The 202,746-nt window shown below is 42.0% G+C and overlaps 4 protein-coding genes across 7 annotated transcripts; 2 read left to right on the forward strand and 2 right to left on the reverse strand.

The window, feature by feature from the left end:
• Window positions 1-12,660: 12,660 nt before the first annotated feature.
• On the reverse strand, window positions 12,661-23,094 carry SNCG (synuclein gamma). Its single transcript, XM_043985126.1, has 5 exons — window positions 22,335-23,094; window positions 19,321-19,362; window positions 18,294-18,421; window positions 13,618-13,692; window positions 12,661-13,083 (listed from the first exon to the last, which is right to left on the reverse strand). The coding sequence occupies exons 1-5, from the start codon at window positions 22,453-22,455 to the stop codon at window positions 13,063-13,065; spliced, it is 387 nt and encodes a 128-aa protein (XP_043841061.1). The 5' UTR covers window positions 22,456-23,094; the 3' UTR covers window positions 12,661-13,062.
• A 2,001-nt stretch (window positions 23,095-25,095) lies between these two features.
• On the forward strand, window positions 25,096-68,166 carry MMRN2 (multimerin 2). Of its 3 annotated transcripts, XR_006355057.1 has the most exons (8): window positions 25,096-25,387; window positions 50,412-50,540; window positions 51,126-51,232; window positions 52,131-52,214; window positions 53,716-53,889; window positions 54,804-56,654; window positions 64,888-65,561; window positions 68,151-68,166. XR_006355057.1 is itself a non-coding variant. In XM_043989592.1 (7 exons), the coding sequence occupies exons 1-7, from the start codon at window positions 25,152-25,154 to the stop codon at window positions 65,283-65,285; spliced, it is 2,979 nt and encodes a 992-aa protein (XP_043845527.1). In that variant the 5' UTR covers window positions 25,096-25,151; the 3' UTR covers window positions 65,286-67,072. The 3 variants fall into 3 exon arrangements, 2 of the variants coding, with proteins under 2 accessions (XP_043845527.1, XP_043845528.1); XM_043989592.1 differs by lacking the exon at window positions 68,151-68,166 and having other exon boundaries at window positions 64,888-67,072; XM_043989593.1 differs by lacking the exon at window positions 68,151-68,166 and having other exon boundaries at window positions 52,134-52,214; window positions 64,888-67,072.
• An 11,965-nt stretch (window positions 68,167-80,131) lies between these two features.
• Window positions 80,132-196,809, reverse strand: BMPR1A (bone morphogenetic protein receptor type 1A). 2 transcript variants are annotated; one of them, XM_043984712.1, is made up of 13 exons: window positions 196,689-196,809; window positions 140,746-140,861; window positions 106,926-107,136; window positions 99,348-99,513; window positions 96,356-96,458; window positions 92,137-92,233; window positions 91,390-91,489; window positions 90,109-90,253; window positions 85,944-86,136; window positions 84,022-84,319; window positions 82,937-83,112; window positions 81,486-81,616; window positions 80,132-81,383 (listed from the first exon to the last, which is right to left on the reverse strand). In XM_043984712.1, exons 3-13 carry the CDS (start codon window positions 106,990-106,992, stop codon window positions 81,258-81,260), a joined length of 1,602 nt encoding a protein of 533 aa, XP_043840647.1. In that variant the 5' UTR covers window positions 106,993-107,136; window positions 140,746-140,861; window positions 196,689-196,809; the 3' UTR covers window positions 80,132-81,257. The 2 variants fall into 2 exon arrangements, with proteins under 2 accessions (XP_043840647.1, XP_043840648.1); XM_043984713.1 differs by lacking the exon at window positions 140,746-140,861 and having other exon boundaries at window positions 196,689-196,801.
• On the forward strand, window positions 196,188-197,926 carry LOC122738220 (collagen alpha-1(II) chain-like). Its single transcript, XM_043980276.1, has 3 exons — window positions 196,188-197,032; window positions 197,202-197,520; window positions 197,732-197,926. The coding sequence occupies exons 1-3, from the start codon at window positions 196,188-196,190 to the stop codon at window positions 197,924-197,926; spliced, it is 1,359 nt and encodes a 452-aa protein (XP_043836211.1).
• Window positions 197,927-202,746: the final 4,820 nt, after the last annotated feature.

The raw sequence follows: 202,746 nt of genomic DNA on the forward strand, positions 1-202,746 counted from the left end.
ATATAGTCAGTCCTGCTTTGACATGACATGCTGGGGCAGCTAGGTAGTACAGTGGATAAAGCACTGGCCCTCTATTCAGGAGGACCTGAGTTCAAATCTGGCCTCACACCCTTGATACTCACTAGCTGTGTGATCCTGAGCAAGTCACTTAACCCTCATTGCCCCCCAAAAGAAAAAGAAAAAAAAAGAAAGAAAAAGACATGACATATGCTTTCCCCAAAATTACCCCACTATCCAAAATTATGCAATGAAACCCACAGAGTTTATGGGGTAAATGGGATTAGGGGTTCAATAACTTTATCAGTAACCGTTTAAAAAGATAGAGAGGGGGCAGCTAGGTGGCACAGTGGATAGAGCACTGGCCCTGGATTAAGGAGGACCTGAGTTCAAATACAGCCTCAGACACTTAACAATTACTAGGTGTGTGACCCTAAGCAAGTCACTTAACCCCAATTGTCTTACCAAAAAAAAAATTTTTTTTTTTAAGATAGAGAGTAACCTAATAGAAAAGGTAACACAGTTTTATATGTGGCAAGTACTACAATACATGATGTCTGGGTCTACAGGCTTGAGCTGCTACTCATTCTGGGCCCCAGGCTTCAGGGCAGGCCAAACCTCTGGGCCCTGAGGCTAGAGGCCATAGGGAAGAAGTTAGAAGGAGAGGGAGTGAGGACCAGACTTTCTTGGCTCACGGCTCCTAGCTGCAATGCATGAGGCACTTTACCTTGTCAGAAACCTTGGGTTTCCCTGTGGAGGTGGGCATGGAAAGGATTGGAACTTGTAAGTCATTAGGAAGTGGTGCCATTTTCTGCATTCTTGCTGCTTCTCAGGGAAGAGATCACACAGAAGCATACTAAAAATTCAAGTTGTGTTCAGCATGCTCCCTAATGGATTAATCACATTGGAGCAAATTCTTGCACATAAATTGGGTTTGAAGAAGAGCTGTGCAAAATCATCAGCTTTAGTCTCTCCTCAAGAGTCATCAGAGTCCAATGGCAAGACAGAGCTCAAGATGACTGGTGATAACCCAGGATGCAGCAGGTGATCTAAACTACAGTCTTTCCCAGGTCTCAGTTTGTCTGAGGCCACACCCATTCAATGACCAAGGACCAAGTAAGAATTGAGACAAAGATGGCCCAATTTACCATCCCAAAGATATTAATCTTGGGGCAGCTAGGTGGCACAGTGGATAGAGCACTGGCTCTGGATTCAGGAGGACCTGAGTTCAAATGCAGCCTCAGACACTCAATATTTACTAGCTGTGTGACCCTGGGCAAGTCACTTAACCCCAACTGCCTCACTTAAAAAAAAAAAAAAGACTGAGTTCAAAGATATTAATCTCGGAGGGAAAGGCCCTTAGAGTTTCTGGCCAGAACAGAGACTGATTGCTTTTTACACTAATTCTAAGCCATCAAACCTAAATAATGTGCCACAGAGGCTTAGGCTGGGCCTATTATTGGCCATTCAGTGAAAACCAGAATGATTTGGGTTTAAAGGTCTATTCACGTAGTTCCATTTAAAACACAGGGGCGGGGGCAGCTAGATGGCGCAGTGGATAGAGCACCGGCCCTGGAGCCAGGAGTACCTGAGTTCAAATCCGGCCTCAGACACTTAACACTTACTAGCTGTGTGACCCTGGGCAAGTCACTTAACCCCAACTGCCTCACTAAAAAAAAAAAAAAATCAAAAACACAGGGGCGGGGTTTAAGTCCATTTTTTCAGGATAATGATTCAAGAAATTAAAAATGAAAACTGCAAGACAAAAGTAAATTGGGAGGGGCAGCTAGGTGGCACAGTCAGTGGATAGAGCACCGGCCCTGGAGTCAGGAGGACCTGAGTTCAAATTTGACCTCAGGCACTTAACACTTACTAGCTGTGTGACCCTGGGCAAGTCACTTAACTCTTGTTGCCCCCCCCCACCACCACCACTAAAAAATAAATTGTCCCAGATTTTTTGGGAAAAAATGAAGAAGAAGGAGGAGGAAGAGGAGGAGGAGAAGGAGAAGAAAGAAGATTGTGAACCAATCATAACAAGAAAAATGAAACTTTAACATCTCTAAATCCTTTTGCTGATATTGTGAATTTCAGTACCATGGTCAGCCTGAGCCTCCTCCTTCATGGCAAAAAGAGTGAAAGGTGATCATTTCATAAAAAAGATGGTCTTACTTTCCCTCTTCAGTTTTATAAGGGCCAGAGACTATCCTGCTCTCCACTCCCCTCCCCCTCCCATTCATCTTATAGCATCAATGTCATCTGGAGAATGGAAGTGCCTTGGTGTGTGGTTGCAGAGATCAACAAGCTAGGCTTTCCTGAGAAGTAGAAAACTGAGAACTGAGGACCCAGATTTGCATTCTAGGCCCTCTGATCTGGCATCACCTTAATTCTCCAACTTGATCCACATACTATCCCATTCCATGTGCTTTATGACCAAGCCAAGCTGGACCATTCTCTGTCCCAGTCAAATCTTCTGCCTCCCTGGTGTTGTGGCTTTGTTCCTCTGTCCCCTCTTCCTTGAATGTCCATTCAAGGTCACCATTTTCCCTGCTGAATCTTTGCCCACCCATCAAAGTCCAACTCAAAGGCCACCTATTTCATGAAGGCTTCCTTGTTCCTTATAATCATAATGATCTTGTGCTCTGGGATCTCCCACAGGACTTTTTGTTTGTTTGTTTGTTTAATGGGGCAATGGGGGTTAAGTGACTCGCCCAGGGTCACACAGCTAGTAAGTGTTAAGTGTCTGAGGCCGGATTTGAACTCAGGTCCTCCTGAATCCAGGGCCGGTGCTCTATCCACTGTGCTGCCTAGCCGCCCCTTCCATAGGATTTTATATGAAACCTTCACACATTATTATTTAAGAGTTGTGTGTGTGTGTATGTGTGTGTGTGTGTTTATCTCTCCAAACACCCAACATTCCATTCTATATTGCTTGGGTATTTAATAATGATTTATTAGAGGCAGCTAGGTGGTACAGTGAATAAAGCACAGGCCCTGGATTCAGGAGGACCTGAGTTCAAATCCGGCCTCAGACACTTGACACTTACTAGCTGTGTGACCCTGGGCAAGTCACTTAACCCCAATAACCTCACCAAACATATGTGTGTGTATGTATATATGTGTATATGTACACATATACATATATATACACACATACATATATATGTATATATGTATGTGTGTGTGTGTGTATATATATATATATATATATATATATATATATATACATAATTGAATTCTTGTTCACATTTAAAAAGACAAAGTGACATGCCTAACTGCACAGATGGCAAGTGTCAGACTTTGGATTAAAATCCCCAACCTCTAATTCAATTCCAGAGTGCTTTTAACTGCATCCTACTGTCTTTCATGGGTCATTGGGAATCCACACTGGTCATTGCACTGATGTAATTAAGAGTAATTAGGGTGGGGCAGCTAGGCGGCACAGTGGATAGAGCACCCGGCTCTGTAGTCAGGAGAACCTGAGTTCAAATGCGACCTCAGACGTTTAACAGTTACTAGCTGTGTGACCTTGGGCAAATCACTTAACCCCAATTGCCTCACTTAAAAAAAAAAGAGTAATTAGGGTGTTCAAAGGGGTTATAATATTGCTATATTTGTATGACATTTTCTTTTGCTCTTACTCATTTCACTTGGAGTCAGTTAATACAATTATTTCCAGACTTCTCTGCATGCATTCCTTTCATCATTTCTTTCAGTAAAATAGTATATTTCTACATGTCCTGTCATCAAGATCTGTCATTTTGGCTCGGAGAGAGCCCACATATTGTTCCAATGTTGTTGTCTTTGAATTTTGTTCTTCTGTTTTGACATTCCAGATCTGCTGGTCCCATTTTCAGAACCTCTACACCTTTGGATAATCACTTTTTTTATCTTTGCAACCTCTGATTTCTATCCTACTTTGCATCTTTATTTCTCCATTTATTTCTCTTTCTGAAAAACTGTATAATAATAGCTAGTATTTATATCATGCTTCAAAGTCTTCAAAGCACTCTACAAATATTATCTCACTTGTGTCTCACTAAAACCTTGGGAGATAGGTGCTATTATCTTTCTCATTTTAGAAATGAAGAAACTGAGATATAAAGAGGTGAATTGACTTGTCAAGGGTAACACAGCTAGGAGGCGTCTGACACTGAATTTGAGTTCAGATTTTCCTGACTCCAAATCCAGCTCTCTATCCACTGTGCCATCTAGTTGCCTCAAGGATATTATGCCATTATTCCTGAGAGTTCTACAATATTGCTGGTTTTCTTCCTTATCAGAGAGGTTTGAATGGCTATTCTAAATAATACAATATTCATTGTATATTTTTAAGAACAGCTATTAAAACACAAGGGGTATGAGGGCAGCTAGGTGGTGCAGTGGATAGAGTACCAGCCCTGGAGTCAGGAGGACCTGAGTTCAAATCTGGGCTCAGACACTTGACATTTGCTAGCTGTGTGACCCTTGGCAAGTCGCTTAACCCCAATTGCCTCACCAAAACAAAACAAAACAAAAAAACACAAGGGCTATATTCATTGTGATGCAGCTAGGTAGCACCATAGTACATAAAGTGCGGGACCAGGAGTAAGAAAGACTCATCTTTCTGAGTTCAAATCCAGCCTCAGACACTTGCTAGCTGGGTGACCCTGGGTAAATCACTTAACCTTGTTTGTCTCAGTTTCCCCATCTGTAAAATGAGTGGGAGAAGGAATAGCAATCCACTCCAGTATCTTTGCCTAGAAAACCCTGTACAAAATGATTATATAAATCATTTAGATTTTTTATAACTCCCTTACTTGCCGGAAGAACTGTATGAAAATCTGACCTAACATACCAACAATCCTTTGCAGTGATCAAAGATTGACTTAGCAGAATGTACAAGAAGTCAGCAAAATCCTGAGGCCAATAAAGATGCATACCCGCTTTGAAGCAGACCCTGAGCCATTTGGGGTTTTATGGACCTTCCCGAGACATCCTTGTCTGCTAGAGACTCCCGGTTTTACATCAGAACTTAAATCATCCAGGTGATTTGTAATGAGCAAATGGAATTCAGAGCATCCTGTTGCTAGCCAGGAATGAGGGATGTAGTCAAGGCAGAGTTAACTGATAAAAGTATAAAGACACAAATCTTAATTGTCCAAGAGACTGTGGACCACCCCCCCAACAATTACCATAGTTCAACTGTTTAAATATTTTCCCTTCCCCAAGTTGGAGCAAAGTCCACTCTTGAGAAGTTTTTATGCATGCTTGTGTATCAGTTTTGCTGAGTAGAATAATAATAATAAGCCAAGCAGAAAAATAATAAAAATTAAAATTTATAATATAACATAATATAATATAATATAATATACATAAAAGTAAAGCAGAATAAAATGAAAATAAATAATAAATGGCTTATCTTTGTGAGCTCTTCCTCGCTCTTCCATGAAGGACATAGTCTGTTAGAATTTTCCTCACTCTGTTCTATGAGGGATTTAGTTTTCTCACTCTGTTCCATGAGGTACAGTCTGATTTTTGACAAACCCAAATGGAGTCATGAAGAGTTGGATAGAACTGAAAAAAAAATGACTAGACAAAACCAAAAGCAATATATTCATTGTATTGTATCCTGGTTTAGATTATTTGCTCATTTTCCTTCTTCATGAGTTTAATTGACAGTTGATTTGAGTAAAAGATTAGCTTCTACCTAACATTTGTCTCTCTGCCTTCTTCTTCTTACCATGGGTAAATTCATTTCTGTTTTAGGTAATATAGTATTAGGTCTTCTCCCATATAGGCTATTCCACCATCCATCCCTTTCCATTTCCTCTTGTGTAACCTTGAAAAAAACAACACTTTACCTCTCTTTCCTTTCCTTTCCTTTTCTGTAAAATGAGTATATTGGGTCAAGAGATCTCCAAGTCTCCTCCTGGCTCTAAATCCTAAAAGCTGGTATATTTCACAGAATTTGCCCTCAACAGCTACCTATATTTTAAAGACTTCCACACAAAAGTATTAGAATGCTTTTGCTTCCCCATTCCCAGAAGACAGAACTCATAACAGTGATTTGACATTGCAGAGACATTTCATTTTCACATGAAGGGATAATGTTTAGAACTGGAATGGAATCTTCATTAAGTAGTTAAGTTTCCTACTTGTGGAAGTCTTCAAGCTGAGAGTAGATGGCCACTTATGGGAGATTGTGGAAAGGAAAGTTCTGATCAGTCACAGGTTGGCTGAGAATATTTCATTTCCCCTACAAAACTTGAAATTATATATTCTATAGCCCCAAAATATTTCCCTCAAAGCCCCATTCTGAAAATCTATAATTCCTTCTTATTTTTTAATAAAATGCCATCCTGTTTTAAGGTGAAAATATCAATATAAAGGGTAGTTCTATAGTACATCAGCAGGTCATTAAGATACTACTGTGAATTACTTTATCAGCTGTTCTCCAGACCACAAGTACCTTAAAGTAGGTCATGGGATAATTATATCAAGAGCTGAAAGGGATCTTAAAGGCAACCTACATCGATACCCTTATGATAAATAAGAGGAAACTGAGGCCCAGAGAGATTAAGTAACTTGGGACATATAAATATCCCTTGGCTGAGTGGTGAATTTAAATCCAAGTCTTCCTGATTCCAAGTCCACTGTTCTATCCACTGTCATGTTGCTTGGTGGAGAGAAGGTTGCCTGGGAAGGGAAAGCCTGTGGTTGGGCAGTGTATGCCTGAGAGCATTGGAAAGGTCTCTTGGGGTAAGGAAGTGAAGGAAGGGTAGGGTTCATGGGACAGAGTTTATGTCCCTTATGCTGTTCCTTATGGCTATCCCTACTCTTGCTCATTATTTCATTTATTTGTGACTCTCCTTCCTTCAAGACAAAGACAATTCCCAATCTGAATTTGACTTGCAGAATCTACTAATGACTGGAGTAGACTTATTTGCTTCAGGAACAGAGACTAAAAGGAGCATTCTGAGATATAGCCTGCTGCTCATTCCAAAATTGAATAGCCATGTTTGTGCCCCAAGCTTGCTGTCCCAGTTCCATAGCTTGCTCAGGAGCTGGTCCCACATCCCCGCCTTCTGGCCTTGCCTAACTCCCACCCAGATCAGCAACAGATCAGAAGGTAACATATGTAAGAAAACAGAAGACTTGGGGAATCACTGATAGTTATTCAAGTATGTGAAAGTCTCTCCTGTGGAGTTCAATGTTTTAAAAACCACTTATTGAGTTCCTACTGTCTTCACTCAGCTCTCTGCTGAAGATACAAAGACCCAAATCAAAAATCCCCTCTCCTCAGAGGACTTACATTCTACTGGAGTTGGTTCTGTTGGATCCCAGGAGGCAGAACTAGGATGTGGATGGAATGCGCGAAGTGGAAAATAGAAGCTTCATGTAAAGAAAGACTAGTCAATGATGAGAGCTCTTGTAAAGCTCATTGGATTATCCCTGGAGGTGAAGGGTTCTCCCCTGTTAGAGGTGCTCAACCAAAGGCTGGATGACCATCTGTCGAATATGCTGGAAACAAGATTCTTGTTCAAGTACAAATGGCCCTCGGTGACAACAGGGGTCGTTTCTAATACTGAGATTCTGTGCCTCAGCAATTTAAGGATGTTGAGGCAGAAAACGAGGTACATTCCTGCTGAATCAATTACAGTAATGCAATGATGTCACCGCTGGTGTTCTCACATTTAGATGAAGACATTTTTGGCAATAAATAACTGGCACAAAAACAAAACCACCTGACACATATTATTTAATTCAGCGCCCTCTGAGGGAGGAGCAGTTATTAACCCAACTTTACAAACCAGAAGATAATACATTTAAAGGTGTCAGGGACCTCAGAAGATGCCTCATTTATGCTCCTCATTTTACAGATGAGGAAACTGAAGTTGATCAAGGTTAAAAGATTTGCTTAAGTTCATATAGTGTCTAAAATTGGAAGTGAACACGGGTCTTCCTGATCCCTACCCATGAAGCCATAGAGAGTCATCCCACTGCTGCTGTGAAAGCCTTTGTCCCCTCTCCTGAGTAGAAGGAGAACCCTGAGCCCATCTGAGAATCATCCTAGGTCATATCATCAGACAGATACTCCACAGGATTCCATGATTTCACTCTGTAGAGGATCCATGGCACAGTAGTGTCTGCTACCCTCTACTGGCTCACAAAAGTAGCTAAAAGGCATATTTGCTCATTCAAATCCATCCCAAAGCAAGTTATCTCTAGACTCAAGGAATGTGGCCCAAAAAAAAATGAGTCAGAGAGCCCATGCTTCCTGTGACTAGCAGACAATCTCCCTTCCATGTGCTGGGGGTAGACCCATACTCATTTTTTCAAATCTAGATAGTGGCTATGTAGTTGAGCATCACATGAACCTGAACAGGTTTGTTCAATTCAGCAAGCATTTACAATGTACCAGGCACTGTGTGCTGGGTGTTGGAGAAGCAGACACAAAAATGATGTAGTCCTTACCCTCAAGGTGCTTGCATTCTGGGGGTGGAGAGGGGGAGGGGGAGTTACAACAAATACCCAAATAAATAAATATAAAATACATACCAAGTGATACCAAGTGATTTCAAGAAGGAAAGAATCTTAACCACTGGAGAGATTAGCAAAGTCACCACTAGGAGGAGTCCCCTGAGCTATGCCTGGAAGTTTGCAAGGAACTCTATGAGGCTGAGAAGAGGATAAAAAATACATCCAGGCATAGGGGACCACTATGCAAAGTCAGAGGAGGGGTGACAGAATGTTGAGACAAGAAACAGCCAGCCGTGCCAGTTTGACTGGCATGAAGAGTTCAGAAAGGAGAATATTATGAAATGACTGGACTTAGGAACCAAGGTCAGATCATGGCAGAAAACCTAGGGGGAGGTGAGCGGATCAATATTCTCCTATCTGTGACAGTGATAATTCACTGCAAATAGGGATTTCATAAGAAATGGAAGGAATCTCAAAGGTCAACGCTTCATTTGAGAAAACTGAGTCCCACAAAGGGCAAGTGACTTGTCCAGGGTCCCATAAATGGAATGTGACACAGGGAGGATTTGGATGTAAAGAGCATCCCTGATAAGGCCCAAGTCCCTTCTTTGCTACAAACTGGGAAAAGTGTGTTGATCTGCTAAAAGAACCTTAAGCTTTCAATGGAATATCAGAGACTTTAATGAACACAAAATAAGTACCTACTGGCCTTTAGGAACATGCTATTTTTTGACACTTAAAATCAACATAATTTATTATAAAGGTCTTATTTGTCCTTTTTTCCCAATAGAGGAGGTGGGAGGGAGAAAAAATAAATGCTTGTTAAATGAAAAAATAAGAAACAAAATAAAATAAACATTTTGGCCAGACTCTATCTCTAGGTGTCACAAGTTACAAAGGTTCTGAAAAACAGGAGAGGATACAAAGGAAGGAAACTAGAATAGTGAAGGGTCCAGTGGTCTTCTCTTTGTTGACCTCTTTGGGGGGAGGCATTTAGTTTTTCCACTTTCAGTTCTAGAATTCTTTTCAATCATTCGTGAAATTTATCTCTGGATAACAAAAAAACTCGATAAAATTTGTGATCGAGTTAAGCAATTCATCTAGAAGACAGCATAAGAGCCCAAATAAACACTGAACCCTGCTAACCTTCGAGGCTACACTGATTTTTTCTTAGCAGAATGCAATGTCAGCATTCCAAGTACCATTTCAGCAGAGTCGGTCTATACAGTCTCCACACACTGACCTGTTGTGAGTCCATTGTCACAGAAAGCTCATTGGAGCATACATCTTGAGATTTTAGAGCCCTCAGGGGTCATCTGTCCCATCCCTCCATTTTACTGAAGGAACTGAGGTCCAGAGAGGATTTGGGACTTGCTCCAGGTCATATAGGTTATTGGTATCAGAGACCTGCACTCACATAAGTCCTCCAACCCAAGAGCCGGGGCTTTACCTACTGATTTTAGCAGCCCTCTCACAGGGGCAGGAGAGGTCACAGTTGGCAGAGAAGATAGGCAAGAATCTGAAGCATAGAGTAGGTGGAAAACTAAAGAGATAACCCTTCTACCCAGAATTGACCAGACTATTGAAAGTCTTAAATGAGAGGCAAAAGAATTTGAAATTCACTCAGTTGGCAACATGGAGCAACTGAAGAATTTTTGAGCAGAGAATCACCATGACCTGCCCAAGATAGGTATGCCATCATTCTTTAATTGCTGCACATCCTCATCAGTGCAGCTGCTCTGTCTGCCTGTGCCTTTCTAGGAATAGATCATCTACACAACATGGTGCCTTCCTCTATTTCTTTTCATAAAACCATGTTCTAAATGTAGCAGCCAGCAACACAAACATTCAATTGCTTAAAGGGCCATCCCCTAGAAGCAACCATCGACTTCTGCCAGCTCCAGTTTGTCTTAAAGTTCTGTATATTCACTTTAATAAGATGGTGGTGCATACATCCTGTTTGCCTCGCCAACCCCCCTTAGATTTTTTTCTCTTCTATTTCCCCAATTTTGTTATTATTATTTTTTTTTCATGGTTGTAGCTGGTATGTTAGTTTTTCTAGTTCTGCTTTCTTCACTCCGAATTTCTTTGTATATGATAACTAGAGGCAGCATGGTGGAGACAGGGGTGTGCTGATAAATTTTTAACAACCAGATCTTGGGGAGGGGACAGGGTATGCACATGAGATGGACTTTTAAATTTAATCCTATTATTAACATTTTCCGGCTTGTTTAAATCTGGACAGTCAACAGAACTATAACAAACCAAACCTTGATTTGTAGCATTTGCCAATTTTCAAGGTGTAAATCCCTATGCCAAACCTTTAACAATCCTCTCTGGCCACAAGGAATTGGTTTCAGCACATTCCAAGTAGAGGGGAAAGAGCCCTAGACTGTAAGATAAGAGAGACCCGGCTTCAAATCTAACCAGCTCTGGAGCTTACATCCTGTGTGAACACAGTAGGAGTTAGAGTTACCCTTTCAGTGTCTCACTTTCCTCCTTTGTAAAACTGAGATAGGAACACTCACATTACTGGCTTACAGAATTGCTAGGAGAATCCATGGAAATGAGTGTAAAATAGTGTGCTGCCTTTTATTGTTATTGACATTTCTTATGAGTCCATAATATTCTATTGGGTTCATGGGCTACAATTTGTTTAGTCATTTACCAATCGCTGGATGCATGGAATGTTTCTGGGTTTGTTCTGTTTTTTAACTCTCATTCATAATTCTTTTATGGCTATTTTTTATAGATAGGTCTTTTTTCCCCCTGTCGATAACATCCTCAGCATGTTTCCAAGAATGGGAACCCTGGGTCAGAGTCTAAACAGTTATGTAGTCCATATTGTATTATGCAATAATAATATTCTGAGAGAGAGCTAGCTAATAGCTAATGTTTCTATATCACCTACAATATGCTAAGCATGGCTATTGCATTTGATCCTCACAACAACTCTGAGATATAGGTGCTATTACAGTCCCCACTTTAGATTTGAGGAAACTGAAGCAAACAGAGGTTAAATGACCTGCTCAAGGTCACATAAGCTGGAAAATGTCTGAGGCTGGATTTGAACTCAGGTCTTCCTTATTCCACTTGGCTGAGACCTGGTGTTATGGAATTTTTTCAGGGACTCGTACATGCCAGCTTCTAAAATCTTCCATCTCATGATGCTCCTGACTACAGGATGAGCAGAATCCTCAGTCTCCATTTGACTTGGAATACTTAAGTAGATTCAACTCATTTCGTGTTGGGATAGAGACAACCAGCAGCGCTCTCAGATTTTGGCTCTGGCTACTCCTGAAACACCAAGAGGTGGAAGGTACAGTGTGCTTATCCAACTATCAGTTTTGTTATATGAATGGAGCTGAGCCTTTTTTTTCCCTGTGGAAGTTAAGTGACAGAATAGTATTCCTGCCGGTCAGAAAGATCTGAGTTCAAATCCTACCTAAAACACTTACTAGCTGTATGATCTTGGGCAAATCTCTTAGTCTCTCTCAGCCTTAGCTCCCTTGACTGTAAAATGGGCATAATCATAACTCTTCTTTCCCAGGATTGATGGGAGGACCAGGTGAGATAGTGTAGGTACCATGCACACCTCAAACTACTATACAAATGCGAGATGTTGTTGTTTTTGTGATCATGGTGACTGAAAGACTATTAATGTGACAGAAAATTAGCATAATAGACAATGGTCACCACCCCCTAGGCACTTGTTAGAATAGGTCCACCTCTGTTGTAATAGTCGTTCTCTCTCACTAATTGTTAACCAATCACAGTTGATTGCCAGCCCCAGGACACCAGCTCTTCCAAGGGCATATAAACTGTGAGCCCACCACCATGAGGAGTCTTTGGCATTCAAGAGTGTCACTGACCCTTTTCTTCATAAATACTAGCATTATCAGGGGCAGCTAGGTGGTACAGTGGATAAATCCCTAGCCCTGGGCTCAGGAGGACCTGAGTTCAAATCCAACCTCAGACACTTGACACTTACTAGCTGTGTGACCCTGAGCAAGTCACTTAACCCTCATTGCCCTGCAAAAAAGATATACAAAATAAATGCTAGCATTATTAATAAGATGATTAATTACCCAGAAATAATGTCTCTCAACTTTTTAAATGTTACAGGGCAGTTGTGATTTTTCAAAGGGAAAGGAAAGAGAGGATGAGAAAGTCCAAGAGACCCACAGAAAGCCAGCCAGGAAGCATAGTTCAAACACAGTTTTATTTGGTATCATTGTAAATAAATAAGTAAATAAATAGAGCACACCCAGCATCTATGGAGTCCAATTGAACAGAGGGAAACAAGAGGGAGGGAGGGAGCAGCAATAGGGACACTCAGATGGATGCACAGATGGAGTAGGGTGGGAGACACTTAAGCCACAGGTAGGAGTAAAGGGAAGATACCCAACCCATGGCTACTTGACATGTAATTTCCAGAACCTGCTATTCATGTGTAGCACAACGTGTTCACCCAGGTAGGGACAGGGGAGAAGGGAGGGAGCTGGGTCCAAGAAGATGTTTGCACTAGGAGAGGCAGGTGCTGAGGGGGTTAATGTCAGCTAGTGGCTCCACAATCCTTGGCCTGGCTCTGGGAAGATTCGCAGGCTAGTTTCCACTGCCCTCAACCTTAAGGAGAGAACAAATAGAGCACAGAATAAACACCCAGACAGGCTGTCATAACCTGCCCCCCCCTCACTGCCCCCAGACATAATGCCAAGATTTACACTTCCTATACAAGCATAGCAGGGGGTCAGGTCTGCCCCTGGTAGGACACTCTCCCGAGCTGCGTCTCCAGCAGTGGGGATGAGCCCAAAGCAGCCCTGTTACCCACTGCCTCTTGTGACTCGGGGCATATGCTCGTTCCGAATTAGCTGGTAAGATTCCGAGTTGGTCTGTGGCTAGCGTGGAGTTGCAGTCTGAGGTAAGTGGCAGAGTTCATTAACCAGGACTGGGGGGTCAGACTATGGGCAGGATGAGGAATCGGTCTATGACTAGCATTAGAGCTCATTCCGTCACTATTATAAGGCTGATTCTGGGTTTGGGGTCCATCTGTAGTTAATTGCATTTGCTCAAGAGCACTGTTGGTTAGGTAAGCCTCCGAAAGCCATGCCACCTGGAGCGTCCTGAGGAGAGGGAGAGGGAAGCATCTGCCCCCTTTACCTCCTCAGTAACTTCTGCAGCCTCTGCCGACTGGTCTTCTGGGGCCACAGGTTGAGCTGGGTGCACCAAGTCCTCCTAGGGAAACAAAAAGAACAGATGCTTAGAGGTGTTAAACAGTACAGGCAGAGGCACAGGTTTGGGGGGGGGCGTGTAAGGGTGGCAAAGGGGAGGGGTGGGACATGGGGAAAAGAAAAAGGGGGAGATAGAAAGGAAGGGCTAGAGGGAAGAAGGGAGGCAGGAAAAGACAGAGACAGGGAAAGAAGTTAAGGGGAAGGCAGAGGGGCAGGGAGAGGAGGAGGAAGACAGAGATGGAGAGAGGAAGGGAGGGAGGGAGGGAGGACAGAAGACATGGAATGAGAGAGGGAGAAAGGAAGGCAGGGGGCAGGGAGGGAAGGAGGGGTGCAGAGACAAAGGGAGTGTAGAAGGCAGAGAAGGAGAAGCAATACAAAAGGGAGGGGCAGCTAGGTGGCGCAGTGGATAGAGCATTGGCTCTGGATTCAGGAGGACCTGAGTTCAAATGTGACTTCAGACCCTTGACACTTTTGACACTAGCTGTGTGACCCTGGGCAAGTCACTTAACCCCAATTGCCTCACTAAATAAATAAACAAACAAACAAATAAATAAATAAGAAAGGGAAGGAGGGAGATGTGTGGATGGGCCAGAGGCAAGCCCCAGCCTCCCACTCTGCAGGCAGCTGCTTATTAAATGCAAATGGAATCTCCCTGGTTCAAAACTCCCTCAAGCAACCAGCCCAGTATTTCTGTGCCCACTAGAGTGGTAGAGCCCCAAAGGGACTTCAGAGGCCAACTAGTCCACCCAGTACCTCACCAGGCAGGCCCTCTCTAGTGTCCCTGACAAATGGGCACCCACCTTATGAAGATGTCCAGTAATAGCCAACCCACCCAATGGAGCCCATGCCTCTTTGGGACACCTCTGCTGTCCAGCAAGCTTCTCTGACACCAAGTCTAAACTCTTCTCCCTAAAATTTCCACCCGATGCTCCTAGTTCTACAAGAAGGGGTGGGGGAAGATTAGGATTAATTGGCTCCAGACAGTATTTGTATCTATTGAGGGGTGATGAATAAGATGTGTGAATGAAGGGTGGGAAGTGGCCCCTGGGAATCCTTGATTCTATAGAACAGTAACTCTTTGTACTTTCAAATTCTGAACTCTCTACTTCATACTTACAGTCTTGGTATTTGGGGGCACATATTCAGGATGCTCGGACTGATTGTCCTGGCATCAGGCCCATTTTCCAGATAAGGAGACTAAGACAAGTGAAGAATAAACCTCAGGAGGAGCTGGGACAACTACTGAAAATGTAATGCAAATGAACTGGTGGTTTGAGGACAGCCAACTAAGTGGTACAATAAGCAGTGTTGGATTTGGAGTTGAGAAGACCTGAGTTTCAATCCTGTTTCAGACACTTAGTAGCCATGGGACAATTTATCTCACCTCTCTCAGGCACAGTTTACTTATCTGAAAAGTGGAGCTAATGATAGGACCTGCCCCCCAGGGTTTTTGTTTGGATCAGCTGAGATAATATTTCTAAAATGCTTTGCAAATCTAAAAGTCATATGTAAGTTTGAGTTACTATAATTCTTATTAGCCGGGGTTGAGAACTCCCTGGTCCCGTCACTGGCCCAACAGGTGTCAAGGGAAGAGAGGTTCCCCCTGAACACTGATCTCCTGACTCCCAGCCCAGGGTTACATCCTCATTCACACATACTCTCATCCCAGGGTTACATCCTCAGACAAGCATGGGTGGTTATTCATTCATATAAAATGAGCGCTTGGTCCCAAGCGAGACATTTCCTCTGGGGCTTCACTAATCCAGCCTCTTGCTGAGACTTGCTATTAGCTGCAGAGCCAGGAGACTTTCCCTTGGACAGTATTGTCTGTGTCTGTAACTAGGGCACCGACGCCTTGGAATGAGACCTGCTCTATGTCCCTGGTGGCACCACAGTGCTCAGGTGCACAGCTGAGAGAGGCCACGCCAGGATCTCTCTCCCGCCCTGGAACTCCAGCCTGGGACATCCATCCTCCCTCACCAGCCCTAGAACCATGCAGTCCCTCCCTTCCTCCAGGCCCCTACTCATTCAGGTTTGTAGCAAATTCAGGCACCGAGATGGGAGAAAATGGAAACAAAAGGCATTCAAGATGCAGCTGAATGGTGCCAATCTGAGTGCAAACACCAGTCGTCGGCATTTACATAACACTTTAAAATTTGCAAAGACCTATTCATACATTTGTGTCTGTAGAATCCTGGGAGGCAAGAACTATGGATGGCGTTAACCCTATTCTACAGATGAAGAAACCGAGGCTCAGACTGGTTAGGACGTCCCCAGGCTCACACAGCCTGGAGAGGAGGCTCCAAACAGTAGCCTAGTGTAATAGGACGGGTGTGGGTGGGGAGTCACAAGACTTTGGCTCTTGTGTCAGCCTCATCCCACCCCAAGAACTGTAACATGGAAACAATAATGGGTACACACTCTGCTTCCTTCACAGAGACACTGGGAGGATAACTCCTTGTAAACTGCACTTAAGGTCAGAGTCCTAGATGAGACTCTTACCAGCTGAAGCGACCCCACCCAAATCATTTAACCTCGGTAAGTTTCAGGTGACCCATCTGTAAAAAAAAAAAAAAAAACGAGGATAGGCATCTGTTCATTAGCTACCTCAGAGAGTTGTGTTAAGGTAAGGACTTGGGAAATGCTAACAACCTGCAGGATGTGAGCTCTTATAACTCTGCTTTATCGTACCCTAAGCTCCTTTTCCCAAGGAAAGAAATTGGCTCTAAATTGCTCTATGAGATGGGGCCTCTTGCTGGAACCAAGTGCTATTTGTTTGGGTTTTCCCCAAGACACACCCAATGCGTTATTGGACAGATCAAAGAAATGCCATCGACTTCAGCAAAGCATCTGATAACCTCTCCTTTTGGGGGGATGGGAGGGAGAGGAAGGGAACAAGCATTTATTAAGTACCTACTGTTTGCCAGACAGTGTGGTATCTTTAACTTGTAATTTTAGAAAGTTCTGGAGCTCAAAGTGGTTCATGCACACACAAAGCCATAGATTTAGGGCTAGAGGGAGTTTGGAGGCCACTGAGACCATCCCCATCATTTACAGATGAGGATACTGAGGTACAGAGAGAGGTTAAGTGGTTTTCCTAGAGCTCCATGCCTGGTAAGTGTCTGGGGTAGGATTCAAACCCAGGCCTTCTGACTTGGAACCCAGCAAGCTATTCCCCAAAACAAACTCCTCTCCAATGAAATCTTAGGGTATAAGACACAAGGACAGTGTCCAGGAGGAGGGAGGTAGTAGTCCTAGAGTATTTTTCTCTGATCTGGCCACACCTAGGGAACTGTGTTAAATCTTGGGTGGCTCATTTTTGAAGGGACATTGGTGAGCTGGAGCCTTTCAAAGAAAGGTGATGAGGATGGGGAGACGACTCACAGGAACTCTGGCTGAGTGAAATTGAAATGCTCAGGCTAGAGGAAGAGAAGATGTGGGGTTCCTCATCCCTAGAAGTCTTCAAGAGGGGAGACCACTGGTTGGGAGTGTTGCAGAGGGGATTCCTGCTGCAAAAGCTCCCTTCCGACTCTAGTTTCTATAAGAAATTCTTCCCACCTCTTTATTTTTAAAGCCTAATGGATATATTGATCTCTGCTCTTAAGGATTAAGGGAGTTAACCCACTGTTTCACAGGCTACCAATCTAGACTCTGACACCCACTGATCGTGTTACCATTTAATGTCCAGGGTCTCAGTTTCCTAAAATGTTAAATAAGGAGGTTGAACCCAATGACCTCTGAGGGCCCTTCTAGCTCTAAACTTATGATCCTAAGACTGAGAGTTAGCAGACCAGGGTTCTGGTCCTGCCTCTAAAATTGACAAACTTCCTCAGTGTCCCCAGAAACTTAGTGAGGATAATAATTTTTGTCCTTGCTCCTGAACAGGTCAGCTGTGAGACTCAAAAATATCAAAGGTTCATAGTCCAGGTGTACACAGGTAGTTTGTGGCAGAGCCAGGGTTGGAACTAAGAGTTTGGAAAGGGCTTTAGGAAAAAAAAGGCAATATGGGGCAGCTAGGTGGCACAGTGGATAGAGCACTGGCCCTGGAGTCAGGAGAACCTGAGTTCAAGTCCAGCCTCACTTGACACTTACTAGCTGTGTGACCCTAGGCAAGTCACTTAACCCTGATTGCCTTGCAAGGAAAGAAGGAAGGAAGAGAAAAAAAGAAAGGAAGGAAGGAAGGAAGAAAGAAAGAAAGAGAGAGAGAGAGAGAGAGAGAGAGAGAGAGAGAAAGAAAGAAAGAAAGAAAGAAAGAAAGAAAGAAAGAAAGAAAGAAAGAAAGAAAGAAAGAAAGAAAGAAAGAAAGATAAAAAGAGGCAACGAGTCCTAGTTCAAGCAACCCTGGACTGCTCAGCTATATGGCCTTGGGCAAAGCTACTTCCCCTCTCTGAAGCTCAGTTTCCTCACCTGCAAAATGGGAATAAAGCATCCTGACATACCTACTTGGCAGGGCCGAGAACACTGAAGAAATGGAGGTAATTTCCATCACTCTTGAGCTCCATACAAGAAGGAGCCACACCCAGCTTCTGGCCAGAAGCCCCTTGGAGTTGCTGGGAGCCTCAGGGACGTATGACTCCCCTGGAATATTGAGCAGGACCAACTCACCTTCCGAACAATGCCGGTGGTCACCACGATGTTTTCAGCCTCTTCCACCGTCTTGTTGGCCACAGTATTCACGCTGGCCACCATGGCATCACTTACCATGTTGGCCTGTTCCTTGGTCTTTTCCGCAACTTGTTGGGAGAGAACAGAGAACATTTTTCCCCTCTGGCTTCAATTTTTTCCTTGTTGACCCCTCCCTCCTTCAGAGTGAGATTGTTTTGTGTTCCCCAAGGGTCCCTCTCACTGTACGGTAAGTAGGCCTTGGCCTGGTCACTTGAACACTGGATTCTGTGCTTGGTCCCCCTGGGGATGAAGGGCAACAGGGAGATTCCAGGATACCAATCCCTAAATATGGCTTTTCCCACCCATTTTTATTTCCTTTCTCTTGACCACAGGCTCCAAAGTTAACCCTCCCCCAACAGGTTTTCAGGGGAGTAAGGGACTTATATGAGGTGGGAGGGGGAGAGAGAGAGAGAGAGAGAGAGAGAGAGAGAGGAGAGAGGGAGAGAGGGAGAAGGAGGGGGGAGGGGAAGAGAGGGGAGGGGAAAGAGAGGGAGAAGGGGAGGGAGAGGGGGAGGGGGAGGGAAAGGGAGGGAGGGGGAGAGAGAGAGAGAGAGAGAGAGAGAGAGAGAGAGAGAGAGAGAGAGAGATTGATTGATTACAGATCTTTGACATTTACCACTCCCTTTGTGGGGGAAGAGTCCACATAGATGGAGCTGTACCCCACACATAGCCCTAGAAAACAGGTTTGGTTTTGAAGGGGAAGGTCTCTGAAGCATTAACCTTCAAATACCAATAAAATCATGGGGAGTGATCACCTACCTCCCCAGAGCCTGAGGTTGTAGTCAGGCCAGAATGACATGAACGGGACAGGGAGGAGAGTGTTTCAGGGTAGAAAAACATGTCAGAGTCCTCATTCTGAGGCCTGATTTTGGGGGGGAAGATTTGGAGGAATTTGGATTCCAAGGAGACAGCTTTGTAGAGGGAGTCCCAGGGACCTCTAGAGCACCAGGAAGTCCCAGCTCCTTACCTGAGGTCACACTCTGTACCACACCCTCTTTGGTCTTAGTCCCTGTGAAGGAAGCAAAGACAGGGGTCAATTCCCAGAACAGCTCAGCTGGGCTAGGAGCCCTCGACTTGGCCTCTCCCTCCCATCACCCCAGGGCATCTTCTGTGTCCCCGGGATAGGAAAGGAGACTAGAAGAAACCAGGAGAATGGAGGGCCCTCTGATGGGGGAGGGGAGTTAGGGGAAGGAAAGACCCAAGGAGACAGAGGTGGGGAAATGGGGGAGATGGAAAGAGATGAGAGGGACTCAGGGCAGCACCTAGAGGGAGAGGGAAAGGGAAGATGGAGAGATGAGCAGTGATGAAAGAGTGGAAGGGGGCAGAGTGACGGGGGCACTGGGATGGAGGAACCAATACCGGAGGCAGATGATGGACAGAGAATGGGAAAGTGAGACCAAAGACGAACATATCGGGGAACAGTAGAAGGAGAAAAGAAACAGAAAACGGCGGCGGAGTGTGGGCAGAGGGAGGAACAGGGACACAGGATGGAAGAGGAAAGGGCGGTGGCGGGATGGGGTAGGGGACAGTGGGTAGGATGAGAGGGGAAGGGGGGGATAATGAGAGGACATCCAGAGGGAGCATTCCCTCCACCCCAAGCCTAGCCCTTCCTCTTTAGCCCCGAAGAGGTCATTCAGGGAGGAGAAGCAAGTCTGCTTCTTTCCTGGGGTTAGAAGGGAACAGACACCTGCCTCAATGCTTATTCTTATTCATTCATCAGGGGAAGCCCAGCCTACATCAAAGGGCTCTTTCCTTCCGTGTCTGGAGGAACCCAATAGGACAGGACTGGACAGGATGGAAGAGTCTGAACACAGAAGAGAGGGGCAGGATAACCAGTTTGGGGCACAACTTCCGCCAGGCCATCCTCCCCTCACAAGACAAGCTGGCTACCACCACCCCCTCCCAAGAGTTCCATGTGGCCGTCCCCATAATCTGTCCCTTGAAATGTTCTCACCACAGTCCTGGCCTCTGCCTGGACTCTTTCTCAGCTTAGGGCCTGCTACAGAGAGCTGAAAGGACTGTCACTGTCTGGCCCCCAAGCTCAGGAACACCCCTTCCCTCTCCTCCTACCCAGAGTCATCATAGAGTATCATCAGTGTGGCACAGTGGAGAGACCACTAGCCTTGGGGTCAGAAAACCTGGATTCTAGTCCTGCCTTTGTCATTCACAAGCTGTACAGCTTTGGCAAGGCCACTCACCTACTCTTACCAGGTCTAACAGTCTAAATCTCTGAATCTATCTCTGGCTATGGGGTCTTCCTGATCTTTCCTGATAGTATGGCTTGAAGCAGCAGGGTGGACTAAATGAACTCTGTATATAATGAGTAGACACGAAGAAAATCAGCTCCTAAAGACCTTTTGTGCTAAAGGGGAGTTGAGAGGAGAGGAAGAGCTGAATCATAGAGTCAGCTCTCATCTCAGGGCCATCGGAAGCGGAGATTTCTGTGTCAGGCTGGATGGAGACACCGTGGAATTGGGATAATTAGTGACAGCACTTCCATCCCTCTTCTCATTCTCCAGGGCTGATCATTCCTGAAAGCCATTTCCTCCCTCTCCCATCTCCCCTGGGGCCCCAAAGGCTGCAGATGAGTCCCAAAGTTATCTCAAAGCCAGGCTTGCCTTCCCTGGGGAAGCAGCAGGTGCCTGGTGTGAGGCAGGATGTCGGGGAGGGGCATGAGGCAGTCTGCACACGTCTGCTCTTGTCCCGGTCCTTAGAGCCCCCCTGAGTCACAGGGCAGTGGGCTAGGCCATAGCAATGCTTCGTTCCTCTAGACAAAGGCCAGGTGAAGGGGGAGCAAGTCACTGCCCCCAGGAAGTCTCAAAGGAAAAGGCTCAGACACCAGAAGGCCCAATGATCCTTATAACAACAGGCCAGTGAGGGCGAGAGTACAAACACCAGTTCCTCTGTTTTAGAGATGAGGAAACTGAGGCTCTAAAGCCCCAGACCTAGTGAGGGTTGGAACTGGGATTTGGACCCAAAGGTCTTTTGACTCCAAGATCGACTCTCTCCCCGAAGTATGGGGGGGGGGGACGGAAATCCCTCCCCCCCCCCCCCCCCCCGCCCCCATGAAATCTCAAAGGAAAGAGCTCCATTCAGCCAGGCCGAGGCCAGGGCAGACGCAGGGAAGGAAGGAGCAGCAAGGACTCTCCATCTTTGTGCGGCTTCGTAGGTCACAGCAGTGCCCCCTCCCAGCATCTCCCCTTCCCTCTCCCCGCCCCCTCCCCCAACCAGCAGACTCGCCGTACGTGTTGGCGGCTGGGGCGGGGCTGCAGGCCTCTGGGCAAGGGGCGACCATCACTCTCTATTCAGGGAGACTCGGGCAGCCCCGGCGGCTCTAGGGCGTGGTCCTCATGGCAAAAAGCCCACTTTTCTCCTGAGCGCCCTGTAGCCTGCACACGTCCCCCGCCCTCTCAAACCTGTCCCAGTTTCTCAGTCCTTTCCCTATGCAATGTCTGACCTACAGGGAAATCCAAACACGGCCCAGAAGCTTTGATTGTAGCAAAAGTTAGGCTGGGGGAGGGAGGCAGCAAAATGAGCCCTAACCATGGTGGCACGGGAAAGGACCACTCTCATCCCGGGAAGTCACAGACTTCCAGGTCAGTGAGGTCATAGGTCAGGCAGCATCAGCACCAGCACCCCCTTATTAATTGCACAGCAGCGGGGATCTTTCATGGGCAAGAGACCCCATATAACAGAGCCTGGAGGAGGGCTAAAACACTTCTCTGGCCTTACAGGGATAGGGCTTCTGAAGGAGTGGAGATGACCCTCAGGAGCTGCGGAACTGCTCCCCTCCCCGCAGTCTGCCTAAGAACCCCAGAGTGATGATGGGGAGAGATAATCCAGTGGGCACCTCGACTGAGGGGGGCTCCCCAAGCCTGCCACTCTATCTGGGCTCCCCCCCACCTCCCCACCCCCCGCCCACCAAGGCTGGGATCAGTGAGGAGGCTGAGTGCCCCTCCCCCCACCCTGCTCCCAACTTACCCACATACATCACCCCCTCCTTGGTCTTCTCGGCTGCCTCAGTGACCCCCTGTTTGGTCTTCTCCACAGCCCCCACCACGCCCTCCTTGGCAATGGAGAAACCTTTCTTAAAGACATCCATGGTGGCAGTGAGCTCCCAGGGGTGGGGCAGGGCGCAGTCAGACAGAGGCTCGGCCACTCTCGGACCCCCTGCTCAATGTGGCTTGAGTGAGTGTGACTGGCGCTGTTGCTGCTGCTGCTGCTGCTGCTGCTGCTGACAGCCGGTTAGCTCCCTCCCTGGCTGGCTGTCTCTTATTGACAAAGTGCACTGCAGTGGAGCCAATGCCAGCAGCCAGGCGGTGCTGAAATATTAATGCTCCATCGTGGCCGGGCGGGGAGCGGAGCAGAGATGAGATGAGAAGAAAGGAGGATGGCTGGCCCCCAGCCAGCCTCTGGAAGCTGCAGTGTTCTCATTATCTCCTCCAAGGGCAAGCTACTCCTGGAAGGAGATTCCTGGGGAATATTGGTCAGACCGAGGCTGGGGGCAGCTAGCCTGTTCTCTTTGAGGACCCTGCCTCAAGCTAGTCGGCTCTTGGATTCACTTTTCTTGTTCCCTGGATCCCACTCTTTGGTGGCCCCCTGTCCCCGCCCTTGGCCCTGGAATGGGTGACCTGGGGCAACTGAGTGGAGATGAGGGGAGCCCACGCTCCCTCCTGCATCTCAGATCCCCCAGGATTCTGTTTCCACTCCCAAGAGGATCCCAGGCTCCATCCTTCATTCGTCCCGGGGGCTCGGCTCTGTTCTGACTCACCTCAAAAGAGCCTGAGTGAAACTGACCTAGATCTTGAGCATTTGCTCTCAGAGACGCCGGGAATCTGGGCACTAGTAGGGACCTGGGACGTCATTTGGTCCAACTCGTCCCTGAGCAGGAATGCTCTCTGACAAACCCTCATGCAGACACTATTTGAAAACCTCCAGTCATAGTCTATGCCCAATCTCTCCCCTCATCCTCGCCTCCCTAACACAGGCACACACCCTACTCTCTCAAAGGACCTCCTGGGGCATCGATCAATGATTGATTCCCTCCTATTTATGGGATTGGATTCTCAGAGGAACAATAGACCTTTTGTCATGGGGGATCCTGGCCTGGAGAGTGGGAACCTTAGGAGATCCTGCCCTTTCTAAGGGGGGGGGGGAAGAAGGGGGTTTGGCTGGGATCATCCATCCAGAGCTGTGGGAGGAGACGGAGGCCATTAGACCCCCTCAATTTCCAGAAGAGGAAAGTGAGGTCCAGAGATGTGAGGTGATCATTGACAGAGACAGGGTTTGAACCCAAGTTGTCCAGAAACCCTTTGCTCTGCCCTCACTGAATCGTCTCTAGCCTGGGCTTTGGCGGGGGTGTCATCCAGTCAGATAGCCACTATTAGCACAAATATGTATATATGTGTAAAATCACTCTATACATACTTCTGTTTATCAGTTCTTTCTCTGGATACAGATAGTGCCTTTCTTCATATGTCCTTTATAGTTCATTTGGGTATTTGTAATAGTCAAAACAGCTTATTCACTCAAAGTCATTCTTAAAACAATATTGCTCCTACTATATAGAACACAATCATATACCACAACTTGTTCAGCTATTACTCAGTTGACGGGCATTCCTGCAACTTCCATTTCTTTACCACCACTAAGAGAACTGCTATAAATATTTTAGAACATATAGGTTCTTTTCCTTTTTTCCATTCATCTTTAGAAATTGACCAAGCAGTGGTATTTCTGGGTCAAAGGATATAGGCAGTTTAATAACTCTTTGGGCATAATTGTAGATTGCTCTCCAAAATGGTTGGATCAGTTCACAATTCCACCAACAAAGAATCAGTGTCCCAATTTTTCCACATCTACTCCAACATTTGTCACTCTCTCCTTCTATCATGTTAGTTAATCTGATTATCCTTTTTAAAAAATCAATATTTTATTTTTTTCAATTGCATGTAAAAACAATTTTTAACATTCTTTTAAAAAATTTTGAGTTCCAAATTTTCTCCCTCCCCCCCCCCCCGGCAATTTGATATGGTGCAACAAACTGCTATTTTCAAAGCACAAATCTAACCATATCACACCCTGTTCAAAAAGTTTCTGCGGTTCCCTCTTGACTCTAAGGTCAAATACAAACTCTGACATTTAAGGTCCTTTGACATCTGGCTTTGGGCTATTTTTCTGGCTGATTTTTCCATCACACTGTTCACACTTCCTACCTTCCAGTCAAACCAGCCTATTTGCCATCTCCATCCATGACATTCTAGCCCCACCCCCACCCCACCCACAGCACAGCCGGGATTAGAACCCAGGTCCTCTCACTGCAGATGCACCAGGCTTCCCTGTGGGTCTGGTCTGATCCCAGGCTCGGATCCCCAGTCTGGGAAGTGATAGCCCCAGAGGTGGCTCAAGGAGACAGTCTAAAGCTAACATCCTCTTCCTGTCTCCTAGTGAGAAGGGGGCTAGAGCCCCCAGTTCCTGTTGACAGATAAGTCTAAAAGGACCCATCCAGGGACAGAAGCGTCCCTGAATAAACTGTGACCCAAGTCCAGGGCTGATCTCTTCCTCCCTCTCCCTAAGTCCTAACCCCCGAGACTGCCCCTCAGAGCCCCTTCACAGGAACTCCCAAGCATTGTTAGGTGGCCTCTGACATTTCCAGGCGGCTGGGCCAGGAACAGCCTCTTCCGCCCTTTGTTGCAAGAATTTGGTGGGTTTTTTTTTTCTTTCTTCAGAGGTTTAACTTGAAGGCTCTGGGAACCCAGAGCCTGAGGGCAGGTGCTTCACAGCAAGGAATCAGACGCGATGGGACCACTCCTCTTGTGCCTCTCGGGGCTCCTTGGGAGGGGAGCACTGGCAGCCTGGGCCACAGATCCCAGGCACCATGGGGGCTACCCACAGGAGGACTACAGCACCAGCCCCTCCCCTCCCAGGAGCCCCAGCCCTCCCAGAACTGGCGAGCAGGAGGCTGAACTCACCCTTCCCCTGCCTCTGATTCCCCCTGACCAGGCTGACGATGGACCCAAGGATCCCTGGAGAAGGTAAGGCGGTGATCTCGCCTTTTCTGCCCTGCCCCAGTCACGCTGGGACAATTGGACTGAGGGGTATGCTCATCTGAATCTCAGGCTGGAAACTGGGTTGGACTAACTGTCCCCCGGGGTCTCATCCAAACTGGAGATTCTACCAACCAGGAAAGTTAGTTTAGATCTCTACTCCTGTCACCTTGTGGCTACAGGAAGATCCCTTGATCTCCGAGCCTCAGTTTCTTCATCTATGAGATGGGGATACCTTGTGAGGATAACATGACTTGTCAAGTGAAAGGTTTTTCAGAGAGACAAATCAATCGGATCTGAGGATCATACATTTCAAGTTCAAAGAGACCTTGGAGGTCATCTGGTCCAACCCCTTCATTTTACAAATGAGGAAACCGAGGCCCACAGACTTGCCCAAGGTCATTCAGTTAATAAATGGCAGCCAGGATTCGAACCCAGGTGTTTGGACCCTAAATCCACAGTTTTTCCTGCTCTACATTGCTCATCTGTTTTCTGGAAGCCCAACCGGATTAGGGAGGAAGAGCAGAAGCGGAGCTGTCCATGGGGGCAGAGGAGTTGCCAGGGATGTGCTCCGATTGATAGGTAGGGTAGGCCCAGAGATGCTCGTGAGTAGGGGGTGAGGCACGGGGAAGATGACATTCTCATGATGGAGGGGGCCAAGAGAATCCCAGGGACTCAGGCTCCCCACCTATCCCAAGAACTGTTTGGGATTGGAATGGGCAAGAATGGAAACCTTCTATTAATAATCAAAGAGAGATGGTGGTTGTGACCTAGGTCAGCTTGAGAGTTTTTCCTTGAAGGAAATCAATTCTTAAAAGTCAGCTCACGCCAAGAAAGAGGGGGGAGGGGACAGGGAAAGGGGTTTGGCCCGAATGTGAACAGAGAGGCTTTTAGCTACAGCTTTGAGAGAGAGAGAGCAACTCAAGGCTGAGCTCCCACCTCATCTCATCTCAACCACCCAACTCAATTCGGCCACCACATACTAAACACCTACTATGTACAAGCTCTTGAGCTGGGAACTAAGAAGAAAAGGATTTTTAAAAATCCCTCGTTTCTACCCTCAAGGAGCTTGCAATCCAATAGGAGAGATAAGACTTACACAGATAACTAAGATAGAAGACAGAATGTGACAAGGACAAGGAAGGAATCCAGGTAAAGTTCTCTAGGAAATTTGATAGGATGGGGAGACCCCTAGGATAGGCTTTTAAGGAGGGAAAAGCTCTTGACAGCTAGGAATGGGCATATATATTCCAGCTGCTCAATTGCACTGAGGCAGAAAGAAATCAGAAAACAGCCAGCCAGGATCATTTGTCTGGGGAGGCGGGGGGAGGTGGAGATCAGGTTAGAAAGGTAGCCTTGAGGTTGACTGTAGAGAGCTTGAAAAGCCTGGCTGAGGGGTTTTATACTATCCTCTAGGAAATGGGCACCCATTCAAGGGAGTGGCCTAGTAAAAATTGGGCCAGTTTCCCAGATGAATAAGTAATGAGAAGGGAGAAATAAGTATTTTTTTTCCTTTTTTTTTTTTTTTTTTGGTGAGACAATTGGGGTTAAGTGACTTGCCCAGGGTCACACAGCTAGTAAGTGTCAAATGTCTGAGGCCGAATTCGAACTCAGGTCCTCCTGACTCCAGGGCTATTGTTCTATTCACTTGAGCATCCAGCTGCCTCTGGAGACATACTCAAGATTAGAAGCAGAGGTGGGCTGTCTGTTCAGGTCACAAGAGCCACCTCTGGGATGGTCAGGGAAGAAGTAAGGAGACAAGGATAGATAGAATGCATAACTGTGGGGGCAGGGTCTCTAGGATGGTGAGAGGCTCGGTGCTCACCTTGCCTGAAGCACTGCAATTTGGGGGAGATCTGCTTTCCCAGCCAGGAACTGGAAAAAGACTTAAGGTGAATTTCCTCGGGGTCTGAACCAAAAGCAAATCCACAGCCAGGGATCTAGAGGGTTGTGAGATGTCATAGGCAGATGAGGTTGGGAGCAAAATCAGACCCAGTGACTGCTCTCAGGGGGCCAGGGCTGCCCTATAGGAACAATGATTATTCATCACGCCTTTAGTCAAGAGACTGATAACAAGGTTAAATGTAAAGGGCCAAGTGCTGATCCCTGCTGCACTCTACTGAAGACTTCTTTGTGAGCTGACACCAAGCTGTTAGTGACCACTCTTTGAATCTGACCATCGAAACGCTTCTGAATCTGCCTAATTGTCTTATCACCCAGGTAGCATCTTTCCTTCTTTTCCACAAGAATGAACTACTCGGGGCAGCTAGATGGAGCAGTGGGTAGAGCACCAGCCCTGGATTCAGGAGGACCTGAGTTCAAATCCGGCCTCAGACACTTAACACTTACTAGCTGTGTGACCCTGGGCAAGTCACTTAAACCCAATTGCCTCACTAAAAAAAAAAAAAAAGAAAGAACTACTCTATGAAATTGCGGTAAACTCTATTCACAGGCTTCCCCTGGACTTCCAACTTACTAACTTCTATAAAAGGAAATGAGGGGATTCAGGTATAACTTCTTGTTTATAAGCCCATGCTCACCCCCTTGTTTTTCTAGGTGACAGAGTGGGTAGATTGCTAGATTTGGGATTAGGAAGACAGGAGTTCGAATTCTCCCTCAGACACTAGTTTTGTGGCAGTAGCCAAATCATTTTCTTTTTCTCAGCCTCAGTTTCCTTACCTATAAAATGAGGATAACAATTGCACTTACCTCACAGGGTTGTTGTGAGGATCAAATGAGATAACCTACATAAAGTGCTTTGCAAACCTCAATATAAAATATAAACGTTAATGAATGTCATTATTATTTCTTTGGTAATCTCCAACTCACCAGTGTACAGTTGGCTGAATCTATTCTCTTCCCTTTTTAGTTTTTTAAAAAAAGGTAGGACAATATTTACCTTCCAAAAGAACATCTCCATTTTCCCATGAGTTTTTTTTTTGTTCTTGTTGTTGTTGTTGTTGTTGTTGTTTTTGTTGTGGCAATGAAGCTTAAGTGACTTGCCCAGGGTCACACAGCTAGTAAGTGTCAAGTGTCTGAGGCTGGATTTGAACTCAGGTCCTCCTGAATCCAGGGCCGGTGCTTTATCCACTGCAACCACCTAGCTGCCCCTCCCATGAGTTTTTAAATGTCACTGATATTGGTTCAGCAATCATTCCTGCCTGCTCTTTCAGAAATTCACACAGGCCTAGAGACTTGGACTCGTCTGGAACAGCTAGGCACTCTCTGAGCATCACCTTATTTATCCTGCACAACAGCTTCCAATCAGCCATCCCTTGTTGAGCTCTTTCCAATACAAAAGTCATTCTCCCTGGCAGAGAAAACAGGGTCATAATAAGAACTAAGCGACATCATAAGAAAATTAATCCTAGCAGAGAGAAATTTGATTGCTGTCACAGTGTAGTCAAAGGCTGGGACCTGTTTGATGAGCTAGGAGAGAGACTAGAGACCACAGAGCCAGGTCAGAGTGAGATGCCCTGGGAAGGGGCAGGCAGAAAGGCTTTTCGTGCTGGGAAGGGGGTGGGAGGATGGGGACAGTCCTTGTTTGGGTGATGGGGTTTGGGGCTTCCTTCTCAGGGGTAGGAAGGTGGAGGAGAAGGAGAAAGAGAAGGAGGAGAAGAAGAAATAGAGGGAGGAAGAAGAAGAAGAAGAAGAAGAAGAAGAAGAAGAAGAAGAAGAAGAAGAAGAAGAAGAAGAAGAAGAAGAAAGAGGAAGACATTCATGAAGCCAACTCCTCCAAAGATGACCAAACACCTTAAGGAACTTCATAATCAGGTGGCCCCTTCATCCTCACTCTCAAGTCCAATGAGCCCATCACAGCCTAAGGGCTAGAAAAGGCCAGTTGAGGACATTCTATCATTGTCTCCATCTCTGGCTAAGAAGGGGTTAAAACATGGGGAAGTGTAAGATGGGGTAGGTGAGAAGAAGAGGCTGATGGAGAAGATAAGAAGAGTTAGCATCACTTCCTTCTTCATAATTTATCCCCTAGGAACCAGAAGGAGTTTTTCCCTGGGCTATTACCATGCTCCAAAAAAAAGTGCCCAAGTTGATGATAAATTGTATTGGGCAATGAGTTGCTCCAAAAATTCAGTTTAGCTACAGTCTTTCACAGAATGACTAATTACCCTTCAGAGTTTGTCCACAGTCACATAAGGGACTTTGCTGAGCCTGTCCAGGGGTTGTCCTTGGACACGTCACTAATTTAACTGGAATTTCCTCTCTCCTGTTCCCTTTGGGTGGAGGGAGAGGAAGTATCCAGTTACTTAAGTGATTACGTGAAATGTAGGCAAAAATAATGAAACCTACAAGCTATCAGGAGACTCTCATTCTCTCATAGCAAGCCTGGGGTTATAAAACAGGGAGTGAGCTCAGTCTGATGTGCTCCAGTGGGCAAATCCCAAATTAAGCATGGGTTTGTACTGAGGTGGTGGTCCACGTTCTCTTGGAAGGATGAGAATTGGATGTTTGGGCCCCAGTGAACATCCTTCTGTGTCATAGAAAGAACAAGGAATGTGGAATCGCTTACTACCTGTGCTTCCACTTACTACCTTGGGCAGGTCACTTAACATCCCTGAGCCTCAATTTCCTCATCTGTAAAATTAAACTTTCTCCTCACTGCTGAAGAAATGAAGCTATGAAAGACAGATGGTGGGCTGTTAAGATGCTGCTCCTCCTTCACCTAAAATGGAAGAATAGGTGATGAGGCAGGGAAAAACCCAGGTCTATATTCACAGGGTAACAGAGGGGAGAAAACCCAAAGTAAGACAGCTTTGTCTCCAGAAGGGAAGTAATCAAGAAGCCATACATGATGCTGACTCAGGTCTTTTGGATGCCTCTGTAACTAGTGAAAAAGTGTGCCCTTCTCCATGTGGTTAGCTAACAAGAGCCAGTTACAGAACGTCTATGGATGGTCCAAAGTCTCTCCCTCATAGAGCAGCACAACTCTCCTGGAAGCAGGGGCACTAGCCTCTCCGCCATGGGGAAACAGCATCAGCCAAGCACGCTAATGCATTCAAAACATTCCCCAGTCCTGATTCCATATCTATTTTCTTGCCCATGGTCCAATTATTCAAGGATCCATGAATTCCTTGATGTGGATACCCTATTCATTGATATAGATTGCAATTCTTCCAAGCCCTTAGCCACGGTCTTCAAGAATATCTCCACGGGGCTAACCTAGAGCTCAGGAAGTAGTTTTCAGGCTTAGCAGGGTTTGCTGGAGTGTGGGCTCTATTGGGGGGGGGGGGCAGGACAATGAGGGTTAAGTGACTTGCCCAGGGTCACACAGCTAGTAACTGTCAAGTGTCTGAGGCTGGATTTGAACTCAGGTACTCCTGAATCCAGGGCTGGTGCTTTATCCACTGCTCCACCTAGCTGCCCCCATGTGGGCTCTATTGAAAAGCCTTAAGGAACCTCATGCTTTCTGGAGTAAAAGATTTTGCTTGTTCGTTTTGGTCTTTCCTTTCTTAGTTTTTTCATGCAGGGCAAATATTTGAAAGGGCAAATGATGGATAAAAGTGTAAATGTGCCACCTGTTTAAATGATTTTTTGGAAAGAAAACTAGAATCAGAATCTCTAGGCCCTTCTCTTGCCCTTTCCCACTTTCAATACCTATTGTTTCTCATTTCAAATAAGTGATTGGATTAGCTCTTTCCATGTGAATGACTTCTGCCCTACCTGATCTAGCAAGACCCAAGGTTCAAAGCTCGGAAGCCTGTTCATCCAGGTCAGGCAGTCCCCAAGTAAGCCCGTGCCCCCTCAAACTTTGGGCCACCTAAACTCAGCCCATCTGGGTTCAAGCGCCTAGAATCTCAGCTGCACCTTTACCAAGGAAGTCCAGCTCTGAGTTACCTGTCCCTGGTACTGGAAAAGCCTGAGTTAAAGTGAAGAGTCAGCCTTGGGAAGAACTTGGAGTCAGCCCTGACTCCACCACTTTACCACCCTCCTCGGGTGATTCATTTAATGTCTCTGGGCCTCAGTTTCTTCCTTGGTGAAAGCAGGGGGTTGAGCTAGATGACCTCTGTACTCCTGTTGGGCTCTGCTGTCAGCCTGTGACTCACTCTGGTTGGCGTGAGAAAGGAAGGAAGCCGCCCCACTTCCGTCTGCTTTGATTGCTTCCTCAGCTTCCCTTAAAAGGTAAAAGGCAGGAATGTCATTCCTCCCAACACTCTAGGGCCATGACTGGCCAGAAAGCATGTGACCCCAGAGTAATTCTGCCCACTGTACTCCTGGGTCCTCTGGGGGCACACTGTGAGAGCTCCCAAGGCAGAATTAAGCCAAGAAGATGTCTTCTGCAGTGAATTAGTTAGTCTTTTTAATCATCAAACTACCATGTGCCAAATACAGAGGCTACAAATACAGAAGCTACAGACAGAAGAGCCAGACCCTGCCTTCAGAGAGCTTATAGTCCATGGGGGTAAAGGGGATGGGAAAATGGAACAACATATTTGAAAGGGCATTGCAAGCCTTGAAGAGCTAGATAAAGGTTAGCTATTATTATTAAAGCATGCACATTTTTGAAATGAAAAAACCAAGGCTCAGGGAGGGAAGTGACTCATCCACAGCCACACAGCAAATAAAAGGCAAAGCCTGGATTCGCACCTAGTTCTTCTGTGAAGTCTGGTACCCTTCTTCCTCAATGTACCATATCCTTGCCACGATGTGTTTGATGTGTTTGCTTGAAGCTCAATTTGCCAGTCAGTTATTAGAGCCAGTCACTCAATTGAAAGGGACTTCAGAAGCTTTCTCATCCAATCCCTAACCCAACAAGAATCTTCTCTCACTGCACAAGGGATAGAGTACTGAGCCTGAAATTAGTGAGGCTTGAGTTCAATTCTGATCTCAGACATTTACTAGGCAAGTCATTTAACTTCTGTCTGCCTCAGTTTCCTCATCTATAAAATGGAAAAACAATAGCACCTACCTCTCAGGGTTGTCGTTAAGGATAAAAATGAGATCTTTGTACAGTGCTTTGTGTATCTTAAAGCATTCAATAGTGGTTTATTATTATTATTATTATTATTATTATTATTATTATTACTATTATTATAGAACCAATGTGTTACCGAGCTTGAGCTTGGAGACATCCAGCACAGTGGTACACACTAGCTCTGGGGCAGCTTGTCCACATTTGGATGGCTCTGATTTTGATGAAGCTGTCTCCTAAATCAAGCCTCCATTTGCTTTACTCCATTGCTCCTAGTTCTGAACTCTGTGACTGAGCAGAGAGTCTAAGCCATTTTCCACTTGACAGGCTCTCAAATCCATGCCACCTGCTCAAGTGGCCCCCAAGTCTCTGTCTCAAGCTGAGCTTCCCCAGCCTCCATCCATGAGGAGCTCAAGACCCTTCATCGACTTGATTGGCCTCCCCCAGATACTTCACAGCTTGTTAATTGTCTGCCTAAAAAGCAGCACCCAGAACTTAAGCACATACTTCCAATGTGGTCAGCCCTGGCCCCCCCACCCCGCCCCCTCCACAGGGGCCAAGCAGGGCCTTCCTCCCCCAACTGGACACCTCACCCCTCAAGGCAGCCTGCTTAGATCAGCTGACTTTCAGCAGCTCTACCACCGTGACTGATGCTGGGGTTGTAATCCACCTTGTAAATTCTGTGGCATAACAAATAAACAAACAGTTTTTTAAAGGAAAAGGATTGAACTCATCCCATGTCTCTAGAGAGGAAAACTAGGGAGCAATGGGGGAAGGGGGGGAGTGGCTGTAAAGAGGCATATTTTGGCTCAGTATTAGGGAAACCTGCATAGGATTTGAATTGGAAAGGATCTTCTAGGTCATCCACTCTAGGCTCCTTATTTTGAAAATGAAGAAACTAAGGTTTAGAGAGGTCCAGTGACTTGCCCAAGGTCACATGGGTAGTAATTTCACCATTCCTGTTGAGGGAATCACCCTGCTGCCTGTCCCCAAGTCTTGATCCCAAAGTACCACCTTTGGCTTCTGTCTAACCCCATAACCAGTCTCATGTGGCCTTTGGAACACACGTTGAATACATACACTTCTTTCCTCTGTCATGGTCACCCTCCTACCCCCCCCCCCACCTCCGGAAAAGGCCCTCAAGGATTTTATCCTGAGCTGGGGGGGGGTGGGGAGTCTGCCTGCCTCAAGTCCCACCCCCACTCCAATCCATCCTCCACTCAGCTACTACATTAACCTTCCTAAAGGGCAGTTCTGGCCAGGTGTCTGCCTTATTCCAGAGCCTCCTGGCCACCTCCCACGTAAAATGCACAATTCTCATTGTCATTCAAAACCCTTCCCAAGCTGGTGACCTCCTGCCTTCCCAGTCTCCGCTCCCCTCCCCCAGACACACACACACACACACACACACACACACACACACACACACACACACACACACACACACACACACACTCTGCCATCCATTGCTTCCTTGCTCTTCCTTATACCAGACTCATCTGTTCAGACTCCGGCATTTTCTCTCAGCTCTGCCTCTGGCTTCCTTGGCTCCTCTTAAGTCACACCTAAAAGCTCATCTCATAGGAAAAGCTTTGCCCAATCCTCCTTAGTTTTAGTGTTTCACCCCTGTTGATTCTCTCCAGTTTATCTTTATTTTAAAATAATCATAATAATCATAATAATCATTTTTATTTATAGTTTTGAGTTCCAATTTTTATCCCTCCTTCCCTTCCTCCCCTGCCCCCTCCCGGAGGTGGCCAACAATCAGATATGGGTTATACATGTATGATTATGTAAAACATGACCATATTTGTCATTTTGTACAAGAAAACTTGATTAAAAGAAAAAAATGAAAGTGAAAAATAACCTGCTTCAGTCTGTTCCATCAACATCTTTCCAGTTTATCTGGTAGAAATCTTATTTGTATGGGGCTGTTTCCAGGTTGCTCCCCACCCCCACTGGATTGTGAGAGCAGGGATTTGTCTTATTTCCCTTGCTTAGTACAGGGTCTGGCTTAATAGTGTTTAATAAATGCTTGTTGAGTGACTAAACCAAGTGCCGCTACCCACTGCACCACACTGCCTAATGAGCAGATCTATCCGAAAGGGGAATGGGCTGGCTCTGGAGGTAGTGATCTCCCTGTCTCTGGTGGTCTTTAACCAGCACCTGATGGCCACTTGTCAGATTAGAATAGATGGCCTCTGGGGTTCCTTCAACCTCTCACATTCTCTGATTCCATCATATTCTTTACTGTGTATATATGTGTTTACTTTTATTTTATATGATTAATTCTGAAGCCAAGGTCATTCCCATCATCCCCCAGGGAAGAGGTGGGGGCATCAAAGGATGACTCAGCAATCTGAACGGGGAAGAGGGGGAGGGGGTGGAGCAAGGAGCTAGACCCAGAAAAATTGTCTGCTGTCTATTGGCCTCTGTGAATGTGGTGTTATCTGAGCTCTGCCAATGAGATGGGAAGCACAGAGTCCTGGAAACAGGAATCCATCAGGGACCTTGGCTTGAAGAAGAAGGAGTAGCTCAGTCAGGTGGAAGACAGGCTGGGGGGCAGGACAAGGCTTCAGATCTCGGGGTCTCAGAAGCCCATGGACCACGTGGTGCTGAGGCCACATGAGCTATAGAGGTAAAGCCAGGACCAGTCGCTATTTAGGCTCAGAGGATTTGGGGCTAAATGGTGCTTCATAGATCATCAAGCCCGGCCCTTTCACATCAGAGAGAACGAAACTGAGGCATAGAGAAAGCAAGGGGATTTTTGACAGTCCCGGGGTTATTCCGAGGCAGAGATGGGGCTAATCACCAGGAGCAGGATGCAGTGGAAAGAGAACTGGGTTCAGTCTGTTTCCCTTCTCATCAGCCTAGAGAGACCTCCATCCAGGGGCCTGCTCCCCTGATTGGTGAGTCCTTAGCCCGGACCACCCCAGCCAGGATCCCTTCATTCCTAGCTGCATTCACTCTCAGGGCTCCTTCATCCCCTCAGCAGTAGCTGTGGCCCCATGCAGGGACCCTGCCCCCTCCCCAACCGCCTCCTTTCCCTTCAAGTTGTCCTCCCCTTGAGAATGTCTACTTGTGTTGGTGTCCCCAGGACTTAGCACAGTGCTTTACACAGTAAGAGCTTTAATAAATGCCCTATTATCAATCTACCTCCCCATCTTCCCATCTATCCACCTATCAACCATCTACCTGTCTTCCTGTTATCTACCTATCTACTTATCTGTCATCTGTCTTCCCATCTCTCCATCTGTGTATCTATTAATCTATCCATTCATACATCTAGCTACCCTACCTATCATCTATTAAGCTAGTTTTCCCTTCATCTATAACCTATCATTTTTCTATCCATTAATTTTTCAATCGTCTATCTACTCATCTATCTGTTATCTACTTACCTGTCTATCATCTCTCTATCCATTCATCCATCTATCTATTATCTATCATAGAATTTAGATCTGAAAGGGGACTCTAGAGATTATTTGGCCAACCTCTTTTTCTTTTTTTTGTTTTGTTTTTTTGGTGAGGCAATTGGGGTTAAGTGACTTGCCCAGGGTTACACAGCTAGTAAGTGTTAAGTGTCTGAGGCCGGATTTGAACTCAGGTCCTCCTGAATCCAGGGCCGGTGATTTATCCACTGAGCCACCCAGCTGTCCCCCAACCTCTGTTACAAATGAGAAAACTGAGGCCCAGAGAGAAGTGACTCAGGCTGGTAGATTTCCTCTAGGAAAATTAACCAGGCCAGAGAGGACAGGCCAAAGGTAAGAGAGAGAGCCAGAGCCAGCAGCCCTCATAGGAGGGGATAGTATGTCGCTGCTAGTATTAGCACAGGAAGCCAAATCTCTTTGTTGGCTCAAGGCCAAAGGGTCTTCGCGGAGGGAGGTGACTAATTCCATGCAGGCAGGAAGTGACAGAGAAAGATGTGGGGGGTGGGGGAAGAGAAGTGAGAGGGGGCTTAATAGGAGGGTACCTGCTGCAAAGGGGAAGCTGGGTGATAGAGCACTGGGCCAGAAGTCAGGAAGACTGAGTTCAAATCCAGCCTCAGACACTTACTAGCTGTGTGACCCCGGGCATGTCATTTAACCCCGTTTGCCTCAGTTTCCACATCTGTAAAATGAGCTGGAGAAGGAAATGACCAACCCCTCCAGTATCCCTGCCAAGAAAACCGCAAATGGGGTCACGTAGAGTTGGTCACAGCTGAACAACAACAACTACAAAACCCACGTCCATGTCTGCGGCAGCCCTGGGATCCCACAGCCAGAACTAGGGGGACAGATTCTCCCCGCCCCCCTTCATCTCTCTCCTGAGCCCATATCATCCGTAGTCTGCTCAGCATCTCCACCTGATGCCCCTCCCCCAACTTGCCTCTATCTGCTGAAGGGCTTACCACCCCTCCTGTCACCCAAGTGACTGAGTATCCCAGGAGAGTTCGACTTCCTTCCTCATAGCCCAGAAACAGGCCTTGGAAGCCAGCCAATCCCACCCAAAGGAGTGAGAACTTAAGATTCCTGCCCTAAAATCTCAGATCTAGGCCTAGAAGGCCTGAAGGCACATGAGAAAACTGAGAGATTATGTGACTTGCCTAGGGTCACAAGGTAATAAATAGCAGAGTTAAAAGTTATTATTAATAATAATACAGGGGCAGCTAGGTGGCGCAGCGGATAGAGCACTGGCCCTGGATTCAGGAGGACCTGAGTTCAAATCCGGCCTCAGACACTTAACACTTACTAGCTGTGTGACCCTGGACAAGTCACTTAACCCCAATTGCCTCACTAAAAAAAAAAATTAAAAAAAAATAATACTAGCACTACTATCTATCTCTCCTTAAGGTTTGCAAGGCACTTTACAAATATCATGTCATTTTATCCTCACAACAACCCTTGGAGGTAGTTGCTGTTATCATTGCCATTTTGTAATGTGAGGAAACTGAGGCAGACAAAAATTAAGTGACTTGCCCAGGGTCATATAGAGGTAGTAAGTATGTAAGGCCAAATTTGAGAGAGAGAGAGAGAGAGAGAGAGAAAGCATTTTTTAAGCACTTACTATATCCCAGTCACTTTTTAAGTGCTAGAGATAGAAATACAAACATTAACAGGCAGGTTACACAAGCTAGACAGTCTATTCCCTGAATCAAAAAGGAGTAGCTTGAAGCCTGGGTGTGGCACACAGTGAACAGTCAGTGGGGAAATGAGGTGGGGTGCTGGGCCCTAGCAAGACAAGGGGAAAACTCCCCTGTCACAGGCAGGGGACACACAGGGAAGCCTGAGTTTCTGATGGAGTAGAGCTAGAAGCTCTCCGACACTTGGGAGATGCCCCTTCCTACCCCCACCTCCCAATTCCACCACCCACCTTTCCTGATATTCACTTGTTTTGAGACAAACCTCCAATTTCAGATTCAGAGAGGCTGGGGTTGGACATCCCACATCCCTGTAGGATATGGGAGCTTTTGAAAACAAGTTACCAAAAATATGTTTTTCTTTTCTTTTTTCAATGGAATGGAGCATGGAAAGGAGAGAAAATCAATTTCTGTCCATTTATTTTTTGTTTGTTTGTTTGTTTGTTTTTTTGAGGGGCAAAGAGGGTTAAGTGACTTGCCCAGGGTCACACAGCTAGTAAGTGTCAAGTGTCTGAGGTCAGATTTGAACTCAGGTCCTCCTGAATCCAGGGCCGGTGCTTTATCCACTTTGCCACCTGTCCATTTATTTTTTTTTTAAATGTATGAGGTATTTTATTTTTTCCGTTACATGTAAAGATAGTTCTCAACTTTTGTTTATACATGCTTTACAATTTCAGATTTTTCTCCCTCCCTCCCCTCCCTCCCCCCTCCCCTAGACAGCAGGTAATCTGATATAGGTTATATCTATATATCTCTATACATATACATATAGATATATATATATATACACACACACATATATATACACATAATAACATTAATCCTATTTCTGCATTAATCCTGTTACAAGAGAAAGAATCAGAGCAGTGATGCAAAACCTCAAAATAGAAAAAAAAAACAACAGCACCCAAAACAAAAGAAATAATATGGTTCAATCAGCATCTATACTCCACAGTTCTTTCTTTCTTTTTTTTTCTTGGATTTGGAGATCCTCTTCCATCATGAGTTCCCTGGAACTCTTCTGTACCATTGCATTGGTGAGAAGAATATAGTCCATCACAGTAGGTCAACACTCAATGTTGATGATACTGTGTACAATGTTCTTCTGGTTCTGCTCATCTCACTCATCATCAGCTCATGTAAGACCCTCCAGGTTTCTCTGAACTCTTCCTGCTCATCATTTCTTACAGCACAATAGTATTCCATTGTATTCATATACCACAACTTGTCCAGCCATTCTCCAATTGATGGGCACCCCCTCAACTTCCAATTCCTTGCTACCACATAAAGAGCAGCTATAAATATTTTTGTACATGTGGGTCCCTTTCCCCCTTCCATGATTTCTTTGGGCAAAAGACCTAAAAGTGGGATTGCTGGGTCAAAGGGTATGCACAGCTTTATAGCCCTTTGGGCATAATTCCAAATTCCTCTCCAGAATGGTTGGATCAGCTCACAGCTCCACCAACAATGCATTAGTGTTCCAATTTTCCCACAGCCTCTCCAACATTTATTATCTTCCCTTTTTGTCATTTTAGCCAATCTGATAGGTGTCAGGTGGTACCTCAGAGTTGTTTTAATTTGCATCTCTCTAATCATTAGAGATTTAGAGCATTTTTTCATATGGGAATAGATAGCTTTGGTTTCTTCATCAGAAAACTGCCTGTTCATATCCTTTGATGTCCATTTATTTTTAAATAGAGAGGTAGGGGGTGCTCAGGTATGGAATGTCCTTTGAGCTGAGCTCACAGGATTATTCATTTCCCTTAACTGTCTTTGTTACAAGAGATCTGTCTCCAAGTGGGAGTAAATGTAATGTAAATGTAACATACAAGCAAAACACAACACTTAGACAAAAAGCAAGTGATGCTGAAAACCTCTCTCTGTGTTTGGCCAAGCCGGAAAGGGTTTCAGACTTCAGCGATAGGATCATTGACATTCAGATAAGGCTCTGGGGAGAGTAATCACAGAGAGTGCCAATAAGGAAGATGAAGAATTCAGCAGGCCTTCTCTCCTTCTCTCTGTCCCCCAGGAGCTCCCAAGCTCTTTCAAACAAGATTCTGAATATTCTGATCAGAGGCCTCCACTTCAGCAGCAAAGAAGGGAAGATGGCTTTCCCAAGGTCACAGAGAGTCGAGCATTTGGGAAGAGAATCCAAGGCTCCCTTCTCCAGGCTCCTACATGGGGCTGCCCACCATGGTCGATTTATGGGGTGGGGTGGGAACTCTACAAAGGGAGCCCAAAGTCACTCCTGACCTCCCCAATTCAGCACCAAATACATTGGCCTAACACATTCTGCATTTGGTTCATATCCCAGATCTGATTATCAATTACTAAACATTTATTAAGCACCTACTATGTGCAAGGCATGAGACTGGAGATATTTTTTAAAACTGCACCAAAATCTGCCCTCACGAGGAAACCTTGGATCTCTGGAGGGAAGATAAAATGTCTACATACATATATGTATAGCCATAGCTTCCTTATCTTAGGGAGATATGTGTGTGCATGGGGATAAGAATGGCACCTCTGGGGGGCAGCTAGGTGGTGCAGAGGATAAAGCACTGGCCTTGGATTCAGGAGGACCTGAGTTCAAATCCAGCCTCAGACACTTGACACTTACTAGCTGTGTGACCCTGGGCAAGTCACTTCTATCTGCCTCAGTTTCCTCATCTGTAAAATGGAGATAATAACAGCACTTACCTCCCAGGATTATTGTGAGGCTCAAAGGAAAGCATATTTGTAAAGCTCTTTACAATCCTTAAAGCAAGATAGAATTGCTAGCTATTATTTTGGGCGGGGGGGAGTGGGGCAATGAGGGTTAAGTGACTTGCTCAGGGTCACACAGCTAATAAGTGCCAAGTGTTTGAGGCAGGATTTGAACTGAGGTCGTCCTGAATCCAGGGCTGGTGCTTTATCCACTGAACCACCTAGCTGTTATTTTTTTAAAAACCCATCACCATGGGGGGGTGGCTAGGTGGCACAGTGGATAAAGCACCAGCCCTGGATTCAGGAGTACCTGAGTTCAAATCTGACCTCAGACACTTGACACTTACTAGCCTTGTGACCCTGGGCAAGTCACTTACCCCCCCCCATTGCCCTGCAGAAAAAACAAAAAACAAACAAACAAACAAAAAAACCCATCACCATTAGCCTTGCATTTACTCATTCAATCAGGCTGCATTATGGAATTATACTCTTGAGCAAATCAAGCAACTTTTCTGAGGATTATCCACCCTTTTTCATTTTTTTTTAAGGCAGGTCAATGAGGGTTAAGTGACTTGCCCAGGGTCACACAGCTAGTAAGTGTCAAGTGTCTGAGGTCAGATTTGAACTCAGGTCCTCCTGAGTCTAGGGCTGGTGCTTTAGCCACTGCGCCACCTAGATGCCCCCTCCTTTTTCATTTTTAATATATCTTGTTTTGATGCCTCCATTTCCCCCTGTGGCAGATAGCCACCCCTTATAGCAAAGCATAGAAAAGGAGAAGGAAAGGAAGCTGAGCAAAGGCAACAAATATAACAACCAATGATCTTGGTCAAGATTACAGAGGCAGAATTTGAACCCAGGCCCTCCTCCCCCCCACCCAAAGCAAGCATGCTTTGCATTGTACTCTGCTTGGTCATTATAATGTCTGCCTCTTTTCAAAGGGAGAAAGCCATTCACAGCCAGCTGGGAAGGAGTCCCATGAGCCAAGAGCTCTGTGATAGGATGCTGTTGATCCCAGGGTCAAGGTGGGAGTGGGCATGCCCCAGACCATCTATGGGACAGATGGCTGGCTGCCTACATCCACCCCCTACCCCGTGCCCTCTGCCCTCCCCCCTCCCCCACCCTGCCAATAGTCACCCAGAGCATGCTCCCAGCATGCTCTAATGAGCCTGGCCCATGACGAGGGGGGCAGTGGGTGGTGTTCTTACAGGAAGAGAAGGGCACGCCTGCCTACCAGGGTGTTTGGAGCCGATAAAAATTGGAAAGGGGAGGGAAGCGGTGCTACGAGGAGGGGGAACATCCCACTGCCCTTGGCCTTCGAGAAAGCTGGGGCCCCTGAGGGAAGTGAGAACAATGGGGGCCTCCCTCCAGGACTGGCCTTTGCCACTTCTCCAGGAAAGCGGCTGCTCTGGCCAGCCCAGAGTGAGGCCTGTTGATGAGGCTGGAGCTACAGCCAAGAACAAGATGGAAAAAGAAATAAACGGGAACTAGTGTGTTCCCAAGACCCCGCTGACATTTTCTGCCACCCCACATTCAATCAAACATGGGCTAAGTTTCCACTAGGCAAGAGCTAGGCCAAAGAGGCAGCTGGGTGGTACAGTAGATAGAACACTGGACCTGGAGTCAGCAAGACCCGAGTTCAAATCCAGCCTCCTGGAATTCACTTAACTGCTGCCTGCCTCAGTTTCCCCAACTGTAAAACAACAGTTCTGCTGTAAGGATCAAATGAAACACTATTCATAAAGTGTCTGGCACATAATAGGCACTCAAGAAATGCTAGTTTCCTTCCCTCCAAAATCTAAATACCCTGCCATTGTCTGCGTCACCTCGGACCTCCCTGATCTTGGTTCTTCATCTATTCAGTCTCAGATATGAGAGCTGGACTGGATGGCCTCTGAGTTCTCTTCCATCTCTAGATGTGTGCCCCTTTGAAGAAGAGATGAGGAAATACACTTTTCTTCCTTCTTTTGCAGGAATGGGGTGGGGTGGGGGCAGCTACAAGACTGAGGCATGCTGGGTATGAAGTCCCTTCTAACTCTGCACTCATGATTCTATGACCTCATGCAAATCAGGGAACCTCTCTGGGCCTCGGTTTCCTTATCTGACAGATGACAAGCTTTGGACTAGATAATCTCTCTGGGCCCCTTGATCTCTGAATATATGATCATCTTGACATCAGTGACTTCCCAATCTACATTTACAGCCTTAATGTGTCTCCTGAACTTCAGGCCCCTATCACCAGCTGCCTGTGGGACATCTTCACTAAATGTTCTACCATCATTCTCAAACCCAATGAGTCTAAAACAGAACCCACCCTCCCTACCTCTGCCCCCCAAATCCATCCCTCCTCAAAACTTCTCTTTTTCTCTTGAGTCATCTGGGTTCCAAAGCTCAGTCTCACTTAACTCTTTCCTTGCCCTCATCCCCCTTAGTGAATCAAATCCTATTGATTCTGGCCCCCATGACAACTCTCCTATCTGTTCCTTGCTCTTCCTCCCATAGCCAACAACCTAGTTCAGACGTTTCACTGACACTTTCCCGGATTATGGTAATAACCTCCTGATTGGTTTCGTGGTTTCCAGCCTCTTCCCTCCTCCAATCCGGCCTCCACACGGCTGCCAAAATAACCTTCTTAGCCACAGCTCAGACTGAAGCTACCTTCCTCACAAATATTCAGTAGCTCCCTCTTGCCTCTTTAGTTACAATTAAAAAGTCCTCAGTCTGACGGTTAAAGCCCTCCCCAATCTGATTTCTGTCTCTCTTTCCTTCCTAGTCTGTTTCTCCTATCATTCCCTTTCACATACTATTTGTCCAGCCAAACTGGACTACTCAGAATTCTTCCACTTTGACTTCTCTCTCCAGCCTCTGAGCTCTTCCATCAGCCTCTGTCCCCACCTTCCTTTGAAGTTCAGCTCAGGCTCCGTGTTCTTTGGGAAGCCCCCCGGGATCTCCTCCCCCCTCCTTCTAAACCCTCCTCTTGCTGGTACTCTGGTCAAAGATTGGGGGAGCCTAGATTCAGGTCTAGGAAGGACCTGAGGTCATTAGAGGTCATTGAGTCCACCTGTGCCTTTGAGGAAGATGAGGCTCAGGGGGACGAGTGACTTGCCCAGGGTCATACAGTGAGAATGTCTGAAGCAGGATTCAAACTCAGGGCCTCCTGATTCCCAGCCACAGCATTCTATTGCTAGGTCATGCTGCCCTCTCCCTTCTAGAATGATTTTGTATTTACTAACCCATGTCCATGTTGTATCTCCACCTACAGCCCTTTTCTTTTGCTATGTTCCAGCAGAACAGAAGCTCTTTGAGGGCAGGATCTAGTTTGGTTGTTGCCTAGCAAAGTGCCTTGCACACAGTAGGTGCTTAATAAGTGCCTATGGATTGATGTGCAACCCATCTAGTACATAGTCTTGCATGTAGTAGGTGCTTAATAAATGCTTGTCGATTGATAGATGTGTAGCCCCAGTCTAATACACAGAGCCTTGCACACAGCAGGTGCTTGATAAATGCTTGTTGATTGATCTGTACCCCTCGCCTAGCACAGTGCCAGGCACATAATAGTCACTGATATTTTGGAGGGTAATTGAGGGAGTTGGGTTAGAGGACCCCTCAGGTGGCTTCCAATCTGGGGAGGAGACTTCAGGTGACCCATAGTGTTGGCTGGAGTGAAAAGGAGGGGTGAGCCCTGAACCACAACCCAGGGTTGAGTTTGGTTTCTTTTGGACAAGGCCTGTGATCTCATTGATACAGGGAACTCTTGGGTGAGGAAACTCCCTCCACTGGCACAGGTTGACACCTATGTGGTAACTTACAGCCTTGCAGTTTCCTAGAGGTTTTGTGATTTGTCCAAGTGCCACACAGCCTGTACGTGTCAGAGGCAGACATGGACTCCAGGATTCCTGTCTCCAAGACCAGCTCTCTGCCCACTGGACCCCCCTGCTTTTCCCTTACAGCCCCAGGGGAGAGAGATCGCCCAATCCCCTGGGTCAGAGAGGCAGTGCCACCCTCCCTTCCGGAGCATTTCTCCTCCTGAGGCCAGCACAGAGGCTGGGGAGCGTGGTTGGATTTGCTGATGCCCACAGGCTCCAGGCTCAGAGGGGGCTGGCAGAGGACCAACGAGGATGGAGCCAATCCCAAATGGTGGCTTTTACTTTCCACTCAGGATCATTGCTGAGATGGAATAACCATTAGACACGCTCACTGTGGAGCTTTCAGAACCCTTCAGGCCCGAACCATCCCACCTGACCAGAGGGAAAATGGACGTTGGGTAGATTGTGATTCTCATTGAGCCTCATTATGCCTCGTAGGCTTTAGGAAGGAAGGACGTTGGAAGCCAGTGAGCCCCCTATTTTACCGAGGAGGTGACTTACAGATACAAGGTCACAAGGGTAGGAAGAGATGAGGCAGGCTTCAGATTCAGGCCCGTGGACAAGGTACCACACTGCCTCCTGTTCGTGGAGGCTCCTAACATCAGCCCTTCCACCACATCAGGCTCTTACCCTGGGCTCCATGAACCTGTTCAAAAAAATTATTTCGATGACTGCATTTCAATAGCATCATTTACCTTTGTAATCCCGTGTGTTTTATTTTGTGCCTCATTTTGTAAGTAGGTTCATAGGTTCCACCAGATGGCCCAAAGGGGTCTGGACACACAAGTGGTTAAGAACCCCTGCCCTTGAGTATCTAGAGAAGCCAAGGGTTGTTGGCTCCTGGTATATGTTGCTGTTGTTCAGTTGTGTCTGACTCTCCATGATCCCATCTAGGGTTTTCTTGGCAAAGATACTGGAGGGTTTTACCATTTCCTTCTCCGTCATTTCACAGATGAGGAAACTGAGGCAAACAGGGTGAAGGGACTTGCCAAGGCATACGCAGCCAGGAAGCGTCTGAGGCCAGATTTGAATTCAGGTCTTCCCAATTCCCAGGCCTGGCATTCTACCCACTGTGCTACCTACCTGCCTCCTTTCCTGGCACAGAGATTATTAAGAGCTTCTTGACTGACCACATTAGCCTAATACAAGATGGTGAGTGGGAGTGGGGTGAATTAAAAAGCCTAAAGATAATTGAGTTTGGGAAGCATGGTACCATCAGATGATGACCCCCGTCCTTGAATTTCCCCGCTCCTTGGTTTTGCAGAGGGCCACACTCCTTGGAAAGAGTACGGGATTTGGAGTCAGAGAACATAGGTTTAACTTTTCATTTTGCTGTTTACCGCGTGATTAGCCTTGGAAAAGACACTCCACAAGTCTAGACCTCAGTTTCCTGATTTATAAAATGAGGATGTTAAACCATATAACCTCTGTAGCCCTCTCTACCTCTAAATCCTATGCTCCTTTCACGTCTCATGATCATGCCTGGAGGATAAATGTCTATCCCAAGCCATAACCACTGAGCTACACAGACTGCTGGACGAGTTGTCTTTCTCGGTTCCTTTTTGGAAGTGGGTAAACCACTCACTCCAGTATCTAAGGCCTTCTATGTTCCCAAATTAATGGGCCCCTTGAGATGCCACCTCCCAAACCTTGCCCTTCAGGGAGACCCAAGGGAAGTAGGGGAGCAGACCTCTGTTTGGATTGGAGACCAGCCATTGATTGTTTCCACCTACTCCGCCTAGTTGGCTTAATTTTCTATCAGTTGAGTCACCTTCCCATTGAATCCAAGACCCGTTCCACACCCAAGGACCAGAAGGGTAAAAATAAATAATCCTGTACCACTTTCTTTCCCCCTCTCCTGCCTCCCCCACACTCCTCACACCACAAGCATCATTTCAAAGCGGGGCAGACTTCGACTTTGGCTGCAGTATTCCACCCAAACTCTTCTCAGTTCTCAGTTTCCAACCTGGTGGGTCCTGTGCCACCCTATTCAACATCTACATTAAACACCAGCCTACTTCAATCCCCTCATATACCCAGAATCACATTCATATAAAAACCCCAAGCACACAGAATCTAGTCTCTCCTCTCCTCCTCCTCTTTCTTCTTCTTCTTCTTCTTCTTCTTCTTCTTCTTCTTCTTCTTCTTCTTCTTCTTCTTCTTCTTCTTCTTCTTCTTCTTCCTTCTCTCTCTCTCTCTCTAACACACACACATACACACACATCCATCCATCCAAAAGTCCACCTTGTATTATACCCAAAGGCTCCACATTGGGTAGCAGCCAGTGGGCAGGGTGATTCTCCATGTCAGTCTCAGTACCAGATACCAGAGGGCCATTTCTGGAGCACCACAGCTCCAGTCTAGCCCACTGGCCTCCATCGGACACACCATATCCTGAGGACAAGCATCGTTAGGGATTTCTGTTCCCACTGGATCTGGGTCTCCCTTGCCTGAGCTACAAGGTGCCTGTCAGTGTATCTGGTTGATACACAGCTGGACATTTCTCAGAATCAGAGAATCTCAGAAAGCCTCCAAGACCATCTACTGCAAGCTCCTTCTGCCTTTCACTGTCTGTGTGACCGTAGGCACCTCTCCTTGGACCTACAGCATGAGATGACCACCTAAGGATCCTTGGAACACACGCACCCCTTCTCCTGCACACTGAGACAAGTGGTCCACCAGGCTTTGCCCAAGGCCCTCCAGTGAGAGTGAGCCCAGCAGCTCGGACAGCTCCGAGCTTCCCTTACACCATGTCTAACTGTTGCTTAGTTGTAGCTCCCCCTCCCCCTCCCTCCTGCTTTGGTCCTCTAGAGCTAAGCAGAGTAAGTATTATCGGTCCCCACCCTCTGTGATTTATGATGTTGGCTATTGTTCCCAAGGGCAGATTTGGTGTCGGTGTTTTCCTTCAAAATCTGAGTTATAAGTATTTTGGTTCCTGTGCTTTCACATAAAGCATGGCCACACGCACGCACGCACACACACACACACACAGAGTTCAAAGGAGCTTTATCAGAAAAAGGCCCCTTGTGCCTCGCCCCTTTCTTACAACAATGAGACATTTCATATCAAGGACCGCTCCGTAATCATGCCCTGACATTTCCAAATTCCCTCCCCGTGACTCAGTCTGGTATTCAGAAAACATATTTGGTCTCCTTCCCAATTTCCACCCACCCATCCACCTACCCTCTTTAAATTGTTTTGTATAACTTTGTATCAACTTGGCACATAGAACATGGGAGATGGAGTCAGAAGACCTGAGTTTGAATCCTGCTCAGACACTTACTAGCTGTGGGAACATGACAAATCACTTAACATCTCTTGGCCTCAGTTTCCCCATCTGTAAAATGAGAAAAATAACGGAGCACCAACTTCACAGACTGTTGTATAAGGTGCTTTGCAAACCTTAAAGCACTAGATAAATACTAGATAATTAGAATAATTCATACTAATAAGTATCGAAGAAAATAAAGGAGCAAGGATCAGAGCTGTAATAGGAATGGTATAGAGAATTCCCAAATGTGAAAGCTCCCTCTCCCAGAGCAGAACAGTCTTTTTTCTTCAACTTTTAGCCTTGGAAAGTGGCCCAGGATCAAACAGCCAGTAAGTGCCCAAGACAGTACTTGAACCCAGATCCTCCCAGCTTCAAGGCCAGCACTTTATCCTTTTGCCACATCACCTATCCTAACTTTGTATGTCTTTTTTTAATGAAATGTTCTGTCCCCTTGAGAGAATATAAATTCCTGGAGAGCAAAGTGTTTCGTTTTGGTCTCTGTTTCCCCAGTCCTGCACACTTTTTCTTGTTGTTAAGTCGTTTCAGTCGAGTCTGCCTCTCCATGAAGAGGCAACTAGGTGGCACAGTAGATAGAGCACTGGTCCTGAAGTTGGGAGGACCTGAGTTCAAATCTGACCTCAGACATTAGCTATGTAACCCTGGGCAAGTCAATTAATCCTAATTGCCTCAAACATCCAGGGCCCATCTACAGTTGTCTTGATATATATCCTGCCACTGGACCCAGATGGCTTTTGAAGAGAGGGTGAGTTTGATGACCTTGCACAGCCCTCCCTCACTTAAATCCAATTCAGTGCAAGTCACAACATCACCCCAATGCCATGATCCTCTTTGAGGATGAAGGACAAATAATAACAATAACAACAACAACAACCTCTCCATGACCATGGGGTTTTCTTGGCAAAGATATGTCCTTCTCCAGCTCATTTGATAGATGAGGAATTGAAGCAGACAAGATTCAGTGACTTGCCCAGGGTCACACAGCTAGTAAGTGTCTGAGACCAGATTTGAACTCAGGAAGATGTCTTTCAGATTCCAAGCCCAAGGCCCTGTGCACTATGGCGCCACCTAACTGCCCCAGTTCTGCCTGTAGGATCTGCTTCATGATTCCCACCCTACTATGCACCCAGCCATTTCATAGCTCCCTAATCTAGGTAGAAAGGAGAGGCAACAGGGCAGAGTGGAAAGAACAGCAGCCTCAGGAGACAGGCTTCAAATCCTGACTCCAACCCTTGCTAGTTGCGGGGTCCATGGACACCCCTCCAGGGACCTGTTTCTTCATCTACAAAATGATTACAGTCATGATTCTTGTTCCTGCCCAGCGACCCCCTGCAGTTGTCACAAGGAAGGTGCTTTTTCTTTCTTTTTTTTAAAAAGCATTTTCTTATTTTCCAGTTACATGCAAGGATAGTTTTTTAACATTCGTTTTCATAGGATTTTTAGTTCCAAATTTTTCTCCCACGCCCCTTTCCTCCCCCCTCCCCAAGACAGAAAGCAAACTGAAGGTGCTTTTTCAACTCTGAATGATGTAGAATGTGAGCTGTGGTTACTCCCTTTGGTGAGAAGGTACTAGGGTTGGGAGACAAAGTGTCAAGAGTTTAGAGCTGAAGGGGACTTCAGATGTCAGCTAGTCCTTTCCTTTCACTGTACAGATGAGAAAATAGAGTCCAGAAAAGAAGCATGGCTTACTGAATGTTACACAGGTGGTGAAATGGAAAAACTAGAATTGGAAACCAGGGGGAAAGACAGAGACAGAGACAGAGAGGAGACAGAGAGAGAGAGGCAGAGAGAAAGAGGAGAGACAGACAGAGACTGGGGTGGAGGAGGGGGGAATATTTATTATAGTATTATTTTTCTTTTTCATTGATGAGGGATAGAAGGGAGAAAATACATTTTTATTATTGGGAAAATTTTAAATTCAAAATTCAATTAATTAATTAAAATTAAATGTTAAAGTTCTAAGTTCTAATCCTGGTTCTGCTGCCAGTTTTGTTTTGTGAGTCTGGGCAGGCAGCTTGGCCTCTTGGGTTGTTGACATGTATCTTCCACTCCCAAAATTGTGCAAAAAGTCAGGAGGAGACGTGGGTTCCTTGTTTATTACTTTCCAGATTATTATTGTCCTGCTTCCCCTGGAAACTAGCCCTCAAGTGCTCCAGCATCTCAGTTCATGAGGTTGAGGCTGGCAAATTCCAAGGGTCCAAAATGGAAACTGGAAATGATGCTAAAGCCAGAATTCTTGAACTGGAATCTGTAAACTTGTCTTTTAATAACTATATTTTGATATAATGGGTTTCCTTTCTAATCTTATTGCTTTATTTGAATGAAGTTAAAACCTCATTGGGAGAAAGGACCCTTGCCTACTCCAAACACTGTCCATGGTGTCCATGACACAGAAGGGACTGAGAACCCCTACATGGGGGTAAGGAGAGAGGGAAGCAGGTAGGACTTCCAAACCAGCCTCCAGTCAGAGCATTTAGTCAAATGGGGGTAGGTGGGGGAACAAGAATTAATAATGCAGTTTCTCCATCTGAAGAGGGAGATGTTAAGTGCTCATGGACAAGTGCTAATGGATCCTGAGAAAGGCACTCTAGGCTAAGCACTTCATGGAGGGGTGGGGCTGGGGGTATTACTCACAAATGATATTGATAGGGAAGGGGATCCTGGTGCATCCAGATAAGAAGAAATATGAGCATCAGCTGAGTGATTCGAGTGGGAGGAAATTGAAGACTATTCAAGTATCTGATGAGCTAGTTATGTGAAAAGGGGTCTAGAGTTCTACTACTTGGTCCCAGAGGTCAGAACTAGGATTAATGAAGGGATATTGAGGAAAGGAAGATTTCAGTTCAACAATAAGAAAACCTAACACTCACAACTGGCCAAGAGTAGAATGAGCTGCCGTTGGAAGCAATGGGCCGGTTCTCCATCACTGGAGATCTTAAAGGAGACACTGGATGATCAGTGATTGGAACTATTATAGAGGGGATTCCCCTTCAGGTATGGCTCAGACAAGATGACCTTCAAAGTCTCTTCCAATGCTAAGATTCTGAGAATTTATGAAATGAACATTAAATAATAATTCTTTGATTTCTCCCTTGTCCCTTTCTTTCTAGAAATTGGTGCCCCTACCAGCAAACCAGGCTGATCACCTTTGTAGCCTCCTGCAAAACTGAGAAATTCCTTGTCCATTCTCAACAGCCCTGTCCTCTTGGGACTCCTGACTGTCAGAAGGTCAAAGTCATGTGAGTAGGATCCAGGGGGATACTGGGGATTTGATGAAAAGGGAAGGACTTTATCGAAGATCTGTCTGTCTGTCTCTATCTCTCTGTCTCTCTGTTTTTGTCTTTTGGTGTTTGTCTGTCTCTCTGTCTCCCTCTCTGTGTCTGTGTCTGTCTCTTGTCTCTGCCTCTCCCTCTGTCCCTCTCTGTCTCTTTGTCACTCTGTCTCTGTCTCTCTGTTTCCCTCTGTGCATTTCTCTGTCTCTCCCTCTGTTGCTCGCTCTCTGTCTTTCTCTGTGTCTGTGTTTCTCTCTCTTTGTCTCTGTCTTTCTCTCTGTTCCTGTCTCTATCTCTGTCTCTCTGTCTCTCTCTCTGTTTCTCCTCATCAACGGGTACCAAGGGAAACTGTCAGAGTGCCTGGTCCTGGCTTGGGAAGAACAAGAAAATTCCAGGCAGAGGGAAGGAGCAGGACAGAGTGGACTGCTGAGATGGGTCAGACTGAGAAGAGTAGAGGGGAGGGTGGATCTACAAACCTGCAGGTTTTCTTCAGAGGAGAAGCATGTGCCAGCTGAGCCACGAATGGTTACCTATGGTCTCCTCCTCTTTCAGGTACCGGCTCACCCTGAAGCCAGTATATCATGTGAAACAGAAAGTCCACACCTCTGTGGTCTGGAAGTGTTGTCCCGGTTACAGTGGGTCTGACTGCAAACATTACGGTAAGACCGGTCCTCAGGTCACAAGGGATGGGGAGGTGGGCAGGGTGCAACTTTGATCATGGACTTCCCAAAGGAGAATTTCTATATGACTAAGTGGAATGTTCCCACCCCCATGAGACTTTTCCTGCCTATCATAGCCTACTTCAAATTCGGGGAACAGAATAAATATTTATATGGCACCTACTAGGTGCCAAGCACTGTGTTATGTGCTTGTTACAAGTATCATCTCATTTGGTCCTCACAACAAACCTTATAAGTAGTTGCTATTATTATCACCACCATTTTACAGTTGAGGAAACTGAGAGAAATGGAGGTTAAGTGACTTGCCTAGGGCCACACAGATAGTAAATATCTGAGGATATATATGAACTCATGTCTTCCCACTTTCAGGCCCAGCACTGCATCACCTAGCACCTTCAATGTCCCTCCCCAACTTCCCTTTCTCACAGACCCTACATCCCAACTCTGCTATAGAAAGCCATCCCTTATAAATCTCAGCCATTACTGTTTGCACTCAGGTTGGCATCACTGAGCAGTGTTTTAAGCATGTCCCTTCTCTAAGCCTCAGTGTACTCATCCATAAAGTGATGAGAAGTCAGAAAAGATGACCACGAAGGTGCTATCCAGTTTTAAATTCTGATCCCCCTTCGCATTCCTACTTCTTCCTTCCTCCCCCATCAAATGCTGGGGACAACCTTTGTCTCTCCTACTCAGCCTTTTTCCCCTTTTCCTGGCCATGGGAAAAATTCTGATGGTCTGGTGGATGGAAAAGGTGGACTTAGAGACATGTGGCCAAAGCCATCCCCTGGCCATCCCCGTGACTCTTTGTGTGACCTGCTCAGAGAACTTTAACATCTCTCGATGCTTTGACCCAATGCCCTCTGCCACCTCTCTTCAGCAGACCCTTCTGTGATCCTGGAAATAGATGACCAGAGTGAAGGGAAGGAGGATCCTTGGGAAGAGACCCTGCAACATGAAACTGGTTTGGTGCTTTCTTGCTTTGGGAAACTTGGGTCTGTGGGGTTGATCATCATGTGCCCCAGGGAGTTACAGACAGCAGCCAATGGACCCTGTCTTCTCCAGGAGCTTTTGTCTTTGGCCACAACTGGGGCATTTCAGCCAGTCAACAAGTATTGATTAGGCACTTATCATGTGTCAGGTGTGAGGTAGAATGGTAAAAATAGTCCCTGCCCTCAAGAACTCATTGTCTAATGAGGGAGACAACACATCAACAACTGTGTACATTAAAGATATGTGTGTATGTGTACATAGATGTGTGTGTATATATGCACATATATACACACACATATATGTGTATATATACACACATACACACATACACATTTTCATGAGAGGTTTCCATTCCACCTCCACCTCCTCCCACCCCAATACCTAGTCCAGATCATCCTTTGGCTCCCCATTGGCTCCTTCCAATCATACAGAGCAGGGGCCATATTTCAGAAACAATCCTTCCTGCCTCTCCGTGTGGTCCCCATTTCTCATCAAGTACAAAACTGCCCCATATTTAAAGAATTAATTTTTTTTTGTGAGGTAATGAGAGTTAAGTGACTTGCCCAGGGTCACACAGCTAGTAAGTGTCAAATGTCTGAGGTCGGATTTGAACTCAGGTCCTCCTGATTCCGGGGCCCATTGCTTTCTCTACTGTGTCACCTAGTGGCCCCGTATTCTTATAGAATAGACAGATTTGGTTCCATTTGGGAAAATATCCAAAACCGTGTGTATTTTAAAATTCTAAATGTGGGTTCTAATCTGTCCCCCCAGTTTTGGGGGGAAAGTGGCTAAAATCACTGATAAATGAGTTTAGGTTTTTTAAGGGCTTATTAAAAGATATAAGATAGTAAAGAAAAAGAAAGATCGAGAACAGATTTCTTATAGCATGGAAATCCTAGCCTTCCTAAACCTCCCACTTGAAGTCCTCCGACCAAACTGATGTCTCGAACCAAAAGAGGCAGAAATCCCCCTCCAGCATCAACTTCCTCCTTCATGTTCTCCCAGAAATGGGAGGTTCTTCAAGCTGATTGGCTAGTGTCATTCAAATTCATTGGTTCATTGGACCCAAAGGTGGTCTCAAGTTAAGTTCAAAGTTTTTAGCTTCTGAGAACAATACCCTCTTAAAGGCCAGCCAGCTGTGCTTACAATCTAGTTAACTGGAAGTAGGCTAGTCAGCGACCACTCTCACTTAATTTAATCAGTTTAGATTAATCTCCAGGTGGACCTTTGAGTATCTGCTAAATCCCCTTATCTACCACATTCCATTATCTTGACACAACCTGGTAGGGGCCAAGAAGGTGATTCATGGCTCCACCCAGCCCCCCACCCCCTTGGATCAGCATGGAGTGGCTCACAACCTCTGGAATGTCAGAGCCCTCCATTCTGATCACTCCTCATAAAATAAGCTCTGGGTCACAGTGAGGGACCCAATATATGGGCTGCATTATAATTAATCTTTATCTTGTAATCAGCCCCTCCTTCCAGAAAACCCATAGAATTCCGGAGAGCAATTGAAGAACAAGAGAGCCTCTTGGAAGACCTTCAGAATGACATCCATCAAGCAGCCAGCAGCCTCCTGGATCTTCAGAAGTCCCTAGAAAGTAACGACACAGTGGAAGAGATGAAGGCAAATCGAACTGGACTCGGTAAGCAAGTTTTAATTTGGGGTCAAGGTAGAGTAACAGGTACCAGTTTAGCACAGTGCCTGCCACAGAGTAGGCCCTTAACAGATGTTTATTGGTTGGTTGGTTGATTGATTGATTGATAAGGGAGATGCTTGAATACTTTGGCATGAAGAAAATTGGGGATTTGGTCACCTCTGAGGAATTATTTGGGTAAGAAGTCTTGGGAAAAGTTATATAATCAGCAAACTGTAGAGTTGGAAGGGACCCAGAGTGCACATAGTACTACCTATAGTGGACCTCAAACTCGCTTTATCACATCTTCCCAGGTCACTGTACAGACACGAGTGAAGAGGAACCCTCCACCTCCCGAGGTGGACAGATGGAATCGTTAGAGAACTTGTCCTTGTATCAAACAAAAATGTCCATTTTGTCATTGCCCCCACTTCTGTCCTCCAGGTCGCTCTTCCTCATAAAAGCCCTTCAGGCACTTAAAGGCAGCTCTCACACACCCCTGGGGTCTTCCCTTTTCCAGCCCAAATATCCCTCATTCCTTCATCCAGCCCTAGGGATGGCTTGGTCTCTAGACCCCTTACTGTTCTGATTACCCTCCTTTTGAATCTCTCCAGCTTCTAAATGACTTTCCCAAAAATGTGGCACCAAAGACTGAATCCTATACTCTGGCCATGCCCTGGCCAGGGCAGGATGCAATGGTCTTCTCCCTCCTCATGTTCTGGATGCCTCGCTTCTTACGGCAAGGACAGGGGAGATGATGGTTGCAGTCCATACAACTCTCAGTCCTGGGTAACCCACACTTCAGCTGGTGAGCTGACAAGGGCAGAGGCCTGACTGTGCCATCAAGGCCAGGCTTTCAGCATCAGGGAAGGGGGAGCCATCCACCCTGGCCCAATGTGAATGCCTTCATCTGTCGCTTGCAGGGTCTTCGGATCAATCCTTTCAGCCGGTCCTCCTACGCCATATGGAGACCTTCCTGAAAAATCACTTCAGCCCCATCTGGAGAAGCTTCAATGAAAGCCTCCACAACCTGTCTCATATGGTAAGGAACCTGTCGCGTGATGTGGAGGCCAATCGTCAGAGCATTGAGAGATTGCAGGAGATTGCTGTGCCCAAGACAGACTTCCAGGAGCTGGGCACCAAGTTTGAATCCAAAGTCCAGGAAAACATCCTAAAAGTCAATCAGCTTCGGCACGACTTCAACAGTCAGCTGCATGACCAGCAGCTTGCCTTGAACCACAACCTGTCTGTAGTCAGGGAAGACACTGATTCGAAGGTGAAGAAGATCCAGAAGGCCCAGGAAGTCCACCTACTTCTGACCAATACCAGTACGGTAGGGTCCAAGGAAGAACAGGAGGACCTACAGCTCAGGCTAGGACTGCTGCAGAGCAACCTCTCTGAGCTATCCTTTGCCTCTGGCAGGAGAGAAGATGAAATCTTGAGTGCCCTCAGGCAGCTCAATGAGACCCTCATCAAGCATGAGGAAGAGATCAAAGAGCTCTTCCTCGACTCTGATGAGAACTTTGAGCTTGGCACCAGGCTTGAAGGGCAGATAAGCACCTTGCGAAGCAATAAGGCCATGATTGAGGAGCTCAGGGTCATCTTAATGGAGAAGTCCCTCATCATGGAGGAGATCAAGGAAGACTTTGAGAGGCAGATCCTAGACCTGAACTACACCCTCCATCACCTCCAGGGGAGCCACTCGGACCTGATGAAATATGTGAAGGACTGCAACTGTCAAAAGCTATCCTTTGACCTGAGCCTTCTCCGGGAGGACCAGAGAAATGCCACTCGTTTTCTGGAAGAAACCCACTTGACTCTGGAGGACCAGAAGATGCTGGAGAGCTCTTCGGTCAAGGCTCTGCGCAATGCTGTGGAGGACCTCGCCTTGTCTGTGGATGCCCAGAAGGAGGAGATGGCCCGGGCCAAGGTGAGCAGAGCCTTGCTCAAGGGCCAGGTGCAGGCCCTGGTCGGGGAGGTGGATGGGCTGAAGCGAGTGGACAGGCACATCTTCCAGGAAATCCGCTACCTCAACAATTCCTTTGGCTCTCTCCTGGAAGATGCTTTGAGGCACCAGACTGTGCTGGCCGCCCTATTTGGAGAAGAGATGCTGGAGGAGATAATGGAAGAGGAAGAGGGCAGGTTGCCGGTGACCTACCTTCAAATCGAAGATGCCCTGGATTCCACATCGAACAGACTGAGAGATCAAGCTGTGGACCTGAAGGCTCTCAGGGAGAGGGTAGATGCACTGGAGAGGGTTGGCGAAGATCGGCCACTGAACTCTGGGCAGGGCAAGGCAGGGGTTCTAAGCCGGGCAGAGCACCTGGAACCCAACCATGAAGCCTCGGATGGGGATGGCCTCCAAGAACATGACCTGGCCAGTCTGAAGAGCGAGATCACGCATCTGAGCTCACAGATGGAGAAGTTTGAGTCCCAGATAAGCCGTGACCAAGGGTGCTGCCATCCTGGTGAGATACTGCCCCTCAACCTGTCCTTGAAAAACCTCCAGAGTGACGTCAGGGCTGTGGAACTGGACCTGGCCCAGCATCTCCAGCTGTTCCAGACCCTGTTTGGCAACTACAGAGAACTGGTGGCCACTAACGTCAGCCTGGATCTGAGCAAGCTTCAGTCCGTCCTCAGCAAGAAGGGAAAGAAGCAACAGAGAGAACAGGAGTCTCACCGAAGGAGGGACAAGAAGCAAGTGGAAAAATGGGGAGATCAGCCATTGCCTGGGAGTGGGAGGAGTGACCAGGCCCCCAAGCTCCTTGAGGAAGGTGAGTGTTGGAGGGTTTTCTATGCAAGGGCCATCGTGGGATGGGGGAAATCTCCACAAAGTAAGAATAATAGATTTAAAGCTGGAAGGAACCTGAGAGGTCAAACAGTACACCCTCCTCACATTACAGATGAGGAAATCGGGGCCACAAAAGTTAAGGAATCTGCCTAGAGTCGCAGAGGTAGCAAATCCATCCTTGAGCTTCTACTATGTACTACACTAAACTCCTCAAGGAGCTCACAGTTGAGTATGCAAATAAATATAGTGGAAGCAAGCTATATACAGGATTAATAGGAAATAATCAGCTGAGGGATTTGTTGTTCTTCAGTAGTTTTCAGTCATGTCTGACTCTCCGTGAACCCATTTGGGGTCTTCTTGGCAGAGATACTGGAGTAGATTTGCCATTTCTTTCTACAGCTCATTGTACATATGAGGAAACTGAGGCAAACAGGGGAAGTAATTTTTCCCAGGTCCACCCAGATAGGAAGCGTCTGAGGCCAGATTTGAACTCAGGAAGATGAATTTTCCTGATTCCAGGCCCAACCGCTCTATGCACTATCATACCATGTACTTATCCAAAGGCACTGGAATTAAGGGGGGTTAGGGAAGGCTTCCTATAGAAGGTGGAATTTTAGTTGCACCCTAAAAGGGAGCCAGGGAGGGCAGTGGTCAGAGTGGACCCACAGTTGGGATTTGAACCTGGGGCGAAAACTCCAAATCCAATCACACTCTTTGTGTTGTCACACCAGAGGACCTTCTAGAAAGCCAGCCTCAAAACTAGGAAAACCTGGGTTCAAGTCCAGTCTCTGACATATACTGGCCCATGTGACCTTAGGCAGATGGCTTAAATTTCTTGGTCTCCCAGGCAACTCCGTGACTATAAATTACAGAAGCTGCATGACTGGAGGAGAGAATTCCCTACACCAATTAAGTGAAGGAATGAAAACAAAAATTATAATAATGCTTTTTAATCTATCTCATCACCTTACATTTGCATAATAGTTACACATTCCAGAGTACTCTCACATTCATAGCCAGAATTTGAACCCGGATCTCCTGGCATGGTAAGCACTTTATAAAGTTGAATCCAACTTTAGTGTTATTTCTACTACAATACACACTCTATTTTGAGGATAGACGACTGAGATCCAGAAAGTCATTTATTAATTTATGTATGGTATTCCACATCTTCACCTCCCATTCACTTTTTTTTTTAGTGAGGCAATTGGGGTTAAGTGACTTGCCCAGGGTCACACAGCTAGTAAGTGTTAAGTGTCTGAGGCTGGATTTGAACTCAGGTACTCCTGACTCCAGGGCCAGTGCTTTATCCATTGCACCACCTAGCTGCCCCTGCCCATTCACTTTTTAGCCCCTTACAAATCTAGCTTCCAACCAACCCCAAGGACTGAACTGAAATTGTCTCCTCCAAGGTCACCAATGATGTCTCAGTTGCTAAATCCAATGTTCTTGTCTCAGTTTTTATCCTTCTTGGATTCTCTGAAGCATTTGAAACCGTTTATATATTCACAAATTTAGAGTTGGAAGTAACCCCACAAGTCAAGTCGGAACCCCTCATTTGACAGATGAGGAAACTGAGACCTAGCGTAACTTACCCAAGAAAAGCTCCTCTCCTAACTGCAAAATTTAAGTAAGAAGGTTCTGTTTAATTGAAGTTTTTAAAAAGTTCATTTTGAATGAAATACTTTGTAAAGAGCCTTGGATTTGGGCCTGAATTCTAACCCTAACTTCTTGTGAAAAGTCACAAACCTGTGTCAACTCAAGTCACGGTGAACAGTGACTTGAGTTAAATTAGGTGACAGCTGAGGTCCCTTCTGCCTCTAGATCAATGATCCTGAGATCCTAGTTGTAATAACAACAACAACAACAATAAGAAGAAGAAGAAGAGCTGACATTTACATAACACTTGAATATTTTTCAATAATTTTAAATATATCATCTCATTCCTACTATATACATGCACTCACATTTTCCAGATAGTAATTCAAACATAGCTTCCATTAAATACATAAGTCTAAAATAGCAAAGAGTCTTAAGTCAAGAGTGAACATCCACCAAAGATAGAATTAGGTACAGTGATCGTGTCATTTTGGGGGCAGCGAGGTGGCACAGTGGATAGAGCGCTGGGCCTGGAGTCAGGAAGATTCATCTTTGTGAGTTCAAATCCGGCCTCGGATACTAGCGGTGTGACCCTGGGCAAGTCACTTAACCTTGTTTGCCTCAGTTTCCTCATCTGTAAAATGAGCCGGAGAAGGAAATAGCAAACCACTTCAGTGTCTTTGCCAAGAAAACCCCAAATGAAGCAAGAATAGTCAGACACAACTGAAACTATGTTATTTGTCATTGTAGTAAATCCACAAGCATGTATTAAGCACTTACCATGTGCCAAGCACTGTATTAAGCAGTGAGGAGACAAAGAAAGGTCAAAACACTGTCTTTGCCTTCAGGAAGCTCACATTCAAATCGGGGAGACAACTTTCAAAAAAAAAAAACCCAACAACTTATGTATATACTAGCTATATAATGACAAAAGAGAAGCTTCTTTGGTCCTGGAGGTAATAGGGAGTCACTGGTTTTTCCTGAGTAGGGGAGTAACATGGTCAGATCTGAGCACTTCCCATTTTTTATTATACTTGACTATGAACATTTCTCTAACTACGGTTTATTTGATCAAACATTCAAACAGAGCCACTGGATTTAAATATTAAATGAAAAATATGGATGTAATTCTATTCCATAGCAAGAACACCACATGCCTCCTTGAGCCCTTTGGGCAAAAAAGCTAATAAACAAAGCTGTTCCCTGAATCAGTCAACACTCAAGAACTGCCAATCAGCTAGAAAAGGAGATGACCTAACATTTCCCTTCGTTCAGTAGTCTGGTAATAGAAATAACTCGAGTTCAATGGTTAACATCATGCATACATTACTTCAAGAGGACAAGTACCCACTTGAGGCATGAGAAGGAGGTTCAGCTCAGTAGCATTTTTCTGTTTCCAAAGGATGTCTGACAGGTTTGCTTTTAACCACAGTCTTTGTACTGCTGAGGACTTCAAAACACACTTCAAAATATACTCATGATGATGGGGATTTTGTCTGGCATTATTCAATCAAGTGATATGCTTCCCTAGAGTAAACAGCATTTCTGTCAGGCGTTTGGATAACTTGGGTTGGGTGAGTGTGAGCAGTCACATGAAAGGGACATTGGCTGAGATTCTTCCTTTGAAATACACTCTCCAAAAATGGCTAAAACTAAAGAAAGCAATGGCCCACTTACTGAGCGGAAATTGATGATTCCCTCCTAAATACTGACCTCTCCCCCCGATTGTCTCTTACTCTAACTCTTATTAATAAGAGCTAACATTTATATAGGACTTCCTCTAACTCTTATTAGTAAGAGCTAACATTTATATAGGACTTCCTGTGTGCCAGGCCCTATGTTAAGTGCTTTATAAATATTATCTCATTTGAACTTCACAATGACCCTGGGAGAAAAGGACTATTATTATCCTGATTTTACAGATTGGGAAACTGAGACAAATAGGCATTAAGTGACTTGCTCAGGGTCACACAGCTGCTACCTGTCTGAGGCTGCATTCAAACTCAGGTCTTTCTTATTCCACGCCAGCAGGTGCTCCATCTGCTGCATCACTGAGCTAGCTGCCCCTCACCTGTCAGACCTTTCCTTTTGAGTCCCCTTTGCTGGTTCATCATTATCCATGTTCTGTCCTCAGTACAGGAATGACATCCATCTCTCTGTGCCAAATTCTCAGGTGTATTTATCCTGAGCTCCTCCCACAGTGCATCTCATAGGTAGCTCAAATACAGTATTTCTGAAATAGGAATCATCTTCCCCCTAAATCCATGCAATTTTGCCCTTTGTAATTTCCCTGTTTCTGGCCAGGATATCATCACCATCCAGTCACCCAGCTTTCGGACCTCAGTCATCCCATACAGGCATCATTCAGTCACTCAGTCACTTCATTCATTCATTCATTCATTCATTCATTCATTCATTCATTCATTCATTCCATAAGCCTTTATTAAATGTCTATTATATACCAGGCACTTGGGATACAGATGCAAAACTGAAACCTCTCCAGTAGCACGCAAGGGGCTCATGGGAAGAGGAATGACACATACACAATCTATCAAGAGGATGACCCTTGGGCTCAGCCTTGATGGAAGTTAGAGATTTCAGGAGTCAGAAGGGAAGCAGGAGTGCCTTCCAGGACTAGGGAACAATGTAAATAGATACACAGAGAGAGGAACAGTGTGTTCTGGGAACAACTGTAGGCAGAGTGAATGAAAGCAGTCTTAGAAAGGTCAGAAGCAGACATGCTGTGAGAGGCCTTAAATGACAAACGGAGGACTGTGTTTCTCCTACAGGTGAAAAGGAGCCCTTGGACTTTGGGGGGAGAGGAGAGGCCAGATCTGGGCTCTAAGAATATCAGTAGGATCTTTGTCTGGGCCACACACACACACACACACACCATGACATGAATAACAATACCATGGAGGAGGCCAAAAAGGACTTGCCAGACAGAACCCAAAAGAGCCAGGAGCCAGTAGTGTCATGAAGTATGGGATGAGAGAATACTCAGTGACCTACCCTACACAGAGCAGATAATAGTAATAACAACAACAACGATAGTAGTAGTAGTAATAGTAATAATGATAACAGCTAGCATTTCTATAGCCTTTTGGGGTTTTGTTTGTTTGTTTTTTAGTGAGGCAATTGGGGTTAAGTGACTTGCCCAGGGTCACACAGCCAGTACGTGTCAAGTGTCTGAGGCCGGATTTGAACTCAGGAACTCCTGAATCCAGGGCCGGTGCTTTATCCACTGCGCCACCTAGCCGCCCCTCACCCCCATAGCCTTTTACAGTTTGAAGAGGGGCAGCTAGGTGGCACAATGTATAAAACACTGGCCCTGGGCAGCAGCGATGAATGCTTGCTGGCTCGAGCCCTTCCTGGTCCCAGGCTAATGCCTTTTGACCACAGTGGCCTGCCCCAGGGGTGCAGAGATTCAGGAGCAGCTGTGTCCAGGCCTGGTGCCCCCATCTGCTATGTTACACCCCCACCCCCTGGCAGCAAATAGAACTGCATTGTGGCCAAAGTCCAGGATTCTGAGTACTGCTGTTCAGTGTCTCGGAGCAGAAAAGGAATTGGAAGGTCATCTATCAGAGCCGAGGTAGAACCCCCTCTGGCATGAGGCCTAGAGAGACCCAGAGAGGCCGCTAGGCGGCGCCATAGTGCGCAGAACGCCGGACCTGGAGCCAGCAAGACGTTCGTTCAAATCAGGCAGCTTACTAGCTGTGTGACCCTGGGCTTAATCTCAATTGCCTCACACACACACACACACACACACACACACACACACACACACACACACACACACACACACACACACACACACACACACACACACACACACACACCCCAAAACAAACAACAACAACAACAAAAGAGCAGAGGACTTAGTGGCAAAAAGCCCAGAGACAAGTCCCAGACCTAACAGCTGGATGACTAAGGACGTTATTTATACCCCAGTGGCCACTAGGTGGCACCAAAGTGCATGCAGCGCTGGGCCTAGAGGCAAAAAAGATTCCTGAATTCAAATTTGAGGCAATTGGGGTTAAGTGTCTGAATTCAAATATGACCGTACTAGCTGTGTGACCCTAAGCAAGTCACTTAACACCATTTGCCTCAGTTTCGTCATCTGCAAAACGAGCTAGAAAAGGAAATGACAAAACACCCTAGTATTTTTCCCAAGAAAACCCCAATAGGGGTCAAAAAGGGTCAGACATGGGGGCAGCTAGATGGCGAAGTGGATAGAGCACCGGCCCTGGATTCAGAAGTACCTGAGTTCAAATCCGGCCTCAGACACACACTTACTAGCTGTGTGACCCTGGGCAAGTCACTTAACCCCAATTGCCTCACCAAAAAAAAAAAAAAAAAGAGTCAGACACAACTAAAAACACACACAGACACACCCGTTTCCTCATCTATAAAATGAAGGGACTGGACTAGATAGTCTTGAAATTCACTTCGAGCTCTAGATTTTTATGATGCTGATGGAGACCAGGAAAGAGGAGGCCAAATGAATAGTACTCACTAGCATCGACAAGGCATTAACACGTTATTTCATCGGAGTCCCACAGCAGTCCTGTCAGGGAGGTGGTACGATTAGGTCCATTTTATAGACAAGGAACCTGAGCCGAGAGAGGTAAAATACCTTACCCAGGGTCACAGTGCTAATAGCCGAGGTGGGAGATAAAGCCAGGCCCCCCTGTCTCCAGACCCAGTGATCCATCCACTGTGCAGCTACGCCTTAGGCTGGTAGGTGGCACATTTTTCATCCATTCGAGCACTTTGGGGAGTAAAAAGTAGCACGCATCACCTCCCCAACTGACTCTATAAATTGATGCTCGTTGTGAGAGCATGAAATCGCAGCTGGATGAGATCTTGGAGATCATCTGCTCCAAATTTCTCGTTTTACAGATGAGAAAACCTAGTGTCTCGCACAAGGTCACGTGAAGCCAAGTCCTTTGACCTCAGACCCACAGCTCCTTCCAGTGCGCTGGAATTGGGGGGAGGGGCGTTTCTGATTAGATGAGAACATCAATAAAGACTATTTTATAATAAGGAAATGATTAACTCAGACAGGAACCAAAGTATAACCTAGGCTTTGGGAGCCTGGACACCTTGTTCAGCATTCCTGAGACTTAGTTTTCTCATCTGTGAAATGATGATGATACAGATAACACCTACCTCACAGGGCTGTTGGGAAAAAAAACACTTGGCAAACTTTTAAAACCCATAGAGGTGGGGCAGCTAGGTGTCGCAGTGGATAGAGCACCGGCCCTGGAGTCAGGAGGACCTGAGTTCAAATCCAGCCTCAGACACTTAACACTTACTAGCTAGCTGTGTGACCCTGGGCAAGTCACTTAACCCCAATTGCCTCACTTAAAAAAAAACACCCATAGAGGTGGGGCAGCTAGGTGTCGAAGTGGATAGAGCACTGGCCCTGGATTCAGGAGGACCTGAGTTCAAATTCGGCCTCAGACACTTAATACTAGCTGTGTGACTTTGGGCAAGTTACTTAACCCTCATTTCCCCACAAAATAAAGGAGGTTTATCAAGGCATAAAATACCTTTTCTCCATAAAAAAGATAAAAATAATTACAGCTCACCTAGACAGAACCAACCCTGTCACTCCTGCCCCAGCTCTCTGCTGTTTTGTGTATGCTTATAGGAGAAAATGACTATTTAATCTCTATTGTCCTATTGCCTAAATATTTATCAAATTTGAAGGAGAAGAAAGAGAGACGCTTGTTTGAGCCAGTGAAGTGAGGTGGAGAGGAACTGAGATCCACTATTCCACTCTAGATCATCAAAGCAGCCCATGTGTTGAAGAGGGCAAAATAACCCTGGATAGGTGATGAAAGGCTGGACCTGAAGTCAGGCTGACCTGAGTTCAAATTTGGCCTAAGACACTCACCAGCTGTATGTCTCTGGGCAAGTCATGTAACCTGCCTGCCTCGGTTTCCCTATATGTAAAATAGGGATAATAACAGCACCTGCCACCTAGGGTTATAGTGAGGTTCAAAAGAGATAATAATAGTAAAGAACTTTGCTTAGTTCTTGGCACATAGTAAGCACTACATAAAAGTTGTTACTACTGCTGCTGCTGCTACTACTGCTACTCTACTACTACACTCTGCAAACCTTAAAGTACTATCCAATTAATGCTAGTTATTATTATTAGCTATTATAATTCCTTTATCTTGGGGGTAGGGTACAGGCTAGGAAATTGGGACACAGGACACAGGCACTGGGATCCCCTTCTGATATTCATTAGCTGTTGTGACTTTGGGTAGGACACACCTCACCTCCCAGAGACCGTTTACTCCTCTTTAGAATTGGAATAACCCTTGCAACACTCTCCCTGTCTCAAGGGGCTGCAGTGAGGCAAGGGCCAACAAGCATGCCATCTTTACCTAAGACATGGGACCACAGACCCTTAGAGCTCATCTAGTTCCTCCTCCCCACCCTTATCTTTCAAATGAGGAAACAGGCCCAGACAAATGAAGTGATTTGCCCAAAGTCACACAGGTAGTGTCAGATTTTGAACTCGGATCCTGTGACTCCAAGTTTAATGCCTTTCCCATCTTCTCATGCATCCTTGAGTGATCGTGGTCCTGTCTGCTTTCTAGGACCCTCCGTGGCCTTCTATGCTGGATTTCCCCAAGGCACCCACAGCCTTCGCCAGCCCGTGAAGTTCAATGCCACTTACCTGAACGTTGGGGAATGCTACTCCCCAGAGCACGGCTTCTTCCGAGTCCCGGAGCGGGGGGTTTACCTGATTGCTGTGAGCGCCGAGTTCAGCCCAGGGCTAGGCGAGGGCCAGCTAGTGCTTGGGGGTCGACTCAGGACGTCAGTTTCTAGCGGCTCGGAGGAGCCCATGGCCGCCGGAAGAAGCACCGCAACCACCTTCGCGGTGGCTGAGCTGCAGAAGGGGGAGAGGGTGTGGTTCGAGCTCACGAAGGGCTCCCTGGCCAGGAGGAATCCCAGTGGGACCGCGCTGGGCGGCTTCCTGCTGTTTAAGACTTGAACCCAGAGCCCCGACCTGATTCCTCTACCCAAAGAGTCTATAAAAGGCTGGACCGAGATTTCTGTAGCACTTTTGTGTTGTCCCTAATGCTCCCTGGAAGCCTTTAGCCAAAGTACATTTGGTGCCCAAGCCTCATGCTTTTCCTGAGGATCAAACAAAACTCCCAGGGAGCCCAGAGTGCTCCCTCTGGCCTTGGGACTTGAGGCCGGATAGCGTTGAAAGACTCTGCCTTCAGCACTGGGCAGGTCCAAACCTGGAGTTTGGCTGAAGCCTAAGGTGAGAGTTGAAGCACCTTGGTTTGGGGGGGGGGGCGGGGTAGGGTGTGCTACCCTTCACCCCCTCCAGAGTGACCCAGTACTTTGTGGGGCTCTCCACCTTTTCTGAGACTGGCAGCTTTTGTAGAACTCTTCAACCCTCTTCCTCCCCTTGGTTTCTTTTCCATTCTTTTTCTACCTCTCCTGAGGGACACCCTGTGGAGAAAGACCCCAGCTGTACAGTCAAGCCAACCAGAATTTATTAAACAGAGGGCTAAGCTATGAGGATGAAAAGAAAGACAAAAACACTGTCTGCCCCAGGGAAGGCCATGATCTTATGTTGGAAACATCGAGGTAAACTAGGACACTTGACCTGCTCAAGAAAATGGCAACTTCTCAGAATGGATGTGTTTTCCAACAAGAAGGCTCCATTTGGGGCAGTTAGTAACTTCACCCCCATGGGAGGCAAAGAGAAAAGCCGATATGACTAAACTTACGCACCCTGGAGCCGTAGCATTTTGGAGTAAGAGGGGCCCTTAGAGAACAGCTAATTCAATCCTCTTACCTTAGGGATGAGGAAGGTGGTAAGAAATTTCTGTTTCTGAGCATGAAGAAAACTAGGGTGTTTCTCTTGGCACCTGGAATCCACTGAGTTCATTCAAAATTTCCCTTTTATTGCTAAATACCTCCCATCTCTCACCCCTTTACCCTTCAGTTTTAGAATCCTTAAAAACGAAGAATTCTGAAGAATTTTTTTTAATTTAAAAATGAAAACAATGTTTTCCTTATTTTCTCACAGGTTTGTAGATTGCTAAAACTATAACTAGGATGTGATGACCAAAGCTTTGCCCGTGGACAGAGAAATTATGGGGGGGGGGGTATTGAAATCTCTTTCTATCCTTTAGCTATAAAGAAATACTAACACCTAGTTAGTAAGAAGAATTCATTATGTAGGAAGCTACCAAATCACTGCTTTCTTTCCCTGGTGCCTTCACCCCAGGTGAAGCCAGGTCCTGCCCTATTTCTTCACATTCCCCCATCCTAATGCAGAAGTCCCTCCCCACCTTGAACCCACCCACCCACCCAGCACGGCTGTAGTGGTGTAGCAGGATTTCTGCTTCTGCTGCTTCTCCTCAATGGTTCAAGGGCAACTTGTCCTAAATTAAAAAAAAAAATCAGTTACCGTTCTCCTGTTAAAGATCCAAGAGATTTCTGATAGCATCGTTTTTGATAGAGGAATAAACTGAGGGTTGGCAAAAAAAGAGCTTGCCCGAGGTCATTTAGCTTACTAGCAAGAAGATGACCTTGAACTCATGTCTTTTGACTCCAACATCAGTGTTGGTTTTTCCCCCACTACCCTCCAGCGCACCTCTGCTCCATCTTCTTCACCTTTGATCACCCCCAACTTTGAATGACTTTGGTATTCATGAGCACCTCTATCTACAGTAAAGGATGAGAAAGGAAAAAGAATCAAAGCTCAAAAATAAAGGTATCTTTCAGTTACGATCATTTGAAATAAAACTCTGTCCTTCAGCTTCTTGTCATTTTTATTTGTGTTAACAAAAATGACCAGCAAAGGAAGGAGGTTGAAACTAAAATGTTAAAGATGGAAATATTTGGGCTGTGGGAGGTTGACCATCTATATTGTGTATTACTTTGTTCCATTAAGGAATTTGTGTCATCCATTAAAAAACAAAACAAACAAAAAAATCTATGCACCAGACACAAGAGTGATAAAACTACAAGGGTAGTAAAGGTAGAAATGAAACAAAAATCTGCTTCTCTCTCAAATAAGGCTAACTTTAAAAAGGATCAGACACCCATAGCAAAGCTTATCGATCAACTAAGGGAATAAACTACCATACTGAGGAATCTTTACAAAGTTCTTAAACATGGACTTTGTACTTAGACAAAAGGGAACTTTTAAAAGGTAGTTCTTCAATAAAAATTTTTGAATGATTAAAGAATAAAATTTAAAACTTTTTTCTGTACCTAAAATCACACCCCTCCCTGGTGATTGAGGAGAGAGATTTCTAGAGGCTTAGTCAGAATTGATTCACATTCATTAATGTTAATGTGGCCCTTGGTTCCTATATGGTTTTACAACTTCATTCTCTTATAAGAAAACACCCCTCACCACACCAAGAACCACACTTGGGAGCCATTTCTTTGTGAGATAGTAAATGTGGGCAATCATGCATGTGTTCATTGGGTATACCTGAATAAACCCAAATAAAGTATTGTCTAAGAGAAACTGGTTAAGTGCTCCTCAAACAAAATGGGGTCCCTGACCCTGTCCTGAATCATCACTTAAGGAATCTGTGATTTCTTTGATAGGTGTTGCTACTCGCTCCGTTGAAACAGATCACAACTCCTCCATGGCTCAGTAGAATAGCTTCATGACTTGCCACAGATAGAAAAAAAAATCTCTCAGTGGTGGTCAGCCCTCTGTGGATGAGCCTCTGGGAACTTGGCTATATATTACACTGTGGAGTTCCATTTAACTGTTCAAAATTCTTCCTTTTGAATGTACTAGTAATTATAAAGAAAAAAAGAGATCTTATCCATTAATCGTATGAAATTGAATGCCTTTTCGCAATGATCTCTTCAGAGTACTGGGGATGGCATCACAAAACAGCATGGAGGATCAAGAAGGGAAATATACAAGGCACAAAGATGTCACGAAGAGGACAAGGATCGGGGTGCCACAGTGGGAAGGATGCAGATACCTGTTTCAGAGGCACATCTAGACTAACAGCAAATTGCCAACATTAAAGGAAAACAATGTCTGTCATGGTAAACTTAGAATCTCATTGGTCATCTAACCCAACCCAACCTTGGCAACAAAGTCATCAACTGCATCCTAGAGATTTTCAACCGGACACCCCATGGGCACCTCAAACTTAGCATGCTCTAAACAGAACACATCCTCTTTCCTGATAATCCCATTGCTCTTTGAACCCACCACACTTCTTTGGAGGGCACTGCTACACTTAAGCTTGTTCTCAATCTGTCACCCTCCCTCAAGGCACATGCTCAGTCAGTTGCCAAGTCTGGTTGATTCTGCCTTCAAAACATTTCGTGCATTCATCCCCTTCTCTCCATTAACAGGGCTAACAACCATAGTGTAACCTGGACAAGTTGGAATAGACTCCTAATTAGTCACCCAGCCTTAAATCTCTCCCCTTTCTATGATGTTTTCTACATAGACACTGCAGTGGGGTTTTTAAACTACATTTCTGACCATACCACCCCCTACTCAATAAAAGCCACAAGATACCTCGTTTACCTTTAACATCAAATTTAAAGTCTTTAGTTTGGCATTTAAAGCTTGGTATTACATTTGGCACACCTCACCTTCCTTTCCCACAAGTATCTCTCACATCTGCTGCCAGTGCCCACTACCCCAAAATTGCCTTATTTACTTTGTATATATGTATATGCATATATATATATATATATATATATATATATATATATATATATGGCTGCCTCCTAGAGATTTTCAACCGGACACCCCATGGGCACCTCATGGGGAGACAGCAGCCATATATATATATATATATATATGGCTGCTGTCTCCCCAGATAGAATCTAAGTTCCCTGAGGGCAGGGTCCGTTTGTTTGTTGCCATGAGTGGCACAAAGCAAGTCATAAATAAATGTTCAGTTCATTGAATGATACTCTTAGCTCCCCAAGGGAAGCATTTTTGTCTTTGTATTGCCTTCCATGAGGCCCTTAAAAATGTATCTTGAATAAAACCACTCTAGCCTCCTCTTGATGATACTCAGAGGCAACCCAATCTGCTTTTGGACAGCTCTGGTTGTTAGAAGTTTTTTCTTCCTATAAAACTTAAATCTGCACCTCTCCCAACCCCAAACCTCCAATCCTGTGTTCCCAACATTTGGGACAGTTCTAATCCTATTTCCATATAACTGCCGTAGAAATACCTGAAGAGTTCTATTAAAATACCTTCTTCGCCAGGTTAAAGATCTCTGAATTCCTTCAACTAATCCTCAAATGGAGGCTTTGAGAGAAATTATTAATAACCAATCATCTGGGGAGATTCAGAGTTTTCCCCTTCTTCCAAAGTCCTGATTTTAAAAGTACAGTCTCTTGAAGGACATTACTGATAATGAGATTGGACTAACTTTCTCATTCGAGACCCCATCCTGGTGGAAGCCATTGTGATCTGCTCAGGCTTGGGTGGAGTATACATTCTTTGAACAGAGAGCCCAAAGCTGGGGGTGGTCTGAATACATAGTTTCTCTGTCCAAAGGCACTTGATGTCATTCTCAGCCCCTCACTTCAATATAGCTCACCTCCTACCATATTAGTTAAACAGGGTTGACTGCCACTCTTCTTCCAGAAGAACATATAAACTCTGAGCCCAGCTGCCATGATTGTCTTTGGTCTAAGAGAGAGAGCCAATTGACCATCCTTTTATTAATAACATATTGGCCTTATTAATAAAATGATTAAATTACCTAGAAATATCAAACCTTTTTAATCACGACAGTTTAATAAATTCTTGTTAACTATGTGGCCTGGTCTCCAGTCTCCTTCACATCCTGGGTACCCTCTTCTGCCTGCCAGATATCCTCTAGGTGGTCAAAATCCTTCCTAAAAATGAGCTACCCAGACTTAAGCACAGTGGTCCAGATGTGATCCAATCAGGGCATTGCTCTGGACTGGCCCCCTAAACATGATTTCTTGAGGCTAGAAAGTGAGCCAAAGAGAAGAAGATACAATTTAATAATGATCAAAAGTAAAGTTTTCTACAGACTATAAATAAATAAATAAATTGTACAAGTATGGGTGGGGCTGAGGGAAGAGATAGGAATCAGTGACAATTCTTATGAAGACCTGAGGGGTGTGAGGTGAAACAACTGGACAGCAGTCAGCAGCGATGCATGGAAGCCACAAAAACTAAGGAGGCCTTGGGCTTTGTTACTGGAGCAAGTTGTTCCTTTTTAAAAGGACTTTAATACTAAAAAATGCTTTTTTCACAACAACCTGGCAAGATAGGAAGCGCAATTTGTATTCCCATTCTACAAGATGAAGTAATTGAGGAGTGACAACTTGCCTAGGAAATTGACAAGCTGAGACTTGAACTCAGATCTCCTGACTCCGCGTTCTGCATTCTTTCCATTTATTCAGTTGTTTTCCAGCCACGTATGACCCTTCATGACTTCATTTTGGGGTTTCTTGGCAGAGATACTGGAGTGGTTTTCCATTTCCTTCTCCAGGTCATTTTACAGAGGAGGAAACTGAGGCAAACACGGTTAAATGATTTGCCCAGGGTCACACAGCTAGGAAGCATCTGAGGCTTGATTTGAACTCTGGAAGATGAGTCTTCCTGACGCCAGGCCTGATGCTCTAAGCACTATGGCGCCACCTAGCGGGCTCTGTAGCTCATAGCAGCGGAAATAACATGCTCGTAGACACAGCAGGTGTCAGATCCGGGACTTGTCTCTGCCTTACTCTTTCCACCGTATACCAGCTTACATAGAATCTCTTCATTACACGTTTCTAAGAAAGGTAACAATTTGCATTAATTTATTTCAGGTGATTGGGGGTGGGTGGGGGTGGGGAGGACATTATCTTACCTCTTGTAATCACAGAATTCCAGCGTCAGAAGGTTCTTCTATTTTCAAGACAAGAAAACTGAAACTCAAGGAGAAGACACTAATAAGTTAGTGACCAATCCATGACTACGGAACACTCAGGTGGGACTCCCAAGTCCTACACTCTCTTCACTCTACCAGCCTCCCTCTCTCATTCAGAGAGACTTGGGACCCTGTAATATAGCATCTGTGTTTCCAGTGAGAATGATTCAGGATTTTTGAGCATGAAAAGCCCTTAAGAATTCCCATTCAAGTCTTTTATTTAACTATGGAGGAAGGAAGGAGCCGAGAAGTGTGATCTGCCCAAAGTTACAAAGCCAGTTATTGTGTGGCCGAGCTCCCCTATCTATCCAGTAAGGATAATGAGAACTGATCTGGGTCTGTAAGAGAACAGAACATGATGATGTCAAAGAAAATGTAACTTAGAAGGCTAACTAAGAGGATTGTAGAAGAGAAGACGTTTAAAACAATGTTACTGGGGGCAGCTAGGTGGCGCAGTGGATAGAGCACTGGCCCTGGAGTCAGGAGGACCTGAGTTCAAATCCAGCCTCAGACACTTAACACTTACTAGCTGTGTGACCCTGGGCAAGTCACTTAACCCTCATTGCCCCACAAAAAAAAAGTAACAATGTAATTGGGAAATATTGAACAAAGTAAATAAAACTGCAAAGATGTATGCCTAATATTAAAATGTGGTCTTTTGAATCCATCCACGTGCTTCTCAAACGGAGTTTTATGTACCTAGTGGCCTGTTTCTCTTTGAATTTGACACCATTGATCTAAAGTATATCCAAGACATGCCCCCCCCCCCCCCGCTCAAAAAAGGTGGAAATCTGTTTATCCTAAAGGGAAAAAAAGTCCTTCTAGGATTTGAAATTCTTAGGTTTTACTTTAGTGGATTTTTAATCTAAGAATCAATTTTCTTCAGTCTACAAGCGTAGATACTTTGTGATCCAATGCATCACCAAGAGCCTACTGTGTGCTTATTACCTTTCAGGGCACTGGGAATAAAAAAGCAGAGGTGAAAAGTCTCTGTCCTCAAGCTTCCATTCAACATGGGGAATGGGGGATGAGGACAGAGTGGAGAGAGATATTGAGGCAGAGGTTGTGAATATGCTATAACACAAGGTAGGCAATGATAGGGTCAGAGAGGAGACATTTTTGAGGAGGAAGAAGATTCAGGTGAGAGTTGGGGGAGAATCATGGAAGGCTTTTCTGAAGAAGGTGCTGAACATTAAGGAAAGATGAGAGGGAAAGATGACGTAGGAGTACAGGGATGGAACGGTGAGTAGCCTGACTTTGGGAATGAAGGCTTGGGCTGTCTGGTGCCCCTTCAGCCTGAAATCTTGAACAGACAGACCCAACTTTGTGTTAGAAGCCCTGCATGCTATATATGGAAATAGCCATTTTGCTTTCTAAAACGATTAGTCCTCTCAGTTCAGGGGAAAAATCCTAGGAGAAATATCCAGGGAAGTATTGAAGCCTAGCCAGAATGTCTTATGTGGAGTCTTTAATTCTATAGAGAATGTCTTCTTTCTTCTTCCTTGTTCATCTCACTTCATCTTGGATACTTCCCAAAGGCTCCCCTGATAAAATCCTAAATTGTGATAAAGCACAATAGAGTAAAACCAGATGACACATTGTTTCTCTCTGTAAATGAATGCCCCACTCTACCCCAGGAGGCCACTTCCTCTCATGGATGTGTCTCTATCAGTTCTCTGAAGTCAGAGATGGTCACTGTATCGATCAGAATTTTGAAGTCCTTCACTGTTACTTTCTTTTATGTTATTTTGTTCATTACATTATCCAATATGAATTACTCTAGTCTTACTGAACAACCACCACCATTAGAAGGAGCATCATGTAGTGGGCAGGATGTTGAAGTTGGAGTCAGGGGACTTCGATTCAAATCATGGTTCTGCCACTTGCCACTTGCCACTTGTGTGGGCAAGTCACTGAGCCTCCCTAGGCCTGTTTCTCCATCTGGAGGTGAGGAAGGAGTATACTACAGGAATGGGAGTTAGCCAAGGCAAAGACATGGAGACAGGAGATGGCATACAGTTTATTAGGAACACAGAGAAGGCACGTTAAGCTGGACTCAGAGCGTAGGATGGGAAGGAATTTATGAGGCAGGAAAAATAGAGTGGGGGCAGGTTGAGAGGGGGTTTAAAAACATCTTTGTATACACATTGTCTCATAGAGTTTAAGCTCTTTGAGGGCAGGGACTGCTTAACTTTTTTGTCTGTATCTCTGATGCCTTACATGTGGCACAAGGTAGATGATTCATTGAAATATCTGTTGATTGACTGATTGCTCTTATTACATAACCAGTTCACACGGCATGTTTCTACACATGACCTGTCAATTCTTTTACCGTGCACATCTCTGTTCCATGTTCTATGCGTCATTTACTACAAGAGGTTTGTGTTTTGGGTTTTATATGTGCAACATTGTCATGTATGCTATAATTGTGCGCAGTGAATTATACTTGTTTTGTGTACTGGGGTTAGTTACATGAAATTATAGCGTTAAAGATAGAGATCAATGCATCTATGTGCCTGCATTGTTTTAACATCTGCTAAGGAGAGTAGCTGGGTTGACCATGTTAACTGGGTTTTCTATTAAATTGTTTAATTATTTGATACACTAAGTTCTGTATGTCATGCTACATATGCATGGATATCCTGGTGGATCCCAGTATGATTTTCAGAGGCTGCAAATTCTTCACTAGGGGAGGATGTAGGGCAGAACCTAACACAGTGCCTGGCACCCAGGTAAGGGTCTAATTGTTGACTTGATATAATTTGTGCCATTATTATGGCAAAAATCTTATTCTGTGTCCAGAGGCATATCCGTATCAATTTGCAAAATGTCCGAGTTGCAGAATGTTTCTGTTTTAAAGTAATTACTCTATGCCATCACACTGCGTCCCGGGCCATCACCAGTTGTCTCATCTTTTGTCCTGCCAGTGGACTTTGATGACTCAGGAAGAGAGAGTGAGGCTGACCGCTTTGTACAACTCTGCCTCACTTAAATCCGATTCACGAGCAAGTCAAGACATCGCCATCCTCTTCAAAATTGAAGGACAAACAACAATGACCGTGAGTGAGTCACTTCACCTCCATGAGTTTTTAGAGTCTTCTTCCCAGGGTGGCTGTGAGAGTAAACTAGGATGTCTATAAAGCATCATATTAAAAATGTCAGCTGTTCTGATGATTCATCCCAAAAGGGGATACCAGACTTTAAGGTCTGCCTTGTGAAAGGTTGGATGACAAATCATAAGGGAGAGACAGCATGGAGTGCTGGGAATTACACTAGATTCAGTCAGAAGATCCAAAAGATCCAAGCTCAGTTTGACCTTTATTTAGAAAGCGTTTGCTCTGTGTTCTTGATACTGTGCTAAGTGCTGGTTGGAATCTAGGCCTTCCGGCTCACCACTTTGCTAAGTTATTAAAACTTTCTGAGCCTTAGTTTCCTTCTTTGATAAATGAGTGGGTTGGGCTAGATCCTGTGAGTCTAAGCTCATTTTGTCACATCTATCACAAAAAAAGGACATGAGGCAGCTAGGTGATGCAGCGTATAGATCGAGTGCTCGATCTGGAGTCAGAAAGACCTGAGTTCAAATTTGGTCTTAAGACATTTACTGGGGACGTGATCCAAGCAAGTTAGTTCACCCTTGTTTGCCTCTGTAAAATGTTGTTGTAAGGATCAAATGAGATGTTTGTAAAGTGCCTAGCACAATGGCCAGCACATAGTAAGCACCATATAAATGTTAGCCATTATTGTGTCTAGCTAGAGTTAAAGTTCATTCAATGGCACCAGCTATTGATATAACAACTGGCTCAATTGGTCTTTGCTGAGAGAGCACAACTGCAGTCAGTAAATGGATATCTTGTTAGGAAAATGGGGCTGATCTTTATCCATAATGTTCTTGTTTTCTAAGCACAAACTATGTACTGGGCACTATGTAAAGTGCTAGGGACAGTGAAAAAGTCATAATCCCTTCCCCCAAGGAGCTCACACTCTCTTGAAAGTGGGGGGAAAGATACACAGAGAAACAAATACAAAATATATACAAAGTCATTTCGGGGTAGGGATAAGTTTCTTGCAGACGGTAACATGAGTGGAATGGATATTGAAAGAAATCAAGAGGGTTAAGTGACTTGCCCAGGGTCACACAGCTAGTAAGTGTCAAGTGTCTGAGGCTGGATTTGAACTCAGGTCCTCCTGAATCCAGGGCTGGTGTTTTATCCACTACACTATCTAGCTGCCCAAGGACGATCTTTTGTTGAGGTCATCTCTGAAACCTTCCTGTTTGGTAGCCAGGTTTGTGGGTCTTCTGTCATGACCTTTAAGAACCTAGGGTTAATTCCAGGCCATAGGAAGAACTTTAGCAGAGACAGACTCATGATTTTTAAATAGATATTCTTGAATACTTACCAAAGATGCCTACTCAGGTTTCCAAAAGCCTTTTGGGACGCACCAAAGAGCTAAATATAACTGATCCATGGAAAAGTTAAACTGCTATCTTCTGACTGAACTATCCAAGGCCTCCCCCGTTTCAAAAGGAAAAAAGATTAAACAGCATTTTGTTTGTTTTTTTTGCAGGGCAATGAAGGTTAAGTGACTTGGCCAGGGTCACACAGAAACTTAGCAATTTTTAAATATATGAGATGGACCTGACAAATTACTTTGCCACAATGTACTTTCTCCATTTCTTCCCCAAACACCTCCCCTCTACCTTTCCCTCCTCCCTCACCACATACCTTGGGCTCACAAACCTAAGGAGGAGAACTGAGAATGGACACAAGGTAAAACTCAACTGCAAAGGTGTTTTTCACTTATCATCACTTGAAGTAAAACTGCAGTTTAACTATCATACTTCCTTGGGGGGAGAGAGAGAGGCGGGGGGGGGGGGAGAGGGAGGGAGGGAGGAGAGAGAGGAGAGAGGAGAGAGACAGGGAGAGAAGGGAGAGAGAGAGGAGAGACAGAAGGGAGAGAGGGGAGAGAGGGGAGGGCAGCCCAGATGGGGAGGAATGTTGTTCACATGTTAAAGAGCCATGAAGTTTGTCATTTGTGGCCGGTGATCAGTCTGACCATTATTACCGCAAGGTTATAGAGTGTAACACAAGTTCTCATGAGTGGGGATACGCCCCTTTAGCCAAGCAGAGCACTTAACTTTCTCACCTTCAGAAATGGTCTTAATGAGTTCCTGAGGCCAAAATAAAAGTGAGCTAGTGGTCAGCTTTCTCGTGATGAGCCTCTCCAAATCTGGGCAGGCTTGGGCTGGTCCTTAGAAACAGGGCTAGGGACTAGGCTTTGTGATATCATCAGCTGAACACCGATGGGTGCTTCTGGACAAGCATAATGCCCCCATGCCCCCACCAATTAGGGTCAGCATCATCTCTGCAACTTAATCACTGAAAATAAGTGAATTGCCCCCAGGGTGTCTGTCTGTCTCTGTCACTCACTCTCTCTCTCTCTCTCTCTCTCTCTCTCTCTCTCTCTCTCTCTCTCTCTCTCTCACACATACACACACACACACACACACACACACACACACACCCCACGCCCTGGTGCTTAAAGCCTTTCTAGGTAGCAGGGCCTGCCAGACACTGTATTCTGGGTAATGGTTTTAAAAAATGGGGGTCTACTAAAATCAGATGCCTCCTTAGGACTTCAGGAGACATATTACAGTTAATTATCCATTTTTTCTATATGATAGGGAAATAAAAGAGCAACCTTCTACTCTACTCCTGACTCGTTTAATGAGGGTGGAATGGGGCTTCTAGATATTGGATAGAAACAAATACATTCATAGTGAAATTGCTCTGGACTTGTTTGAAAGAAAACCAAGCCTGGGACCCAACACAAGAAAAGTACAGTAGCACAAAACACATTACTAATATGTACTAAAATAAGGTTATTTACTTAAAAATGATACATTGGACATAATCTGTGTACAGAACAAAGCAATTCATGGTAAACTTAATAAGGCACCTTGTAAACCAGATGCTGTATAAAATACATTTAGTATATTACCATTGAAAAGAGTCATCTACACTTCTGGGATCTAAGCAAGGATTTAATCAAACTGTTTCTCTTATTTCATCTTCTATTTACATCTTCTCTAAGTAAGGTATAATGTTATTTTCCTTTTATACAATATACTACAATTTAGTTTTAAAGTGGGCATTTCATGGGCAGTCACTAGGATGGGCTTTTAAAAGGTAGTAGTGGATAGAAGTGGTGTCAAAGTCAAACAGAAACAGATCCCTACAGGCCAAATGTTGACTTAGAAAACCACAAATTAATGTGTTACCTTGTATTTCTATCTAATTTGTTAAATATTTCCCAATGACCTTTTAATCTGGTTAGGCTATATGTATGGGGAGTGTTGCTGGAAGCATGAGGCCAGCCATGAGTTTGGCCCCTCTGGTATAGAGGGAGCCTAAAGCCACCATGAGATGATGATGTGTCCTTGACTCGAGCCATATGAACAAACACTTTCCTTATGGGTCTCCCTGGGCAAGGTGCCCCAGGTTGGCTCTGCACCACCCTGTGATACATAATTCTACTACAAACAGAACATACCACTTCTCTGATTTCTCAAAGCAATAGTGAGACAAGAGGGAGAGCTGACAGACTGCCCTGCCAATCTCTGACCAAAATAAATGATAACTACAGCTTTACCTTTTAAAAAGGAATTCCAAATGGACATTTTTAAATCAAATGGCATTTTTCCTATCCAAAATGATTTATTTAGGAAAAACTCAACATCAAATGTATTTGGAAAAAAGTCAGTGTATTAAAATTCAGAACCAATCCTAGGAAAAAATATATAAATTCTTTATAGGCAAATATATCCTTAGCTGAACTTCCTATCTCTTTCAGCACCTAGAACAGAGCTCTGAGACACAGTAGATGTTGGACAAGAGTTTAGTGAATGAAGGCTTTCTATTTGATTCTAGGGAAACTGTGAAGGTAAGTATTTGAAATTTTTTGTTGCTTTCATTTCCAAAGGTAAAATTAGCATAAGGAAAAATGTTCAATATAGCTATAGTAAATTAAAAATCTGGCATAATTTGGTTAAATGCTATTTTCAGGAATTTCAAAGTTTTAAACATTTACTTAAATATTGATGTTAAAAGACCACGGTGGATGGGGAATAAAAACTCACACTGGAAGATATTCTAGAATAGTTATCAGAAAAATTGGATGTAGTTTTCATACCTCTGATGTTTGTTTGATAAGATGTTATTATAAGTCTGTAATAAACAAAGTGAAAATCATTTTCAAGTTCAATTGTACCTTCAATTCTACTAATAATGTAATTCATTTATCAATTAGAAGGACAACTGAATCAAGACAACCCATACTCTGTTATTAGAGTTATGGGGCATCAGGCACACTCCCCTCTAACTGTCTCACATATAAGTCTCAGTGCAGTTCTAAGGTTCAGGAGGGACTTGCCCTGGGTCACCTGAATACGCAGAAACACACAGACGTCCCTCCCCCCATCTTGGGTCAGTCCTTAAAGCCTATGCAGGCAGTGGGACCTGTGATGGCATCCAACATGAGAGTCACCTCCAAGCCATGGAAAGGCTTTTTAGCTTAAGTAGCTTGAAACTGCCAAGAGACTTTGGGGTCATCCCGTATTTTAAATATTTTACTACGGTGATAAATGCATAATTTTGAATGGGGGAGGAAGGAATAGGAAGGTTTCCAAATAAGGCAACATTGATGTTTTAAGACCAGGTTGTTCCTTATAAATATTCTTACTAAAATCTTCTGAATATTATGATTTTTAACCCAATTTTCTACTGCTAGTTTATTGAGCATGACTGTGACATTTATGTGGTATGCCTAATTTGCTTCTGAAAGTATTTTGTGATTTTTAAAAACATTGCTAAGAAGAAAGGCTGCACTTTTTGGTATTTTCTCTATTAATAATGACAAATGGCTTCTTTAGGAATTTGTAATTTTGTCATGTCCAAAAATATTATGGTCAAATTGGACAAATAAGTCAGAGCTAAGAAAGGAGCTTGAGTCACATGGCACTTCAGATTACAGTACTTGTGTCCTTTCCTAGAAACAGATGGAAAAACTGTTCTTCTGAAAGAACAGGCTCATGGGACACAGAAACCCCAAAAACATTTTTTAAAAGAATGCTTCAACTTTAGACCATGACAAAGAGAAGCTTTATTGTTCCTATATTTTAGATTGTAGAAACATTAAATCTTTCCAAACAGTTTCCAGTTAACTGTGCAAAACTGGTCTGCTTGGAAATACTCAATAGCTTCGACCTTCAATGTCAGTCAAGTTTTGGCAATGGACGGAAAAATGCTCTAAAAATTAGTATTTTTAAAAATTACAGTCCTTTGTCTTTAGTACTTCTAAAGCACAACCCCATATATTGTCTTACACTGCATCCAAAAGTAAATTTACGTCTAACTTAATGGGCCCATGAATTGTTCTGCCAGAACATAACATTAATACTTAAAAGACATTACAAAACTGTAATGACTTCATAAAACAGAAATGTCCCTTGTGATAACTATGATTCTATAAAATATGTAGCACTTTGTTAAATAAAATCTGTACACTGTGATAGTAAAGAAAAACACTGATATTTCTCTTTTTTGCCTGCGCTTTTTTGATTTGTTTTATAAGCAATGGAAAAAAATTTTAAATCCCCCAAATTTCAAATAATGACTAAAATGGGCTAGAACCTACTTAGTACTTGTTGATAAATTCATGTAGGTTCTGCAATGGAAATTTCCAATTAGATTCTCTTATAAGGAAGAATTTAAATGAAATTATTATATTGAAAGCTGTTGTAAATATATTATAACAAAACAAAGCCCTAGATTAGAAGATACTAATTTGAATGCATTCCTTTTGAAAACCCATCCACGTTTATATGTACAAATGTTATTCCTAACCATCTTTGGGTATTTTTTTCTTTTTACCTTGTAAGCCTGGGCTATGAAGTGCATGGGATTTGGTTTCTATGGCATGAATGTGTGTGGACAAATGTGACTATCCAAAGTGAAGGTAAGAGTCGATGTCCTGCAAAATCAAGCACACTGTGCATAAGATATGTCATTTCCCTTTTAAAAGTCACCTAGAACAAACTGTACAGGACAAGGTTGTAGGCACTTAAATTGCTATCAAAATCACCCCAATAAGTGAGTTCGTTCTTCAGGAAAGTCATCACATTGGGAGTTCCAACTCAAGATATGCTTTTCACAATAACAGATTAAAAATTGCCACAAAAAAAAAAGAAAGAAAGAAAAGAAAAGAGGAATGAAGCTCAGGTTTAGAAACATGATCTTAACTTCTTTTGGCTTTTCAATGGATACCAACTTTCCTGGTCAGAAAAGATGTTGGTAAAGAAACCACTTTCTCTTGTGAGTTAACTGGCTTCCATGTGCCTGGCTAGTCTTATTGCAACGACCATGACAACAAGAACAAAGACCCAAAGCACCAACTGCCCCCCCTCCCTGGGCATCCATTCCTCGTTTTTTCTCTTACTCCACATGGCAGCAGAGGAATCCTGGCACACACACACACAACACAGATGATAAACTGTTAAAAACAGAGTAGTCTCCCCCAAATGATCCCTAATCTACAGGCTGTTCTACAAAAGCAAGAATATGAACAGACTAAGTTTTATCAGGTAGAAGGCAAAAGCTTATATTTCTCCATCTCTGTTGAATTCATTTTCTTCGTAAGGCTTTCACAGAAAGCACCATAATATAAACATGCAATTCAGTACCCAGAGTTTCACTGGAGACTCACGAATGATGGCTGAAGTCTCAACGTAGCTCATAACCCCTCCTCCCCACCAACAAAAAAGAAACACGTTTCAAACAAGGCTGTCCATAAACGTAGCATGTAGTGAACAGAAGTTCCCAGCATCATATTCTACAGAGTACTGAAAGGTTTCATCTTAGCAGCCTGTAAAGGTGTGGTGAGGAAAAAGTCTAAGAACCACATGAATTTCCTCGCCCCACTTCGATCCCACCCTGTGCTTGGGTGAAGAAAGTTCTTGGAGTCCAATGCAGCTCCCGAGTGTTAGGGAATTGTCAAATCTTTACATCTTGGGATTCAACCATCTTGGCAAGGGTCTTCTTGATTCTCAAGGCGGTAAGTCTTGAAGCAGGGTTGTGGGCCCAACATTCCGACATTAGCTTCAAGATAGCTCTTAGACACTGAAACACAGAGAAAACAGATAAGGTGTTTAAAAAGAAAAAGAAAGAAAGAAATACATTCCTACAGACTTGAAACTACAGAGGAATTCACTTCCAACTTACTTCATCGCTATTCCATCGGTTAGACACAATTGGACGCAGGCGCTTAACACACACCACCTCACGCATATCTTCATAGGAAGGATCGTGAGGGACCATGTTGTAGTAAGGCAGCTGGTACTCTTCTGCAATGCCTGTGATGGGAAGGAAAAAAAATCCAAACTCTGAATGGCAGCAGACAAACAAAAGTGATTAGTCCAGTATAAAGTAATGACATTTAGTTAGCCTTAATTAATCCACAAAATTTGTTTCTACATGACAATGCATAAGGAAGTAAAGCTTTAGATCAAGGTTAACTTGAATTCAGCACAAATGTTTACAGTTTCTTTAGAAAATATTTGCAGCCATTCTTCTTCCACTTATCTTTCGATTGATTTCACATAATTACAAAGTATCAAAACCAGAAAGGACCTTAGGGTGTATCTTATGGGTCTTCTCTTGGCATCTACCCAAGACTCTGTGCTGAGTCTTTCTTCCTTCTCTCTCTGCTCCCATGACAAGCTCATCAGCTGCCATGGGTTTATCGTTCCTATGAAGAAAACTCCCAAATCTCTATATTGTTAGTGTCTCTGCTGGGCTTGAGCCCCACAAAATCCAGACTGGCTGCCCCATAACATCTCAAACTGAATACACCCAAAACAGACCCTTTATCCTCAAACCCAACCCTCCCCTACCAAGCTTCCAGTTATTCAGATCCCTAAATTCCGTACCGCTCACTCTGCATTTGGCAATCACCGACCAAAGTTAGTTCTATCACCACACGGTCCCCCAAAACCTTTGTATCTCTCTGCATTTCAGACCCTCATTGCCTCTCACCTGAACCGTATGGAAATGACTTCCTAACTCTGTGCCTGCCCGCTCTAATCCATCCTTCACGAGGCTGTGGACACGCCTGACCATGCTCCCTACCACCTCCATGAGTAGCTCTGAGCCCCTCTGCTGGCATCACGAGTCCTTCCCACCCTGCCCCGCCCCTCCTTCTGCTCCCTTTTCACACCCACTACGTACGATCTTGGGATTCCATACTCCTCCTCACACAGCGCAATGCGTCTCTGCACCCTGTGCCTAGAAGGTCCTCCCCCTCTTCACCTCTGTGCTTCAGAGGTTCCCTAGTTTCCTTCGAAGTCTAATTCAAGTAACACTTTCTACATGTAGCTTTTGGAGGTAAGTGTCTGCTCTAAAGTCATAGTAAGGGGCAGAGCCAGGATTTGAACCCAGGTCCAGAAGTCTTTCCACTACACTTAACTTTTTACTTCAATATTCCCAAATAAAAGAATTTTTCCCCTCTACAACAAAGGTTCTGATCCATCTCCAAATCATTTCTTCTCCAAAAAGTCTAGTGCAATTCCTTTAACTCAATAAATCCATTTCTCCTTAATAAGCTATTTTAATTCTATAATCTGGGCAGACATGACCTGTTGTTGATCTCCTAAAAGCATCCCACAAACACCCACCTCCTGTGACACAGCGACGAGCCATCTCCCACATGATCAGTCCAAAGCTATAGATGTCGGCCATGATGTACGGCTGAAAGTGATTTTTATTTAGGCTTTCATCGAGCACTTCTGGGGCCATGTAACGTTTTGTACCTACTCTGGTGTTCAAAGGGACATCAACTTCATTCGTATCACTGAAAGAAAGGAAAAGATCAGCACAAAGTCAGAGGGCAGTACAGATACATTTATCAAGCAAAAAAGAGAAATTCCATATTTTTAAAGTTAATATGTAAACATACACTAAAGCTCACACACAAAGATTCAATTATCCACTATATGGAAAAGCAGTTACATTAACAATGCACTAAGGATGTTGCTCTATTTCCCGTATTTGGTCTTTAGGATATGGTTTCAGATTAAGCTACTTTCTTTTTCTTAAGTTAATTTTTTTTCCACAAAGTTCTACCTTCTCTCCTTCCCTGGACCATGGACCACTGAAAAAGCCAGAAAATATTCCTGTTATAAACATGCAGAGTCAAGCACAACAAACTCCCCACTGGCCATGTGTTTTTTAAAAAGTGCCCCATCAGCTCTTGGGGTCTGTCACTTCCACCTGGGCAGAAGCTATTTTTTTCCCCAATTTCTTAACACCTTACTATGGAATCTTAGTTGTTATTTTTCCTTTTACTTAATATCACTTGTCAACTTTTGATCCAGGTATCATTTGTGAAGGAGAAGAAAAAGGAAACTCATTTATTTGTCAGCTGGCAGGAAAGGAAACTACTTTAGCTTAATTAAACCCCAAACAAAAAGGCTAATTTTATGAGTTTTGTTGAAAAATGAATAAACAGAACTTAAAGTTGCAGCTGAGAAGCCACAACCCTGAACACACAGTCTTGGCTCCTCCAAGGCAGGGAAGGGAGAGCTCTGTGAAGAAACAGGGCACTGCTCCTGAAAAGGGATTGTGGCATCACACCTTTCCCTGTTTAAATGGTACAGAAGCATCTACAAAAGCATTTCTGAATCACATCTCCATGAACCTTCTTGTTCTCTAAGGAACAAAAACTCTCATCCTCATGGGTATAGGGGAAAGGGGGGGCTACCTGTTAAATTTCACAGCAAGGCCCAAGTCAGCGATACAACAACTCCCATTTTTCTTGATCAGGATATTTTTGCTCTTCAGGTCTCGGTGGGCAATCGCAGGCTTTCCTTGGGTACCATAGATCTCTGTATGCAGATGGCATAGACCACAAGCAGCTGAATACGCCAACTTGAGGAGGGCCCTGGTGTCCAGAGTGGTGCACTTCAGGAAGTCATACAGAGATCCATTTTCATGGTAGTCGGTGATCAAGTACAGTTGTGTCCAAGAGCCTGTGCCCTTGATGTCAGCTGCAATAAAACCTGTCCAATGAATGAAGCAAAAGTTTGATTAACTGGTTTTGACACCCCAGTGGGTAACTGAAATCTGATTCTATCTGGATGCAGTAATCCCTGACAAAAATGTTTGCTTCCCATCACCGAATGTCTCCACAATATGGCGGTCAACGTGGTGGAGAACTAACTTGGAATCACAGACCTGGGGTTCAGATTCTCCCTCTGATGCTTTAACCTCCCAGGGTCTTCCTGGCTTGTGACCCTAAAATGGCCTTGCCACTGCAGCTCCAAGTCTATGTTGTCCTCACATATAAAATGCAGCATGCTTTATAATCGAGGCTAAAATTACCTGCTTCATGAAGATCTGGGAATAACATTTATCTTCCTAAACAAAAGTTTCCCTTAAGATTAGGAGGGAAACTTAAAGAGAAAAAAAAATGGAGTTGAACTTCAAACTCCCTTGCAAAACTGCAGGATTTGGGTGAAGTGGCTGGCCAAAAAAGGAATCCCATCTTGGGCTGAATTCATAATGTTCAGGGTGCAGAATGGGGGAAGGAAACCTCCTGCCATCTTTAGCCACAGACACAATGCAGGTACCACTCTCTACAAAGAACACGGAGAAGATGAACTATGTCCAGAAGAGGGCAACACTGAGGATGGTGAGGAAACTCAAAACCCTAAGGATCACATGAGGGCATTGAGCACGTTATGCCAGAGGAAAAAAGAATGGGATGACACGACGACCACCTCAAAGTATCTGAAGGCCTAAAATGCTGAAAAGGGAGTGAGCCTTGGTCTCTTGGCTCCAGAGAAAAGAGAGGAAACAGGCACGGAAACTGAAAAGACAGGCCAGGAGTTGCATGAGGAAGTTTCCTGACAAACAGAGATGTCACCTCAGGAGATCCCTGAGTCCACCATTACTGGAAGAATCCAAGTGGACATGAGAGTTTCATTTCTAGGTCTCCAATTCAAGTGTGGGCTGGACTAATGGTGAAAGGTCCTTTCTAATTTAGACATTCTCAGGAGCCTATGTTTGTTTTGATTTTTAAAAAATGGCAAATTAAGATAGCTTGGGGGCCATTCCTATAACTAACCATGAGATATGCCAAAAGACTGAGTCTTGAACAGAAGTCGATTCCCTTTTGCCCACTGATCCTAATTTTCCAGTCTGCTCCTTGTGGTCAATAGATCTCATTAAGAGCTGAGACACACTGTCTCCAAACTAAGATCAAGGGAATCAAAGGAGGGGTCAAAATGGAACCATCACACATGAATATGTGAGGTTAAGAACCTCTACCCAGGGGCAGCTAGGTGGTGCAGTGGATAGAGCACCGGCCCTGGAATCAGGAGGACCTGAATCCAGGTCCAGCCTCAGACGCTTGACACTTACTAGCTGTGTGACCCTGGGCAAGTCACTTAACCCCAATTGTCTCACAAAAAAGAAGAAAAAAAAAAAGAACCTTTACCCAGTACTTTCTACATAACAAGTATATGATACAAAAACAAGGTCAAGATGATCTTTATCATGAAGAACTTAAAAATATTATATAACCTGAATTTTCAAATACTTCCACACTTCATCATTAGTTAACTACTATATCCTTCCAAAACTTGACTCAATATTTTTTCTCGCAAAGCCAAATTTGCTTACCAAGGATGTTCTCATGACGCATTAGAACAGTTTGGTAGATCTCCGTTTCCCGAAACCAACTGGCCTCTTCAGTGGTAAAGAACACTTTGACTGCCACCTTTTCGCCCCTCCATTTCCCCATCCACACCTCTCCATAGCGACCCTTTCCCACCTGCCGAACCATCTGAATTTGTTTGGCAATAGTTCGTTGAACCTGTCAGGGAAAAAATTGTTTCGATGTATTTTTTAACTTCTTGAAAAAAAGAACTTAGGTTAAAACTTACAAATTCATTTGCCTGCCAATGTGCCCTCAGGTGGATGCTGGTATCATTAGCAAGGAAAATATACTGAGCTCACTATATTTTAGTGAAAGCGATTAAAAAGAAAACATAATTCACAATATATCCAAAAATCAGCAACTTCTATTTGTACATATGTGTACACACACACACACACACACACACACACACACATGCATGCATGCACATACTTTGATATTCAGTGTGGCAGCATGGAGAGAGAACTAATTCCTGAAACAAGAAGACTTGGGTACAAGTCCTATTTCTACACAATGGGGGTGCAAATGTGAGTAAACGACTTTACCTCTTGGTGTCCCATGCTATAAACTGAAAAGCAGGAGCTGATCAGTATTGGTAGAAAGAATTTACTCACTGGGGGTTCTCCATACCATTAAAATCACAGGTCCAGTAAAAATGTAAACATATTTCTTGCTTGTTCTTATACTGACAATAACAGTCAATAAATCAACAAAAATTTATTAAGCATCTATGATGTGCCCGCCACATTGTAGATGGTAAGAACTAAGAACAAAAGGTGAAACAAAAGAATGACTTCATTCAAAAACGGAAAGACAATATTTACATATAGAAGAATATGCAAAATACACACAAAATAAATATATGGTGATCTGAAGGCTGAGCAGAAAAAAAAGACTAGCAGTCAGGGAGCTCAGGAAAAGATACAGAGAGAAAACATAGTCCTTGAAAACAAAACTAGGAATTTTAAGAGGCAGAGATGAGAAAGGAAAAGATTCCAGAGATAGGGGGCAGCAAGTGAAAAAGCAAAGAGATGGGGTCAAGAATCTCAAGGAAATAATGAAAAAAGTGAGAAAGAAAGGGTCTCCAAGATCTCAAAGCTATTACAATGCAGTAATTATCAAAACACCCTGGTACTGGTTAAGAAAAGAGATGCCAATTAGTGGAATAGATTAGGTAGACAACACGCTGAAGCAAAAGAAACTGATAACGTAGCATTCAACAAACTCAAGAAGAGCAGCTCCTGTTACCATTTACTGTCACGATCTGACAGCTGGGAACACAGGACAGTAGTCTGGCAGACATGAGATTTAGGCCGACACCTTACACTGTATACCAAGATAAGCTCCAAATGGATATATGACCTATGTATAAAAGGTCGTATTGTAAATGTAGGAGTAAGAAAGGTCTCTCAGATCTATGGATAGAAGAAGAATGCATCGCCAAAGGACAGGTAGGATCCCAGAAGATAAAATAAACAATCTGAATTGCAAAAAATTTAAAAGTTTTTGGACAAACAAATAAAATGCGGCTAAAATGAAAAGAAAAATGGTTAACTGGGAAAATTTTCATGACAAGTTTTTATAATAATGGTCTCACTTTCAAGACATAGCAGTAATGGATTAAAATGTACAAAAATAAGAGCCATTTCCCAGTTGATAAATGGTACACCGTTTGACCTCCTGAGAGAAGCAGGTCCATACCCTGAAGAGATCAAAGAAGATAAAGTCCTACTGTACAAAAATGTTCACAGCATTCCTTTTTGTAATGGAAAAGAACTGAAACTAAGGAGGTGCCCATCAGTTGGAGGGATGGACAAATTATGGCACATAAATGTTGTGGAATATTAATGCATTCCTATAATCAATTATATAGAGACAGTTTCAAAGAAACCTGGGAAGACATATATGTGGGACTGATGTAGAGTGAAGAGAGAAGCAAGAGAACAATTTCTACTATAGCAATAACACTGAAAATGACCAAGTTTGAAAGACTTAAGAACTCTAATAAATGCAACAATCAACCATGATTCCTGAGGACCAAAGATGAGGAATGCTACTTACCTCCTGATAGAGAGGTCATGAGCTATATGCAGAATGAGACATATATTTTTGTGTATGGCCAGTAAGGGAATTCATTTTCCTTGACTATGGTATAAGGAGTTTTTTTTTTCTTTCTTTGCCAGTGGGTGGAAAAGAATAAAAATTAATGCTCGATAATTTTAAAAACCAAAAATTTAATATTTTATAAAGCAAGAAGATAAGAGACAGATTACAGGAAGAACCATTTTAAACAGACTGCAAAATATGTAAAGGATAAAAAGGTATAATAAGCCTTAAAATATTCGGAACTAGGCTATAAAGGGGTTTAAATGCTCAAGAGAAATGTAGAGATGTTTTATTGTAGAGAACAAAGGGAGCCCTTGGAGTTTCCTGAGCAAAGGAATAAAATGTCAGACCTGTGGTTTATGATGATCACTTTGACAGCCATGAGGAAGACAGAATGGGAAGGAAGACAGTAGAGGCAATAGTCCAGGCAGAGGTAATGAAGGCCCAGACTTGGGTGATATGGTTGAGACACAAACAGCAAGAAGGGACCAGATAAGAGAGGTGCTGTGCAGGCAGCTTGACAAGATTTAGCAAGTGATTAAGTAGGTAAAATGAGGAAGATGGCATCAAGGCTGCAAGTCTGGCTGACTGGAAGGTCTGTACTATTCTCTATGCAAATAGAGAAGTTCAGAAGGAGAAGATTGGGTTTGAAGGAAAAGATAATGAGTTCAATTTTGGAGATTTTGGAACATTCTTGTCTGAAATATCCAATGAGCAACTGATAGTGAAGGACTGGATGCCAGGAGATATAAACCAGGCTGGATATCTAGAACTGGTCATTGTATGCATAGAGGTAGTAATTAAACCCAGAGCTGTTAAAGACATCAAGAGAGTAAAAAAAATAATAAAGAAAAAAGAAGAGGAGTTCATTTGCTTTTAGAAAAAAGTGAACACTGGTCAGACTGTGTTTACCTGAAAATGATTACTTTTTAAATCAAAATGAATAGCTTAAAATTTGGTATGTTACATTGGAACAGGCACTACCACAAATTCCGTACATCAAACTATTCCTATTGAAATCCACAAAGTAGCATTTTGCTAACAGTTCCTAGTGGTAGCTCAGTGAAGGATGGACTGGAATGAAGAGAGAACTAAGGCAGAGAGACCAATGAGGTTATTCCAATAGTGCAGGCAGCAGGTGATAAGGGCCTGCCCCAGGGTGGTTGGCTGGGTCAGAGGACAGCAGGTGGCATCTCTACACAAGAAGTATTACAAAGGCAAAAGAGAGGACTTGACAACAGATTTGCTATGCAGGGTAAGAGAGAGTGAGGAACTGGGGATGGCACCCAGCTTACCAATCTGAGACAGTAAGAAGAACATTTGGAAGAGAGGAAGGTTTGGGGCGTAACGATAATGAGTTCTGTTTTGGCCCTGGTAAGTTTAAGATTACCATGGGACATCATGTTTGAGATCTCTGATAGGCTGTTGGAAATGTGGCACTGGAGGTGAGGAGAGAGACTGGGGCTGGATAGATAGGTCTGAGAATCATCTGCAAACGGAATCCAAGCTGCTGTTTTTCACCACAGACAGAAGGTTTTGGCATGTGTTTCCTCTCCAGATACTAAAGGCTGGGATTGTACTTCACAGATCACAGATCACAGAATTTTGTTAGATAAGGGTCCTCAGAAACCAAAGAATTTATTTTAATGAAATTTCATTAGAAGAACACAGGCTAGCGCAGCTAGGTGGCGCAGTGGATAAAGCACTGGCCCTGGATTCAGGAGGACCTGAGTTCAAATCTGGCCTCAGACACTTGACACTTACTAGCTGTGTGACCCTGGACAAGTCACTTAACCCTCATTGCCCTGCCAAAAAAGAAAAAGAAGAAGAAGAAGAACACAGGCTGAGTGATCCATGGAATATGTTGTAAGAAAATTTTGCCTATGAACAAAAGGAAAGCTCCCAAGTATAAAGTGTATATGTAAATGTGCATTATTTTTTGTAAAGATAGGTGGTATATTGGAGTAAATGCTTTACTCAACAGTAAATAAGATGACTGAAGAATGAGGGAAAACACTCTACCAGCAAAGGAAGTCCAGATCCACTGCCAGAACTTTGTGACTGGTCAATAAGGTCTTTCAATGACTCTCCAACTGGTATAAAAGCTTCATCCTGTTCTAGGTCACGATTATAGCAACGGCTTCTCGCTATTCTTCTGCAGTGATGCCTAAAAAAAAGGACAACAGTGCTAAGTGAAAAATGGGACACAATGAGTGAAAGCTCCTGCTTTCAGAGAGAAATATATCTAGGTAAGTAAGCCCTGTGTATGGGAGGCCACCCTTCTAAAAAGTACTTCCAAAGGGGTGTTAGGGTAGTTAGGGCAGGCTCCCCCTCAATAACACATTTCCAACACTTTAAAGTTCTCATTATAGAATACTAGTTATGCATTATCTAAATCCTCCATGTTGTAATTTCAATTTGTAATATTTTTTAAAATTCATTAGTGGAAGAGGGGCAAAGGGATAAAATTCAGAGAATACATTAAAAATTGATTGAAAATTAAAATAAGGGGCAGCTAGGTGGCACAGTGGATAGAGCACCAGCCCTGGATTCAGACACTTTACACACTTACTAGCTGTGTGACCCTGGGCAAGTCACTTAACCCCAATTGCCTCACCAAAAAAAAAAAAAAAGAAAGAAAAAGAAAGAAAAAGAAAAAAGAAAAGAAAAGAAGGGAATGTTACAATGTTATATGTTAAAATGTTAGAATAAAATTCTTAAACAAAACAGGATTTAAATACCAAGTAGCATTCAAAATAATCACCATCATCTACAAGAGAGATTGTAGTTAAATAGGTACTATTGATGGCAAAAGGCACTTTAAAATTTACAATGTGAGTAAATTCTGTGGAAAACTATAAATCTACAAATAAGCAAGGGCAACGAGGAATGTGAAAATCAAAAGCATTCACTAAGTATTCAGGGGAGCAGTGAGCTTTGGCAGGAACTCTTTCTTTTCCTGCAATACATGCTGACTCAAACCCAAACCCAAACCCAAACCCAAACCATGTCAGTCACTCGTGGGGCCCCAGAAAAGAAGAAAAAAAGAAGCCCTCAAGGGGCTGATAAAGGAATGAGGAGGCAGAATGTTCCTATGTGAGATAATGGGGGAAATGCAAAGTAAGAGAGCATTTCTCCATTCCTCTCCTATTGAGCTCACATTGACATTCTCTGAAACAATGAGACCACATGAAGGTGTTTGTCTTTCTTTTCCAAGTATGACAAAACTCCACTTCCATCTTATTAATAAAGTACAGTACTTGGGAAATCACACAGCCTGACTATAAACAAACCAGTTCTTACTTGTAACAAAAGCAGCTGAAGAAGATGATCATAGCAATTATGCACACAGCCATAGAAACAAGGACAGCCAGCCAACGAACACTACCATCAAAAAACGGACCTAAAACAAATCATAAAAAACACCGGTGGTAGAGCCTCAAGAAGGGATGACTTCACAGTCAATGCAGTATTTTCCATTTTTAAACATCAGATTTTGAGGGGAAAATACCATCAGTGTTCCAAAGACAGCACTAGATTTCAATGACATAGCAGCCGTTTAAGACAAAACAAAGACCGCTCTTAATAGCCCCAAGTTTCCTTCCCCAATTCCTGAAACTTCTTTGGAAATGTATTTATAAACCCAAGGGCAATAAAAACTGATCTACTGATGATCAGGGCATTGAACTGGGTAGCCTGTAGGGTTAAATTCTTCTTTCATGTTAGATACTGGTGTCATAATGAACAAATGTACCTGTATACAAAGCTTTCCTAGTGAACAATGAAGAACATTTTTCTATTCACTATCCCATATATTTATGAACAAATTAATGCAGGACCACTGAAAGGTCTAATGCCCTATGTTGAGAGGGAAGGATGAGAAAGCATAAAAGTTGGTCATTCGGCAAATCTGTTAATATGCTTTCAAATGCAGGGAATACACACAGCATAATGATAATGGGTATTCCATTTATTATTAACAAAAGGTGCCACATATAACATCTTAACTTAGAGCTCAGGTTCTAATCTTTCTTTAGTCAATTAACCTACCTATAACAACAGGGGGTAGCGTAGGCTGCAGATATTGGTTACACAAATTAGTTCGGCAACATTCAATTGTCCTCCGGAGCTGAGCTTTTGGTGAATCCTGGGGAAATAAAGTGTGAAAAATATCAATGTTTCCAAATGTTAAGCAGATCATGTATTCCATAGGTTTCATTATTGTCAAAGTTCTGAAAACATTTGTATCAAAAAGTGAACAAATTAATTGATTATTTTGTGCCATGAAGGAAAATTCAGCTGAATTTTGGCTGAAATATTACAATGTGGCTCAGGAAACACCACGATAAAATAATATATTCTCTCTATACAAATTCTGATAGAATACTGGATAGTGAGATTACAGAGTTAAATTTTAGTTTTTATGAAAGCCTTTGACAATCCCTTAGGTCTAGTGACTATTTATCCTGGGCTTAGCCTGTTTGTACAAATTCATTTACAAGCTGACTCTTCCCATTTGACTGTGAGCTCTTCAAAAGCAGGGATTGTCTTATCCCTACAATTTGGCAGTATCTGCCATAATGGAGGTGCTTAATAAACGCTTACTGAGTTTGTAAAGTATCTTTCCATACTAGAAGTTGGAAGTTTCAATCAATCAATCAGCATTTAGTAAGCATTTACTGTGCACTACTAAGCAGAGTACCAAGTACTAAGCACTGGAATACAAAGACAAAACCAGAACAGTTCCTTCCCTAGAGGAGCTTACATACAAATAAGGGAACCATGTAAATAAACAGGTACAGTCAGTCAATAAGCATTTATTAAGTGATTGCTGTGTGCCAGTCACAGTTTTAAGCAAAGGGCAATCCCTCCTCCAACAGGAAATAATTAATTGAGGAAGGGTACTAGAATCAGGAGGGTTTGGGAAGCTTCCTGTAGAAGGGGGAATTGTAGCTGAGACATGAAGGAAATCCGGGAAGCCAGGAGGCAGATGAGAAAGGAGAGCATCCGAGGCATGGAGGATGGCCAGAGAAAATGCTCAGGGCCCAGAGATGAAGAGCCAGAAGGCCAGAGTCACTGGACTGAGGGGTCCGTGGGAAAGTACAAGACGACTGCAAAAGTGTGTGTGTTCAGGTGAGGGGAGTGCGGAGAGAGGATCGAGGTGATGGAGGGCTATGAATGCCAGGGGACTGTGTATTTGATTCTGAAGGGGACAGAGCCACTGGAGTCTACTGAGCCTGAGGGTGGCCTGGACAGACCTAAGGGAAATCACTATAGCTGCTGAATGGAGGACAGACTAGAGTAGGACTGAACGTGTGGGGGAGAGTGAGAGTCCAGGATGACTCCCAGGTTGTGAGCCTAATGGACTGTGAGGATGGTACAAGCCCAAACAGTAAAGCAAGGGAGGGGGAAAGAGAGGGAGTTCTGCTCTGGACATACTGGATTTCAGGTGTCTATGGGACACCTAGTTTGAAATTCTGTTTGTTTTGTTTTGTTTCGTTTTGTTTTGTTTTGTTTCGTTTTGTTTTTGGTGGAGCAGTGGGGGTTAAGTGACTTGCCCAGAATCACACAGCTAGTAAGTGTCTGAGGCCGGATTTGAACTCAGGTACTCCTGAATCCAGGGCTGGTGCTTTATCCACTGCACCACCTAGCTGCACCCCCCCCCCCCGTTTGAGATTCTGAAAGGAAGTTGGAGATAGGAAATTGTTGGTCCGCAGAGAGACTGGGGCAGCACAGGCAGATTTGAGAATCATCAGCACAGAAATGATAATTAAATCCATGGGAGTTGATGAAACCAAGGAAGTGGTATAGAGGAGAAGGCTTCAGAACAGAATTCTGTGGGACACCCACAGTTAAGAGGGTGTGAACGTGGATGAGGATCCAGCAAAGCAGTCAGAGAAGGCTAGGTCAAATAGATGGGAGAACCAGGAGAGAGGAGTGTCCTAAAAACCTAGAGAGGAGAGAGTGATCAACAGTGTCAAGGCTGCAGAAGTCAAGGAGAACAAGGACTGAGAAAAGTCCACTGGATCTGGCAACTGAGAGATCATTAGTAACTTTGGAGAGAGCAGTGTTGGGGGAAGGAAGAGGTCGGAAGCCAGACTGTAATGAGAAGAGAGAGTGTAGAGGCACCTATTGTAGATGGCCTTTTCAAGGAGTTTAATTCCAAAGGGCAGAAGAGATAAAGGATGAAAGTTAGCAGGAACTGAAGGATCAAGTGTTTTTTCAGGCAGGGAGGATATGGGTATGGTCTGTAGGTATTGGGAAAGAGGCAGTAGAGAGGGAAAGATAGAAAGTAAGTGAAAGATTGGGGATGACACAGGGGCAATCTGTTGGAGGAGAAAGGATGTAATGGGATTGCCTGAACAAGTAGAGAGGTTGTTCATCATATGACAGGGGTAAAGGAGGAGATAAATGCTGAAGGGAACTGAATGACAGGAGATGAAGAAGTAAGAAGAGGGGGTTCTCAGCAAATGGCCTCAATTGTTTCAGTAAAATATAAGGCCAGGTTCTCTGCTGAGAGTGGGGGAGGCTTGAGGAAGGATGAAAAGGTTTGGAAGAGTGAATGGGGAAAGTGAGTTAACAAGGGAAGTGTAGAAGGATTGTCTAGCAGCAGTAAGCATTCAAATAAGGTTGTATAACATAAATCTGTAGAGGGCCATGTCAAAGAATCCCATGATTTTCTCCAACTTCATTCAGCAGCAAAGGCAGCAGATAGTGGGAGTAATTAAAGGCTGAGGCTTGGCAGGGTGCAATGTATGATATGATAAGGGGGCTAGGGACTCAAGAGAGTTACATTGGTTCATCAGAGGGTCAAGATGGGGAGAAGAGGAGAGAGTGGCTGGTAAAGGGGTGATGCTTTGAAAGAATCAAGCATTGAGGGAATCAAGGGATTGGAAGTTACAGTGAGGATGAAGAGTAAGGTTTGGTATGGGAGCATCAGACAGTCAAGAAATTATGGTTAGATAAGGATATTTCAAAATACACACAAGACCCAGAGAGAATAGAAGGAAGGTAACCTTTGAGGGGAAGACTACATAGCCTGAAACACTATTTTGTAGAAGGCAAAGTCATTGCAACTAAGTTATGAAAGAAGCCATGGAAGTCAAGAACTAGAAGGTAGGGATGAAGAGCATTCCAAGCTCAGTGAACAGGCAACACCCATACTATAGCTGGGGCTGTGTGAGAGGTTATGTGGAGCTAAAAACAATGACAGATACACACTTGCTTTGGGAAAAAGATTTCACTAACATTTATCCTTTAATGTCGTGAGGCCCTCCACCATCAGATCTCTAAAGATTTCTAAAGAAGTCTCAGAAAAAAATAACCTCACTGGTAAAATTAGGTCTGGGTTTAGAACCCAAGGACTTCCCTTGGCTGGCTTCTCAGCTCTCCCCACTGAGTCTTCATATCATTTATCACAGCCCTCTGTGCCACCCTTGCTATATGGCCTCTTCTCCTCTACAAGACTGCTACCATGGAGACCAACCCTTTCTAGATAAGCTCCCCAGGTTTCAAGGTAATAGTAAATCACTTTTACAGGGGGAGGGGCATCTCAAGACACAGGTGCTCTCAATGAAGAGCTACCTCCTAGGTCTGCCCTTCTAATCATTAAAGCGGGAAGGTGAAACACCTTCCTGGTTTTGCTTCTCCTGACTAAATAAGTTCATCTGACTTTTCACCCCCGAAAGAGTGTATGGATCAGGGATCTGAATGATGAACTGAAGGTGCCAAGGCTCTGTATTCTCAAGTCGAATTTTCCTGAGTCTTTGTGTGACATTAAGAAAACCATTTCTCAGTGATTTCAAAGTCTTTAAATCTATAAAAGTAAACAGTGATGACCAATCTCATAATATACATATGAACAATAATAAAAATACCCTTAGAAATCATGAAAAATTAAATTGAAGGGTTGGGGGGGTAATATACATCCTTGTTCCCACCCAACATTTGGAAATGGAAAAACTCGTAATTTTAAAAATAAATAACTGATACATATCTAGAACCACAAATTGTGATAAAGTTCATTCTTCCCCAAGACATTTAATTAAACAATACCCCAGATCACTGGAGCTTGAAGGTACTTTAGAAACCAATGTTTTAGACTTATTTTACAGTTGAGGAAAACTTATTTTATAGATGAGCAAACTAAGGTTGCAGTGTATAGAACTGATGCTAGTGATAGAATTGTACCAGCCCAATTCTCACTGCTGTTTTTAATACAACAGCCTGTTGAACAATTTGATCTCCTATGTCTCAAATGAGGTCTTACCTTGCACTGAAAATCCGAACCTTCATACTTCATACAGCCTGAAGCTAATGTAGTTTCTCCTTGATCATCTTCTTCTATGATGGCAAAGCAATGACCATTAGTTCTGAAAGAAATGCAAAGATTTCCGTTCAAAATGCACGAATTCTACAAGGTTTCAATGAGACTGCACACTGCCTTTAGCTCTACTCTTTGGTTTCTTTTTTTTCTTTTTTAGTGAGGCAATTGGGGTTAAGTGACTTGCCCAGGGTCACACAGCTAGTAAGTGTTAAGTGTCTGAGGCCAGATTTGAACTCAGGTACTCCTGACTCCAGGGCCAGTGCTCTATCCACTGCGCCACCTAGCCGCCCCTAGCTCTACTCTTTACTGAATGAATGGTATTAACCCATGTATCTCAGGTAAAATTTAAAACAAGGTGGCTAGGTAAATAAATACTGTCCAGCTTTGTCTGAATTAAGACCAGCAGCATCAACAAGGCAGTGTCAGATGAACAGCTGAACCAGAGCTAGGATGCAGCTTTCTAAACATGGCGTGTAATGCTTTTTTCCTCCCCGCCCTGCCCCCACCACACAGTCTCAGTAAGAAAGCACATCCAATAAAAAAAAAATACACCCCATGGCAACTCAGAATGCCTTTAAACAACACCAATTTTTATGGGAGAACGTGCTTAGTGCAGAGAAAGATGGGGCAACAGAAAATACAAGTTGTGGGCAGCTAGGTGGCACAGTAGATAAAGCACTGACCCTGGATTCAGGAGTACCTTTGTTGCAATCCTGCCTCAGACACTTGACACTTACTAGCTGTGTGACCCTGGGCAAGTCACTTAACCCCTCATTGCTCCATCCAAAAAAAAGAAAAAAGAAAAAGGAAGGAAGAAGAGAAGAGAAGAGAAGAGAAGAGAAGAGAAGAGAAGAGAAGAGAAGAGAAGAGAAGAGAAGAGAAGAGAAGAGAAGAGAAGAGAAGAGAAGAGAAGAGAAGAGAAGAGAAGAGAAAAGCTGACTCTGAAAAGCAGGCTGATGAGAAGTATCTTTGGGAAGCTTTTCAAGTGAACCTACTGAGGCCTCTCAAAAATGTCACAAAGAAAAGCTAATTGCCACTAGGGGGCAGACAAACCAAAGGCAGTGCAACAAGCAGAGGCTAGACTCAAGGCAGCTAAGAATTTCAGTACTATAAAACATTGTAATACTCAATGAAAAACTAATACCTTCAATTTGAGAATCATTGACATTCAAAATCCATCCAGAATTACACAACTGTTAAGAACACAGTATTCAACTAACTTTTTTTTAAGTGGTAAAGACCCAACAAACAGGTAATGCCAGGCAACTTAACAGCCTGCTTTACCTAAGACGCCTTAGTAAGGTTTTCCTTTTGATTCACGGAACAATCTATTTGCACCACTACATATAAAGTCATCCCCTGAGACATACAACACTCACCTAATATTCTAAGCATCCCGCCAGCAATGAAGAAAGTGAAACATAGATCAGCCTGGGTCCTGCCTGAACTTAGAGAGGCTGGCTCAGGAACCATCAAGAGAGTCTGTCATGTGCTTATTGGTCACTTACTTTCCTTCTTTCTTTAAAAAAAATAGCATGAACTATCAACCTCTCTCCAAAGAAATTCTGGTTCCCATCCCCATTTTCATTTGTGTTTTAGGCTTATGTGATTAAAAAGTATTTAGGTAAGTCTGGCCTATGTAAGAGGCAGTGTGGCCTAATGCAGTGATGTCAAACTCAAATAGAAATGATCCCTTTGTCTATGTAGTGACTTAGAAAAATTGCACATTAACATCATATAGATTATATTGTACTGTATTTATTCTGTGGCACATTTCCCAATTCTCTATTAATCTCATTCCTCAAGCACTAGGGCAGCGAGTCTGCCACCTCTAGCCTAGTAGACAGAGAGCCAGCCTCAAACCAGGCCAAGTTCTGCCCATGACACATGGTAACAGAGGAATTCTGAGCTAGCTTCTGTGCCTCTGAGTGCTTAAGGCAACACTGGAAGGTCACCATATGCAGAGAAGATACCAAGTTGAGTTGGTAGAGAGCATTTCCTAAGAGGGAGTTTCCTACTCTGGAGTCTTGCAAACTCAGGCTCAATAAAGTTTAACATGAAAAGTCTGACAAATTTAGAAAAAGAGACATAATATAATTATTTTTGGAGGAAAATACCTATGGTCCCATATTAATATATTTTCAGGTGAAGCCCAGTGAGTAAAAATACAGGATTCCAGTTCTTTTATTTCTCTTTGAAAAATGATGTTAATAACAACTCACATTCATGTGATACATTGCAACTTGTTTTCTTTAGAACTATCTTGTGAGCTAGGGAGTATAAGTATATATTATTCTGTCTTAGAGATGAGAAAACAAGGTTCTGAGAGGCTGGCTTCCTTGACATCACATGGCTAGTGGGTTTCAGGCAGAGGGACTGAGCCCAAATTGGTGATGATGTTTCCATAAGAAAACAGGTGCCTTGGGTGGTGCATGCCTATAATCCTTGCTCCTGAGGAGGAGGCTGCTGGAATTTGTGAATTCTGGATGCAGCAGGATTAAGAACAATCAGCTGTCTCCACAAATTCAGCACCAATATGTCCGCCCCAGGAGGAGCGCCCTAAGGAAAGGCAAAGCAACCCAGTTCAGAAAAGGAACAGGAACTGCTGATCAGCAGTGGGGTCCAGATCCATGAAAGGGTGCTGAACTTCCAGCCTGGGCCAGATAGGGAGGAGGGAGACAGAGAAAGAGGGAAGGAGGGAGAGGAAGAGAGAAAGAAATAGAGGGGGAAAGGGAGAGGGGAGAAAAGGAAGGAGAGGTGAAGAGAAGGAGTCTTAATCCCTCGCAGCAATATGCTCTATTATATGCAAAATGGAAAGCTAGCATGTAAAATTAAATGTTATTAGGTTATTTACTTAAAATGTCCTTAGAATACGAAGGCAAGCTTAGAGCATTCTGTTATTGACATTCTAAGACCTCTTCCATATAATACTCACATGCATGTGTTATTAATAGCATCATCAGGGCAATGTCCTGAACAGTGGCACTTCAAAAAAGGCAAAGTATCCTCTGGGGCTAAGGTTACTCCATTTTCTTGCTTTTTTTGATTTTGGTCTGACTTCATTTCTGTACCATGAAGGAATCGACTGTCTGGATTCTGTCCTGCATATAGGAGAATTATGAAATATTTTAGAAAACCATCTGAATTGGTTACTAATAGATAAACATTTTCAAATTTCCTTATCAGAATAATATAAAATACCATTTGACATTAGATGAAAACAAAATTAGAAATATCATTTCAATAGATATGCAGGAGACTGGTCGGGAGAGAGAAGAACAAGAGGGAGAATTAAGGAGTGGTCATGTGAGTAAAGAGAAGGGAGCAGACGCTAGATGTCGTAGAGGAAAAATCAGTAAGACATGGCAACTGATTAGACCAGTGGGGGTTGGGGTACGGTGACAGGGGTTTGGGGAGGGCAGGCAGTGGGGAAAAGGAGTCTTGAATGAGAATGAAGAGTTCAGGAAGACTCCAATGCTGAGAATCTGAGTGACTAGAGAGATTGTGGTGCCCTCAATAGAAACAAGAATTAGAGAAAGGAATGAAGGGGGCAGATATCAAGTTCTGTTTTGGATACACTGAACTGAAAGATGCCTTTGGGAATCCAGTTGGAACTCCACTTCTGTTTCTGCATAGATTAATGATCACTAAGCATCTTACTCTGGACTCGAATCATTAAAGTAAGGGAACTGTGAGAGAACAGTATCTGGTGTATTTCATCTCAAGACTAGTTTATTGGTAACTGAATGTTATTGCTGGCTGTTTGCTGACCTACTGAAAAAAGTTTTCTTAAGTTAGAAAATAGTTTAAAATCAAAAGAACACCATTCCCTTTGGTATTCTAGCGGGCTATCTTGGGATGCCCTGAAGCACCTAAAAGGAAGAGGGTCATTTCCTCAAGTCTGAGTCTTACACATATTTGAAGACTTGCAGACAAACAAATAGGAAATGAGAGTGTTATCAATGGATTTCATATACTGCAATCAATTTAAATGAGTGATGAAAATATAACATCGGTTTTAAATAAATTTACAAATTTAGCCATATTTACTGAAGGGAACTATTGAGCCAGGGACTTAAAGCAGAATCATGAAAGAACCCACATGTACAAAAATTTTGTACAAAAGGACACAGTATTTTTTGTTGTAGTAATGACTTGAAAACAAAGTGAGTAACCAACAAGTGGAGAATGGTTGAATAAACTGAAGCAAATTAATGTAATGGAATATTACAATACATTAAGAAATGACAAACATGATAATATCAGAGAAACCCGGGAAGGCCAGTATGAATAGCTGCTGAAGTAAAAGGAGCAGAACACACAAAAAACCCCTTTAAACAATGACCACAATAATCGATGTAAAGAAAAGTAACTTTGAAAGAGTACAAAACTCCAATCAATGCCCTGACCAAGTATGATGTCTGAAGATGAATGCAGACACATGCTGCCCACCTCTGGTCAGGACTAACCCTACAGAGTAAGACATGCAATTCAGAGATAGCCAATGTATCAAAATGTTTTGCTGCTTTATAATAATTTGTTACAATGGAGGGCTTCTATGGGGGAGGAGAGGAGTTAGTGGATAGTGACAGAAGAGAAAAAAGGAAAAGGAAAGATAAAGCATGAAAAAAGTACACAGAAGACAAGAGGGAGTTCAGGAAAGGGCACAAATGAGGCATTTTTGTCACTACAACATTAAACTTGATATGTACTTTTAAAAATTAAAACTATATCAACGCATCACAAAGATTATGCACTATGGCCAGGTGGGATTTAAACCAGAAATGCAAGACTGAGTCAGTATCAAGAAAACTATAAACAGAACATATTAATAACAAAACCCAAATCATATAATTATATCAATAAATTCAGAGAAGACTGTAGTCAAAATGCAATAGTCATGTTAAAAACATTAAAATGCATAGGGATAAACAGACTATTCATTAATATGGTGAATAATGTCTAAATAAAATCAAGAGGCAGGATTATCTGTAATGAGAAAATGCTCATCTTTACAATAAAATCTGGGGTATAGAACAAGAATGTCAACTGTCACCTTCGTTATTTGATAGAGTTCTCTAAATGTTAACTACTGCAGCAAAACAAGTAAAATAAATTAAGCGTCTGCAGAGGAAACAAAATGAACTCCATAAGCAGATGCTATGATGGTTTACTTAAGGAACCCTAGAGAATCAACTAGAAAATTAACTGAAGGAGCAGCTAGGTAGCACAGTGGATAAAGCACCAGCCATGGATTTAGGAGGACCTGAGCTCAAATCCAGCCTCAGACACTTGACACTAGCTGTGTGACCCTGGGCAAGTCACTTAACACTCATTGACCTCAAAAAAAAGTGTTTTAAAACAAACAAAAAATAAAGTTAACTGAAACAACCTTAGCAAAGTAGAAGAACATAAATTAAATCCACTTAAATCATTAGCCATTCCATATTCTACCAATAAAACCCAGCAAAAAGAGAAAGAAAAAATTTCATTTAAAATATATACAAAACATATAAACTATTGGTCAGTCTACCAAGACACACAGGAATTTTGGAACACAACTACAAAAGGCTTTTTAGAGATATAAAGGCAGACTCAAATAATTGGAGAGATGTTTATTGCTTGTGGTTGAGCCATGCAAATATAATAAAAATGGCAATATTACCTAAATTCGTTCTTTCAGTGTCATGGCAATAAAACAAAAGATCATTTTAGAAAATTAGGGGGGAAATCATCTGAAGGAGGGCTCTCAAGGGAAATAATGAAAAAAAGTGGTTAAGAAGGTGGCTCTGAAGTAACAGATCTCAAACTATGCTACAAAGCAGTAATCGTCAAAACTATTTGTTACTGGGTAAAAAAACGCAACATTGATTAATGGGACAAAGTAGACAGCATGAAGGTGCAAACTGACACAGTAATACAGTGTTAATTAAAAAAAAACAACTGGAAAAAATGAAAAGCAGTTTGGCAGAAATCAGAATTTAACCAACATTTCCTACCACATTACCTCTAATCTAAGTGAATGTAAAACACTAAGAACATATTGTAAACAAACCAAGGGAGCAAAGGGGAAGATGTCCTTCGCAGGGCAAGGGTTCCTGGCCAAACAAGGGATAGAGGCTCCCTGAAGAAAACACCGGCAGTTTTGATCATTAACAACAACTCGTGTTATATAGAGTTTTCAGGTTTGGAAATCACTACACCAATACTATCTCATTGGATATTGGATCCTAACATTGTGGATGGAGGTTGTTGTTATCGTGATCCTTTTTACAGCTGATGAAACTGTGAAGCAGACACAGGTTAAGTGACTTGTCCAGGCTTACACAGGTAGTGTCTGAAGCAGGATTTGAATTTTGGTCTTCCTGACTCCAGGTTCAACATTCTATCCTCTGCACCACCTGGCTGCCTGATTATGTAAAATTGAAAATTTCTGACACAAAATCAATTTCAGTAAAATCAGAAGTGAAACAGTTAACTGGGGAAAAAAATCTTTGCAGCAAAATTTTTTGAAAACTGCTTCATAGCTTAGAAATACTAGGAACTGATTCAAATATAGACAAACAAAAGCCATTCTCCAGTAGACAATGGTCATAGGCTATGAAAGGGGCTTCTCAAAAGAGGAAAAGATCGTTATTGACAAGCAAATAAAAATGTTACAAATCACTAATGACAGAAATTCAAATTAAATAAACTGAATAGCCATAAAACTGGCAAATATGACAATAAAGGTTAGATGATCATTGTGGGTGTGGCTGTGGCCATGGGAGGATAGAAATACTAAGGCATTGCTGGTGGAGCTATGAATTAGGTCAACTATTCTGGAAAGTAATTTGTAATTATGCCCCAAAAGTCAGTGAACTATTAACAGGCATATAAGTCGAAAAAAACTAGGAAAGAAGGAAAGGATCCATATATACAAAATATTTATAGCAGCACTTTTTATTGTAACAAAAATGAACCAACAATGGGGACAGATTCAGAACAACCTAGCCAGACCTCCATGAAAGATGCACTGTGAAGAAAAACTAGGAAAAAAATCTATCCAATTCACAACATTTTAAAGAAAAATAATTTCAAAAGATTTGAGAAACATCAATTCAATTAATTACTACAACTTCAGAGGATAGATAATAAAAGCATGAAAGCCACAGCCAGACAAGAGAATTAAGAGAACTTAAGTACAGACTGAGAAGTACATGTCTGGACATGACCAATGTTTTGCCTGACTATGCTAATTTGTTGCAAGGTCCCCTCCCTGAATTGGGGAAAGGGGAATTTGGGAGGGAAAAGAAGATTATGATAGTCCCACTAAAGAAGAAAAGTGTAAAAGTGGGGTTGAAAACAGCCCACCTGATTTTAGACTCGATCTTTACCTTAACAGATCATTCACTCATTTATTTTATTATTTTATTTTATTTTTTGCAGGGCAATGAGGGTTAAGTGACTTGCCCAGGGTCACACAGCTAGTAAGTGTCAAGTGTCTGAAGCCAGATTTGAGCTCAGGTCCTCCTGAATCCAGGGCTGGTGCTTTATCCACTGCGCCACCTAGCTGCCCCCCACTCATTAATTTTAGATCAATTATTAAAAGGCCTTCAAATTAGAATGACTTCACACTATTTCATCAGGAGAAGGAAATCTGGCTGCGCCACAAGAATCATCCAAAAATCATGGAATGAATGTAAAAGAAACTGATATCCAGAAACTGGAGAATGTGACATTTCTGATGGGTACCTACCTGGTGGGGGATGGAGGGCATAGGACAAGAAGTCTGGCCTTTGCCCTGTGGCTGGAAGGGAGCTTTGCAAGCAAAGGCTCCAGGAGATTTGAGAGTTTCTATCTCCCCACAAGGCAGGGAACTCCTTGAGGTTAGGGCCTATCTTTTGTCTCTTTCTGTAACCCTGGTGCTTAGCACAGTGCCTGGCACATAAGAGGAGCCGAGTGCATGCTCACTGACTCTCATCATAATCCTCCAGGCACCCTTGTGCAGGGGGAGCCAAGGACAGATGGACTCAGGCTCACCATGCTTCCAAGGGACTGCCTGAGCACCTGATGAACAGGAGAAAAGGTTTCCAACAGTGCGGAATCGAGCTACCCTTTCGCCATGGTGCTCTCTAAGCTTGAGTCCACTTCCTATGGCCTCTGTGTATACTTTTAGGAGAGTGTGTCACAGACTCTGGCAGACACCTGTAGTCTCATGAGTGTACTACCTTCACAAATAAAAAGGCTGCCTGACTCAATGATTCACAACAAATAATCTTGGGGTGAAGCACACCCTGCGCAAAAATTCCTTGCAGCAAACTTCTCTGATAAAGGTCGGATACGTGACATAGAGGGAGTTAATTCAAACATAATAATAATAGTAGCTAACATTTATGTAGAGTTTTAAGGCTGGCAAAGAACTTTACACAGGTTAATTCATTTGATCCTTAGAACAACCTTGGGAGTTTAATATTATTATTCCTACTTTACAGATGAGGAAATGGAGACAAACAGAAGTGACTTGCTCAAGGTTACAAAGCTAATGAGTGTCTAAGTTTGAATTTGAACTCATGTTCCTTATTTCAGATCCTGTGTTCACCTATGTGTGCAAGAACCTAGAGATAAAAAGATAAAATGATATATTAAAAAATCCCAGTTCTCTAGGACCTTACATTCTTTTTTTTCTTTTTTTTTGGGGGGGGGGAAGGGGCAGGGCAATAATGTTAAGTGACTTGCCCAGGGTCACAAAGCTAGTGTCAAATGTCTGAGGTTGGATTTGAACTCAGGTCCTCCTGAATCCAGGGCCAGTGTTTTATTTATTGTGCTACCTAGCTGCCCCAGGACCTTACATTCTACTGGAGAAAAAACATGTAGAAATAGAAGTATCTCACACAAACACACACACTCTCTCTCTCTCTCTCTCTCTCTCTCTCTCTCTCTCTCTCTCTCTCTCTCTCTCTCTCTCTGAGGGATTCTATAAGGAATCTATAAAGAAGTCTATGAGGTAAGGGGGACGGCCGGTGCAAAGCAAAGAGATAGGAAATGGAGAGGCCTGTGTAGACAACAAAGAAAAGAACAATTTGTCTTGACCACAGTTCAGGAAAAGGAATAATATTATATATTATTACTATATTATATATAAATAATAGCATATTATATAATATTATTATATAAACCTAGAAAGACAAGATTATTAAGTAGAGGTGAGATGGCCATATCCACCATCATGGAAAATCACTTCGTGAATGAACAAATGAAAAGTCATTAAGTGTTTACTATGTGCTATGACTGGACATAAAAACAAAAAAAGTAAGACAGCCCCTGCTCTCAGAAAGCTTACACTCCAGTTGGAGGAAACAACCTATAAAAAAGAAGGTTCAGCGGCAGGGTGGCTGGCAAGGACCAGGGGGACATCAGGAGTCAAATGAGTGATGAGGGCCTTCATGGCACAGAAGGAGAGCAGATGATTGGGTCTATTAGACACAGTAAGAAAGCAGATACTAAGGCCTGGTAGCCCTCCATCTCACTGGAAGGAAGTATATTGGTGACTCCAATTTCATCCAAACTGTAAGTAGTCAAAGCAGCTTGCATGGCTTTGGAGCAGCCACCACTAGGGGAGGAAGAGGGAAAGGAAAGCCAAGAAGAGAGGTACCCTTGGGGCAGCTAGGTGGTACAGTGGATAAAGCACTGGCCTTGGATTCAGGAGGACCTGAGTTCAAATCCAGCCTCAGACACTTGACACTTAACTAGCTGTGTGACCCTGGGCAAGTCACTTAACCCTCATTGCCCTGCCCCCCCCCAAAAAAACAACAAAAAGAAGAGAGGTACCCCTGGCAGGTCTTCCTGCTACCTGGCCCTGCCGGATGAGTTCTAGGACAGAGGATAGGTTTCAGTGGATGAGAACTTAAGGCAGGGAGAACAATTAGGACATTGCAATAGTCCAGGCAAAAAGGTCTGAAGTGAGGTGGCAGCTGTATAAATAGAAAGAGGTCAGGTAAGAGGGGGTAAGGAGCTATAAATGGCAAGATGTAGCAACTGCCTAGATCTGTGGGGTAAGGAATAGTGGAGAGCTTAGGGTAATTCGGAGGTCATAAACCTGGAAGAATGGTTGTGCCTGCCTTTGCAATATGGAAGCTCAATAGAGGTGGGGGGGGGAGGGGGACAAATGAGATGATTAGCATAAAGACTGGAGCAAAGTAAGAAAAAGTGGGGAATATTTTGAGGAGAGCTGATGCACACAACAAGAAAGAAGAGGGCCCTCACAATGGCTGGTCTTTCTTGATAAAATATGAGATCCTCTACTCAGACAGAGAGGGAGGTAGCAGTAGAGATGACTGCGAAGAGAAGAGGTTTAGAAAAGATGCTGTGTAGTCATAGTTACTCAGGAGAGAAGAAAAAATGATCATGCGGTCATCAGGGTAAAGTTGATATTAGTTATAACAAATCTGTGACAGATCTAGTTGGAACCTGGTACCTATGGTGACTGTCTAGCTGTATTCAGCATGAACTGTTTCTATGAAGATGGGCTTACCTTGAACATAAAAAATGATGAGCAGATAGGCTCCCAAAAATGTGATATAGATCCTTAGCTGAGTCATTGTTCAGTTTTTAATCTTCCCTGTGAACTCTTCCCCCTGAGCAACGGTCTTGTTACTCGATAAATGTTAAGCTTGTCTGTTCGGTGAAATTCTGCCTGCAATAGTTTGATAATTACTCCAACTTCTAATGCTGTTTCCTGCTTCCTGAAAGATAAAATGAAAGAAAGGTAGTGAGTAAACTTAAATGCTAGAAAGCTATCTCAAACCAAGAAAGGAATAAATGCAAAAACATGTTTTCAAAAGACTAGATATAAATGAACCAATGCAAAGATCCCTTTTTGCTCCTTGAGATAAGCCACTCTGATTCAAGAGCTGCTTTAAATAGGATTTACTAAATCAGATTTTAAAACAATATATACTATTGAAAGCCCCTCAGCATTACTATTTAAGAAAACATTTTGAAATGACTCAAAACTCAGCAGGAGTAGCTAGCCTTTGAGTCAACTTTAAGTACAGCCTGATATAGTTAGGCTAAGGAGACCTTCAACAATTTCCTTATGTTCACTTTAAGCTAGCCAGATCCTAATAACAAATATTCAACTCCAAAAAGATCTTTGCTAGTTTCCACAAATGGTGTTACCTGAGAAAGCAAATCCACCTGATTACAAATCACGTCTAATTGACTTTATCAGCATTTTTAAAACAAAATATTAATCGATCTTGAGAAAACGAAACAAACTGGATCAAACTGTAAGAACACTATAGAAATTCTTTCCAAGGGTGTTTTTTTTTAAGCCACTATTAACAAAGGCAATTTTAGTGCTTTAAATGTCTAGAAAACAATAGAGGAGCAGCTAAGTGGCACAGTGGATAGAGCACCGGCCCTGGCTTCAGGAGGGTCTGAGTTCAAATCCGGCCTCAGACACTTAACACTTACTAGCTGTGTGACCCTGGGCAAGTCTCTTAACCCCAACTGCCTCACCAAAAAACGAAACAAAACAATATAATGACATAGCTAACAAAAACAAAGATTATTTGCATAAATTCAAGTCCTATTGGTCAGTCAGTCAATAAACATTTACTAAAAGTCTACTGTATTCCAGGCTTGTGCTAAGCACAGGGGCTATAAAGAAAAGTAAAAGCCAGTCTCTGCCTCCCAGGAGCCCAAAATCTAATGGGGAAGACAACATACAAAAACTCTGTACAAACAAGCTATACAGAGGATAAAGGAGAAATCATCAATGGAGGGAAAGCACTGGAACTAAGGGGAATCGGGACAGGCTTCTTGGACAAGGGGGGATTGTAGCTGGGACATGAAGGAAAGCAAGGAAGCCAGAAGGTGAAAGTGAGGAAGGAGAGCGTCCCCAGCCTGGGGGCCAGTCACTGTCAATGCCTGGAGTATAGAAAGGAGCAGCAAGGAGGCCAATGTCACTGGATTTCAGAGTCTAACAGCATGGGGGAGAAGCAGGGGAGTCTAAGGCATAAGACGACAGGAGAGGGAAGAAAAGCTTTGACCCGAAGAGAGAGGGAACTACTGGAGTTTTGCTTCTGACCCATACTGGCCCTGTGACCCTGGGCAGGTCAAAAACCTTTCCATTCTCCAGGCCATTTTCCAAGACTGTTCAATCATATCTTGTCACAGAGAAGAGATGGCACAGTCTCAGACTTGGACAATCCTGTTGGTTCCTTTTGTCTGACTATACTTATTAGGGGAGGAATATAGCGATAGACTGAAAAAGAACAGCAACAAAAACATTTTTAAATCACAAAAGAAAATGAAAACAGTTCAGAATGGGGACATAATAGGGGACAATTTCATCATAGGTTGTTCAATTTAATATAAACTTTTTTAAAACCACAAACTACATAGCAGAAGTTTGTAAACTTCTCATATACAACACTCTTCATTAGAGCAAGACATTTTTTGTTTCTTTACAAGCTGCAGAACAGTTGTTGGCCTGCATTCCTAGTGGAAGTTTCCTTCCCAGGAAACTCCTACCTCACGTAAAGCAAAGGTCCCAATATCCTGACCTTATTCTAATCTCCTGGGTGACTTTTATAAAAACATGATTCCATGGGATTCTATCCTTCTTTTTTTTTTTTTTGAAAATTCTGAAATTTGCTGTTCCAAAATGCATGTCAGAATATACCCAGGTTTCCTTTCCTTCTCAACCATAAATTCTAAGATGCAGTGTTCACTTTACCCCATAGATCACATAAGCTCCAGTCCAACAAGAAGTTTCTCCTGTTTGGTGAAAACTGGATCCAGACTAGAAGTTCCCCCTCCTTGGTTCCTTCACCTTTGGAAGGAAGAAATGGTCACTGAGGTAAGTCAAAAAATCATCTGGTTGTTGCTTTGAGCAGAAAGATTGCTCTACCAGGTGTCTAGGTAAGTGAAAACCCCCTAATTCCTGGCAGTCTGGGAGCGCTTTCCTCAGCTCTTCCCCCTTCACTGTCCTTCACATGTCAGCAACATGGCTTCACTTCTGTTATTTTTACCCACTCCTTCCCTGCTTCCTGGGTCTCTTCTAGTGGACTCATCTCCTTACAATGTTACTCTGTTCCCCATTCCCCCCTTTGAAGAGAATCCTGTTCTTTTTGAATAAGGTATATATACTCTTCTAAAGTCATCTTTCATTCATGGGTCTCATCCCTCGGATAGGATGCATCTCTACTTTAATCTGCTTGTTATTCCTATCTTGTCATTTTTTCCAATTGTATATAGACAGTTGAAAACATGAGTTTCACTGGGTGATCCTTTTCTTGGATTCTGTCTCTTGCAAACTTCTGAACATCTTAACTATTATTATCCATATGATAAAACTGTACTCTCTACTGACGCTGCAGGTGCTAAGGAACCAGTGGAGTTCACATAATGGGGGGAGCAGTCTGACATCGTCAGATAGGCACTTTGGGAAAAACAATCTGGATGATGGATTGGGGTGGAAAGAGATCCGAAGCAAGAAGAGACCAGCCAGAGAGGTGTTATAATCTTCTGGACGTGAGATGATGAGATCGAACACCAGCACAGTGGGGATGTCGAGAAGAGCTGTTATGAAGGCAGAACTGACAGGGCTTGGCAACAGACTGGGATGAAAGGGAGGAAGGAGTTCAGGATGAACTCCTGCAGGGTGTGAACATGAGTGACCAAGAAGGTGGTGATGACACTGACAAGTAAGAGGAAAATGAAGAAGAGGGTGGAGTGAGGGAGAAAGGTAATTAGTTTTGTAATGCTGAGTTTAAGATGTCTATGGAGCAGCTGGTTTGAGATGTTTGATAAACTGTGAGAGATGCAAGAAAGAAGTCTGAGGTGGATAAAAAGATGTGGGAATCATTAGCACAGAGATGATAACGGAATCCATGGGAACTGATGAGACCACCAAATGAAACAGTACAGAGGAAGAAATGAAGAGGGCCCAGGAAAGGGCACTGGAACCCTCCCATGACTAGATGAAGCTCTAAGGAAGGAGCCTGAGAAGCAGCAGTCAGACAGGTGGGAGGAGAAACAGGAGAGAGCATAGTCAAAACAAAAAAACAAACAAACACAACTTCATCCTGAGCTCCTGAGTTGCTCTCAAACTTCTTCCTGACTCCCAAAACTTCCTATCTCCTTCCTACCTATAAGGTTTTGGCAGAATCACTAAGCTCCTCTAGGTCATCTGATCCTGCCGTCTCATCAAGTTTTCTCTCTCTCTCCTTTTTCACCACAAAACTCTTAGGGAACGTTGACTATACTTTTTATCTCTATTTGTTCACCTCCCACTCACTTTTCAACACTTCTTAATCTGGCTCCTGATCACTTTACTATTCACACTGCTCTAAGATGACAAATGGTCTCTTAGCTGCTATATCCAATGGATTTTACTCAGTCCCTATCATCTCTCAACCTCCCTGCAGCTTTTCAAACTGTGGACCAACTTCCTCCTAGATAGTATTTCCCCCCTAAATTCTATGGCCCTGCTTTTTGCTAGTTTTCTTCTAACCTAACCTGCTCAGTATCCTTTGCACCCTTATGTATTAGGGCCCTCCTCCTAAGGTTATTCCTGTGTGACCATGTGCATATCACTTAATCTTCCCCATCTATAAAATTGGGGTGATAATCTGAGAGGGTTGTAAGGTTCTGTCTGAGAGGGTTGTAAGAATCAAGTAGAAAGTCTTTAACATTGGGCACAGTCTTTAACAATGAGCAACATCCAGAATTCTGATGTTTAATCTTTACTCTAGAAATTCAAAAAACAAATGAAATTCTCTAGAGATTAAGACAAGTAACCTCATCCATAAGAAAGTCCCAAGATAGGGACAGAAATATCTTTCTTTTGCCCAGTTGTTGCAGCTGGTTACAAATTTTAGTTAACAAGATGTGTTTTAAAAGACAAATTTCTAGGATAAACGTTATCTGTACCGTTACTACGCTATCGCCTTTCTAAAAAGTTAAAAAGTGGGGAAGGCAGGCTTTTATGTGTATTTGTTTCCTTTTTAAAAAATATTGTTTACGGGGCAGCTAGGTGGCGCAGTGGATAAAGCACCGGCCCTGGAGTCAGGAGTACCTGAGTTCGAATCCGGCCTCAGACCCTTAACACTTACTAGCTGTGTGACCCTGGGCAAGTCACTTAACCCCAATTGCCTTACCGAAAAAAACAAAAAACAACAAAAATATTGTTTACATGCACAAAAGTACATTCAGAGACAGGAATAGACTGTCTACCAGAGAACTGTTTATAGATTAAAGACCTGTGATAACTTATCTGAACCCTTTCTGTCCAGTAATAGAGGTTAAGTGTAAAGGGACCCTCAAACTACAGCTTAAAACTGTCAATGCAAACACCTCCAACAGCAGTGTGGTAGCTCAAGGTCAATTTTTAATTCTTTCTGCAAGATAGTGACACTATCTAAACGGACTTGTACAATGTAATTACTTTGCTAGTAAGTGTGTCCTTACCTCACCCCCCCTCAAAAAAATCTGAACATTTCTTTCTAGCAAATGTTTTAGGATACAAAAAAAAAAAATGACAATTTGTTTTAGGACTGGGTTTTCCTTTTTAAAGATAAGGGAAAATGTATCTAAATCATAAAAATATTGGGTTTATACTAAAACCCAAATTTTAAGGCTACAAATCTGATTAATTTGTTACTCAAAATTATGATGTGTACTGTAATTCCATGAGATGAAATGCAAATGCACTCCCTTCTCCAAATGACCTTGTATTCATTCTGAATATACCATGTCTATTCTTATATGTGTGAATGTTGTTTTTCTGGTTAGAAAAAAAGTTCCTTGAGGGCAAGCCTTAGCACATGCCTGACACATAATAGGCACTTAAATGTTTGTTGACTGACTTTATAATCATGGAATTTTAGTGCTAAAAGAGATCCATACAATTTCAGAAAGGCCTGGAAAGATTTGTATAAACGGAAATATAGTGAAGTGAGCAGAACCAGGAGAATATTGTACACAGTGACAGCAATATTGTTTGTTGAAGAACTATGAATGACTTAACTATTCTCAACAATACAATGATACAAGACAGTCCCAAAGGACTAATGATGAAACAAACTACTCACCTCCAAAGAAAGAACTGATATTGACAAAATACAGACTGAAGCATGCTATTCTTCACTTTCTTTCATTTCTTCTTTTATTCAAGTTTTCTTATACAAAATGACTTAATATAGAAATGTTTTACATAATTGAACATGCATAACCTATATATGATTGCTTGCTACCTCGGGGAGGGAGGAAAGGAGGGCCAAAATTTGAAACTCAAAACTTTCAATGAAAATGTTTATTATTATTTTAATAAACAAATTAATTAATTAATTAATGGATGAGCAAACAAACAAATAAATGAATGGACAAATATATATGAACGAATGAATGAATGAATGAGTAAGTGAGTGAATAAATGGAAAAATAAATGGATAAATTAATAAAATAAATAGATTGATAAATAGGAGAGATCCTTAGAATACTATAGTCCACCCCCTAATTTTGCAGAATCATAAACAGACTGAAAGAGGTTGAGGGACTTGTCTGAGGTCCTATTGTGGTTTAGTGACTATGCCAGGATTAAAAGCCAAGTCACCCTACTCCTTGAGTCAGCTGTCTTTCTAAACTAACACTATGCTGTTCTTTATTCAAATTCAACTAACTTTACAGGCTAAATTATCTATTTTTGAACTACAGGGCATCTAATTTCCACCAAACCATTTCTGTTGATCTTCCTGAGAAGCAACAGTCTTTAATTCAACTTTCTAAAATGTACCGGGGGAAGAAAAGAGAAGTTACAAAACACATGCTATAGTGCATCCAATAAACCAACAAAAAATACCATAAAAAAGCCAAATTATTCCAGCATTGACATTTTTTAAAACACCACCTTCTGGGCATCTACAGGTCAACATTAAAATGTCATGTCTCTCTCCTGAGCTCTAGTCTCCAATCACCAACTGCCTTTTGAACATCTAGCTATCTCAAATTCAAGATGCCCCAAACAACACTCATATTCTTTCTCCACAATCTTCCTTCTTTCCCCCGCCTTTCTGAGACCTTACTATTCCCCACCCCAGTCACCGAGGCTCACAACCTTGGTATCGTCTTGGACTCCTCACTCTAACTCACCCCCCACCTGAAGCCTGAGTGTTGTCAAATCTTGTTTGTTTGTACCTTTACAACCTCACTCATGTCCCTCCCTTTCCTCCACTAACACAGTCACCACTCTGGTGTAGGTCTCCATCACCTCTGCCCAGACTACTGCAGTAACAACCTAATGGATCTCTCTGACTCAAGTTTCTTCTCGTCCCAATCCACTCTTCACTAAGCTGCCAAAGTGGTTTTCTTAGGACATAAACTCTGATCATTTCATATACTCCACTCTCACTCCATCCTTACTTGGTAAATTCCAGTGGCTCCCTATTGCCTCCAGGATCAAATAAGACAAGGTACTCCAGTTGGCATTTGAGGTCATTTACAACCCAGACCCTTCCTACTTTTCCCAGTAGTCTCACTGTGCCCCTCTCCATAAATTCTACAACTGAGCACACTGGCCCAGTTGCAGCTCCTCCTCAGCATCTTACTCCAGGGCTCTTTGTCAGCTACTCCCCATTCCTGGAATGCTCTTTCCCCTCACCTCCACCTCTTAGCTTCCTGTATGCAAGACTGGGCTCAAATCCCATATTCTGTAGGAGGAAGACTATTACATATGGAGAATAATAAGTAAGTAGTATATGAAGGAGAAAAATAAGTAATCAGTTTAGAAAGGTAAGCTAGAGTTAGACAGTAAAAGTCTTTAAATGCCAGAGAATCTTGTATTTTATCCCAGGGGGGGTGGGGAACTACAAAAACTTTTGAAGCAGAAAAAAATGTCATTTTATGACTTGTATTTTTAATAATATCAATTAACAAGATATAGAGGATGGATTCGAGAAGAAAGAGACTAAAAGAAAGAATTCAGAATTCACTTAGGAGGCTATTGCAATAGTCGAGGAGGGCATGAAATGCTGTTGTAGTGGTAGGGGAAAGAAGAGAACAGAAAAAAATGGTGTCTTAGAAACTGAGTGGATATTGGTAGGGGAGGGATAATAATAAGAACAATTAATATTTATAGAGTGCTTTACAAATATTATCTCATTTGATCCTCACAACCCCTTAAGACAGGTGAAAAAACTGAGGTACAAAGTTATTATGGATCTCAAACCATAGTTGAACTCAGGTCTTCTTGATTCCAAGTCCAACACTACCCACTGCACCACCACCACCTGGATGCCTAGGATGAAAAGTAAAGGATGATTCCCCAGTGGCAAACCCAAGCGGTTGGAAGAATGATGGTATTCTCAACAGAAATAGCCGAGTTAGAGGTTAAGGGTGGGTTTAGGGTGAAAAATGACTTCTGTTTTAGACATGACCAGGGCACACAGAGGAGAAGTCAAAGGCAGTGGTGTTGCTGCAGTGGTCCTAGGAGAAAAATGAGGGCCAGATATATAGATATGGGTGAAAATCTAGATCTGGAAGCCATCTGCATAAAAATGATAGCAAAATGAGTGTACTGAGAAAAGACAGACCCCAAGATAGAACCTTAAGGCACATCCGAGAATAAGAGATGGAACATGGATGATAAACTTATAAAGGAAACCAAAAAGGATAGCATCAGCAAATGAGAAGAGAACTACAACAGAGCAGTGTCACAAAGACCCAGGGAGGAAAGAGTAGACAGGAGGAGGAAATGATCAACAATGTCACTCAAAGCAGAGAGATCAAGTAAGAGGAAGCCTGAGAAAAGATTAATGGATTTATTAGCCAGAAAGATCATTGGTAACCTTGGAAAGAGGAGTTTCAGTTGAGTGGTGAGAACAGAAGTCAATGTGCAAAGAATAAACTAAGTAGATGGTGAGAAAATATCTACAACAGCAGATAAGCACTGCTTTTTTAAGGAGTTTGTGGAAGATAGGAACGATATAGGATAATTAGCTTTAGAGGATGATACCAAGGAAAGAAAAGGTTAAGGATAGCAACGATCTGGGCAAGGATTGTACATAGGAGGGAAGGAGGAAATGGATAAAGAGAGGTTGTGTATTGCATATACTGTCAGACTAGTTTTATGTGTAGGTTAGTTTTGCTGAACTACTTTTTTTTTTTTAAGTGAGGCAATTGGGGTTAAGTGACTTGCCCAGGGTCACACAGCTAGTAAGTGTTAAGTGTCTGAGGCCGGATTTGAACTCAGGTCCTCCTGACTCCAGGGCCGGTGCTTTATCCACTGCGCCATCTAGCTGCCCCCGCTGAACTACTTTTTAATCCTTTCTTTTTAAATATTTGTTACAAGGGATGTTTTATTAAGTATTCAGAAATTAATATTACATAAAAACAAAAGACATCAGTAAAAATAAAAAAGTATAAGGAAAATGAAGGGGTGGAAAATAATTGATGGGACAAGCTCAAGAAGAAAGATATAAAGGGAATATGTAGACGGATGGGCAAGGAAAAGGGGCCACCTCTCTCTCCAAGATGGTAACAAAGAAGAAGAGGAGGAGACAATGCTAACTAAGGCCGCCATATGAAATATGGATTTGAAGAAGAGATGGAAACTATGGATGAATGATCTCAATTTTTAGTTAAGCATAAATAAAAGTCCTCTGCTGAGAGGGAGGGGAAGGTACGTTGACTATGCCCTTGGTTGTCCATGTATTTTGTAATTCCATTTACACTAGACTGGCATACTCATTACTGAGAAATCTATAGTCTATATTCTGATTATTATTAAATACTTCTCTCTTGAGAAAAATATGCCAATGTTTTATGGGCTTCAGCTTTGCAGGAGTACTATGGACAAAGCCAAAAGAATCTAAGATCCTAGGGGCACAACAGACAGCTGCTGGTAGGAGTTGGGGGCTCTTCCTCATCCATCAGGCTTGGTAACATTTTACTACAAGGGCTAGCCACAAAAGGATCTCTGAGAATCATACTTCCAGGAAGCATGAAGGGCAAGAATAATTTATCACTGATCTGTGGAGAGTGTGCCGTGCTGCTTCTACTAGTGATAAGTAATAGCTATATATGCACAAAGGGCAAGATGGTTTCCCTCACAGAGAATGTAATGAGGCTAGAGAAATTCCTCTACAAGTTTTCAAGAAAACATAAGCCGCTGGTGAAGCAGAGGGGAATCCTAACCTATATCAGGAAGTTAGAGCCGAAGGGCATGACACAAAGTGGGCGGCCATATAGTAGAGAGCAAAGTTGGATGCTGAAAGGTCAGCAGCTTCTCATATTCAAAACAATGGCAAAGTAGGTCCACCAGTGCTATGTGGATAGAATTCATCAAGTGATGAGGAGATGTAAAGACAAGCAGTTATGGCTAATGACTCCCTGATACTATCTGAGATCCTGAAGGGGACAAGAGAAAGGACCATCTTCCAGGGGCATCTATCTGGAGCATGGGGAAGAATGTCACTGTTAGAAGCAGCCCAGAAAGCATTGCTAGTTTAATAGCTAGCATTTCTATGTCACCTTCAGGTTTGCAGAGCACTTTACATATGTCATCTTAATTTGATCCTGACAACAGCAAAGGTAGTGTTTTCTTCCCTTCTGCCAAATAAAAGTGGAAGCCCTTCAGAAGAAAAAGGAAAACTTGGAAAATGAAAATTTAGTTAATTAGATTGCATCTGAGAAAGGGATTTCGTTTCCACAGCTTAACTAAAGATGTTTAATTATTGAAGGGTCTTGGTCTGGGATAGAATACATAAAGAGAATCAGTAAAAAATAAAATACATATGTATGTATATAAGTCTAATACCTTACAAATCTAATCAAGGAGATTTTAACCTGAAAAAAGAAGGCAGAGGGAGAAAACTGTTCTTATCTATCAGCAAAAGAAAAATAACAGGAAAATATCAGTAGAGAAGTAATCCACAAGAAGCAATAGCCCCAAAGAGAGCAAGCTATAAAATTCATGGTTTCAAGTATCTATCTACAAATGCAAAAGGTATGGCCCACAAACATGCAAAGCAAAGAGACAAATTCAGTTTCATACTGCGACTTGATAGGGTCCAACCCAACCCAATACAACAACATTTATTAACTATGTGCTGGCACTGTAACTAAGGGCTAGAGACAGAGACAAAATAAGAAGCAGCCCTGACCAAGCTCACATACTACTCATGTTCTACTAGGGGAGGAACCTAGATAAGCCTATGATCATACATCAATTTGATGAAGCTGGATAAAACTCTAAACCAGATCAAGAAGGGCTTCCATAGCAGGTGGCACATGAACCCATGTGACTGGACTTGGGGCTGAAACATAGTTCTGGGAAGGAATACTTAACTCATAAGAAACAGTCCATATGCAAGTGGCATATGTTAGGATCATATGTTGATGACCAAATCAAAAGCCAGAAAAGAGGAGAATGGTAGATAGCACTTTGGTGAGAATGAAAAGGGGCAGCTAGGTGGTGCAGTGGATAAAGCACCAACCCTGGATTCAGTAGGACCTGAGTTCAAATCTGGAATCAGACACTTACTAGGTGTGTGACCCTGGGCAAGTCACTTAACGCTAATTGCTCCGAAAGAAAGAAAGAAAGAAAGAAAGAAAGAAAGAAAGAAAGAAAGAAAGAAAGAAAGAAAGAAAGAAGGAAGGAAGGAAGGAAGGAAGGAAGGAAGGAAGGAAGGAAGGAAGGAAGGAAGGAAGGAAGGAAGGAAGGAAGGAAGGAAGGAAGGAAGGAAGGAAGGAAGGAAGGAAAGGAAGGAAGGAAGGAAGGAAGGAAGGAAGGAAGGAAGGAAGGAAGGAAGGAAGGAAGGAAGGAAGGAAGGAAGGAAGGAAGGAAGGAAAGGAAGGAAGGAAGGAAGGAAGGAAGGAAGGAAGGAAGGAAGGAAGGAAGGAAAGAAGAAAGAAAGAAAGAAAGAAAGAAAGAAAGAAAGAAAGAAAGAAAGAAAGAAAGAAAGAAAGAAAGAAAGAAAGAAAGAAAGAAAGAAAGAAGGAAAGAAGGAAAGAAGGAAAGAAGGAAAGAAAGAAGGAAAGAAAGAATTCTCTAAATCACCACTGATCAGAGAAATGCAAGTTAAAACAAATCTGAAGTATCACCTCATAGCTATCAGAGTGGCAAATATAACAAAAAAGGAAAATGTTGAATGTTGGAGGTGATGTGGGAAAACTAGGACACTAATCCACTGTTGGTGGAGTTGTGAACAGATCCAACCATTCTGGAGAGCAATTTGGAACTATGTCTAAAGGGCTATCAAACTGTTCATACCCTTTGATCCAGCAATATGACTGCTAGGTTTATATCCCAAAGACATCTCCAAAAAAGACCTATTTGTACAAAAATATTTATAGCAAGCTCTTTTTGCGGTAGCTAAGAATCAGAAATCAAAGGAATGCCCATCAATTGGAGAATGGCTAAACAAGCTGTGGTATATGATGGTGATGGAATATCATTGTGCTATAAGAAATGACAAGCAGGATGATTTCAGAAAGGCCTGGAAAGACTTGTATGAACTGAGGTATAGTGAAGTAAGCAGAACTAGGAAAACATTGTACATAGTAAGGACTGTGAATGACAATTATTCTCAGCAATACAATGATCCAAGACAATCTCAAAGGACTAATGACAAAGCATACTTCCCACCTCCAAAGAAAGAACTGATATTGATTGAACATAAACTGAAGTGAGATATTTTTCACCTTCTTTCTTTCCTTTTTTTCTTGAGTTTTCTTATACAAAATTACTAATATGGTAATGTTTTAAATAATTGCACATGTATAACTTATATCTGATTGCTTACTGCCTCAGGAAGGGGGAGAGGGGAGGGAGGGAGGGAAGGAGGAATAGAATTTGGAACTTAAAATTTTAAACAAAAAAATGTTCATTAAAATTTAAATTATAAGATATTTTGCAAATTATAATGGGAAGAAGAGATCAAAAATAGTTAACAATTGTTGAAAGAGAGGATAACTATGAAAACAGTAAGACACCACTGAGATGACCACCATAAATTCAAGTCACCAGGCCTAAATAAATTACATTCCAGGGTCCTGAAAGAACTAGTAAATACAGTGATCAGCCCATTGCTAGTAATCTCTGAAAAACTGTGGTGAACAAGAGAATTGTTCAAAGACAATGATATGGGGCAGCTAGGTGGCGTAGTGGATAAAGCACTGGCTTGGACTCAGGAGGACCCGAGTTCAAACCTAGCCTCAGACACTTGACACTTAACTAGCTGTGTGACCCTGGGCAAGTCACTTAGTCCTCATTGCCCTGCCCCCCTCCAAAAAAAACAAAGAAAATGATGATTTGTTTCCATTTTTTAAAGAGCAAATGCAGTCCACAAACTACTCACCAATGAGTTGAGTCTATCCTTACCATGATTATCATCATCTCCTTATTTTTTATTGAGAATTAATTAATTGTCTAGTAGGGTCTTCTCTAACTCAAGTTTTTTTGATCCTATGAAATGTATAATAAATAGTACCGTTAACCTGGAATTTGGTGTAATATTTTCCTTTAAGTAAGGGGATAGACATACTATTATTTTGCATATATACTTATATTAGACAATCATTCATAAGGAAAAAGAAAAAATACAGGTCTAGGGTACATTAGTTATGATATTTATTTTTCAATTATTACCACAAGTGAAATATAAAATGTTGTTTAATTTTTTAGTATTTTATTATTTACCAGTTACATATATGGATAGTTTTCAACATTTGTTTTCATAGGATTTTTACTTCCAAATTTTTCTCCCACCCTCCCATCCCTGCCTTCCTCCCCAAGATGAAAAGTAATCTGATATAGGTTATATATGTATGATCACATTAAACATATTTTTGCATGAGTCATATTGTGAAAGAAGAATCAGAGCACAAAGGAAAAACCTCAAAAAAGAAGGGGAAAAAATAGTCCAAAAGCAGAAACAGTATGATTTAATCTGCATTCATGATCCACAGTTCTTTTTTCTGGATGTTGAGAAGACTTTTTTAAAATTTGACTTTCTCTTATTCATAGTAATTTTGAAAACCCTTTAAGGTTATTAGAAGTTGGCTTATTTATTTTATTTGGGGGGGGCAACAAGAGTTAAGTGACTTGCCCAGGGTCACACAGCTAGTAAGTGTTAAGTGTCTGAGGTCAAATTTGATCTCAGGTCCTCCTGAATCCAGGGCTGGTGCTCTATCCACTGGGCCACCCAGCTGCCCCCTAAAATGTTGTTTATGTAAGTTGTTTCAGAGGGTTTTTCAATGGAAAAGATGAGGAAGCAAGTACCAAAAGAATAAGAAAAAACATCACACAAATAATTCCGAGGTTCAGCAATAAAGACTATCTGGAGAGAACAAACGATAAGCTACAAACCGCAGCGCTCAGCAGACAGACCGCTGGCCCTACTTCATCACTGTCTCCAGAATCATCACTGAATAGAATAACTATTGTGGAGAGGAGGTCTGCCATCCCCACCAACAGCTACATCGGGGCACAGCAGAACATCTTGGCTGATGTCTGAAGGCATTCTGCAGACCAAGCCAGAGATGGTCTCACAGCTTGGCCTTGGGAAGGAATCCTGACTCTCTGGGCCTCGGTTTTCTATGTAAAATGAAGAGGCTGGATTGGATGGCCTCTGAAAAGCTTTTCCAGCTCTAGATCTATGGGTAAGCACAAAACAACAAATTTGACTCCCCACCCCCCCCCCCAAAAAAAAACAGCTAAACAGGAATATCAGGCCAAAGAACCAAATAACCTGTCCAAGCAGTATAATCACTGTCTCTCTTTTCAGGGACTTACCAGACTCAAATAAAAAAAATGATCTGGATAAAAAGTCGTTTTAAGAAACCAGATGAAAATTTTACCCTAACTTTGGGCTGAATATTAGCATATCTACTATTTTAAGCTCTGGATTCCCTTATAATGTTGTTTTTCTTTTCTTCCAGTAGAGACAATTTTCACATAATAAACAGGAAGGATAGAGAAGAGTTACTGATAAAATACTTTTTTCTCCTTTGAGGAGCAAAGTATTGGTGCTTCTTTAAAAAAAAAAAGAATGGTAGTTGTAGCACTATTTTCCTGCTATGCAAGTTTGAAATTTAATATTTGATATTTCCTAACTCAAAGTACAAGATATCAAAATTGCTAGAAAGCATCTTAAAATAGGGCATCGAGGTGGTATGGTGGATAGAGTTCTGGGTCTGGAGTCAGAAAGATGCATCTTCCTGAGTTCAAATCTGGCCTCAGACACTTACTAGCTATGTGATCCTGGATAAATCACTTCATCCTGCTTGCCTCGGTTTCCTCATCTGTAAAATGATCTGGAGAAAGAAATGGCAAATCACTGAAGTATCTTTGCCAAGAAAATCACAAATGGGGTCATGAAGAATCAGACATGACAAAAATGGCTGAACAATAAAAATCTTAAACTAACCATCAGTATTCTTTTTTAGAATGGTCTAAAACTACTGTTCTTATGGCAATGGGACTAAAAACAACACAAAACAAAGGCCAGGCCTGACTCTTGAAATGAAGAGCCTGACCAAATTAATTTTCTAAAACGATGCTGTCACTCCACTCTGAATAAATGAGCCTCAAACATTCAAACTAAACTGAGAGACAAAAAGGTAGCCGAGATCAGTGGATTTACAGCCAAGAAAAATAGAATTTTAGAAATGGCTGACTGCTGACCTTGGACAAGTCTTTTGCCTTCTCTTGGCTTCAGTTTCTTCTACTGCAAAACAAGAAGATGACACTAGCTAGAAATCAGCTATAGTCCAAATAAACATATTTTATTTTACTAGATTTAAAGGTTAGTATAATCTTTGTTCCACAGAAAACTGACTAAGACAAATCTAACGACTGAACAATAACCAAACATTTATATGCTTGTGTAAGTGACACAAAATAAATTGTTTTATAGGAATAAGAGGAAGCTGAACCAACAGTTCTATGAAAAGGCTAAGGAGGAAAGAGTTGGCTGGAAAACACACTCCAGTTATTCTTTCCTGTTCCTTTCAATCTTGACTTCCTACTGGTAAGGTTTGGGATTTTTCAACTTGTTGGCCTGGAGCCAATTCCATAAAATAACTTGGAGTCCAACTCCTCTCTCCTCCGAGCCCCTCCCCAAGGCAGCTCTCGGCGCCCAGTCTGACATGCTTCTCAAGGCCTGCTAGACTCCAGAGCAGACTTTCTGGCTCCACTTCCATTGTTTGCATGGCTACTTTGCTCCTTATGCAGGGCTTGGATTAGCATAAGAATATTGTCTTCCCCCTTAGCAAGCAATCCAGCCATTCCTTCTCTCACAGACTCCCTCAACACTATCAACATACAGGTTAACGCAGAACTTTAAAACAAAACAACAGAAATCTTTTTCCCCTTTCCTCAACATTTTGTTTTTTTACGTGATGAAAGACAAATCTGAAGGGCTTTAGAAATCTGATCAACAGGAAAGTCTGTACGGATGTGCACACATTCGAGCTGGGTCCCCACCATGTGTGTCCTATGTGGCAGGCACTGCAAGATGGACCATGAGCCCAGCAAGGAAGAGGAGCTGGAGCAGCCCGAGGGCTGCTGGGGAGGAATAGGGCAGGGACTCCAAGGGTCTCCCTCAGAAACCAGCCCAGCTTTCAAGCACCATTTTCTTCCAGTGGTGCTTATATGAATGAGAAACATGGGCCAATAAAAGCCACTGACGTTACACGTGAAGCTTTGCCAAAGCACTGTACCGATATTATCTCTGTGAGGTAGTTACTACACTGATTACTATCTGTGTATTACAAATCAGCAAAGAGAATCAGAGAGGTTGTGAATTCCTCATGGTCACAGAGCCTGAAGTGGAATGTGAATCCAAGTGCTGTCAGTGTGGGGGCACAGACCACACAAAAGGCAACAAAGACACATGGTGATACAAATTGGCTTCAGCACAATGCCTGTGAAAGACTGGCACAAGAGAAGCAGGGTACGAGATCTATTTTAAGAAACATATGACCGGAAAAGCAGGTGGGGCAGGCATGAAATGAGAGTCAGGGATCACCAGTGGATAACTCATGTTTTCCAGAGGTGCACAATAAAGTCAAAACATCTAGAAAAAGGATCTACCGCACACCATGGGCCCTTGTAGAAGAATTAGAGTCCCAAGAAGAGAGGGCCTGCATAACTGTGCTCTGTACTCCTAGAGAGAAGAGTTCACACATCCACTGAGGTCTAAGATTACATATGGGAATCAGTGAATACAACACAGAGGTCAGAGGAGAAGGGCAGAGCACAGGGCACAGATCACCGACTTGATGTCCTTGAATGCTACTTCTTATTAACTGCCTGAAGTTTTACAAGCTTTTTAAATTATGTCATACTGTTGACTCACTGAGTTCTGCTGTTCAATCAAAGCCCCAGGCCTTTCTGTCTAGTTTGAACGACACCATCTTACACTGATACCAGTTGGGCTTTTTCAAATCCACATGTAGGGCTTAGATTACTACTCAAGGATAGCTCATTTATTTTTAGCCTGCTCTTTCAGCCTCTTGAAGTTGTCTGGGATCTCAGTTCTTTCACCTATCCAGCCCTTCCAGCTTTGTATTATTCATTAAGCCGGTGAGCACTGGCAATGTCTTCATCCATATCGATGATGAAAACATTGAACAGAGTAGGGCCAAGGAAAATGAGAGGCCTGTGGGATTCTACTTGCTCCAGGTTAACATCAATCCATTTATCAAGATTATATAGGTTCAAAAGGTGTTGAATCCACCTAACCGCATCCTTATCCAAGGTACATCTCTCCATCTTTTCCCCAAGTTGTGTAAGAACACAGATCTATCTCCTATATGGTCACCTAAAAGAAGGTACTTCTCAAATCACACCATCAATATATCATCACCAAATCCCACTATCCAGTCTAGAAACATTGCTGTAATACTTCTCAACTAATTAATCCATTCACTGTTAACATTTTCAATATCATTTCTATGGAACTTAACTGCACCCTGTAATGCTGATTCTTCAAACATGTTTTCTCAGAATTAGCAACAATAGGCATATCATGGCTGTGCTAAACCACATTAACTATATTTCCCTTACTTAACCAGTCTAGTCATACTAAAAAGAGAAAAAAGAAATGTGATTTAGTCTGATATAACTTTTAAAATTTACTGGTTTCCTTATTTAAAAAACAGACAGTTCTTGCTTTATGCAAATTCAACCTTTATGTAAAGAATTCTTGAAGAAATCCGCATTCCCCCCAAAACGCCTATGTTAACTCTTTTGTACAATACTGTGCTCTCCCTCCTTGCTCCTGCCCCTGCACTCCATGCTGTGGTCTCCAATCACCACCACCACCACCAAACCCCTCCACGTGAAGGCAGAACAACAGACCCAGGGAGGGATTGAAGGCTTGGCTTGAGACCTCTAGCACCAATGAGATAGGAAACTTTTCCCAGCTCTGCCTGCCCAGCCTGGTGTGCCCCCCACCTGTCTGCCCCCAGTATGTTCTTCCTCTCCGGCCAGGCCCCAGTAGTCATTCTCCTGCTCTTGTTTCTCTGGGGCCTCCGTGTGTCCCTGAACAATGTGCCAGGACCCTCACTCCACAGTGCATGGTTCCCTTCCTTCCTATCTGCCTCCCTCCCTCCCTCTCTTCCCCATGTCCTCAGGCAAGGGGTAAAAGTAAAAATTGCTTTATGTAGAGGTCTGCCAACAATATATAAAAGGAGAACTGTCTGTACACCCCCCTCCAAAACCTATGGTGTATGTTTATAGTGGATAGGGCAATGGATTTAAGTAAGAGTCAAAAAACACCGGCATTCAAATCCCATCTCAGATACTTACTAGCTTTGTGATCCTGGGAAAGTCACAACCTTTCAGAGCTTCAGTTCCTCAATAGCAAAATGAGGGGCTTGGATTATAAAGTCACCAAGGTACCTTCCAGCACTAAATCTATGACCCATTTACAAAATGCATTTACTAAAAAAATTATCAATTACTAACGAAAAAGAGAAATCTATTATTGCACTTTTGTACTGTGGTGCTATTAGTACCAATAGTATGGTATTAACATGTTCTACCATAACTTGTTTTTAAGGAACCCATGCTGACTTTCTAAATTTTCACGTTGTTGTTGTTATTATTCAGTCATGTCTAACTCTTTGTTATCTCACTTGGGGTTTTCTTGGCAAAGATGCTGGAGTGGTTTGCTATTTCCTTCTCCAGCTCATTTAACAAATGAGGAAACTGAGGCAAACAGGGAAAAGTGATTTGTCCAGTCACACAGCTCAGAGAAATACAGTAAGTGTCTGAAGCCAGATTTGAACTCAGGGAGATGAATCTTCCTGACTCTAGACCCGGCATTCTACCCTCTGCACCATCTAGCTACTATAAACTTTCACAAGCTATCCCTTTAATTATCCATTCCAGAATTTTGCCAAGAACCAAAGTCAAGTTGGCCTATGTCTCACAAAATCTATCTTGCCCCTTTTTTGGAAAACCGTCACTCAGACAATTCTTTAATACTCTGGTGCCTCTCCTATAATCAACTGACAAGCATTTATTAAGTGCGTATCCAATATGTGAGGCATAGTGCTAAGCAATGGTTTTACAAATATAAGCAAAAAGGATCTCCAGGACCTTACATTCCAATGGTGAAAGACAACACATAACTGAAGCTCAAAGTGGGTTGGAGTGGAGAGGAAGATGGGAAGGCATGATGGAGGAGTCCAGATGGCAACCTGAGAGAGAGGACTGGCCTGGGCTTTTCCTTAAGTGGAGGTCCTAGGAGGAGCCCTCTAGTCAGAGGGAGGTGCAAGCCAGGGGGGTCAGGGTACTTTCAAGGTGTGAATTCCAGGGCTAAAGTGAACTTCTAGAATGAGGAGTTTCTGGGGCTTGATGGAATAGTTCAGATTGCACAGTACAATTCCTCAGGAGTCAATGCCCTCATTTGAATGATTAAAAACAAAAGAATGAGGCTCAGAGAGACTGAATTCTCCAAGTTGAAACTTCTATCTGCATAATGGTTTTTAAGAGCAACTATATGACTTTTTCCCCAGCAAAATCCTTTGGCCAATAAAAGTAATACAAAAGGGGGGCAGCTAGGTGGTGCTGTGGATAAAGCACTGGCCCTGGATTCAGGAGGACCTGAGTTCAAATTTGATATCAAACACTTGACACTTACTAGCTGTGTGAGTCTGGGAAAGTCACTTAACTCTCACTGCCCTGTCCAAAGGAAAAAAAAAAAGTAATATGAAAAGAAAGGGAGACATTTCCAGGTTTCTCTGATGGGAAAATTAAGTCACAGATTTAGATATTAAAATATGCCCACCTTCACTAAAGGAAATATAACCAATTATTAGGATTTATAAGGTTAACATGAAAACATTACAGAAAAAGTATCAAGATTTTCTGTGACTTTACCAGAAGGGCTAATATGTTTTCTTATGTTGTAAAATAACAAAACCATTTTAGATTTCAGTCAAGTTTTGCCTACATTAAGAGGTATAGATAAGGCTTTTTAAAAGAAAAGGTTGTTTTGGGTTTTTAATGCAAGTAATTCAATACATTCTTTCTTCTACATTTCATTTTATTCATATCACTGACCAGATCCTTTGACAGGAGACAGTCAGAATTTTTAGAGTTGGAAGAGACTTCTGAGATCAAATCCAACTTGTTCATTTTACATGTGAGGAAACTGAAGCAAAAAGGATGAAATTATTTGCCCAAGGTTGTATATACTGGTGGCGTATATTCAAGCTCTAGAGCTCTAGTGTCCTCTTTATTGCCCCAAACAATTTTGCTCTAGCACCTTAAAATGAATATGTATTTGATAAATATCAGGAATAACCAATTCCCCCCAATTAGTCACATATACTTCCTTTAATCTTTGTCCTTACTCTATAAATAATTCACAGTATTATATGACATCAAGGTTGTTTAATTAGGGAATATCAGCATCAAATCTATCTAAAAGGGTTGAAGCCGTATGAACTCAGGCTTTTTATAGGAAGATTCTATAATTCTATGAAGGAGAGAGACTACGAGTACAAGTCATCTCTTTATGCAGAAAAATGTCTAATCACTAAATAGCATTGACAGATTGAAATATGGCACAAGATTACTATGTAAAAATACTACAGACTAATATCAAAAGAGAAAATTACTTATACAAATGAAATGGTGTAAAAACTGACTCAATGATAAAACACATAACTAGAACAAAGAATTACAATTTATTATTCCCTATAAAGAAGGCTTGAATTGGAAAGTACTGACTTGATACATTGGTCCAATTTTTTCCCCCAGGGCACCTAAAACCAGACAGCTATACTTGAAACAGAAGGTACTATATTAATGGGTAAATGAATCTATTTCCTTCTCATTTCAACTAAAATGATATTTATATAAACCATCCCATTCCCCTACTAAAAACATCAATGTATATCAAGGTGCAGTTAGATTCTTCATTGCTTTACAGGACACATTCAAGTTTGGAAAATAAATCGTTCCTGAAGTAGCTGTTTATGCGAAATATCACTCCTTGGTATCACATGACACATCTATCAATGCTGTCGTGCCTGACCATCATTCTCTGAAAGACTCTGGAGAACAGGAGATGTACTATACATTAGGGTGGAGAAAAGTAAATTATATCCCGGTTTTCAAAAACAGAAAAGAACAGATTCTGGATCAGTAGACTGGTGAGCTTGGTTTTTGATACGTGGCAAAATTCTAGAACATATTGTTATAGGAATAGTGAGTGAACATTAGTAAAGGAGATGGTGGCATGGAGGGCCAGAGTGATTTCATCATGAAGAGAATGTGACAAATTAGCCTCATTTCCTTTTCTAACTGTCCTACTAGTCTACTTGAGTAGGGGAATGCTGTAGATCTAGTCTGCCTAGATTTCAGGAGAGCAGCTGACAAACACTGTCGAGCCAATCTTGTATAAAAGATATATAGTAATATAGACTAGATAAATAGTACGACTGGGTGGATTTGGGCAGCTAGATGGCGCAGTGGATAAAGCACCGGCCCTGGATTCAAATCCGGCCTCAGATACTTGACACTTACTAGCTGTGTGACCACTGCCCCACAAAACACACACACACACACACACACACACACACACACAACAACAACAACAACAACAACAACAACTGGGTGGATTTGGAACCAATCACTTGGCTAGATTCAAAGAGCAGTCACTTGGAAGGCCATCACCATCAGAATGACCCTGGCATCTGCATTTGTTCCTAAACTGTTTAGCAGTTTTATCAATGGCTTAGATAAACACTTAGATATCAACAAGCATATGAGAAACACCTATTTTGTCCCAGGGCTTATGCTAAGAATATGGGATAAAGAGACAAAATTAGAGTTTTCTATGACATGCCCATGAAATCTATAAATAATGAAAATCAGGAGGGGGAGCTAACACACCGAATTAGAGTAAGGCAATCCAAATATATTGCTAAAATGTTAGACCAATGCTAATAAGATTATTTAATAGGGATAAACATAAAGCCATATATGTTTGGGTCCAAAAAGTCAATGCCATGAGAATGATATGAGAGAAGTCTGGCTAGTGAGTAATTAATCTGGAAAAGATCTTGGGATTTTAATGGACAATGTGATAAAGCAATCAAAGAAATTAATGCAATATGGGGACGTATTAAAAAAACAACAACAAATGTCCTATACTAGGGAGGTGACAATCTTGCTGTTTCTTTGTTGCCTTGGTAAGATCCCAAGTGGAATATTCAGTTCAGTTCTAGGTACTGTATTATAGGAAGGACATTTACACACCAAAGAATGTCCAAAGGAGGACAATCAAGAGGGTGAAGGGCCTTAAATCCATGCACTATGAGAACTGGCTGAAGGAAGTGGAAAGAAATGACTTAGAGGGGCAGCTAGGTGGCGCAGTGGATAAAGCACTGGCCCTGGATTCAGGAGTACCTGAGTTCAAATCCAGCCTCAGGCACTTGACACTTACTAGCTGTGTGACACTGGGCAAGTCACTTAACCCCCACTGCCCCACCAAAAAAAAAAGAAAGAAATGACTTAGGAGGAAGAAGTTAGCTGCCTTCAAGGATTTGAAGATGGAAAAAGGACTTATTCTCAGCCTGAGAAGAGAGCATTTGGAACAGGGGTGTGTAAAAGGGAATGTGGCAAATCATGAGAACTGTACAAAAGTGGAACAGCTGGCTCAGAAGGCTCCTCCTTACTTGAAGTCTTCAAAGAAAAAGGCTGGATGCCCACCTGCCAGGTCCACCCTAGAAGGAATTCTTTTTCAGGTATGGGTCGGACTGAATGGAAGCTGAGCTTCCTTCCTATTTTGCACCCTTTGGTGAGCCTGTATTACAAACCCTTCATTTTATAGAAGAGGGAAATGAGGCCCAGATAAGTGCTTTGCTCAAGAAGCAGAGCAAGAATTTGAGCCCAGGTCTTGATTCCAAACTCAGTTTCCTTTTCATTCCATCACTCTGCCTCTCCTGTGATTTGTGGTCTAATACATGCAGACACACACACATGCATACATACATACGTCCACAGATAAGCAAATTTTTGAAAGACTGACAATGAGGTCTGTTAAATACTTCTAATACTGTGTCACACAACTGTACAGCTGTACTGATTTTAAGGCATTCTGGAAAGAATCTCACATAAAAGTAATACTTATTTCTGGTACATTATGGCTTAACAAACATATGTTCAAAAGAGTATCTTTAAAAAAGTGGGCAAAGGAGGGGCAGCTAGGTGGTGCAGTGGATAAAGCACCAGCCTTGGATTCAGGAGGACCTGAGTTCAAATCCAGCCTCAGACACTTGACACTTAACTAGCTGTGTTACCCTGGGCAAGTCACTTAACCCTCACTGCCCTGCAAAAAAATTAAAAATAAATAATTTTTTTAAAAAGTGGGCAAAGGGGGCATCTAGGTGGCGCAGTGGATAGAGCACTGGCCCTGGAGTCAGGAGTACCTGAGTTCAAATCCGGCCTCAGACACTTAACACATACTAGCTGTATGACCCTGGGCAAGTCACTTAACCCCAATTGCCTCACTAAAAAAAAAAAAGTGGGCAAAGGAGAGGGCTCAAAGATAATACTGACACTTCAACAATAACATTCTCTAAATCTTTCTGAGTAAGTTTGGGGTGATATTAAAATCAGACTTAAAAAAATCTCTGTTCTCACAAAAGCCAAGCAACCACAAAAAGCACAACAAATAAGAGCTTTGCCAGTCTGAAGGCCAAATAAAGTAGATCCTGAGATTATCCCTGCATTAATATAAAACTTGAAAATTTGGAAGTCCAGAAAGATTTTCATTCTCAGGGGTAACCCAGTCAACTCTAACATATATTATTTAGATCCAGCCTCCATTAGTGATTACCAAAATGTGAAGTGGAAACCTCTGGGTATCCCTAAAAGTTCAAATATGACGAATGAAGTTAAGATGAAAGGTGATGAAAGACATGAAAGAACAGAGCATTCTAGATATGAGGGACAGCCAGTGAAAAGTCACTGGATAGTTGGTGATGCGTGAATGTAGATCATGAGTAATTAGAGCTAGATATGCAGATCTCGAAATCATCTGTATAAAGATTACCACTGAACACATGAAAAACGATGAGACCACAAAGTGAGATAGGATAACGCAAAGAGCAATAGGGAAATGTGACAGAGCCTTAGGAGCACTGGTGGTTAGTGGGAATGACACGAGTGAGGAACTCACAAAGGAGCCTCAGACGAAGCAGTGGGCCAGACAGGAAAACCAGTAGAGATCAGTGTCACGAAGACCTAGAGAGACAAGAGCATGCAAAAAAGGTGATCCATAGAATCAAATGCCACAAGATGAGGGAGGAATAGTATCGATTGGCCATTTTTAAAAAATCAGTGATAACCTTGGAAAGGGCAGTTCCAGGTGAATGAGAGCCTCGAAGCCAGACTACAGAGAGGTCAGAAGAGAAAAAGGACCGAGGAGTGACAGAATGGAAGCACTGAGAGTAGACTACTTTTTCAAGAAGTTTGTCAATAAAAGGAAGGTGTGAGGTGGAACAGTAGATTAAGGAGGCAGAAGCCTTGAGAAGTCTGGCCAGGAAAATAAGCCCACTTATATGAATAGAGGAGCTGGCAGGATGACAAACTTTGCAGAGTCAAACATTTAGAATTGGAAAGCAACCAGGACAGTTCAGGGCCTCAGGTCCATGCCACATGTGCATTGGTTTATTTAAAAAAGCATTTATTTATTATTGCTTCCACTTGTGGCAGACACTGTCCTAGGTGCTGGAGATGCAACAAAAAGTAAATGGCCCCTGGCCTCAAGAATATTATGTTCTATTGGAGAGAAACAACAGAAACTCAGGTAAGTAATCACAAAATAGACCCAAACGCGTAGCTCATTCTATGAGCTCACAGACCTTGGAGCTCACTCCAGTGTTGCAGAGCACCGACCCAACCATGCCTGCCCATCTTGGACAGTGTTCATCCATGTCCTGCAAACATTTAACTCGCAGTGTCCACTGGATGTAGGAGAGGCTTTCTCTGCTTTCTTTTGACATTGCCCAGCTACCAGTGCAGGACTCTGGCAGTCTGGTTGCTCCCCATCTGAGCGGCTAGGTGGCACAATGGGTAGAGCACTGGCCCTGAAGTTGGGAGGGTCTGAGTTCAAATGTCATCTCAGACACTTAACAGCTGTGTGACCCTGGGCAAGTCACTTAACCCCAATTTCCATCCTGATAACATATCTTGCCATTGGACCCAGATGGCTCAGGAGGAGAAAGTGAGGCTGGTCACTTTGCATAACCCTTCCTCACTTCAATCCAATTCAGTCCAAGTCGACATCTGCCATGGTCCTCTTTGAGAATGAAGGACAAAAAACAACAGCTATATTACCCATCTTCTCTTTCTGACATAAAATTCTCTGACCGCCTCTCCAGGCTGTATTCCTAACTCTTCAGGCTTCCTCTACCATGCTGTAGAAACCTCTTCTGATGAACCTGTATTTTAGGGAGGACGACTAGGCTAGCTGTGCCCTCATTCTCCTGCATCCTACACTCCTAACTCACCAGACTTTCCTACTAGACACCCCCACCCCCGGCCACTTTTCAGCTCACTTCCCCTGTTAGGAGACAAGTTCTTTGTGGGTAGAGACTATCTTTCCTTCAGCTCGTGACTTAAGAAATGCTTGTTGTCTTGACTTGACATCTGTCACTCGGGCTCTTCAGAGTTCTTCATGTTATAAGCTGCTCACACCCCCCTGCACTTTCCCACTGCCCTCAGTGTGAGGCTCATCTGTGGTTCTCTGGAGGCAGGGGTAGTCCAGGACATACTGCCTTAGGACCCTATCAGTAAAATATTTGTACTGAAAAGATAGGCCTTTGCTATTATGCCAAGCTTGGGGTAAGTGCTCTGCAATTTCCCAGAGCAATTCAGCCGGCTGGATGACATGCACAAGGCTTTTTGTTCTGTTTTGCTCAGGGGTCTGGAAGAGTGGGGGGAGGCTGCAGGGACCAGGACAGGGCACTTGAGCCAAGCCCTGAAGGAAGCCAAGGGATCTTTTAGTCAGAGTTGAGGAGGGGAATGCATTCTAGGCACAGACAGGTGGAGGCAATGTCCAGCACAGGGTAGAGCAAATAGAACTAAGGATGCATAACATAAATAGTACTACTGGGGAAATGAGGGTTCCCTTCAAGTATCCAAGGAGGGGATCGGGAAGAATCAGCATTGTTCTGTTTGGCCCCAGAGAGAGCTGCCTGCACTCCATTCCGCTCCTCCTACCTGAACCCAAACTCTGCCTCCTGAGAGCCCATTCAAACACAGGTTTGGTGTCCCAAGCTGTTTCCTGACTCCCTGGCCCTTTCCAGGCCATGCTATACTATGTTTAGGGACACCCCCTCCTCTCCACTCTTCTTCCCAACTTTTTCTTTTTTTTTTGTTTTGTTTTGTTTTGTAGGGCAATGAGGGTTAAGTGACTTGCCCAAGGTCACACAGCTAGTAAGTGTCAAGTGTCTGAGGCCAGATTTGAACTCAGGTCCTCCTGAATTCAGGGCCGATGCTCTATCCACTCTGCCACCTAGCCGCCCCCCTCTTCCCAACTTTTTCAATGCTAACTTTCATTATAGTCATCAATTCAACATGACCATTCCTCAGAAAGACAGTCGGTTGGTTGTCCTGTGGCTCTAACGACCTTCCTTGTGGCATCCCAAGCCAAATCATCCCACCTTTGCCCCCGATTTCCTATATGTGCTGGATTCCTTGAGGGCAGGGTCGTGCTTGCTTGCATTTGTGTTCCTGCCCTTAGCACAGTGCCTGTCACACAGTAAATGTTCCCCAAATGCTTTTTCATTCACTTTTTATTCATTCAATGGTAATAACTGCAAAGGGGCAAAGATAGCCTTGAAGCCAGGGGAAACATCCTCACAATTAATGCTACCCAACAGTGGGATGAGCCACTTCAGCAAACAGTGGATTTTCCCTCACTGTCCATCCTTCAAGAAGAATCCGGCCATGGTATAGTGGTACTTTGGGTACTGATTGCACTCGACGGGCACTGAGGTCCCTTCCAACTCTGAAATAAAAGACTTTAGAGATCATCTAGTCCAACCTTATTTTACAGATGAGGCAACTGAGGATCTAGAATGACTTGCCCATAGTCATCCAGACAGTAAGGGACAAAATCAGAATTTGAACCCAGATCAGAGCCCAAATCTAAAACTCTTTCTACTGTATCATATGCTCCTCAGATAAGCCAGAAAGATGGAACTGGTCAAATCTAGTCCAAAAGGAATCAGGAGGGAGAAGGGATAAAGGTCCTCTTAGAGGAATTAGTCCCAGGAAAAAGAAGCACATCTTCCTCAAAGACAAGATGTTTTAAATACAGAGGAAGAAAGGTGAGAGATTTTATATACAGTATCCTCAAACTCAGTAAAAAGCAAGAGAAACTGCTGAAAAATGTTAATAACAGAAGTAAGACAAGACTGAAGCATCTGGAACAGTAGAGAATGACACTGACTGACCCAACCCCCTCATTCCTCAGGGCACTTGGGGTCCACATCTGATTGGGAATGTCACACATACTACAGGGCTCTAGGCTAGAGCACAAGTACCTTGAGAGAATGAACAGAAAGGGTACAGATCCACAGCACTACAATAAATGGCATAGTGAGTAGAAGTACCAGTTCTCCTCCTGGTCAGGAAAAATTCTCAAGCAAATCCATTTGTTTCGAATGAAAATTAAAATCACCATCTGGAGAAAAAATTAATGAAACCCATAGAGTATATGTTTATTTAACTCCAGTTAGAATCTTTGTACTAACCCTGATGATGATCTTCCACTGAACTGCTTGTTGTCTCTTCCAAATTCTCCTATTTCTATTAGCATTTAACATCTCAACCTACCAAATGACATTTTGTCCTACCACATGTAATTTAGGTAAAGAGAATTATTCACTGTGGTATTTAAAAACTGTAACACGTGTAATTTTCTACTGAGAACTAAGGTATAACCCATCAGAATTACATCATGATCCACAGAAAAGAAAAGCTATTCATTTAAAATATTTTCCCAACATGTCCTCTAGTTTATGTGAGCATTATCAGCATTTGAAATCTTTATCTCCACATTTCTGTGTCTGTGTGTTGTCTAAGCAGTGAGATATCGAACTGTCTCCTCTGTTTGCTCCCTCCAGTCATTGGATGTATTCAAGAGGTCAGAACTAGTAAGAATAAGAGGATGTTACAGAGAAGTAAATTCCAGCTTGATCTAAGGAGAAATATCAGAGCAACTGGAATTATTCCAAACGGGAATGGGCTGGAAGGATGCTCTCCTCCTTTCTTTCAAAAGCTCAGTTCCTGGCTCATAGCCTCTCTCTCCTTCTCAAATCCTGACCTTATATTAGGATACTACACCATCTATAATGATACTCCCTCAAACACACTTATCTCTCAGTACCTCCAACTGCTCCTCTCCCAAGACCAGTTTCTCCACCACACTTTAGTTACACACAGAAATGGTTGAGGCACTACCCACAAATACACACTTCCATATTCATTAACTCTTACATTTCCTTATCTGATTGCAATGTGTTGTCATTCCACCTCTCCCTCTGCCTTACAACCCCAAACTTTGCTCCTCACGTTCACCCTGAACTCCAATGCCTTGACCCGTTAGTTCTCTCCCAAGTCATCACTCCTGTACAGGTTCTATTCTGCTCTCCTCCTCATCCTGTCCCCATAATGAACCAATTTAACTATGTCCTGTCCTCTTCTCTTGAATTTCTTGCTCCTTTATCCTACTGCCACTTACCTGGCCAAGCAATTTCACATTTCTCAGATGCCTTCTATTATCTCCTCCGTCACCACTGTCTCACATAAATGAGGTACCCCTTCTCCTTGCCAAGGCAAATCCCTCTACAAACAAGTGATTCCTTTCTATCCCATCTTCTGCCACAGATTGCCCAGTTTTTCATTCCCACTGTTTTTTTTTTTTTTTTGGTGAGGCAATTGGGGTTAAGTGACTTGCCCTGGGTCACACAGCTAGTAAGTGTTAAATGTCTGAGACCGTATTTGAACTCAGATCCTCCTGAATACAGGGCTGGTGCTCTATCCACTGTGCCACCTAGCTGCCCCCCACTGTTTTGCTTAATTTCAATCTTTCCTTGTTTACTTGCTTATCACCTACAAATATACTCAAGTCTTCCCTATGCTCAAGAAATCTTCTTTATCTGATTCATCCATGCCTGATAGATATAATCCTTGAGCTAAACTCTTTGAAAAGGCTAAAGTAGGGGGCAGCTAGGTGGTGCAGTGGATAAAGCACCAGCCCTGGATTCAGGAGGACATGAGTTCAAATCCACCTCAGACACCTGACAGTTACTAGCTGTGTGACCCTAGGCAAGTCACTTAACCCTCATTGCCCTGGAAAGAAAGAAAGAAAGAAAGAAAGAAAGAAAGAAAGAAAGAAAGAAAGAAAGAAAGAAAGAAAGAAAGAAAGAAAGAAAGAAAGAAAGAAAGAAAGAAAGAAAGAAAGAAAGAAAGAAAGAAAGAAAGAAAGAAAGAAAGAAAGAAAGAAAGAAAGAAAGAAAGAAAGAAAGAAAGAAAAGGCTAAAGTAGGTGCTTCCACCAACTTTCTTTTTACTCTCTTCTAAAAAAGTCTCTATAGTCTGGCTTCTGACCACAAAGAAAATGGTTTTCTCCAAAGTTATGAATGATCTCCTAATGGCCAAATCTAACAGCCTTTTCTCACTCATCCTTCTTGATCTCTCTATAGTCTTTAATACTGACAATCACCCTTTTCTCCCAAAGTTTTTGTGACACTAATCTCTCCTAGTGGTTCTTCTACCTATCTGACCACTCCTCAATCTACTTTGTTCTATCTTCACCTGGGTCACAACCACTAACCATGGGTGTCCTATAGGGGGCTCTGTCCTAGGCCGTCTATATTATTTCACTTGAATCTCTCAGCTCCTATGGATTCAATTATCATCTCTATATGGATGATTCTCAGATCTACTTACCCAACTTATCCATTTTACGTTCTTTGATTCTACCACTTATTTAGTAATGAACTCTTCATCTATCCCCATATTTTAAAGATCATTTCTTCTTTGTTACTCTAATTAGTGATTTGATTTTTTATATCTGTTATGTATCCATTTAGAGATTATCTTGCTGTATGTAGTGAAATAATGGTATAAACCTAATTTTTCCCATCCTGCTGTCCATTTTTACAGCAGTTTTTGCCAAAGACGGAGTCCTTCCCCCAAGAATTGGAGTCTTTGGGTTTATCAAACACTAGGTTACTGTGTCTGTTTGTTTCTGTGTATTATGTACCTACTCAGTTTTTTTTTAAAAACACTACCAAATAATTTTAATGCCTACTGTTTTGTAGTATAGTTTGAGTTATGGCACCAATAGGACCCTTTCCTGGCCACTTTTTGGCATTATTGAAATTCTTGACCTTTTATTCTTTCCATATACATTTTATTATTCTTTCTAGCACTACAAAATGTTCTTTTTGGAATTTTGTTGGAATAGCATTGAATAAGTAAATTAATTTAGGTGGTACTGTCATTTTTAATATATTGGCTTGATCTACCCATGACCATTAATGTATTTCCAATATCAGTTTTTCTTTGGAGGTGGATAGTATGCTTCATCATTAGTCCTTTGGGATTGTCTTGGATCATCGTATTGCTGAGAATAATTGTCATTCACAGTTCTTCATCAAACAAAATTGCTGTCACTGTGTATAACATTCTCCTGGTTCTGCTCACTTCACTATACATCAGTTCATACAAGTCCTTCCAAGCCTTTCTGAAATCATCCTGCTTGTCATTTCTTATAGCATAATAACATTCCATCACAATCATATACCACAGCTTGTTTAGCCATTCCTCAATTGATGGACATTCCTTTGCTTCCCAATTCTTAGCTACCATAAAAAGAGACAAACAATAATTCTTAAAAGAGCTAAAGAGGGGGGGCAGCTAGGTGGCGCAGTGGATAAAGCACCGGCCCTGGATTCAGGAGGACCTGAGTTCAAATCCAGCCTCAGACATTTGACACTTACTAGCTGTGTGACCCTGGGCAAGTTACTTAACCCCCATTGCCCCACAAAAAAAAAAAAGAGCTAAAGAACACTTTTTAAAAGACCAAAAACATGACTTTAAAAATCAATAAGGGGGGGCGGCTAGGTGGCGCAGTGGATAAAGCACTGGCCCTGGATTCAGGAGTACCTGAGTTCAAATCTGGCCTCAGGCACTTGACACTTACTAGCTGTGTGACCCTGGGCAAGTCACTTAACCCCCATTGCCCCGCAAAAAAAAAAAATCAATAAGGGGGGGCAGCTAGATGGCGCAGTGGATAGAGCACCGGCCCTGGAGTCAGGAGGACCTGAGTTCAAATCTGGCCTCAGACACTTAACACTTACTAGCTGTATGACCCTGGGCAAATCACTTAACCCCAATTGCCTCACTAAAAAAAAAAAATCAGTAAGAGTGGGAAAGGAAAAACTTGGGAAATAAATGTGATTGCAAGGAAGTTATGAAAAGAGAATTAACAACTTGATAAAAGAGACACCAAAAAAAAAAATACTGGGACAAAATGGCATCATTTCACCAAATAATAGTAAAGTTTGATAACAGGTACACACCACTGGATTTGTAGAATGCAAGAGAAGGTAGTTTCTCTCTAGATGGAGCCTACAAAACAGATCACATCCAAGAGATACAATATCTGCATGAACTTGGCCAATAATAAGTAAGCTTTAAAGAAACACAGAAGAGGCTAATTCATGAACTGTTTGTGGAAACTGAGGGTTATGATAGTAATTCATGACTAGATCACTACTACCAAAAACTATAGATAGGTTTTCCTTAATGAGCCAACACTTATTTGTCAATGTAGATTATGGAAGGAAACAGTAGAACCTGTGACACATAACAGAAAGTTATAAAATTTAGCACTTATCAAATCTTTCATAAATTGACAGATGATAAATTCTTATACTACATATATAGACTTCAACCAATAAACTGTAGTAGAATGAAACCACTATCATACTATCATAGATTGAGAACTGAAAGCAACCTAATAGGTCATTCCAAACCTTTCAGTTCACAGATAAGGAAACCGAGGCACACAGAGGTTAGGAAATCTGGCCATAGAAAACAGCTATTCAGTATCTGAAATAGTATTTCAACTCAGATATTCCTGATTCCCAGTCCAGTATTCTATCCACTATTCTACCTAGATGCCACAGACCAAACTTCTGGCCATAGTTATCTATCTAAAACAATGATACAAAACCATAAACATTTTAAATATCACATCATACCAAATACTCAATTTCCAAAGCTACATGGAACAAAAAACCTACCAAAATATAAGACTCTGGCAGAGAAGATAAAAATCACATGGTAACAGAACAAGGTATATGTCACCTCTGTCATCAAAGATGCTATGGATGTCATTCCAAGGCTGCTCACAGTGAGCCTACAGAGGGTGAGCTTACATCTTAATTCTCTGGTTAAATTATAAGAGCCAGTCATTTAATACACCTCTGAAATAAGCCATCAGCCATTCCATATAGAAGAACAGCAGAACAGTGACTTTGCCCAGAATTGTTCCAAACTAGACTCAACGAGGATGACATCAATAACACTTCTTAGGAACTCTGATTCTGACGGTAAACATGTCTACTCATAAAATTAGGAAATAAGCACAAGGCTCAGGACACAGTAAGCACTTAACAAATATTTATTAATTTATTGATTAAAAAATCCCTTTCTTCATGCATAAGAGAAATGTGTAGGCTTTAAATGAACAAAGTCTGAAAAAAGACAAGAGAGGGAGCCAGACTCAGAAAGAATTCAGTGAGTAAACTGTGCTCCCAGCTCCTTCAGCCCTCCATGGCCAGTGACCAAGACTCCTTGGAATTTCTTTTGTTACTTGTAATGCTATAACTAAGGTCATGGTGATTATGTAAAATGTCAGCATATACATTAGTTCAAAAAGGTACCACCCATCTCACTCAGATGGGAGGCGAGGAGAATAAACTTCATTTTTCTATTTTTATTTATAAAACAGTATTGTTGCATTAATATAAAAGCCAATGTGTAACAACTTAACACATTTTAAATAATTTTAAAATCAATCTTAGAAGAATCATTTACATGTCAATGACTAATAAACTAAATATAAATTATTTCTGTTAATTGAAGCTCGTCCCCAAATGTTCTGGACTTCTAGTCTCCAGTTTATATTTCTGTAATATTTGAAAGTAACAAAACTGACCTTAAGTATTTTAGAGTTTAGATTAACTTCACATTCTCTAGTTATTATATTCAATATAATATAATTTTTACTGCTCCTGATAAATTATAAACTCTGAATTTTTTGCTTGGAGAGATCTAATTTTTGTTCCTAACATACAAAGCATAAAATATTCATAAAAAGATAATTAAATTTCAAAGTCGGCTCCCATTTAAATTTTGTTATCTTTACAAGGGGAAAATATGTTTTTAATCTTTTAGGTTAAAATCTTTGCAGAGTTAAGCAGTACTTAATGGCTAAACTCTATGGTTTGAATGAAGAAAATTACATGATAAGCAATAAATAAATGTAAGCACTGAAATAATTCAATTAATAAGTGCAGGAAAATTTGCTTGAAACATAATGATCTAAAATTTAAAGAATTACATTAAACATAGTTCTTTTTTGGAGATAAACATAATGACATTAGATATGACTAATTTATTCCATATATTCCTAAGAGAGCAATCAATCACCAAGCATTTATTAAGTAGTTACTATGCTGAAAATAAAATGTTTTCTACCTTCAAATCTAACTTTTTAATGATAGGCATTATCTTACCTCAAGAGAATCTGCTGAATAAAACTGTGTTTCCTATGTTCTCCAAATTGCTTTGATCTATATTTCCACTTCCTTAATTCCAAGGCAATATTAAAGTAACACATATTTCCATGAATCTGTTAAGATAAAAAAGGAAGATGATTTAAAGATTGAGACAATTTTTGTCTTTAAAACACACAATCTATGGGGGTGGCTAGGTGGCACAGTGGATAAAGCACCAGCCCTGGATTCAGGAGTACCTGAGTTCAAATCTGGCCTCAGACACTTGACACTTACTAGCTGTGTGATCCTGGGCAAGTCACTTAACCCCCATTACCCCGCAAAAAAGAAAAAAAAAAAAAAAGAACACACAATCTATCAAAATACAGACTTCTTATGCAAACCAATGTCAAGCAAGTATTTTTATTTAGAAACAATCTTCCTCCTTAAGCAGCCCACTCCAGCATTTTGAACATTTTAAACTTTTAAAACTAAACCAGTTCAGTGCACAAAGGTAATTATATTTTTAAGTTTCATATTGGCTATTATTACCTATTAAATTTTTAAAAGGAATTTTATGCTGCCAGTATTTATTATATTTTAGTACAAATGTTATAATGTATATAAAGTGCTTCATAACTTTTACAAAACTGTAAATGTCAGCTATTACTACTGTAATTATCATCTCGATTTATCAAGAATTAGGAGGAACAGTTAGGAACTTCTAAAATTCTGGTTTGCACACTAGCTTTTAATCTCTACTAGTGTACTTTTGACCAGCTTTTTTGAATTCTTTTGTTCACTTTTATCTGCATAATCCCCAATAAAGAGCATCAATTTGCTTCAAACTTTTACCCCTCCCCCCCATATCAGGCATTTTTCAGATCAGGGCTGTAATACATCTCTCAAGTTTCATTATCTACAAAGCATTATTAGTACCCTATTTGTATGCATATTTTTAAAATTCTCAACTCACAAACATATAAACATATAACTGAACATAAAACTGGAAACTTTAATTATTAAATTCACTTAAGGGAGATATTTGAAAAGTACAACTGAGTATAGATGATATGAACATATTATTTTATTCAAACAGCAAAATATTCTATTGTCTATTTAAAGGGGGGAATCCAAAAGGTTTATGAATATTACCTATGTCCCTCTCCGAGGTCAAAATGCCTGTCTCTTAATCCACTTGGAAGTATCATTTGTGCCACACTGAGGTTCAGCAGGAGTCTTGGCAGTAAGGACCAAATCTGTGTAAACTGTAGTAACCTGAACTGGGTCTGGCATATCTGATAGCACATTTTCTTAAAGACAACAGTCTGCTGAGCAGACAAGGCTGCCACAGGACCACGTGAAATCTTTCATGGTCCAGCTAAAACCAGACTGACCAAGCATAGCAGTTAGCAAAGGCTTGTCAGTTTTAGGAACTTCTGACCTCCAACAACCCATCCTATTCAATCACTTCTTACACAGGTCTTCACACACACCTGTACTTTTGTTCCTAAATTCTTAGAAAAGTACGTAGAAAAATTAAGATATAAATAAATAAAATGCTCTACAGTTGGATTGGGGGTGGGGGGTGGGGAATGAGGGTTAAGTGACTTGCCCAAGGTCACACAGCTAGTGTCACGTGTCTGGGGCTGGATTTGAACTCAGGTCCTCCTGAATCCAGGGCTGGTGGTTTATCCACTGCACCACCTAGCTACCCCCTAGAGTTGGAATTTAATGTTTTCTTTTTACTTTTTATTTCCTAGCCTTAAAATGTTTTTTAATTAAATTAAGAAAAAACATAAAGGTGTTGATTGTTGCTTAACTTTCAGTAAAGGTAGCACAAATGCATTTTTTCCAGGAAATTCCACAGCTCCTTGAGCCTCAAAATGCTTTCCAGCCTTTTCCACAAGTTGCTGGGGGGGGTGGGGGGTGAGGTATAGGAAGACGTGAAACCAAAGAAATGAGCTTAATCCCACAGAGAACAAAGAATCCATCCATCCACCCCCACCCCTTTTTCAAGATATCATATACCTAGAGACTTGGTTTAATCCCAAATGCTTCTAACAGATTCACACACATAAATCAGAAAACAGAGAACTAAACAGAATATAAATATTAAAACAATTTTCAAATATTCGTTAGAGTATAGTTTCTCTGGGTATTAGAAAACCAACTGCTTTAGCCTAATCTATGCTAATAAAGAGCTTTAACAAATGTATTTTGAGAATGACTCAAAACCCACCGTCCTTTCTATCTACAACCTTTTTTCCTCATCTGCTTTACTATATACTTTACTAGTTGATTCCAAATGTAAGTTACCTCAGCTTAGTTCTACTCTTCAAAGAAACTATTCAAAAAAGCTTCCTGACCTCCAATGGCTTCCCTAATAAATCTTCAGTAGAATGAAGCAGGAAATCAGGCTAGCAAAGGGCAAGTGCTTCTCAGTCAGGAAAGAACCTACTGCTACCCTTGGAGCCCAGTCCCAGCAGCATAATGTCCCACCTGAACAGAGGGAGAATGCCTGCAACTTTCCAATCTTTCCCGCCGTCCCCACACCCCCACAAAAGCCCGGGCTGGTCCTTATATCGAAGATCACTTATTTTCACCAACAGTTTAATTTTTTGAAATTGGCCGACCATGAGAGTCTGGGCTTGTGGAAGCTATAAGCTTCAGTGTCAAAGCTGAAATGAACTGTGTGCCTCTCTTCCAAGAACCGGGCCAGCCAAAGGGCAGCCCCTAGGTCGTGGGATCACAGCCACTCTTTAGGACTACCTAAGGACCAGGGAGTGCAAACTTAGCTAAAGGAAGAACCTCAAAATCACGCAATTCTGCAGTATAATCGAATGCATAAAAGAAATGGAGAATGACTTTTTAAAAGCTTTATTATGGCTTTGACAGTTTTATAAGCACATCTTTCTGCAAACTAAAACTGTTCTAATTACCATTTGGGATAAGAAAATTCTAATGAAAAGGACGGGGTTTTTGCCTCTCTGTCCCCAGGACTTAGCTAAGTGACTGGTACACAGTAACACTTAATCGATGCTAGTTAACTGACTGATTTAAGCATTCTCAGCCTCAGTCTCCTCATCTAAATAAAATGGGGATAATAATAGCACCCACCTTCCAGTGTTATTATAAGGATTAAAGGCGACAGATGAACTACATTAATGTTAATTTATCATACCACCAAGTCTATGCACTAAAAAGGCATATCCGGGCTGTTTATTCTTGCTCTAAATCTGGGAAGAATAGTTAACTATTTCCCACCCACAATAAACCAGAATTGAGGCTAGGATGGAGACAGCAAACTGCTCTAAAGGAAGGCATACTGAAAGCTCACAAGGAGTAAAAATAAACATGGGATCATGCCCAGGACCAATGAACTGGGAATTCCCTTTGGGATCACCTAGTTCTACAACTTCTTTTCAAAATATGGAGGGAAAGAAAAGGTGCCTGAATTGTCCAGTGTTTCCTGGCTAGTAAATGACATAGCGAAGGCTGAAAGCCTGATCTCCTAACACCTGAGGTCAGCAAGGTTTCATTCTACATACTAAAATATGTTTGGAAGTGGAAGCTCTGACAGCCTTAGGAGGAAGTAACCACAGCAGCTGACTAAGAACACTACTTACAGTAATATGATGATTTACTTTAAAAAAAAAAAAATCTGGGGCAGCTAGGTGGCGCAGTGGATAGAGCACTGGCCCTGTAGTCAGGAGTACCTGAGTTCAAATCCGGCCTCAAACACTTGACACTTACTAGCTGTGTGACCCTGGGCAAGTCACTTAACCCCCAATTGCCTCACTAAAAAAAAAAAAAAAATCCGTGAAGAAACTAATAGCTTCAACAAAGAAATATGATACAAAAATAAATTCACAAAAAATTAACATTTTTATACAGTGCTAACAAAAAACATGATGAAACAATAGAAAGAGAAATTCCATTCTAATAACTATAAAATTCATAAAATATCTAGGCACTGATATATTCCAGATTTATGTAATAAATACAAATACAAACGTATTACAGTAATAAAGTAATTAATCTGAGGAAAAGTCAATGTTGGAGGAGCCACCGAAGGACAAGGACACTAAAATCTATGAACCTGTGATCAGGGAATTTGTCCAACCATTCTGGAAAACAATCTGGAATTATGCTAGGAATGTAACTAAAATGTCCATACACTGACCCAGAAATTCCATTACAAGAAATACACACCAAGGAAATCAATGGCAGGAAAAAAAAAGGCCTGAATACATCAAAATATTAATAGCAGCATTTTTTTATAAAAGAAATGTAAACAAAATAGATGCTCATTATTAGGAAAGGGCTAAGTTGACCCAGAAAATGTAATGGGCTATTATTGTGGTATAAGAAATGGTAAATATGATCAACATAAGAAAACCAAAGGAAAATTTATATGAACTGATGTAAAATAAGAAGCAGGGAAACAATATGCACATAGCAACAATGTAAATGGAAAAATAATAAATTTGAATTGAATTATGCAAAATAATAATGGCCAAGCTTGACCTGAAAGAAGAGATGAAGGGACAGCTAGGTGGCACAGTGGAAAAGGAAAGGCCCTGGATTCAGGAGGACCTGAGTTCAAATCCAGCCTCAGATACCTTCTAGCTATGTGACCCTGGGCAAGTCATTTAACCCTCATTGCTCTGCCAATAATAATAATAATAATAATAATGATAATAATAATAATAATAAAGAAGAGATGAGAATGTCTTTTCCTCCAATCCCCTTCTTTGCAGGGATGAGGGAACATAAGTGGTGGAATAATTAATATAATATCAACTTTTCTAACATGTTGTTTATTTTTGCTGAACTGGTTTTTTCCCCTTTTTTCTCTTATGAAGGATTACTGATTGGTGGGAAAATATAATGGCAAATATACATTTAATATAAAAATATGAATTTAAAATAGCTGAAATATTAAAATATTATACCAGTAAAAATGTACTTTAAAATAAATGGCAAGATAATCATTACTGAGGGTTGGGCCTCACCAACATAATAAAAATGATTATCTACCTAAATTGATTAAAAGATTTAGTGCCCCACCAATCAAACTAATAAGAGGTTACTTTATAACATTAGATTAATAATACAATTCATTTGTAAGAATATAGGAGCTAATAAAACAAGAATGAGGGGGCATAGGATTATCAGATCTCAAAAGCTATTGAAAGCAATAATTATTAAAATTATCTATTACATATTAAAAAATAATCAGTCCAGTGTTGGATAACCCAAAGAACACAGACTATCAGTGAAAGGGCTTCTTCTTCAACAAGAACTATTAGGAGGGCAGCTAGGTGACGCAGTAGATAACGCGCTGGCCCTGGATTCAGGAGGACCTGAGTTCAAATCCAGCCTCAGACACTTGACACTTACTAGCTGTGTGACTCTGGGCAAGTCACTTAACCCTCATTGTCCCACAAAACAACAACAAAAAGAACTATTAGAAAAAAAACAAACATGTTGACAGAGATTATGTTTAGACCAGCTATTAAATTCAAAATGGATACATGACCTAAATATAAAAGGTCATATCATGAAAGAAAACCAAAGGATATCAGAAGAACGTATCTTTTAAAATTATGACTAGAGGAAAAATTCTCGACCAAATAAAGGATGGAGATAACAAACAACAAAAAGGATAATTTTGATTATGAAAAAACTTCAGTGTGGTAGGGTAGGGAGTCCACATGTGTGACTGGTATAGAGAAAGTCCAACAAATCCCTCTGCTAGAGCAAATCAACACTTATTTCACGATTTCTAGTCACAGATAGTTGCCTAAGGTACTAAGAGGTTAAATGATTTGTCCATAGTCATACAACATGGTGTTCGGGAGACAAGATCTGAACCTATGTCTTCCTATCTCTAAAGCTTCTATCTACCACACCATATTATCCCCAGAAAAGTTTTTACATAAACAAAGAAAAATGCAGCTAGAATTTTTCAAACTGATGAGTTATTACAGGCTAACTGTACAATGGTCGCACCCCCACTTGGGGTAGAATTTGGCAATACTGAGTCAATGAGGCAGATGCCCCCCAAAAGACCAAACCCCCAAATCCAACATTGTTTAATACATAACAGTAGCAAGGATACACGAAGACATTTAACAAAGTTAGGGGGCAGCTAGGTGGTGCAGTGGATAAAGCACCGGCCCTGGATTCAGGAGGACCTGAGTTCAAATCCAGCCTCAGACACTTGACATCTACTAGCTGTGTGATCCTGGGCAAATCACTTAACCCCCATTGCCCTGGGGAAAGAAAAGTACATCTTCAACATTTAACAAAGTTATATAAAGTACTACTGAGCCCAATTCTCCAGGTCTCCCAGCTCCCCACAGGGAAGCACATAAATCAGCAACAGGAACAGCCCTAATGAAAGTGAAAAATCAGGCAGACCCAGAGAATTATGCCCCTTTTCAGCACTGGCTTAGAGGAGTCATCAGGTCAAGGCAGGCCTTGGTATGTTTAGCCAATCAGTGAAGCAGGCAAAGTTCTACTGCCAAATTTGGAATCTGAATGGGCTTTGAGTACCTTGCTTCATTTGGGGCTCTATGTTATAAAACCATGACTAGGAACTGCTTATGGGACTTAAAATTCTAACTGGACCATGCAGCCTAGTCAGGGCCTTTGGGCTCTAGGCCTACAGAGAATGCAGGGAACCCACCAGGGGTGGGAGCAGAAAATAAAGGGTAAGGAATCTTTTCATCAAATCTAAGTCTGATATCCAAGCTATAGAAGGAATTAATACAAATATAATAGTAACAATCATAATAATTATAGCTAGACTTTATATAGAATCTTTTAAGATTTACAAAGTGCTTCACAACTATTATTATCTCGTTTTATCTTCAAACCTAGGAGGTAAGTGCTAGTAAATATTTCCATTTTACAGAGGAGAAAACTGAAGCAAATAAAGGTATCCCCAAGGAGTAGTTCTAGCAATTCACTTATCTCATCCTTGGCCCCAACCTAACATTTATGACAAATTTGTTGTTCCTATTATCCTGACAGGATGTTGCTCCTATTTTCTGTATATTTCCTCCTAGGTTACTAAAGTTTGAATCCATCTTCTAAGTGTGTTTTTACAAAATAAAATATTTGTGCACCATGCACATTAATCTCTTCACTGCCATCCCCCTGTTCTTTGTCATCAGCATCACTGGTTTGTGTCGTAATATTCCTGTTCTTAGGCATCTTTGTAGAACCGTAGGCCACTAGAGGCCTAACAAGCCATTTTCCAGACTGTCAAATTCACTCTCCCAAACTTTTAAAAAATATTATTTCACAACTCTGAGATGTATGTGCTATTATGATCCTCATTTTAAAGATGTGGAAACTGAGGCAGAAAGAGGTGAAGTGACTTTGCCCAGGGTCACACAGCTAGTCCGTGTCTGAGACTGAATCTAAACTCAGCTCTTCCTAACTCCAGGTCCAGCATTCCCCAGCTGTACCACAGTGTACTCAGCATCCTCTTCATTTGGCTTTCTTCCCAAGGGTCCCATCACTTCTATTTTCTCCTTATTGGTCAGAACCAGTTCCAAAGTAGCAGTTACCATAAGTCTCTTTCCTCTACCTTAAGAAGGTTGAAATGATCAGCAAGGTAAAGGGGAGAATTTTTAAGCTGTTATTCTTAGCAGACAGAAATCCAAACAGCTGAAACTGCTCCTCTCTCCTATATCCTGTTTTCCTGCCAGCTTGGTGATCTCATATCAGAATTCATCATCATCCCATCCTTTTTTCTAAGATTGACGTTCTAGGATGTACTCCCACTAGAATATCACATCTCTAATCCACCTCCTTTGACCCTCACAGAAATGTTCCCCACTATGCTTCCCACTTCCAGTTCATGAATTCCTATATAGTATTATATCTTCTTAATACAGAATGCTCTTCTAACCACTCTTTTTATCTAATGTGTTCTTTATAAATAAGATCTATGCTTCTACTGTTGCATTCCAGCCATAGGTCACACCCACCAAGTCTTAGTGGTAATTATGGGGTTGAATTTGTCTGCATATATTAAGATCTCTGGAGTTCATTTTATTACAAGTAATTTGTGAATTGGTATCCATATATAACATCAGTGATTTTTGTTACTTTTACTATCCTTCCTACATGCTTTTTTGTTGTTTTGGTTTGGTTTGGTTTTTTGGAGGGGCAATGAGAGTTAGGTGACTTGCCCAGAGTCACACAGCTAGAAAGTGTCAAGTGTCTGAGTTCAGATTTGAACTCAGGTCCTCCTGAACCCAGGGCTGGTGCTTTATCCACTGTGCCACCTAGCTGCCCCCCTACATGCTTTTTTGTAAATTACTCGACAATTCTACAGCTCTTCTTGGGTTCCTAAACAGAACCTGAAGAAACAATCTAAGATCTGTAAAGAATGAGGCTATTTTTCTACTTAAAATCTTTGTATCTCCAGCGCCCAGCACCTTGCATATAGAAGGTGTTAAGTAAATGCTTCTGAATTGAACTGAAGTCAGCTAATCTATAAACCTTATTTTGTAGCTAAGGAAACAACAGAAAAGTTAAGTGATTTACCCAAGATCACACAGGTAAGAGCAGGGCTATATTCTCTTCCTATGTTGAACATGCTGTTATCAAATATGATTTCATAGTTACAGAGGAGAAGTTTTTCCTTCTCCATCTGTTTTCAGTCTCAAGTCTTCTTGATCACATTCACAAATCTTCAGGCAAACATGGGACATTAGACACACTGCAAACCTGGCTAGTGGTCCTATTCTATTCTCAGGCTCCAACTTTGTAACCATTTGGTCACGACCTACCCTTAGCTTTCCTTTCACACCTCCTACATTCAATTAGCAAGAGTAATGGAACAACCACTTTTCCCTAAAATCTGGTTTCCGAACTAGAATTTCACCTCGAACAGTCTATAGCTGGGCATGTATCCCAAAGAGGTCACTGACAAAAACAAAGTCTTCACATACACCAAAACATTTATGGTAGTCCTTCTGAGGCAGCAAATAACTGCAAACAAAGCAGGGGCCAATCAATTAGTGACAGTAAACAAATGATACTGAATACTATTGAGATGTAAGAAATTATGAAATGAGGAATATACAGAAAAATGTAAAGATTTCACAAATTATCACAAAGTGAAGTAGAGTTCAGAAAACAATATGAACAAAGACTACAATGAAATGGAAAGAACATTTAGTGCTCAAAAATGAATGCTGAAAGATTACAAAGAACAAGCTTGACATTCGACAAGAAATATGAGAAGATGTATTACCCGCCCCTCCCCACCCCACCCCCAAATTTCTTTGCAGGGGTGGAAAATCCACAATTGTGGAACAATGCATACACCGTCAGATTTCTTCAACATACTGATTGGTTTTGTTAATTTTTTCTTCCTATTAAAACAAAAATCTTGGCTATATGGGATTGTTCTCTGAGAAAGGGAAGCAGAGAGATACAAGGAAAAAAACATGCAATATAATAACAAAAGAATTCAAGAAAAATATTTTTAAAGGAGGAAAGAAATGTTCCAAAATTTAAAAAAACAAAAACAAAAACAAAAACAACCCAATCTTGGTTTCCAAAGAAGAGGTATGAAAAGACACCTCCCCTACCTTTTTTTCAGTGATTAGGGCAGGGGAAAGGGAGTTTCATGGTGTGTAACACTGTATATGTTACCAGATTTTCAATGTGTTGAACTTTGCTGATTTTTTTCTCCTCTTTTTCACCCCCAAAAATTATTACATAGGACAGCTCTCTGAGAGAGGGAAAAGGGAAAAAATGAAGAGAAAATTGAGATTGTACAAAAACAAAGGATACAATAAAAATTTATTTTAAAAAATCATAGGGGGCAGTTAGGTGGCACAGTGGATAAAGCACTGGCCCTGGATTCAGGAAGACCTGAGTTCAAATCCAGTCTCAGACACTTGACACTAGCTATGTGACCTTGTTCAAGTCACTTAACCCTCATTGCCCTGCAAAAAAAAAAAAGAAAGAAAGAAAGAAAGAAAAAGGAAAAAATTCATCTAGAAATGCTTTCTGAGGGCCTAATAGGCTGATTATGTCCCTCTGTAAAACACCTAAAGTGGGCAGGAGTCTTCAGATGTGATTAAGTCCCAGCAACTAGGTGGTTCAGTGCGTCAAGTGCTAAATCTATACTCAGGGAAGACCTGGGTTCAAATTCTGCATGGGACGCTTCCCTAGCTGCGACCCTGGGCAAGTCACTTAAGCTCCATCTGCCTCAGTTTCCTCATATGTAAAATAAAGGCAATAATAGCATCTAACTCTCAAGGTTGTTGTGAGAATAAAATAAGATAATATTTGTAAGATACTTCACAAACCTTAAAGCTCTAAATAAATGCTATCTTTTTTACCTCTAGTCCATATTTCATGTCAACATGCAGCCTCCTTCAACAACCAGAACTCATTTTTTTCTTCTTGTAATCCACCCTATACCCTCCTCCTCATCACCGTTCTTCCATGGGGCAAGGAAAAGTGCTTCCTCTTCAGAGGGTACAGTTGTCCTCTGTGGCAAGGTCTTGAGAACTATTATGGATATACATTATCCTGGCAGAATTAAGCAGCAGATGTATTTGCCTCTTTTTTTAAGTATTACTCAATTAATATCTGTAAGTGCCTCCAGTGTGCCAGACTCCATGCTAAATACTGGGGGTAGAGGGTGCAGTGGATAAAGCACTGGCCTTGGATTCAGGAGGACCTGAGTTCAAATCCGGCCTCAGCCATTTGACACTTAACTAGCTGTGTGACCCTGGGCAAGTCACTTACCCCTCATTGCCCTACCAAAAAAACCACAAACAAACAAACAAAAAAACACTGGGCGTGCAAAGAGAGGGAAAGATAGCCCCTGCCCTCATGGAGCTCACAATCCAATGCTTAGGTCAAACAGGTAACTAATACTGTAACAGTTTCACCCTTTCTAGGCACACTTTTCTATAAGATGTCCATGAAACAAAAGATGGATGAGATACTAACACTGACTTTCTCCAGGACCAATGGCGGAACTTCAGCACTGGAAGCCTTGCCCTTGAAAAATACCCTTGGCCCACACACATAATTCTCTCAATACATATGAATAGTGTTTATATTTAGCTCAGCATCTAAGTGAATTTGTGTTTTGTTTGACTCATCAGGTATAGTAAGAGAAGACTAAAGTGACGAACATAAATATATACACCCATGTCCACTTCACCCCAGAATGAAATCACCACCCAGATCAGTGACAAAGCAGAATAAAGGCTTGAACCAAAAACGTTCTCACTCCAAAATACTTAGAACTAGACCTCAGGTGGGAAATGAGACACCTCCAGATTTGGGGGAATTCATTTAAAGGCCAACGACAGACAGCTAGGTGGCGCAGTGGATAAAGCACCGGCCCTGGATTCAGGAGTACCTGAGTTCAAATCCGGCCTCGGCCTCAGACACTTAACACCTACTAGCTGTGTGACCCTGGGCAAGTCACTTAACCCCAACTGCCTCACTAAAAACAACAACAACAACAACAACAACAAAAAAGTCTACTGAAGAAGAAAACTATAGGAACTGGCCAAAAGAAACCTGATGTTAATTTCTCCTCTTTCCTATAGAGTTTCTAGGAATCAATCCATCTGCATAAACTGGCAAACAGAGAGTTTCTTCCCTCTTTTTTGAATTCACCCTACCCTTCAAAAGGACTTAACTGGAAATGGAAAGGAGAAGATGACCCCACTTTCACATAGGATCCCAGTGTTTCTCAGCTTGTCTTCTGACTATGCTCAAGCCACATGTGGCTCTTTTGTATTCCTCCAGATGTCTGGTTTACATGTTAGCAGAGTTCGCAAGGAAAACAAAAGTAAGATGGTTCTTCTGGTTAATGGCAATTGCAAATGTGGCTCGAGAATCACAAAACTGAGCGTCTCTGTCCTATACTGCTCTGGCAACAGAAGACTCTCAAATAGCTTATTAAAAAGCATACAATGTCGGGAAGGGGCTTGGAAATTAAAACTCCTAAAGGTAGAGACCCTAGAATAGGACCCGAATTTCCCTATGAACATGGCTAATAACTAACAGTAATGTGTAGGACTCTTAAGAATGGGTAGGACTGTTTTCATTTGTATATCTGTTGTTGTTGGGGGAAAATGGTTTATAGAACAAATAATAAATACTCTTTGTATTTATGAGGTGCCCGTCTTCTAAAAACCTTGAAGCCCACAGCTCAAGTTAGGAAGAGTATGTTTCTCAAGTTGTTGTTAAGGACACTGTACATCTGCATAGTATTCAGAGGGCTCCCAAACACTCCTCAATACACACATTACCTCACCTTTCATCTCTTGAGATATGTCGACCTATGTCAATGTGGAGGGGAGGGGAAGAGAGTTATCTTCCAGACCCCTGGTTCCTTTTTCAGCGAATTCAGTGCCTGGGACTCAGTCTTCCTCTCGACCCTAACCCCTGCCCTCATACTTCTCTGCCACTTTTGACTCCTGACAACTCACTTCCTAGGGACACTCTCTTCTCTTGAGTTGTTGTGGCATAGTTCCCTCTTGGTTCTCTCTTGCCTGATCACTTCTTTACTCCACTTTATTGGATCATCCTAACCTCTTAACCATGACTGTAGCCCCAATATTCTTTCCTGAGTCCTCTTCTTCCCACCCCCACCCGACCCCCACCGCGTGAGACTACTAACTTCATCAGTTTCCATGCAGATAACTGCCAGATTTAGAGATCCAGCCCCATCTTTCTCTTGAGCTCTGCAAGTCTCACCCCACTAACTCCCTACTAGGCAGTTCCAAGTGGATGGACTATGATCTGGCCAAAGACTTCAAACTCAAGATGCTACAAAGAAAACGCAGTGTTTCCCTCTAAATCCATTTCTTTCTAACTTCCCCATTTGTCAAGCACATGACTATCCTTCCAGTCATCCAAGTTCACTACATGGGAATTACAGGATCACAGATTCAGATATAAGTTGGAAGGGACTACAGAGATCACCTAACCAAACCCCTTCCTTTTACAGATGCGGAAATTGAGGCTCGAATAGTGTAAATGACTTGCCAAAGGTCATACTGCTAGAATATGTGTAATACAGGCTGTGAACTAGGTCTTCTTGACTCTCAAGTCCATCATTATATCCACTGTATCAGACTCCAAATATCAGTGTCTCCTCTGGGAGAACTAAACCTGTAACCTAGGGATCTTCAAGGACTCAGACTCTACAGTGCTCCATTATACCTCTGAGTTATCAAGGATACATAATCCTTGAATTGATCCTAGGATCCTTACTCTTCTTCAAACCTCATACCTCATCTGGTACATTCTGTTTCCACAACATCATGTAGCTACCATTGCCTTTTGCTTAAAGTATTGAAAGAGTCTCCTAATTGGTCTCCCTAATTCAAGTCTCTCCCATCTCCAAACTGTCTTCCAAATACATGCTAAAATGACATTTATTAGTAACATGGAATCATAGATCGAGAACTAGAAAGTATTCAGAGCCTTGTAATCTAATCCCTTCATTTTATATATATAAAAGCTAAGGTTCAATGAGGTTAAGTACTTGCTCGTGCACTTGCAATGAGTGTCAGAGATGAGATTTGAACTCAGATCCTCTGACTTCTGAGCCAATACTCTTTTCACTGTGCCCCACAGCCTCCGATTAAACCTAGCTCTGGCCACATCCATCACTACACCATTCCAGAAGTACTAGCAGATCCCTCTGGCTTCTCCGAGAAAACACAAACTCTTCTACTTGGCCTTTAAAACCATTCAGAGCCTGGATGAAGGCTAATAATTAGCCAGGCCCCCACTTCTTCATACACTCTATGGTCCAGCCAGGGTGGCTGACTTGCTGCTCCTCACAGGACATCCTCCCAGCTCCTAACTCTATGACACTATATCAGTTATAACCCCACGCTCCATCAGCTCTGCCCCTTAGAATCTGAGGTCTGCCTCCAAAAGGAAGCTGGCCCTGCTCCCCAAAACTTGCCTGCCACTACTGGATGAATATAAAATCTTTGAGGGTAATGGATGTTTTGTTTTTGAATTAATATCTCTCCAGCCCAATAGATGACATGCATTTGATAAATACTTGTTGACAATCAATAGCTTTAATCACAGGTGTAAATCCTGTCTAACAACAATACTGACGTTAAAAAATATATATTTTTGTAATGCTAATTAACTGTCAAAAGCTTAACTACTCTGATCCATACAATGATCAAAAAACAATTTCTGAAGGACTCTTGATAAAAAATGCTATCCACCTCCAGAGAGAGAACTGATGAACTCTGAGTGCATACTGAAGTATAATTTTCTGACTATTTTTTTGCTTTTTTGTGCCATAGCTAATATATAATGTGTTTTGCTAATATGCTCTGCATGATTTTCCATGTAAAACTGATATATTGCTTGCCTTCTCAGTGTATGGGAGAGAAACAGGAACTCAAAAATCCTAACTCCTCCCTCATTTTATAGATGAAGAAACTGAAGTGCAGCTACCTAACAGTTAGAACCAAGACACAGATTAATCCAGGGCAGCTAGCTGGTGCTTCTGCCGGGTGAGTTTCATTTGTTTCAGTATCATTTTTGTTCTAACCTTTTTCTGTCTGCAGTCAATCTGCGTTATTTTCTATACTGTCCCATGGGGTGTTCTTTCCTGTTGAATGAGATTAGAAGAGCAGGGGAGAATAAAGCTGGTTTTGTCATGAGGCATGTAATAATGTATTACACACACATAATACCTTTCATCTGTGGACCTCAAAGCACTTCACAAACAATAATTAAAAGTAGGTAAGTATTATTATCCTTATTTTATGGATAAGGAAATTGTGACACAGACTGCATAATTTCTCCAGGGTCATATGGCAAGAAAATGGCCAACTGGGATCTAATCATAAATGTTCACTAATTTGTGTTCAAACTAATAGACTGCATTCACAATGATCAACCACAGAAGTCATTTCCTATTTACACCAAACTAGAATGTGTTTCCACATGTGATGGGATATAAAATATATTAAGAAAGCATACACAAAAGATGAAATCCAGAAATCAGAAGGGGAAGTATGAGAGAAGGTAGTTGGGTGAAGGTCAATGGAGGGAGAAATGAACCTGACTTTTTTCACCAAAGCATACTAAAAACTATCTGGCCAGAAAGAGCAAAAAATGAGGAGTTTGGGACATATATCACAAGCCTGGCACTAAAGCATGACTTGAAAGAGACCAGGGACTTCCATTATCCAGACATCTGCAGGAATTTCTTCTCTCTTACTGCCAAAAGCAGAGCACCTAATCATTTCTTGAATTGCCTTAGTGATAAACTCATCTTTCAAAAGTTAGAAGAGCCAATAAAGGCAGTTCTATTCTGGATATGATTCTCACTAACAGGAAGAAAATGGCTGCTGGGTTGGAAATGATAGTAACCCTGGGGAAAGTGACCTCTCTCTTCTAGAATTTGAGATAGAAGAGAGGAAATCCGGGCATAGTCTGAAATGTACCCTAAGTTCTGGGAAAGTAGATTGCAAAGGGTTCAGAGGAAAGATAGGTAGGCTCTCCTAGACTAAAATGCTAAGGAGAAGTCAGCCCAGGAAGGATTGGACATGCTCAGGAATAAAATTCTAAAGACACAAAGGGAAATAATTCTAGTGAAGAAACAAAATGACATTTTTTTGAAGAGAATGACATGGACACTCAGGTAATTCACCAACCTAGATTTTAAAAAGAAATGAAAAAAGGGTCATGTAACAGAGGATGCAGATTTAGGATAGGTATAGTCCTACAAAAAGTACCTCAGAAAAACATGAAGCTACTGTGCTCCCTCTGCCCTCTATAGGCCTGTTCTAGCCCTCTTGCAGAGGAAGGAGAGAAACATCATCCCTTCGGCTACTTTTGGGGTAAGAGGAGAACCAAGAGAGAGTAGTATTATGAAACCCCCAAAGGAAAGAGTATCCATAAAAAGGGGGTGTCAACAATGCCAAATATAATATCGGATTTGGCAATTAAGAGATCACTGGGAACTTTTGGGGGAAGGAGCCAAGATGGCGGGGTACAGGCTGGGACCCAGCAGAAGTCTCCCAACATTCCCCTCCAAACAGCTCTAAAATAACACCCCAAATCAAATTGTGGAGCAGCAGAGCCAACAAAAGGGCCCCTGTTCCCCTGCAGCTGAAAATGCTAGTACTCCTCTTCACCCTGTATCCACGACCAGGTCCCTTGTTCTCCTTCGGCTGCAAGTGCAGTTCTGGGTTAAGTTCCAGGGTAGAAAGGAGTGCTAACACTTCCAACAAAGGCCAAAATTATAAACAGATTTTTTTTCAAGGAATTTGGCTGACAAAGGGAGGGAAGATATCCAAAATAATATCTTTAAGGGCATGGTGGGGTCCAGTGTGTTTTTTAAGGCTACGGGAGGTGGGCTTGTTAGGTGGCAATAAAGAAGTTAATGGTTGATATGGAAGGATTGAGTAGAGGATGAATAAAGATGAAATCTACCAGAAAAAAAATGAGAGAGGATCAAGTGAACATGTAGAAGGGGTTGGCCTTTGTAAAAAGGGACACCTCACTATTCTGTTTTTCTTAATTTTATTTACTTTATTCTAAAATTTAATGAATGCTAGAAAAAGAACATTCCATATACAGAAGAGCACAGAAAAAGAGAATGTAAAATCATGAATCTTTATGACATGTGGCTTGCTTTAAAAAGAGTATGTAATGAGTTCAATATATTATTTTCTTACCTATGAATTGTCCAGCTTGTCTGTTTCCTTCTGAACTTCCTTCTGTTTTCTTTTGTGTATTTTTAAAATTAATTACAACTTATTTTCTCTCTCTCTCACCTTTCTGCCCTCATTGAGAAAAAAAGAATACAATACCCTTGTAAAAATATGCATTTCACTGTTAGAATATGAAGGAAAAAGGGGCGGCTAGGTGGCGCAATGGATACAGCACCGGCCCTTGAGGAACTAAGTTCAAATTGGGCCTCAAACACTTAACACTTACTATCTGTGTGACCCTGGGCAAGTCATTAACCTCAATTGCCTCACACAAAAAAAGATTATGAAGAAAAGGAAGAGCAAGTGACAGATATTGTCAAGTGGTTTTGAGATATAAAAGCAAAGAGGAGAAGAGAGCTGTCTGTGAATGGCGTCAATTTTCTCAGTGAAGCTAAGAGGGAAAGAGAAGTAGGTGTAGGATGCTTGAAGAAGGAAGAGGTTTGTGATAAGATAAGGAATCAATTAGGGAGGAACAGAAGGACTACCTTGCTATAGTGAGGGACCAGTTGATACCAGATAATATGAATTTAAAATGTGCCAAGCACCATGTTGTGTAACTCCCTATCAGCAATTCAAATCAGCAAATCTAAGAGGAGAAAGGAAGGAAGTGGATAGTGGAGTAATCTGGGGCTAATAGTTGGCAAGAGATAAATTGGCAATGGGACAAGGGGACAAGATATCTGAAAGCAAAGGGCAGCAGAGAGTCAAAATGGCTAACTAAATGATCAAGATTGGAAAGAAAGCAAAATGAAGTCATAACAAGAATTATGGTCTGAAAAAGTATTAAGGAGAGGAAAGATGAGATGACTGATGGTGAAGGATTGTGAGACAGAGTCAAACAGAACTGAAAGGTGGAGAAAATGGTATACCTATGGATAATGGGGAGATCCAGAGTGTGACTGAATATCCCTACGTGTGGCTGAGGTGGAATAAAGGAAGCATGTCATGGGATTCACAGAGGCTGAGAATTGGGGAAGTGAGGGAAATGGAGGGAGCATCAACATGGATGCTAAAGTATCTTAATATAAGGGCAGGACTTGAGAAAGAGAGGAAGATGGAGAGGAAGGTACCTGAATGCTCTTCAAGGAGGGTAACCTAGGGAACTAGTATATAACAACCAGCATGAGTTGACTTGGTTGGAAAAGACCATCAGATTGGGGGGGGGGGTGAGGCAATTGGGGTTAAGTGATTTGCCCAGGGTCACACAGCTAGTAAGTGTTAAGTGTCTGAGGCCAGATTTGAACTCAGGTCCTCCTGAATCCAGGGCCAGTGCTCTATCCACTGCGCCACCTAGCTGCCCCGACCATCAGATTTTAAAATGAAGAATTATTGATCATTCTGAAGAGTTCATGTTATGAGAATTGGTTGAAGGAATTGGGGATATTTCACCTGGAAAAGAAAAGCCTCAGAGGAAAAAAGACAACTATATCCAAGTATCTGAAGAGAGATTACAATTGTTCTTTTTGGCCTGAGACAGTAGAACTAGGAACAATAGGAGGAAGTTGCAAAGGAGACAATTTAGGTGTGATGTCAGGAAAAACTTCCTAAGAAATTAGCGCTGTCTGGAGCAAGGGATAGAACACTGGGCTTGGAATCAGGAAGACTCTTCTTCCTGAGTTCAAATCTGGCCTCAGACTAATATTACTAGTTGTGTGATCATGGGCAAATCACTTAATCCTGTTTGCCTCTGTTTCTTATCTGTAAAATAAGCTGGCAAAGGAAATAGCCAACCACCCCCAGTATCTTTGCCAAGAAAACCCCAAACGGAGTAATGAAACGACTGAACAAAAACTAACTGAAAAGAAATCACACTGTTCAGATCCAAAATGAAAAGGGAGAATTCAAAACAATTAAAGAAGAAATTCATCCACGGGGGGGAAAAGGTCAAGAATCTCAAGGGAAATAATTTTAAAAGTTGGAGGGGGGGCAGCTAGGTGGCACAGTGGATAAAGCACAGGCCCTGGATTCAGGAGGACCTGAGTTCAAACCTGGCCTCAGACACTTGACACTTACTAGCTGTGTGACCCTGGGCAAGACACAACCCTCACTGCCCCACCAAAAAAAAAAAAAAAAAAGTGGGAAGGAAGGTGGCATATCAGTACCAAAAATGATTATGAGAATTAAGAAAATAAAGAGTAAAAACTGAAATTCAATCAACAACTATTTATTAAGCACTAATATATACACGAAGAACTATGTGCCTGTTGGGAATAAGAAGATTATAATGGTCGCTGCTCTCACACTGCTAATATATTACAGTAAACTGGAACAAAAATATTATCATTATTTTAAATAGTGTGAATATTTAAAGTCCTACATTTGATTCTTTAGTTGTCAAATATTTTAAAGTGTCATTCTCCAATAAATCATAACTATAACAAAATTAATTTAAACTGTTGTATTTATAAAAAGTCAAATTAAAACCCCTTGTATCCATATAAGTCCAATGTTCACTGACTTTTTAAATAATTAAAGCTCATTATACATTTATAAAATGAAAGAATAGACAAAAATCAATTCCATTTAGGAAATGGCTGGAGAAAAATAGATGGTTAAAATTCAGAAGTTTTCAATAGCAATGTATGAGTTAAATGCTGATTCTTAAAAATAAATAATAACCTCTAGAAAATAGGGTCAACAGGTCAACTACTCAAAGAAATAACCAAAAAAAAAACCACCCTTAAGCTCCTAAAGATTATTCAAAGAAATGACAAAATGGATAACTTTATTCTAAGAGAAAATATAAGATAAAATGAGAAAAGATCAAAATGTGGAACAATACACTCAACCCCCAAAAGGAGCACATAGTAATAATTACACAAAAGTACAGGAAGATATGTCAAATATGAATTTGATCAATCATTCCTGGTTAACATAAAATGGGAACATCATAAGGTCATTTAAAATAAGTCTATACTAACTAACTTTGTTCCAAAAATCAAATTTCCTTGTTCCTTTTTTTGTGGGGAAAGACAAACTGAGAGGGGATCTGAGTAGGGGTTCACAGTGGAGAAACCTTGTGGGGAGACCAATCTGTATAGCTATTGTGTTACCTATTAGAAGGCAGCCATGTTTTCACCGATTCAAATGCTGTCTTCCTGAAGGGCAGAGAAAGTGTTGCTTCTGTCTGTATCCTCAGGACTTAGCAATAGTTCCTGGAACACAGGAAGGTGAATAAATGCTTTCTGACTGACTGCCAGCCCCTTTATAAATCCTGGTCTTTGAAAGCTGTCTGTGAAAGTGCCTTTGGAAAGGCACAGGGAGTTCATGGATTTGCCTATGATTGCTAAGCTAAATACGAGAAGCAGAACTTGAATTCAGATCCTGGCCTTAGCCAGGGGACCATTCCAAGTATGCAAATCTCTGAAAATATTCTTTTCATCTATCATTTTAAATATAGGCATAAAATGTGGTTTTTCTTATACTAATATTCTCATATTTAAGAAACAATAACAAGATTTGGACACTAAGAGGGGAAAAATTGATCATTCCAATAAACAACCTGCCCAATTACTTTGAAAAATAGCAGGCCTAAAAAAGATTCACAAGCTTTATAATAGTCATTTCCCTTGAGACTGTTAAAGGATAATTAATAATGAAAGATTTCTCAAAATTCTAAAATATAATAATCTTTCACTTCTACAAACTAGTATTTTTAAAAATAGTGAACCCAATACCCAAATGATCAAAGGATATTAATAGAAAAGGTCTTAAAAACTTTGTAAATTGTCAATACTCGTGTGAAAGATTGCCCCAAATCACTAATAAAAGAAATGAAAATCAAAATAACTCCTGGTTTCACATTACATACTCCTGCAAAGATGACAAAACATGGGAGTAGGCAATATTGGAAAGGTTGTGGAAAGACAAGTCTATTAATACACTTACTGTGGAGCTGTGGATTGGTCTAACCCTTTTGGAAAATAATTAAGAATTATGCTAAGAAAGCAATTAAAGTCACATAACTTTTGACCTAGAGATTTCATTGCTGGGTATATACTTCCAAAAAAAGTCAAAGACTAAAAGCTCCCCACTACAACAGTATATTAATTGCAGCATTTCTGTAGTGGGAAAGAAATGTAAATAAAGTAGATGCCCATTGATTGGGAAATGACCAACCAAAATGTGATAAGTATAATGGATTTCAGAGAAAAATGGGAAGACGTGAATTGAAAAGTAAAGAGAAGTTAGCAGAACCAGGAGACGATTCTAGACAACAACCATGTAAACAGAAAGAACCAAATCCCACTTAGTACTGTGTAATTTGATACTGATCATGCCTGCCTCTGAAAAAAGGGGTGAACAAACACCTCCCTCCCTCCTTTTCAGAAGCAGACGACTATGAGTGAACTTTGTGCATATACTGTCAGACTTAGGTGCTATGGGCTGGTTAGTTTCACCAGACTTTCTGTCCTTTCTTTTTTAATTCTTTATTATAAGGCTCAATTGTCTAGGGAGGGAAGAATGTATTTGACTATATAGACAATTATATAAAAATTTAATTAAATTTTTAAAATTTAACAAACTAGAAAAAGTAAGTCAATTAAAATGAAATATTTACTAGTGTACTGCTACATACACTATGGGACAGTGTGTGGGACAGTATAATAGGTACTAAAGATATAAAAATGTACATATAAAGATAAGCTATCTTATATGTATGCACACATGTGTATAACATGTACGGATAGGAAGCTAGGTGGTAGAGTGAAGAGTACTGGCCTTGGCATCAAGGAAATTTGTATTCAGATCCTGACTTCTAGTGGCAGGATCCTGGGCAAGTCACTTAACGTCTCTGACCCTCAGTTTCCTAATCTATGAAATGGAGAGAATATCATCAACCTCTCAGGACTGTTGGAAACCTTAAAGCACTATATAAATGCTAGTTATATATAATGCATACATATATACACACACAGGATAGCTAAGTGGTGCAGGAAGAGCTGAATTCAAATCTGATTTCGGACACTTACTAAAGCTGTGTGACCCTGGCTAAATCATTTAACCCTGTTTGCCTCAGTTTCCTCATATGTAAAATGAGCTGGAGAAGAAAATTACAAACCACTCCAGTATCTTTGCCAAGAAAGCCTCAAAAAGGGGTCACAAAGAGTCAGACAATATTGGAAACAGCTAAACAAAACTATACACACATCTATCTATCAATCTAAAAGAAAAATACCAAGAGAAAATAACACATCCTAAATTCCACCAAAGGCTAAGGCAAGAGCAGAGAGCTTCTTGGAAGAAACAGGATTTGAGCTAAGTTCTAAAGAAAACAAGGGAGAACATACTAGGCAAAGAGAAAGGTTGGATTCTAGTACAAGTAAAGAGGAGACTCATTTGGCCAGAGCTTGGGGAGAAATGGATGAAGTCGGACAGTAAGAGAAAAATTTCTAAGTATGCCAAAGGTAGTTATTGGCAACAAGCTAGAAACAGAGTAGGAACTTAAGAAATAAATCTCTATCTCCTGTTTTATTCCAGTTCTAATCCTTGGAAGACAACATTAGAGTAATTGCACCTGAATTTTTCCCCAGGACAATGCAATAAAAAGCATGCTGTGAAAATAACCCAAAATCAAGAAGATTCACTCACTTCCCTATTGTCATAAGGATCGTGAAGCAACATAATCTAGTAGAAAAATGCCTGTGGCTTGGGTTCAGAGCCTAGTTGCTGTTACTTACCAGGTATGTGGTCCTGCCCAAGGTTCTGTGAGCCTGAATTCCTTCACCAGTAAAATGTGGATAATACTACTTTTACTATCTCACAAGGTAGTTTTGAGGAATGTGTTTTGTAAACTATAAATCACTATATATGTAATCTATTATTATCAGAAGATAAATTTATATATAGTCTCAATAATAACATATCACTTAATGTTTCAATGAGACTACCAAAAGAATTAGTTGCAACAGTTTCATTAACAGTTGCGACATTTCATTTAAGTAATTATTAATAATACTTTCAAGTCTTAAAGGATCTGTAATTCTGGCAGTGAAAGTACTCTCTTCATCCATGTATATAACCCATTACACCAAAGCTAACCTGGTGATGAGCTACTCTAAGCTTGACTAAGGCTGGTCCAACAATAAAAAGGCATTAATTTACCCATTCATTGGTCCCTGGTCGGTTTTATAGACTAGGCCAGAAATCATGTTCAAAGCCCAGACTTATTGCCACACCATATGACAATGAGATAGGACTTTAATAGAAGATAATGAATAACAATAATAAATATTGATAAGTCAAATCACCTAGAAATGGAATTAGAAAAGCTCACACGGGCGGCTAGGTGGCGCAGTGGATAAAGCACCGGCCCTGGATTCAGGAGTTCCTGAGTTCAAATCCGGCCTCAGACACTTGACAGTTACTGGCTGTGTGACCCTGGGCAAATCACTTAACCCCATTGCCCCATAAAAAAAAAAAAAAGAAAAGCTCACACATTTTTAGATGAAAGATTCAAAAATAATATTTAGTGGTTTCTGGTCCTGAAAACAAGATCTAATTAACGTCTAAATCATTATTCAATATTTTAATATTCTCCAAATTGTTTAAATTATTTCTGAAAGGCAAGAAAAGCAAGTTTCTTTGTACTCTAGCCAGGAAACAATACCCTTTGAAAAGTAATACAGAAATGAGTCAAAACTGAAGTGTGAAAATGTGAGCCTAATGTTTATGAATGCCTTTTTACTTTATTTAAAGAAGTATTTTTGAAAAGGTTTATAACTAGTTCTAGAGGAAGGATAATTTTATTAATTTAGGGACCTTTCTTCCACTCCCACTAAATACACTGTCCCTAAAGCTTTCCACACACCTCCAAATCCACAACTCCACACAAATTCAACTCACATACACCAGGCTTCAGTAAACTTATTTTTAAATCAATATACACTTTAAAGTCTACATTTAACTCCAAGTGAAATATTACAGATAAACCCATGATATTCAAACTTCTGATGGAGAGAAATAATTCTATTATCATACAAATTCTTTTAAAATGGAAGGAAATTCTTCTAAATTCACTTGGTTGGCAAAGGACTCAGGCAACAAAATCTGAAATCCAAAAATGGTAAAACAAACAAACAAAAATCTTTAAAGAGAAAAAGAAAAGTAAAAACTTGGAGGAGGGAAAGTTTTATTTTAATTTCTACATGGTTCCCGGCCTCCCTTTTACAGGCCTCTGTTGATGAAAATCTCTAGGTCTCTTGTCCCCTAAGTGGGGGGCAGGGCTAAAGAAAATTGTGGCAAATGTCTCTTCCAGCCTAGCCAGGGTGTCTCCAGCCTTCAAGTACAGGGGCAGGCTCTGGAAGGAAGAATGTGTAACTTGATCTCTTTCCATCCCCTCCTCCTTCATGGCAACATTTCGAAAGTAATTTAACCTCTCAAAATGGCATCTCAGCACTGTTTGGAGGGGAAGATCTCTCCACAGCTACAGCTTAAGACTAAAAACAAGAAATCAAATCTTTGAAAAGTGACTTTTACTTAACACAGTGATATTTTGATATCAAAATAGGATACATAAACACAGCATTCGCAACTATATGTTCAATGTATTATTTGAACAAAATGTCTGTTGCTCAGAACTAAATTGTATCTGAAAAGCTGAGAAGTTAGATCTTCCTAATATAAAGATTTGATCATTTTTTCTTCAACTTTAAAACTAGAATTTCAGTTTGAAGAAGGTAGAAAAGTATTCACAAAAAAAACAGTATAGACCCTGCAAATGAATCTAGCAAATGTGGAGTTCATATCTTCCTGCCAAGTAAATCATTCAAGCTATCTCCAAATAACTCAATAATTTTGAATGTGCCTAGGTTAGGAAAGCTTTAGATAAATGAAACAAAAAATACTAAATAACAACAATATGAGGTCTGAAAAATACCCTAAAATACTGAATTACAAGTGATGATTAAAAAGGTATACAGCACTACTGTAATAATAATTCTGAACAAATAAATGCTTATCTTCTGGTTATATATTCAGACAATAGTACAATTTTACACCGACAGACTTGTAATACTTTTTAAAGCACTTTTATTGTCATTATTTCTCTTGGTCCTTGGGAAGCTATGCAAGAAAGCTCTAAGTAATAATAACTTACAATGGGGCAGCTAGGTGGCGCAGTGGATAGAGCACCGGCCCTGGGGTCAGGAGGACCTGAGTTCAAATCCGGCCTCAGACACTTAACACTTACTAGCTGTGTGATCCTGGGCAAGTCACCTAACCCTAATTGCCTCACGAAAAAAAAAATAATAACTTACATTTATAGAATGCTTAAAAATTGCATAACATTTCCATATGCTAGCTAGCATTAATATCATCCCCATTCTTAAGATGAGAAAACAAACAGATGTTACTTGACTGAGCTAAGGTCAGAGTTTGTAGTGGAGCAAAGGCTAAAAACTCAAGTCTCCAGGGTGTCAGTTTCATGCTCTACATTTTCAATATTCCAAAGATTTCCAGTAACGTCATACAACTAAACTACTGAACATAAGAAACATACTCTACACATTAAGAACTAATAAAATACCATAAATAAATTAAATGACCCTTTAACTATATATTTGATGCTCTAAATCCAGAGCAGTAATGGACATATTGTTCCAAATAGAACATCGGTGCTGTGTTCAAATTCGAACATGGAAAAGGAGACTGCTTGAATCCTTGAAATGAAATTCACCAGTTAGCAGAATATAATACTCCTAAATGGTTTGAAGTATACAAACTACCCAAAATTATCTATTTAAGAATGCTATTAAATTTCCTTCATTCATTTAAAACGTTTTTACAAGGTTTCGGCCCCGAATAGAGGAAAAACACACAAACCTTATGACAACTCAACACCAAAACTGATCAACAGTCTATCAACGCTGCTGCTGGGGACTAGTGCCACTACTACAAACAAGAACTCCTTTCCCCTCCTGGTCAGTACCTTATATGTATAGAAGCCTTTAAATCATGAATCTAAAACTCACCAAAAGAACCAATGATAAAATCCACAGCCTCAGATATCTAAGCACTAATGCAGAAAGAATGAGGAACAAAGCAAATTAACTAGAGATCATAATGCAAGAAAGCAAATTTGCCCTCATAGGTATCATGAGAATCAGGGCCTGGAACAGTATACCTTATTCAAAAGGAACAGGACAGGTTAAAAAAAAGGGAGGGTTGCATATTTTATAAGAAAAAGAAGAGCATACTCGTGAAATCCAAGAACCAGAGGGAAGATCAACAAAAGCAGAAAGGAAAGTGATATTGTTACCAGAATATGTAAGGGAAAAAATGAGAAGAGATATAAGAAATCTCTCTCTCTCTCTCTCTCTCTCTCTCTCTCTCTCTCTCTCTCTCTCTCTCTCTCTCTCTCTCTCTCCCCCTCTCTCTCCTGCTCTCTCTCATTCTTTCTCCCTTTTCTTGGTCCCTCCTTCCCATTCTTCCTCCTTCCCTCTCCCACCATCTTCCCTCCCTTCTTTTTCCTTCCCTCTATCCTTTGTCCTCCTTCCCTCTGTCCCTCCCTTCCCCATCTTTCTTTCTTCCCTTCTTCCTTCCTTCCTCTCTTCTTCCTCATCCTCCCTCTTTCTCCCTTTCCCTGCTCAGTGATAACATTATCCTTCAAAAAACTGAAGGAACCAATAAAGGGAACTTCTATCCCATAGCTTATTCTGCACAAGGAAGTACTTGTTTGGTACAGTGGGAAATGTGGGAACCTTGGGGGAATCTTGGAATTTATGACAGAGAACCGAAAAGCTAGGTATACATCAGCATGTATCTTCCAATTTAGGAATCACATCATTTCACAGGTTTCAGAGGAAGGCTAAGTAGGCGTCTTGTTTTCCAGTCATTTCCAACTCTTTGTGACCTCCCATTTGGCCTTTCCTTGGCAGAGATGCTGGAGTGCTTGGCCATTTCCTTCTCTAGCTCATTTTACAGAGGAGGAAGCTGAGGCAAACAGGGTCAACTGCCCTGCCCTGGGGTATACAGCTAGTAAGTGTCTGAGACCAGATTTGAGCTCAGGAAGATGAATTCTAGGCCAGGCGCTCTTATCTGCAACGCCTTGCTAAGTAGGTTACTCAGGCCCAAGCCTGACAAAGGCATCAAACCCAGAAGAGATAGGAAGCTACCAAAAATTAAATTTCTAGTCACACAACAGCTACCCTACTGCACAATGAAGACAGAATCTCTCTTCCTGTGCTCCAGAGCCAATCTCCTTCCACAGGTTCCAGGGTTTGTTCCAAAAGTCTTCTCCCTACTAAGGCCCCATCTTTCCCCTGCCTCCACCTCCTCTATCTTCAATATGTATCACCAAGAGATTTCTTCCCATGTGTCAAGAACCATGTTCCAAGCCCAAGTATCTTTAATATTACAAAAGCTTTCCTTGGTCCTTCTATCTTACCCAGTCTCACCTCTTTCTTGCCCTTTAATAATAAAGTTCTTGAAAAAGTTGACTATGCTAAATGACTACTCCCTTACTCCTTACTCTCTCCTTGACCCCTTAAAGGGGTATTGCTGCTTCCAGTCAGTCAATAAATATTTATTAAGTGCTTACTATGTGCCAGACACTCGGCTAAGGACTGGGGATACAAAAAAAGGCAAAAGAGACAGTCTGCCTTCAAGAAGCTTACAGCCTAATGAGGAGACAACATGCAAACAATTAAGTACAAACTAATAGAAAATAATAAAGGAAGGAAAGCCACTAGATTTAAGAGTCTGGGAAAGGATTCCTTAGAAGATAGAATTTTAGTTGGAACTTAAGGAAAGTCAGGGAGGCCAGGAGGCGGAAATGAGGAGGAAAGGGCATTCAACACATGGGAGACAGCCAGAGAAAACACCCAGAGACAAGAGATGGAAGATCCCATTCGAAGAACAGCAAAGAGATCAGTGTCACTGGGTTGAAGACTATGTGGCAGACAGTGAAGTGTAAAAAGGCTGGAAAGGCAGGAGGAGGCTACGTTATGAGGGACTTTGAAAGTCACTCCAATACTGAAATTTCCTCCACACAACATATCTCCCATCTCTGATCATTTTCGAATGGTGCTGTGTGCACTCCACACCCCTCAATCTCTCATTACTCCTCATCCCCTTCCCACGAGAACAGCATGGACTCTGCCTCTGTAACTGCAGAACTCTATGGGGGAGATTTTTCATGTCTTGGCCAGAATCAGGCTTCCCTATCACTTCCTGGACATTTCCAAACCACGTCACCATGTACCCTCTTTCTGGCTTCCTTTGATGTGATATGTGCCCCCATTAGAATGGAATAAGCTCCTCCAGTGAAGAGACCATCTTGCTTTCTTTTATTTATATCTCCAGTGTTTAGCACAGTGATTGGTGCCCAACAACCTTTTCACAAATGTTTTTTCATTCATTCATCTTTGTGCTTTTGTATTAGCTGTTCCCCAAACATAGAGTGCATTCCCTCCTCATCCTTTCCTCTTAGTATCCCTCATTTCCTTCTTTCTAAGTTCAACTCCATTGTTACCTTCTATATGAAGCACTTCTTGATCCTTCCAGAAGCTAGTCCAAGCTCCCAAAAATGTGCCTTAAGTTTATCTCATGCATACTTAGTTATGTACTTGTTTCCCTAGCCCACAGAATGTAAGCTTCCCAAGGGCAGACAATGTTTCACTTTTGTCTTTCTATCCCCAGCATCAAAACAGATTCTAAAATATAACAGCAGCTTAATAAGAATAATTCAGCTACCTGAAACATTGTAAAGACAAACAACTATGAAAGCCTTAAGAACTCTGATAAATGCAATGACCAACCACAATTATGCCCAAAGATCTTCAGTGAAAATAAATTTGTAACTCCCAGAACCAATTTTGGATAGTTCTACTTACTAGAAAGTTTTTCCTTATTGCAAGTCAACAATCATTTATTGAGTGTGTACTGTGCCAAACCAAAAACTGCTTACTTCATTTCCACCTATTGCCTTGGATTTCCATCTTTACCCACCCCCCCACCACCAAAAAAAAAGTTTTACAGGACAACCATTTAAATTAGTCAATAAATTATTAAGTGCCTTGTGTGAAGCATTATGTTGGGTGCAAGGATACAAAGAGAGATTAAACAGCACCTTCCCTCAAGAAGCTTACATTCTATAGGAAGAGATGTACACATATAAGCATACTCAAATAAAAAGTTATTTGTTGAAAGAACCCATTAGCTGCTGGATATGATTGGGAAAGGTTTCATATAGAGGGGTGGCACTCAAGCTGACAGCTGTATCTATCTCTGCTCTTTTCTAAGCCCTCAATTCTTTCTTGAAAGGCCTAGACATTGTCTAAGTATGATGTTTCTATTAATACAAAGGTCATATTGGCTTTCTTGGCCACCATGTGTTATTACTGGCCAGCAAGCAGTTCTTTAGTGATGTTAAGGTTCTCCCTGAAACAAAGACCTACCCTTTTAATACCACTATGCTTCTGGGAATGTTGTATGACTTCAAATCACAGTATGACACAGTCTCAAAAGAAATGAAGTTGAAAGTCATCAAGCCACCATATGCATTGAACATCAATGTACAGTGTCCATGGCCCACTGGCCCAATGTCAAGAGAACTAGAAGGTCTCCTAGCATGCTAAGTGGAACCCCTGAGATAGATTTCCTGGAGTATATGGCTTAAGGTCACATAGCAGAGGGGTTCTAAGAAGTACTCTCATCAATGACATCACAGACAAACTGGTGTCTAGCTTATAATCTACCCAAATCCCAGAACTTTTTCTAGAAGCACTCTTCATGAGAAAAAGACCTATTTGTACAAAAATATTTATACCAGCTCTTTTTGTGGTGACTAAGAATTGGAAATCAAAGGAATACCCATCAATTTGGGAATGCTAAACAAGCTGTGGTATATGACTGTGATGGAATATTATTGTACTATAAGAAATGACAGGGGGCAGCTAGGTGGCGCAGTGGATAGAGTACTGTCTCTGGATTCAGGAGGAACTGAATTCAAATCCAACCCCAGACACTTAACACATACTAGCTGTGTGACCTTGGGCAAGTCACTTAACCCTCATTGGAAAGGAAGGAATGACAAGGCCTGAAAAGACTTGTATGAACTGATGTATGGTGAAGTGAGCAGAACCAGGAGAATGTTGTGCACAGTGACAGCAATATTGTTTGATGAAGAACTGTGAATGATCCGAAACAATCCCAAAGGACTAATGATGAAGCATGCTATCCACCTCCAAAGAAAGAACTGATATTGATTGAAAGCAGACTGAAGCATGCTATATTTCACTTTCTTTCATTTTTTTCTTTTATTCAAGTTTTCTTGTACAAAATTACTAATATGATAACATGTTACATAATTACTCATGTATAACCTATACCTGATTGCTTACCACCTCAGGGAGGGAGATGAGGGGAAGGGAAAGGGGGATAAAATTTGGAACTCAAAACTTTAAATAAAAATATTGATTATTTAAAAAAAAAAACACTCCAGGGGCAGCTAGGTGGCGCAGTGGATAGAGCACTGGCCCTGGATTCAGGAGTACCTGAGTTCAAATCCAGCCTCAGACACTTGATACTTACTAGCTTGTGTGACCCTGGGCAAGTCACTTAACCCTCATTGCCCCCCCACACACACACACAAAAAGAAATACTCCATACATATATATATACACCTTGTACTATGTAAGGGTTTTGAATAGGGCTTTACATTTATCCCTGAGTTGTCAAGATCTCTTTAGATTCTGAATTTAAAGACATTTAGCCATCCTTCAAAGCCTCACATGATGCACACACTTTGATATGAAAACACCTTAAAAAGAATCTAGTCCAAGTCCTTCATTTTACAGATATGGAAACTAAGTCCCAGAAATGGTATGGATTTTGTTGTTGTTGTTTTTTGTTTGTTTGTTTGTTTTTGTTTTTGCCCATGGTCATCTAGTGCAACTCAGGCCCTCCCCAGGCTTTCAACAGCTCCCACACAATTCTAGTCATACTTTGCTCTTTAAAAAAAAAACTTCCCATTTTTCTTCCCATCAATGGTCCTTTTCACTTAGGCACATACAAATTTTGACTCTTGGTATTTATAATTTGCATAACAAATTATGCAGAATTCATTTAAATACTTGGCTGCCTTCTCATATCAGCAACTTAATGCTCGGTTAACTTAAGATACTATGGATGTTAACTCTAAAAGTAAAGTCAGTCTTCCTTTGATTCAGTATTTTTAAAATTGAGATTCAAATCCAAGCTTTTAGAGCCAACCTACACTATAATTGTAATCTAACTTAAAGTGGCTGTTGTTAGTCGTTTTCATTTGTATCTGACTCTTCATGACCCCATTTGGGATATTCTTGGCAAAGATATTTGAGTGGTTTGTCATTTCCTTCTCCAGCTCATTTAATAGATGAGGAAACCAAGGGAAACGGGATTAAATGGCTTGCCCAGGGTCACACAGCTAGTTAGGTGTCTTAGACTGGATTTGAACTTAGGTCTTCCTGACCCCAGGTCCCATACTCTATCTACTGTGCCACCTAGCTGCCCAAACTTCAAGTTACAGGAGTCTAAATTCACTCACCTAATTGTTTAAGCTTTATACATGACTTCTGGAACATGAGATGTAGCCAACACTTCCTGACAGTCATCCAAAGAAAAGAAGAAACATGTCTTACTAGACATTCAAACAGAGGATTCATCTCCACCAATATTTATTAAGCACCCTATTATGGGTCAAACACTGTCTTAGAAGTAACAGAGATATTTTTTAAAAGAGAAGATTGTTATAATTATGGCCTGTATAACAGAGATTAGAAATGTAGGTACAACAAATATAACCAATGATGATAACACAAAAATAGAATATGATAAAAAAGTGAGTTATTACCCTTGGCCATCATCATCAACACTCTCTTCTCCCCTCTTCCTCTTCCTCTTTCTTCTCTTCCAAGGAAAAATGGGGTGGGGGGTTAGGAGAGTAAAAGGAGAACTGACTGTAGCCAAAGGAGCAGAACTCAGCTTTGAGCTCTGCACTTTCCCATCTGTGTGACTCTGGGCAGCAAGAGGTCTCGTTAAATCTGTTTCTTTATCTATAAAATGAGGGGGAGGAAGTGACCTAGATAATCTTGAGGGTCTCTTAGAACCCTAAATTCAATAATCCTATAAATTCGCAAGAGGTACAAAATACTACTCAAAGAAAATCAAGATATAGAATCAAATTAATGCAAATTATTAGTGTTTGATGATCATATTCAAAATCCATTGGAAAATAGAACCACTGTCCAATGAAATCTGGATAGATTTAAAGAATGTGTTTTAATTCATATTCTACACCATAATCAGAACAAAATAGATCATTGATAGAATATAATTATAAAAATGGAAAATGACATACTTGTCTCAACCATACCCCTAAACTTTCCCCTATCCAACCAAAGACATAGAGCTCAGCCCTCCTTAGATCCCTCGCAAAAAGGTTTTTTGCACCACTAATAAAATTTTTTAAATTGTAAGGGGGCTAAAATTCTAGCTAGTCTGTCTAAAATATCTAATGAGTGGCTGCCAATAAATTATAAGCTTGAGCAAGAGTTAGACTTTTAAGCATTTATTAAGGAGAATAAGAATTTGGTAGAGAGAGAGAGAAAGGGCTAGATTCATCTATCTATTAAAGGGAGAGAGCATTCCTAGCTCCACTCTCAACCAGTTCTAACGAAAGAGAGCCAAAGCACCAGCCTCACCCCCTCTTCCTCCCACAAGCAAACGTCACTTCCTGATGCCAAAGAGCCACATATCTTGCCCTCAGACTCCTTCTCTTCATGGTGGCACGTCCTGCAGTAAGTCTCCAGCAGGTGGGGTCATTCCAATCGTTACAAAATGCTTAAAGTGGTATCTAATTTCATTTTACTCCTTTTGTATATAGTTTTATAACATACATATGAGGATGGAAGAAGGTATGTAATTTACAAATAAATATGCACGTATTTGGTGTTTCTGCATTTTTCCCCAATAGGACTGCACAAAGAAGTTTAGAGACCACTGGTGTGGAGGAACTTGGCTCCAAAGAACAGATCAGAGAAGCAATCAATCTCATCATTCAAGTCTTTAGAGAGGCAGATGTTGGTTTGATGTAAGGAAAAACTTGCTAACAACCAGAGTTGTCCAAAAATGGAATGGACTGGGGGAAAAGAGAGGCTTCCTTTCACTGGAGGTCCAACCACCTGTCAGTAAAGCTACAGAAAGGATTTTTGTTCAAAACTAAAAGCATGTAGTCATTATTGCAAAGAGATAAAGCTAGGCTTAATATAAGTAAAAGCTTTCCCCAAAGTAGGGGAGAGTCTTTAAGGAAAGACTGGATGACTATATGTGGCAGGGGGATTCTGATTCTTAAACTAATTGAACTGGTTGGCTTGTAGGGTCCCTTTCAATTCTTGACATTCTATGATTTCTGCTGGTAATAGAAGTAGTATTTTTCCATTTTACAGATAAGGAAACAAGCTTAATACAGCTATAAACATCAGAGGCAGAATTCAAAATAAGATCCTGTTCAAGTCTGAGACTTTGTGATTCTGTGTATCATTGAATTTATGTTAATGAATGAAGGCAATAATACTTTTTTGTGTACTAGGCACTGAGCTAAGCACGGAGGATGCAGATAAAAAAGAAAGATAGTTAATGCCCTTAAGATTCTTGCAGTGGAATCAAAATGGCAGCATGAAAGGTAACACTTTTGCCTTAGCTCCTCCATAACCTCTTCCACAATAACACATAAAATAAGCCAGACCAAATTCTGATGGGGAAAGCCAAGAAAAAGTCACAGTGAGTCATTTTTCCTGTCCAGGGCAACTAAGAAAGATAAAGAGGTCTGCAGGGAGGCGGGCCAAGATTAGTGGTGGCAGCCAGAGGGAGCACTCCAGTGCCTAAGGATGGGAAAAGGACTAAACATCAGCCCAGGAAACACCTGGGAAGAAAAAAGATCCCAGGGGTCCACTGTCCTAGCACTGTGAGTAGGAACAGGTGCTATAAGAAGCTCTGGCACCTATTACCCTGTGTCAGGTGACCTGTGAACAGGGGCCTACCTGTGTAAGGAGCAAGAAACAAGTTCCAAAACCTAGCTGTACGGCACTGAGCCTAGGAGCAGACTAGGGTCTCAGTTCTAACCTTTAGCTCCACACGTACGTCATCAGAGCAATAAACTAGCACAGGAGCCCCAAATCAAGGGGGAGGCAGCAATTCAGTTGCTCTGAACCTGCAGAACCTCCCATGGGCTAACAGTGACTGAGTCCTACAGAAGTCTATGGGAAACTCAACCACACACAAACCAACAGACCCAAGCATGGGTCAGAAACTTGCAAAACTCAGATGAAGAAGGCAGTGAAGTTATATCTGCCTGGATCACAACACTTTGGAAGCACTGAAAATTTACAGGAAAGCAGCAGGAATACATAAAAAGACAGAAGTTCAGGCCAGACATCCTACCCCTTTCTTCCCAGAAGTGAGCAGAGCACAACATTAATAAAGTTCAAAATCAAGAAGTAGGCAAGAAAAATGAGCAAACAAAAAGAAGAATCCATAAAAAAGTTACTATGGCAACAGGGAAACTTAAGAAACCAATATAGAAGACAATAACTTGAATACATCTACAAGCAAAAAGTAGGAGGAAAAATACAGATTTGATCCAAGACCAACAAGAATTTCTAGAAAGACTGAAGAGATTTTTAAAAGAGCAAAAAAGGAATTTTTAAAATCAAGTAAAAGCATTCTAAAAAAGGTAAATGAGAGAAATGAGAGGTTTGCAAGAAAATTATGAAAAGAGAATTAATAGTTTGTTAAAATAGATACAAAAAAATACCAAAGTCAAAAGACTGAAAAAATAAGAGAAAATGTAAAATATCTCATAGGAAAAACAACTGACCTGGAAAAAAAGATCAAGGAGAAAGAACTTAAGAATCACTGAACTATCTGAAAGCCATGAACAAAAAAACAGGTTGAGACATCATATTTCAAGAAATTATAAAGGAAAACTGCCGAGATATCTTAGAATCAGAGGGCAAGGGGCAGCTAGGTGGCACAGTGGATAGAGCACCGGTCCTGGATTCAGGAGGACCTGAGTTCAAATCTGACCTCAGACACTTGACATTTACTAGCTGTGTGACCCTAGGCAAGTCACTTAACCCCAATTGCCTCACCAAAAAAAGAAGAAGAATCAGAGGGCAAAGTAGAAATTGAAAGAATCCATTGGTCACCTCCTAGAAGACATATATATTCTTATAAAAGACAACACAAATTAGAGAGAAGTAAACTAAAAAAAAAAAAAAAAGGCTGGGGGGGGGGGGGAAGCGGCACATTTTGAGTCAGGGAAATCATGGTGAGTGGAGGCAGTCAATTGTCACACCCTTTCCAGGACCAACAGAAGTGTTGATTTGATTACCGTTCCCCAAGGCATATAAAGGAAGATGACAACAGGGGTGGGTGGGGCATGGAGGAGACTAGTGAAGAAGGGTCTGGGACCCACCATATCCAGTGAGCTCTCACCAATCAGGGCAGCAGGGCCACAGAGCACAGTTCCAAACTTAGGTGTCTCAGTTTCTCCAGGGCATGGTTTCTACTGGCCAGATTTAGAGGGTAAAGCAGCTGCAATGGTGAAAGCAACAGGGCAGTATAATGGGAAGATGGTCAAGGTAAAGCACCTAGCGTTACACTAATACAAAAATATTTAAAGCATTCAAACTCTACAGCAGAAAGTGCAACTCTGGGGGGCAGCTAAGTGGCACAGTGGATAATGCACTGGCCCTGGATTCAGGAGGACCTGAGTTCAAATTCAGCCTCAGACACTTGACACTTACTAGCTGTGTGACCCTGGGCAAGTCACTTAACCCCCACTGCCCTGCAAAAAAAAAAATGAAGAAAGACTGAATGCAATGAGAGATTTGGAGAAGGAAAGTGCAACTCTGATGGGCTAGCTGTGTTGTTCAAATGCCAAATTTACATTTGTCTAAAAAACTATTTTACTGAGAACTCACACAAGGCAAGTCCTCACATGGAGGTCAGAAAAAGCAATAAAGGACACTTCGGAGATCCCTCTGAAGAACTCTGGAATCAATTAGGAGACATGGGAGGCACTGGCCCAAGACTTCACCATTGGCAGTGTGCTCTCTGAGCACAGGAGAATTGCAGGAGCTCAAAAGAAATGAGATGCACAAATTTAGAGCCATCTCTAGTCCGAATGTTCACAGAGACTATTTGTGGCCGACTTGTGACAGAGCCTTCTGAACTCGAACTGGTCTGATCAGGCACGGCTGAACACGCTGTACTTTGACCCCATCACGATGGTGTCGGTGTGGTCCTCTTCCAAGATGAAAGAGAACAACCAACCAACATGAATATACCATTGCATTCATATGTTGATGGGGCTGTGAACTGGTTCAACCATTCTGGAAAGCAATCTGAAATTATGACAATGAAGTTATCAAAATGTATATAACCGGGGCAGCTAGGTGGGTGGATAGAGCACCAGCCCTGGAGTCAGGAGGACCTGGGTTCAAATCCAGCCTCAGGCACTTAACACTTACTAGCTGTGTGACCCTGGGCAACTCACTTAACCCCAATTGCCTCACCAAAAAAAAAAATAGTATTAAAAAAATGTATATAACCTTTGAGCCAGAGTTGCCACTACTCAGCATATACCACAAGAGATCAAAGATGGAAAATGCTAGCTTATTCCAAAATATTTATAGTAACAAAACCTAGAAAAACAACATAGAAACAAAAGTATTTATAACTTTTATGAAGGTAGAAATAGCAATTAGGGAAAGGCTAAATGAACTGTGGCTCATGAAAGTAATGGAATATTTCTGTGCTATTAGAAATTATGAATATGAAGAAAACAAGAAATCATGGGAAAACTTAGATAAACTGATGCAAAATTTTAAAAAACTGAACCAGGAAAACATATACAATGGCTACAACAATATAAATGAAGAGAACAGCAATGTAAATAGAATAGAAAAGGTAAAAACTTTGGTAATGACAGCCGGGTCCTTTCTGACACTAAAATACTAAGATTCTGTATTTCAACAAATGAAAATGAACACAGAGGGAATATCCCAGAGGAGGAAAACATCAAGACCAAAGGTATGAAGTATTCTTCTCATTCCTCAAAACTCACATTACTTACATGGATGCGACAGTTATTAATCACAAAATCATAATATAATAGATTTAGAGCCAGAAGTTACTTTGGAGGCCAATTTGTCCAATCCCCTTATTTTACAAAAGAGAAAACTGTGGCCCACAGAAGTGAAGTGATTGTCCAAGATCACAAAGGTTGTAATTCTAGGGTTTAAGCACAGGTTCTCAGGGCTCCGAATCCAGCATTCTTTCCTCTGTTGTAATTAGTATATGGGGAAGAGAATAGAACACTGTCAGAGATGTAAGAAGTAATGAGAACTATGTATGTTAGGGAGAGAGACAAGTAACAGGCGACAGGAAGAGAAGAGCAACCCATAGGTTCTAACAGAAAATATGTAAAACTTGAATCAACTGAACTTGCTTAATAAAATGGAATTCCAAATTTAAAATTTTTCCTTTTATAATTCTCACCTTAACCTCCAATATTAAGACATCATAAAAATTCATTTTAAAAATACAAAGTTATTTTAAATAGATACAACTTTAAAACACACACAGAGTAGCCCTAAGGATATTAACAACTCTCCAACAACAATGGGCCAAAATTGAAAAATCAATGCAAATTAACAAAGATAAGTACCTTTACAGACTACAATTTTCAAGGGATTGACAATGCTATGTCCCAACTTTCAACAATAAAAGATTGTTGGAGAAATAGATTTCTAGATATTAGTAGTAAATGTTTTTTCATGCTTCTTACTTTTTTTTAAAACTGTGAATAAAAACCTAAAATTAAATACATTTTAACAAAATTAGTGGTCAGAGTTCAGAAAGGCAGAAAAATGTCCCTGTGGTTTGCAGTAGAGATGAATACCTGAAAAATGCACTGCCAAAATTAAGGTGAAGTACAGTAAAATTTGCAGTAGTGTAACACATTCTAAGCTAGTTACAATCACCAAGAAGAAAATGTTCATATTAAATATATACTAAAGCAATAATTCATTGTGGAAGATATAAATAACAAGTCCAAATTTAGCACAATCAGTCCAGTAATTTTTCGTGAAGATTTTTTTGTCAGAACTCCCAAACTCTGTTAGGAAGGGGAAGAGCAATCCATTTAAAGATGAACAAAATATATGCGATAAAAAGGTACTATAATTAGTCATTAGACACAAAATAAAAGACTTGGGTTCTTCCCCAAAAGTTTTAAATCTAATATTCTTAAACGTTTACAAAAATATATGCTTCTCACCCTTAGGAAACGTTCTCTTTGTCAAAGTTTCAATTGCTATTTCTGTAACTGAACCTTTGTATAAAGAATGCACAGCTGCTTGGCAGATGTATAATTTCTCTGTTTAGATTCCATTATTTCTAACTTCATTTTGCTGGCTGTTTTGGGATGTTCTACTTCCATCTGGTTTTTGACCTCCTTCAATTCTGTTCCTTCCTCCCCCAATCTTATTCTGTTTTAGTTCATTCATTAAGCACCTCCCCCCTTAAAAAAATCCTTCAAATTAGAAACATCTTAACATTTATAACTTGTAAGCTTTTTAGAAACCGAAGCGTAGGGATTTAGGAAAGGAGAGGAAGGTGAAGAAGAAACAACAGTCACATGACTAGGCCAAAAAAGAAACCTATTTCAACTTAGCTCCTTGTTTTAAGTTTTTTCCTTCACTGAATACACACAAATGTAATTATAAGAAAATAATGTGAGATAACTACAAATTTTTTAGTGTTGATAGAAAAGTTTAAATGATATAATAGTTTATCTGAATAGGAAATAAAGAAAACATTAAAATTTAATTAAATTTTGAACTACTATAAGTACATTGAATAATTTTTCCATAAATTGATAGAAAGAGTTCAGATTCCAAATAGTCCACACACTCATATAATATTAAGTGATCTTTTTTTTTTTTAAGTGAGGCAATTGGGGTTAAGTGACTTGCCCAGGATCACTCAGCTAATGCTAAGTGTCTGAGGTCGGATTTGAACTCAGGTACTCCTGACTCCAGGGCCGGTGTTCTATCCACTGAGCCACCTAGCTGCCCCCAATATTAAGTAATCTTAGTATAATAAATCCAGAGCTGGAAAGGACCTTAGAAGTCATCTAATCCAGCCCCCTTACTTTACATATGAGGACATGAGATCCAGAAAAGTTAAGTGACTTTCCCAAGGTCACACACATAGTAAGCGTCAGAGCTGAGATTTCAACTGATTCCATTGGCAGTATTCTTCCCACTATACTCTGCTGACATGACATGTATGCAATTTCAGACCAATTCTAGGGCACAACAGTAACATTGTTTTTTGAGTTTTCTGTGATGCTCTTTTCTGGAAACACAATATCAAAGAAAGGCAGAAAAGCATCTGGATCAGTCTCAACTATTTCCACCCCCACCCCATACTCAATCATCTGCTAAATCCTATTGATTCTATCTTCCCACCTTCTCTCCTCTCTGCTCTCTTTTCTGCTCTGAAACTACCACCCTCTCAGTGCAGGCCCTTATCGACTTACATCTAGACTATTCTGCACTACTGCAATAGATCTCCAGTTAGTATCCAGCACTCAGCTATCAAAGTGATCTTCCTAAAAGGGCAGGTCTGCTCAACCCCCTCCTCCCATTCAGTAAATCCCAGCAGCTCCATTACCTTCAGGATAAGGCCTTTCATAAACTGGCCCCTTTCTACCTTTCAGCCCGGACTGCCTGGCTATTCCTTGAACAAGACATTCCATCTCAGGATTCCGGGCATTTTCTCGGGCTGTCTCCCATGCCTGGAATGCTCTCTTCCTCAACTCCACCTCCTGCTTCCCTGGCTTCCTTCAAGTGTCCACTAAAATCCCACCATTTACAGGAAGCCTTTCCCAATCTGCCTTAATGCTAGTCCGAGGTTATCTCTGATTTATCTTGTTTTCTTGTTGTCTCTGCCATCAGAACGTGTGCTGCTTCAAGAACAGGAGCCATTTTTGCTTTCTTTGTATCCCAGTCATTTAGCACAATGCCTGACATATGTTAATAAATGCTTCTTATTTGTGGTTTATTATCATCTAATCAATGGTTTATTGAGCACCATACTCTGTACATGACACTGCACTTAGACGCTATAAAAAATAATCTCAAAAGATATGCACTCTATATATTCTCAAGAAGTTTACAATTTAAGACAAACATGAACAAGCACAGCAATGATTATTATAAGGATAGGGATTTTTTAAGAAAAATACTTTGCTTTTAATTTTTCCCTATATTTAAAACTTCCACCAAAGGAATAAGATAAATGTTTGGTTAACTGAACTAAAGATGTAATAAAAGGTCTGTTTGCTGTTCGTCATTTCTGGGAAACACTATAGGAAGCAATAAAGAGAAGACTCGCCCATTAGAAACTATACAAACATCATATTTCCATGAATTTCAGGTAAATTACAAAAAGACTAAAAACGGAGCAGTTCACCACAGGAATCTTACAATCTTGCAAAAAAGTAGAAACTTTAAAAGGTAACACATGTAAGCTATCTTTAAAAAGATGCTTCATTAGAGCATCCTGTGGATGTTAATGAAGGAAAAAACTGCCAGACTGGAGGAAATCTGATCTATGCTACTGAAAAAGTAACTAACTTTGGAGAAATCATGAAAATTAGAAGGAAAAAAAACCTTCGGCATCAAAGTAAAAAGATTCTTACTCTAATGTGTTAATGATTCTACTACCACATTTAAGCCTTTCTATTAACTAGTTTATGATTAATCCTTTATTTTCAGTCCAGAGCAGGACAAAACTTCAAGTCTATGTTGCTCAGCCTGAGATACACCTGTGGTGCTTCTACTGACATTTTTCTCAGTTTCAAAGTAAAGTAATTCCAAATAATCTAGTATATTGGAGAATAGCCTTTTTTGGTTAATATCTGGTTCAATTCAATTCAGCAAATTGTTGGAAGTACCCACTATTTGCCCAGTGAAGACGAAGAAGACGAAGAAGAAGACGAAGAAGAAGACGAAGAAAGGAAAGAAAGGAGAGGAGAGGAGAGGAGAGGAGAGGAGAGGAGAGGAGAGGAGAGGAGAGGAGAGGAGAGGAGAGGAGAGGAGAGGAGAGGAGAGGAGAGGAGAGGAGAGGAGAGGAGAGGAAGGAAGGAAGAGAAAGAAAGAAAGAAAGAAAGAAAGAAAGAAAGAAAGAAAGAAAGAAAGAAAGAAAGAAAGAAAGAAAGAAAGAAAGAAAGAAAGAAAGAAAGAAAGAAAGAAAGAAAGAAAGAAAGAAAGAAAGAAAGAAAGAAAGAAAGAAAAAAAAATGTTCCTACCAAAACAAGTATATTTTGTTTGTGGCAGGACCCAAGCTTTGATTGGGGGTATATGGAGCTCTCAAAGAAAACTCCCTCTTACCACAGCAGATGGCAGCACCACAGGAGCTGCCTGGGGCAGTGACGGGCTAAGTGTTTTACCAAGGGTCTCATAGTATAGATCAGATGCAGAATTTGAATCCAGGTTTTCAAAACTATATTTCTCCATGCACCAGCCTCATTCCTGGCACCTCAATTCTTATCTTATTCCAAAAAAATTTATCCTATTCCTCCTTTGCTTTTTCCTTAGTTAAGTAAACTACCACTCATCATACATGAACTACAAAATCTGAAAGAATTCGAATTTTTAAAGGCATTCAATCTAAAATTATATTGACTATAACTTAATCTTTGATGATTCAGAAACTATTTCAGTATTTTGATGTGACTCAAAGTCCTTATGAACATGTCATTATACTACGATAAAATGTGGATGCTAGAGATGTTTGTACTGATCAGAAGATCCCAGATGTATTAATTTTTAAAATAAAAACTGATATTTAAATTTTCAATTAATTTCAATTTCTCTATACTGGCCATGCTTAGCCCCCAAGAAGAGAAATCAGGATGCACCACTCTTCCTTCTTACAGAGGTGAGGATTTCTGCCTTGGGACACTTGGGGGGCTTTAGTTAACATGCTAGTTTTGCTCTTTTTAGTTATAACTGTGTTTTTCTTCTTTCTTTTTTATTGTTGTCATAAGTGATAGTTTTCTAATCGGGAGAAGGGAGAAAGATCTACTTGGAAATGAAGATGATGTGAAAAGACATCAATAAAAATTTTAAAATAAATCTGATAGGAACTTGTCTCTTCCCCCTCTCAAAAAAAATTAGGTTTCAGAATTCTGCCATCCCCAAGAAAAACATCCCCCAAACATTAAATTTAAAATTATGTGACCAGGCAGCTAAGTGGCACAGTGAATAGAGCACCAGCCCTGGATTCAGGAGGACCTGAGTTCAAATCCCGCCTTAGACACATGACACTTGCTAGCTGTGTGACCCTGGGCAAGTCACTTAACCCTCACTGCCCCGCAATAAATAAATAAATGAATGAATGAATGAATGAATGAATGAATGAATGAATGAATGAATGAATAAAGTTATGTGACCTTTCTAGTTGTCCCCATTCAGAAAAATGGACATTTACTGTGGTCTTACGTACTCACACTGTTCTTGAAAAATCTTTACAAAGGGAAGATAATAAATTCCATTTGCTTAATCTCAACTAACTTTTTCAATAAAAAGTGATCGATGTAACAGCCTATTACATATTGTTTACTCTTCTATGCAAATTGATAGCTGCTAATAAATGAAGAACAAAGGTCTAGTTAAACTGCAAACACAACTGTACTAAAGAAATTATGTCATACAGTTAACAACTAGTTTTATTACTAAATGTATATATGCACAGAGCTGACACTAACTTCCTAAGGTCAAAAGTGAAACTTATCTTTTAAAATTTCTCACTGAGTAAAGAAAAAGCTTTCACTGAAAAATCTTCACCAATCAAAAGCAGGGCTTGATAAATATCACTTCACTACTTGAGGATTATGATCTTCTGCTCATTTTACTTTATTTTTTGAATTGAGTTTTTGTTTTTACTTTTTTTCCAAATCTCCCTCTCCCTCTCTCCCTCCATCCTCCCCCCCACACACACACTCTCCCACCTAGCAGACTATCCCTTATATGTTTTAAATGTATAAAATACATAATATTAAAAAAGGAAATCATATTGAAAAGCAGCTATCAACATTTACAGAAAACCCAGTCGAAAATTCCAAGTTACAAAACTTTTCCTAATATCATTTATTTGTATTTTCAAGGTTATTTAATTACTTTTAAAAAGAGGAGTGTGAAATCCTTATGGTAAAAATAGAAAAAAGCCCTTTGTACTTCCTAAGCCATTCTCAGAAATCAGACAATACAAACTCCTCATTTTACAGATGAGAAACTTGACACCCAGAAAGGACAAGTGACTTAGAGCTTAAGTCCCATGGCTGGTTTATGGAAAACCCAAGACTACAAGGAAGAATCCAGACCCACTCACTCCCCTTTCAATGATCTTTCCCTTACAAAACATCAAGGCCACTGCCTTCTCACCCTCTACTTAACCTTCTTTCATGGACAGGGAACACCCTTCTCTTATCCTTTATCAGCTAAATACTAAATCAACCCCAATTTAAATCCAAACTCTCCTTCTCTTCCCTTTTGCCTCTCCCATAAACTCAAATTTCCCTATAATGTAAATAAATATTCCTCATAGGATTTGTGATTTTTAAACAGATGCCCGTTTATCATTAAATCACGCATGTTTCCAGTAGTACCACGCCAACAGCGCTGGATTGCTCGGTAATACATTCTAAGTATTGCTACACTGATTCCCGTGAAAATCAGCTGAAGGAACCGGGGACGGTTAGTCCTGAGAAGATTTAAGGGATGGAGGATCAGGGTGTTTAAGGTTGGAAGGAACCTTATGGAGATAATCTGATCTAATTCCCTTGTTTTACAGATAAGGAAATTGAGCCCCACTGATATATTAAGTGACCTGAGAGGCATCATGATCTAATGGAAAAACACTGCACTGAGGGGTTCTTAACCTGAGGTGTGTGGACTTTAAAAATTTGTGATAAACTGCATTGGGTGCCTTTTCAATCCTATGCAGTTTGTTGATTTAGAAACATTGGGGGGAGTGCAGCTAGGTGGCGCAGTGGATAAAGCACCGGCCCTGGATTCAGGAGTACCTGAGTTCAAATCCAGCCTCACACATTTGACACTTACTAGCTGTGTGACCCTGGGCAAGTCACTTAACCCCCATTGCCCCGCAAAAAACAAACAAAAAAACCAGAAACTTTCTGAGCAGTTGTGAGGTTTTAAATTGCCAAAGGTCCAACACACAGACACACACACACACACACACACACACACACAATCTCAATCTCTCTCTCTCTCTCTCTCTCTCTTCTCTCTTCTCTCTTCTCTCTCTCTCTCTCTCTCTCTCTTTCTCTCTCCTTCTCTCTCTGATAAGAAAACCTGTAGGAGACAAACAGAAGTCCTGGCTTGGATACTGGTCATATGACCTGAGGAAATTCATTTAACTTCTCTAACTCTCAGTTTCTTCACTTGTAAATCTGATCTAACAATATTCATATCCCTTGCTTCATAGGATTCCTGTGAAGAAAATGTGGTCAAACTAAGATTATTTTAATGAGTTATTATCACTGTCCAAGGTCAAACAGGTGGCAAAGAGAAAGATGTATGGATGCAAATTTTCAGGGAGGTTTTCTCACTCCGAATTCAGTAGTCTTTCCAGCAACTAGACTACAACATGTTCACTCTCTTCAAAACTGGAAGTCAGGAAAGAGAAATTAGATATACTTTGACTCTAGGAGCCAGAAGGAGAAGAAATGTGCAGCAAATATTAGCACAAGAAGAATGCAATGAAGAACTTCCTAACTGAGCTGCCTAAAAATAAAATAAAGGGCCCCAATAGATAGTGAGTTCCCCATCACTGGAAGTCTTCAAGTAAAAATTAAATGAACACTTGCTAGAGATTTGGAGGGGAGAGAAAAACTGCTTCAAGCAGCTGGTGGACAAGATGACCCTAGATGGAAGTTCTTTCTGAGAGTATTAAAGGTGAAATGCCATACTATCAGGAAATGGACGTGCTTAAAGTCAAATAGTTATCCTTTCACTTAAATGCAGAATTTTTTAAAAAGTTTGATTTTACCTGTTATCTTTGTTCCCTCTTAGATCTATTATCTGTGCATCAATAATACTAAGTTTTCATTATGTCCCTATGTGTAAGCACTCTGCCAAGTATTAGAGGAAACACAAAACAGCGCAAGAAAAAACTGTTCACACTCAACCCTGCTTCTCCTCTCTCTTACTTTTCAACCTCTGGTAATTTGTATTCCAACCTCTTCATTCAAAAGAACCTGTTCTCCCCATAGTTACCAATAAACTCTTACTTTCTCAATCCAAAAATCTAGTCTTCCTCCTTCCTGGCTGGATGAATTGAATACTGCTGAGCCCCACTGTCCTCGCTGGGTTTCCTGCTCTCTAATGGGGTGCACACTCCAAGGGTCAGTCCTGGACCCTCTTCTCTTCCCTCTCTATACTCTCTCTCAGGAATCCCATCAGCTTTTCTGCAGATGACTCCAGTCCTAGTCTCTGTCAGGAGAACCAATCTCATATTCCCACCTCCTGGTATCACATTAGATGCCCCACTGCTATCTCAAACTCCACATGCCCAAAAGAGAACTCATCTTTCTCCCCAAATCCACACCTTGTCCTCCCTTCCCTTCCATCCTTCCAGACCACCCTTCCAGTACTCAGTTTCACAATCAAGAGTCATCCTCAACTCTTCCCTCTCCTCCAACTTTCTATCAAATTAGTTGTCAATTTTCCCACCACAGAATATCTCTTATCTGTCCTCTTCTCTCCAGTCACATGGCTACTAGCCTAGTTCAGGCCCCAATCACCTCTTTCTGTTGCACTGTTGCAACGACATTCTATTAAGTCTTCTGGCCTCCACTACCTTCCCTTTACAATCCATCATCCACACAGCTACCAAATTGATATCTCTAAAGCACAGGTCTGACCATATCATTTGCCTGCTTAAAAAGTTAGAAACTTCCTCTAGGACCAAGTGCAAACCTCACTGGCATTTAAAGCCCTTCACCATCTGGTGCCAAGGTTTATGACACATAATCCTCCTTCATACACTCTATGAAGGTGTTAACTGGTCTGCCTGCTGTCTCTCCCATACAATATTCCAAACCCTATCTTCATGCCTTTGGTACAGGTTGGGCCCCATTCATGAACTCCCTCCCTAGCTCCACCTCATAAAACAACTGTTTCCCTCAGATCCCAGTTCAAAGCCATCTCCTACATGAAGTCTTTCCTGATTTCCTCCCACCATCACCGATGCCAAATCAGTGAACATTTGGTAAGGATGTATACTCCAAGTAAGGCACTATACTGGGCACTAGGGATACAAAGACAGTACCTGTGCTCAAGGGGCTTCTAGTCTATCAGGGGACATGGGCAAATAAAGAGTTCTCTACAAAGTATATGCCAAATAAATAAAGGTATTAGTCAGGGATTCCCAGTGAAGGTGGTGCTGGAGTTGAGTTTGGAAGGAAACAAGGGAGGCTAAGGGGCAGAAGTGAGGAAGGAAGGTTTTCTAGGCCTCGGGGACAGTCAGTACAAAGGCAGAGACATCAGATGGAGGAGGAACATATCAGAATGGCTAGACCAGAGAATATAGGAAAGGAAGTAATAACAAGAGGAGAAAGCCTGTATAGGATTTTCAAAGTCAAATTAAGTAGTTTATGTTTACTCCAAAAGGAAATAGGAAGCAAATGGAGTTGACTGAATGGGAAGTGACCCAGTCAGACCAATGACTTAAGAAAATCACTTCAGCAGCTGTGTGGAGGACAGACTAGAATGAGAAGGGTGAAGTAGGAAAACCCATAAGGAGACTACTTCAATAGACCAGGCAAAAGGTACTGGTGGTCTGGAACAGAGTACTGGTCATGTGCTCGATATGAGATGTGGAAGCAGAGATGTCAAGATTTTGCAAGTGAGTACGCATGTGAGGTGGGGCAGAGTGAAGGGTCAGGCATACCACCAAAGGGGGGGAGCTTGGGTGACTAGAAGAACAGAGGTGCCCTCCAAAGGAGTTCAGGAAGAGGAATGTGTTTCAGGGAAAGAAATTCTCTTTTGGATATGTGGAATGAGAGATGAATGAATGAAAAGGTATTTATTAAGCGCCTATTATGTGCACAATGCTTCAGAGGTGTTGCCTTAGAACTGTACGACACCCTGCATGTTGCAATGAAAGGAGCGAATCAGGCTATGGAGTTCAGGAGGGCAACCAATTCTCAAGAAAATTTCGAAAAGACCTTCTCTGTTAACCTTTTCAAACTCTTTGGTCAGGTCTATGAAGGCAATGAAGAGGGGTTTTCTTTGCTCTCTGCACTTTTCTTGCAGTTGGCGAAGCGAGAAAATCATATCAATAGTTGACCTCCCTGCTTGAAAGCCACATTGCGATTCGGGGTAAACACGGTCGGCAAGTTTATGCAGTCTAAGCAAGATGACCTTGGCAAACATCTTCCCAACAACGCTGAGAAGTGAAATTCCTCTGTAGTTGTTACAGTCACTCCTATCTCCACTGTTCTTATAAAGAGTAACTATACAGGCATCATGCATATCCTGTGGCACTTCACCTTCTTTCCAACACAGGCACAACACTTCATGCAGGGGTTTTAAGAGAACGTTTTTAGAGCATTTGATCGATTCAGTTGCGATACCGTCTACACCAGGAGCTTTTCCACACCTTAGGGAGCTAATTGCATTCTCAAGTTGCTCAAGTGTGGGTACACTGTCCAACTCCTGTAGTACAGGGAAGGACTCCATGATGTTTAAGCTGATTCTGGGATAGAACTTCTGACCGTGTACAACTCAGAAAAGCGCTCTACCCATCTTTCCATCTGCTTAACTCTGTCCGTAATGGACTCTCGGTGCTGGCCTTGAGGGGAGCTGTCTTGCTCTGAGTGGGTCCGCAAGCTTTCTTGATGTACACATCACTGTATGTTGGCTATGGGACATTCATTTAAAATGTCTAATAGGTAGTTTTGAGATGCATAATTGAAGCTCAGGAAAGAGAACATGACTGGATAGATAAGTCTTGGAATTATCTGCACAGATAAGAAACCCACAGAAGCTAAAGAGATCACCAAACAAAAGAAAGAAAAGGGTTCAGGTCAAAGTCAACTCCAGAGTTTCTAGTTAGGGGATCATGATGTAGATGATGAACCAGCAAAGGATACAAATAATAATAACAGCTCACATTTATGCTGCAACTTGAAAATCTCACTGAAGAGATTGGAGACTATGATGATCCACATTTTATAAAAAAGGGAAACTAAGCCTCAAAGAGGGCCAGCGAATTGCCCAGGGTCACACAGCCATTAAGTGTCTGAGGCAGGATTCAAACTCAGATCTTCCTGACACCATGCCCAGCACTCTATTCACTACAGTTACAACAGAGAGGTAGAACTATGAGAGAGCAGCATGACAAAAACCTCAGGAAGGAGGAGGTGTTCAATAATGTCACATGCTGAGCACTATGAAAAGGCCATCAGATTTAGCAATTAAGAGAGCATCTGTTTCAGTGGAGAGAGCAGTTTTAGTTGAGTGATCTTGGAAGCCAGATTCCAAGGTGTTGAGGAGAGAAGTAAAAAATGAAGGCACTGATGGTAAAGAGTTTGGCAGTGAAAGGAAGGGGAGCGAGAGGACAACAGATTGACAGGGCCAGTGATCTAGTAAAGATTTTTTCAGGATGGAGGAGACTTCAGCAACCTTATAAGCAGAAGAGAAAAGCCTACAGATGGATAGAGATTAAAGGTTCTAGGGAGGATGGACTGGAGAAGCCTGAAGCAGATGGAATCTTGCATGCTCTTAGACTGCTTGACCCTCTTCACTATAAAATGGCATAAAGGATGGAATGGAGGACAACATAAAGAGTTTCAGAAATGGAGAGGTGGGGAGAAAAGGGAGCTCAATCTATTTTTTTTTTCAGCAAAATACAAAATCAAACCCTAAGGTGAAAGGATGTGAGACGGGGTTGGCAAGGGAGGCCTAAAGAGATGTTGGAACATCCTTTGATGAGAATTCAGATTTTAAAAAATCAATTGTTGTTCTTGTTGTTCAGTTGAGTCCAACTCTTTGGGACCCCATTTGGGCTTTTCTCAGCAAAGATACTGGAGCGGTTTGCCCCCTTTCCTCTCCAGCTCATTTTACATATAAAGAAACTTAGGTAAATAGGGTTAAATGACTTGGCCAGGGTAACACAGCTAGTAAGGAGCAACTATAATAACACCAGATCCCTCGTGCCTATTAATAAATATTTCATTGATAAGACCCAGTTCTTGTCTTCAAGAACATGTAATCCAGTTGGAGAGGCAGAACGAGTATTTGAACAGTGAACTGAAAATGCAAGAGTAAAATAATAGCACAATATTAAAACACAAAAGATATCTTAATGCACTATATGATTAGTTGGCAATGAATGGTAGAAAAAGTAAGTTATAGATATTTAGGAGGAGGAAAAGGAGATCACTTAAAGCTGGACTGGTCATGGAAGGCTTAAAGAAACAAACAGTATTTGAGCTGAGGCTAGAAGGCTCCCTGCAAAGGAAGGAAATTTCTTGGTAAAACCCAGAGGGGCAGGAGAAGCCAGTTACTGGGATACCAAGGCATCTGGGTTGGAGCAGAGGATTCATGTAGAGAAATAGTGGGAGATAAAACCAGAAAGGCACACTGGTGTCTGACTGCAAAGGGACCTGGAAAGCCATTTGGATTTTACCCAGTAAATTCCGTATCTCCAGACACAATACTGCACCTTTTCTTGATGTTGTTTCTATAGCGTGGCCAGACCTGTGTTTTCACTGGTTTGGGAAAATCCCAGTGGAAAAAGTTCCTCCAGATCAGTAATGTTATGTACAGTCTTAGATGGTTACCCTGGGCACTGAGGAGGTTCCATAAGTAGTAGCCCAAGGTCACATGGTTAGATGCACCTGGGAAAAAGGCTGAAACCCCGACCTGCCTGACTCCAATGCCAGCCCTCCAGCTATACCATGCTGCCTCAATTTTTTAAGCATGAAAAGAGTTCATATGTTCAGACGTGATTCTTTTTATTTTTTTATTTTTTTAGTGAGGCAATTGGGGCTGTGTGACTTGCCCAGGGTCACACAGCTAGTAAGTGTCAAGTGTCTGAGGCTGGATTTGAACTCAGGTACTCCTGACTCCAGGGCTGGTGCTCTATCCACTGCGCTACCTAGCTGCCCCTTCAGAAGTAATTCATAATTAACCATATGGGGGGGGGGGCGGCTAGGTGGCACAGTGGATAAAGCACCGGCCCAGGATTCAGGAGTACCTGAGTTCAAATCCGGCCTCAGACACTTGACACTTACTAGCTGTGTGACCCTGGGCAAGTCACTTAACCCCCATTGCCCCGCAAAAAAAAAACAAAAACAAAAAAAACAAAAACAAAAACATAATTAAACATATCGCATTTTTTTTAATTCTTAAAATTATTTCCTTATTACTCTTACCAAGTAAACTATAAACTATTATTTTTCTATTTAAGTGTAGCTTTTAACAAAAGTTATCGGAACTTTAGTGAATTTTTTTAAACATCTTTCAACAAATGTCAACTACAAACCCTCAATAAATAATATATCTCCCTTTAACATTTCCTAAATGAAGCAATTCAGACTAAGACCTAAGAAGGAATCTTTGTTAAATATATATTTCATGCTTTCAAAACTACTGTCTTGGGGGCGGCTAGGTAGCTCAGTGGATAAAGCACCGGTCTTGGATTCAGGAGTACCTGAGTTCAAATCCAGCCTCAGACATTTGACATTTACTAGCTGTGTGACCCTGGGCAAGTCACTTAACCCCCACTGGCCCGCAAAGAAAGAAAGGAAGGAAGGAAGGAAGGAAGGAAGGAAGGAAGGAAGGAAGGAAGGAAAACTACTGTCTCATAAAATTATAAAGAAATTTAGTTGAAGCTGGAGAAAATTTCCCGTTGATAATTAACAATGTAACGGAATTTCACTTCTATTGCTCCTCAAAAATTAGAATTGTCACAAAATGCCCTTATAATCTCCCATGTGTGGATTTCTTGGCTTCACTAACTGAAGGAAGAAGTCTGTGTTAAAGAAAAAAACCTAAAAAACAAAAGGAAAGTAGATGAAGGTGGTCTTTAGTATTTTCACTAACACTACTTTTTTACAAATAGCTGAAAACCATTCCCTTCATTACTTACTGTACCTGCCAAGACAGGAGATCAAATGTTCCAAGGCAAATGCAAAAACTCAATGACATCATCAGTACTTAAAGGAATACACAATCTGCAGTTTCAGCAGCTCCTGGCTCTACATTAAGTGTTAACATTAAAAAAAAAAAAAAAAATCCTGAACTCAGGGTTTAAAAAGCTTACATACTTGGGTTCAAGAACACAATTATCTCAAGACTTCAAAGTTGATTTAACAAAAAATTTTGTTCCACTGCCACAAAGGAGATTCATAAACACAATGCCTGCTTCCTTCTTAGCAATACTGCTCTAATGTGGTATAAATGTTAAAATTAAATCTATCTTTTTTAAAAAAAATGTTTGAGGAAGGTGGTGCGAAAGAATGATGGAGAATACACTATTTCAAGATGGTCTTAATATTTCACTGAGATTTAATTGTTGTTACTTTCCTAACTACTGATTTCCTCCAAAAACCTCATAAAGAGAAATCATAATCTAAATTCGGAAAAGTCCTAGACATTTAATATTAAACAACTCACTAGAAAAGGGTAAGATGAGCACTACATGATCAGAACCTAGAACCCAAAGTTTGAGGTTAAAGAAGTCACCAAATGTTAGCAATTGTTCAAATTTCTTTCAGTCTTCAATATATTTTGTACTCCCTTAAACTTTCAAGTTCTTCTTTTCTTCTTTTTTTTGGGGGGGGGAGGGAGATATTGTTCTGATCCTAAATACCAAATAAAATGAGCATCTCCTTATAAACTAGAAAAAAACAGATTATATCTGAAACTGCGAGGCTTCGATATATGCAGCTTTTTAAAATATATAATAAATGCATCATGTAACTTTCAAGGTTGTCCCGTTTGATGCTTTTTGGGTCTCCTGTCTATTCTCTTCAATGCTTTTAAAATTTTATTTATTTATTTATTTATTTTGGTGAGGCAATTGGGGTTAAGTGACTTGCCCAGAGTCACACAGCTAGTAAGTGTCAAGTGTCTGAGGCTGGATTTGAACTCAGGTCCTCCTGAATCCAGGGCTGGTACTCTATCCACTGCGCCACCTAGCTGCCCTCTTCAATGCTTTTTAAAAAATGCTTCAATGATACTCTTTTCTTGCTTTCTTTTCTTTTTTAGAAATTACCCTATCCCATTCTCTCCAACTGGAAAAAAAGGGGAAAAAATCCTTATAACAAATATACAGTCAAACAAAACAATTCCCACATTGGTTCTGTCTGGAAATAGATTTATTATTCTACATCTTGAGTCCATCAAGACCTCTTTGTCAGGGGGTGAGTAATATACTTCATCATCAGTAGTCTAGAATAGTGGCTGGTCATTGCACTGATCAAAGTTTTTAAGTCTTTCAAAGCTATTTTCTTCACAATATTGTTATTGTTTTACAAATTGTTTTCCTGATTCTCCTCATTTCACTCTATCAATTCATACAAATCTTTCCAGGTTTCTCTGAAATTGTCTCATTTATAATTTCTTATGGTACTGTAATATTCCATTACATTCATAATTTGTTCGGCTGCTCTCCAACTTACGGACATCCCCTTAGTTTCCAGTTCTTTGCTCTAACAAAAAGAGCTGCTAGAAATATTTCTGTACCTCTGGGTCCTTTTCCTCTTTCTTTGCCCTCTTTGTGATATGGGCCTAGCTAGCAGTGGTTTCACTGGGTCAAAGGGGATGCAGGGTTTAGTCAGCCAAGCCTTTTCCCTCTACTACCAAAAGAAGGCTCCAACTCAGACCTGAAATGGCTTGACTTAAGCTACTGGCTATTACTGAAAGAAAATGAGTATCCCATTCCCTTAGTCTGATTACAGCAACAATAACTCCACTGAAGTCTGCACCAACTGGAAATGGAGTTCAGACTGTGTCAGGGTTCAGTGCTACTCAGCTACCAGCAATGGTCTCCCCTCTGAAATGGCATACCTTTCCTAGAATATGTCAATAGCCAGGCTTTTATTAAATGAAAATCTTTCAAGGCCAAAGGTATCATCAACTGACTGGGTCATCGTTACAAATTAAGTAGTGAAACCTGCAACAAATCATAGCCACTCCAAAAATAACAGAGTGCATCAGAAGCCTCAGTGTGTAAAACTGTGAGCTGCACTCAAATCAGCCACAGCAAAATTCATCAGATTCCTTTATGAATACTCAAAAATGTTCTCCCCGTATAGATATAGAGTTACAGAGATAAAGATATTAGATCTAGAGATGAGAGATATAGATATGTTCATTGATTATATAGCTTGAAACGTTTGTTATATATCTCTATTTCAGTATACTGTTAACCCTGAGATAACAAAACACAAAATTCTTAGTTCTTCATAATTTCAAAAAAAAGATTTTAAAAATTCATTGAAAAATCATAAAATCACAGATCCATGCAAATCTTAACAATGACCAAAAAAAGGTGAAGGAACTGTCATCACCCTGCATCCCCATGCCCCCAAATCTCCCACACAACCATAAATGTTTTCACTTCACTTAACTATATACATCCTGAAATTCCAACAATTAAAGATTAATTTGGGTGAACAAACATCCTTTTTCAAAACTGCAAATGCCTCAGGGAGGCAGGGTTAAGTGGCTATACAATCATTCACATTTTAGTGTGACAATTCAATCCAATTGCTTTCCTCTAATCAGGAGACATCAACTAGCCAGGAAGGAATGGAAACTTTAACTATGATAGCTGGACTTTGGGAAAGCTAAAGGATTGCCTTGGACTCTGGGGCAGGGAAAACTTCAATTAAGGTCCAGAAAGAGAAGTGAGGTGCCAAGGAGAAAATGTTGCCTATTTCAAAGACTTGACAGGTAAATGAGTGACAGCAGAAGAGCTGAAAGCTCCTCTTTCCTAGGTACTACAGAGTCCCCTCAGACCAAGCAATTAAGTATCTTTTCCACTCTGAGGATCACAACACTGGCTAAAAGATCCAAATGATCAACAAGCCCTTTGTATATCATTTCAATATAAAAATAAATGCATTTGACGATTTTGATTTTTAAAATCTCAACTTTAATTCACAAAAGTCAACCTATCCACAACAAATGTTTATTGTAAAAGTTTACTGTGCTCAAGGATCTGGTATTAATAATACAAAAATACTGCCCCCCCCCAAAAAAGGCCCTTCCCTCAAGAAGCTTACATTTTACTGAATTACACCTTTAGAATAACCTATCCACCAAAAAAATTTTTTTAATAGCATAGGAAGCTATTTTCCCAACACAAATAGATAAAAAGTGAAATTTACAACCTTCCTGTAAATTTTATGTACTGGAAATATAAAACTGATCACTAAAGACTGTTATCTCAAAAATGTTCCCGAAAAGCAAAAATATTTCCAGCAACATTTCTTAACTTCTTTGAAAATACAGTACCAGGTATATAAAAAAAAATGTTACAAATCATTTTGCTAAGGCAAAAACATTTTGAAGCACTGAATATTATCAAATGATGACACACATTATCCAAAGCCAGGGCCTAAATCAGAGCATTTATTGTTGTTGTTGTAATTATTATTATTATTATTATTTCACTGCTCAGACAACACTTTTCTTTTAAGTAGAAAGAACTCTTTGGCCCCTTTACACTCTTAGACCTTAGGTGGTTTCTGAGAAGTAATCTGATTGATTATTGTATTCTAACACATCAAATATGAACATGGATTTTTTGTTGTTTTTTTCCAGTTTTCAGTGCAAGTTTCTGGAAAACTTCATTTTCCGTAATTTCACCAGGGAAGATGCACCAACCAAGTTTTGCCAACTGCAGAACAGGTGAACACAAAGGGACTGCCTGCACATCCAACGTAATACCCTGGCACTTGGGTCCAAGAATCACGATCTTTTAAATCTCTGCCCAGATGAATTCTTTTGACTTTGACCTCATAGCATGCATCCTAAGAACCCGACAACCTAAATAAGAAGTTCATCTTACACATGAACTCGAGGCGCAGGGCTAGAAGCAGTTGGCACTGAAGGATTCAACAAGCAAACTTACTACTCCCTCCCACCCACCCCCAAACTCAGCACAGTCTCTCCCATAGGAGGAACAGATAGAACCGGGGCCCACACGAAGTGGCTCCGATTGCAGAGGCCGAACAGAGAGACCGGGTGATTTTAGGGGCGACAAGTCATCTCAGAGGTGGGGGAAGGGGAAACCTGAGAAGGGAAATTGAAAGGACACAGAACGAAGAGCTTTGGGGAAGAGAGAAAGAGGAGGACAATGGAAGTTTGGCTTCACGGACCAGCTAAAATTAAGTTGGGGGGGGGGTAGCCAACGGTCAAGAGCTAAAAGGGACAGGTCAGGAGGTTTGAGCCAAGGGTCTCCGGAGGTCAGTCTGAGAAACGATCAGAGCAGGGGGAGGGATGAGAGGGAGTGTGGGGGGGGGGGGTTAGGGGAGCAGGCTAAGGGGGGGGCCGTGGTGGGGATGGGGGCGGGTAGGGGCGCGTCCAGGGGGCAATGGCAGGCAGCAAGGTGAAGGGAGGGGGAAGGGAGAGCTGGATGAAGGGGTCAGTGTGTGGGGCGGAAGCAGGGGGGCCGGCCGGGGCCGAGGGGGCTGTGGGGGTCATTAGGGCAGAGGCTAGGAACAGACTGACTGAGGGGCCTGGAGGAGGGGCGGGGCGCCAAGCCGGGGGACCAGGAGGGGGCCGGGGGGTACCGCGGGGGAGGCGGGGACGGGAGGGCTCGGCAGGGGCTAACGGGGTCTGGGGAAGGGGGGCAGCTGACAGGTGGGGGCGGGACAGGCCGAAGCGGAAGACTGGGGGGGGCGACCCGAGGGGGTCGGTGAGGGGAGGAGGGCTGGGGGAGGGGCGGGCCGGTGGGCACCGGGAAGGGGGGGATCCGGGAGGCGGGCGCCGCTCGGCTGCTCAGGCCCGTCCGGCCCCGCGGCCTCGCGTGAGCGCGCGCCCCGGCCCGCACCCCAACTTCCCGGGCGGCCCCGCGGCGGGGCGGCGGACTCACCGGGAGCGCGGGGGGCTCATCCTTCCTGCCGAGGGCCGGGCGGCCGGACTCCTGGGGCCCTCCCCGGCCGCCGCTGCCGCCCTCCCCCCGGGCCTTCGCGACCTCTCAGGCCGGCCCGGCTCGGGCTCCGGCTGCGGGGCGAGCTCCGGCTGGGGCGGGTGCGGGTGCGGGTGGGTGCGGGTGCGGCCGGCGCGGCGCGGCGCCTCCGTAGCGTCGCTCCCGCTCCTCTCGTCGTCTCTCCCGGCCCGCTCCCTCCCTCCTCCCTCTCTCCCCGCGCTGCGCGAGGCGGCGGCGGCGGCGGATTCCAATCAGTGCAGCCCGCGGCCCAGACGAGGCTCGGGACGGCGGGGGAGGGGGAGGGGCTGGAGCCGCGGCGGGGGAGGGGGTGGGGGGGTGGCGCGCGGAAAGGGGGCGGGGAGTCTAGGGGGCGGGGCCTCTGCAGGCACGCACACACGCACGCACGCACCTCCGCGCTCCTGCGCAGACCCCGCCCCGCCCTTCCCATCCGGGGAGTCGGAAGGAGCTGAGTGAGCTCCAGCGAAGACGCCCGAAGGGCTCCAGGGCGCTCCCCTCCGCTCCGCCCCGCCCCGCCCCGCCCCCGGCCTTGGTCGGCCTCGAGCGGAGGAACCTCGTGCTGGAAGTCTCCCCCTGCAGCCGCACCGGAGTCCGGCACACAGCAGGCGCCCAATCAATGCTAGTTGGCCGGCCCGCTTCTGGACCCCCCCCCCCAAAGCCATTTCACAGAAAGATACGGAAAGCAGGCTTCGTTGCTATCAGCCCCGTGAGAGGGAATTCCCACACCAACCACGCCTGGCTCCATCTCCAACCAGAAGTGCGCGGAATCTAACGTGTGATCTAAAATCCTTATCCACTACAAGCCCTTCCGACCCCTCCCCCTTGATTATCTCCAATGATGCTCTATCTCCCTTGTTGGTAAATAGCTCCATCCCGAGACGTGCGCCACGGAACCCCGAGGTCCACTCAGACCCCATGGATCTGCCTCTAGGCCAGCACGCCATCTATGCCGTCTGGCCCCCTTCTAGCACCCCAAGAACACGGCGACTTCCCCCTCAACACAGATGCCCCTGGCCCTGGATGGACCCTGGGTCCCTTCTCGGGAATTCCGGCTCCCTACATTCCGGTGTAATCAGGAAGCTACCTGGACGTCTTCCACCCTACCCCCACCCCTGCTCGGGACACCTGAGGGCTTTACCTCCCAATCAACAACACGCAGATAGTTCGAGCCAACACCCAACACTCAGAATTTAGAAAAGATTACGCTTTTCTCCTCCAACCTAGGCTCTTCCTGCCCACCGGGAATGAATGAAAGGGGAAAGAGATGGAGAGTTGGGGGAGGGGCGCGTCTCAGGCAATTGACAAATGGAGGAGCCACCATGGTGCCCGAGTGTCCGGCTGCGGCGAGTTTTAGTCTTTCATAAACAACCACTTTCCCAAGAGGTCACCTGTGGACCTTCTCCGAAAATGTCAAAGGGTTGGAGGTGAGATTCCATCCCTTCCAGCCTTAGCGCAACAGCAAACGTTTATGAAATACTCACTGCTACCGGCCCCGTGTTCAATGCGCGGGGACTCGAGGAACCCCTGTGTATGAAGGAAGCCCAGGATGCACCGTGGCGTTGGTAGCTTTGGAGCTGGAAGAGGTCTTAGAAATCAGCTGCTGGAATTCTCCCCCATCACCACCACCACCACCGCCATATTTATAAATGAGGAGGCCTAATGTGCAGGAGCTTGCTCTTGTGACTATAGCGCTCCGGGTAGTAAGTGTCCCTGCAGCGCTGGGATTTGAAGCCAGGTCTACTACACCACATTGATAAGTGCCCAAGAGAGAAAAGAGTATCCGAGTGCATCGAGGGGTGGAGGGTGGCGGGAGAGGTCCTAACGGCCAGGAGATAGTCAACGATCATAGGTTTACACCTGAAAGGTGACTTATGGATCGTCAGATCCAGACCTCCTCATTTTATTTTATTTTTCAGGGCAAGGAGAGTTAAGTGACTTGCCCAGGGTCACACAGCTAGTAAGTGTCAAGAGTCTGAGGTTGGATTTGAACTCAGGTCCTCCTGAGTCCAGGGCCGGTGCTTTATCCACTCCGCCACCTAGCTGCCCCCAGCCCTCCTCAATTTAAAGCCTAGATAGGCCCAGAGAGGTCGTGGGAATTTACCCAAGGTCTCACGTAACAGAGAACGAAGTGTAATCCAGCTCCCATAATTCCAAATTCATCATTCTTTCAAACACATTGAAGAAGGCTTCCAGGAAGGGGGGAGGGAGGAGGAGGTAGTAATTACGTTGAATTTGAACATGGGGAAGGGGAAGAGTAGTACTGCCGGCAGAGGGAACAGAGGACAGAGACCAAAAATACTAGCGACGGTTGGGGTAGGGGTCGGGGTGGGGCGGTTCTGCCCTCCAGCTTCATGTCACTGCTACTCCCCTCTACCCTCCATTTATGGTCTCTGTGTCCATCCTCCCCTAACTTGAACTTCATATAAGGTTTGGGCTGGAGTGGGCCTAATGAGGCTGTAACACTCTTTTGTTGAAATCCTGCCTCACTTACCATGGTCCTGGGAAGGTTAGTTAACCTCTTGTTGCCTCGGTTTCCATATCTGCAAAACAGAAATAATAGAACCTACACATTAGGATTGTTGTGAGGATAAAATTAGATAACATGTAAAGCACTTTGCAAACCTCTAAACGTTCTATAAACTAGCTTTTTGTTGTTATTCAAGAGAATTGGAAAATAGCCCACTTTCCTTTAATCTCTTTCATATTGAGCAGCTCGAAGTTACAAAGTAGGTGAAGGCGGCTTGGTGGAAAGTTTCCTCCCTCTGAAGTTCCCTATATCACAAGTCCGTCCTTATCCCCTTTAGCATTGTGCTTAAGAGGATAGCCCTAAGGCCACTTTCCATTGTAAGGTTTATTTCCTTAATGAGAGTAAATCTGGAGGTCTTTGACCTCCATTGTGGAAACCTCCCCGAGGATAGGAAGCTGTCAACCCAATTTATTAGTGTTTAGTCCCGGCTAAAGACTTTTGATTTGAATACACATTGCTCTACCCTTATCTTGAGTATTTTTAGATGAAGTGTGAAATCAACTAAAACTGAAACAACTAATCCCCAGTTACAGAATTGTTCCCTGAGTGGGAGCTGCCTCTGCCCTAAAGGCATTTCCAGAGGATCAGAAAGGTTTGGGACTTGCTGTGGTCACACAGCTAGTCCGGGGTGGGATTGGAGCTCAGGTCTTCCTGTCTCCTGCTCTATATCTTTCCAACCACGCCAATAAAAATAAAATTTAATGCATTTCTTCCTGAACATCGATCAGTAAGACAGCTAAACCTCTCCACCTCTCAGTCTTCTCTTTCAGTGCTCCCCACAGTGAAGAAATGTTGGACACCTAGGTGACTCATTAGCAGTAAATTAGGATATTGTTTTTATGCTTCTAGATGTGATTCAAATCGGGCATGAATAAATAGACTCTGAATTCCAAAGGGGTAAGAAAGGAAACTACAGCATGGCTTGATAGTTAGACTTGTGCACTGGGAATAATAGGTCAAGACTGTTTATTTTCTGTCCTTATCTCTATGCCTGACTCATTTCTGGGATCTGTCAAGTACGTTCATCTCTCTGATCTCAGTTCCCTCGTTTGTAACCTGTAAATAATTGCTACTTGTTTCTCTGTAAGAGGTATTGTACAATTACTCTGTTAAGATCTATGTGGAAGGTGTGGGATGTGTTCTTAAGTTAAACCTTTCCTGTATACAAAATCCTTTTTTAAGAGGCACAATTCAGACTATTCATTGGAAGGACGAGTACTGACGCTGAAGCTTAAACACTTTGGCCATAAGGAGATGGGACTCCTCGCTGGGAAAGACTGAAAGCAAAAGGAGGAGATGGATGGATGGCGGCATGGAAGCAATGAACATGAGCTTGGATGGACTTCAGGTTGTTGTTTGTCCTTCATTCTCCAAGAGGACCATGACATCAGGGTGATGTCATGACCTGCACTGAATTGGATTTAAATGAAATGCTTTCTTTCTTTCTTTCTTTTTTGTGGGGCAATGGGGGTTAAGTGACTTGCCCGAGGTCACACAGCTAGTGTCAAGTGTCTGAGGTCATATTTGAACTCAGGTCCTCCTGAATCCAGGGCCAGTGCTTTATCCACTGCGCCACCTGAATTGGATTTAAATGAGAGAAAGCTGTGCAAGGTCGCCAACCTCACTCCTCCAGAACCATCTGGGTCCAGTGGCAAGACAACTGGAGATGACCCTGGATGTTTAAGGCAATTGGGGTTAAGTGACTTGCCCAGAGTCACACAGGTCGTAAGTATCTGAGGTGAGATTTGAATCCAGGTTCTCCTTACCTCCCAACTTCAAGGACAGTGTTCTATCCTCTGTGCCACCTAGCTGCCACTACAGAATTCAGGAGTTAGTGGAAGATAGAAGGGCTTGGCATACTATGGTCCATGGGGTCACGAAGAGTCGGTTACAACTGAACATCAGGGACCTGGTATATGGAAGATCTGTGTTCAAAGTCCAACTCTGATACTTAGGAACTGTGTCACCTGGGCAAGTCACAACCCCACCTAGGCCTCAGTTTCCTCATTTATAAAATTAGGGAACAAGATGGTCTTTTAGGTCCGTCCCAGCTCTAAAACTATGATCGAAACAAATTTTCAGGGGGGAATACCACATCACTTAAGTTTTCAATTGAAATGTTGGACACTAAACCACTTTCTTACTTAATACATTGGTTAATTAGCTCTTAATCACTCCTCCCCTGACCATCAAAATAACCCTCTGCCTCCAGTCTCCCCACTCGATCCCCCACACAACAATTAAAGTGGTATTCTTTTTCGGTTTTTTTGTTTGGTTTTTTTTTTTGTGAGGCAACTGGGGTTAAGTGACTTGCCCAGGGTCACACAGCTAGTAAATGAGGCCGGATTTGAACTCAGGTACTCCTGACTCCAGGGCCAGTACACTATCCACTGCGCCATCTAGCTGCCCCTAAAGTGGTATTCTTAAAGTACAGGCCCCAACTACATACAAACCCCTCTTTGCCATTCCTTCTCAGCCTGGCTTCCATCTCTCTTTCCAGACTTTCCAGATTTCGTATCTCTCCTCACCCATTCCTGCCTGCTTTCTGATCCCAAAGTACCTTCCCACAAGCTGTCCCTATGAGGCCTTTCCTGAGTCTTCCCTCCATTGGCCCAATTAGGAATAGTCCTTCCCTCCCGGGCCTACCCCCTCACTTCAGAAAAAAAACTTTGCATTTACTCCTGATTTGTATTTACTTGTCTACCTTCCAGTAGAATGTAAACTCCCTAAGGCCAGGGACTGTTTCCATTTGTTTTGTTTTATTTTTGTATCTCCAGTGCCTACTACATAGGAGATGCTCAATAAATGTTTCTTGTATTGAATTGAATTAATACACCAGAGCATTTTTAAAGACCCCCATCTCCTTCCCTTTTTGTTCATCTTTCTTGCCCTGGGTTACTTTTCTAACATTCCTTCGTTCTGTGGTTTCCCATTCCCTCTGTTTCCACCACCACCACCATACCCTCCCCCTTCTTTCATTTCCTCAGTTTCCCATTTTGCCCTCTTTTCATTTTTTTTTTTTTGCCTTTTCTAGGTTCCAAGTCCCTCAAGCTTCCATAACTCCTTCTGTTAGTTAAGGTTAAAGGTGAAACTGAGAACAAGTTCTTCATTTCCAGTTTCTATCCAGACACTACTTGAGGAATGAGATTCTTTAAATCAATAAAGATTTGTCCCTTTGCTTAAGCATCAAGTTCCTGACATACTACCTTGTCTTAATTAAAGGGAAAAGATGAACGTGTGCCCCAGGGCTTTCCAGGTTAATTGGGATAGGAGGTGTTGAGGTGTGATGAGTAAAGTATCGTGGGCAAGCCCTGGAAAGAGCTTGAAAAAGACTTCACCTGAGTGTACTGCCTGTAGTCTGGTTTAGTTTTTGTGCATAAAGAACTAAAAACAAACACACAGACCCCCCAAAAAAAAATCCTCCGAGAATGAATATATTCAGCTGTAAAACTGTAG

The sequence above is a fragment of the Dromiciops gliroides genome, chromosome 2 (genome assembly GCF_019393635.1).
Source record: "Dromiciops gliroides isolate mDroGli1 chromosome 2, mDroGli1.pri, whole genome shotgun sequence".
Lineage (NCBI taxonomy): Eukaryota > Metazoa > Chordata > Mammalia > Microbiotheria > Microbiotheriidae > Dromiciops > Dromiciops gliroides.

Bases quoted from the DNA above. Each gene is read 5' to 3' on its own strand.
- SNCG (XM_043985126.1), bottom strand. From the start codon at position 22,455: ATGGATGTCTTTAAGAAAGGTTTCTCCATTGCCAAGGAGGGCGTGGTG. The intron at 13,693-18,293 runs GTGAGTTGGTCC...TTGTTTCCCTAG, and splicing joins CCACCGGCATTGTTCGGAAG to GAGGACTTGGTGCACCCAGC. The intron at 13,084-13,617 runs GTAAAGGGGGCA...TCTCTCCTTAAG, and splicing joins CTGCAGAAGTTACTGAGGAG to GTTGAGGGCAGTGGAAACTA.
- MMRN2 (XM_043989592.1), top strand. From the start codon at position 25,152: ATGGGACCACTCCTCTTGTGCCTCTCGGGGCTCCTTGGGAGGGGAGCA. The intron at 51,233-52,130 runs GTAAGACCGGTC...ACCTCTCTTCAG, and splicing joins GTCTGACTGCAAACATTACG to CAGACCCTTCTGTGATCCTG. The intron at 53,890-54,803 runs GTAAGCAAGTTT...TGTCGCTTGCAG, and splicing joins GGCAAATCGAACTGGACTCG to GGTCTTCGGATCAATCCTTT.
- BMPR1A (XM_043984712.1), bottom strand. From the start codon at position 106,992: ATGACTCAGCTAAGGATCTATATCACATTTTTGGGAGCCTATCTGCTC. The intron at 84,320-85,943 runs GTAAGCAAATTT...TTCATTGGACAG, and splicing joins GCGTCATGAGAACATCCTTG to GTTTTATTGCAGCTGACATC. The intron at 81,617-82,936 runs GTGGGTGTTTGT...TTCCCATCACAG, and splicing joins TCGTCGCTGTGTCACAGGAG to GCATTGCAGAAGAGTACCAG.
- LOC122738220 (XM_043980276.1), top strand. From the start codon at position 196,188: ATGGCAGGCAGCAAGGTGAAGGGAGGGGGAAGGGAGAGCTGGATGAAG. The intron at 197,033-197,201 runs GCGGGGGAGGGG...CCATCCGGGGAG, and splicing joins CCCAGACGAGGCTCGGGACG to TCGGAAGGAGCTGAGTGAGC. The intron at 197,521-197,731 runs GTGCGCGGAATC...GCCCCCTTCTAG, and splicing joins GGCTCCATCTCCAACCAGAA to CACCCCAAGAACACGGCGAC.